The following is a 284,579-nucleotide window of genomic DNA, read 5'->3' as shown; positions in this document are numbered from 1 at the left end:
AGTAAAAAATACACACAAACTGACATCCTGCCTCATGCAAGTAGAAGTTTGAACTGAATATTCAGAAGCATACAAGGCATTAACTTCTTTTGGAAGTTTGGACGTGTATTTTGGACACTTAAGAAAAAAATGAACTAAAAAACCCACAATCAGTTCCTAAAAAGCACTGGAATATTTTTACCATTTTTCTGCATTCTTAGTGGCTTAATTTTCACAAGAATTTGAAACTAACTCAAAGAGTTGGACATCTACCAAGGACCGATAAATATTTTACTGACGCCCCAACCGGGATGATGTTCCTCCCTGGTTTGTGCAGTTCTGACCGGACCACCGCTGAGCTTCACAATGCCAGTTTCTAAGTGTTCTTTGCTGCACGCACACCTGGTTATCAACACTGAAATGCAGACTTAGTTAAGCTCAAGCTCCCTGGTATGAACCTCAGCTTAGCAAAACCTGGCTTACGCACGTATGCAGTGCACACCACCAGCTGACACAGATGGCTCTGCAACGTGAATGTTGCTGGTCCATCTCAATCCAGGCTTTCCTCCCAAGGCCTCGCTGCCCCTCGCAAGGCCCACATCACGACCTGCTTCCTCTCAGAGACCTTCTCTCCAAGAGCCGCCAAGTTCTTGCTCATTCCTGGCGTCTCCCCTTTCCCTCCTGCAGGGAACAAGCCACCCTGGGGCTCCCTCGCCCTTATTTTCCCCGGCAGATGCTCATTTCCCAGCGCTATTATAATCACATTTCCCAGCCTCCAGAACTGAGATCAAACCTCCTCAAACGAGGCCCAAGGACTCGGTCTCACTCTTTGCACCCAAACCTCATGTCACAACAACAAACATATCGAGGAGCAATTTCTTCCTCGCTGAACAGGCCAGAACACACAGCAAGGGCTGGGTTTTCCCTCCCTAACCTCATTACTGCTGATTAAAGAACACTTACAGGTTTCAATTGCTTTTTTAAGACTCTTTAATTACTATCATCTCCTTTGGCATAGTGGCTACAGCAAGGAAATTAACCTTAACTTGCATTACGCTAGACTTACTTTCACCTTGGTGTATATAACTTATAACATGCTCAGTTGGCTCGTAACAGCTTCTGCAGTACCCAGATGAAAGTTCTGACAGAAGAAAATCAGGAATGTATTTAAAATAGGTGTATATTGTAGGACCTTAATTCAGCAACGAAAATGAAAACTTAGACATAGAAAAGTGCCAATTTCTAAATAAAAATAGTATATTTTTCAGACCAACCAGATCAGTTGAAAGACGTAAACAGGGTTGCAGACACAGTTGTTTCGGCAGGTCACTAATTTGCTTTCCAGCCAGGTTACCAATTAATTTTGCATGTGCTTACAATAGAGAAAAGCTTTAATTTAACCAGCTAGGACAGCTGGAGAAGGTAGATGAGATCCACAAACACCTGGCCCATGTAACAGCCACACAGCACAGAGGTTGTGATCAACTCCTCCAGGTCCTGCTTGAAGTTAATCCAATGGAACTGGAAGGGGACGCATGGAAATGACAAAATAGAGGGAATACGGAGGGGTGGTCAATGGGTCCACGTCCAAGTGGAGACCAGTGACAAGTGGAGGGACGGGATCCACCCAGAGGGACCTCGTCAGGTTGGAGAGGTGGGTCTGTGCAAACCTCCCGAGGCTCAGCAAGGCCAAGCCCAAGGTCCTGCCCAGATCTTCTGGGCTGCACCACGAGCAGCATGAACAGCAGGAGGCGATTCTGGAAGGAAGTCAAAGGTTTGAAAATAAATATCTAAAGTGGCAGCAAATTTCTATGCAGCCACTGCTTACCCCACAGCTGAAGTCTTGCACATCGAGCAGGACCAGGATTATTGTACCTTTGAACCATGGCCCTAGAATCAACTATTCCCAGCTCCAAGTTGATTTTTACTGTGTTTACAACAAGAACATGCTCACAATCTCTTGCTTTCTTTCCTGCTTCGTCACCAAAGCGCTGACATTCTAGAGATCCCACCTCCTGAAGGACACTTGTCACACAGGTGTCCAACGCTACCCAAACTCTTGGATTGCGAATGGGATCACTGCAGTCCAGCCACTACAAGGCGCCCCACTCAGAAAGCTTTTTAACCACCCAGAACCCAGCAGCTTTTAAGTATACCTGTAAATTCCCACGGAAAGCTATTAAGAGAGCCACTTCCTAATGGTTTTCTATCATTACAGCAATTTTCTTCTAAAGCATTTTCCATAAATCAACTGTAGCAGCACCGTATGCAATTAGCTGGAAGAAAAAGAAAACAAAAAGAGGTAGTAACTTTGCAAAACGCAGCTTCTCGCCTCTTGTCCCCAGCACCGCTGCGTGACAGGGGGACTGATCGCTGGCTAGGGTGACATCAGGTGACAAACTACTGGTTAGTGTGAACAGCTGGTTTAGGATCCAGATCAATCTGCAGACACAAGGCACAACAGCACCCTTGGCTGCAGCAACTCTCACCTTAGTTCTTGTTCGTTAGCACATCTCCCGAGCTCCCTTTGCTCAGCCAGATCCCACGTTCACACCACACAGCGCTCCCAGGAGAAGGCACCTGCGTCCTCAACATGAACCCATCAACAGCAGCCAATTCCACCACGTACCCGAGAGACATCATTAGCTACTATTCGGAAATAATTCCCTTGGCTGTAATCAAAAAATAATCTATAAAATCAAGGTGGTTATTGCAAATCCAACCCAGGAAGGACCCCGCTCCGAACCTCTTCACTAAAACTGTTTTCTAATCCTTTTTGCAAACACCAGCAGGTTGCTGGTACTACCCCAGCCAGCCCAGTGGAATGCAAACCATTTGTTGCCCATGAAACCATAGGATTCCCGCATTTCTTCTGGCCATTTGAGGACCCTCTCCATAAAGAAGAGAACCCACGTGCTGCCTTGGGCCAGACCCGACCCCCCAGACTGGAGCTGCACATGGGGAGAACCACAAGAGTCTTTGGGAAACAAGTGAACAAGGCTTCTCTCACCCACTTCTCTCAGGTTGTTCCAAAGCTGCTTCATATAAGGGCTAAAAATATATTGTATATTTGAATACTGTTGTGCTGCTCTTTTGCAGCAGAAGCCCACGCTAGCATGAGCCACGTTGACATAAAGAAACTTGCAGTTTTAAGCCAATAATATATAGAAATCAATAGAATTTAGGGAGTAATTTTTCCTCTTTCTTGTTCCAAGGAAGTAATAGCAGCACACTACAGTAAAAGTAAAGCAGTAACTGCTATTGCTTGTACAAACCATCACATCGCTCACGATAGCACTAGGATTATCATCTCTGGTGCATTGCCTTTAGCAAAAGCCTTTTACACAGATACACTTGTGCCTCTGCACGTGATATCTAAATGAGAACACAAGCTCTAACTGTGTGGTTTCCCTTCCTGAGGTCACTTCCACACGGACAGGAGTCAGGTCGGCTCCTACTCAAAGCCATTCCTACCAAAGAGAGGATAACATTCACTAGGCTCCATGTCTTCTGCAACAACACACACCTGAAGCTTAAGGAGTCACATTATTTTGCACTTCAAAGTCTAATGAAGAGCCATGAGAGTCTGGGCACTTTGGGAGCAATCAGGCTGCGGGGGGAACTGGAGCTTCCACAAAGGGGAAAACAAACCAACTCAGCTTTATTTAATAGAGGAACGCTGTGGAAAACAAGGCACTTCTATACAATTCTGATTTGTAGTGAGACAACAAATCATTCCATTCATTTATGGCCGGGTAGTCAAGTGGAAGCAATGACGGAGCTTTTCCTGATCCAACCTCTGCCAGCCCATCTTCACCCCCAAATCCCTCTTGCAGCACAAGAGGACATGACATGAGAAACTATTACACCTGCAACAATTGTTCCCAGTCCTTAAAACAACTTGGATTCCATTTGCCTAAGATGCCTCATCATTTTTTACATAAGAAAAGCCGGTGGTTAATTATTCCTCTTGTTCTGCATCTGGCAGGCTCAACAAGGCCAGTGGCGTTTCCTGGCTACACCCACCCAGGCTCAGGGTTTAAACAACGTTATCAAAAGATAAGCTGGGCACTAAACTTTAGCTTACAATCACAACTGAACACACAGCAAGAAGCAACCCTTCAGGAACCTTTGGAATTCAGGCACTGGGTGATCCTCTTGGGTCTCTCCTTCACCACCTCTGCCCACACTCATCTCTGCTTCGTCTTTGATCCAAAATCTACTCATGGCCATTGATCTAAATAACCTGTTATAAACACATCTCTTGACTACCACCAATTCTCCCATCAAACTTAACATTTCAATTATACTAACAACAAAATTTTCACCATGTTTATAAGATCCACTCCCTTGAGGCCAAGTACAACAAATTTATAAAGGTTGTTGAGAAGGGCCATAGAAATCCATGATGTTGTTCCAGTAAATGGTCTCAGCAACATAAACCGCAAGATTTTCATGCAATAATTTGTACATCCCATTTTAAAAGACTAAGAAACAGCAAGGGACTAAACCAGCAGAGCCTGATCATCCAACGACCAGGGCAACCAGGTCCAGACTTCGCTTCCTACTTCGTAGTGAGAAAATATTTCACAGTATTATGGTGGTCTTGGAGAAATTAAAGATTTGGAAGTTGGATAATTTTATTATCAACAAATGAGAGGGACTGTGCATCCGAGCTTGTAAATCTCATCTTAAAAATAAATCAATGAGACTGCAGAAGAAAGGTAGAGCATGAACACCAAATCCCCCGCTGATGGCATCAGCCTGACAAAAACACACTAAAAAATAAACATAAATACACTCAAAATAAACACACCCAAAAATAAACAAACACACCCAAAAATAAACATAAACACACCCAAAAATAAACATAAACACACCCAAAAATAAACATCATTTCCTACACAAATGTGTGGGGTTTTTAATACACCACCCCAAACCCAACCAAACTCGGAATAATTCCCAGCAGCACTACGGAACCCCGATGTGAGCGACGCTGCACTTCTGTTCTTCATTTCCAGCCTTTAATCCAGATCTTTAAACTATAAAATCCCGCACAACCAGCTGTGCCACCGCATTGCCCACTCTGGAAATCTACATAGAGGACCTTAAATATCAAACCTTAATACCGGAAAATGCTTTTAAAATTTTAGTTCTCCTTTAAATTACATAATAATATAAGTAGTAGTAACAAAAAAAAAAAAAAAAAAAAAAAAAAATAGTTAAAGTAGTATTACCAAGTTTTAAGAAGTGAAAAATCCACCTCCAAATGTGAATCAACAAATCGATGTTGACTATTCACACTGAACTTTCAGGTTCATTAGTAATTGAGCTTTCAGAGATTAAACCAGAACTATTTTCTGGGGGTACAGGAGGCTGCTTTGTTCCTCTCCTCTCACACCGGCAAGGAAATCATTGCCCAAAACCACCTTTCAAGATGAAAAATGTAATTACAGATTCTAATTCACAGGGAAATTAAAGGGATTTAGAAACTCACAATTCATTTTAGAGGGAAAGTTCATAAGTATTTTTTGATAAGAGAAAGGAGCCACACACAACTGGAATAAAACCTCAGTTGTTATTTTACCTTTATAGAGCCTTTAGTTTTATTTTGAATTCATACCGACATGTGAGAATTTGATTTACTACAATAGGCCATAAAACCAGCAATAAAGATAGAATAAAATAAGATCTATTTTATTCTTCAACTTGCTGCAAGTATATAGAAAAAAAATTGGTTTATTATTTAAAAATCTTTTTAGCAGTTTAATATTCCTGCAAGTCTTTTGGGGGAAGAGGTTTCGCTACCAATTCCAATGCTTAATGCCATTCCTACCAAAAAGGGGATACAATTCACTATGGCTCCATGTCTTCTGCACCAACACGTCCCTGGAAGCTTAACGAGTCGCATTGTTTTGCATTTCAAAGTCTAATGAAGAGCCATGAGAGTCTGGGCACGTTGGGAGCAATCAGCTAAGCCTTAATATTTAAAAAATAATTTAAGAATTTTTAAATTGGCTAGTTACTCACCAAATACTTTTTCCCTCACAAAATACATTTGCCCAACACTCCTAGTGCAAAACCAAACGGCATTTTAACAGGAGGGAGATGCGGGAGCTGAGTGAGATGGGCACAACGCAGACCTGAACAAGCAAACCAGACCCCCAGCGCCACCGAGGGGACACAGAGCTGACCTGGAACTGCATTTCTGCACGTTCCGAACACCCAGATCCACAGAGCCCATCAAGGAGCCTTCTGATGGGGTTTGTTGGCCTCATGCTGTGGGACACCCGTCTGACCGGGAACAAGCCCTGAGCACCACGTTCAACCCCAAAGAACCAAGTTACACATTTGCATATTGAAGTACACAATCCTTTTAGGTGTAACGAGCAACATTCAGCTAAAGGACACTTCATCCAACGGTTTTGAGATTTTCACCTGCCCCCCCTGCTCCCAAACCATGGCCAATGACAAGGAGCACAGCCAGGAGCTGCCAAGGGGCTGAGCCACCCAGTGACCAGAGAGACCCCCGAACGCTGCACACGCGAGCGCTGGCAAAAGCAAGCGTGGATCTTTGGAGCCTGCGCAGTTAAGCCTGGGTTGTGAAATCAAGGCTGAGACTGGGCTCAAACAATGGGAGCGAGGGGGTGAAGAAGGATAAGAGATGAGACCAGAATGGGCACTGCTGAAGATCTTCCCACCGGAGGATCCCGACCCATGACGGAGAACCGGCCAGACTCCACGGGACCGGAGACCAGAGGGAGTTTCTGGAACTGGACTGGTGAGAAACGCAACCTCGTTTCCATCTTCACTTTTACTTTTCCCCGGTTCTTTTCCCTTTTCTTTTTTTCTCTCTCTATCGTGTGCCGCTTTACAGGCAAATTAATAAAGAAACACTGCTTGATTGAATTATAACCCCTTGGCATTTTGGTCACCTTAATTTTGTGCTTTGACATCAAGGTAAAAGAACCATCATGAGTCCATCACCGAATGGACCGTGACAATGTGTTAAAGCAAAACTCAACAAATTGTGCGGCTTCAAAATGTCTAAAGCCGCAAGGTCAGCAGTGCCTGCGGTTCATGGCCGGGTGTTCTGGCAGAATGACCTAAAACTGAAAGGATTTACACATCTTCAGTCAGCAACTGCAGACAGGATTTAAGTGGTAATGACAACAATTCCTCACCCTCTGGTAGGACATCTATACGTCAAATAAGTCCTACCTTTTCTAAGCTCTTTTAGTGAGCTCGGCACAAACCCTGCACATCACAAGCTCAAGAGTTGACCCAACATCACTGAGAACATGTGGAAGAGAAAGAAAGGGAGAACTGTTGGAACTGTTGGTGCTTGTAGGGGACTTTGAATCTAGGAAAGACTGAGAAAACAGAAAAACCCCAAACAGCCAGCAGGTTCCGAGGTCCCGATCACCAGGACAGACATCAGCATCTCCCTCCTCCGCATCAGAGCATGGTGAACACGTTGACCACGACCGGGGTTCCACAGGCCCATGTTGGCCACACCAGTGCAGAGCTGGAGCCGTGTCCTCCAGCACCGGCAGGTTTGGTGGGGCAGTTACCGCCCCCTGCTCTGCTCCAGTGTCACCCTCACCCTAATTAATTGTCGTGGAACTTGAATATATCACGGGTCAAATACCACATTGCTGGGACACATCACACAGTTATCATTAAGTCGAATTCACAAAATGACTGATGCAAATTTAATCAGCATACATGACCCCATGTGCTCCTGAGAACATGCAGCATATGGATTCTGAAAGGCAATAGCTACACTTTTCCATCATTTCATTTTGGCTAAAAATCCCCAAAAACTCTTAGATGCAACATAGATTTCAGAGCAAATTCCATTCATTTGCAAAGCCAGAGCACCCATATGGCTTGCATAACTCCGTTTTGTGCTGGTAATGATCTCATTGACACAACAGTATTGCACTAAACACTTGACTTTCTTCTTCCTTGTGGATCTGCTTGTCTTGTAGCAATGCAGCTCCTGTGAGCAGTATCGATTATTAATTACCTACACAGCCCATATAGCCAGGTATAATCCCAAGGAGGGGAAACAAAAGATTAACTCCAAGTGCTCTTTCACATAGAAATGAATTTGAAGATAAGAGAGAATAAAGGTTGGATTTTGAAAGGTCAAGCCTGGCGAGTCTGCTGATGTTTGGCCAGCCACCAAATCCTGCCCAGCCCGGCCGGGGCTGGACGCTTCCTCAGCACCTTCTGAAGAAGTTGAATAAAGTTCACCGCCTTTTCTAAAGAGCAAAAGGAGACAGGAGTTTGCTGAAGCTTCCTGCTCTTTATACTTCATTATTGACTTCCTGACACCAAATGGAAGGTTCTTAGCTAATGTCAATACTGATTTTCTTGCATCCAACAGCCCTCTGCCTTTTTTATTTCACCAAGTTACAGCTAACTTATTTCTTTTCTCCTCCCAGCAGTGCCCACTACACGTTCCCATCACAAACCTTGTGTGTATTCCAACTTGGGAAAGGCAGGTTTGGAAAGAAAACCAGGAATGTTCTGCATGCAGTCGGATCCCCCGGCTCCTCCTCTCCCATGCAGTCAGATGGAGAATTAGTCAAATAACTTCTGCTCTGCTGAAGGGGAGTTACACAACCAGCTCTCTGCCGAGCGGCCCGGGTGATCACTGCACTCCTCAAGACCTCGGTTTGGAGAAACCATCCTTTCTCAGGTGCGTTTAATTACGGGTTTTACTTTCCAAATGGTTGCATCTTGCATGCTTACTGATTTTGGACTGTCGAGGAAAGGAAAAGATGCTGAAGCCTTCACGCATTCCTTCCATTCCTGGGCAGGAGCCACAGGACCCCAAAGCCATGACAATTAGTCTTGAGAAAGTGTTTATGGGCACAATTCAGTCCCAAGTCCCTGTTGCCAATGTGACGCCACAGGCCTGGGGTTGGCAATGCTACACCATAAAAAAGAGCAAACCCAGGGAGAGGTTTGACATCTTTGGGACAGGAACACTGAGCTCTGAGCCAAAGGAGACTACTCAGGCCAAGGAGACTACTCCGTGATTTCCTGGTGGAGCATCTTCCCAGTCACCATTGTCCCTCGCTGCCCCTCAGCTCTCCTTCGTTACCCTCCATTCCCCCACTGAATCAGAACACCACAGTTATCCCAACACAATTAACCAGGACGGCTGAAACAGGTGATCTCCTCCAGAACCCACCGCGGTTCACCCAACACGCGCCCTCAAACCCTTCAGAGCGACATAAAGCAAAACTTCTGCTGCACACAAAGGGACAGTAAAGCCATTTCCCTTCACACCTCCTGCTTTTCAGAAGGTCCCCCCACCTGACCCTTTGGTAGCTCTTCCCTTCCTGAGCCTAATTGTCTTCAGCCCAGAACCAAAGGTTCTAGGGGGCCTGGACACCTTCCCAGACATGGTCCATTTCCACAGAGCAGGTAAATAGCTATGGGTAACCAATATATTTGAATGAGTTACTCCTCCCGGCAACTCAGGCATTAGCAACTAACAGTATTCCTAACAGTCTGCTCTTTCTACACACTTATAAGCAGCATATGCGTTCATCAGCTAAGAACACTTAATAACAGAGTATTCAAGAAAGAGGAAAGGACAGAAATTAAAAGGCAGTGAAGCTGGTCCCATTACTTAAATTTTTCTCCCCTTATTTTAGCATCATGTGAAGTCCCACAAGAGATCAACAGATAGTCTGGAGCTGTGTGATTACAGACCCGCACACGCGCAAGCACTCCGGGGGTGCTGGAGCAGATTTGGAAAGCAGGTTACGAAATGCAGTGGGAATGTGGCTGCTCAAACCAAGCCTTGGATGCTGCGGTTCTCCTGCAGGGTCAGAGAAGGCCACTCGAGTGACGGTGTAAACACGGTAACTTCACAGTGGGTGCAGAGCAGCAAACAGAGGAGAGAGAAGCAAGAAGAGCAGCCAAGAGGCAGATGTGTGCGGAAGATGGAGCCGCTCCGGCACCGGACCGCGGCACATCCCGCCTTGGGGCCAGCGCCGGGATATGCTACAGAATGGGATAAGATGCTGTGAGCATCCCTGTCACCTTCGTCACCCCTGCAGCTCATTTGTGTTGAGATTATACTGGATTACACCAAGAGCGACAGAAAACTTGGACTTCCCTATGACTAAGCTTCCAGCAACAAGTAGAGCATTTCTGCCCCATCACACCAACCACCATCACCCACTTAAAGCTCCACAGGAACTTAGTGATTATTCTTTCTTTGCACTGCTTAAGCAGCCCTTTGCTTTAAACTCCTGCTTTGCCAAAGGCCCTCACACACAGGTTTAGGGTTTCAATAATGGGCAATATTTAACCTTTCGTGACCAAGGTTAGAAGCCCAATGCAGGTTCTCCCCATTGAGGCAGCTCCTCACATCAACTTCTCTCCTACTGCTTGTAGCTACAACAAGTCACAGGCTCCATGTTTGGGTTACATAGAGGTGGTTCACATAGTTTCTGGGTACAAAAGGTAGAGACCTACTCTGGATCTCTTCGCTACAAGGTCAAAAACTAGAATTACCACGCAATTTTCCAATCCAACTTGTGCTACGAGATAAGTAACCAACACGTCTTGGGAATTCCTGAGACACAACATCAAGAGAGTCAATAAAACAGTCGGGAACCAAAGCAAAATGGGAAGGGTGGTAAAATATTGAGTTCTACAGCAACCCAGCGCAGGGCTGAGGGTGTCGGGTCTGGCCAAAGTTCTAATTACAGGGGAAACACAAAAATACTGTGAGTTCTCAGAACACAGAGCAAGTTCTTAGAACTTACCCGTTGATAATGTTTTCTCTTGTCATTAATTAATATCAGATTGAATTGCCTAATGTTACAGTATTGTTAACATATTTCTAAAGGTACAATTTTGTAGGCTTCTTCCCATCAGGCAAGAATTTAATTATCCCTTATCTTTCAACACAGCCAAGCCCAGTAAATACAATTACAAAAAATTATGTTCACTGAAGTGTGAAAAAATAAGTCACAAAATTAATATTGTATTTACCCTCTTCCTTTTAGCAGCTGTTAAAATGCACCAGTGATTTCTCAACTGTTCCTTTTTATGGCAGCTTTTGGCTGCAATTAATTTTGACTTTGGTTTTGTGCTTGTTTACAAAGTTTTGCACATTTCTCTGAATTACACAGGCTTCCGGCCATAACAAAGCGCTTGACAGTAAAATGAGCTTGCGCCGGTTGCTCAATAATTGTTTGCTCCTAAAGAAGGTGGGAAAAGCTATAATTACCCTTTAGTTGTTGTAGATCAGCTCATTCCAGCCCCCAAATACACAATTTTGGCAGTCAACAATTGCTACCCAGTCCCCTGCCATAGATCTCTGCCCTGTAGGTCTCTCATACCCATATTGTGTCTTTTATCAGGTTGACATTTTTTACCAGGTCTTTCCATGCACAGACACATCTCCATGGCTTGGGCCATCCTCGTAGCCTGTACAAGTGTCCAGCTCCTCCTCTCCAGAGCTCTAAATAGGGGCCTCTTCAGCCACCCAAAGCTATGGGATCTATACCTGGTGGAGGTTGAGGTTGGATCTGAGGAACAATTTCTTCCCCAAAGGGCTGTGGGGCATTGGAACAGGCTGCCCAGGGCAGTGCTGGAGTCACCATCCCTGGAGGGCTGGACAGACGGACAAGAGGTTCTCAGGACATGGGGTGGTGCTTGGTGGGTTATGGTTGGACTCAAAGGTCTCTTCCAACCAAACCAATTCCACGATTCTACAGAGAACCCAAAGTAGACATGTCCTGCTACACCAGGTCCTTCATCGTCTCATCAACTTCAGTCAAATCCACATCACTAAGTGCTCCAAGGGAGACATTTCTTCCCTCAAACACCTCTAAATGGGTCTCATTTATATGCGTGGTTTCAGTATTTGGCAACAGCACAAAGTATGTTCTCAAGTTGCTAATGCACCTTTATGAAGTTTAAGTGCTACCCAGTTAGTCAAGTACTAAATAAACATCTGCGTTTGATCCGTGTTTACAGAACATACACTCCAGCAGAACTGCTGTTTTCAAGCTGAATGGTCTGAAAAGGAAAATGCAGTGACAAGAACGCACATTCTTCATTGTAATCCCCTCTTCTCTTCTCTAGTCTCCCAATGTAAAACAGATTAAGAAAACCCCTGCTTTGTTACACTCAGCCTAGCAGCACTGCCGCCGAGTTTACACACAGTTGTAATTATTTGACCATCTTGCACTCCCCCTGCCGTGACCTGTGCGGTTGTGTCCCCTCCTGTCCCTGCACCACCCCAAGGTGAGCCCACATTTCTAATTCAGATTTTCTTATCCTAAAAAACATTCATTAAGATTTCAGAAAGAACGAGCTGCTGAAAGTCAAATGTATCACCAGTGGCACACCAAACAAACCATGGAAAGCTCCGTTTTCATTTACTTGCACTTTCTGAAGACACTTTTCTTATTCTCCCCTTCAAACAGCAAACCCAGCCCGTTCAAACCCTGCCGTCCCAGTCGCGGTTTACCAGAAACATCTTCACAGACTAAACTTCAAGACCACCCAAAATAACACGGCTCCAATTTCCAAAGTCAAGGTGCAACCCACAAGTCATTTCCATTCCTGTCATAGAGAAACCAGCCTCTTAATTGATTTCTCTATACATCTACCAATTTTGCTCCTGCACACGAGGCTGCAACACCCCCACGAGCAATGGCTGGTGATGGAGCATCTCCCATGTGAGAAAAGGCTGAGGGAGCTGGGGCTCTGGAGCTGGACAAGAGGACACTGAGGGGGGACTCATTCCTGGGGATCAATATGGAAAGGGGGAGTGTCAGGAGGATGGAGCCAGGCTCTTCTGGGTGACAACCAGTGACAGGACAAGGGGCAATGGGTGCAAACTGGAACACAGGAGGTTCCACTGAAAGAGGAGAAGAAACTTGTTGGGGTGAGGGTGGCAGAGCCTGGCCCAGGCTGCCCAGGGGGTTGTGGAGTCTCCTTCTGTGCAGACATTCCAACCCGCCTGGACACCTTCCTGTGGAACCTCATCTGGGTGTTCCTGCTCCATGGGGGGATTGCACTGGATGAGCTTTCCAGGGCCCTTCAACCCCTGACACTCTGTGTTCTGTGGTCCCCACTGGCAGCCCTGGTGACACGTCCGTCCCCCATGGGCTGTGTGAACACACCATCACGATTCTGCAGCTGGGCCACCACTCTGCTTGTGTTTTGCATCATGAAACACCCCCAGGGAACCTCTGCAATTAGGACACAAACTTCTTAATGCACTTTATTCTTCTGAAGTTTCCCTCAAGTTCCATGAGGTTTTAACAGCAGCTGAGTTTCTGCTCAAACACTCCTATTTCCTGCATAAAAGGCTTTTTGTGCTACAATAGCTTTGATTTTTTTTCTTAAATAATTCTTAAACAGAGCCTTTAAACTTCAGCAAACCTTAAAGACTGTGTGGTCTCTCCTTTTTAGTCGTCCTTCGAGAGTTCATTCTCATATTTGAGATTCATGAAATGGTTATTTTAGCATTGCTAGATAAGCAATTAATTCCCCAATTAATATAAATATTTTATATGCAACTGGGTTCTTATTCAAATAAGCAATTATGTTAAGGTCCTTTGATTCCAAATTAGTACAAAAACCATCCTGGAACAGGGAAATTATTCCCGAAGTTTTTGTTTAGATATAAACTAACTGCATGTGCAAAAAGGAACACATTCACATTACTGAATTTATAAGAGTAATCGGAGTGCTTAAGGAAATCCCTGCCCAGGTTTTCAATGGGGACATCTCCTCCCTTCCCACCCACCGCAACAGGATCACCTGCAAGCGCAAGATCCCAGCGACCTGTGAGGACATTGTGCTGAGCACGCTGCTCTTCAACAATCCAAAGCCATAATAAAATAGAGCCATTTGTTGCTGTCCTGGCTTTGTTACAAACAGGTTTATCTTTTAGTGAATGTGCCTGTCAGCTAAAGCTTCACATCAGCTGCATTTTCCTGAAAGCCAGATCCATGTTTGGGTAGACATAGCAATGGAATGCGAGGTCATTGATAAGGATGGATGGACATCTCGGGAGAGGGGCAAAGAGAAACAGGTGACCAAAAACTGACCAACCCAGTATAACATCCCATTCACCTGATACTTCATAGAAAAGGGGGAGATCACGAGGATCTCGTCCCTTTTCCTTATGGCGACATTAGCAGAGAACCTTGCGAGTCGTCCCTGTGAACCGAGGCCAGGGACAGACTGAATCCAGCTCCGGCTGGCTGCAGAGTCCAGTCCAGGACTTCGGCTGCCGGCTCTGCAGTTGCCGGCACTTTCCAGATTGGTTTGGTAGAGTTTGTATTATTTTCTCCATTTTATCAGCAGCATTAGTAAAACATTTTGAATTTTCCCAGCTCTCTTCCCTCTGTCCTTCTTTCCCTCCAATCGCGTGTCCTGAGTGGGAAGGGGGAGAGGGGGTTAACAATACACCTGCCAGGTTTTATTGTCACCCCACCCACAACCTAAACCTCAACAGTCACCTTTCAAGAGAACCTGGGTGACAAAAATCCTCAGGTGAACTGAAAGCAACATGCACAGAAAGGGTTCCGAGGCTGGTTCATGTCATCTATGGGGAAGAAGCGATCGTGCCTCTTTTTGGATAAAAAGAGTAGAACAGGAGTAGAAAACCCATCAAGGAACCTTCTGGGGCATCTTTATAACTACTTACTGAATTTACAGTTCTCAAGCAAAACAAAAACCCCACAATCAAAAAACCCACACTCAGAGAAAATGAACAACACCCAAACCAACCCAACCAAAACCAAACCAACCAAACACAAAACCCACCACATAAAACAAAACCCACCACATAAAACAAAACCCAAACCAGACCGAACATCCCCCCAACTGGAACAGCAGTTACTGCCGAGGTCACCTCTCTCCCATTAGTTGCACAGAGGTCACTCTCCACCTGCACCCCAAAGTACATCATCTCCCATCCATTCTCCTAAACCACACCAGCTGATGGAAATCACACATCTCTTCACACAACAGGTCCCTTTAAAAGGTTTATTTTTTATTAACTCCATTCTGCCACACTTCATTCATTTCTCACATTTCTAAGATGCTGATACACCTACAGCAAAGTCACCCAGGTGACAGCTGAAGCATCACATCGGGAATTTCCACCAAATTAACGCCTAACAGCCCCAACCAGGCAAAGAGACACCCAGGACCTCATTGACCACAGATTCACACTTACAAGTTTAATCAAACCTAAGAAAACAAGATGAAAAACTCAGGCAACACAAAATTTTAAGTGAGAAAAAACAAAAAATAGAACTTCTGGTTTCAAACAGCACCTCGTATTATAATTATGCTTGAGGGAAAGGAAAGAAACACCAGCAACACGACTGGGGAAGGGACTTGAACACAAGCCCTATGGGGAGAGGCTGAGGGAGCTGGGCTTGTTTAGTCTGGAGAAGAGGAGGCTTAGAGGTGAGCTCAGCACTCTCTAGAACTACCTGAAGGGCAGTTCTAGCCAGGGGGGGATTGGGCTCTTCTCCCAGGCATCAGCAATAGGACAAGGGGCCATGGGCTTCAACTCTGCCAGGGGAAACTGAGGCTGGAGATGAGAAAGCAATTCTGTGCAGAGAGTGGTCAGGATTGGAATGGCTGCCCAGGGAGGGGCTGGACTCACCGGCCCTGGAGGGTTTGAAACTGAGACTGGACATGGCACTTAGTGCCATGATCTAGTCAATGGGCTGGAGTTGGACCAAGGGTTGGACTGGATGATCTCTGAGGGCTTTTCCAACCCAGGCCATGCTGTGATTCTGTGATTTCAGCAGCTTCCCCTGCAGATCAGAGGCTGCTGCTTCACTTGCTGCACATCACTTTTGAAGGAAAGTGCTGATGATTTGTCATTTATTAGTAATGGTATGAAGACCTTGCCTGCAACACACACCCAGCTGTCCCAACCGCACGTGTCCCTCTCTAAAGAATGTATTTTATTCTAGCCAAACACAAACTCGATGAGAATAAAGTTCTTAGTCTCAGTTTTTTCTTGAACGCCTAACCTTTTCAAAAGCACGTCCCATGTTACCTACATTGGGATGGTACGTGTCCGCTCTTGGTCGAGAGCGCTGCAGAACAGGGGTTTTCAGAGAGCAGATGGCTGAGGTTGGGTAACAGACTCTTTGTAGACAGTGGGTCAGGAAAAGGGGAGAGAACATCCTAAATAAGCATCACTGGCACTGCAACCGCTCAGCAAATAAATCACGGGTTATTGTTCCTGCTTTCTGAATCGTAAGTAGAGATTACAGGCTACACAGACTTAGAAACTGTTTTCAATCTTCAAACCACAAGAAAAGGTCACAAAGGTAAATTGCTGCAAGGAAAGATCACAGGTCAAAAGAAATTTGTTTTCACTGGAAATAAGGGGGAAAAAGTTGGCCACGGTATGAATTAAAGAGCATACATTTAATTTCATCTCAAATTCACATAAAATATTATATACGTGAAAAGTCTAGTTGTGAAAACCACCTCCTAACTCGTTCAGTTGTGTAGGAGCTGGTGCTGCTTGGGATTAGCAAGGTCTCCCCCGCTGCGAACAGCAATATTGGCAGAAATACAGCTCATTTTCCCCAGTTTCTTTGGATATTCACGTACACAACCCGGAAAATGCACCATGAGGACGTCAAACTGAAAACCAGCTGGTGCTCGTCAGAGAAGCCTCGTTGTTAAACAGCTTCTGGCTAAAGACAAAGTGCCCTGGATATACCCACAAGGCAAAGCCAACGTTACAGCACATGGAAACTCCGGAGAAACGTGACCGCTCACATTCTGGGTGCTGACTAAAATAAGACACTGTTTTTAACGTCAACAGTTTCATTTTCACTTGTACTTTTTGCAAGATGTAATTTAGCTTCACGACAATCTAATATTTTCTTCAGTAAGTTGGAGAATAAAGGAAACTAATAGTGGCTGATATTATTAAACAAAAGTCCTATCAAGAGCAGGCTACCTCCATTGCTGCAAAGCTTGTTTTGCTACTGGGGTTCATTTCCAAGTAGCAGCAAGATAAAGATCTACCTCAGTAATCCCATAGCAGCTCCCTTGCCCATGACACATTGGGCCAGATGATCCAATGTGGCCTATTCTACAATTCTTTAAGTTTAAAACCCACTGCGGATCTGGACCCAACGTCACACTCACATTCACCAGTGAGAACAAGGAGTAGGGTCAGTTTGTCCTTGCTCATTTTGTCCCCAACATCAGGGACAGTCACCCCCATTCAGATGTCAAATAAGGAGAACCCAACAGCCACATGGGAGAACCAAGGAACGCAAGCTCATTTTTTTGAAAAATACTTACATTTTTAAGCCATAAAAGCCAAACTTAGAGCTTACTGACAAAGTTCACAGTTCATTGCGATTTGTTTAAAGTGATTTGGTGTTGACCACAAGCTGTTGGACAAAAAGCTGAGCACAGCTTGAGGCATTAACACCACAGGCAAACAACCACACACACGGGGTCTGGCCCCAGCTGTGAGCCAGCTGTGCAGCCCCACTCTGATCTTCAGAGACAGCCAGCATGGGGAACAGGCACATTTGATTCTTCCTTCTGCCCTGGGCTGGCACCATGTAGGTGGCTGCTGAGGACACGGCACCGAGCTCCCGGGGTGACCGTCCCCTCCCCACAGGAGCAGGTCACAGCAACAGAGACACCAGAACATGGTCGCAATGAAAGGGGCCAGCAAAGAGGTGGGTCTGCTCCACATAACAGCTGGGAATCCCAGAATGTCAGGGGCTGGAAGGGACCCAGAAAGCTCATCCAGTGCAATCCCCCCATGGAGCAGGAACACCCAGATGAGGTTACACAGGAAGGTGTCCAGGCGGGTTGGAATGTCTGCACAGAAGGAGACTCCACAACCCCCTGGGCAGCCTGGGCCAGGCTCTGCCACCCTCACCCCCAACAAGTTCCTTCTCATATTTCAGTGGAACCTCCTGTGTTCCAGTTTGCACCCATTGCCCCTTGTCCTGTCACTGGTTGTCACCAGAAGAGCCTGGCTCCATCCTCCTGACACTCCCCCTTTCCATATTGATCCCCAGGAATGAGTCCCCCCTCAGTGTCCTCTTGTCCAGCTCCAGAGCCCCAGCTCCCTCAGCCTTTCCTCACACGGGAGATGCTCCACTCCCTGCAGCATCTTGGTGGCTCTAAACTCCCCAAAGGAAAAGCAAACAACCGCTGATTCATTTAAGTCAAAATGCACCTCACCTGCTGCAGCTTGAATAGCAGTAGAAACGAGCTCTCTCAAATTTTATTTATAAGTACTAAAATTACCATTTCACCCCAAGTTCAAGCGCACAAACAGTTGGGCAACTTCTGCACAGCCCCAAAGACCAAACCCCACGGCCAACACCTCAAGCCAGCAAGATGCCAGTGTTCTTCCTTCAAAACACTCCGTGTCACTTCTTGTCCTAGTCTGGAAAAAGCAGCTTTCCCCCATCTTAACATTGTACTTTCCTCCTAAATTATTAAATGAAAACACATTTTCACTCTGCTGAAGTTATTATTAGAACGGGACTTGTCTGCTGAAGCGAGCAGCCGGTCCCAGGGCCGCTGTATGCGACAAGCTCAGCTGATTAACATTTGAGATGCTACATTAGAAAATAGACAGCACAAAGTATAGCATTCCTAGGTACCTCTCTTTAATTCCAGAAAAGGAGAGCTGTAATACCCAAATGGCATTTAATCTGGCACTAAAAACATCAACACATAATACCCACAGCAGATAGACGAGCATTCTGGGGGAGCTCAGCCTCCTCTCATTAAATCCAACCGCTCATCCTTCCCTAGCACATGAACACACAGGAAAGCTGAAATGCCACAGAAAAAGCAGTAGAAACGTCAGCAAAAAGCAGCACAGAACACAGCAGAGCACTCACCAGCTCCATGGGCAGCAGAGAAGAGCTGCAGGACAGGACAATCCTCAGAGCACCCACCAGTCTCCATCACTCCCCTCTGCCCCACCAGCCCAGCTCTCGTTATATCGTTACCTTGATGAGAACTGCAAACACCTGGTTTTAACTACCCAGCAGGTTTGGATGCAACCATGGGACGTTGCTCCTGCCCTGGCTGCTGCTGGGCACCCCAGCCTGGCCTGGCCTGCTGGGTGCTGTGGGTGCTCAGCACCCTCCCAACCTCACCTGGGACACCCAGCACATCCAGTTTGCTCGTAAATAGCTCAAAGTATTTTACTGGTCTTGAATACACCCAGTTTCCCCCCTTTTAGGGAGAAAATCCTTCCCAGCCAGAATTCCCAGCGAGAGGCACGGCCCGATTTACACTCCAAGAGAAGTTCGCCAGTAAAAAGAGGTCATAGCAATTTAACAGTTGGGGAAACGAAGCTGCGAGGAAGATCATTCACATCCCTAGTGCCTCCTGTTTGTCAGGAGGGCTCGGAGTATGACTCAGTGTGCACCTTGGCCACTTTGCTCTTTGGGGACAGGCTGAAAAAGCCACCTGTAATTGCATTTTGTCTCCTGTGCCGCCACGGGTGCACAACTGCCCCCCCCCGCAGCATCACACCCAGCAGGCAAACGCTTACTCTAAAGAACAAAAGGTGCATTGCTATGAGAACAGTTCAGTGCTCCTCAGCATCTCCCAAGCCACAGCTGAATTTCTGCTTCTGCTCCTTAAATATCCTCATTTGCATAAAATTGTCTGCAAACAAAGTTAATTAAGATAATTTATCATTTGAAAGTAAAGCATCTTATCAGCAGGTATCAGACTGTGAAGCAAGCAAAGAATTAGTTGTAGGGAAATAGTTGGGGGCTTGTTACCCTGTTAGAAATGAAGTGACAAAGAATGATTTCTTTATGATACTGTTTGGCCTGATTGTTATGTTTTCAAAGTAATTAACCACAATTAGCTAATCATCCTCTATAGTAACTTCATTTGTGACTCTGCACTGTAGTATTGACTCATTTACACTTTGGCGGCCTTCCTGCATGTAAATTGTGATTTTGAAGTTTTGCTAACAGCCCAAAGTTCTGTGTGAGCAGAAACGGGATGTTGGAAAGAGCTTTGATTGCATATAGTGGTACCTGTTTTGCCCCAAAAGATGGAAAAGGAAAATGAAACTATGTTGATGCAGGCGAGGAGTCTGCGCTATGTCCTGCTGCCCCATTTTGGTGTCAACTCGTCCCCTCACCTGTTGCATCGCTGGGTTTCTATTGCATTGCCGACATACGGCGGCTTTGTGATATTTCTGAGAGCTCCATGTGCAAAATGTGTTCCCCGTATCTGAAGGGACTGTGAAAATAATGCACTTTCATGAAAAAATAGCCTCATCATCCATCCCAGTTCCACTCCAAACATCAGCACCAGAACTGAGCAAAGACAACGCAAACAGTGTCACCTGTTCCTCTGGGCTGAGCAGTGGGAACTTGGTTAATCAAATTATGATCATAATAATACCAGAGACCGTATTTAACGTTGTGTTTGTGAGGCTGGTGACATAGGAGCATTCACAAAGCACTAACCCATCAGGGTAAACTAACTTGATGCTGCGCAAGAACTGCTAAGCAACCAGCGACACTAATTTTTAAAATTAACTTAAAACAATTCCTGGAAGCACCGTGGAAAAGGCAAATCATTCAACAGCCACATTAACAGCCACAGCGGTTGATGCAATCAGGCACCACACACTCATAATGATCAGAACAGCCACGCACGGGACCCCCTGGAGGGACCCCTGGGCCGGATGGGGACAGATCGTCCCCCAAAGGCCCAATCCTGCCCTGGGCTCGCCCAGCCAGACCCGGCTCATTGCGGCTTAGGGACACGGCTTAGCGGTGGACCTGGCGGTGTTGGGTTAATGGTTGGACTCAATAATCTAAAGCATCTTTTCCAACCTAAAATACTCTATGATTTCCCCTCTGTCCTGGGTTTGTTACAAACAGGTTTCTCTTTTAGTGGATTTGCCTGTCAGCTAAAGCTGCATATCAGCTGCATTTTCCTGAAAGCCAGATCCATGGTTGGTAGACACAGCAATGGAATGCGAGGTCATTGATAAGGATGGATGGACATCTCGGGAGAGGGGCAACGAGAAACAGGGGACCAAAAACTGACCAACCCAGTATAACATCCCATTCACCTGATACTTCATATAAAAGGGGGAGATCACGAGGATCTCGTCCCTTTTCCTTATGGTGACATTAGCAGAGGACCTTGCGAGTCGTCCCTGTGAACCGAGGCCAGGGACAGACTGAATCCAGCTCCGGTTGGCTGCAGAGTCCAGTCCAGGACTTCGGCTGCCGGCTCTGCAGTTGCCGGCACTTTCCAGATTGGTTTGGTAGAGTTTGTATTATTTTCTCTATTTGATCAGCAGCATTAGTAAAACATTTTGAATTTTCCCAGCTCTCTTCTCTCTGTCCTTCTTTCCCTCCAATCGCCTGTCCTGAGTGGGAAGGGGGAGAGGGGGTTAACAATACACCTGCCAGGGTTTTATTATCACCCTGCAATCAAACCCTCAACACCCTCTTTTGCCGTTTTTCTTCCCTTACATCCTTTTACCATGTGTTCACGTGGACCTGTTCTCACAAAGCAAAACCAGGAGACCGAGGGATCCCCGTGGGTTTGTGCACAGTAAGGCTGAACACAGGCTGCGACAGGCACAGCAGCGCGGGGCGGGACGCCGACCCTGCTCCCAAAACACGGGGGACTCGCGGAGGACACGATGCCTTAATTATGGCGTGAATTGTGAGGCTTGGGGTTTTAATATTCTTTTTTTTTCAAAGGCAAAACAACAGGAAAATGTCAGGTTGAAGAACTGGATGTTCAGGCCATCCTCCTTCAGCTGAACACAAATTAATGTCATCTGCAAAATAACCCGAAACCGAAGGAACGCTAGGAATGACCCCCTGGTGGGGCCTGGGCATCTAAAGCAGGCAGGGTTTAATTAAGCATTGCCCTGATGATGGAGGGCCCCGCGTTGCCATGGCAACGGGACTCCGCTCCGCCTGGACCAGCCCCGGGCCCCCAGGGTTTCCAGGCAGCAGACCCGGGTCCCCAGGGCAACTCGGGCACAGAGACAAGGTGTTAACACGCCGCTGAAGCACCTTCAGCTACCGGAGACCAGCACAGTGGTACAGCACCGGCACACAGATCTGTTTGCGGCTCTGATCGTGCAATATCAGCTTGGGAAAACAGACAGATGTCCAGAATGCAATAACTGCACAAATCGGTGTTCTGTGCTCACCCAGAGACGAGCAGAGCAGGGGCTGCAGCTTCTCCAGCCCCAGCCCAGCAGACACCAGCCCAGCAAAGGGCTTTCTGCTGCTTTCCGAGCAATGAAGGCATTTCAGGTTCAAGTGGCTTTTAGAAAAGACAAAAAAAATTAATCTTTAGACTGCAAGTGGGTAAAACCAATTTTTTTACTCTTCCTTGCACTGTTTTAGTCTCTTGGCTTATGTGTATTTCCCAGTCAACAGCAGTTTAATGTAGGTTACTAATGCAACTTAGCTTCAAGTCTTTGCTGTGGCTTCCGGCTTCCAATCCAGCTGTTTGGAATGCAATTGTAAATGCACACACCACCCTCATCTCCCATTTAATTTAAAAGCAGACAACATTAAAGTCACGGATTGTGTTTCTAAAGACAGCTTGCAGTTCAATCTATCGAGAACCACAGTTGTGTTGTTTACTTTTTAACTGGGGTCGCCACCTTCTCCGCTGTTGTTTCAAGGTTGACAGTGATTTAAACCTGGTGTATTTTTACAACCGGCACCTAAAGCAGGGTATAAATCATTCTGAAGGACATTTATTTCTGCCTGTCATTTCACAGGAAGATGCTATTAAAGCTGTGCTCGGTACGATGTGCAATTCCAAGACGTGTTGCTGATGGCTTCAACACGCATTACATGAGCTACAGAGAGGCAGCGCAGGGCGGAACGCCAGCTGATTCACCCCACTGATAATTGCTTTCTCCTCATTGAAGAGCATGTCACTGGCTTTTCTCCATTAATAAAAGGACATCTGCATTTTACCGCACCCCATTTTTTTTAATAGAGACCAAGTAGCTTGAGTTTGCTGTACATATGTGTAGGAAATGCACAAATTTTGCTCTGCTTTCCATTATTATCTCCATTCTCTCCCTGTGATTTCTCCCTGCCTCCTCCTGGCCTGCAGGATGTGTGTTTTGGAGATGGTCTGACACGGTTTAGGCAACACCGAGAAAAGGTTTATGCCAGACCTCATCAAAGAGCACAGTGTGTCCTGCAGATGATCATGGCACAGCAGTAACCTGCCCATGTCTCACCTCAATATGTTCAAATGCAAAGCTGTCTGTCTGTTTTCAAATGGAAGAAGAGGAAGAGAAACCCCAGAGCTGTGCATCTTCTCCAAAGGCAGCTCCACCAGGGACCCTTCGCCTGGGACAGCAGCGCAACAGCCCTGGGATGTGTGCAGACCCAAAGCTGGGCTCTTCTTTAGAAAAGGCTCCTTAAGGCTCCCTGTGACACGCTGACGTGGGTCTCTGCCCCACTGCCACCCCCACGGGGCAGCAGATCGCTGGGACTCGCAGGGACACTGTCCCACCGTCACCAGCTCTGCTGGGAGCCAGCACCACCCAAAACCCACCCGAGCTGTTGAGCGCTCCGAGGGACAGCAAGCATTGCCTCCTGCAAGGGACAGAAAGCATCATCGCCTCCTGCAAGGGACACAAAGCATCATTGCCTCCTGCAAGGGACACAAAGCATCATTGCCTCCTGCAAGGGACAGCAAGCATCGCCTCCTGCAAGGGACAGAAATCCGTAGCTGCTTGAGATTATAGCTGCAATATTTTCCTATCTGCTTAATTAAAGAGGCTGTTACGGCCCTTGCTGTGAGCGCTGAGCAGCGAGGACGAGCGGCGCAGAGCACGGTGACGTGTGCAATGGGAGGCACGAGTGCACAGTCCCTCACCTCGTGTTGCCTCTGGTCCAGCAGCCTCCCAGGAGGTCACGGTGATGCAGGGATGCACGGGGGTTGCAGTCCCTCAGGGTCCCATGCAGAGGGCTGGACTGGTCCCGAACAAAGCCCCGCTGCGCTGGGGGCTCAGCTCACAAAGGGACAGTGGGAAGAGAGCACGAAAAAATACTCTAAACAGGAGTGAAAAGGGTTTTTTTACACATCACAACAGCAACACACCAACAGAAAGGTGCCCGCTGCTGCCGTCCTCCTCTTGGCACCCTCCAAGAAAAGGCTGGTTCGGAGGAAATAAAACCCACCCTCTGTCCCTCGTTCAGCTCAGCTGTTTTGGGAGGTGCCCATTGTGAGCAGCTGAGGCTCGTCCACCCCCTTCAGCTGCGAAACACACGGCAAATCAGAGCGACGGCTGCAGGTGAGACTGAGGAAGAAATGGCTTTGTGTCCGCACCGCCCAGCGCCCGCCGTGCTCTCCTGGCCTTTGAGCACCAACCAGCACAACAGGCTGGAGCGGATCAATAAATGGACCCGAACACCCTCTAGCACCAGCACCTGCTGCACAACCACAAGCTGAGGTGTTATCGGGGACCAGGCGGCTTTAAGCCGCATTTCTGTCCCAGCGGAGGATGCTGCAGCAGGTGTGAGGCTGGCGGGGCCCCTCGATCGCTGCATCTCCAACAGGGTTTGTAATCCAGCCCCAGAGATCTGGAGCAGACTGATGGAATGGGCATCTCCCAGTCCTTGAGACGTCTCCGGAACGAGCAGCGAAGCCACGGCAGGCTGGCATTGCCACCAGGTTGCCGCTGCCATACAGCAGGGACAAATTTAACCTGGCTGCCGACTTTGTCATCTCCTTTTATTTCTTAGCGGAGCTTTGCAGCAGAGACCTTCTCCAGGGTACAATAATCATAGTAATAGCATTAAAGAAAGCAAAAGCCAATGATTTTAGTTAATTAGCAGGCTGCTGTGCTGCAGACCCATCATACACAGGCCACGTCTCACTGTGATGCCCGACAGACACCTCTTGACATGCCTGAACTGATTACATTAAATGCCAATGGAAAGACTTCTTATATTATTTTTAAGAGAACAAAGCAAGAGTTCCTTGTACAAATCCCATTAACAGCCACTTTGAAACTATAGCCTGCAAAGCCCATTAAATCCAGAAAGATATATTTAAGGCAAAACCTAAAACTATTTGAACTTTGCAGTATCTGAGAGGCCACTTTAATTGAACAGCAAACAGAGCATTTCTAATCCAGCCCAGCTGGGAAAAGAGAGAGCAAAAAGGACACACATATTTAAAAGAGAAGGAAAATAAATAGCAGAAAGGCGCAGAGCGTAGTGGGCTCAAGAGAGCGGTGCTGCAGGACGGGGTTGTGGAGATGGAGACTCCAGCACAAAACCTTCATCAGACCGTGGCCCTTGAGCAGAGTTCAGAGGCTGCTTTGAAATGCTCACCCCAACTTTTGAAGATCTCAGGGGGGCCGTGGCCTGGAAAGTCACCTTCCCATGCAGACAGGGCCGAGCTCGCCCACACGCCATCCCAACAGCTGCTCGTGTGGAGCACGAGTGTGATGGAGCGGCTGAGGGACCTGGGGGTTCAGCTGGAGAACAGGAGCTGAGGGGAGACCTTCTGGTCTCTGAACTGCCTGAAAGGAGCTTGGAGCCAGGGGGGGTCGGGCTCTGCTCCCCAGGAACAAGCGCCAGGAGCAGAGGAAACGGCCTCAAGTTGCGCCAGGGGAGGTTGAGGTTGGATGTGGGAACAATTTCTTCCCCAAAGGGCTGTGGGGCATTGAACAGGCTGCCCAGGGCAGTGCTGGAGTCACCATCCCTGGAGGGCTGGACAGACGGACATGAGGTTCTCAGGACATGGGGCAGTGCCAGGGGTGGGTTACGGTTGGACTCCATGATCTTGAGGGTCTCTTCCAACCAAAGTGGTTCTGTGATTCTAAAGCAAACGTGGCCGGCACAGCAGTCCCTGGGCTGTGGCGGGTGAGCTGCACCAGGACCGGCCCCGCACCCCCGCTGTCCCCAACACCCGGCCCCGCACGCCGCTGTCCCCAACACCCGGCCCCGGTACAGCCGTCCCCGCGCCCGCAGACCCTGTGCAGCCCGCGCTGCAGAGCTGACACTGCACACTGGATTTGCAGATGTTTGCACACATCAGAGCTCCTCAGCAAACGCTGTTTGCTCTCCCCATGCCCGGCACAGCTCGCAGGTGGGTCCGAAGCCCTGGAGCTGCCTCGTGCATCCAGCAAACCTCGCTGCTCCGGGTCCCCAACTGCAGAGGAGCCGCCACAAAGCAAACGGCCAGGCCTCCGCAGGCTGGGGACCCGACACACCGCACGGACCCGCTCCAGTCAAACCCTGTTCAGTTCTCAGCCGCCGCCTCCCACGACCAAAGAGATTTTCGGCTTTCCATTGTCATAGAAAAATACGTGGTTCTCCTTACTTGCTATGATAAATTTTGCATTTTGAAAGTCATCACTAAAAATCCAGAATCAACCACTGTCAACACCGCAGTTATTCTTCCTTTGTTGTTTTTCTCCTGGCCATTTCGAACGATGTAATTTTTTGTAACAAATAATGATTCTTTTCCTGCTTGTGATTCTGCCAGCAGCGAGCGGCGCCACTTAATAAAATTAGAGCGGGTTAAAACCTGAATGAGAGGAGAAACAGAGCACGATAACTGTTCCCTCTGCAAGGAGAAGGACACGTTGAGGCCGGGCGGCAGAGCTCAGAAATAACAGCGCTCAGCTGATGTGTATCTGTTACACACGGCCTCAGGACCCTGCTGTTTACAAGCAGAATGCATTAGCTCCTCAGCACTAATGCTATAATGAACACATCCGTGCTGATAATGTACATACGAATCCACAAGTTGCCTCTTCAGATAGGTAGTGTCATCAAAACAGCACTTCACGGAAAATTCCTAATATCCTCTTTGGTTGTAACACGCCGCTGACTAAATGAAGTAAGAAGAGGGTTAGTGCTGCTGCTCCCGGCTGAATCACAGATGGTTTGGGTTGGAAGGGCTTTCAAAGCCCCCCAGTGCCCCCCCTGCCATGAGCAGGGACATCTTCACCAGCTCAGGTTGAGGAGGTTGAGATGGGGTTGAAGTTGGGCCAAGGAGGTTGAAGATGTTGAGGTTGAGTGGGGGAGGTTGAGTTGGAGAGGTTGAGGTTGGGTTTGGAGAATCTTGGAAGGGTTTGTGTTGGAGGGACCTTCCCAGCTCCCCAGTGCCCCCCCTGCCATGACAGGGACATCTTCACCAGCTCAGGTTGCTCAGACCCCGTCCAGCCTGGCCTGGGATGTCTCAGGGATGGTTCAGCCACCACCTCTCTGGCCAACCTGGGCCAGGCTCTCACCACCCTCAGGGACAACAATTTCTTCCCCGTGTCTGTCCCGAATGCCTCCAGCCGCAGCCTCACCGAAGGCTCCTGCCCAGAGGAGACGAGATGCTGAGACGGGGTGGGAGAACGTCCTGGGTGCGTTCAGATGAGTGTAAGATGAGGGAGATCGGCCTCCACCATTTCAGTTACATCGGCATCCCAAAGTCTTTTGGGATGACGGAGGCTCTTCAACACAAGTTTGTTTCAATAATACTAGTTACTTTGGTGCAATTAAACACGTGCCAGAAATGCTACACGGCGGCAGACCTGTCCAGAATTAAATATCACTAAAGCTGAACTAAAGCCTTTTAAGATGCACAAACAAGATGATAACCAGCGCCCATCCCCTCCCGTGGAAGGTCATGGGGACCCAGAGCTGCGGCTGAAAGGAGCTGCTGGGAAAGGCAGGTGGGAAGTGCTGAGTCTGAGAAATACGGCAAATCTCTCAGGCACCACCGCTGCAAACTCAGAGAGATGCCTCTGGTTTGGTTCCCATTGTCTGGCCCTGAAGGGGAAGCACAACGACCACCCCAAGCTCATCCCGCTCCTGCCCTGCAGACAAACCCATCGGCCCAGCCTGGAGCCGGGCGCAGGATCTGCACACAAGATGCTAAACCTGAGATTAATAACTCCTGGTTATTGTCAGCTGGACGACTCGCACTCAGCTGGGACATACAGGGATATAAATCAGAGGATTTACGTATCAACTGTCAACGCAGCATAAAGGAAATCAAATAATGAGCAGTGCGAATCTAACCTGAAGTATGAGTGTCGGTTTTAGTCTACGGTCTCATTTTGCTCTCGTACAGCTGACCTCTGCAATTAGCTGCAATCCAGGGTTTTGCGGGTATTTCTCCCCGCCCGGCAGCAGTTCCACTCCGTGCTGCAGGTCAGCACCGAGCGGGCTGAGCGTGTACTAACTAAGCCCCGACCATTGAGCCAGGCTCAAAGGAAACAAAAGATCCAAATGGCTGGGAGGGAACAGGGTTTCAGAGGAAAAGTCCAGCTGCAAAGAAGCGGAGCTGGAGAGACAGGAGAGATGAAAGCCTCTATTCAACCCCCACGCCCCACCGGGAGTTCACCGCAATTTATCCAAGCGGCCGCGGATATTTTCAGCGCAGCCCATTCAAAACCGAACTACCTCAAAGCTCCTACGAGAACCTCCGGGTACTGAATGAGTGGAGGAAAAAAGAACTGAAAAGAACAGCAAAATAAAGCAAAGCTTCTTTATGGAAAATCGGTGATACGCTTTCAAGCGTCCCTGTGTATTTCTCGCTATGCTGGCAAACATTAAAAAGGGCCGTCAGAGACCAGGCTATAGTTCAGTTCAGAAGCGATGTATTATCTGCTTTTCTTCTCATTCTTCTCTTCCAGCTCTCCTCTCTGGGGCTGTAACAGATGCCGAGAGTCCGTCCGACACACATACCACCAGATGGCATTCACTTATTGCAAAACTCTATTTGTTCTTCTAGAAACACTTGGGCGATGTCCCTCACAACCCCACTCAAGTTCGCTTCATTAAATCAGCTCTGCGTGTTAAAATCTGGTCTCAGGACACAACGGTCACCACAAGGAGACTCAGACTTTAACAATTAAACAGTCGTGGGGCTGGATCTGCAACGCGGTCCTGAACAGTGTGAGGCAGAACTGCCAATCTGCCTTAGGTTCTATAGAAAAGTTATTTTCCTTGGCAGAAGGAGGTTTTCCCTCACCCAAAGGAGAAAATATTTTAAAATAAGTGCATTTTCCTGGGCAGCATGTCTTGGTTTGGTTCCCAGGTCCAACGCTGAGCCAGGGAGGGTCTTTCTGGGCTGCGGGTGTATCAGGTTAACACAGTGAGGACACCAACAACGAGAAAGACCATGAACGGTCTTATTGAACTGAACTGTAAATACCAAGAGAGATTAGTGAAGAGATGTATAGTTGTCTAGGTGAAAAGCTATAAAAAAATGACCCGAAGTTTTGTGCGGGAGATTTGAGGGATGAACGTGTGGATGTGTTTCTGTTAGATGGAGATTTGTTATTGAACTGGCCAGGCCCAAAGGAGTTTCAAGGCCACCTCGGAAAGCTGCAAACACGACGTAAATCAACAGACCTGTCAGCAGTGAGACTGGGGCACAGACATGGACAATATCCCATCAGCGGATGCGTGCTTGGAGCGTGGACGCGCAATCAGGAAACAACTGCATAGATAAGGAGGCTTGGTTCTGTGATAAACGGCTTCTCTTGAACTCATATTGGATTGTGTGGAGTCCATGAGTTTTCGCCGTTGCAGTTTTGGGAGAAAAAAACGGTGGTTAACTCTTCTTCCACCATATTTAATCTCAGATAAATTTAATATTAAAGTGGCTGCATTTTAAACGCGGTGAGCAAAGGTGCACAGCGGTTCCTCCTCAGCGATGTCTCCCTGCGGTGTCCTTGGGACCGTTCCCCAGGCGGGCAGGACCTGGCGGAGGCTTCTGGCTGTCCTGGGTTTGTTAAAACCAGGTTTATCTTTTAGTGAGTGTGCCCGTCAGCTAAAGCTGCATATCAGCTGCATTTTCCTGAAAGCCAGATCCATGTTTGGTAGACACAGCAATGGAATGCGAGGTCACTGATAAGGATGGATGGACATCTCGGGAGAGGGGCAACGAGAAACAGGTGACCAAAAACTGACCAACCCAGTATAACATCCCATTCACCTGATACTTCATAGAAAAGGGGGAGATCACGAGGATCTCGTCCCTTTTCCTTATGGCGACATTAGCAGAGGACCTTGCGAGTGGTCCCTGCGAACCGAGGCCAGGGACAGACTGAATCCAGCTCCGGTTGGCTGCAGAGTCCAGTCCAGGACTTCGGCTGCCGGCTCTGCAGTTGCCGGCACTTTCCAGATTGGTTTGGTAGAGTTTGTATTATTTTCTCTATTTGATCAGCAGCATTAGTAAAACATTTTGAATTTTCCCAGCTCTCTTCTCTCTGTCCTTCTTTCCCTCCCGATCACCTGTCCTGAGTGGGAAGGGGGAGAGGGGGTTAACAATACACCTGCCAGGGTTTTATTGTCACCGCGCAATCAAAACCCTTGACACTGGCCAAGGGCTCGGTCCAAACTCTGATGCTGGTTCTCAAGAAGCTGCTGCCATGCAGCAGGAGCCTGGAGCTGACAAACGTTTAGCAAGGCCCACGTTCTCCCAGCAGCATTTTGAGCATCGTCTACACCATAAGGTGTCTCAGCCTAAGTCCAGCCTGGCTCATCATGGTCTGAAGCTCCACTGATACCGGGCTTGACGCCTAGACCCACCTTCTGGGAACATCTGCAGAGCTCTGGCTTCCACTGTTGGTGAATACACTCCTCTTATTCTGTGCTTAAGCATGGAATGTAAATAAGCACAAATCAGCAAGTGTCCCCCTCTTACGGACCACACGAGTTCATGGAAGATGGGCAGCCAAGGAAAATTAAACTTCAAAAAATGCCAGATGCGAGTTTCTGCTGATGAAACTCCTGAGGTGTCCGGCAGCGAGCCAGATCACTGCAGATATCGCTCTACATTCATCTGGGTTTCCTCTTCTCTGTGGGAATGAGGATACGGGAAGAGATGGAGTTGGGATGTGGCGCGGGCTCTGACCAAGTTCCAACAGGTACGCTGTGAATCATTGCCAAGTGAAATAGGACTTAGAAATCCGGTCTAACTTGCTCCACAGCAATATCCAAACTGTACATCTAATGGCAAAATTGAACCCCCGGTGCCACGGCCAGCCCAGAGCAATTATTGGCTGCCCGAAAGAGCGGCCAGAAAGGACAAGATGCCAGAAACTCCGCACTGAACCCCTCCAGATCCAAATTACTCGTGTAAGCACGTTGCCAATGTTCGGAAGCCAAATGGCAGAGTCCCTCTGGCTCGTAAAAACTCACTGAAATAAACCCCTTGTTAATCTGCTGGCAAAACATCACAAACTTGACAAGCACCGCAGGGCGAAAGTCAAACATTGCGTACCATGTGATTTTTGTTAAGGTATTAAACCTGCAGGAGAACAGCCTTTCCCATCACCTTAGAGATTAAAAAATGGTGAATATTTTGCTATAATTGGCCTTACTCCTATTTGTACTGCATTTATGAATAATATTAATTCCCACGCAATTTAAGCCATATGGTGGAAAGAAAATTGAAAAGTTACAAAAATAATATCAGCCATTGAGATGTTTTGCTTGTTGGGGAAATTTTCTTGTTGGGTTTCAAATTATAAATCCTTTTTAGCTTTAAATAAAAAAAATACATCTTTTTAAGATGGAAAACTAATTCTGCATTGTCTCGACACAAGAAGAGCAGCAGAAATCTCAGCTGGGTTTGCTGCTTCCTACACCTGCTTCAGGGACATTTCCTCCTCCTGTTGTCACCTACGGTGTAACATGAATTGGACTCAAAAGGGCGTTTTGGAAAATAGAACCAACCACATTTAGAGAGCTCAATTCACTTTGTGCTCCTCTAAGTTGAATTAAATGAGACTAATGTGGTTTAGAAGTTCTTGAGCAATGCGATTAACACCATTACAACTCAGTAGTTTGCAATGTTGACTTGGAAACTGAAATGGAATTGGTTTTCTTGGGGCTAATGGGAATTCCTGCATTTCTAGTGGGACACATTTAGCAGACACATACACGTTTTACAGGTTCTCTCTCATTTGTAAGTATTGTAAGGTGTTTATTCGTGGGTGCAGTGCAGCTCAAACCACAGCGCAGCTGCTTTTCCTGGTGTTCGTCCAGCACGCTGCTCATGGACCCGTTTGTGCCGTTGCTGAGCTTCCTCTCCGCCCGCTGCTTCAGAGCTCCAGCAAGTTAATAATAGATAACAACTCATGTACCATTTGCATGATTAAATGCTCAAGCAAAAGATTATCCAAGTTAAAATGACCAGATATCTAAATGCAGCAGGGACAACTCCAATTTTGTTAGCTCATCAGACTGACTTCTCCCCGTATCCATTTTGTCTCGCTCTTGCCCCAGGGCTTGCCTGTGTCTCAGCAGCCGTTGTGTTTTCCCTTTGGCTGCCCCACCATTCAACATGATGTGCTCCACGGTTCCAGCTGCGTTCTGGCTCCTCACCGTGGCAGGAGAGGGAGTGTGGAGCTGCTGGAAGGCAGGAGGCTCTGCAGAGGATCTGGAGAGACTGAAAAATGGGCCCATTCCAATGGGATGAAGTTCAACAAGGCCAAGTGCCGGGTCCTGCACTTTGGCCACAACAACCCCCTGCAGCGCTCCAGGCTGGCACAGAGTGGCTGGAGAGCAGTCGGGCAGAAAGGGACCTGGGGGACTAATGGACAGGAAGCTCAACATGAGCCACCAGTGTGCCCAGGTGGCCAAGAAGGCCAATGGGATCCTGTCCTGTATCCAAACCAGCGTGGTGAGCAGGACAAGGGCAGTGACCCTTCCCCTGTGCTCTGCATTGGGGAGGCCACCCCTGGAGTGTTGTGTTCAGTTCTGGGCCCTCAGCTCAGGAAAGAGATTGAAGTGCTGGAGCGGGTCCAGAGAAGAGCAACAAGACTGGGGAAGGGACTTGAACACAAGCCCTGTGGGGAGAGGCTGAGGGAGCTGGGCTTGTTTAGTCTGGAGAAGAGGAGGCTTAGAGCTGAGCTCAGCACTCTCTAGAACTACCTGAAGGGCAGTTCTAGCCAGGGGGGGATTGGTCTCTTCTCCCAGGCATCAGCAATAGGACAAGGGGCCATGGGCTTCAACTCTGCCAGGGGAAACTGAGGCTGGAGATGAGAAAGCAATTCTGTGCAGAGAGAGTGGTCAGGATTGGAATGGCTGCCCAGGGAGGTGCTGGACTCACCGGCCCTGGAGGGTTTGAAACTGAGACTGGACATGGCACTTAGTGCCATGATCTAGTCAATGGGCTGGAGTTGGACCAAGGGTTGGACTGGATGATCTCTGAGGGCTTTTCCAACCCAGGCCATTCTGGGATTCTGTGACTTCGCCAGAATTAATTTTTGTGAACTTTAGATGTTTTCTAAAAGAGAAAATGTGGGGAGGAGGAAGAGAGGAGCCAGCATGGCCAACATCTGGTTCCGCAGGACTCGGAGCGCGGTCCCGCTCCACCCGCCCGTCGGAGCCTTTCCTGGGGACAACTTGACATTTCAGAGCTTCCTCCCCTCCCCATGACACCATCCAATGGCAACTGGCACATAAAGGGATTCTACTTAAAATCCAGGTTTAGCAATGCAGTCATGTTGAGAAAACCTCAGGGTGCCTGTAAGATTTGAATTCGGGGAAACCGTCAATGTCAGCCCATCAAACTGTTACTACAACAACAGTCTGCCTCAAATGGCAAACGGATTGCTTTATCTCCTTTGTCAGGGGCTCGCTGCAAATAATTTAACACGGCAAAGCACAGCGCTGGACTTGGAGAATAATAAAAATAGATGGAGCGCTTCCTCATGTACACGACCTTTTTGTTCCTTGACTTGAATGGGGCAGTAAACGAGCTGCACTAAGTAACGAGCGCTCCCTTCCACACCTGCTCACTCTCCCCCACGCGCGGCCCTTCCTGCCAGGCCCTTCAGTTCCATGGCGCCTCTCTGACACCAGACAGATGTGGCTCCATGCTGACGGTGCCACGTAAACTCTGCTAATGGGACCTCAAGACAACCTTCAACAGCAAGAACCCACCTTGAACATCAAGATGACAAAGGAAAACTCGGCTCTGGCTGTCAGGAAACCTCGAAACGGAGCGGGGTGACCCGGGGCCGGTCCCCGCTCTGTCCAAACTCCCCATTGACGGAACAGTTGATGTGGGATTTGAGCAGAGCTGGTGGTGTGGACATGAACATGATAATCAGCGTTATATAAGGAGGATGTAAATTCTGCTTCTTAGGGGAGATTTGCATGTGTTACAGCCTGCTGTGGAGCCAGACCTTTCCCGTGTTTCCAAGACCCAACGAATTAACACGTGTTAATTAAGGAAAACACTTCATTTTGACAACGCTGAAACAGTGATGTCATTCTTACTGTGTCACTCCAAATTAAAAGGCATTTTAAATTCCAAACAATTTGACATTTTTGGACTGAAGGTGGATCTCCGGACAGCCCTACAGATTCTCCAAACCCGGTTCCACTCACAGGTAACGCACTTATGACCGTATCCTCTTCCAAACCTTCCACAAAGAGCTGTAGCTCTCAGTGCTCTCCCTCTCTACACGAACGCTCTGCAATGTTTTACGCTCCAACTGTGCAGCTCTCACTTGAACTTCTTTAATGGATGCACTTAGGAAACTAAACCTTTTCTATCTCCTTACCCATTAACCGTGGAAGGCTGATCCTTTGTCTCGGCTCAGTTCGGCTCCTTTGTGTGTGATCCCCATGGGCTGGAGGCCACTGGCCATGGCACCCATTACCTGATCCAATTAATTACCACATTGTGTTCCTCTTCTCCTCATCATGGACCCCATGACTTCTTCATACCAGATCAAAGACACCATTTAAACCTTACCACAGATTAGTTCACATACCAATACTGCCCAGATCTGCCTAGATCCCTCTGCTTGATTATGGTCTTTGCACCTTTACAGCGACATTTTTGATAAGGGTGAGATAAGGCACAATGAGGGCGGAGCGTGTGAATGGAAACATACGGCCACGCTTCAGTTTTTGCACAGGATGCAGCCCAGGTTGCTATAATAATGACCACACAGCATTGGGGGGGAAAAAACCCAGAACTGTTCTGGTTTGGACTGAAAGGAACAGTTATTGAGGCAGCAAATTCCACAGGGACCAAACCGTTATCACGATATAACATCACAACAGCCGGAGCCCAACACCAACAAAGCAGCATGAACAAGAACAACCGGTTATAGGAATAAACACCAGGAGATGAGACTCCTCACTTCTGGTGGTCACAGGAGAAAAGCTGTTCTCTGCCAGGCCACAGGGAGAGGGTTCCTGCTGAACCCACCTTGCTCAAAACACCACAAAGAGAATGATGTGATTCTGTCCTGAGTTTGTTAAAAACAGGTTTCTCTTTTGGTGAATGTGCCTGTCAGCTAAAGCTTCAGATCAGCTGCATTTTCCTGAAAGCCAGATCCATGTTTGGTAGACACAGCAATGGAATGCGAGGTCATTGATAAGGATGGATGGACATCTCGGGAGAGGGGCAACGAGAAACAGGTGACCAAAAACTGACCAACCCAGTATAACATCCCATTCACCTGATACTTCATAGAAAAGTGGGAGATCACGAGGATCTCGTCCCTTTTCCTTATGGCGACATTAGCAGAGGACCTTGCGAGTGGTCCCTGCGAACCGAGGCCAGGGACAGACTGAATCCAGCTCCGGTTGGCTGCAGAGTCCAGTCCAGGACTTCGGCTGCCGGCTCTGCAGTTGCCGGCACTTTCCAGATTGGTTTGGTAGAGTTTGTATTATTTTCTCTATTTGATCAGCAGCATTAGTAAAACATTCTGAATTTTCCCAGCTCTCGTCTCCCTGTCCTTCTTTCCCTCCCGATCGCCTGTCCTGAGTGGGAAGGGGGAGAGGGGGTTAACAACACATATCTGCCATGGTTTTACTGTCACCGCGCAATCAAACCTCAACAGATTCTCTAGGAAGCATTGATGAAGGAACCCGATACCTGGTGTCCCCTTTGCACCATCTCTGCTCCAATGTCCCCTTCTCCTGCCCAAAGCTCCAGAGCTCCGTGGTGCAGTATGGAGAGCCCCCAAGTCCTTGCAAAGGTCCCAGCACGTCAGGACAGGGGTGGGAGCTTTGCTCTATTCTGAATTTGTTTGTTGATGGGTCGGCCACTGGAGACAAGATCTAAATGCCACAGACCTGCTCTGGGTTGCTGGTTAAGATTTAAAGGTTATTGCAATGATGCCATGAAACACAGAATTCCTTTTGGACCTGCAAAACTAAGAGTTGCCTGATTAACATTTGTTGATTACAATATAACATGATTAGAGCTTCTATACAACACTGCGATGCATTCCAGGAAACAGCAGGAGCCCATAAATGAACATCTGTTAATCAGGAATGAAATTCCACGACAATAAAAGCTGTGCGAGCGGGTCCTGATCTGCAGAAACATGAAGCTTTTGTTTCTGTGAGCTCGGGACAGGGTTTCCATCACCTCCGAGCACAGGCGGTTAAATCATGTGCATTTCACGCTGTTCTTCGTAAGGGGCTTTGTTCATTTAGAGCTCAGATCCTAACAGCGTAAACAATATTCATTAATAAGAAAACTAATGATTTGCCAGCACTGTAGGGATTTCAATGAATTTTAAATTTTCAAAACAATATCTCTAGGCCCGTAAAAATTACAGTAGCAAATCGATTTGCCTTGATTCTGGGAATCCATTTATTTGGTTTCTCCTAATAAAACCAACACCAAGTATTCATTAGTCTAACGGTTTATTTACTCCGCTTTTCACAAAGGTACCAACAGGGACTGAAAGCAAAGTCTGTACCTGGGGGAGCCGTTACGTGAGTGTGAACGGGCATTCAGTGGCACTGGAGCGGCTGGAGGAGAACGGGAATCAGCACCCACTTCCAAAATTATTGGAAGGAGGAGGAGGATGCTCAAGGATGAGAGACTGGGACAGCTGGGATACAGCTGAACAGTGCCCGCTTATAGAACCACAGAATGTCAGGGGTTGAAGGGCCCTGGAAAGCTCATCCAGTGCAATCCCCCCATGGAGCAGGAACACCCAGATGAGGTTCCACAGGAAGGTGTCCAGGCGGGTTGGAATGTCTGCACAGAAGGAGACTCCACAACCCCCTGGGCAGCCTGGGCCAGGCTCTGCCACCCTCACCAGGAAGAAGTTTCTTCTCGTATTTAAGTGGAACCTCTTGTGTTCCAGTTTGCACCCATTGCCCCTTGTCCTGTCCCTGGTTGTCACCAGAAGAGCCTGGCTCCATCCTCCTGACACTCCCCCTTTCCATATTGATCCCCAGGAATGAGTCCCCCCTCAGTGTCCTCTTGTCCAGCTCCAGAGCCCCAGCTCCCTCAGCCTTTCCTCACACGGGAGATGCTCCACTCCCTTCAGCATACACCATGAAATGACAAGACAGCTCTTTTGTCGCAGCAGCATCATCATCTGTTGGCTGTACTGGCCAAAGCTGTAGGACACGGCCCTACCCAAGAAACCCTCATTTATGCACACACACTGATGCTAACGAGAAGAAAAGCCCCCGAATTACTTGAGTCCTGCAGCACTGGGATGAGGCTGCGATGCCCTCGAGCACCCCAGCCCTGCGCCGGCGGGTCCCCCCGCTCCAGCCAGTACCCGTTTGTGACTCCGAGCAATTCAAAACTTCTGACTGATAAGAGAGAGAAGAAAAGCCTTATGGTTGTACTTGCAGCGTCCTTCCCCAGATCCAAAGGGCTTTTGATTAGTTATTAGATTAATTTCCTCATGCCACTCCAACTACAATGCATGGAGATTAATTTATCACAGGCTTTGTATTAGCCAAAGAGTCTTCAAAACCATTGATGAAAAAACAGACTGAGCCTGATTCCTAACGAGCTCATGTCATCTCCCAACGTCTATTGAACTTCCAGGTCCCCTTTGGAGAAGCACAAAGTATTTTTAAAAGTTTCCTAAAACTTTCAGGTTTATACTTTTTACAATAAACCATATTTTTCTGCCGAACTCCTGTGGAGATCTGAAACTATCAGGCCTATTAAAGCCCTGTCTTTTGTTGGATATCCCACCTGCATTAACTAGGAGATTGCTCAGCCCCGTTGTTGGTCAGATAAATGTGTCTCCCTGCAAAGTCTTAGTGGGTTTTAATAGCAGATTCCACCTTATAGCTTCTTGTTTCTTTCTGGATATATCGTAATGGCATCTGCTTTGATGTTCCTTATCTTGCTTTATCCTTTCTTCTTTAAGGAGCAATTTCTTGCTATTTCTTATGCTGGAACCAGCCTTTACGTAGAAGAAGCCTGAAAGTACAAAGAATGAAAGAGCCCGGCCTTGCAGGACTGTGTCTAATGGAAATGTCTGTGGTTTTCCAGCAGCAGGGAAACCACGTTACGGCCTTTCGGGTGTCACCGGCTTGTCAACGCGTTGTAGAGTGACACGTTGGGTTTGCCGTCCATCTGTCTGCACCCGGCCCGGGGAGGATGGAGAAGCATCCATAGCCGTAAATCCATCTGCAGAGACACCAAGAGACTTTGGAGTGGCTGCTGGGAAGTGGAAACCAGACCCAACTTTATCCAAAAGGGAAATTGGAGACAGCGGCATTTTCTGCAGTAGAAATGAAACGGGAAGAGGGAAACGGCAGGTGGGCCGTACAACTGCTGTGCCACTACTGGCTACTGGTGTTGGTGTTAACACAACGTAACTTTCTGCCCATTAAATATTTAGGGTAGAGCACATACGTATTTATTACTTTTAATCAAATGGAATGAGAAAGTTATTCTTGCTTCAGCTCTTGGGAACCAAAACAAGTCTGGCTGACAGGGCTACTGCCTTCGTCTCCAGAACTGAAATAAGAATTCCAGGGAAGAATGAGTGTTCCAGAGGACACAGCTTGGGAATCACCACCAGGTACAGCTCAGTGTGATAAGGGTTAAATTAAATCAGCAAATCCAGGCACGACCTGACCTGGCCCTGGGCAACCGACTTGGACCACACCATCCCCAGAGGTGCTGTCCAGCCTCGGTGATCCCGTCCTAAAGGATAATGAGGGACTTGTCTGGGTTTGTTAAAAACAAGATTCTCTTTTAGTGAATGTGCCCGTCAGCTAAAGCTTCAGATCAGCTGCATTTTCCTGAAAGCCAGATACACGTTTTGGTAGACACAGCAATGGAATGCTCTGCAGTTGCCGGCACTTTCCAGATTGGTTTGATAGAGTTTGTATTATTTTCTCTATTTTATCAGCAGCATTAGTAAAACATTTTGAATTTTCCCAGCTCTCTTCTCTCTGTCCTTCTTTCCCTCCCCACCACCCAGGCTGAAAAATAGATATTTTTTTATGACTCTCACCAAGAATTCAAAACTCAAATTATTGTCAGTTTGTGAAAATAAAATGGAACTCGGTGCCGTGGGAAGAGCCGCTGCCCCCACCAACTCACATTTGTCACCAATAAAAGCATTTGGCAATCACAACCAGGCACTAAAACACAAGGTCGGGCTTTTCTAATGGACCATCCTTCCATATTTAAGCCAATTTTATTTAAACTTACCATTAAAAAAGAATCAGAGAAAACTCAGCTTATTTTAATAGCAAATCCTAAAATCTTTTCAAGTCTCTTAAGCAATATTTATCGGTTTGGAAGAACATTGGTAATGATTATGCTAATAAAATCAATCTGTGACAATTACTTAACTTATACCATTCTTGGAATTAAAGTTTTATGTTCTAGTTCATTCTAAATCGAGTAATTGATCCTGGCGTGAATTAGAATTAAAACAGCTCACAAAACCTACAGATTAATTGAATAGTTACCCGAGTGCTCAATAAACTTCACACCTTAGGATCAGACCCGTTAAAACTGCTTAATTAGACTTTGCTCCTTGCATAAATAGCTGTGAATGGGGATGGCTTAGCTGCACTTTCCATTTAACTTTATTCTCGGAGCACATTAACAAAATAACTGGGTGTTTATGAGATTTCTTTAGGTTTTTCACAATCGGTTGGTGATCGCAAGGCTGGAGGATTATTAAACATGTGAGGGGCCTGTCCAACACCTGTGGTGCAGCTGCGGCCCCACGAGCGCAGACGAGGCGCACTTAGGCTCAGCTCAGCAACGCGCTTCAACAGCCGCTCGGTCCTACTTGAGCTGCTGGTCGGTCCTGAGCCGGGCTCTGCTGGTCCTGAGCCGGGCTCTGCTGGTCCTGAGCCGGGCTCTGCTGGGTCCTCCTTCCCACAGCGTCCTCAGGAGCCGCAGCTGCTTTATCTCCTTGAGGCTCCGCAGGACTTTGCCTCTTGTTCTCCACACCCAACTCTTGTCCATCTGCACCTTGTAGAACTTTATCACACAATATTCCCCTCGCTCCGTTTCTATTCATTATTTCCTTTGCAGGAGGGTTGTGTTTGTGCTGTGTTTGGGACATCGCTGCTTCCCCTTGTTTGCACCCCGAGCCAGCGAGAGCCCCGTGCACCCCATAGCAAGTCTCTGCCAACCCAGGTGTGTTCCCATCACATGCCTAGAAATCTACCTTAACCACCACCCATCTCACCAGCACCGCTGCCCACGCAATCATCCATTTGAACGTTTTCCCCCCAATATATTTTTCTCTGGAGCTTTCTCTGCAGCGACCACGGGCCCAAAGAACCAAGAGCTGGGCACAGACAGCGTTGCTCCCCGAGCAGAAGGTCAGCCTGCGATGCAAAGAGGAGCCAACCAAGTTCCTCACCGGTCTGAGCACAACGAGCCTTCCTGAGCCCTTTGGGAGCCTCCCAGGACACACGAGCCAGAGCCCCAACCCCACAGGTCAACGCTGTCCCAGCGCCGAGGTCCGTGCGCCCACCGGCACCCACCGCGGCTGCTCCATGGGAAGGTTGGGGGCAGGTAAAGCATAGAACGGAAACCCCTGAGACCGCGGTGGGGCCAGAGAACCATCTCCTCAACACCCCACGGCTGCTCAGCCAACGACCCCGTTGGCTGATGAGCCCACAGTAATTAGCAGAGAAGTGATGATGCGCAGAGCCGGAGGAACCAGCCACAGCCCCCGACCCGTCTGTTGTTCTTTTTAACACTTTTATTATCAATTACAACCCCTCCTCTTTTATTCCTGACATTCCGCAGCACAGCTCAGCCTCACAGCCGTTATCTTCAGTGAGACTGTTATAGATCCACTTCCACCATAACATCCTACAGACGTTACTCACGTTGGGTATAAACATTTTATAGAATATACTAAAGTTGATGCACACAGCAGCAATTTTTCAATTGTAAACATCTTGGATGTTTTAAAGATAATTCCTTCTAACAGCAAGCAGCATTTGGTCACACTGAGAACTGCGTCCCAGGAAAACAGACATTAAGTTTAAAAAAAATATCTGTAAAACACATTTGAAGCTAAACATGTATCTATTTTTTTTAACCCATACAAAAAAAAAACCTTGTGCAAACAAGATGCTCATGTTATAATTAATATTGTGCCTTTCAAGGATATTGAAATAAACACTTCAGAAGGAAGAAGTTAGGAAGGAAGTGTGAATGGGCACCACTTACCTCCTCAAAGTTGGGGGAGGCTCCGGCAAAGCCCAGCATGGCCAGGTCCAGGTCCAGCAAAGCCCGGCACAGACAGGCCTGGGCACAGCTCTTATCTTGGGGCACCGATGGCACCACTGGGCAGGGGCCAAGCTGCTTTCTAACAAAAAAGAACACCAAAAAAGGAGATTTCAGCCCTGGGCGGAGCTGTTATTAACGTCACCTGGGTTCGTTAACCCAACGTGCAGCAGCTGGCTGTTCCCGTAGGGCTGCAGACACAGGTGTGCGCACCAGCAACACGCACCAGAGGAGGGAGCCCAGAGCAAGTCAATTAGCATCCTCTCAGTAATTGTGTGCAAAGGATATTTTCCGAGTCTGTATTTGAACCTTCTATCTGCTTATTTTCTCATGCCTTTGCTGCTCCTTGTTCTGTTTCAAAAAGGATCTATGGGACACCTGGGTCCCTTGGGACAGTAGGCTCAGAATAAATGGGACTGGGATCTATAGGGCTTGAACACCTGGGTCCCTTGGGAAAGCAGGTTCAGGATAAATGGGGCTGGGATCTATGGGGCTCAAACGCCTGGGTCCCTTGGGACAGCAGGTTCCGGGATAAATGGGACTGAGATTTATGGGGCCTGGACACCTGGGTCCCTTGGGACAGCAGGTTTGGGATAGATGGGAGCCATGACTGCTGAAGGCTGAGGGAACACAGTGCAAAATGTCATTGCAGCCCCCGCCGCTGTCATTGGGCTGCCCCGCGGAGGGGACGGGACGGGACGGGAATCGCTGTGCACCGCTGCAGCACTAACAACCGCCGGGAACACCCACGGCACCGCACACCCGCTGCGATGGACGTCATCTGCCCGTGACCCACACTAAAGCTGCTTCATACGTCAGTTAACACTCATCAAAAGCAGCATTGATAGTATATGCATTATTTTTTAGTATTAATGTATAACGGCACTTTAATCCAAACGAATTTGGGGTTTGTCGCTTACCAATTAAATCCTTATCTCTCCTTGCAGTGGTAAAACATCATTTTAGTATGAGAGATGTGAAATGTGTTCCATATTTTTCTACTTGGAGAGTTTTTGTTGCCGGATAGATTACTTACAACACCCTTCAGATATTACTGAAAAGTATGTAGGGAACATTTGCATTCCTATTCGATCACTCACAACATTAATTCCATATAAAAGGCTGGTTTCACTCTAGGCTTTAAGCCGACGTATATATTACCAGAGCACTTCCACGGAGTGTGACCCGATCGGCCGGAGATCCCCCGCGCACAGACCGCGTTCCCTCCATGCCAATGGATGGTAGAAATGGTTCTGAACACTCAACTTCCTTCTTTTCCAGCCGCGACGCTGGGACGACACCGGCGCCCGTCACCCCGAACCCGAAAGCGTCACACGAGCCCATCAGGAGAGGACACGGGAGGAAGAACCGAGTGTCTGCCTCCTATTGGAGCCGCCGGCGCTGCCGCACGGCTGCTGGTTTGCGAGGGAGTCGGTAAGAGGCGTCCGCGGCTGCAGCGCACGCACGCTGTGATGGCCTTATGTGATGTGACATAGTAGCTGACACGTTCTATTTGGTGTGTCAGAGGCTAACAAATGAAATCACAGCTGTCAACCATCCAAATTAAAAATAAATCACTCCACCGACCCCTGAACTGCAGCTGACAAGCCATTCCCCACCCGACGGCATCGTGTTCGCTGTTTCCAACCCTCTGCTATCATCCGTGCCTTATTTTCAGTCCTGGCCTAGCAAAGCCGGCTCTGCCCACCCTCAGCCGCGCGGGCGCCGTGTGCTGGGGTGATGGTGCCACCGGTGCGGGGACCCACAGCCACCAGTGGGCTCGGGGACACGGGACGTGCTGGGACCAGCTCGTCTGGAGCTGCTGGGGACAGCCAGGCTGGACGGGGCTCTGAGCACCCGGAGCTGGGGACGATGTCCCTTCCATGGCAGGGGGAACTGGCTGATCTCTGTGATTCCTTCCAACCCAAACCATCTGTGATCCAGTGACACATGGAGGTGCCACTTGGTGGCCGGTTGGGGAGGACCAAGGGGGTCACCAGAGCCAGCTGAGCCCCAGCTGAGTGTCCGTGCGGATCAAACCCTCTCTAGGCAGCTGCAGAACACCCTGCAAACAGGCCCTGGCACCCATGGGTGACGTGAAGCACCTCAGAATCTGCCAGATGGGCGCTGTGGCTGGGTGCAGGCAATCCGGGCGATCTACAGAGGGTATTAATTTCTTGATTCAAGTGATTGATGAAACGAGCAGGGTAGACGCTCTGTTGGACCCGCTACCCAAACAAGGCAGAGAACTGTTGGGTGATGCAGCCTTGGATTCAGTGCCCACAAGAAAATGTAGAGTCCAAGATCCTTAGAGCGCGATAAACAGCTGAAATACAACTGTGAGCTTCCAAAGAGAATTATTTTAGCCTCTTCATGGACCTACTTGGCAGGACCTGATGAGAATATGCCCCTGGCTAATGGTCAAGAACAGCCTCCTCGGGGCACAAGAACAGTTAATTGCAAGGAACAAAAAGGGAACTCTCAGGAGCTGCGGTTGGTAGCCAGCAGGTCCAGGGGACTCTCAGGGGCTGCAGTTGGTAGCCAGCAGCCCAGGGGACTCTCAGGGGCCGAGGTTGGTAGCCAGCAGCCCCAGGGGACTCTCTGGGGATGCAGTTGGTAGCCAGCAGCCCCAGGGGACTCTCTGGGGATGCAGTTGGTAGCCAGCAGCCCCAGGGGACTCTCTGGGGATGCAGTTGGTAGCCAGCAGCCCAGGGGACTCTCAGGGGCCGAGGTTGGTAGCCAGCAGCCCAGGGGACTCTCAGGGGCTGAGGTTGGTAGCCAGCAGCCCAGGGGACTCTCAGGGGCCGAGGTTGGTAGCCAGCAGCCCCAGGGGACTCTCTGGGGATGCAGTTGGTAGCCAGCAGCCCCAGGGGACTCTCTGGGGATGCAGTTGGTAGCCAGCAGCCCCAGGGGACTCTCAGGGGCCGAGGTTGGTAGCCAGCAGCCCCAGGGGACTCTCTGGGGATGCAGTTGGTAGCCAGCAGCCCAGGGGACTCTCAGGGGCCGAGGTTGGTAGCCAGCAGCCCAGGGGACTCTCAGGGGCTGAGGTTGGTAGCCAGCAGCCCCAGGGGACTCTCAGGGGCCGAGGTTGGTAGCCAGCAGCCCAGGGGACTCTCAGGGGCCGAGGTTGGTAGCCAGCAGCCCAGGGGACTCTCAGGGGCCGAGGTTGGTAGCCAGCAGCCCAGGGGACTCTCAGGGGCCGAGGTTGGTAGCCAGCAGCCCAGGGGACTCTCAGGGGCCGAGGTTGGTAGCCAGCAGCCCAGGGGACTCTCAGGGGCCGAGGTTGGTAGCCAGCAGCCCCAGGGGTGACCCTGTTCTGCAGCGGGCACTGTGCCCAGCTTTGGGGTCCCTGGTGCAGATGGCACAGAGGGACCCACTGCGGGGCCGCACGTACAGCAGGTTTGCTCTCAGTTATCCCGGTTTGCCGCTCTGTCCTGTAGACTCACACCTTGGACCCACAGTCCGAACTCTCCACAAACGAAGGCAACTGAGAAGAACCAATTTTACAAAATAAAGCTATTTCAGGAAGATGATATCATGGTTACAGATGAAAACCCTCAGCTGTGTTCTCCATTTCAAACACATGTTCTCGGTAAGAAAAGAAACTCCGGTGTCTTTTAAGAGTGAAACTCATCAAGAACTCATGTTTCGAAGCAAACTGTGTCTGGGATGTTTAGCAGCATCAAAAAGACCTTCAAATAGACTGTTTAGCAAATAGCCTTGCCTATGAGAGCTGAAATATCTGGCAACGTTCAGTAATTTATGTCCTGCTTCTCTTAGGGGTAGGTAATAAATCAAAGAAGGTATTTTACCCAAAGATACAGAGAGAGAAGGTTCTGTCTGCTCTGCACCTTCATTATTTGTCTTCAGCTTCAAAGCACAGAGCCGGCTGAAAGCTCCGAAAGGGACATATAATGATGACCTGTAATCAGCAGAGTAATCATGAGATGGCTGTGTTACATTACTGTCTCCAGAATATTAACGCAGTGAGGACATCGCAGACTGATGTGCAACAAGGGTTTAAAATGGTTCCAAATGGTTTCTCAGTCCATTATTCCTGCAGCCGTGGCACCGTGTGTGTCAGCAGGGCCGGGAGCAGGGGGAAGGCGGCGCCTGGGCAGCAGCGTCTGCTCCTGCTGCTGCTGCTGCTCCTGCTGCCCAGCAGCACCAGTGGAACCAAGCACAGGTTCAGACCCCAGCAGTGCCCCCGGGCGCCCTCGGGCTCTGGGCTGCCCTGAGCGGTGTCCAGGAGCCACAGCACGAGCTGCAGCCCCAGGGGTCAGGACACGCGTGTCCCAGCTCTGCTCAGTCACACAGCAGCGCCGGGACCTGTCACCTGCGGGGACAGCGGGACTGCAAGAGCGGGAGCCCAGGTACACAGAACCACAGAGTCACAGGATGTCAGGGGTTGAAGGGACCCAGAAAGCTCATCCAGTGCAATCCCCCCATGGAGCAGGAACACCCAGCTGAGGTTACACAGGAAGGTGTCCAGGCGGGTTGGAATGTCTGCACAGAAGGAGACTCCACAACCCCCTGGGCAGCCTGGGCCAGGCTCTGCCACCCTCACCAGGAAGAAGTTTCTTCTCAAGTTTCAGTGGAACCTCCTGTGTTCCAGTTTGCACCCATTGCCCCTTGTCCTGTCACTGGTGTCACCAGAAGAGCCTGGCTCCATCCTCCTGACACTCCCCCTTTCCATATTGATCCCCAGGAATGAGTCCCCCCTCAGTGTCCTCTTGTCCAGCTCCAGAGCCCCAGCTCCCTCAGCCTTTCCTCACACGGGAGATGCTCCACTCCCTGCAGCATCTTTGTTGCCCAGCACAGTGCTCTCAGGACACAGCAGCTTAGGAAAACTCTCGCTTCTAGAGCTGGTTTTAAAGCCCGGTCCTTGGTGGGGTGAACACGAGTGTTTCTTCCACGGTGGCACAGGCTGGGGGTCCATTCTGTGAGACAACCCCACAGGACACCCCACTCAGGGAAAAGGTTTGTAGCAGGATCCACACGAGGAGCCGACACGTCTCATCCCTGCGATGCTGATGCTGTTCCACGCTCCAAGCACGTGGAGGCTGATTGGATATTGTCCATGTTCACGAGCTGTCCTTGAGACTCCTTTGGCTATTTCAGAAATAAATCTTTATCTAATAGAAACCCATCCACACAACAACCTCAAGAAAATCCCTCAAATCTCCCACAGTCTGGTGCACGTTCCTCAGGCTGCGTATCTGATTCATTTTCCTGGGCAAACCTGCTGTGCGATGGGAGCTTTGGGTCTGCAGGAACGGACCATAGACTCAGAAACGCTGAACTCCTCCCCGCGGCTCCCGGGCGCTCCTGGGGGCACTGTGTGTGTGTGTGTGTGTGTGCGTGTGTGTGCCCACCGTGTGCCGCCTCCTCCAGCCACCCAACAGCAAACACCTTCAAAGCCCCTCAAGGCAACAGAAAACCTCCCACCAGTGTGATGGGCTCTGCATCCGATTCCGAATCACCCTGCGGCCACAGGCCAACCTGCTCCCACAGCTCCATCATCTCCCTGTGCCACACAAACCCAGCGCTGCGCTGCAGCAGCACCACGCAGCAGTTGCAGTGCTGCTGAGCCCGGGGCTGTTTGCCAGCTTACCGCCAAAGCCGGAGAAACTCCAGCACACAGACACATCATTCTCTGTATTTAGGTGGCCACTCTGCCCTGCCTGGGTGCAGGATAAAGGACTGAAGGGGTGATCTTCACCCCGCGTCCTCGCGTCTCCTCCCAGCACGGCACATCCACTCAAACCACGGAGAACAAACCCCCGAGAGCGGTGGGGATGGGCAGTTTAACATGGGGACCGCTCAGCATTGTCCCTGTGTGAGCGCAGGGTGACAGTGACATCCGGAGGATTCCAGATTCTCTGCCTTTCGGTGTTTCCAGTGTTTGTCTAATTCCCTCGTTCCTCTGCGCCCCGACTGCGGAGCTGGGAAACGATCCCAGTGCTGCCATCACACCCAGTTCAGGGCATGGCGGGAGATCCGGGGGTGCAAATGCTGCGGACAAGGGGGGCTCAGCGCCGCCCCACGTCACCCCACTGGGGCTCCACAGCCAGAGCGTCCCCAGAGGGCAGAGCAGCCAAACCCCCGTGCAGGGAGCAGCACCCAGGGCAGACTTTGCCCCCCGCCATCAACACCCCTGGATTGGATGGGAGAGAAAGCAGCAGACGACCAAAAGGGCAGAATCAGCATCTGGAGCGATTCAATTTGAAATTAATTATATAAATTATGTAATGAGAGAAGATTAGCTAAATGAGTGTTTCTGCGTGAACTGGGAATGCAGACAGCACGAGCACCGCCTGCGCCTCCAGCACGGTCCTGCCCTGCGTCACCGCACGCGGGGTCTCACTTGGCACGTTTCCAACTGAAATATTTCCAGTTTCAGGCAGAGGTGAATTGATGTCTGGAGCTCTTGTGCTGTTTCCCCCAGCCGAGCTCCTGTCACAGCACCCGGCAGCACCTCTGTGCCACCAGCCGGCCGTACCTCCGTGCCACCAGCCGGCCGTACCTCCGTGCCACCAGCCGGCTGTACCTCTGTGCCACCAGCCGGCCGTGCCCGTCACCGCGGAGCCCCGAGCTGAACCAGAGCAGAGCAGCATCTCCCGCTGACACAGCCCATCACAGCCCCACCACAGCTGACCTTGGGCTGCTGCTGAGGAAAGTGAATTAGCTTACAGAGCCAGCCAAGTGGAAAGCTGAAACTATCATTTTCCAAAGATATTCAAGGTAAAAAGCCTCAGGGACAATATTTTTGTCAGCTTCTGAGACTTGATTAACTGCCTTAATTCCACATGATTAATGGCTTTCACACCTCCAGAGACGCACGTCTCTGTGTACATCCTATGACTGGAGCATCTTCCGAATTCGTTCTCCAAAGACGCCTGTGAGCTGCCCAAGGGCCACGGGCAGCGGTGAGCGACCACCCAGCCCTGTGCCTTCCTCATGCAGCATCCTCCTCCTCCCGCCCCAGCGCTGCCCACGCAGAGGGGATGCAGAGACCACACCGCCCATCCGCTCTCGTACACACCCCGGGCCTGGCAGGACGAGCGGTGAACGCCCTGGTCTGCGGATGTACAGGAGAGAGACGGGCAGACTGCAGACCCCGGCACTCTCATCCTCTCAACGTTGCTCTTTAGAAGCACTAATGATGCCTTGGGTGTCACCCGTGGCGCCTGGACCAGAGATCTGTGGCACAGAGCAGAACCAAGGGTGGGAAGGAACCTTAAGAAAGTGCTCAAGACTCTTCAGCAGAGCCAGCGAACCCCTGCGGTGCTGGCTGCTGTCCCCGTGTGCAGTGACAGGCAACCCCATTCCCGTCAGCGCTCACCAGCAGGTGCTCCAAGGGGTCACCAGGGAGGGGCCCCAGGGGGCATTTCCGGCCTTGCAACCTAAAGCGGTGGCCAAAATGCAAATGGAACAAGAACATGAAAAGTAAGAAAGAAGCCTTGGCCTCATCACCTCCTATGACTTGCCACACCAGCATGTGCTCTCCAAATAAAGAATGCTTGTTTCGCAGTTCATGGGAAGTATGGTGATGCTGAACATTTGGGCTTCTTATTATAAACAGAATCAAATTAATATGCTGAACGAGTCTGAAGTGGTTAAGTACACATGCACCAAGACACCAGTAAAACCCTGCTAGCCGAATCGTTAATCACTTGTCAAAGGTTACCACAGCAGAGCCTCCAGTAAAACGCACAGCGTTTTATGCAGCACGGGGGCCGTAATGGATAAAAAGTTCCTCCCATATCTGCCCTCGTTAATAGAATGTGAGAACTGCACATCTACAGGATCTATAAATAAACTACCAAGGCTGATTTGCTTCTGCTGTACTTAATGGTAGAAAATTGCACAAAGGAGTCGCGCGGGCAGCCGGGACCTGGAGGAGCTGATCGGAGAACCCGTGGGGCTGGTCGTGCTCCCGGGGCTGCCGAGCCGGGTTGTCGCGGCACATACACCGCACAGCCGCCATCTTCTGTTTGTGTTACCGAAAGTCAGAACGTAGCTCACACGAACAGAACCGAATTACACACCGATTGGATTATTATTTTTACAGACAATGAAAGCGCTGCATGGATCAACAGAGTTTGCATTCGCAGAACAGAACACAAAGCCTGGCTCTGCAGAAACAGCTGTTGGGCTTGACTGGGCACCCACTCTCACTCTTCTTTATTTGTACCGTTTTCCATTAGACAGCTCAGAGCTTTCACTGTTAAATGACTCCGTGTGGCTGAGGCGAGGGCAGGCGGTTCATGACACACACACACAGCAGCTGCCCCATGCTGCCCACCCCGCTCCCCAGCAAACCAGGAGCTCACTCCGTGTTTCCCATCGTGGTCCCCTGGTTTCGTCGCTCACAGCTCAGACAAGCGCTCGGCGTCTCAGTTTCCATGTTCTGCGCTAGGTCAGTCCCAAGCTGATCTCCACATCTCCACTGCGATAAGCAGGATCTTTCTAAGAATGACAGCAGTTAACAATGAGGCCCAAGGTCTGGCTTAAGAGCTGGGAAATGTGGATGAGAACTGGCAGACAAAGGAGGGAATGGGTCTGAGAAACCTGGATGGAGCAGTGTCCCGGGTTTGTTACAAACAGGTTTCTCTTGTAGTGAATGTGCCTGTCAGCTAAAGCTTCAGATCAGCTGCATTTTCCTGAAAGCCAGATCCATGGTTGGTAGACACAGCAATGGAATGCGAGGTCATGGATAAGGATGGATGGACATCTCGGGAGAGGGGCAACGAGAAACAGGTGACCAAAAGCTGACCAACCCAGTATAACATCCCATTCACCTGATACTTCATAGAAAAGGGGGAGATCACGAGGATCTCGTCCCTTTTCGCACTTGGCTCAGACAAGACTGCCATTAATTACCACATCCTCATTAGCAGTAGCTGAGCTCTGTAACACCCTGATCATATTCTGCAAGGCTGAGCAGACTGGGACTGCATTCATTAGTGGCTTTAATGGTCATAAAGAGATAGTCTTCAATGCACAAGGTCAAAACCCTGCAGTGGTCAAACACCTAGGAATGAACAGTGTTAAGCTGTGCCCATCTCAAGATCTAGGATTTGGTTTTGCTGAAAAGCCAACCAGAATATCACTGGGACACAAAGCAGAGTTGAAAGTGTGGACCCTGTGAGACGCCACCGCCACTGCCACCACCTCCACCGTCACCACCACCGTCACCACCTCCGCCACCACCACCGCCTCCGCCACGGCCTTGCCGAATCCCGAGTCACAAAGCAAACACATGCTCACTGAATCCCAAGTCACAAAGCCTGGGAGAAGAGCCCAATCCCCCCCTGGCTAGAACTGCCCTTCAGGTAGTTCTAGAGAGTGCTAAGCTCAGCTCTAAGCCTCCCCTTCTCCAGACTAAACAAGCCCAGCTCCCTCAGCCTCTCCCCATAGGGCTTGTGTTCCAGTCCCTTCCCCAGTCTTGTTGCTCTTCTCTGGACCCGCTCCAGCACTTCAATCTCTTTCCTGAGCTGAGGGCCCAGAACTGAACACAATACTCCAGGTGTGGCCTCCCCAGTGCAGAGCACAGGGGAAGGGTCACTGCCCTTGTCCTGCTGACCACGCTGGTTTGGATACAGGACAGGATCCCATTGGCCTTCTTGGCCACCTGGGCACACTGATGGCTCATGTTGAGCTGCCTGTCAATTAGTACCTCCAGGTCCCTTTCAGCTCCATTGCAACAACTGCCTCTTAAAAGCAGCAGGACAAACATTAACCCCTTGCCGAGTCTTACCCCTTCGACTTGGTGTGAAACTGGGATGCTCAAAATACTTTGCAATACCCAGGAAAAGAAGTTTTCAGATGTAAACTTAAGTTTCCCAAATACGTGCAAAACAAAGGCATCCCAAATACTGAATGGCAGCATGAGGTGGTGGCACAGGCAGCGACACGTGCTGGTGCTGCTTCACTAGATGACACGGTCACACTTCTAAATGCTGAGCACAAGGTCAGTGGCCCTGGACCTGCAGGGTGCGGTGGGAACCGCAGACGGTGAGTCCTGTAAAGGTCTGGGCATCTGCACCACAGGGCTCTTCCAACAATAAACTGGCCATTACATTGTGCCATTGCCAAAATAACTCTTTTCCCAGGCAACACGGATCTCACCGAGCCAGAAATGACTGTTCGTTCGCAGCCTGGAGCTATCACAGGCTTCTGATGACCATTGTGCTTCTTCCTGATCCTTGTGCCATGAGGAGCTCTAGCGCCAGTCCACACTAAGTTCATTTTACAATACATATTTCTTTTCCTGCTTCTCAATGGAACAATTTGGAAGCCTATTGGGCGCTTTGAACAACACCACTATTTTTTCTTTATGGCAACAAGAGGAGCTCTTTGCCTGTGTTTTACAGGGAGAACAGTCGGCACGGGCAGCTCAGCACCCCAGCTTGCACAACAACGTGGTTTTTGACCTGCTGATTGCACACAAAACCATCCAGCAGTTTAGCACGCCCAAGCTGTCATTTTGTCACACTACTCATTTATAATTCCTTATATGTAGCAGGGGGGGTGTAGAAATCGAATATCAAGAGAAACTTACTTTGTCACCCCTGTAGCGAGAGAACAGAACTTTGCTTATCTTATTGCAGCTTCATGAGCTGGTACAAATCCCCTCGGTCATGTCACTTATGGCCACCGGGAGCACTGGGCTCTTGTGTTACGTTTGCTGAGCCAGGCTGCAGGAAGGCTCCGCGACAGTGTTGTTCCACACGGAGCGTTTGCTGCACCGCTCTCCCTCCGTTCTCTCTCCATCCTTACGCGCTCCCACAGCTCCTCTTGCTGTTTTTACAGCTGTTTCCCAGCCTTCAGTGATAAACATATTTGTGATATTCTGATCATTTCCTACAGGTATCCCAAATGGTTTGGGGAGAGAGAATGCACTGAGATGAGGAGAACGTAGGGAGGAAACAATCTCCTTATCGTGCCAGATGTCACTGTGAATAAAGACCTTGGAAGAAAAAGGGTCGTTCCTGCAGGTTAGGTGATGTTTTCGCAGGCGTGCCGGCACCAGGGGAACACACCAAATACACCCCAATGAATGCTGGGTTCTCTGCTGAGGGAAGAGCAGGAGAAGCTGACAAGAGAGCTCGTGGAAATTCAAACCAGCCCCTTCACGTTTAGTTTGGAAATGGCTCTGTGTCCTCGGTGCACAGCCCGGCGTGGCTCAATGAGGCACAACTGGCAGCCCAAGCGGATAAACGAAACGGAAGAACTTGTTCCATCATCATCATTTCACTCCAAAGCATGTTCAGTGTCACCACAGCGATGGTTCAGCTCCCGGTTCTGCAGCACCGAGGGCTGAAACACACACAGCCAGTCTCAACAACACGAGAAAGGAACGTGATCCTTGCGTTCATTTCACAGAGGATAACGCAGAAAGCAAGCACTCAGCCAAAAGACACGTGTTTTCATGCATGAGGTGACAGCGGTGCCCTCAGGATCGCTGGCACGCACAGAGCACGAACCAGACCCTCCTGCCGGGGCAGGGACCGATCCGGCATCCACGGTCGCCCAGCTGCGGTGCCGCCAGCCCGGCTGCCCCGCTGCCGAGCACAGACAGTTACACGGCACGGAGAAGGGGCTGTTTCCAGATTCCTACCACAGCTCTTGCAAAAAAAAACAAGTTAGAAAACATCCCCTATGGGCCCAGCAATTCTGCTGGGGCAGAGAAGCGTCCCTCACAAAGCCAGTCAGTGCGTGCTGGTGACACCAGGACAGCCGAGCTGCAGCCGGACCAATGGGACACTGCACGGGGAGCACTGGGAACACCGGCTGCGTGTCACAGAGGCACAGAGGGACAGGGATGGAAGGGACCTCAAAGCTCATCCAGTGCAATCCCCCCCGGAGCAGGAACACCCAGATGAGGTTCCACAGGAAGGTGTCCAGGCGGGTTGGAATGTCTGCACAGAAGGAGACTCCACAACCCCCTGGGCAGCCTGGGCCAGGCTCTGCCACCCTCACCCCCAACAAGTTTCTTCTCCTCTTTCAGTGGAACCTCCTGTGTTCCAGTTTGCACCCATTGCCCCTTGTCCTGTCACTGGATGTCACCAGAAGAGCCTGGCTCCATCCTCCTGACACTCCCCCTTTCCATATTGATCCCCAGGAATGAGTCCCCCCTCAGTCTCCTCTTGTCCAGCTCCAGAGCCCCAGCTCCCTCAGCCTTTCCTCACACGGGAGATGCTCCACTCCCTGCAGCATCTTGGTGGCTGCGCTGGACTCTCTCCAGCAGTTCCCTGTCCTGCTGGAACTGAGGGGCCACAACTGGACACAAGATTCCAGGTGTGGTCTCCCCAGGGCAGAGCAGAGGGGCAGGAGAACCTCTCTGACCTACTGACCACCCCCTTCTAACCCACCCCAGGTCCCATTGGCTTCCTGGCCACAAGGGCCCAGTGCTGGCTCATGGTCACCCTGCTGTCCCCAGGACCCCCAGGTCCCTTTCCCTGCACTGCTCTCCAACAGGTCATTCCCCAACTCGTACTGTCACCCTCCATGTTTTCCCTCCGACACTCTCGTACTCCCGAGGACAGCGAGGACATGGGTCCCCAACAGCCACCAGCCGCTGGGGCAGAACAGGGTTTGTCACCTCCCCTGCAGCCCCCAGACCCACAAGCGTGGGGCTGTCAGGGCTGGTCCCTCCCTTGCGCGGCTCTGAGGGCGCGATGCCAGTTAGCAAAGCAAACTTCAGCTTGGAGCCAAACCAGCACAATTACGGCGAGGCAGCCATGCGGATACCCTCGGGAGGACCAGCATCCTGCGGCACAGCGCTGAATCCGCTGTCAGGGCACCGCGAAATAAGATGAAAACAGTCTGTGTGAGGCAGCCCTGCCTGCGTCTGGGGCTGCCGAGAGAACGCGACGCCACACTCCTGCCTCCTCGGCTCTTTCTGCTGCTCCTTCAGCTTAAACGAAAGGCGGTGAGTGACAGCTGAGGTCAACTGAGCTTTCAGGGTGTACAGAGCAATAATTTCAGAGAAAAGCGCGCACCATGGAGCCTCAGTGCTCCGAAATGCTGCACAGCTGGGAGGGAAGGTCGCTGTGTGCCCAGCTGAACTCGTCAGCCCCGAGGACAGGGATCTCCCAAGGGACGCTCTCGGAAGGAGAACAGAGATTGGATCTGTCAGCATCTCTATCAATCCAATGATAGTTCATGCCTTAATTTCTCCGGAAGGGATCGCTGTGAGGAACCGAACGGGCACCACCAGAGGAGCGCTGAGCACTTGTGGGAACAAACGCCTTCTCCTTATGGCAAAAGACACCTCTCTCAAGCAAAACTGCTTCCCAAAATGACCACCCATCGCTTCTCAGAACAGAAACCTTCCCTTCTGCGGCAGCCGAAAGACTAACGTTTCAGAACCTCCTTTGTCTCTATTGCTAGCTCTTACCCACCCCTCGCACGAGCCCTGTGCTGATACAGGGAATTGACAATTAACTAACTTTTGACTTAACTAACTTTTGGTCCTTCTGAGTGACCGGCCCGCGCGGCACTTACTGCCTCAGCAAGAAGAAACCCAAAAGAGAAGACAAACGCTACGGCTGCCATGAGCGGGGTCACCACGCCAAAGAACGCAGCTCCCGCCGCAGCCCAGAAGATGCCGTTTCTGCCGAGCACCAGCCCTGCGGTTGTCAGCTGCCCCAAAAGAGCCCAGCAGCGCAGTACACAAACACCTGACTTTTGCATTAACATTCAAAATCTGTTTAAGGATAGAGATGGGTTTTTTCAGGTAGAAGTAGCCTTCTTACCTGTGGCCAGATAAAACATAGATAAAGAATCATCACATTAGTAAAAGAATTTACTAACCTTTTAGAAAAGGGGGGAATGATACAGGGAATTGACAATTAACTAATTAACACTTAAAAAAACTAACGCTTGGCACTTAAAGAACTAACCCTACCCCACATCACTAAAGACACTTAGAGGGCCAACCTTTTAACCTGCATCACTATTGCCCAGCCTTGCTTAGCTCTGTGTGACTTATTGTACGAGACACAGGAGTTCGCTGATCCTTGCAAAGATAATAATCCTTGGTGCATCCTTGGGTGAACTAGAGAACAGAACCTTGGGCCCAGGACAGGAGATTCGCCAGTTTAACCAGCCCAGCAGTCTGAGTCCAACCAACTCATCACACTGAGCAAAGGTGACCGTGCACAGAGCAGAGGACCCGGGGTCACGGTCACTGCGACCACAACCAGGAGGAGCCGGAGGTGCTCCTGCTCCAGCGCCCACTCCAGCTCCAGCTCCTGCTCCAGCTCCTGCTCCTACTCCGGCTCCTACTCCAGGTCCCAAACTGTGCTGCACCCGAGCTGCTCCTGCCTGCAGCGGGAACGAAGAGGAGGGATATTGCAGTGCTATGGCTTCTTTTGGAAATTTAATAACTATTTTAGAAAAAAGATTAAAGAGTGTTTTTAATCAACTTCAAACAGACAACAGATGCTGGCTTTAATAAAAACGAGTTACGAAAGAGAAGGGAGCAACAAGAATTAATTAGAGGATGCTGAGCAGAGAAAGAAAGTCCAGAAATCTACATTTGCTCACAATTAGTTTACAGATAAACATCCCCTCAGGACACAGGGATACTATTTCTTTACTTGGTTTTCATAAGACAGTATCCCATTGGTATTAGCAGCACCGAAAACACAGATGCTTAGATCCGTGTTTCAGCAGCACAAACACGGCCCACGGAGCCACCGCCCCAGCTCTGAGGAGCATCTCCTGGTAAAGCCCAGTCTGAGGAGCATCTCCCGGTAAAGCCCAGTCTGAGGAGCATCTCCCGGTAAAGCCCAGTCTGAGGAGCATCTCCCAGTAAAGCCCAGTCTGAGGAGCATCTCCCGGTAAACCCCAGTCTGAGGAGCACCTCCCAGTAAAGCCCAGTCTGAGGAGTATCTCCCAGTAAAGCCCAGTCTGAGGAGCATCTCCCAGTAAAGCCCAGTCTGAGGAGCATCTCCCAGTAAAGCCCAGTCTGAGGAGCATCTCCTGGTAAAGCCCAGTCTGAGGAGCATCTCCCAGTAAAGCCCAGTCTGAGGAGCATCTCCCGGTGAAGCCCAGTCTGAGGAGCATCTCCCAGTAAAGCCCAGTCTGAGGAGCATTTCCCGGTGAAGCCCAGTCTGGGGAGCATCTCCCAGTGAAGCCCAGTCTGGGGAGCATCTCCCAGTGAAGCCCAGTCTGAGGAGCATCTCCCAGTAAAGCCCAGTCTGAGGAGCATCTCCCAGTAAAGCCCAGTCTGAGCAGCATCTCCCAGTGAAGCCCAGTCTGAGGAGCATCTCCCGGTGAAGCCCAGTCTGAGGAGCATCTCCCAGTAAAGCCCAGTCTGAGGAGCATCCCCTGGTAAAGCCCAGTCTGAGGAGCACCAGTGCCAGCAGTGCTGAAATCACAGCCTGTGCACCGGTGATTCTCCGCACAAACAGCAGCGCAGAGCGCCCTCCTGTAACCGGGACAAGCTGTCCACCGCAAAACACTGCGAGGGTAAATGTTGACAATAAAATTAAAATGCTAGCCAGGATATAAAACCAGTACAGAAAGCTAAGCTTACTGCTCGCTCTTCTAAAACACATCAACTTGGAATGGAGGACAGAATGACTGTAAAATATTGTATGTAAAATGCTGGGAGGTGCTGAGAAGAAATTCAGGAGTGTCTGAGCTCCCGAGCGACGGGTGGCTTTTCCCACAGCCAGGCAGGACGTTGTGACACAGCAAAGAACCAGTTGCCTTTGCTAAGCCCGTTGCTTCAGCAGGGTGACCTGGCACACGAACAACAGGCTCAAAGAATCCCAGAATGTGAGGGGTTGAAGGGCCCTGGAAAGCTCATCCAGTGCAATCCCCCCATGGAGCAGGAACACCCAGCTGAGGTTCCACAGGAAGGTGTCCAGGCGGGTTGGAATGTCTGCACAGAAGGAGACTCCACAACCCCCTGGGCAGCCTGGGCCAGGCTCTGACACCCTCACCCCAAACAAGTTTCTTCTCACATTTAAGTGGAACCTCCTGTGTTCCAGTTTGCACCCATTGCCCCTTCTCCTGTCACTGGTTGTCACCAGAAGAGCCTGGCTCCATCCTCCTGACACTCCCCCTTTCCATATTGATCCCATGAATGAGTCCCCCCTCAGTGTCCTCTTGTCCAGCTCCAGAGCCCCAGCTCCCTCAGCCTCAAGGTGCAGAGGGACTCCCCCAGGACTCCAAAGCCAGAACCGAAGGAAAGGTCTCACCAGCGGGCACTGTGTCCCTTTGTGTCCCACTCTAACAAAGACACCTGAGCCAGTTCCTCAGAAAGTCCCGGCTCAGGCGCTGCACGGCGTTGTGTGGCCAGTAACACCTGTGTGGGGCACAGAGCACCCCGAGCTCAGAGCTGCTGGGGGTGCTTCGCTAGACAAAGGCTTTGAGCTGAGCGGGGAGGCAGGGGAAAGCGCAGGCTTACGTAGGGCAGCAGGAATGAGAATAAAGCCTCACCTGGGAGAAACGTCCCCTGGGAGGCCCTGGTTTGCCCATAAGCAAGGCAGTCCCTCTGTACACCGTTCTCCTCTAACCCAACAGAGGTGCTTCCAGCCCCAGCAGCTGCTCACAACAGCACCCACAACCACGGCTCAGTGGAATTTGTTCCCTGAAACCAAGCTGCTCCAGGACCTGCCAGTCTCGTGGTCACAACGGTGCTGCAGTGAGCACACAGAGCTCCGGCACACACACGTGGCTCCAGCACACACAGCTCCGGCACACACAGCTCCGGCACACACACGTGGCTCCAGCACACACAGCTCCGGCACACACACGTGGCTCCAGCACACACGGCTCCGGCACACACGGCTCCGGCACGCACACACGGCTCCGGCACACACACACGGCTCCGGCACACACACACGGCTCCGGCACACACACACACGGCCCCGCTGGGATGGAGACATCCCAGGGATGCGGAGCAAGAGGTCCCCAGTAGCCATAGCAACCCACAGCAGCTCGTCTCCTCCTCACTGCATTAGTGCTTGTCTCTTCTCACACTGATTTTCTCTCACTGTCTAAGCCGCAGGCCCAACTGATCTCCAGCCAGCCGAGATGCTAATGTCCCTTGGAAATAATTTTATTAACAGGTTTTCTTCTCATCATCTGAAAAGTGCTGCAGTGAACTCAGATTTTATCTAAAGAGGCGGGAGAAAGAACAGAAAAAGATGCCGACAGTGCTCAGTCTCATGGGACAGCAAGCTGGTAGAAACACTTCCGTACGTTATTCTCATTCACCAGTTTTATGGGAAAGTGACTGTCGGCTCCACGTGCCCGGATTCCCGTGCCTGGAGACCCGGGCAGGGGCAAATGCCTCCCGCTCCCCCGCTGCTCCATCCTGCTGCAGTTCTGCACTGCCAGGGGCTTATTGGGCAAAGGTCTGTGGTCCAGACCGATTAGTGTAGGGCCAAATTAGGACTGATGAACCGCAACTGCACAGAAGCAGCAGATCACTCTGCCAGAAGTGGCTGCCTCTTGCAGAACCTCAATGGCTTATTTATTTATTATTTATTTACCGCTCTTGTTGGCACGTGAGGAAGAGGGAACAGAGTGAAGAAAAGCACGACACATTTATCATAATGCAGAGTTGCTGTCATGCTGCATTAAAGCTCTGCCGGGCAAGCGCTGAGTTGTGATGTTCTACAAGAGTGAGCAAAGCACAAGGAAAGTGAGGTGTCGTTGTTAGCGCGGTTGTACCTACGGAGCGGGAACAGCAAAGCGCTGCCAGCGGGTGTACATGGCGCGTGTGTAACAGCAGCAACGGCACACGGGTGCTGCCCCGAGCCCAGCACAGCAGAACGGGCGTCTCCAAACCCCCCACTGCCGGGAACTTCATGTTATCACCGTAAACTTGAAAGTCACCCAGGGTTTTGTAGACAACAAATATAAACTAGAAAGGAAAACTTCTTGCCCCAGATTTGGGCTACTTAGGTTTTGGCAAAGAAATTATCATCCCTCTACTATAGAAAGGAAAATATTGCTAGCAGGAAAACAACAGAGCTGGTTAATGGACGGGACATGCAAGTGTCACGGTCCCAAAGAACACGAGGCCACGGCTGGTGCACGTCGGGACACGAGGGCGGCGGTGGGAAACTGCAGCGGGTCTGTGCAGTCCTCGACAAGTACGGGAACAGAGAGCAGCCTTGGACATGTTAAGGTTTACCCTTGAGAAGGATGGGAGTAAAGGAGTATCCGGAGATAGCAAGTTGTACCCATGAGAGAGAAGAGCGTAGAGGAATAACATGGACAACAGCAAAATTAGCCGAGGAGATGTTAGTGCTGTAACTTGTAACCAATAGTGAGGAGACACATGAATTGGTAGAACTGTATAAAAACGCACTTGTGGCAATAAATGGCATCTACTACTTTCATCCTGGAAGAACTTGGTCCATGTTGTTTGTCCATCTCAGCCGCGGCAGGCGGCCAGGAGCTCGGCCAGCAAAACCGCCACTCAGGAGAGAACGTTCCATGCCACGCCGCCCGGAACGGCACCGGGCAGCCTTCTCCAGAGGAGAAAATTAACATCATCCCCCGAACGGGGCGGTGAACTCGCTTTGGGAGATTGTAATTACCTTCTGACTCTTTACGACTTCAGCAGAATAGAAGCCTGATACTTCTTTATATTGTAACATGGGGTAATATGAGGGACAAGATTAATATCTCGCAGTCAGGACTGGCAATGCTGGTGTCTGAAAGGAGCCGCGGCTGCGACCTGCAGAACGTTCATTCCCCCGCATACCCCACTGCTCCCATTGCTCTGTGCAGTGCCAGTGCCAACCCCCCACAGGGCCCCGGCACCTCAAATCCCCCCCCCCCCCATATTTACATTTTCCCCACATAGCTGCTTCATGCAAAGTCAATTGCCAAAGAGCGCAATACCGCGTTGATTTCAAAAAGGCTTGTTTGCACTGCTCCCTTCAAGGAATTTGGAGATGTTCTTTCTCCCTTCCCTTCGAATGGCGCTTTGGAATTAGTATGCCACTGTGCGGATCAAGGCCATTTGCAGGAATATAAAATATTCAATTAATAAGACTCTGGAATATTTAATCATGACATTGAAATGCTAAGGACTACATTAACATTTATTATTCTCTATAAAAGAAGGATCTCCAGCACTCTGCCTGCGACTGTTCTATAATAGCTCTTTGGAGCTCCATGTTGGTTTTTGGGCTCTTTCCTAAACCAATGCTAAAAGGCAGTATTAATGCAGATTAAGCTAAATTTCATAACCACTAGAGTAACACTCCAAGAGAGAGTGAAATTACTAGCTCTTCATTTCAAAAACTGCGAGAAATAGATATTTTTTTTCCATTTTCAATTAGCAGAGCTTTGATGGCAGAGAATTATGCAGGCGAGGCTTTTCCTGGCTTAGGCCATGCCCAAGAGCTCTGAGATGCCACACACCGCACGTCTGAGAGCGGGTACGTACCCGAGACAGCAGGACCGCAGAGGGAGCGGCCCTGGGATGCCACTGGTGCCTCCTCTGGGCTCCAACCGTTCCAACATTTACACCCCCAGAGACACCCCAGGCCAGGCTGGACGGGCTCTGAGCACCCTGAGCTGGTGACGATGTCCCTGTCATGGCAGGGGGGGCACTGGGGAGCTGGGAAAGTGCCTCCAACCCAGACCAGCTGTGATTCTACAGGTACCTTCAGCCACTTATATCAATTTGCTGCAGTTCATCCTGTACTTCAGGGGAAGAACAAAAGCAGTGGCGTATACGCTCCTTTATAGACACACAATGGCTTAATCATCTCACATTCCAAGCAGGCAAATAATGAGGCGCTACCCATTAGGGGAGGTACTCAGCGAGGGATCTGCCCCAACCAGGGCAGAGCAGAGGGGCAGGAGAACCTCTCTGACCTACTAAACCCAGAACCACGGCTGGGGGGTCACATTCAAATGGTGTCTCTCAGAACCACGGCTGGGGGGTCCCATTCAAGCGCTGTCTCAGAACCGCGGCTGGGGGGTCCCATTCAAGCGCTGTCTCAGAACCGCGGCTGGGGGGTCCATTCAAACGCTGTCTCAGAACCGCGGCTGGGGGGTCCCATTCAAGCGCTGTCTCAGAACCGCGGCTGGGGGGTCCCATTCAAACGGTGTCTCTCAGAACCACGGCTGGGGGGTCCCATTCAAACGCTGTCTCTCAGAACCGCGGCTGGGGGGTCCATTCAAACGCTGTCTCTCAGAACCACGGCTGGGGGGTCCATTCAAGCGCTGTCTCAGAACCACGGCTGGGGGGTCCCATTCAAGCGCTGTCTCAGAACCACGGCTGGGGGGTCCCATTCAAACGCTGTCTCAGAACCGCGGCTGGGGGGTCCCATTCAAGCGCTGTCTCAGAACCACGGCTGGGGGGTCCCATTCAAGCGCTGTCTCAGAACCGCGGCTGGGGGGTCCCATTCAAACGCTGTCTCAGAACCGCGGCTGGGGGGTCCCATTCAAACGCTGTCTCAGAACCGCGGCTGGGGGGTCCATTCAAACGCTGTCTCAGAACCGCGGCTGGGGGGTCCATTCAAGCGCTGAACACGGTGAGCAGGCTGAGCGAGCGTGCTCCAGCAGAGCCGCTGCAAAGGCGGCTCCTGCCCTCTGGTGGGCAGCAGCACCTCCCGCCGCTCCCTGCTCTCCCAGGGGCTGCTCTGCCCACCCGCACCCACACAGAACACCCTCCCACCCGAGAAACCACCGTGGATTGTGTGAGACGAGCTCTGAAAGGGAACACTTGGCATTCAGCGGCTGATCCGCAGCTCCGCTATTTGTGCATCTACAGCCGAGAGAGCAGGACGCTCTATGACAAAATCCAACTTTGAACGGTTGTACAAAATAATCTATAAGCAGCAAAATATTTTAAAGACTTTTCTTCTGCAGACATTCCAACCCGCCTGGACACCTTCCTGTGTAACCTCAGCTGGGTGTTCCTGCTCCATGGGGGGATTGCACTGGATGAGCTTTCCAGGGCCCTTCAACCCCTCACATTCTGGGATTCTTAAACCTTACTTGGGCAAAACGTTACAAAGATCAAGGAAACTGTCTTATACATCATTCAAATGTATCTTTTAAAAACAAGTTACAAAGCAGCTCCTTCTAGAGTTTAAGACAAGTATATTGATAATGTTTGCATACCAGCATTAATTTGGTTTTAAACTTTTATAAATGTGCTTGGCCAAATTAGCATGTTAGCAGCTTAATACTGTAGCTGCAGACATTTAGACCATTAATAGCATCTCAACACACCAACAAAACTGGATCAGAACACGCACCGGGTACTTTCCTATCACAGCAATGAACAGGCCTTGGGAATTTTAATTAGCAGACTCAACAAAAGCCATTTTAAGCTTTAAGTGTTTTTGGTTGTTTTGTAAGAAGTGACAAGCGGTGCCGCCGCTCGCAGGTCAGACAGCAGAGGGGCATCGCCTTGTACAGTGAATCAGGGGGCATTTCTCCCACCTGCTCACCAGTCTTTCCGCTCCAAACTCGAGTTTGCAATTGGCACCAACTGTGACCGACACGAGCCGATGAGACCACAAGTGTCTGGCCGGGAGTCCGGGGTGAGCAAGGGATGGAACAGCAACATTCCATGGATTAAAGCAGCCGAAGCCCGTTGCATGGGGAGTGCGGGAAGCCGAGAGCACCGCTGCCTCCCGGTGCGGTTGCACAGCGCCTGACACACGCCTGACCCCAGCTACACGTCACAACCCCGTTATTAAAACAGGCGCGCTCCAGCACGTGTGCCGAGGCACTCTCTCCTAACCCCGTCTGCTGAGCTGATGTCCTCAAACAAAGCGTATTTACAGGTTTTATAGCTCTTCAGCTTATCCGTCATGTATTCACAGCTACCAGAGCGCTCCTCTAGAGGTCACCTTTGTTCTCCGGGATGATCCACAACCAGTGAGGTGACGCACACCCTGCAGGTGATGCCAAGAAGCACAGCCACCCGGGAAAAGCCACCTCAGTGCTAAGGCTGCGCTGCTGGTCACTTCAACTAGAGAGGAAACCCGGGCAAACAGCAGTCTGTCAAGAGACCCTCATGAAGAGCAGGTTCCTCAGTGAAATAACAATGCAAAGGATGTGAGTGGTTACTAAGGGAGAAGGACCTGGCACTGCAATGGGTGATATTGATACGCCAGGCGGGAGAATAAACAGGAACAAAAATAAAAGCCCTAGAGGAAGAAAAGCCCAAGCGCATGGCTCTGAGCAGCACGGCTAAACCAGCGGCAGAGCGCACAGACATCCCGTTAGCAAGGCAGGAGCAGGAAGAGCGGGCCGGAATGCCAACGGGCACACGGGCCAGCCAGCGTGGAGACGGAACGTGACAAACACGTCCAGGCGCAACGGGAGCGGCAGGCGAGGACAGAGACAGCTGGCTGCTCCGAGGGGAAACTCCTCCGAAATGCTCAACACCCGGAACCCCAGCAGAGCGGCAGAACACGGGCTGAGCTGCACAGCGTGCCCACCAGCCTCACCCGCTACAGCCGCACAGTGTGCCCGCCAGCCCCACCGCTACAGGCGCACGGCGCACCCGCCAGCCCCACCGCTACAGGCGCACGGCGCACCCGCCAGCCCCACCGCTACAGGCGCACGGCGCACCCGCCAGCCCCACCGCTACAGGCGCACGGCGCACCCGCCAGCCTCACGCGCTACAGGCGCACGGCGCACCCGCCAGCCTCACGCGCTACAGGCGCACAGCGCCAGCCCTGCCTCACCCGCTACAGCCGCACAGGCTTCTGCACAGCTCTTGGGACAACTCCAGCAAAGTCAGCCCCGTGCAGCCCCGGGACAACACCTGACAACTCCCGCAGGTGAGACGGGGCTGGACCTGTTGCAGATTTTCACCAACCCTGGCCTCTCACCCCATGTGTCAAGGTTGCGGGGTGACAATAAAACCCTGGCAGGTGTATTGTTAACCCCTTCTCCCCCCTTCCCACTCAGGACAGGCGATCAGGAGGGAAAGAAGGACAGAGAGAAGAGAGCTGGGAAAATTCAAAATGTTTTACTAATGCTGCTGATCAAATAGAGAAAATAATACAAACTCTACCAAACCCATCTGGAAAGTGCCGGCAACTGCAGAGCCGGCAGCCGAAGTCCTGGACTGGACTCTGCAGCCAACCGGAGCTGGATTCAGTCTGTCCCTGGCCTCAGTTCGCAGGGACCACTCGCAAGGTCCTCTGCTAATGTCGCCATAAGGAAAAGGGACAAGATCCTCGTGATCTCCCCCTTTTCTATGAAGTATCAGGTGAATGGGATGTTATACTGGGTTGGTCAGTTTTTGGTCACCTGTTTCTCGTTGCCCCTCTCCCGAGATGTCCATCCATCCTTATCAGTGACCTCGCATTCCATTGCTGTGTCTACCAAACATGGATCTGGCTTTCAGGAAAATGCAGCTGATCTGAAGCTTTAGCTGACAGGCACATTCACTACAAGAGAAACCCGGTTTTAACAAACCCAGGACAGAATGGCAGACGAGCCTGTGCCTCCCTCACTCTCCCGTGGGCTCCTCCCGGGTGCAGCACAGACCCGGATTAGTTTCGTGTGTTACTCAGCTAACCAGCTGTGCTGCTTCCACACATCTCTCCTCCAAAAACAAATTCTAGCAGACAAAAACAAAACAAAACAAAAATGACACCCGCACCTTCGAGGGCAGATCCTCCCTTACAGGAGCGGTGCCATCGTCAAAACAACTCATCTCCTCACAAGACTAACAGAGCTTTGCTGACAGCATGGGGAGAAAATCCCAACAGGATTAATATCACCTTCCCAGCTCATGGGGATGTTCCTTCCAGCAGCTCCAGAACCGGACCAGCACCTGGTTGTTGACTGTGCAAAAGGAGCAAAGCACCACACCAATGAGTTGGTGCACCTGCTCCATCCTTCCTTCCCAAAGAGAAGGATGGAAATCCAAATGGTTTGACGGTATGCTCAAAAGATCACAACCATTGCCATCATTCCATCTAGAAAGTCTTCTGAGAAGGGGATATAAAACCAGACCCACTTCCTTCTTCTCTTTTTATCATTTCATCGTGTGCACCTACTGCAGGACATTGTAAAGAACATGTTAGCACCCTGATTAATGCAGTCCATGTCACTCAAGCTTTCAGTCCATTATTTGCCTGGATATCTCTTCACTCATGAATAAAACTTGACTAAAGGGCAAATCTTTCACAGCAAAACAAATCAGTTTCACTAACACATTCGCATTCCAGCCAAAATTACTAAATAAGCAGGAACAAGATGAATGCAAATGAATTCACTGTTCATAAAACATGAGCAAACAATGAGTTCCACCTCCCCACCGCTGGCCAGCGCTGCTGCGAGGGACCCGCGGCCCTCAAACCCACCCCCAGCTTCCCGTTAAACCACCATCCACGCAGCCATCTCGCTGTTCCACGGAGCCTGAATAGAACTAAACCCGTCAACCCGAATGGCGTTTTCCAAACCCCTCAGTGGGCCAAAGCAACTTCTTCCAGAAGGTTCTTTTCACAGCGGCTCCTCTTCTCACTGTTCTGATTCTGGAGTGAGATGCCACTTGACGTGAGCACAGGCGCCATGTTTAACTGAAATAATGAGTCGTTCCATCAGGAGGAACACGGACGGACTGTCCCAGCCTTGGTTTCACCTTCACTGTGACACCATCAACGAGAGATCACGCTTCTGGATTCCTTTGCTTAGAAGTTGTTTTCATAGTCAGAATAGCACGGAGTAAACACACATAAGTCTCATTTACTACACATAAAGTCCATTTGAACAATGAACCATTGGGAAAATACAACTATGAGAAAGAAATAAGGGGTTACTGGAAATTCCGAATTGTAATGACAATATTTTTTACGAGTAAAGAAGCAGTAGAGAGCTGCAGAGCAGGACCACAGAGGAACATACATCTAGTTTAGTTTGGGATAAAACAACAGGGACTTGGCGGAAACATTAAGAAATGGTACAGCTGAATTCTGGTGGTGGGAAAGGACAGAGAGCAACGGGAAATGTCCCGGACAAGGACGGTTCCTGCACAGCACACGCTGCTCGAGCCAAGGACGTTCCTGGGGTTACCGCACTGAGCAGGCAGGTGCGCACACCCCAGGGTTAGCACAGCGGGATTTACACCCACAGAACCACCTCTGCACATCCTGACCCCTCTGCCTCCGCACCACAGGAACCGGATCTCTGCACTGGATACCAACAGGGGCTCGGGAAGCACATTTTTCACAGCACTTTGATGTGTCAATTAAAAAAAGTAATGTTATCACCTGCTCACAAACGCGGTGCTTTCCAACAGACAATATCCAGATCTCTCAAACGCTACGAGTGTTGTACTCCTGGCTCAGGAAAATCTCCAAGGGACACTGGAAATCACAGAGCAACAAACCTCATTTATGCACAAGCTATTCCTGATTTGTGCAATCACCCAGCTTATTTGGGTAAGAAATACGCGTTATGAGCTCTGCAAACAAAGTCACCCCTTGGTCACATATGGGAATGAACAAGAGACGAGACAAAAGCGGTTCAGAAGTTTCATTCTGAATCCCTAGAGGCTTCTACAGAACTCTTTAAAAAAAAAGCAATTAAGGAATCACACTATCCAATGTAGCAATCACTGTCTTGTATTAAAAGGTAAGTCTAGATTCAAACCCCATTATTCAGTTTCATGATGTTGGGTGCTTGCAGAGCGACATTTCATTTAATTTCATTTCTTCATTAATGTAATTAATTTTCTGATATCCCTAAACCACAGCCTCCTTTTGCATCCCCTCTCCCCGCCCCTCGTGCTGCTGGCTGAGAACATCAGCAATGTGGCACCATCCAGAGAGACAGCACTGACACCAAATCAAACGCGGTGCTCCGGGCCCCTGGTAATTCACCGAACGTGTCCCGGCGCTCTGCAAACCGCACCAGAGCCCGCTCTGCAAACCGCACCAGAGCCCGCTCCGCAAACCGCACCAGAGCCCGCTCCGCAAACCGCACCAGAGCCCGCTCCGCAAACCGCACCAGAGCCCGCTCTGCAAACCGCACCAGAGCCCGCTCCGCAAACCGCACCAGAGCCCGCTCCGCAAACCGCACCAGAGCCCGCTCCGCAAACCGCACCAGAGCCCGCTCCGCAAACCGCACCAGAGCCCGCTCCGCAAACCGCACCAGAGCCCGCTCCGCAAACCGCACCAGAGCCCGCTCTGCAAACCGCACCAGAGCCCGCTCTGCAAACCGCACCAGAGCCCGCTCTGCAAACCGCACCAGAGCCCGCTCCGCAAACCGCACCAGAGCCCGCTCCGCAAACCGCACCAGAGCCCGCTCCGCAAACCGCACCAGAGCCCGCTCTGCAAACCGCACCAGAGCCCGCTTCCACATCTCGGCCACTGCAACCCACTCAGCCAACCGCCCCCAATCAGCCCACAGAGCACACGGGAGAGTCGAGCACATCGAGGTGCCTCAAACCCATCGGGAACGTGCAGCAGGAAAGGGTTTAATGAAGATTATTCTGCATTTCTGCATGTTAAAGCCAGTAATAAGCCATCCTGTATATACATATATGTATACACATATGAAATATTGAGTATTCGCTTCTGCCGCCCGCCCTCAGAAAAGGAAGCAGTAGAGGTTTTTTCAGCCACGCAATTAATAAAGACCTCAAAAATCTGAATGAAAGATGACTTGGATGACAAAAAAAGTCTTGAGCATTAAGAAAACAATTAGATTTCTCCTAAAAGGGGGAGTATGCCTTCCATAAAACACGGGTGACGTGCAGTAAGGGCACCAGCACCAAGTTACATAGCAGGCGGACGTGTAGATGTGGCCAGCGTTACTACTGAGCTACCAGCACAACGGCTCCAGAGAGGAGAGGAGCAATAGAGACTCCACCGAGCCTCACAGCAACCACAGCAATGCAGAGCGGAAACCCTCAGGGCGAGGCATTTCTCTAATTATCAACGGTAATCTATCTGGGCTCAATAGGATGCAGTGAAAGATAATTAATTTTAAACAAGCTCCCTCCCTGTGCTCCATTCCTCCCATTGGAAGCGTGTTTTGGGAACAAGGAACATCTGGGATTCTCTCCTGGGCGCAGAAGAGCGATGGCCAGACTGCAGCGAGGGAAAACCACCCCGAGGACTTGAGACGTTTATTCTTATGCCTCTATGCTTATTATACACAATATAATTTGCATGATTGCTTCACTGACAGCACCTGTTCAAAGGACCTCCCCAAAAAAGAGAAAACCTTCAGTATTTCCATGAAAAAGGTGAAAAAGCACGAGCTGCTCAGCCAAACAGCACGTGAGGTGGTTTATTTCAGATCAACCGCAGATCTGGCCCTGAGGTTGCTGGACCTCACGCACCATCTCCAACACAGGCTTCTTGGCTTGTGTGTTTGCAGCGGTTGCCAAAGGGCTCATACCAGCCCAGTCCGGAAACGCCTTAGATTGGAGAGGTTGCTGCAAAAACACCGTCAATTTAAATCATTATAACTAGGTGCAAACCCGTCTCTATTAATCAAAATAAGAACCATTACCATCAACACATTTTTCCTATAAGATTGTTTATGCCTGTAGGATAAAATCCGTGCTTCAGGGTTCAACAAACCGAGGCAGAACACCCGAAAAAACATCTTAGAATCCCTTTATAACCCAATCAAGATCCGCCCTGTGATTAATCCTTTTTTCCAGGGAGATCTTTATTGGCATCAGCAGCCTCCCCAAAGAGAGCCAACTGTCAGGACGCCAGTTTTCAGGTCCTTCCTTGTAACTGCTGAGATTAAACAGATGCCTTCTAATTAGTAATATATATGTGTCTCCTCTTAATCCCACAGCACAAAGACCTGACAAGAGTATCGAGTGGCCATCGCCTGGAGCTGTGGATCTGAGCTAAAGAACTTGCACGTTTAGCTCCAGATGTAGCTGCTTTCCCACAGATGGAGCTCTCCCGTGTGCACGGCTGCTGTTCTACAACACACAGCACCAGCAAAAACCAAACTACTCCACTCATTCTGTCTTCAGAGCTCTGTGTACGTAGTGTGAAAAATGCAGTTGTGATTCGTGCTAAGATGTTTAATGTTTACAGGTATAACCAAATGAGGCACGGACTCTAAACTTGGAAAAGGGAAAGGGGGTTAAGTTCTATGTAAAAAGTTATGAAACTTGTTTAGGAACTTATATTGATAGAGCCAACTAACATTTTAAGGGTTAAGCAACTATATAATAAGGGCCTGCTAACATTTTAAACCACATAATTAATATCTAGTTTAGAGCTGTATGTAACTAATTGTGCTAAAAAAAGCAGGACTTCATTAAATGCCGAGATCAGAAGTTTTACAGCACCAGCTGCAACCTTGAGGAGACAAGACAGCCAAGAGTTGCAGCAAAAAGGGGGCGCCAGGCTGGTTGCAGTTGGTTTGGCAGCTCGAGTTCCAGCCAGTTCCTCCTCATGAGCCAACGGTAAAAAGTCCACTGTGACGAAGCTGAAGGAGCTTCATCCAAAGACCCTAAAGACCCTTCCTCAAATTCACCAAGTGACACTGCGCAGGCGAACAGGGGAGGGGCAAGGAGGGGAATATGGAAATGGTTATCTGAGACTCATTTTAATAAAAAGCGGGAAAGGTCATGAATATGTATAGGCGTTTCTGGGGTCATTATGAATATGTAATACCATACTGTATTTAAGCATACTTCTTATTGTTAAAAGTGTGCGTGTTGGGCAGAGTGAATCCCCCGCACACCCAGCGCTGTTTTGCTTATGCTCTAATGAACACGTTTAAAGAATACAATTAAGGAATTGGATTAAACGTTGTTTATCCATAGAAAAAGCGTAAGTTATTTATTTCAGTAGTCTGAATTATTCTTTCTTAACTATATAATTGACCTGTTCTCTCTTTTATGGAACAAAGAACCAGGAAACGAGAGGAAACTATTCACAAAATGTGATTTCGGAAGCTCCCCGGGTGTCTGGCAGTATGTACAAAGAGGACATGCTTTGCCCTGTTAAAGAAGTTTATAATAAATGTGGGCATCTGCAGCTACCTGAAATCTCCAAATCTCACAGAGCTCTCCTGGACTAGAAAGAAGGAACCACAACTCACTCAACTTTCTGCGGATCCTACTTGTTTTTTCCTCCTGAAAGGAGGACACACGATGGCTTCTGCAAGGAACCAGAGCAAACCAAATCTTCTTAGACAAAAGCTAATCTGATCAGTATTAAAGTAACTATAGCAGCAATAAGATATCACTAGAGATACAGAATAAATTGTGGGTTGATCAGATTTTTTTTTTTTTTTTTTGCTTTATAAGAGGAGCGGCACCATTGCAACACACACCATTAAAAACTGATAATATTACAGCGTATTAAAGACTGCTGTGCTGCTTTGGGCTTGCCAGTGCTGTGCTAGCCAGGCTGCAATCACGCCAGCTGCACAGACAGTTAAACACAAACCACAATCAGACACATAACAAGTTATGTAAAATATAAACCCAGCGGACACCCAAGGAGCCCGTCCAGCCCGCAGAGATCCCCCCTGTGACCAAACCCCTTCCGAAACGCCTGTGTCCACACAGCGCTGCGGAACAGGCAGCGCTCGCCCGCTCAGATTTAAGGAGCAGCTCGGAAGCACCTGAAACCCTCACCAGGGGGCTCCAAACCTCTTCTCGCAAAACGTGCTTCTCACTCAGCTCTTTCCTTTCCCGCCCGCTCCCCGAGCAGCCCGTGCCTCGGCCCGCCCGCCGCGTACCTGCGCTCTCCTCGCGGTACAGTCTGGGCAGCCGCAAGCACAGGGTCCCTGTCTGCTACACAACCTGCGCCGCTAATTAGCACATGCATTTCCTGTAAGAAGGCCAAAGACTTTAATTACAAAAAAATAAAGGCTGCAAAACACCAAATAGAACCCCAAAATATCCAGCGTAACTACGTTGTTGTTTTCTAACGTAGCTGTTCTTTGTCAGCAGGCACCTGGTCAATAGCGGCAAACACGAGGTCATTTCCCGCACAGCGCTCCATTTCCGAGCCTTGGGCTGTCCAGCTGCACGCACACCTGATTCCGGGAGATAATTAATCACTGTGCTGGCTCGCCTGATGCCGTTAGTTAATTAATGACCGTGCTCGCCCACCGGCCGGCAGAGCCGGGCTGCTGCGGGGCCGCTCTGTGCATCACACCGGTATTTCCCTCTGCAATAACACCCCGCGGTGTGTCTCCTGGGACAGACAGCAGCGTGCCCGCTTTCAGAGCTCTGATTGCAGCCCCGTTTACACCACAGTTACGCACTGATGTACCGCTGCCTTTTGAACACCTACGGGGGCTCCCGCTGCGCCGAACGCTCCGAGCTCCGGTGCGCACACGGCGTGCGGCTCTGCTCTGCGGAGCGGGAGCCCCGCAGCGCCGCGCTCCGTGTCTCCCCATCCCGTCCGACCGCGGCGGGGCGGCGCTCGGGCAACGCTCACACACAGCCGGGCTGAGCAGACGCCAGAGCCGGGCTGAGGGAGACACAGCTCCCGCAGAGCCCCCGCCCGGCTCACCCTCCGCTCAGCCCCGCTGTGCTCGCCCCTGCGCCGGGAACGCGGCTCCGGGCACCGGGAACGCGGCTCCGGGATGCCGCCCCAGCACCGCCGCTGCCGCCAACGGCCACGGCGCGCGGCGGACCGAACCACCGCCGCGGGGGGCGGCGCTGCCCCACCTCCTGTACCGTCGCCTTCTTCCGCAACTTTACCTCAACTTCCGCTCGGCAGCGCTTCCCCCCGCGCGGGTGCTGGCGGCCCGCGCGGGCAGTGACGCCACGGGCCCTGGCGGCCAATCCGGGTGCGGCGGCCCCGCTCGAATCTTGGCGGCGCGGGGCGGGGGCGCCGCTGGGCGGGCTGGGCTGTGCGCGATGAGCGGGACCGCGGCGCGGCGGGAGCTGCCGTGCCGCTCCGTGTCCCTCAGCAGCGTCGCCGCCGACACGCTGACCCCGCTGAAGGAGCTGCTGAGATGCCCGGGCGCCCCGCAGGCCGGCCCGGAGCCGGAGGGCCGCGGGCAGAGCGGCGCCGGGGGAGCGGCGGGAGATGCGCGGCAGCCGGCGGGCGGCGGGGCCGGGTGGGAGCGGCTGGATGCCAGCGTCCTCCGGGCCTACCTGAGCCCCGGCGCCGAGCGGCGGCTGAAGCGCCGCGCCGGGGAGCCCGCGGCGCACGAGTCCCCGGCCAAGGTGTTCCAGCGGCTCAAGGCCCAGGCCGCGCGGCGGCGGGAGCGCGGACCGCCCGGCGGCTGCAGCGCCGACTCCATCCTGACGCCCGGGGCCGCCCAGCGGGCCCCGCGGCAGCCCCGGCCCGGGGCGCAGGGCGGGCGGGACCCCCGCGCCCCCGCGGGGCAAGGTGCGTGCCCGTGGTTCTCCGCGCAGTCTCTCCGTGTTGAGCGCTCGGCTCGCAGCGGCTTCCTCTGCATGTCGCTTGCGGTTCCTCCAGGGGCAGTGAAAAGCAGCCGGTGTGTGTTCATAGTTTAAAAAAGTTATCGGTATAGGTGTTGTTTCTCCTGCACGTGGCTGGGATTACTTCTTTTGATGTTTCCGTGGGGGAGGTTAAACGCTGAAATGTGTGTGTACCGTAGTTGATTTCCCTTCGCCTTTATTTGCCTCAGAAGTTTCCCTTCCCTGGTATTCTCTCTCTTGCTCAGTCTGGCTTTAACTCTTCCCTCTGTTCTTTTCATGAATGGGATTGCGTTTTTGCAACATCTTGAAAAATAGAATTGTACTTTATAAGTTAAAAAAAAAAAAATCTTTAACTAGCTTAACTACTCCATGCAGTCAATATAGGGAGGAGAGAGGTTCGTGGAAGAATAGTTTGGGGTTTGAAATCCCTCGGGGGTGTTTCCCGGGCGCTCCACGCTGGGACTCTCAGCACATCCTCCTCTGCCCGGCTGCCGTGCTGCTGTTATTGTCATGCTGTGAACAGGCCCACTGGCACATTGGCTGGTTCATCAGAAAGGTTCTGCTTTGCTGCTCCATGTATTCCCGTTTGAAATACGGTACCCAGGAACCTCATGTACCAAACTTCTGTCATGCAGTTTTGGGTGGGGGTTTGTGTGCGTTCATTTTAAGACCGAACTGCAGAGAACTGGGCTGATTGCTCAGCCTGTCTTACCTGGGCCCTGGCACAGGCAGCTGTGCGCAGCCTTCACTGGGGTTATCGAGTTGCTCTCAGCAGAACTCGCAGTTACGGAGCTGGCAGTGCCCTCGTTTTATGGTTAGATGTGAAAAAATCTTGCTGCAATGCAAAACCACTTGTGTTGGAGGCAATAAAAATGAGATTAAGCCATTATTATGGTGACTGGAAAAAGGAAAACATCGCACCCTATTTTTAATAAAAGGGAGCAAGGAGGACCCCGGGAATTACAGACCCGTCAGCCTCACCTCTGTGCCTGGTCAGGTCATGGGACAGATCGTGACAAGTGACAAGTGGCGTCCCTCGGGTCCACACTGGGACCAGTACTGGTTGATATCTTCATCAGGGGCACAGACGGTGGGATCAAGGGCTCCCTCAGCGCGTTTGCGGGTGACGCACCTGAGGGACGGGATCCACCCAGAGGGACCTGGACAAGCCCCAGGGGTGGGTCTGTGAGGGTCAACAGGGCCAAGTGCAGGGTTCTGCACCTGGGTCAGGGCAGCCCCGGGTACCGACCCAGGCACCTCCACACTCCTGTTGGTTCTGCAGGCTGGGTGACGCCAGACGTGCACACACACACCTGAGGGTGTTGCTCGCTCCCATGCAGCTCAGGTGACCGCTCACCCCCGGTGAAAAGGGAAACGTTGTATTGCACATCCCTCTTGGGAAAGACAAGAAAACATGTTGTACAATGGAATTTAGTATCTTATGCAGCGTGTGCTTTGCTTTCCTTGCTCCCTACATGAAGATGTTTTTCTCCCCCAAATTCAAAGATTTGTTTGTTTGTTTTCGTATTGTTATTTTCCAGAATTATTTTGCACTCAGATTCTTAAGAAGCAAACCAGAAAAGCACTGGCCACAGACCCAATTTTAATGGAATCCCCTCAGAAGTTCTTCTTGCGTGTAAAGCGGAAACTGCAGCAGCAACAAAAAGGTACTTGGTATTGCTCTTAAAAATGCCTCAAACGCTCCCTTGCCTTCAGGGTCTCTGCTCTTGTGTCAGATCTCCAGCATGCTTTGGCAGAGCATCACTCTTCTTTCTTTGTTGTCTGCGTGCAGTGGAAAATGGAGCAAGAAACCTGCAAGTGTGCCTTTGCAAACCCAGAGGTGGCATTAGACTCGGTTTAGCTCCGGTTTAGGCCGCAGGCTCTGCCCTTGATGCTCGCCGTCCTCAGCCCGTTGGGCGCTCGGTCTCTGCTATCGAAAGCCGCCTGCCCGCGGGCTCCCGAGCCGCTCAGAGCTCCTCAGAGACCCGGTGCAACACTCTGCCATTTCAATGTGAAACCTGCTGGAAAAATCCTAAACCTCTTATTTGCCACTCTTTTTTTTATTTTAGCTTTTAATACATAAAGACGAAAGGTTTGGTTCTGTGAGAAGTTCTCTAGTATTTGTTTTTTTTCATATAGTTATTTGATAGCAACCCTGTGTATGCATGTGTCCTGTAATTCAGTTTCACAAATGCTGATGGAGAAAATGACACATGCCAAAATCCACAGTGTTCAGCTTCAAAACTGATCTTAGTTTACCTGAAAACTCAACCCCCAGCGCTTGTAGCTCCTGGCCCAGCAGCCGCACGGCCAGAAGCCCAGATCCTGAGGGCTGTAAAGGTGGGAATTTTATGTGATGTTTGTTTTCATGAAAGCGTTGTTGTTGTTCTGCAAGGAGGGTTCGTTCGAGAAAAGACAGGAAGACTGGTAAAGATGTACTGTTAATGGATATGGTGTGTGCTAGCTTGGTTTCAGGGAAAAGTGGGATAAGACCTTAAGAGCAGGAGTGTCGATCCCGTGGTGAGGAAACACTAGTCCGAACAAACCCAAAGAGCGGCTCGCTGTTAACGTTAACAATTGCAATAGGTAGTGCTCTCACAGTTGTATTGCTAATCAATATAATCTCTGATTAAAAATGGAGCAACTTATCAGGGTATCTTTATTAATTCTCAAATATCACTGTCTACTTTGCTATTACTTTTTGGTTTTTTATTGTGCAGATCCAACGCCTTCAGACCCAGTCAAGCAGAACATTCCTCCTTCCACAGCCGCCGAAAAGCCGTTTGTCACATCTGCTGTTGCTGAGCAGCTCAGGGAGGATCCTACAGAACATGGGGCCGCTAATAAGGATGAGCAGGATAATTTCCTCATAGAATCAGTGGATGCTGATGATGAGATGTCTCAAAATACAGTGACTGATTTTGCGACTTTAAACTCCCCCCATTTTAAGAATGGGAATTGGTTAGAAGAAAGGCGGGGACATGGAGAAGCAAAACGTGCTGAACCTCGTCAAGACAGAAGAGAGTTGCGGCCAAGTAATAAGGAAGCGGCTCACGGAGTAGAAAAGACACTGGAGACTAATTCTGCAAAGGCCTCTCAGTGCTCGTGTGCCATTGCGCTCTCTGCTTCCAAAGCCCATGTTCTGAGGAAGGAAAAGCCGAAAAGAGGCTGCGAGGTGCCTGTGGACAAGACTCACACAGACCCTGCTGCTGGGAAAGCAGACAAAGAGGTGGGAGAGCTTCGTGCTTTAGGGCATTGACGTGTTCCTGTGGGCTGCTGCAGCTCGGAGTTGCGGTTTCTTTCTTCTTTTCTTGTCAAAAGTAGCGAGCGCTCAGAAGAGAACAAACCATTACATTATCAGATTGTACTGGTAAATGCTTTCTCATCAAAAGGGTTTGTTTTCCCCATCTCTTTAATGTGTTAATTGCCCTGTGTTGGTGTGATGGTCATGAACCAAGTCGCTGGGCAGTCCAGCTCCTGGTCAGCACAAAGCCAAGGAGAGATCTTTCCTAGCGGTAGCCTGGGCACGGTTCTAAACTGAGCTGCATCCGTACAGCCCATCGTGAGATGAAGTCTGGGCTTTCCTACGGAACATCCAAGCTTCTGTTAAATTAAGTGGGCCAAGAACGTTTTCCCAAGAGAGCGCTCTGCAGATGGTTTTGGTCCGGTACATGTTGGCAGCGTTGCAGCTCCCTCGCTGCATCTGCGGGCGGGCAGGGGTTCTGAGGCTGGGGAAGCACCTTCCCAGGGCTGCGTTCCCTCTGTTCCCTGGGGAAATCCGTGGGGTCGCAGTCCTCCACAAGTTAAACAAGTTAATTATTTAGTTCTCGTTAAGCAAGTCAATTGCTTTGTTCTGCCTCACCGTTGTCAAGCATGTTTGATACGTTTTCCTGTATTAAAAAATTAAAAAAGTTACCGTTGCTGGTAACTCAGCTCTGCTGAGCTTTTCTTTAGATAAGGAGCAGATATCCATTAACATTAAAGATTTCTAGCTGAGTAGAGGATGCTGCAGGAATTGTTATTGGGCAGCGCAGGTCTGGTACCGGCCCTCAGGCAGGGGTAAATCCTCCATGGTCAAAAGGCAGACGTCATTACAGCAAGGAGCTGGAGTTTAGTAACTGAAGTTGTGAGGAGAAATAGCCATAGTTTCAGATGTTAAAAGATCGTTTTCTGATCAGCTTTTTTTTAAAACAAAGTAATGTGTTTCATACAGAGCTTTCCAAACTGCAGCTCAAGTGCAACTGGCTTCCTGGCACTTCAATGCAAAGTGGAGGTACCACAGCTCCGGGAGTGCTGGTACTTCGCAATATCAGATACGGCCATTTCAATACCAAATTTTAACAATAATGCAGCTAATAAATACATTTTATTTTTCATGGGTAACTTTTTTCCTGAGCAGGAAGGGAGGACAGATGACGAGAGGTGTGGCACAGGGTTGGTGTTTTTGTGAGGAGCTTTTTGGATAGAGGCCTCAGCCAATTGCTTTGGCTTCTGAAAGTCACCATTTAATTACTCAAAAGTTTCTATCATTTAAATCCCTGTCTTCACTTGTGCGTCAGACTCCAGCTTGATTGTGCTTCAACATTTACGTGTTTAACGGTTAATTTCAGTTTTTCTGGTCTGGGCAATGGTGCCTAAATATCTTAAGTTATAAATGAGTTAATTTTTATCTTGCTTGCTGATGTTGCATAGCTTAGCCTGATTGAAAAATGACTCTTTGTTTTGTTTTTGGTAACAGAAAGCTGTCTGCCTGACGAGTTGGAGAATTAAGGTGATGGATGGTAACACTGCAATATGTGTTGAAGGAAAGCGCAAGTAAGTTCCCACGGGGTGGGTGTTGGGCGTCTGAGCGGGGGCTCCGCAGGCTCTGCCGCCCGGGGCTGCGGCTCTGGACTCGGGCTCTTGCCGTATCTCACTAACTGTTGGAGGCTGAGAAAAGACAACCTGGTGCATCCCGCCACTGTCTGTGCCATTCATAAAACGTGTAACACTGCCAGTCTCATGTGGAATATCAATATTCCAGTTTTAAATTCTGTCTTTTATGAAAACCATGTTTTAATTCTGTTCCTCTTGTTATCTTTTCTTAGAGATAGGAAAAACATGACTTGGCACAGTAATGCGATTGTAGAACGCATAAGTTACAACCAAGTGAAAACCTCATCCGGCAATGTCTACTTGCTGCAGGGCAGGATGGATTTGGCTTCGATGCGGAAGGAGGGTAAGAAGATGATTCTTAATGTAGCACTACAGACCGAGGAGGGCTGTAGATCAATGACTGGACTCACCGCTGAGGTGAACGGTTCGTCTTCTCCTGCCAGTTGGGCTCGGTGGGGTTTCAGCGACTCCAGATCAGGTTCCTCAAGGCCGTCTCATGTTCACTGTAGCTGGCATTGGTAGGGAGCTGCACTCAGAGGGCTTTCCCAGCACGAACCTGGCCAATGAACACATTATTGTAAAGAAACGTGTTGTTTTTTTCAATTAAGATTGACCCTACGTAATTTTGGTCAATCTTCTGGCATTTAAATAACGCTAAGACATTCAAATAAGGATTGTTTATACACTACTGAAATGACTCTGGTGTTCGCATTCTGTCTCTTACTATTCAGTAATTAACGACCAGCCCTGCAAGGGCACGTGGAGTTTCCGTTTGGAGACAGACTGGTTATTGTGTCAGTGCTTTAGAATTTGGTATACTGATCCATCTTTAGGGTCTAAGTGGTATGTTATACCAAATCCAGCAAAACTTCCTGCTTCAGGTTGTTTTGAAGCTTGTGGAATTTTATAGGAACTTTAATTTACACACAAAGCTAAAGGAAGGTCAGGCTTTATTCTGTTTTTCTTGCATTCTGTCATGTTCACTAGTAAGGAGCTGCCTTGTTCGTGCTCACAGGCAGGGCTAGGAAGGTGCAGATCACCCGTGGCATGGATGGCATAGCACTTGCCTTAACACAGGTGCACGTTGTGCATGATCGCGCTCTTTAAATGAGCAGATACGCGCTTTCTGCTCTTCCAGGTCCAGCACGAGGCATCCAAAGATGTGTCTGCGACTCTGGTTTCTTCTCATTTGCAGTACTGGGCTGCATTCTGATAAATTCCTGCCTTAGCTGCTCTCTGGCTTGAAATGGTTTTTATTAATTCCTCTGGTAAATACTTGTTTGTATTTTACTGTTCTGAGGAGGAAGAGTGACGATCAGACTTGTGAGCAGAGGGGCTCAAGTACTGCAGAGGTTTCCAGAGCCCTAGAGTTAATGGTCAGTTCCTCTGATCTTCGGGTTTGGCACTATGGCAAAACACCCTCCTCTGCTCGCCCTCGCTCCCAGCATCCCCAACACACAAAACCGTGTTGGGGTCCGTGTGGAAAATACCATGAACAGATTCAATAGTGATACATGAATCACAAGGGAAACCAAAGACAAGCACAACCATTGGTTTGTAGGGTTGTTTCCCCATTTCAGAGACAAGACGAGAGTCGTTCTGCTGTACCTGTGCTACCTCAGGAACTTCCCAGGTTTATAATACTGTTGCTGGATACTCTGATGTACCTGTAATGAACGGCCCCTTGGTTGACTCCTGTGTGCACGACTCCCCTCACAAGTACATTCCTCTCCTGGGCTGGGGGAGCCCATCTCCTCCTAGTGTTAAAGACGTAGTGAGCTTCTGAGGTGCTTACAACCCCTCGTCCTGCTGGATGGTAATTCTACCCTTGCTGATTAAACATATTGCTCAGCTACCGCTAATGCTGCTTCTGTTTCAAACAGGATTTCCCTACCGTTTCACCAAAAAATTTTTATTTGGGTTTTCCAAGAAGTGGAAGGAATACGTTGAGGAGCTACTTGAGCAGAGGAGAAGGTAATTTCTTCGGAGATTCTGTTCCATTGTGGTTTTCTTTCAAGTAGTTATTGAGATTTTGCTTTTGAAGAGCACTATGCTAGGGGAATACAAAAGATCGTAGATGTGTACGTGAAGACTACGTGCCAGGCTAATCCTGCCGCTGCTTCGGAAGGCCACGCTTTCACGTTCTTCATGACGCTGGTTTGGTGTTGTTCTGGTGTGTCTTACACCACCTCGAACACAAGCGAAGGGCTTGGCCGCTGTGGCGGCTCCGTGTGTGTGGGCACAGGGACACTGCGCGCTGGGGACGTGGCCGAGTTACTCTGTTGTTAAAGGACAGCTGCTCCACATGTTTCTTATTTCCTTCCTTAAACTCCAAATCATTAGGAAAGAACAGAAACGGAATAGTAGTGAGGATGAAAATGAAGACATGGACTTGGAGGTGGGTCCCTCTGTGTTGAAACATACAGAAGATTTAGCAAGAGGAGCAAAGAAAGCTGAGATCAGGAACACCACCTATGAAGTGCTGCCAGGCTACAATGAGAATGCTTGTGAGTATTTAATAACCCTTTTCTTTGGAAGAAGGGCTGGCTTTTCTGAAAGCTGCTTTCCCTGGCAGGTTTATTTTATGGCGTGTCCATGGTTTTGCCATAGTTAAGGCCCAGGGAGTGAAAAAAACAGCTGGAGATGGATGGATTGTGGAAGAATTAATTATGCTGGCTTTGTTTCCAGAGGAAAGGGTTGTAAAGCGATAGCCCAATGATGCACCTTTGTTTCTTTGCCCTATAATGCAATCCTGGCTTTCCTAGGGACACGAGTAGCTTTGGGGTTTAACTTGGACTTCTTTCTGGCTTGAACACTTTGAAAAGCACAACAGAACATTGTAGTAAGTTTTACGTGTCCCACACAGTTGGCGCAGATGAGCTGGATTAAATGCAGTGCTGCTCCTGGGCTCGTGAAGCCTGCAAACCGGAGTTTTCAGTACACTCTTTGGGAGAAAACTTGTTTGTTTGTGTTCTTCTCTTGTAGATACGACACCAAACCACAAATTAGTGTCCAGTGACCCAGACAGAGTTTACACGCGTAGCGGCCGCCTTGTTAAACCACCGTTAAGTTTCTGGTGTGGGCAACGTGAGCTCGTGGATCAGCAACTAAATGTTACTATAGAGAAAGGAGGAGTAGATTATTTGAGCATGGTAAGATCATTTTCCATATTGTTACTCCAATGTATCTTAAATACAATGAATAAACCTGGTATCTAACAGAAAGAGTCCAGCTCTTACAAGGAACTGAAGAGGCAGGAAATCTTGAAAACATTATTAAAACATTTTAAAACGAAAACCCAGATAGTCTTAATCTCTGTATGACCAGATAATCATTGTTGTCTGTAAAATGGAGATAATGGGGAATTACTTCTGGATAAAATACAGGTATTTTTGGAAGATAAATACATAGATATTTTTCAGTTGTGGTTTAGAGTATTAAACTTGAAAGGGAATGCGGCCGAGTAGCTTTGGTTGCATGTGTTTGTGTGAACACCTGTGTCCGTACGTACCGGGCAGTGGAAGTGACTTGGGAACCTCCCAATGCTGAAACCATTTGGCTTTTTCAGAGCTTGATGTGTAACCTTGCAGAGGTTTACATTAAATTGTTCTGTTTTGAAGATGTTTAGTAGTGAAAGATCCCAAAAAAAGACCGGCTCCGACTCCAAGAAGAAAGAAAGCAAGCACGTAATGAGGGCAATGGAAGAAAGACCAAAAAGCCGAAGTAAAGGTAAAAAAATTGTGGTTTTTTTTCAAGTTATTGACAAGAATCGGTGGGATTACGAGCTGGGTGCCAGAGCAGGATGGTGGTGTCCCGTTAGTGCAAAGAAACTATTTAAATCTTTAAATGGTCGATTGCTTCTTCTATGAAGATTTATCAGAGTAGCATCGATGCCTGGTTTCCTAGTGCTACAGCTCCAAATATAAACGAAGCTTGTAAATCACTTCTTTATTTACACAACGGGAACACGCAGATTTCTGGGCAGCAATTGAAATGAAAGGATTGTGATTGTTGGCAGCTCCTGCGGATCTCGGAGCCCGCCGCGTTCACCGCGCCGCTGAGCTGGGCTCTGCCTCTACACTGCATGAATTACAGTACACAAAGTGCCTGTGTGGGCAAAAAAGTGTGTTAACAGTTTTAAAACCTTGATTTTTAAAAAGATTTGGGGAATGACGGAACCCTGAAAACAATGTAAATATAAAGCAGAAGTTTCTCTTTTAAAGCAACTGCAATGTTTCCCGCAGAAAAGCCCTTTGTGGCACAAGCAAAGCTTTTGGGATGCTGATGTTTGCTCAACCTCAGCCACAGCATTTCAACAACGTTTTGTGTTCACTGTTTTATTCCCTATCTGCCCAGTACTTCCACGTTCCCTTCTGTAGCCTCGATAATCCTGACTGCTGCAGCGGGGGAGGCAGCCTGTCCCGAACTGTGCAGGGGGAGCTCAGCGCTACAGGTGGGGTCAGGATGCGTCCTCCTTGTCAGAGTCCCGTGGGAATGGATTTTCTCTGCTTCTCGAGTGCCGGGACACGCTGCCGTGTCTGTGTCCTGAAGGGTGTAATCCCAAGCACACAGGAGCGTACACCAGGGCAGCAGAGCTTCACTTAATCCTTCCGAGACACACGATGGGAACAGAGGGCAGTGGTCTCAGGAAGCTTTGCTGGCTGCTGGTTTTCCTCTCTCATGTTTGGTAAAGTTATGGAGCTCCCTTAACAGCAGAAATGAGTTAGAACCACAGAGTTGGAAGGACCCCCCGGATCGCTGGGCGCAGCTGCTGTCCCCGCACAGGACAGCCCAGCGCACGGCAGAGCTCGCGGCTGCTGGCAGGTGGCTCTGTGGAAACGGGCCGCACACAACCCGTGCTACGTGTACAGACGTGATGGAACGTTTCCTCACGTCCCCACTTTGTCTCTTCAGTGCCATTTGGCCATTTCAGAGGGACACAGTGCTTAGTTCACCTGTCCCAGCTGTTCCCAGCGAGCCTCCCCGCGCTCACGCTAACCCTGTGTGCGGTTACCGGCCGTGCCGCTCAGCCCCGCTGCCCACGGAGCACACAGACCGCGGGACGTGTTACACACACAGTGAATTTACCTTGCCAGGTGCGATATGACTCTGAGCTCCTCTCTTTCAGGGCAAAGCAGTGAAAAAGGAGTAAGTTCCCAACGACCAAACAAGTCTGCTGGAAGCAGGAAGCCCAGGCGCTTAATTTCAGATGATGACGGAAGTGGAGATGCAGTCAATAGTACAAAAACTAAATGGCAGCTTTCTGCTAAGCTGACTCCCTCAAGTACTGCAGTACTAAACAAACATAACTCTAACAGCAGAAGGGGAATGACAAAGGAGAAGAGAGGAACAGGACATGGAGACCTGACCATGTATCAGCAGGCTTACAAGTACTCCTTGAGGTCAGCCAAACAACGTCAGGACAAGCGTTTACCAGAACTGTCAAGCAGAGATGAGGAAGAGGAATCCAGCGAAGACATCCCACTGGCTATCAAAAGGAAAAATAAACCTTTATTTCGAAAAGAGACTCAAAACTCGCAACCTTCCTCAACCGGTGGCAGCTCCCGGGGGGACACACGCAGGGTGTGGGGTGAGCAGAGCACAGGCCCGCACCACGGTGGCTCCTGCCCCGCGCCGCCGAGGGACAGCGCGCCCAGCGCCGCCCGCCGCTCCCCTGCGCGGGAAGGGAAAGCGCCCGCCAGCGCGCCCAGCGCCGCCCGCCGCTCCCCTGCGCGGGAAGGGAACGCACCTGCCCGCGAGTCCAGTGCCTCCCGCCCGCCCGGGAGCGCGAGGATGGCAAGAGGCAGGTTCCACCATCTGAGGCTGCTGGAGTCTGACACGGAGTCTGAAGCCGATGAGGAGCAATCTCAAACAAAACAAAGGAATTCAAAAGTAGCTGATAAAAACCTAAATGGTCAAGTTTCTCAGAATGCCAAGTCCTCAGCAGCAGAAGCAAGAAAACCCGAGAGGGAAAGAATTCTAGGGAATTCTGCACCTTTTCCAAGGGCAACTGATGGCTGGTCTGAAAAGGAATTGCAGAAGCTCTACAGGCAAGTGGCTGCTCCGTGCTCACAGGGCAGAGGTTCCCTCGGCCGTCAGGAGGTGTAACGTACGGCAAGGTTTGCTGGGCTGGGTTTGGAGTGTCAGATTCGGCCTCTTTCACCTTATTTCTAAGTTTTCCTTTACGTTTTAACTCCCTTTTGCAAAATAAATTTTGTTAACAAATTAGAAAAAAAGATGGTAAGCCAGAGGTAGCATCTTGTCTCCCTAACAGGAAAAAATGTTAAACATGACATGCTTATGTATTTGAGTCTTGCAAAGGGAAGATTAACTGCAAACATTTTTAGTTAATGCATTGTCCAATTCCTTAAGCTACTGGGTGGTATTTAATATATGCGTTAAGTAATAAAATGACCATATTTGGGTTGTTTCCTTTAGATTAGAAACCTGAAAAGGCACGACGAGCTCATGTTTTGCGGGATGGGGGGCATCTGCTACTAATAAGGGGGAAGTTTGTCTTGTGAGCCGTTAGCTTAAATCATTCCAGGAAACTTTTAGAGCACCTGGATAAGACACCAGGGACAAGACTCACATCCAACAGCCAGAAGGGAGCTTGGAGCCAGGGGGGTCGGGCTCTGCTCCCCAGGAACAAGCGCCAGGAGCAGAGGAAACGGCCTCAAGTTGCACCAGGGGAGGTTGAGGTTGGATCTGGGGAACAATTTCTTCCCCAAAGGGCTGTGGGGCATTGAACAGGCTGCCCAGGGCAGTGCTGCAGGGTTGGACAGATGAGGTTCTCAGGACATGGGGCAGTGCTGGGGTAGCTGTTGGACTGGATGATCTGGGAAGTCTCTTTCACCGAAGCCCTGCAGTGATCCCCGGGGGGGCAGCCGGTCCCTGTGTGTTTCCCGTGGCAGCAGCGCGGGGTCCCCGGCGTGACGAGCGTTGTGGCTCTGTTCTCTCGGCAGGGCCGTCGCTGCGTTCCCAAAGCACAAGAAGGGCTTCTGGGTGGAGGTGGCCATGGCGGTGGGCTCCCGCTCCGCCCAGGAATGCCACCACAAGTACGTGGAAGAACAGCAGGCAAAGGGAACCAAACCACGCGCCAAGAAAACCACCGCTTCAGAAAAAAAAGAACAGAAAAGTACCGACATCTTGGTTCTGGGTATGTTGCTGTCTTTAAATAATTTATAATGTTATATTTATTATGTAACGGGAGATACAGACACAAAGACACATCAGGGCCCAGTAGCGAAGAAGGTTATCTGCTGTAGTACAGAGTTATGTGGCAGAGCTTGAAGTGTGTCATAAATCACAGTATCACAGTATGTTTGGGATTGGAAGGGACCTCAGAAGATCATCCAGTCCAATCCTCCCCCGGAGCAGAAATGCCCAGCTGAGGTTACACAGGAAGGTGTCCAGGCGGGTTGGAATGTCTGCACAGAAGGAGACTCCACAACCTCCCTGGGCAGCCTGGGCCAGGCTCTGCCACCCTCACCAGGAAGTTTTTTCTCAAATTTAAGGGGAACCTCTTGTGTTCCACCTTGATCCCATTACTCCTTGTCCTATCATTGTTTGCCACTGAGAAGAGCCTGGCTCCATCCTCCTGACACTCACCCTTTATATATTTATAAACATTAATAAGGTCACCCCTCAGTCTCCTCCAAACTAAAGAGCCCCAGCTCCCTCAGCCTTTCCTCACACGGGAGATGCTCCACTCCCTGCAGCATCTTCGTTGCCCTGCGCTGGACTCTCTCCAGCAGTTCCCTGCCCTGCTGGAACTGAGGGGCCACAACTGGACACAAGATTCCAGGTGTGGTCTCCCCAGGGCAGAGCAGAGGGGCAGGAGAACCTCTCTGACCTACTGACCACCCCCTTCTAACCCACCCCAGGTACCACTGGCTTCCTGGCCACAAGGGCCCAGTGCTGGCTCATGGTCACCCTGCTGTCCCCAGGACCCCCAGGTCCCTTTCCCCTACACTGCTCTCTAATATGTAATTTCCCAACCTGTACTGGAACCTGGGGTTGTTCCTGCCCAGATGCAGGACTCTACACTTGCCCTTGTTAAATTTCATCAGGTTATTCCCCGCCCAGCTCTCCAGCCTGTCCAGGTCTCTGATGGCAGCACAGCTTCCAGTGTCACCATTCCTCCCAGCTCGGTGTCACCAGCAAACTTGCTGATAGTATGCTCAATTCCCTTGTCCAAATCATTAATGAATATATTGAATAGTATTGGCCCCAGTACTGCCCCCTGAGGCACTGCACTAGATACTGGCCTCAACTAGACTCTGCACCATTGACTACCACTCTCTGGCTTCTCTCCCTAAGCCAGTTTGCAATCCACCTCACTACTCTATTGTCTAGACCACACCTCCTCAACTTAGCTGTGAGGATGCTGTGGGAGACTGTGTCAAAGGCTTTACTGAAGTCGAGGTAGACCACATCCACCGCTCTGCCATCATCCATCCACCCTGTTACATTCTCATAAAAGGCTATGAGGTTGGTCAAGCATGACCTACCCTTGGTAAAGCCATGCTGACTGCCCCTAATAACCCTCTTCTCCTTGATATGCCTTGAGATGGCACCAAGGATAAGCCGTTCCATCAGTTTCCCAGGGACAGAGGTGAGGCTGACCGGTCTATAATTACCCGGGTCCTCCTTCTTGCCCTTTTTGAAGACGAGTGACATTTGCTTTCCTCCAATCCTCGGACGCCTCTCCCTAATACAAACTACAAACCAATCTGGAAAGTGCCGGCAACTGCAGAGCCGGCAGCCGAAGTCCTGGACTGGACTCTGCAGCCAACCGGAGCTGGATTCAGTCTGTCCCTGGCCTCGGTTCGCAGGGACGACTCGCAAGGTCCTCTGCTAATGTCGCCATAAGGAAAAGGGACGAGATCCTCATGGTCTCCCACTTTTCTATGAAGTATCAGGTGAATGGGATGTTATACTGGGTTGGTCAGTTTTTGGTCACCTGTTTCTCGTTGCCCCTCTCCCGAGATGTCCATCCATCCTTATCCATGACCTCGCATTCCATTGCTATGTCTACCCAACATGGATCTGGCTTTCAGGAAAATGCAGCGGATCTGAAGCTTTAGCTGACAGGCACATTCACTACAAGAGAAACCTGTTTGTAACAAAACCAGGACAATTGTATAAGAACTCAAAGGGTCACAAAGAAACTACAAGACATTTCCACAAAGCAGAGATGAACTGTGTCCCCAGCAGTGATCGTACTTAGCCAGTTTTAAAACTGTTACCTAGCTGCTGTCTAGAATAATTAATATTTTGATTCACGTAGATAAGAAAGAGCCGGTTCCCATAACTGCCAAAGTGGGAACCTTAAAAAGAAAGCAGCAGATGCGCGATTTCCTGGACCACTTGCCAAAGGACAACCATGACGACATTTTCACTGCGACGCCCTTTCAGAACAGAAGAGTAAAGGTAAACCTGGGAAACCAGTCTGTCTGTGGATGTGCTTTTCTGGTTGGCGTTTGCAAGTCTGCTGGTTCAGTTCCATCAGTAAAACCTTGTGAATTGGGGGGATCCTGGGGACAGCAGGGTGACCATGAGCCAGCACTGGGCCCTTGTGGCCAGGAAGCCAATGGGACCTGGGGTGGGTTAGAAGGGGGTGGTCAGTAGGTCAGAGAGGTTCTCCTGCCCCTCTGCTCTGCCCTGGGGAGACCACACCTGGAATCTTGTGTCCAGTTGTGGCCCCTCAGCTCCAGCAGGACAGGGAACTGCTGCAGAGAGTCCAGCGCAGCCACCAAGATGCTGCAGGGAGTGGAGCATCTCCCGTGTGAGGAAAGGCTGAGGGAGCTGGGGCTCTGGAGCTGGACAAGAGGACACTGAGGGGGGACTCATTCCTGGGGATCAATATGGAAAGGGTGAGTGTCAGGAGGATGGAGCCAGGCTCTTCTGGTGACAACCAGTGACAGGACAGGGGGCGATGGGTGCAAACTGGAACACAGGAGGTTCCACTTAAATGTGAGAAGAATCTTGTTGGGGGTGAGGGTGGCAGAGCCTGGCCCAGGCTGCCCAGGGGGGTTGTGGAGTCTCCTTCTGTGCAGACATTCCAACCCGCCTGGACACCTTCCTGTGTAACCTCAGCTGGGTGTTCCTGCTCCATGGGGGGATTGCACTGGATGAGCTTTCCAGGGCCCTCCAACCCCTCACATTCTGGGGTTCTGTGATGCACTTTTGGTTTTGCTGTTACCTGACCAGACCAGCTCTATTAACACCAGCACCTCGGTCCCACCGGGGACTCCGAACTGCGCCTGTACGTCTCTCGATGCAGTTGTTCTTGTGTGGGTTTTCTTGGTAGCTGCAGCCCATTTCTGGTTCTGACATTCATCCAGAAGCACGTTGTAGCTCGTTGGACAATCAGAATTTAAGCAGTGCTATCTTCATTGCTTTCTGTAAATTGCAGCGTGCGATGGACAACTCCCCATGAGTAGCGTGAGCGGATTTGCTATGAAAGAGTGGAGGCATCCGTGTGCCAGCTGCTGGTTGTGCAGAGGGGTTCTGCAGGAGCCTCCTCTTCTGGCAGAATCCCGCTGCAGGCAGCGTTCAAAGGGTTCTCCTTTCTGTTGCTGTCCAATTCATGTTGCCCAGCTTGAGCTGTGCCCAAGACACTGTCCCCCTGTGTAGCGTGTGCTGAGGGGTGCAGCTGAACCCTGTGTGTTTAGGAGTGGTGGGCGGAATTATTTGCTGTGCGAAGCAGCACAATCTTTGATTTGTTCTGAACTTGCACCTGCTGACTTTGTCCTGTCCCAGGGCCGGGCGGAGCTCCTCCCCAGGACCTGCTCTGCTCCTCTGTCGCTCCTCTCTGAACTTTTCCTGTTCTTCTCTGTCTTCAAAATGGAAGGAGCAGAAGTTCACAGTGTGATCCTGAACCCTGCTGAGCAGTAATGGTCAGCTTTAGCTCATACTTGTAATCAGAAATTATCTAACTGTCCAGCAGCAGCCAGAACAGGCCAGCAAGGTGTTGGGCATCAACGGGAGGAGGATCGAGGGCGAGACAGAGGCACCATTTGGCTGCTCTGTGGTGTCCTGGCGCCCCGCTCGGCGCCTCGCAAGGGGCGCGCTGGAGGCAAAAACAACTCAAGTGAGGGAACGGAGCAGCTGCCGATGGCGGGAATAGGGTCAGGGACCCTGGTGAGGGGCAGGGGTGGCAGCCGGGCTCCAGCGGCGGAGAGGCCGTGTCCTGCTGCCACGCAGGGGCAGGTGCGCCAGGAGCCTCTCCAGCACAGTCACTGATTGCTCTGATGCGGCTTTGTAGTTGCCAACGCTCCGGGGAAGCCAAGATAACGATGACGTCTTCACCCTCACGGACATCCCCATCACACCCGCCTCGTCCGTGTTCTCCCTGGCGAAAACCCCGCAGTGCGAGCACATCAGCCCCGGGATGCTGGTGCCCATCAACAGGTAGGAGCTGGGGCTGGCCTCTGCCCACCTTCGCCTTTCTCCTTTGCCTCAAGGCGGATTTTTGTCTTCTGAGCAAGATCACTCCTGGAACCGGGACCCCGGTTCGGTTCCCAACCGAGAGCACGCGCGGGAGATCCCACGCTCCCCGGGGGATGCTCAGCGCCAGCGCTTCCTTTGGCAGCCTCTGAGCTCCTCAGCCAAGGCTGGTCCGGAACAACAGCGCCAGCGCTTTGGGCTTCCGCTCAGCAGAGGGGTCTCTGCCCGCTCTGAGTCTTAACCCATTAACCCAATTGCTTCAGGCTTTACTGAAACCAGAATCATCTTGAAACCTGCAGAGTCAGTGGCATTTTACCTAACAGACATGAACTGAGCTTCATCTGGGAAGGTGACACAGCTTTGTCTGACACTTAGGATGGGTTCCAGCGTGTGATCTAATTACACACCTGGAGCTGCTGTTATCTTTAATTGACCAACGACTGTTTTTAATGGTCATGCTAATTGTGTCCTGGATTAGAGCTGTACGTGCAACGCCTGTGCCCGTACCAGCGATTGCGCAGGCGGCACGCACACTGACGCCTGTGATTCCACCTGCAGGAACGATTACGACAGGCACGTGTTCCGCATGCAGAAGAACACGCAGGGCAGCAGAGGCACCTGGGACAACGTCAAGAAGGCGGTAATGCCGGTTTGCTTGAATGTCGCCTGGTTGGGCCTTAGCGATGCAAAATGTCACCAAGCAGCGGGGAAAAGAATCCTGGGATCACAGGCTGTTTGGGATGGAAAACAGGAACCCTCCCCTGCACCCCCAGACTTCTGAATTTTGTATCTATTGCTCTGGGAGAAAGTTTCTTTTTATTAGAAAAGAGCTATTTCTTGTCAGGATAAAATATATGGGTTTTTTTCAGGATTTAACTGCTCTTGAATTCTGTGATAACAATAATTCTGGAAACAATAATTCTCACCTGTATCACAGAGTCCCTGAATTGATGTATTTGTTCCCCCGGTATCCTGAGTTCTGAAATTCTTCTGGCTCTCCCATGCAAAGCTGAGATCGCCGGGGCAGAACCAGGGCTGTGCCTCCGCTTTAGCGCGGGCGGCAGCCGCACCGTTCGCGTGTTCGGGAGCAGCTCTGAGCGAGCCTCTTGTCCTTTCCCTAGGCCGGGGCTGTGATCGGGACGCCGGCTTCGCACAGAACCAGGTTCACTTTTGATCACAGTAAGTACCTGTTGTGAAGTACTTGTTGTTTCTCCTTCGTTTCGGGCCCTTTCACTTTCACGTCACCACCACCTTGTTTGGTGTCCACAATCTGGGCATTTAATAAGTTTTCTGCAGTCTGTTTCTCACAAGTGTCTTTGCTTTTTGGACCTTCTGTGACTTCTTTTCACACTAATCCCGTTTTTCTTATTGCAGAAGTGAAGGAGACGAGTGTTGTAGGGAAGCTCTTTGAGGCCGAGGCAGGAGACTCATCCAGTGAAGAAAAGGACGATTCCTATTTTTCTGATGACTGAACTTCATGGACGTTATTAGTTCAACGCTTGCGCACCCCTCCTGCGAAGCGAAGGGGTCTGGCCACCCCTCCGATGTGGTGTTGCTGTGGAGTTGAGTTTAAGCTTGACCTGCAGTGATTTTATGTGTTTTAACACCATTCTCCTCGTGCTGCCTGTCCTGCAACGTTTGTCGTTTTCCATGTGTACAAAGTGGCACTTTCTTGCCCAGCCTCCTCCTTTCCCTACCCCGTTTGTCCTGGGGGAGGCAGAAGTGTACTTGGACACCAAGTACCGGCAAGGTTTAATTCACTTAAGATGAAATATTGCTGTACAATAAATTTATAATGGTAGGCTGTAACTAATTAAAAAGCAATTCCCATTTTCTCTGCTGAGAGTTTGAATTTTTACAGTTCCTGTATGTAATTAAAAAGGACAAGCTTATTTTACTCCTGTGTGCACTGGATTCTGTGGGGGGGGGATGGCAGCGTTCCCGAGTGACCCATCGGTCTGTTTCCATCCTCTGGATTGTAACCAGGCAGGCCGAGCTGGCACCAGCCGCACTCCTGGTCTGCCAGCAACGTTCCTGACCTCTTTTTGCAGGATATCCCTCTTCATGAACACGCTCCAGGAAAGGACAGGACGGAATAAAAGTCAAAAGGCTTTTCCAGGGAGCCCCCGTGTGGCAGCAGCAGCCAGAGAGGGGACGGGGCGCCGGCACCGGGGACAAGAGCACTCGCTGCCCTGGGCCCGTCCAGCGTTCAAACCCAGCGAAGCGCCCAGAGCTCTGGGCAGGACGCAGAAGAAACAGGTGGAGATGCAGGTTTTTTTTCTTGGAAAGATGGGCACCAGTCCTGCAGTAGCGACCACTCACTGCCCCTGGGCTCCTTGCCCTCTGTCACCACCTCTTTGCCAAAAGACTTCAACCATTATTCACATTTTTAAAGTAGTTCTGGAAAGAATATACCCAGCAAACACGAACCAGCCACTTGCCTCGCTCCACCCGCCACCCTGTCCAACAGCAGCGTGACGAACAGCTGCGGAGGTGTGTGCAAGGATTTATTTACATAGTCCACAGTGAATCAAGACTCAGTAAAGTGCAGTTAAAAGTATGAGAAGCCCAGGTCCCTCCCCTCAGCTCCGGGCACCTGCGGGTCCCGTCCCCTTGGCGCGGAGGCTCTCGGGCAGCAGCTGTGCATCGAAGCCGTGGCGCAGGTAGCGGTGAATCTCTTCGGCCTTCTGCAGGCTGACCTGGGCGGCGGCGGCGGTGGCCTGCGGGGAGCTGCAGGGGACAACGGGGACACTGCCAGCGGGGGACGAGAGCAACGGGCCCGGCAGGAGCCGCTGCCAGGGCCTCTGCCCGGTTCTGGGGCTGCGAGCACAGCAGCAAGCCCAGGACAGGGAGGGGAAATGCAGGGCAGGAGGGAGCGGGGATGCACAGGACCCTCAGTCACTGGCCTGAGACACTGCGGCATTGCCACGGTCACGCAGCCTGAAGAGACTGAGAAACCCACAAAGAACAGGATGGGTGTGGAGCCAGGGAAGCGCTGGCAGGAACAGCAGGACGGCTCGGGTGAGCCAGAGGAGAGAAAGGCTGGTCAGTTCGCAAAGCGCGTGCTGTTACCTGTTGGCCATGCTCCGCAGCGAGTCGAAGTGGTGGCACATGTTGAGGGCGGCGGGGTAGCTGAGCCGAGGGATGCTCAGGTAGAGGTGGAGCAGGTCCCGTGCGTGGCCCTGCGGCTCCGTGGGCGCGCGGATGGCCGCGCGCTTCCTCTGCTCCAGCAGGGCCAGGTCCCGCAGCAGCGCCGCCGTCTCCTCCTGGCCGGAGCTGAAGAGGAGCCGCACGCCGGCCTGCACCAGGGCGGCCAGCGCCCCATCGTAGTGCTGCGGCCTCTGCAGCGAGCGCGACAGGTCTCCTGCACAGTGCAAACACACAGACCGCAGGGAGACTTAAGCACTAAATTACTGTGAAAAACCTAATGTGAATCATTCACAAAGCAAAACAGCGCAAAGATCCCCGGCTTTGAGAATTCACCACCAAAATCAAGATAAAACATCTCAAGGAAAGGAGGCAGGAGGGGTCGTGGGAGCAGGATTTACTCGGTTATTTGAGAGGCAGAGTTTAGGCATTAACACTGACATTGCAAACTGAACGGAACTGACGGGGAGGAACACACAGTAAGGGATGAACCACAGGACACACAAATCAGAAGAGATGGGGTAAAGCTGCAAAGGTAATGATGCACTTGACCGCTGTGGAACATGAACCCAGCAGCAGCCTGGAACAGCAGAACGAGAACACCGGGCAGAGCTGACGGAAATAACGGCAGCAGCGGGGTCAAAAGCTTCAGCAGCTCAAACACAATCCACTTATCTACAGCCCCCTCCGAGAAACCACATCTCCAGCGACCACTTCTGTCATTGTTCCCGTATCTGAACTACCAACAAATCAGATTTAGGTCACAAAACCAAAGCTGCATCCCCAACAATTTGATTTCAATAGTGGAGTTTTATATCCCCGAACATCTGTAATTTAATTGGAGCCATGAGCTCTAGTTCCATCTCCTGGGAAGCAGGTGCAAGTCAGGCCTCTCAGTTCTTTTCTAGGCGGCACTGAGAATAGACTGCGTTAGTAAAACTGTTTGATTGCCTAATTGTAGGATTCAAACAAATGGCTTGTCCAAACCAGATAAATTAAAGAAACAGTCTTGAATTTTCCACACACGTTTGATGAGGTCAGGAGGCGGCTTTGAGCCTCGTGCGTCCTGCGCCTGCTGACGCGGGCGATGGCCCAGCAGCCCTCCCCAGGCAGCGCTCTGCAGAAACGCTCTTTTGGCTTTCTCTAAGAACTGATCGCATTCAGCTGATCGGCTTTTGCTGCCTGGAGCAGCAGCCGCTGCCTGGGTTGGTCTCCACAATAGCAGGCTGCCCTTCCCTGGTTCTGAGCTGGGAGGGGTATCACACCGCTCCTTAGGCACTGCTGACAAAGAGGGGTTGGATCCACTAGTATTGTAGTGCCAAGCACAGGTAAGATTGTGCTTGTTCCTTTGTTGAAATCTGTTTGAAGTCGGGATTTTTGCACAGGCTCAGTTAGGAGTGTTTAAGTTAACTTAAACGTTTCCCTGCCTCAGTAATTAGTGAGCACTGTGTCCGCTGGATCCAGTTGTGTATCTCTGCCTATATTAAATGGTCCTCAAAAGGAAACCAAATTTTACTGTTCAGCTGGTGATCTTATTAATGTAATACACCTACAGAGACTAAAATACGGGTTTTCAGTCCCACGTTACACACAAACCCAGCGTGGGCAGCGCAGGCGTGAGCAGAGAGCAGCACCCCGGTACCTGGTTTGCTCCTGTCCGTCTCCACGATGACACAGACCCTCTCGAACACGCCGCGCAGGCGCTGGATCCGCTGCGCCAGTTCCCTGGTGCCGGCGGAGCTCAGCAGCTGGGAGCGCAGCCTCCTCTCCACCACCACGCGGTTGCTGACCACGTAGTCGCCGGCGCGGAGCGAGCAGAGCTGCACGGGGACGCCGTGGGCGCGCAGGGCGGAGATGACGCGCGGGCCCGAGGACACCTCGCGGGCGGCCGCCAGCACGCACGGCGCGGCCGGGGACCCCGGCGGGCCCGGACGGGCAGGGCTGTGCTTCCAAGAACTGTCCACCTGCAGATGCTGAGCACACAGAGGGTTTCTTAGAGACCACAGATGCATCAGGCCAAAGAATAACAGGCCAATAAAAACAAATACATTTTTCAAATAGCGATGCTTAACACTTTGTTCCACTTTTTTTTTTTAATACTCCAATTAATAATAATATTTTTTAAAACTACTTTTGATATTGCAAAACATAAACACTTCCAGATTAACACTTGGATAAGCAATCTCCCACCTTAGTTGATTAATTACTTAGCAGCTTGAATGACAAAGGCATGCAGCCTTTGCTAACGAGTTCAACAAAACTGAACATTGTAAACAACACAAGTCAGGCAGAAAAGTGTAAGAGATCAGGAACCCAACCTCAGACTATGACGGGTCTTAATTAGGGCAGCGAACAAGTACTTCATAACTACAAAACCCAAATAGTTAGGGGACACTCTCTACTATTTGAAACAGATCCATATTCCTCCATGATTGTCAGACTCAAGATACTGTCTAATCCACAACTGTAATTTCTGACCGCTAAAATACTCTCCCAGTTGTCCTGCTGGGAGAGTTGGTCTGAAGATAGAACAGTATTTGCCCCCACCTGCTCCCCAAACAATGGCCAACGACAAGGGGCACGGCCAGGAGCTGCCAAGGGCCCGAGTCACCCAGCGACCAGAGAGACCCCTGAACGCTGGACACGCCGGCGCAGACGGGTCCTGGCAAGCAAAGCGGGGACTTTTTGGGTCTGCGCAGTTAAGCCTGGATTGTGAAACAAAGGCGGAGATTGGCCTCAAACAATGGGAGTGGGGGGGGTGAAGAAGGATAAGAGATGAGACCAGAATGGACACTGTTGAGATCTCCCCACCAGAGGATCCCGGATCACGACAGAGGACCAGCAGGACTCTACGGGACCGGAGACCAGAGGGACACCTTTGGGACTCATCCAGTCATAGCTATAATCCTCTTTTCCCCCCTTTTTCTTTCCCTTTCTCTCTATTGTGTGCTGCTTTATGGGCAAAACAATAAAGTAACACCGTGTGAATTATAACCCCTTGGCATTTTGGTCGCCTTAATTTTGCGCTTCAAGATCAAGGTAAAAGAACCCTCACGAGTCCATCACCGAACGGACCGTGACACCTGCGAGTACAAAAGCTTCCTAAAGCACCGGCAAGGGGGGCGACGGAGGCAGCCGAGCCGAGCAGAGCTGCTCCGCTCCCAGCGGCAGCGGCTCCCTCTGCTGCCGTCCTGCTCACAGCCCTCCAACAACCCTGCCACAGGTCCCCCGCGCGGGGGATTCTTCAGTAAACGCGAGGGGAGAGGCAGCTCCTTGCTGTGAACCAACACCAACCTGATGGGGAGCCTGGAGACGCTCCTTCCCTGAGCCCGGGGCGGCGGGTGGGACGTGTGTGCTCAGGGCTGGACGCTCGGGCTGAAAATCCAGCATTTCGGATACTGAAGCTTTCGAGCTGAGAAGCTTCTCACTCTTACTCTCCCCAGGCTGACGAACGCTGATTCCCCCAGCAGTTTTGTTGCGCTGCACTGCAGAGACTGAAGGCCATGACCTGGGTACTGCAGTGCTTTCCTGTTCTGCCCCCAAACAGTCTGTTTTCGTGGCCTTCCCTTGGCTCACACTTGTTTCTTCCCCGCTGGAATCACTGAGAACAATAATTCGGGCTGGTTTCTTCTTTGGCGTGGGCTCAGAGCAGCTCTCTTCCATCCTGGCCTGGTTTAGCTTTTTCCTGCGGCGGGTGAGATATTGTTTTCTGCCGCCAGCAAAACTCTGGTTATTCAGGAGATCAAAATTAACGCACACTTCTTCCTCACTAGATTCACTGTTTTTGCAAGTGTCCTCTTCCTCTTCTCCAACACAGAAACTGTCTTCTGCATATGCCTGGTCTTGCTCAGGAATCTGGGGGATGAAAGTCTCTTGTTAGAACTGATTTATCAACAATATGTTGCAAACTGCACTTCAAAGTAGGATTAGAACTTAAACACGGTCATCCGCAATCGGAGTTTCACAAGGACAGCGGTCGTTTCCTTTCATACCTGTGAGAAAATGTCCATGTTGTCGAATTCACGATGAACCATTTTGTATCTATTGCCAAGAGCTGGACTTCGTACAGATTTCAGGTAAACTCCTTTCATCTCAGAGTCTCCATGAGAACAGGAAGACAAAAGAGAACACATATTAGTAAGGATATAATTTTTGATTCTTTATTGTTACATCATGTTTTCCACGCTAAGAAATCCCTTTGCAGTCTCCCAAAAGCCTGTGTTTCACAAAACAAGAGTTTGAAATGCTGCGGACATGTGGAATCCCAAGGCCGAGGAGCAGCTCTGCCTGAGGGTCTGAGCAGGCAGAGCCCTGTGTGCCCACACCACAGGTTTCCCTGTTCTCTCCCAAAACACACAGTCACTGAGACCGCCCGGGGAAGCGCTGGGGTTACTGAAGCCCACGCAGGATCTCACAGGGAACCACCCACAGTCTCGGTGCCAGAGGAGAATCCTCAGCAACATCTGGGAATCTCAACTGGTAATCAGATGGTTCCATCCCACAAATACCCCAGGGAAAGCCGAGGCTCATAAGCACAGGGGTGGGAAACTGCCTCAGCCAAAAATCGGCATCACCTCCTCAGCTCTGTCAGTGTCAGCACTGTCACTTTAACATTCAGCTTGTTATTTCATACCATATTTTTGGTCTGTCTGTAACAGAAGTCCTGAAAGATTCAGAAATTTCTAAGTGAAATGGAAATCTGTGTCTTTCCTCGGTCATACCGGGGTGTGGGGGGCGGATGGCTCTCAGAACCGGCTATTGCACAGCACAGGCTCCAGCGAGGAGCTCACTGCATCCCAAAACCATGAGAATAAAGCCAGCAGAGGCACAAAGAGATGATGGAAAGCATCCAATTGAGCCCAGCGGAGGAGGTTACTGCTTGTTAGCTGCCACGGGCTGATGAACAGCCCAGCCTGTCACACACCTTTGCTAAGCAACAGCCCCTCTGAAAACCAGAAGCAGCCCACTCACCATTTAACACCTGTGTGACCTCTGCATCGTCATTCAGGAACTGGGCGAGCGAAGAGCTCAGCTCGCTCTCTGCATCGTCACTCTCGTCGGATGAAACAGCGTCTGCATCCTGCTGGGACAGCTCAGCTTCTTCATCTAAAAACTGCCTTGCTGCTTTCTAAAAGAAAAACCAAACAAACCAACCTTTATGTGGAAGCTGCCTCCCAATTATTTTGTAACTTATACATCTAGTTTTACCCATTTTATTTGCTTTCAAAAGTCTGTTTTGATTTAGATGTGCTGGATTAGTCCCAGCCCAAGTCCACTAGAAAGTTCAGACTTGACACTGGTTTGCCGCCTTCTGTCTGGGATTCAGGATGAATTGTTTCATGAAGTCATCAGAAAACGCGCCTCATTATTGAGAAAGGGCTTTTCTTTCAGGGCAGATGTGGCACTTACTCCTGAGCTGCAGCGCAGGAGACGTGACACAAAGCTCGGTACTAAGTTCCATCAGACACAGGCAACAAAGCATTCACAACAGCGGACAAGGAAACAAAGCCAAAGGCTTCAGGAAGATGTTCTGTCAGAGATACTCTATGTTAAGCTAACTTTTATCATTTCAGCTACAAAGTACTGAAGTAAAACATGGGGATAAAAAACCACACACACACCAATTATTTTTTATCCAAATTACTCCAAGAGAATTGTTTGCCTTCAAAATATTTCGGAAAAAAAAGCACAATGCTGTAAATCTTAGTTCAGTACAGGGAAGACTGGAGCATCTCGTGCTACAATAAGTGACATCCCTGACTTTCAGATTTCCCCGAGTCCTTTAATGGTTTGCTTGCAGCAGTCAGCAAGCCTGAAAGCCAGACATTATTAACAGTTCCTTTTCTAGAGCAGTTTTGATTATTCTGAACCATGCTGGGGTCACCTGTTTACAGGAAAGAACTCCCAACGCTATTACCAATTAGCCTTAATCCTTCTCGCCGTGAAGGACGGCGGAGAGGCCAAACCCCACAGCGGGAGAAGAGCCGTGACACCAGAAATTAACAGTCAAGGGCCGGGGCACACTCAGGAAACAAGATCCCAGGTTCTTCAGTTATTTACTGAATCTCTGAGTTGGGTGCCAGCAGCTATTTGGGTCGCTTGGCCTCCTCTCCGTCCCCATTCCAGCACTGCGGGTCTCCTGCGCGCTGGCCGCCGGTGGAGCACAGCGCGGCTCACAGCGCGGCCCACAGCGCGGCTCACAGCGCGGCTCACAGCGCGGCTCACAGCGCTCCGGGTCCCGCACCTGCCCTGCTCTGAGTCCTCACACGGCACCGCCGGGTGCTCGGGTCAGACGGTGCGTGGAGGCAGAGCACACGTGGGACACGCTCTCTATAAATGCTTTGGTCCCATCAAAAATGCTTAAACAGAATTGAAAAATGGATTTTTCGTCTACCCCATTCTTTGTATTCCAGAATATAAAATACTGATGCTATATAGAAGTCTCTGCAATGAAGATTATCTTTAAAATATTAAAAATATCCAACAAAATCACAGAATCCCAGAATGTGAGGGGCTGAAGGGCCCTGGAAAGCTCATCCAGTGCAATCCCCCCATGGAGCAGGAACACCCAGATGAGGTTACACAGGAAGGTGTCCAGGCGGGTTGGAATGTCTGCACAGAAGGAGACTCCACAACCTCCCTGGGCAGCCTGGGCCAGTGTCTGTCACCCTTACTGAGAAGAAGTTTTCTCTCAAATTTAAGTGGAACCTCTTGTGTTCCAGCTTGATCCCATTACCCCTTGTCCTATCATTGTTTGCCACCGAGAAGAGCCTGGCTCCATCCTCGTGGCACTCACCCTTTATATATTTATAAACATTAATAAGGTCACCTGTGTTCCAGTTTGAACCCATTGCCCCATGTCCTATCACTGGTTCTCAAATAATGTGCCCCAGAGCCCTGACAACAGTAACTTCTGCCTAGTAGACCACATCCACACATATTTAAGAGCTTTTCACCTTACTGTGAATATATGATTCTGGCCCTGCATGGTTTCCTGCATCCATTCCTGATGCACTGACGGACTCAAGGGTAAAACACAAAGTTCAGATTTAAGCTTTGGGGTCAAGGGACCATTTCTGTCTTCAGGTGTTCAAAGTTGAGACCATCAGAGAAGGTGCTAAATTCATACAATCAAATATCCTAATAGTGTTGGTTCTGGCCAAGTCTCTGAACCTCCTGAGTCTGACTAATCCTTGAGTATCTTTACTTGTGATGTAAATTGTGACTTTGCTTCAGAACACAATTATGCAGGGCCTTGCAGGTTCCTCTGAGAGTCGGGCAGGGGATGTGAAGGTTGAGATCATTATCCAGCATTTCAAGATTCCATCTCAAATGTTTGCAGCAAACTTGTGTGGAATTGCTATGAGCCTCGACCCTCCTAAACCATGGCCTAAAAAACAAACGACTGCCTAACCGCATGCCTTCTACAATACAGCTGTATCAGATCCTGCAAAGGCTGTAAAACAGACAGAAGCTCCACTTTTCACACCACAAAATACACACGAGCTGTGTATTTAAATTACACAGAATGAGTGACTTGATGACAGTAAATGTTCACCTTCAGTATGTGAAGCCAGGGCTCAACACTTCTGGCCTCTTTGGGGTTTTTAAAATTTAAATATAGAAAAATTACAGAATACTTTCAGTTATTTCTTGCAGTTTGAACAGAGAGTAGAGTCTCACTAAGTGTCTCTTTTTTGGTTTTCTTTGGCAACGTGCTGTTCATGTCCAAAGACACATTTCTTCTGACGCAGGTTTTGCACCACTGCCAGCGTGCACTTACATACACACACACACCAAAGCACAGCCCTTATCTGCACTGCAGCTTCCATGGAAACGGCTCCAAATGGGACCCTCAGCATCCCAAGACACCGAGCATCACGTACCTTGTATGTAAAACCGCTCTTGACCTTCAGCTGCTTTTTGTTCCAGCTGCTCTTTGTGGCCCCGCCGGAGCTCCTGTGGAGATCTGCACTGTCATCGCTGGACGCGTCCGACTAGAGCAACACAGCACAAACGCCAATTAATAAGACTCAAGCAAGCAATATATTAATTACACAGGCATTCTCCTACATCTTTATAAGCAATATTTTAATTACACAGGCATTCTTCTACTTTTTTTTTTAAGCAACACGTGATTTTTGTGATTGATTCATTACGGTAAAATAATGCAACGATGCTAATCATCTTATTAAATACAAAAGGAACAGAAAACCACGTTATTTGGAAGAAAAGTCAAGTCAAACATAACATGGACCTTTTTTTTAAATCCAAAGCTTTGTGTGGGAAAGGTGATTTGCCTGTGACAATAATTCACTGCCACACAACAACTCCAAGTGCATCTCGGGAGACGTCAGGAAGGAGCCGTGAGGAGGAAAGCAATGACATTCTGACCTGCCTTAGGGCAGATGGCATTAAGTGTTTTTAATGAGAACACTTGCCTATCGACTGCAGAAAGAGGAAATGTTTAGTATATACTCCACGAGTGAGCCTGTTACTTCTCTCCTGTCTCACCTCAGCACTTACTAACCATGTTAAGCAGGTGTCGACGTTTCCTGATGGGACGAATCGGCGATTCGAAATCACTGTCGTTCATAACCTACACAAACAGAAATCAGGATAATTGCAAAGAGGATTTATGTTTTCGTGTTTCACTTGTCATTTCCTTGGGTTTTTTTGCTAAGACTCACATCAGGAGACTTCAAAACATTCATTTGTTTCCTCTTTTTCCTCTGGCAAACGATCTCCTCTTCACTCTCACTGCTGGTTCCTACAGAACAAATAGCAAACAGCATTCAGAAGAAAATGCATTGCTCACAGTACAATACTGCTATAACTGAGCAATCAAAATCTGTCTCTCTTATCAAAGTACCTGCAAAGGAGATTACTTATTGATCTACGTGGCAAATACTGTTCTCTTCAGCCTTGTTAATCAAAAGAAATAATCTCCAGCTGGGATGAACAATAAATCTCCTGGCTGGAAGTGATTACCCCACGGGCAGGCACAGGGAAAGGGAGGGGAAAAGGAACCAGGAGAAGCAGCCCTTACAGTTGAGTAAGAGTTGAGTTCTGGAAGCGTTTTGTAACACAGATCCCTTTGGGAGCCTGAAACAAAGCCAGAACTCACCACAACAGCCTCTGCCCAGCTGCTTTTCACACACCTGCAGCCTTTGCTGCTTTTCAAAGGAAACGAATGAAAGGTGGTTATGAAATACATGAAATCCAGGATCCTCATCACGTTCTGCGGGACAGACAGGGATGCTCACGGCCACCCTGGGAGCGAGCGCTGGTTCTGCCCACATCACCCAAAGGGCTGAATTTCTTTAAGGAAATGCACAAAATTCCCAAATATTCCACTTCTACAATAACATATTTAAATACCAATAAGTGTCATTCCTACACCACCCACTGTCCGGGGCGATTTTCAAGACCTGACCAGACAAAGCCCTTAACAACCCGATCCAGGTTCAGTATTAACCCTGCACTTCTAAACCAGAATTTGTTTCTTTTTGCACTTTGGGGGTTTTTGGTGAGGTTTTTAAATTATTTCCTATTAAACAGATCACAATTTTTTGGTTTGTCAGACTAACACATTGGTTTGAAGGTGTGATGATTCAGGAAGGAAGGTGGCAATCCATCGTCTTCAGAAAATACCATATCAGACAAATTGAAAGAAAAGGGGGAAAAGATGCTTTAGCCACCAAAAGGATTGGGTCGTGCTTTGCTTTGATGTTTAAGGACAGTAACAAAACCATTCGGAAAAACTCAAAGTGCCCTACAAATCAGACCAAGTACTATCAAGCCTGAATTACTTTGACAGTAACATTACTTTGAAAGTAACTCAAGGTTACTCAGAGATAAAGACAACAAAGGGCGTGCAGATCATCTGTAAGTGACCTAAGAGTGAAGAATGATGGTCATTTATGTATTGGCAATATCTGAATATATTTTTTTTATAGTCTGTTGGTCCAAATCCAGAAAAAGACACAAGGGGAGAGAGAGGAGGAAATAAAATAGAACAGAGCCTACAAATAGTCAATGTGTTTAACACAGTCCAGGTTTGTGCTGAAGTTACAATCAGAAAACTTTAAGTGCAAGTGAGTTGTCATGTAACTAAACGGACAGAAATCCATCGGTCAAGTTTCTGTTCCTCAGGAACAACAGGAAAACACAAAGGGATTCAGGGACCGAGGTGCGGCCCATCCAGACGGTTACACAGACAGTGGGATTAAGAAAGGGCTTTAGAGGCAGCTCCAGCTCCCACGTACTGCAGTATCACAACCATTATTCTCTTTGCCTTTCATCCTTCCCACCGAAGTCATGAAACCAAATGGGGGATCCAAAAGACACTCAATTCTCTTTGTTTAACCACAAAGACATTAACTAACGGTCCCTGTGAAATCCCCACCTTGGGCAGGAGACACCCGTGAGCTGTGCAGGGTGGTGCCGGTGGCGCTTCCAGTTCTTCCCAAAGGGGAGCCAAGTGCGTCCCCAGCTGAGCTCCCCACGTCCTGCCTGCGGGGGCTGGGATCCACCTGAGCTGTCACAGGCAGCTCCGGAATGTCCTCCCTGGCTCTGGAGAACACGTTCAGAGGAGTTCTTTTGACAGCTTCACTGTTCAACCCCCTTCTACCTGTTGGGGTGGAAAGTGCAGCAGCCGAAGCTCCAGGTGACCCGCTGCCCGTTGTGGCCCCTGGCCTGGAGCAGGGCCAAGTGCTGTCACCCCCGGCCCCTTCTCTGGCCCCTGGCCTGGAGCAGGGCCAAGTGCCGTCACCCCCGGCCCCTTCTCTGGCCCCTGGCCTGGAGCAGGGCCAAGTGCCGTCACCCCCGGCCCCTTCTCTGGCCCCTGGCCTGGAGCAGGGCCAAGTGCTGTCACCCCTGGCCCCTTCTCTGGCCCCTGGCCTGGAGCAGGGCCAAGTGCTGTCACCCCTGGCCCCTTCTCCATCACTCCTGCTCCTGCTCAGGAACGACAGCGGTGTGGAAATGTCTCTTCTCCCAAGACTTCTGCCGTCCCGTTTTGGCGATGTTTCAAGTCCGGAGCTATCATCCTGTAATTTCTTTTCATCTTTAGTGGATTTAACATCTACGTGACTCCCCGAGGCACCATTTAATTTTCTGGTATTAGTACTTATATTTTCTTCCAAGATTTCATTCTCAGACTCTTCGATGGAAAATCCCAGATCAAAATTAACAGCAAACAGCTCTTGGGAGCAGTCCCAGAGATGGCCGTCATCGTGCAGGAGGCGCTCGGCATCCCCCGGCGGCCCCGCGGCTGAGGCTGCCCTGCTCGCCGGCTGCTCGGGGCAGGCGGGGTGGCTGCCCCGCCGTGGCTGCTCCGCGGGACCCCGCTCACAGCCCCGCTCCGCGCCCGGCCCGGCGCCGGCACCCGGCCCGGCCCAGCGCCCGGTGCTGGGGGAAGAGCTCCCCTTCCCTGTGTCATACCCGGGTCCATCTTCAAATAAATGCACACTCTGCTCTCCAACAATAACCACATTTTTCTTGTTAATGTCAAGATCTTCTGTATCTTTTTGAACAGAGTACTTTGAGGGGTTATTTGTCAGCGTGTGATTTCTTGTTGGAGTTTTCTTTTGAATTTCTGTGAATTCTTCATTGTCAAACAGGCTATCGAAGCTGTCATTCCAGTGAAGTTCCTCCTTGTCCTCAACGGCTGCAGTCTCAGGAGATGACACAGGTTTTGGAAAACAGGTACTCACAGGAGCACACAATTCACCGCTGACTTCCAGCTCAGGGTTCTCAAAGAGCTGCAGTGAGCGGTCACCTTCTGATGACACAGAGCAGACCCTGTCCCGCAGTCTCTCTGAATAGCTATCAGAAATACCTTTTGGAAAAGGACATATTGTTTCTTCATTTCTCATCACGTTTTCAAAATCATCGAGTTTATCCAAAGAGGGAGGAGATTGTGATAAAAGCCTTTTCACATGGGAAAATACTTGTTTTAACCAAGGAGGCTCCTCAGATGGTCTCACAAGTGCGAAAGAGTTCACATATGATTCAGAAAGATAAAATAAGTCAGGGGACACAGGTGATTTCTCAGCTGTGAAGCTACTATAACCTGAATCTGCGTGGTTCGCACCCAGTGACCTACAGGCTTCATCTACAGTCTCATGTTCCTTTATCGCCGCACTCTCCTGGATTACAGCACTTGCGCTGCTGTCGCACAGGTCACTGCACCCATTTAAGTCAAACGTCACCTGTAGCTCCTCGTGGTTTGGGCTGTGCCTGTCGGTGCTTCCCAGCAGAACCAGCCCGCTGGCTGAGCCAGAACCCGAAGCACCGGGGGCTGAAGGCAGCATGGCCACTTCCGAATCTGCTCTGGAGGTTCTTTTAGGAGCCTTTGGTTTTGTTATTTTAAATGTGGTAAAGAATTCGCTTCCATTATCATTGGTATCAGGTGAAAACGGTTTTACTTTCGCTCTGTGTGCTACGTCTTTTCTAGATAAGCGTGCTTTCTGATCGGATGCGGAGCTGCTCACGGAAAGGTGGCTTTTATTCCTTTGAACAGTCACGTCTTCCATACGCAGGTGAGGCTGAAGCTCCAGTTCGTAGCCGCAGTCTCCCTGCAGACAAACACAGTGTAAAATTTACTATAAATACATACAGGCTTACAAGGATATTTAGAACAAGTGACAAATGTTTTCATACGCCTAAGGGTGACTAGAAAGGAAAAAGGGGAAAAGGAAAGCGCTTTGCATTTAAGACCACAACCTTCAAACGAAGCATTTGCTGGCAGCAACTGCAAACCCAAACCTGAATGTTTTAGAAAGAGTAGAAGATACCACAGATAAATAAAGAGACTTTCCCAGAGCACCAAGGCCCAGCGTTGGGCGCCGAGCAGCTCAGCCGCGGTTCTCGGGTCAGCAGCAGCAATCACAGAACCACAGCATCACCTGCCCATTGCCAGCACAATGTGCGAGCTCTGCTGTCCCCAGCGTTGGGGGGACCAGCATGTTCTGAAAGGTGCTGTGAGCAGAAAAGCAATCACAGAACCACAGCATCACCTGCCCTTTGCCAGCACGGTGTGCGAGCTCTGCTGTCCCCAGCACTGGGGGGACCAGCGTGTTCTGAAAGGTGCTGTGAGCAGAAAAACCCCCATCTGAGCACAAGTGAGCCCAGAGTGCTCTGTTCTCTTCCTGCTGTCACTTGTAACTTGGCTCCTGCCATTGACGGCACATTAACAACTTCTCACCTACATACTCCGAATTTATCTTTTGTCAGGGATGCTCATTAATCTGCTGTTCGAAAGGCACTGACCCAGGCAACCAACGCTCTTAAAAACACACTTGAAAAAAGCACAATAGCCGCTGACCTCAGCCCCAGCCAGGTATCCATATGAGGACTGTCCGGACTGAAAAGCTATTCATTGTCCTTCTCACTCTCTCTTTTAAAGTAGGATTTCAAAATCAAGGCATGCAGTCTCCCCAGAGAACAGGAGGGTCAAATGGGGCTCTCAATGCAATGGTTTGAAACACTCCTGCAGAGTTCAAACCTATTTCACTAATGAAAAATAAAAATGGGGATGTAAGATCTAAACAGGAGATATGATTATTATTTTTTGGCAGTTCAGTCAGACGAATCTCTAGACTTACTAACCCCTGAATTGAACACAGCACCTTTATACAACAGTGGGTGATAAAACTGACTCGTACAATAAGAGGTTACCTGCTTCCTATGCAAGTGACATTCTCCAAAATCCAACCATATATAAGCAGGAAAAAGCAAGGTCCTCATAATGAGAACCTCCTGAACCCTCCTCGCTGAGCCGTGAGAATATTCTGAGGGCAGTTCCACTGCAGCTTGTTCTGCTCATGCTGATATTCACTATTCAAACTCTGACACCTGCATCTTCCAGTCCCATCGCACCCTTCTCCAGCTCTGCCGGGGTTTCTGCAGCCGGAGCTGCCGTGACAACCTCTTACCGTCACACTCCTTACAGGAAAACCAGGTTTGGAAAATACCCTGGATACTCATTCTGCCCCATTACACAAGGCAGAAATAACCATACCTAAAATTACTGCTGCCTGCCTTGTCTAACTGTGCTCCTGAAAACAGGATTTGCCGCCGTCTTCCATGCACTTGGAGACTGGTCATATCCTATCACAGTTTCGGATCCCCCCTGCCTGCAATAGATAAAACATCCTACCTGATATTAACAGTGGTTTTTCACTCTTGGGAATAGTAATAAACTCAGTATTTCGATATCACCACCAGCTTCACAGCCAGGCCACAGAAAGGATCGTGTGCAGAATAGGTCAGGAAGAATGTGCTCGGGCTGTTTCAGGAGCACAGCCGGTTACCAACCCTGTCCCAGCAATGTCCCCGTGTCCCGGTGACAACGTCTGCGTGTCTGTGGGTCAGCACATTGGGGACAGTTCAGCCACTAGAGATTCATCTCCAAAGGGCTGGGAAACACCTACTCCGCTCGTACTCCAGATGTTACTCAGCTGCTACACACAGCTTAGGCTGCTCATTTACAAACACATCCAAAGAAACTAAAAGGTGGGATTTTATAAAAAGACATCTCCAAGGAGATCCCCAGACTGCACAGGCTGCCTTAGAGTACTAATATGAGAACACTGAAGAAAAAAACATATACCATGAAAGGGTTAAAGGCTGATTTGAGTATGTGCAGGTTCCAAATAATGAGCTTCCCTCAAGCTTGGTCAAGAGACAGAATCAAGAGACAGAAGCGTTTGTATGAAATCAGAGGAGTAACGAACACCAACCAACACCACCTGCTCCAATTAACTTCACAAATGTCACCTGAACAGATGACACATTTGGCTGACAAGGTAACGGTGTTGATAACGATCTGGTTAGATTTATGTAAGTAACAACTGAAGGTTGCATAATATTCCAATTGAAGTATCCAAGCATCACAAGAACATAACGTATATTAAATGGATTAAAGACTGATTAGCTGCCAGACCACTAACCCTATTGAAGCACAAGCAGGCGATGCCTTGCCTACCCCACACACTCCTAAGAGGCACAGCACCGACTGTTCTTGGCTCTGTATTGTTCTGCATTTTTTAAGTAGCCCATAACTAATCAAATCTGCAGGAAAAGATGAGGGTTATGAGTAGGCGAAAGGACAATTCAAATCCCAGCTGGCCCAGAGGTGGAACAGATAACAGCAAATCATTTCATACAGCCAAGCACCTTAACTCCATACTGAGTAAGTTAGTAGAAGCTGTAATGGACAATAGAATCACTGGACGAGTCTTCTTCAGAAGTGCCAATATTGCTTTTGAAAACAAAACCACCCCTTACAAACCCAACAGATTCATTTGAAGAGACCGAGAAGCAAAACCATGGAGATGCTCTCAGGCCAACCACCCTCCCGCTTCCTGAGAGGCTGTCCATAATCCCTGCCAAAATCCTTAAAGAAACCTTGACAGAGAGCAACGCAGGGAACTTCTCGCACGGATGAGTAACTGGGTACAAGACAGAAAACAGGAATGAGGAATTGTCACAGCAAAGAACTTCCTTAGGCCACGGCGTGTACCCATCGCTACGTCCTGACTCGGGTGGGGAAGCAAAGCCGGGGCCAGCAGAGCAGCCAGAGGACTAATTCAGCGTCCAGAACTAACTTCAGTAACCTGATTTCAGGCTTACATGGAGTTATATAACTGTTCTTGTTCAACCGAGTCAATCAAAATACTTTCCCCCAAACAAAACACCTTCTCCCAGGGAGTCTGCTTAATACTGATGGAGCGAAAGGACAGAGTTATAATTGCCACACGTTAGCCTGAATGTGTGTGACTTGTAGGAACTACCTGGTCAGCTCTCCCATAACCTGCTCAGCTCCGGTGTGCCCAGGACTCAGTAAATAGGTCATGCAAGAGCAGAACAGGCAACTCGCTTATGCTGCTGCACTAAATCAATGACCCTGCCTAGAATTACTGATTCCATCTAAAAAACAACACGTTTTCAAGATAGAAAATAAAAAGGAAAAGCAAACCTAAGATATTAACATTTTCAGTTCTAAACTATAAACATATGTATATGCACACACATACACTCTATTTTCTAGTATTTCAATTTAAGGCGCCCATTATCAAAATCAAAATTAACCTCTCTCTTCTCATAAGCTGCTGTGGATGTACATCTAACGAGATTCAGATGTTTGCCAAAACCCTGGTGGTTTTCCTATTTACAAGTGAAACGGTAAGTCCGTAAACAGCTACAATCTCTGTTTTAACAGTTCTGACTTCTCTAATGAGAAGCTCGACTGGAACGGAGGCAGGAGCAGCAGGGACCGCTGGCATTTCAGTCCTTCTGGCATGAACCAGAAGCTGGTTGTTAGTGCCCAGGAACCAGACTGGAGCACAAGGACAAACCCCCAAAAGCTGCTTTAACCCAGGGACTCGTACCGGAGCAAGAACTGAGGAAAGCATAGAAACGAAGACATTCCAGAGCGCTCCTTCCCCAGAACAAGCCCTTCTGAGCTTATACTGGCTAAGACTACATCTGCAATGGCCCTGAGGGCAGCGCATGGACTTTCCCTAACACAAGATACAGGCATATGACATATTTTGATTATCATATGATTTTTTCTGCTTTTTTTTTATATTCCTTCCCCACTGATCTCTAAAATTCTAACCCCTTTTTCGGAGTAACAGTGATCATTAAACTAATGTTTACACAGAAGTATCCAAAAGAATTCCTTTCTGGCAAAAGCAGCTTTCGCCTCCATTCACCTTGGAACTTCACTGAGGTTTCAGCCCAGCTCTTTAGGAAATGTTGCAATGCTTTCATGGCCATCTTTTAGTTTTATTGCTGTAAAAATGATCACTTTTCCAAACCATTTACACATAGGCTAAAGGACTTTCCCGCTGCTGTGATTCGGTGCGAAGCTCCCTGCACCGGAGTCCAGGCCGTTATTGATTCCGCTCAGGAACTGGTTAGCGAGCAGATTAATGGATCCCTCCTATTCCAGAAGATACTCCGGGGGAAGGAACACTGTCAAAAACCTTTTTAGGAAGTTCAAGTATATTATATGAGTTGACCTTTAAACATATATGCAGTTGATTTTGAAGGAAGCCTAATCGACACAGAAACCACAACTCCCTTCTTCAAAGGCTGCGATGTTTCCCTTCCTAACGGTCTCACGTTATTGATACCCAACTGCCATCAATACACCCAAAAGATCCCGAAAAAGGAAGATTTATTAACAAAACACAGGGCATGTACCCCAGCGATATGGGGACAGGTATCATTAGAGGGGCTACACAGGCACGATTGAATGTTCAAGAACATCTGAAGTGTCAGAAAATGAATTAACCTGTGGCTCGGTATCTGCTTGTTTTGCAAAGCTTCCTGGGCAGCAGCGACAGCAGTGAGAGCCAGCGGTGCCCAGCCGGGGCTGCAGGACGTCCCGTCATCTGGTGTCAGCAACAGGCACAAGCTGAGCTGGGTGAGCTCAGCCCGGGCTGTCCCCCTGCTCAGTGCTGCATTAGGAACACGGTCATAGAAATCACCTGTAATTGTATTGTCATAGAAATACACAGCCGGGGAGACCCCCCACAGCACAGGGAAATACCCAGCAGTGACCTGGGTACCGATACGGAATTTCCATTAAAATATGGGTAGCAAAGCATTCCTGCAATAATCTCCTAAGCTCGCTGCATTTCCATATGAATACTGGAAATACATCCAAGCAGACAACAGGACCCCTGCATCTAAAAGCAGTTTTTCAACTACAGTAGCAGTTCGGTGTCCTAAATAAATGAGATTATATTGCCCTAAACTTTATAATATTATAATAATGCACCGATGACAAACCATTATTAAAATATTATGATCTCTCCAAACATAAATGTCTTCAAAGGCATTTGGTGTATAGCAGCTCCTGCAAGAGTTCCAGGACTATATGAATGGATTATTGCCAGTTTGCACTTGGCACACCTACTGTAAACGTCCTGCCAAATGAGCCGGCTGTCAAAGCTCAAGGAACAACCGACCCATTATTCACATGCATAAATATTTTGACAGCTTGTGAAAAGCAGTATATAGCGGCGTTAAATCCAGCAAGCTAAATGCAAAATGACCATGCACATGCACACCCCTCTAACCGAACAACCCAACAGCAGAACAAGCCCACAGGAGGCACCAGGAGCACGAGGCACCACGCACCCAGGACCTGCTGACCGAACATCGGGAACACACGGAGCAGCACAAAGACCCGCAACGGGCCGGCAGCCGCTGCCATAGTGCTACCCTCTATTCCCCAAAATAAGCCCTAGCATGATTGTTCAGGATTTTTGAGGATACGCAAAATATAACCCCTACTCCAAAAATAAGCCCGAGTTAGGGTTCATTAAAAAAAGTCTATTTAAAGTGTCCCGGCAGCTATATGTGTAAATAAGTAATCAGTTTTGGAGCAAAAATTAATATAAGACTCTGTCTTATTTTGGGGGAAATAGGGTATATATACCACAGCACAGAACGCACAGGAAGCTTCTCTTGCCTGCAGACTTAAGCTGGCGATCCTGTATCACATACTTGATGTTTTATTTGGTTTCCATCAGACATAACATCATGGCACGTTTTCCAGAAAACTGTGGTCGTTAACTTGGGGGGAAGGAATACTTGTGGCTGGTGTGCCCGAGCCTGCGGCACAACGGGTACGGGAGGATGTCATGGAGCTCTGCGCACAAACACTGAGTGAACACAGCAGATACACCATCAGAGATCACAGTATCACAGTATCACAGTATGTTTGGGATTGGAAGGGACCTCAGAAGATCATCCAGTCCAATTCCCCTGCTGGAGCAGGAACACCCAGCTGAGGTTACACAGGAAGGTGTCCAGGCGGGTTGGAATGTCTGCACAGAAGGAGACTCCACAACCCCCCTGGGCAGCCTGTTCCAGTGTCTGTCACCCTCCCTGAGAAGAAGTTTCTTCTCAAATTTAAGTGGAACCTCTTGTGTTCCAGCTTGATCCCATTACCCCTTGTCCTATCATTGTTTGCCACTGAGAAGAGCCTGGCTCCATCCTCGTGGCATTCACCCTTTATATATTTATAAACATTAATAAGGTCCCCCCTTAGTCTCCTCTTCTCTAAACTAAAGAGACCCAGCTCCCTCAGCCTTTCTTCATAAGGGAGATGCTCCACTCCCTTAATCATCTTTGTTGCCCTACGCTGGACCCTCTCCAGCAGTTCCCTGTCCTGCTGGAACTGAGGGGCCCAGAACTGAACACAATATTCCAGATGTGGTCTCACCAGGGTGGAGTAGAGGGGAAGGAGAACCTCTCTGACCTACTGACCACCCCCCTTCTAATACACCCCAGGATGCCATTGGCCTTCCTGGCCACAAGGGCCCAGTGCTGGCTCATGGTCATCCTGTTGTCCACCAGGACCCCCAGGTCCCTTTACCCTACACTGCTCTCTAATATGTAATCTCCCAACCTATCCTGGAACCTGGGGTTGTTCCTGCCCAGATGCAGGACTCTACACTTGCCCTTGTTAAATTTCATTAGGTTATTCCCCGCCCAACTCTCCAGCCTGTCCAGGTCTCTGGATGGCAGCACAGCCCTCCGGCGTGTCAGCCACTCCTCCCAGCTTGGTGTCATCAGCAAACTTGCTGATAGTACACTCAATTCCCTCGTCCAAGTCGTTAATGAATATATTGAATAATATTGGCCCCAGCACTGACCCCTGGGGCACTCCACTAGATACTGGCCTCCAACTAGACTCCGCACCATTGACTACCACTCTCTGGCTTCTCTCCCTAAGCCAGTTTGCAACCCACCTCACTACTCTATTGTCCAGACCACACCTCCTCAACTTAGCTGTGAGGATGCTGTGGGAGACTGTGGCAAAGGCTTTACTGAAGTCAAGGTAGAGCACATCCACCGCTCTGCCATCATCCATCCACCTGGTTACATTCTCATAAATAGATCAGCACAAACACTGAGTGACCCCAAAACACAGCAGATACACCATCAGAGATCAGTACAAACACTGAGTGAGCACAGCAGATACACCATCAGAGATCAGTACAAACACTGAGTGAACACAGCAGATACACCATCAGAGATCAGTATGAACACTGAGTGACCCTGAAACACAGCAGATACACCATCAGAGATCAGTATGAACACTGAGTGACCCTGAAACACAGCAGATACACCATCAGAGATCAGTATGAACACTGAGTGACCCCAAAACACAGCAGATACACCATCAGAGATGAGTATGAACACTGAGTGACCCTGAAACACAGCAGATACACCATCAGAGATCAGTATGAACACTGAGTGACCCTGAAACACAGCAGATACACCATCAGAGATCAGTATGAACACTGAGTGACCCCAAAACACAGCAGATACACCATCAGAGATGAGTATGAACACTGAGTGACCCTGAAACACAGCAGATACACCATCAGAGATCAGTATGAACATTGAGTGACCCCAAACCGCAGCAGATACACCATCACGAACTGCCACCGCTCAGCCCTCCCAGGTGCCACACAACGTGCTCAGTCCCACTGTCCTTCGCACAGACACCCCAAACCCTCTGCCTCCTCTTGCTTCCTTCTCGCTGTGAGCACAAAGCCCCACAGGATCGTTACAAACAGAAAGCACCTGCAATTAAGGGTCTGAACAATCTAACCCAGGTCTCAATTAGCATTCAGGCTCAAATCATTTGGCAACAAGAATCAATATGGCCCAGAGAAACGATTTGGAGCACTGAGCCCCTCGCTCTTGCAGGTTGTTCCCAGCAGCCTCCCAGCTCAGAACAAACCTCCAGCCAGGAAACCCAGCAGGTTGGTTTGTCTGAATGAAGAATGGGCCGGGTCACCTCTGCACAGCTTGGAGAATCCCAAGCCATGGTATTCGCTGTGATTATCTGCTCACGGCTGTTCCAGATCCAGCGCCAAAGCTGTAAACGGGAGCCAGCAGCCCACAGATCCCCGGTCTGCCTGCCACAAACACCCTGACTAAGCGGCGTTTGCTGCCTTCAATTATTCGTTGCTGCCGAGGAATTCTCGCCACATCTCAGATCAGGATTTTACCCAGACACACCGCTGGCAATGAGGGCCTTTAAAAACAACCTACAAAAATTGTACTTATTGGAGCCCTTTTTAACTTTGCACTCAGTAACTCCTGGAAAAGTCAGAGCTGGCTGGAAACCCTGCATTTCACCCCCAAACCAGTCTGGTTTAAAACTCCCAACTCACAGAAAGCCTTTGTGGGTTCTCTGGAATCTCAGGGTACGCTGGGAACATTTTCGTGCTGTCAGGCGTTCCACCTGATGGAGCCTTCAAGGGCACCTAAGGCAGATGCCAATGACAGATGATTTTAGCGGCAGCTATTCCAGGTTCATCTTGTAAACCCCATTTCCCAAGGTGTTTGTACCAGAGACTACTGGAGTGAAAGAGAGACGATTCTTCTAAGAGGAGTCTCTGGGTTTTCTTTTGTCTAAGGAGAACAATTGCTCCGAGAACAAGCTCACCTTGGCAGGTTTGCAGTGGGACACTGACGCTCCCACATTCAACATTGCCACTTTCTAGAAGTCATTAAAAATTGCCTACCGCCCAGAAAAGCAATGCACTTGCACTTCAGATTCCCCATCACTTATCCTCGGAAACACGGACCAACAGCATGTCAATCAGAGTGATTACTTTGCCCTGACCTTGTTTCCAAACAGTACAGTTTAATTTTCAAAAATGCTTCAAAGCTATTGAATTATTTTGCATCAGGACGACTTGATTTGTTACCATGTTACACAAAAATCCCTGCTCACAGCTCGCGGAAAATCCAGCCCCATCTGCCCGGCACGCGTTGCTGCAGTAACAAAGCCGGGCCGGCATTAAAGGCTTTGCCGCCGGGGACGTGCCCAGCGCGGCTTCATGGCTGGGATCTCTTCTCTATTTTCTTTCCATCGGGCCAACTTCTTCTCTAAGTTTGCAAGAGCATATAAATACAAGGTAAAAAAAAAAAATCCCAAACATTTTCACTTCATCTGTTTAAAAATATCTAAGGCTTCTAGTGGACTTTGTTAACCTAGTACACAAATCACAACTGCACAGGAGCTTTTTTGGAGTCACTGAACAAGTACAGGGCAAGGAAAGCTCCACATTGGTGAATTCCTGAGCTTTCTTCCCTAACAGAAAACACCCATAAAGGACACACCAAAACCTGAGCTGCCTCCTATCGAGTTATTACAAATCTCTCCATGAGATTCTTCCCAATATATAATTAGTTTCATCAGAAACTTCTGGATCGTTTGGTTATTCATAGTAAAATAACGATCTGCCTGTTTTTGTATTCTATCCCTCAGTAGGAAAATAATCAATAGAGCTATGGTTTGAAGTTCGATATCTTAGTTATTCAAGGGAATAGCTTTGACTTGAATTTGTCTTAAACCTGTCTGCTGTTAGGAGCTGTAAATTAACGTCAGCCAGACCAGCAGTGGTACATTTGGCCATACAATATGTACAGCAGGAACACGGGTGCACCGCACACACACGCAAAAACCTTTGAATCACAGCTAAAACAGTTCATCCTTCCATCCACTTATCTTCATACAAGACTAACATTTCAGGCAGATTTTTACAGGCTTAACTTCTACTAAAGGTCAATTTCCCAGAGGCTGAAGTAATGTCCCTTGATGCTATTGTGCTAATTAACAGTAACGCTTCCTACGATTTAAAAATACATCCAGCAGCCCGAGGGGTGCGCTGTGTACCGGGGACACCCCAGTACTGCAGCACGAGCTCAAACGCACCCGCGGAGCGAGGAGCGAGCCTGGACAGAGCCGCCTGGGTACAGCTGCCCTGGGCGCTGCGCCGAGATCCAACATACTGCCTGCAAATCCCTGCGCTTCTCTAACTTTGCTCTACTTTAGCGGGTTTTTAATTAATATTTTATTCTAAGAACAAGCACTCTACAATATGAAACAAATAAAACCAGTGTAGTAGTTACTGTCAAAGTAAAGCATCCACGCCTCCCCATCGCTCTGGCCATGGGCAATGTGGCAAAGCTCGCTTGATTTTTTGAAGATCCTGATGTAAAGAATTTTAAATGCAATAGTGTTGGGAATATTATATCATAAGGAAAATCTAAATTCTGAGATTTGAATGCTACATGAATATTACATTTACACTAATCTTAAGTTTGAAGTGCAAACTTCAAATCAAACTAGGAAGAAAACACTGAGGCTGTCAAGAGCACATCGCAAGCAGCTTATAGAATGCACAGGGATGAAGAATTCGAGACCTTTCATGTAAGCAGCTCTGTGGGCAAGAGAAGCGCAGTGGATACTGTCCCCCTTGACTCTAGCAAGCCTTCTGACACAAACTCATGGCTGACCCCCTGAGAGATGGTTTGAACAAGTGGACAACAAGCGTGGGTGGAAACCTGGCTGGACCCCCACGACTAAAGCGTTGTGAGGACTGGGGTGAACACCCACCAGTGGCTCGATGGGACCGTTTCTCAGAGGCTTTTTATTACTGACCTTGACTACAGCACAGAGTGCACCTCGAGTAACTTTGCAGATGATGGCAGGTGAGGAGAAGCAGGTGACACGCTCGAGGGCAGAGCTGATGTCCAGAAGGTCCTCAACAGGCCGACAGCAACACGAGACAGCGGTGTGCCCTTCTGGCACCAGAGACCATCACACCTGGCTCCATGAGCAAGAGTCGTCAGCAGGGCAAGGACAGCGATTGTTCATCATCTGTGAGACCACACCTGGAGCGCTCAGGCTGGTTTTGGGCCCCGGGTACAAGAAATATCTCGGACTGGATCGAGTCTGGCAGAGGTGGCCAGATGTGTCACAGGGCTGGAGCATGAGGATGTACAATCACAGAATGACCCTTAAGATCATTGACTCCACCCATGAGCTAACCCTGGCACTAACCCATGGACAAGGCAACTCCGTTCAGTCTTAAAAAGAGAGGATCTTGTTGCCATCTTCATCTAGAGGGAGAGCAGAGGGCAGGCAGAGCAGGCTGCTGGAGGGACACCATGGGCACAGAGAAGCTGTGGGATTCCAGCCCTGGAGAGCCCGAAGCCTTGACCTGTGGAGGTGCCGGCCACACGATCGGCACGGGCGCTGCACTGGAGCAGGGAGCTCCGCGGGGCCCAACTGAACTGCTCTACGGTAACAGCGATGGCCCTCGAGGCAGCATTCACTGGCAGAAACGGTTTAGAACCAAGATGTTTAAAAAATATATATTCTACACTGAAAGGTTCTTCGGTCTGATTTACTGTATAATTCTACATATCTTTCTCTGTATGTGTTTTCTGACTCACCAGAATTGAAGCTGTAGGAACACTGCATTAGGACAAGACTGGTAGTAACAGGAAACCAAACCCACCTCCCCCACACTCGCACGTGCTCTCACGTTAGCAATAGAGATGGCTGTTCTCTTCCGAACTGCAGGGCAAGGGGATTTTGCTGGAGTGATGTTCCTGGTGAGTCAGGACTGCTGCAGTGTCCCCACCGCTCCACCGGACGGGTGACACATCACCCGCTGCCCTTCCATATCCTGTCTTGGGAAGGCTGTCCGTGCCTTTCTGAGAAATCTAGGGTGGCTTAAGAAGATATTAATAAAACTCGTGTACAAGAAACCACCCTCAGTGCCGACAAAATAGATTGACACATTGCATCTTTGCTTTTGTGAAACAATTATGGCGAAGGTTGATGTCCTTGAACCTTGACAATTTGGTTTAGACATAAGGAGGAGGCCAACAACCACTGAAGTTTAAAAAGGGGGTGTAGTGCTGATTACAGCTGCTGGTGCTTTGTTTTTTCCTAGAGCTCAGCAGGGCGATGTGTCACGTTGTCAGCTCTCGTATTCAGGGAGTCATTAGAAGGTGTTGTGCAGCGTGCCAGTGGCACCCAGTTATGTTTTCTCTCCTAACCGATGAGAAAGTTCAGCGTCTCCACCTATGACTAGTTAAGACAGATCAGAGAAAGCTGGCTGGAAATCAATCCAGATGGCGCTCGGAACATTGAGCTGGGAGGCAGCTGAATAACAGGCAGTCCCCGTCTTCTGAGCGTAAGAGCGTTACCTACAAAGTATCACAATCCAGCTTTTAGCTGTCAAATTAGAAATGGTGAAAGCCAACTGTTGATCAGTTGTTATCAGTGAATAGCCGTATCCCTTCCTTTCTGACGCAGATCTTCCAGCATTTTCCAAGAACGTGGCCACTGTTTGCAGGTTCTCTGCCGCGCTGCAATGTGCTGAGGTGCCTGAAGGGAGCTTGTGTGCTCCGATGGCACGTGTCACCGCCACCAGGGCCACGCAAAACGCGACGGCCGCAATGTAAAAAGGCAGAATTTGGGGTCCTTCCTGTTGCAGGGACGGCCTGTGCTCGTTACCCCGCGGGGAGCAGAGGGAGCTGAGCTGGGCACTCACTCCCACCGCTGCAAAAGCTTGTGAAAGCAAACACAATATCTGCTTCGCTTGTAATTTTTGCCACCTACTTGGGCAGAGTTGGGGAGAACGAAGACTCGCTCGGTGACTAACGAATTTGCTCTGTAAATCATTTTAAGGGTGTCAGATGTTGGTTTAGCACCTACAACTTTGAAGGTGCTTGGGAACCCAAACAGACTGCTGGTACCAATACACCTGCACAGGAGGAATCTAAGTCACGGATGCTTCAAGTGCCCGATCCAGGGGTGAGGAGGGGAGTCCTCAATTAGGAGAGCAATTCTAACCTTTTTAAGCACTTCTTTGGCCCTTGGCTTCCTCAGCATTCTGAGCTGCCCCCAAGGCCTCTGGCAGCGTGTTCGACCCCAGCTCGGAACACACACTCAACAAGTCCAGAACGCCGTTGTTCGGTGATGAAGTGTGGGAGCTTATCTGAGCCCTGCAAGTCTATTTACAGCTCTCCATTAATACACTCTCCTAGCAAGGAGCACAACTACAATGTCTCTATTCTCGTCTTTGATTAGTCCAGTTATTCAGGAAACTGGCAGCTTAGCAACAGATTCTGATGACCTAGAAAACTTCAACACACTAAAAAGCAACATGTGTGGAACCCAGAAGAGCTAAACTGGAGGAGAAAACAGCGCGGTGAACAACCAAAGCCTTCAGGTACTGTCCACAGATCCTCATCCACGCACGTTTTCTTGTATGCACCTTCAATTATAAAGGCATGTCCGCTCCCACAACTGTTAGCAAACAGAATTCTCATCTCCCAAATGTTTTTCATCCATGCTTGTTTGACTGCCCTCCTCTCAGCCTTTAATTCCCAGGAGCTATTAGCTTTTCAATTAAAGCTTTTACAGAAAACAACCCAAAAAGCCTCAAAACACAACCACCTTAAAACATGCAATACATTCCTGCATAGTTTCTATGGGATGCGTTTAATGTACATACATGATATGAAATTATTTCCAATGCCTATTAGGCTCTGGAATAGTTCGGCTACATAATTCTTGTATTTAATGTCTTTTTTGTAAAAAATGGATACTTAGATCCAATAAAACAAGAATGATTGATGGGTGGGTTTTTTCTCTTTAAGGCAACACTACCTGTGTTTAAACGACGTTGGTGGAAAGGATTAAGAATTCCCGGATACCAGGAGGAGACACGTTGGAAGCGATTAAATCCACATGATCCATTTCCCAGTGCCCGACCCAGCCCCAGGCAAACACGGCCCCACTTTCTGCTGAGCAGGCAGAACTAGAGCCATCGTTCATGTCCAATACTCTAACGGGGCATGTGAACAGCCAGACACAAACACCTCACCTGTTCCAGCCTCATCAGCTCTATCATTTCCATAACGCTGATAAAGTGGCAGCAACGATCCGAGTGATCGACCATGAACGTAGGGAAAGGACGATTCTGCCAAATTCTCCATTCGGACAAGGAAAGCTCGTGAGTCGCTTTGTCTTCATGCTGCTGCAGCTTGAAAGTAAGGTTGGTAATGAGATTTTAATCAAGAAATGGTTTAGCAAAACTAATGTCTACTTTGCTGGCAGGGACAACAAATACTCCCAATGCAGAACATTATCTAAACTTTATCACAAAGGTTTAAGTCAGGTCTAAAATAAAACCAATTCCGTGCTTTGTGTTGTTACGGCTTTCAATAGAAGACAGCTCGGTTTCAGTGGTGAAATTACACAAAAGCTGCTCATTTTTTCACCGAATCAAAAAAGAGCTTGGAAAACTTGAGCTTTTCTTTCCGTAACATTTTTATATTTACATAAACAAGGGAATAAAAATGTGGGGCAACAACACCTCCGTGAATACAACATCCTGCATGGACCGCTTAGGAAAGGAACAGAACTTCATGGATGCTGAGAGAATTTTAAATGCATTTTTTATTTACAGACCCAATCTCAAAGACCTATATCAAGCATCTAATTCCTAAATTCTCAACCTCAAAAACCTACCTATAATTCTCCAAATTGCATTTTTAATATGGACCTCCTCCAAATGCACAGTTAGCTTGGTTACGGAGGGCTCTGTTAGCTCTGTCAGCTTGGTGACGCAGGGCATCCCTCAGGCCCCATGGCGAAGCCAACATCACATTCCGGTTAAACTCACCGATATCTCTTCCAGGTTTTCCAAGGTTTCAAAACGAGTTTGGGGCAATATCGGTTCCTTTATTCCATCACTCTCCTTAATCCTGTAAAGTCTGTCCCATATTTCAAATTCCTCAGCCGACAGAGACCAGTTCTCATGGCACTGTATTTGCTTTTGGCCTATAAGGGGAAAAACACCAGGAAAATGTTCCCTACTTTAAGAAAAAGCATAAACAGAATAAAAAGAACTTTATACGATACCAGTCCAAAGAAAAAATACCTTCTCTGTGCCACAAGCAGAATGAGATATAGGGAATCTAATGTCACATACAAGTGTTAAAACAGTGTTGAATGTGTTATAATTATGGATAAATCTATCTATTAAATGATTGTTTTGGGGAAGGCTTCATATAAGCAGAGATACGGACAGACAGATGTCAATAGAGAGATATACGTATTTCAAATACCTATCGGCCCTGCAGCCAGTATAGCAAACACGGAAAGTATATGGCTTCGATTTCTAAACGTGTCTTGGGGACCTCGGGGAACAAACTGCAAATAAGCCCTTTTTTTTTTTAAGTTACTCTTTACACACTGGAAGCAACATTTATTTGTAAAGACAAAAATATCTGTCATTTTTGAATCAACGTCCTCTATTGAGGCACCACGAGCACAACGTCAGGTAAAACCAAAGTAAAGCCAAGGCCCTGGTGCCGCTGGCTCTGAGCAAGGACACCCTGGGGACAATGCGGAACCAGGGCAGTGTTTGGCAGTCAGCACTGCCCAAGCCCACGCCTGACCCCCCACAGCGGCCAGCGGGGCGAACGGCGAGGGAGCATCAGTGTCAAGAGCGTGGTAAGAATGTGGCTGCTTCCAGCCCAGCTGGGAGAAGCTGGGAGAAAAACAATGTCGTTAATTTGGCAGTCACCCTGCAGACAGGATTTGGGATCAATCTGCAGCCACTGCCCTTCTCTGAACTAATGCCACCGCTCAGTCCCCTCAAGCTGCACCTGCCAGAGACTTTGTGTGCACGGGACGGTGTGACAGTGTGTGTTAGAGACCCCAAAGCGGAGCCATCGTGGCTCACAGGTCAAGTTCAAGTCCTGGACATAAAGGATCTTTCACAGCTGGGAAAAGTCACCAACACCGAGTTGGTTTAAGGTCACTGTTAAAAAGAATTCAGAAGATCAACACTGCTACTACAGTAGTTCTGACTCGTGTAAAAAAATGTGAAGTAGCACGCGCTTTTTTTAACAGTAATTAATGATCTTTAAGAACATTTGATGAGTTAAAGCGAAACAGACTACCAAAGACAAATGTATCATTAAAAGCATTAGTGTTATTTTCCATGTTTTTCTCCAAAACTCAACTGTTTTCCTTTCGGTTCAAGCGGGAGCAGCACCAGCCCCAGCCCCAGGGGCAGCCAGCACCGCTCCCGCTGGCTCTGCCCGTGTTCTGACCTGCAAGGGGACACTGAAATACGGAGCGGAAATGCAAAAAATAAAGACCTTTCTTCCTCTTCTCTCTGAGATTTATTTTGGCTATCATTACAATGAGAAGCAGCCACTGCTCCAGACAGTAACGAGGGGGTTGAACAGAAAGCTGGCGCTCAGTGGTTCGCGAGGCGGGCACTGAACCATCCGCACAAGCACAGAGCCCACACGTTCCACGTGCACTGAACCATCCGCACATCCACAGAGCCCACACGCTCCACGCGCCTCAGCCGTGGTGGCCACCAACCTACGTCACACAAAAACCTGGCGATGACGGCCTGGGAAGCGCTATTCCCTCAGCAGGAGCTATGTTCTGCAAGTTATCTTCTTTATGCACTTACTGCCTCGCCTTTCTGTGCTCTACAACAGACCTACAAATGTTCTAAAATGAGCAAGCATGACAATTTCCAAGTATCTACAAAACTTCGCTCTTTCTTCCTCTCTTATACTGTTGTTCAGGTTACCGACCATTCCAGTGCCACGTCACTATCAGCTAAAGCGCCATTTCTCTTTTCAGATTAATTTTCCTCCAAAGATATGTGCAATTCATTAATATCCCACCCTTCATTTATCCTCTTCCTCCCCTCAAAATCTTTTAGTTTTCAAGCATTTCTGGTTTATTGTCATTTCCAAAGGTGTAAGAAATACTCTTCTTGTATTAACAAAAACACTAAGCTTAACTGTTGGAGCTCCAAACCAGATTTGGTACAGAACGATCACTAAACATTAAGTGACGCCTATGCCACTGGACACAGGTATATCAGAATTCTTCACAAGACATGAACATCATTAACATTTCCTCTTCCATTTGCAGTTGGAGTTTGACCTTCAGTCATCGACTCCATGAGAAGCTCTTTGGAGAAAGACAAGACAAAAGTCCGATTTGAAGTGCACTATTTAAGGTCAGAATGATGATTTGGGGATGCTGAAGGACAAGGATGCAGCACCAAAGCAGCGGCGAGCACGGTACCACGGGCGAGGGGTTAGAGTTGACAAACTGGTATTTCTGCTAGAGCCCCAGCCCTCGAGTGAGCGCACAGCCTGGGCTGCGGGAATAGAACAGCGTGAGATAGCAGCTTACGCGGTGCTTAGAGAAACACCATAATCCTCTTACCGGTGACACAGGAAAAGAGAGCAGATTTATGCTGGAGGGAACTACATCTTTTCTCTTTGGAAAGCATCCTTGAATCGCTTGGGTCATATTTCTCAGCAGTAATAAACATTTTATGCAGCTTTGGATCGACACCTTCTGGAATCATACGCGGGCTGTGCTGGTAGAAACGAAGCGTTTTGTTTCCCGAAAGAGCTTTGTGGATACTCCGTTTGTTAGACTGGCTTTGATTGTAAGTCTGCACAAGAGAAAACAAATCATACGTTGTTGGATAGTTTTTTCGCATGACTTGATCAAAAGTAGAAGAACATGTGAGTATCTCTGGAGTTTCTCATTATTTTATGTTCTGTTATCAAGGCATTTTGATTTTTTTTCTGTTCTTCCTCAAACACAACTAAACCAGAATACAACACAAGGCCCTGAGAGCCAACCATATCCCCTCGTCTGTGGATATCGTCAGGGAGAGCAACATAACCCACTGCTCACGGTTTGGAACTCTAAGTTCAAGCCTTGTGGTGTGCCCCATGTTCTGTAACCAAAGCAGACAGGGGAAAAAGAGGAGAGGAAGAGGAGAAGGAGGAGAGGAAGAGGAGAAGGAGGAGAGGAAGAGGAGAAGGAGGAGAGGAAGAGGAGAAGGAGGAGAGGAAGAGGAAGATAAAGCAATAGGGTTGTATTGAAAATCTGATAACAAATACATCACAACATAGCTACCAAGTTATATTTTTTTTCTTCTTTTAAAGAGCTTCCATAGTAAAATATCCAAGTTAAATTAAATTCGAATTATCATCATTTTGTACCCAGGTAAAACATGCAAAACAAATGTAATAAAATGTAAGGAAGTACCAAAGAACAGTGATTGTTGTTGAGGTTGCAAGCACTACAGGCTCTAACCCCCTGCACAGTGTTCATGCTCTGTACCCGGATCAGAAGTAGGCACAGCGCTCGAGAGAAAAGGAACCACAGCCCTTCCCCAGGGGAGCACACAACCTACAACACATCCAGGGCCGATGTCAATTGGGTTACGTCAGAAACAAAGAAAGGAGGTCAAGCAAAAAAAAAAAAAAGGCATAAGATTATTTGTTAATGTCCTATGTGCTCCACGGCCTTTTAATTACACTCCATTCTTATCGTGCAACAGAGAAACCGAGACAAAGATGGAGAGACTAAGGAAAGAAAGAGGATTCCCTCCCACTGTTCCTTGTCCCAAGTCCCTGTGGCAGTTGTTCCTTCGCCCTGCTCTGCTGGGCCCTTCTCTGCAGGGAGCCGCAGGGGACGGGACAGCGACCAGCGCAAACTCCCACACCGCCACTCTGACTGCTCCAATAACGCTTCTCCAGAAGCTTTATAATTGATTTGATGAAGTTTGATTAAAAAAATCCCAATAATGAATAGGAGACCATGATTTACTCAGCTGCAAGTTACGTGACGGGCAAGAATCTCCACGTTGACAGATCTAGGAGGGTCAATCAAAAAAAAACAACGCCAAAACAAACCAATTAAATTTATTTCATGATCTCAAAACAAGAATCTTTAAGTACTGTCCGACCTTCAGGACAATCAGAGTCCTGCTTCAAAAGATCTCTGAGAAAATCTGAAGAACCCGGTGATCCAGCTACTTAACTGGAACTCCAGGAACGTAAGGGACCATTCCAAAATGCCCCTGTAGAGCAGCGCTTGCAGTCGCACCCGCTCTGCATGAGCAGCACGAGAAAATAGCCGTTTACAAATACCATTCACTTTATCACTTTGAACTCATTCCTTCAAAGCAGGTTTTTCCCCAGGTAGGAATCTTGGGGCTCTCATTTTGAATTAAATCCCTGCTACCTACAGATTTAAACCAGAAACTGGAATAAACGAAATAATAGCAAGACTCTATAATTTTGGGCTTACAGTTAGCTTACACCTGTCTCAGGCTTCTCTGTCATGAAAACCGATCCAGCTCAGAACCAAACAAAAGTAGGGAAGAACAAAATCAACTTTCAGCCAGAACAGTGAGGTAGCCCTAAAAATGCCCTGCATTCAAACAGGGGTGCGCGCTGAAACAGGAAAGGTGCAGTTTCCTATTATTCCGCAAGCAGTCCCAGGCAGGAGCGATACCGAGGGGGCCGGCTCTGCCCCCCCTGCCCGCACGGCCGCCCCGGCTCCCAGCGCACGGCTTAGGCTGCCACTGCCCCTATGCTTTCCCAAGGGGCAGCCTGCGCTCAGATTAATTAATTACACTGTGCGTTGAGTGCTGAGGTTCAGGAATTTAGCAAAAGTAGATTTCCACTTAAGCTGATCTCTTCAGACCTCACACGCAAGTCTGCTCGCGCTAAGAGCGCGCGGGCAGGCGCGGTGTCGTCAGCAGCCCGGGGCTCTGGCCCTCGCTCTTCCACACCACCTTCCGCACCTGGGTTTGCCGAGTCCCTCTTCATCATTTACAAAATAAGCATTATTAAGAACAGAGGCTTGAAGCCCTTCGCGTTGAGAAAGCGCATGTATTTCTAGAATATTGTGGGCTATTCTAGTCTCCCACAGGGCCAGGAGTGCTCAGGATCGCTGTGATTTTAATGCACAGTCTATGGTTTCCTGGAATGGACTAAACGAGTCACTTTTTTTTCGGAGGTGTTGAGGTTTGATTGCGCGATGACAATAAAACCATGGCAGCTGTATTGTTAACCCCCCTTCCCACTCAGGACAGGCGATCGGGAGGGAAAGAAGGACAGAGAGAAGAGAGCTGGGAACACTAAAAATGTTCTACTAATCATAGAATCACCATAGAATGCTAGAGATTGGAAGGGCCCTGGAAAGCTCATCCAGTGCAATCCCCCCATGGAGCAGGAACACCCAGCTGAGGTTACACAGGAAGGTGTCCAGGGGGTTGGAATGTCTGCACAGAAGGAGACTCCACAACCTCCCTGGGCAGCCTGGGCCAGGCTCTGCCACCCTCACCAGGAAGAAGTTTCTTCTCAAGTTTAAGTGGAACCTCTTATGTTCCAGCTTAAACCCATTACCCCTTGTCCTTACTAACGCTGCTGATAAAATAGAGAAAATAATACAAACTCTACCAAACCAATCTGGAAAGTCCCGGCAACTGCAGAGCCGGCAGCCGAAGTCCTGGACTGGACTCTGCAGCCAACCGGAGCTGGATTCAGTCTGTCCCTGGCCTCGGTTCACAGGGACGACTCGCAAGGTCCTCTGCTAATGTCACCATAGGGAAAAGGGACGAGATCCTCGTGATCTCCCCCTTTTCTATGAAGTATCAGGTGAATGGGATGTTATACTGGGTTGGTCAGTTTTTGGTCACCTGTTTCTCGTTGCCCCTCTCCCGAGATGTCCATCCATCCTTATCAATGACCTCGCATTCCATTGCTGTGTCTACCAAACATGGATCTGGCTTTCAGGAAAATGCAGCGGATATGAAGCTTTAGCTGACAGGCACATTCACTAAAAGAGAAACTTGTTTGTAACAAACCCAGGACAGGAGGGAGAAACGAACTCGTGCTCACCCGCTCCTCACGGCCCTGGGCGAGGATGAGGACGATGCGGCCCTGGCGCCTGCGGCCCGTGCGGCCCATCCTCTGCACCAGCCGCACTGGGCTCTTCTGGGCGTCGAAGCAGATGATGAGATCCACCTCCCCGATGTCCAGACCTTCCTCCCCGACGCAGGTGGACACCAGGGTGTTATACCCGCCCTCACGGAAGCGTTTCACCACCTGAGTAAAGGATTCAAATCAGAGGTAACAGGTCAGCCAGAAGGCCCCTACCGCACACTTGGCAGTTTTTCCAGGTTCAGACAGAAGATGATCAAAAACCACACGCTATTGTTATCAAAATCAACACATCAGTTCTTCAATTCTAAAATAAAGGGAAAAAAGCACACCTTATTCTGCCTCCAACCACGGCATTCTTCTAAAACTGATCTTCCCAACTTTGCAATTCATTTTTTTTTAAACTTTGCTAAATCAAAACTTAAGGATATATCTTATTTTTCTACCTACAAGAAAAAGAAGAATCCCCTAAGCAAGTATTTGAATATTTCCGCAGACTTTCAAATATATAAATAAATTTAGCAGTTGTTCAAATAATGTAAATACATAAAATATTTCAACTTGTGCGTTCTGAGTTTGTATAATTTTAGATACTGTGAAAGCAACTGAACTACATAGGAATTTACTAACGGCATTAACTTTCTGTCACTGTGTTGATACTCATGTAATTATTTACACAATTCATACTTTCAATCACTATTTCCTAGTGCAGATCTCATCTCTTCTTTACCTCGAGTTGTTCCTTTTGCGTGAAGCCCTTTGTGCTCTTTCCCGTGGAGTGGCCAACGAACGTCATTGCTCTGACAAGCGGGCTGAGCCGCGACAGCATCTCCGCGATTTCCTGCACGCTGTCTCGAAACGACGAGAAGATCATCACTCTGGTATCCGCAGCACCGGCAGAGGTGCTTTCGGTCGTGCCTTCACCTGCTTAAGGAGCCAGATTTTAAAATAATTACCAATAAAATATTGTGGGTAGGTCATCCCACAAGCCACACATTCACAGCTCTCATCTCACTTAATGGGAAGGTTTTGTCCAAGTACACTGCAGAGAAACTGGCACTTAGGAGCCGCTCAGCCTATTAACACCAACCTCCCAGAAAACGCTCCCTTAGGCACCTGCTCCAACCATTCCGGTTCAGCATCAAAGCAGTGTTCTAATTTAGGAGAATGTACAGCAACTATGGTGAGAATACCTTATATCTGAGGTACCGCTACTAATGGTACTTGGAAAAGCTCGGGTTTGATGGCAAGTGCATTGAAATGAACTTTAAGATGCATTCTTCCAAAGGGTCTCCAATGTGACTGTTAAATCTGCTGCTTAAACACCCCGAGTCAGCTGAGGTTCGCACTACAGGAACAACCCGCTGTCACTGGAATAAAGCAGCTGTACACTGGCTTTCTGTGATTTGCTACGGCAGGTTGTCTCCCATTTCAATAGCAAAGATAACTTCTGCCTCTTCAACAAAAAAGGAAAAATAATTACTGTTTCTTAGTAAGATGCTTTTGACCCAACCCACATTTCTTATGTTATTCTATCATGGATTTTCTCTTCTGGGTGCTCAACCTTTTTTCTTCTTTTGTTAAAAATATGAAGGTATCTGCCTTCATGAGCACGGGCGATGTGAGCCACACGTGAGCCTGGACAGTCAGCTTCTCTTTATCCCACTCAAACACTAAAGCAACGTGCCTGTTACAGAGTGAAACCCCAGCATGTTAAAAAAAGAGACTCTCTAAAAGCAGATACCGAATAAGCGAAGCCGGCATAGCTCGCACGCGTTGCCAGCCACAGCCCCCAGAGGAAATCAAACACATTCCCACAGATCAAGATCTCCTCTTTTAGACAATTCTCCACAAACCACCTTTATCTCATTCAAAGGTTAGACAAGGAATTCAAATACTCAAGCCTGGATGCACAGAAAGACATTTCCCTGAACACACAAGGAACAGTCACTCGGTGCTCAACACCAGTTCCATGCTGCGCCTGTAGCTCCAGCACCAAGCAGCTCCAGCAGACTGACAGCACACCTTGGAATAAGCGCAGGCTGGATATCCCTTACTTACACGAGTTCATATGGTTCTCCTTGCTAACTTTACTCTAAACAACATTACACTATATCTATTTTTAGCATATTCTCATGACTTTAATAACAATAATGCTCAGTAGCACTTGTCCCTGCACTGCAAAAAATATTCTACTGCTGCCGTTACCCCCTTGACCATCTCCAAAGCCAGACTCAGAAAACCGAAGACATGAGCAGCCCATAAGCAATCCGACAAGTAATCCAGAGTGGAAGATTAGCTGGGAGAAGCTCGTTATGCTGAGCCAGCATCTCTGCAGGGCCGGGCAGAGCGCTCCCCGCGCAGGGCCGGGCAGAGCGCTCCCCGCGCAGGGCCGGGCAGAGCGCTCCCCATGCAGAGCGCTCCCCGCGCAGGGCCGGGCAGAGCGCTCCCCATGCAGAGCGCTCCCCGCGCAGGGCCGGGCAGAGCGCTCCCCATGCAGAGCGCTCCCCGCGCAGGGCCGGGCAGAGCGCTCCCCATGCAGAGCGCTCCCCGCGCAGGGCCGGGCAGAGCGCTCCCCATGCAGAGCGCTCCCCATGCAGGGCCGGGCAGAGCGCTCCCCGCGCAGGGCCGGGCAGAGCGCTCCCCATGCAGAGCGCTCCCCGCACAGGGCCGGGCAGAGCGCTCCCCGTGCAGAGCGCTCCCCATGCAGGGCCGGGCAGAGCGCTCCCCGCGCAGGGCTGGGCGCTCCATGGCCTGAGCTCCAGCGCAGCCCGGCTCCTCACTAGTCAGACCCGGCTCCGAGTGTCACAGGCACCTTGGCACTGCTCCTGGAAATTCTTACAGGAGAGCTTTCATTTCAAGTGGGGAAAAAAGAGATGGCGGTGTCCCCAATATGGCTAATGACTTCTAATTAATGCTCTTCCACCTCAAGTGCAGGGCTTTTCAAGGAAAATGCTTTGTCGAATCAGTTATTGGTTTCAGAAGCTGAACAGGCATGAGCACAGTGGCTAATGATCCAGAGTAGCGCAGTAACGCGGAGCTGGGACAAAGCAGAGCCGGGTCCAGGGCCTTGCTTGGCTCCTGCTTGGCCCCTAGAGATGCTGCACGCCTGCACGAGTGTATTTTCCACCGCTCACGTAATGACTGAGGCTTTTCGTTCAGAGCCTTCTGATGGTGCAAAGATATACGCAATTAAGTTTGGGAGCTTAATGAGTACTCAAGTTTTTATTGACAGACTCATGACAAATTCTTGTCTGGAGGAGGGAGAAATCAGGACACGGGTGTGTCGGAGTCCAAAACCAGAATTTAGGGTGTTGCTACTTGTGTACGTGTGAATTTAGAGTTTACTTCCAAGAAACAGGGAGTAAGGGTAGAAATACAGGTTTGGGGTTATTGCTCAAATAGACATTGTGACACAGTGAATAATGAGGCAAATAAATGAAATCACAGTGTCTCACTCTTTCTGCCACCTGCCCAGTGCATTTGGGTGGGAGATGCACGAGCTAAGAAGACACAAGCTGGATCTTACTACATTCCTTAAGCTACCAGAAAGCCTCCAACTTTGTGACCAGACCATAATTACGTATTTATAACAGTAAAGACTCACGGTTCATACCTGCTCAGTTCTGAGACTTATGTGCACAGACAGAAAAACACAGAACCAAACACTTGTACATGAGTTACCCGTCATTAATATTAAGAGACGTGTCTGACCAACATTGCAAGGAAAAGCATATCTGATGGGATTAATGTGACAGCAAAATCCGTGCTATCAAAAGAAGACAGGAGAGTACTGAACACAAAACTTAGAGTAACTGCAGCACAGAATACGGAATTTGAAACGAAAAGGCAATAGGATAGAATGATGTTGTTCTAGGAAAGAAGACCCAGGCACAGAGGGAGGAAAGAGGAAGGTGATGGAAGGAGAAGAAGAAAGTAATTTGATTCAATGCATTTGGACATGTTACAAACGAACAGAAGCTGAAATGAGGAAACAAAGTTGCAGTCCTTTAAAGTGCATTCTGACAATCCAGCATCTAAGACAGAAATAAAATAAAAAGCAACCAAAACGGAATGGCAGATCAGAAACTATCAGAGAGCACAAAGATCCAAATACACACAGGAAAAAAAAGAAGCTGCAAAAAAATACTGTTACTGATGTCACCATTCCAAAAGCAACAACTGGATCACAAAGCTGAAACTTCCTAAAACCAGAGATATCTGACTGATTCGGAATATTCTGCTTCATAATCTCAGGCTACTGTCTGACATGATTTTGTTTTCCCTTTGGGTCAGGATGCAAAAGAATGAGACAAAGATGACGGCAACTGAAGGTTTGTCATGCTTAGCAACAGGCTGGCTATCAGAACTGTAATCCTGACGCTCCGTAACCCTGCTGCATCTCACTTGGCAGAAGGGAACAGCAGCACTGCCCCGAGAGAGGGATTCCAGAGCACAGCTGCCACTGTCAGCATCACCAGCAACGAGTGTACCAGCGTTTTTAACTGAGCTATCAAATGAATAATCCCACACAGAATCACAGAGCGGCTGGGGCTGGAGGGACCTCAGGAGACCATCCAGCCCAAGCCCTGCCAAGGCGGGGTGAGCAGAGCAGGTTGCACAAGACTACTGGGAGCCTACAGAAGAGCTCTCGAATAACTGTTATGGCATAGTTCTTCTGAGGAGGACTCCTCCACACAAAGATACACAAACATGGAAAATAACAAAGCACTTGAACAGACTAGGAACTACATCAGTACGATATTGCTTGTTCTGATCCACAGGTTCAGCTGTTTGGATACTTTCTGAGTTGTTGGTACCTACCAGAACATCCCTTTTTCCAGGATTTGAAGTGCTTTACTACAATTTCCTCCAATTTCCTTAGTTTGGGATGACTGTAGATAAATTCCTTTTTATTTTCAAACACTGAAAAGGAGATAAATCAAAGATATAAGGAAACCTGCAAGTAGTATGAAGGGTTAGTAAATTTCACTTCCTCCATTATAATTCTCTGAGACACACAAATCCCTGACACTGGTTCTAATTGCATTCATCTCAACAAACCAGTCAGCTACTTCTGGAAGCACATTTGTTAAACCCAGTGTTTGAGAAAGGGTTGTTACTTTTGTTACAGTCACACTGTAAAAGACATCTAGTCAAACAGTAGTATTTTAACATTTCATTTTAAATGGAATTAAAAACTTCAAACATAGAAAACTTGTTTGCAGGTACCTAAAAGCAAGGAGAGAAAGAAGACAGGTAAGGACCTAGGGAAAACAATCTGGAGTAACGGGTACCAGCCAAGAGTATCACAACAAGCAGCTTCCTGCCTCTACAAACTATGTAGAGGTACCTACCGTTGCATTTAAACAGAAAGGAAATACTGACCTGTTTTGTAAACATTCCCATTTGCTAAAGCCTGAGATGCATCAGAAAACATGTCTGTGAGCTGCTGATACAGCTTCATGAAGTCCTCGTTCCGACCAAGCTCGTTCTTCGCACGGGTCAGCCCTTTGTAAAAAGTAGAAATACCCTAGTATTTACCCTCGGGAGCGAATCCAGTTTTTGCTGTCCCAAAGACAAGCTTCCTCAGAAGCAGCAAGAGCGAAAAGACACATGTTGGCTTTAGAAACTGTAATAAGCACTGTTTGGCATCAATATTTTTGCTCATGGCAGGGGTGGGACTGGATGGCTGGGAAGGTCCCTCCAACCCAAACCCCTCTGGGACTGCATGAAACGCTGCCAGTCACTCAAAGGGAAGGGAACCCAGACTAACAGCTAAAATTAAAAAGTTTCTTGAATTATTTTATGTCAATGTTGAAAAGAATTTTGTTCTGCTCAAACCAGAAACCAGTCTTACCAGAACACCAGCACAGAACACCTATTAGAACTATATTAGAACCATTTTCCATCGGTCATCTCTCAATAGGGATTTAAGGGATCTGAGCAGCTCTGAAATGCATGGAGTGCTCTAACAGCACTATACCATCAGAAATGGACAAATCCGCACGTGCGAAAGCAATGAATTGTAAAAATGTCAAAAGCATGAAATTAATGAGAAATTGTTAGCACATGCCTCCTATAAAATATATTCTATAGCTGTCCTATAACATGACACAAGCACTGTACGCTTTTGGCTCACACCTAGGACAAGGTAGTGGGAGGAAATTCTAATGTGATGGGGACACATCTGTAACCTGGCTAAACCACTTAAAAGTCACGTGCATGTGAGTTTTGCTATAGGGGAAGAATGCTTTACAAGACCAAGCGATTTCTCAGTTTAAACTGATGATGGTTGTTCTCTGTCTCTCCAAAGATGTTACTGCCACTGACTCTGGGTGCTGTTTGAGCTTCGTTTTTTTTCAGAGCTGCTGCCATATAAACACATTGGCTTTCCCAAATATACTCTGTGTTTAACCTGCTTCCAGGAGCAATGAAGTGGGACAAAATACCAACTTTATTTCAACCCGTCCATTCTATAAGCTGTCTTGTGCAGGTCTAGCCATAGAGATGAGGTAAACTAGACGAGGAGTGGAGACAAAAGAAAGATGTTTCTGAAGACATTTCACCTTTTGATCCATCCATAATTCCGCAAAGGTAGATATATAATGACCGTAATCCCATTTGCAGCAGCAGCTCATAACCATGATATAAACTGATACAAAGCGCAAAATCTCCTTCAATTATGCCTTGATGCATTCCCTGTGAAAACAGAGCAGGTCCATCATTACAGTTAGGAAGTTGATAAGCAGCAGGAATCATAGCGCAATCCTTACGACAAAAGTAAGATTGGCACGTGAGAAACAGAGCCAAAGCGCCAACTGATGCACAGTGAGCTGTCGTCTCAAAACCTTCAGGAAACAGGTGACACAATCCCTCACGATCAATGAAGCCGATCTGTTTTCCTCTTCCAAATACCTGCATTCAGCTCTGAGATCAGCTCGTCACCTCCCGATGCAGCAACACTCCAGTGCTGCCAGCTGGACCACCCGCCGGCGTTTGGCAAAGCGGGATTCCCGGCACGGCTACCCAGGCTACAAAACGTCTATCAGGACAGCCGTCCTGCCTGCTGGGAGGTTTATTGCCCAATGTTCTTTTTAAGGTACTCAGTCTTTTTTTTTAAGGTAATAGTCTTTTTTCAGTTTGCAAAATTTGGCCTCTCCACGACAATTAACAGGAAAATAGAGGCAGTCATGTAGCTCTGAGGGGAAAGTGTGAACTCAGCACTCAGTAATTACAGTCTAAGTTCTCAAGGCAATTTCAGTTTGGAAATGGAGTTCTTCATCTTATCCTTAACTTTCCTACATTAGCATCAAGAAACGTGGCACGAGTAAGCCTGGTTTATTCCAGGGCTGGAAACAGAATGTTAAAAAGGAAATAAACTAAAAATGCACCAGGAAACGTTGTACACTGTGGAGTATTACTACCTATTTGCTACTTTAATAATGTGGAACAAATGGAGACATTTACCATATTTTGTGAAGAAGGGTTTTTTCTATATTGATCTCTTGCTAGAATTATCTGGTACTTTGTGAGGCTGGGAATATCCCGTCTTGCTAAAACTCCTATTTTAATCAGGCGTCCAGCAAATGCTTCTAGCACCTGCAAACAAAGCACAGGAGTATATAAGAGATGTGGAAGTGTATGTTTTTACAGATCTTACACGACAGAACACACGTAGTTCATTTATTTTATTTGAAGCACGGGATTTTTCAAACCAAGCGGTATTGATTTGTGTATTTGTTTGCTGTACCGATGCCCACCCGGTGCTCTGCCTCACCCGGAGTTCTCCGTTATCAGCATGTTTCTAGGCAAACTTACCACATTCTCTCCTAAGATCAGTAGAACTATCACAACTTAGTTCTGTAAGGATTTGTGGCCTCCATCCTGTAGATGAACACCCTCCTGCCCCCAGGATAACCAATATCCATCAGATAACTGAGACGTGCAAGCACCCCGTGCAGAGTGCTAACGGAGTAGAGTGGGCTGGTACCGAACCGGTGCTGCGGCTCCCTCGGACAGACAACCTGAATTCAGCGGTGGTTCGGGCTCAGGAAGGCTGGTGTTCACCTTGGAGCAGTCTCAGCTGAGGCAGGCGGACGAGGAGCCAGCAGGGTGAAGGTTTGGAGTGCCCCGTTTCTTTCAGCAGCCGTGCCAACAGGCAACTTGTTTTGATCCATCACATGTACCTGCTTTCCACATGGGTGGAACAAGGGAACTGACCTGCACTAATTCATCTTAATCCTGTTTTTCCTCCTTGTTTCTCAGCCTTAGGTGGTCAGGAGTTTTTTCGTAGACTTAGTTGTGCATGAGTGCTAACTCTGTAATAATTGGAGTAATCAGATTTGTTCTACCAAAATTACTTACAAGCTGCTGGCCCACTTGGCTAGTGGCACCAAACATCTCAGTGCACAACGAGGAGCTTCTCGGACAGCGGCCTGAGCTGGCCTGGCAGCACACGGCTCCCGAGCGCCGCACACGCAGCGCTCCCCAGCTTTGCTGCCCATTTGGACGCCAGTGCAGCTGAGCTGCACTAAGGAGCCCATAGCATAACAAACGCCTAACCCCTTTACTGCTGTTCTTTTAGCCCACTGAAAACCGAGTCCAACTGAACAATAAAACCAGGTCTAACTTTCCGGCCTCAAACAATGCTGATCTAATTATGTCTTCAGCTTGCAAAGACAAAATGCCCTAACAGGGAACGAAAGTTGACTGTAAAAGTGCAATGCATGTTACACACTAAGTAACAATGCCACATTTAGTGTGTGCTGGGTTTTTAGAACCTGCTAGGCTGCAAGAGTATTATTAAAACCACACTCTACTTATACCACATCAATGCAGAGGCAGGCTAGTTTAACTCCTCTCTGCTTGGATTACTTTACAGTTCGGTATCCCCCTGTGTGCAGCGCCTTGTGGCATTAAGTGGCAAACCCTGAGAAAAGGGTGGGAATAATTGTCACCGTCAGATACAGCAGCGTTAACTCCCCAAAGACTCAAAACCACAGGGAGAACTTGGGCAGGGTGAAAGGAAACTGGGGGGTTCCCAGCCTGGCCCAGGTCCGTCCCACAGCGCGCTGGAGCCAGCGGCAAAAGCACATCCAGGCTCAGTTCTGAATGCTCTGCTGCATATTGCCCTCCCACCAAACCCTGACCAGCTGGACAGGAGGACACTCGCAATGCTGAAGATGAAGCTCAAACCGTGTCTCAAGTAGTGGAAATGGAGCCAGTCTCTGAACACAAATGTGCTTCTCTAGAAAAGAATGTTTTCATTAAAAAGCAATGCCCACAGAAGTACAGTATTTCAGCACTGGTTTCTATTTCCTAGACTTGTTGCACAGCTTCTTTTAAAAAGAAATTTCGGTTACGTGTACTTTTATGTTTCATCCCTTGACCTAGTTTCTAAGATGTAAGAAAATGATATTGCCACTGTGTGCCCAGTGTACACCCCATCTGATTTAATCAGCTTCTGCAAAACAAAGCCAGGAGGACTATTAGGAGAGACAGCAGGATCCAGTCACCTGGAGCTTCCAAACTAACAAGGAACAGTAAACATAACCTACTTACAAGAGATACAGAAACCAGCTCTACTCACAGCAATTACATTTATCTCGCATCCATACCTCTATTTTTAATTAAAAAGATGATGCTTCTGGAAAGTCGCCTCCATCTTTCCAAAACATTTAAGTGTTATGTTACCCATTTAAAAACAGAACTGTAGAATCAATTCAAATTAATTGCTTACTAGGACTTATGGGTGTTTTCTAGCTCAGTAAATAGAGTTCAAAAAGCTGACAGACCAATATCTAGAGGACGAGTGGTAAAGCTATCCCAGACGGCACTGAACTTGCCGAGCACACGCAGGGCTCTGCTGAAGGAGAGATCCTGCTCAGCAAACAACGCTGTCTGTTTGAAGCTTGTCCCCAGGCTTGGCTCGGGACGCGTGTCAGGAGCTCCCGCGTTAGCTGAGGACGGCGTGTGCTACAGGCAGAGCTGGCACGGCAACGAGCTCTGACTGTTCCAGCTGCTCCTCACTAAAAACTGCCATTAATCTGTTTTCTCTTGGCACAGTAACAAAGGCTGTAAACAAACGCCACCGCCTAATTACTTTACTGCAGATTTGCAAGTACTCTTTACTGAAGAAAAACAAGAAATCTCCCATGCATAAACACTATAAGTGCATTGCATTTCTTTCAGAGTGCAGAAGATGGGCTTGGGAGAAAGCACACGGAGTCCTGCTGACACCCCAGCCTGCTCAACCAGGACCAGCAAACCAGAGTGGGGAACACCCACAGAACAAACCCGGGGTTCGGTGTGGCTGCACAGCACACAACAGCACTGCTCCGCATTGCCAAGTGTTCAACAGAGGGGGAAAAGCAAGAGAAGAAAGGGAAAGCGGGGAAAGAGCTCCTGCAGGCTCTGAGCCCACCACCCACCGCTGGAGAGGCAGCTCCAGAGGTGGATTTATCACAACCCTTCACTATAGAATTGTGATCAGTGTCCGGGGGGACAGCAAACCGATTCTGCAGGCAGCACAGAGCACCCAGGGCCTTGTGCAGCTCCGGGTGAAGGTTCAGCGCAGATCTAGAGCGTTCATTGCTTTGGTTTAGGACACACTAGAAAGGTCTGGGCTTCACAAAGTGCGCTGCCTTGGCAAGCGTGAGTGCAATAACCGCGTGCTCCTGAAAGTCCCATCGCGTCCGGTGTCTGCCCGCGGCGAGCCCAGGCTGGGCCAGCCCTGAGCCTCCGTCCAGGCCCCGGTGACGCCGGAGCCGGGGCCGCTCACAAACACCTGCCGCTGGCGGGCCCAGGCACACACAACACGCGGGAGCGAAGAGAGTTTATTGGAACATTTGCTGAAGCCTCTCAAATCATAGTATAGTACCTCAAAGAAAGGAAGGAGGACAATTAATAGAAAAAAATGTGGGTTTATGACAGGGAAGGCACTGGGAACAGCATCTGGAGCCACAATTGGTGCTCAGTTCTGGTTATTCTGCCTGTAAAACTTCGAGTCACGACAAACAAACTCTACACAAGAGGCAGAAAAGTGCTATGTTGTGTAAGCTTTCTACTGACATTTTCTTACCTGTCCAATAATGAAACTAAAGCAACAGGGACCCAGCAGGTGACAGTGTTTTTAGGCTGATCTTATAATTGTCCAAAGCCAATACTGATCAACCCAGTAACGATCCCGGCACCTCTCAAAGTCCTGTTGTCAAGTCTACATTAACTCATTCAGACACCTGACAGTCTCCCCAGGGATCTCTTACACGTTGAAGCTGCTATTCATAAGAAAGATACAAGAGTTTGTGCTTTTATAACATCTTGGTTTTCTCCTGTTACAGCATTTTTCATTTCTTAGAAGTTAAAATAAAAAAAAAAGCCTACAGTTTTTACTTTTCCATTAATTTCACCGAGAAGTTATAAGAAAGAGGTGGCTTTTCTGTATCAGTCTGCCATTCGCTGAGTAAAGGTCATCCCTTTGCCACAGGGCAGAAAGAAGCACCTCCTGAGGGTATTTCATGTCCTCGATTTGTAAGGCTGAATATTTGTTTGTCTTTTATATTCCGAGATACAACCTGTCAGGAAAGCACCAGGAACACAGTGCTACCAAACCCGCTTATCCCAAGAGTGGCTATTGATTAGCCAGCAGCCATACACCAAGTTAACGAGTTGGGGGAAAACCCCAAATACAACAAAATTCAGCTTTGTTCAGCTCTATCAACAACCAGTGAGTGTCACCTCAGCTGCAGCAGCGCCCCGACGCAGCCCATGGCGCACGCCCCAAACGTGGCGCTTCGGGTGTCATTACTGAGCAGGTCACAAATAAACACACAGCAATTTGTGCAGGTGGATCTTTAAAGCAGGATCTTAAACTCCTACCAGTCTCTTTCTCACAGGTAACGGTCAATACCCACCAGCATTTCTCACAAATAGAGAAATTTAGCTCTGATTTTAGATAATTTTTCTAGTTTTTTATTTGTTCTGTTGCTTTGGTTTGTATTTTGTTTGGTTTTGTTATTGGTTTGGTTTTTCCCCATCTCCAGCAACAATGCTTAGCAATCCTCTAAACAGAAATCATTTCATCTAAGCAACTAGTCACAATCATTATTAACGCCTGAACAAAAGACTTGCGACTGTTTTCTGTGAGAAACTGTCCGAATTATTAATGCAGGATAGGCGGAGGAAGAGCTTCTACCCATTGCCTCAAAGTCACCTCAAGAACAAGGGTTTCCTGCAAGAGCCAGGATGCCCTCACTGGGCAGGAATAATCCAGCTGCCAAAATTACATTGAAAATTCCCTACCCTCAAAACCGAACTCAGCGTTTGCATTGCACTAAGTGTAATTAGACACTAGTTGTGATGTGGAGCAATTCATCTTGTGCTTTACTTCAAGGTACCTACTCACAGTAACGTAGCTGCCGCAAAAAGCAAGTTCTAACAAGTAAAAATCAGGTAACTGCCAGAAAATACCGTCCACCTCAGCATGTTTGCAATGCAGCTTGTGAGTCTGTGCTCTAGGCAGCAAGAAATCAAACCATCAGACAACCAAACATCATCTGCAGCATCTGTCGAGGATTTGCCTTGTGGGTGAGTTGGAGACGGAGCGGAGCCCGCGGTGCTGACGCTGCCCACGGCTGAGGCCAAACGTCCCCACGCTGGAGCCGCCTGCTCCACTGACTGCAGCCGCTGCCTCCACTCCTCTGCAAAACCCCGCATGCTACGGGAAGGAACAGGTCTCTCAGGACTCTCCCGCAGCCCCTGCTCCTCCCCTTGCAGTTCTGCACCCAACACCAGCGCTTGGCTGCTCAGCTGGGGCTGCCAGAACAGGTGATGGGAACAGCAGCATTTCAGTCTGGAGCGTCAGCACATCGCCAGGACTTGCGCATCTCTGGCTTCTAAGGCAATTAATACTTCATCGTCACGCAAGAGCAGCCCCTGGGACTGGGAAACCAAAGCTGAGCATGATCGGAAAACAAAAAAAAGGCAAAACAGGGGGTTGGGGTGGGAGGTGAAGCATCACTTCACACACATCAGAGTCAACAGTTACATCCCCAGCCTTTGGTCCCCTGCACGCTTCCCAACAGTGCACGGCACAGGAATATTTTCCTATTACTCTAAAATTCTAAAAGCCCACAGGTTCCCCTTTCCTGCCTGTGCATAAAAGAAAAAATCAACAATGAACAAACCACTTAGTTCACATCAAATTTAAAGTTGGAATGAAAGATGACTCCAAAAAGAACCACACGCTCCACACAGACCACCAATTCAAATTCAGATTCTGCTTTAATTGTCACGGCCATCTCCAACCTCTTCCTCAGAAAGGCTTGCCTGGGCAACGGCAAATGAGGCAGCTGCCGACTACCTACACTGGACTTTTCAATAACAAAATGACCCAGAGCTTTTGCACTCCTCACCTGAGCCAGTTCGGAATGACTCCTGAATAAAAGAAAGATCTGTGTGTCAACCATGGTTTGAAAATATAAAAAGTCACAACAAAGAAGGACTAACAGGACATGGGGAAAAAAGTGTACAGAACAGGCAGGAAAGAGAACATGAGTTAACAGAGGAAAAAAAACCCACATGAAACAGAAACTCCTTTAAGATCTATACTGCTTGGATCCTACAGCCCCGGGTGAAGCTACAGAGCATCCCAATTGCTAGCGGAGTGAGCAGGGCGCCTTGCCGGAGCCCAGCTCTGCCGGCGCTGCCTCGGACGGCGCAGGGGGAGCGGGGGGCAGGGAGCGGGGTTCGGGAGGGAGCGGGGGACACGGGGAAGCGCGGAGCGGGGCGCAGGGGGGAGCGGGAGAAGCGCGCAGTGGGGTGCAGGGGGGAGCGCGGAGCGGGGCGCAGGGCGGAGCGGGAGAAGCGCGCAGTGGGGTGCAGGGGGGAGCGCGGAGCGGGGCGCAGGGGGGAGCGGGAGAAGCGCGCAGTGGGGTGCAGGGGGGAGCGCGGAGCGGGGCGCAGGGGGGAGCGGGGGGAGCGCAGCGGGGCGCATGGGAAAGCGCGGAGCGGGCCCGTCTCTCCTCCCTCCCGGCCCTGCCCCGGCGCGGGCGGGCAGAGGCGGGGGCCGCCCCCGCGTGTGCCAGCGCTCGCCCCCCCGCCCTCAATCCCTGGGTCGGGCAAGCCCTTGATAAAGCGGCGCGGCGGCGGCAGCGCTTCCAGCCCGCTCCCCGGCTCGGCTCAGCTCGGCTCGGCGCGATGGAGACGGGCGGCTGCCGCATGGGCGGCGCGGAGCCGGGCGGCCCGGCCATGATCACGCTGGAGGACCTGGACGGGATGCCGGAGGACAACCCGGACTCCGCGTACCACAGCAACGGCAGCAGCCTGGAGGAGGAGGCCGAGCGCATGGAGGACGAGGAGCAGGAGCGGCTGCTGAGCTACTGGCAGAGCGTGGGCAGGGGGCACCAGGTGGACGTGCCCCGGGGTAAGAGCCGGCGGGACCGCGGGCGGCAGCGCTCGGCCCGGGCTAAGCCGCTTTCGCCCACAGCAGCCCGCTGGGCTTGGGGGGATTAGGGAGGCGGTATTTCCGAGCTTACCGGCCTGTCCCGTAACCTTCCCGGTTATTCCTGACCTTCGGCGGCAGGGGGTCCCCCTCGGCAGCCCCTGCGCGGCACCGATGCTGGTGACGGGCTCCCCGCGGGGAGCGGAGCGGTGCCACGCGACGGGCTGGCATCTGCAGAGCGCTCCCCTCGGGAGAGCCCGCCCTGCGCTCACCAGCTGGCCCCTCGGGACGGGGGCGACGGGCCGGAGGAGCCCGGTACCCCCGTACCCGAAGCCGGCTGTCCCCGTGGGCGTACAGAAAGGGGCATCGCAATGAACACTTGTGGCACACAGTCCGAGCTAAAGCTTCGCACAGGGCGATTCACAAGGCTTTTCAACTTAGGGAAGCAGCTGTAGTAGTAGTGGATTGACCTGTTTACACTAAAAACGACTGATGCGAGTTTTCGGTCCTAATATTAAATTTCACTACCTGCAAAAGCATTTGTCTTAAGAATCTCCCCTTGCTGTAGCTATTCGACGGGTTAGTTCTTTAGAGAAAGATGGGTGAAGTGAAGGATGGCACAGGGTAAACAAGTAAAAGATGGAATTTTCTTTCTGACAGCATGCCTCCCAGGCTTACGGCATGAACAAATTGTTTACTTTCCATTTTAAGAAAGACTGAAGAATTTGAAACACTGTAACAAGTCAGGTAACTCATAACAAGCAGCAGAGAGTAACATAGCCAGCGGATTCAGAAACTTCAGCCCATCTGCAGATATTGTTAGCATCACCACTGTTCACATAAATCCCCTTTAAGAGGATGGCCGGCAGCAAAGCCTTAAACAACACAGCACCGGGCGCTACCAAAACAAAACTACTGGCATTGCAAAACGTTCCAACGCAGCAAAGGGCACAAGCTCCTTCTCCAGTCACACCTAGGAGTCTCATCTTCCTAAGATCCTCAAGAGTAGCTTTGTGCAGCAGAAAACAAGATTCCTTCCCATGAAATTAGCTGGTACTCCAATATGCGGGAATTTCAATGCCCTCTTTCACTAAGATTTATTAGGCAGGATATTAAGCCTAGGAAATATGTCCAAAGTAGTATTTTGCCACAGTTTAGTTACTGTATTACAAAAGGTTTACTTTGCAATGCTGAGCAAATGTTACAAAAATCTAAATAAGAGAGTTTTCTTCAGATACTGTCCAGGGCTGTATGACAGACCGCATCTCAGCCAGAGCAGCCCAAGAGAGTTGGCCAGATTAGTTTACATTCAAAGACCAACTCAACCGTTAGTATCTGTGGCTACTATCCAGGCAGGTTAAGCACCCTGGAGCCTGGGGGAACACGGGGAGGAACCGCAGGTGACTCTGTGGGAGGAGAAACCCGCCTGGCCATGGGGAGCAGATCACCCCTTGGACTGCTGTGCCCTGCCCAGCAGCTGCTCTCAGACATCGCCACGTCAGAAAATACAGGAGCTTCATTTGGCTGACTCCTGACTGCCAGCCTGGTGTCTGTGCACACCAATTTACCACGGTTAACGAGATCTTAATCCTACGGACCGACTGGTCTATGCCAAACATTGCAACGAAAAGAGAAAAGAAAAGAAAATTAAAGGTGCAGGAAGGTATAATTAACTTTCTTGGCTTGAAAACTCCATTTTATCTACTCCCAGTAGACACAGAAAATAGGCTACAGCAGCTACTTTTAAGTTCCTCAATTCTAATTTCACTATAAGAGCATCCTCTAACAAGCGCGCTCCAAGGTGCTGCTCTCCCGGGGCTGGTTTCCCGCAGGCGCTGGTTCCCAGCGCTGACGCTCCAGAGTCACCACGTGCGGGATCGAAGGGGCAGCTCACGGGTACATCCCACCTCACTGACGCTCCCAGCACGTCTCAGGCGCAAATTGAGACACACAGCGATTTAAATACTGCTCAACCTTGCTGCTATGCCCAAGTCTTGTCAAATGTGCCTTATCTAAACGTCTTTGAAAAGATTTGCCTCTTTCACAATACCTACCTATAGCAGCAACTGTAATAACCATGCTAAACTGTCACCAAGCCAAGCCCTACCCAGCCACGCTGCTACAACCCACCTTGCCTTGTTTTGTCACACCGGTGTTCAGGTGTGCAAGCCTGGACTGACAGACGATGCATGAAGCAACTCACTTGCTTTTGGGCAGTATAATTTAAGTATTGGCCAGGTTAAGATATTTCTAATATAAATTATACTGTCATGCCTGACAGACATGGATTCATGAACTGAAGAATAAGACTCCTGAGAGGACTTAATTAGTTCTAACTTCTTCCCCATGCATTAATAAGGAAAAAAACCCTATATTTATGAATAAAGGAATAAAAAAGAGTCAACAATTCTAGAGTCCTAAAGTGTTTCCTAATTCTTGAGTACTCTATGGAAAAATTCAGTGCTGAGGTCTAATCTGCTTTTATTTTTCTCCAGCCTCCAAAGACATACATTCTATGTCAGTTATTGCTTACATTTTTAATGCTTCCCAATTATGTTTTTTGTTTGTTTGTTTGTTTGTTTTTTAAATGTTTAAAATTAACTAAACTGTAGCCTTCTCCCCTTCATTAAAAGGATCATACTGTTCCAAACAGTCTTAGAGCTAAACCCCCTGCACTGGATGCCAGGAGATGTAGGTTTGATTCCCGGCTCAGCTACAGATTCGCTAAGTGACCCAGGCCAAGCTAATTGTCCCACACCACAGGTCTCCTGCTCTCTGAGGGGTGGATGATCCTCTTCCCATCCTCCTGCCTTTGCCACTCAAGACACTGAGAACACCCAAGAGAAGGGCTGATGGTCCCGGTGAAGCCTTAGTCCTTTTCTGGCATGTCTGACCGACAGCACGAGGCAGCACAGCAGAAATTCACATCCAGGCTTTCAAACACCATACAGAAAAATGAAGTTCCTAATCCTCTGTCAAAGTACACAAATGCCTACATTTCTTCAGCTTTGCAAGGCAAGGGACTAGCTTTCCATTCCATTCCATTCCTAAGGCTAACCTTATAGCCAGAGTTTCCAAGCCTGTTTGTTAGGCATCAGCTTCATTTATGAACTGCAGCTATAACTGATGTCAATGCAACCATAGCTGCAAATACACCTAATCCAGCCATATTTAAATTACAATCTTGTGGGAGAACAGAAGTACTATAGTATGCTAGTATTATGTATGCAGCTAAAATAGATTTGCTCCTTCTATCCATTTGAGCTCGACCAGAAGTCTGACAACTAATTAAAGGGCAAACTGCACAGTGCCCTGTTCACCAAATAAAGCTGTTATGTTCATTTCATCTTCACCAACGTTTCGTGGTGAATACGACCATTTGAGAACATTGCACCACTCTTCTCTGTTTCTGGCAGGTGCGATGGAACCTGACGAACACCAAAACTTGCTTTGCGCTACTCACACCCCTATATAAGTTACATTTCAGTTTTGCTGCCGAGTTAATTTTCACTCTAAGTCAGTCTTCTGCCCCTTCCAAACTGAAACAAAAGCTTTCCTCTAATGTACTTGGTATCTAACCAGACAGCACATGCATAAAACTACCATGTGACAGAAAGCAATTCTGTTAACACAAATCTGTTCTAATTTCTTTGTTAAACAAACACGTCTTTTTAAGATACAGTTCTTCAGTGAAGTATACACAAAGCAATTTTAAGTTTCCTTATCTCCTATTTCTTTAACTTAAGAGGACACTTTCCTCCTGTCCACACGTGTTACCAACGCCAGGCCCCTGAGGGTCAGCTAAGGGGCAGCAGAATGAACCCATTTCACTGTGGTTCCTCCAGCACTGTGTTCTCTGCTTGCAGACATGGCCGAGCCCATTCAGCAGCTGACCAGGAACAACAGCCCGCAGGAGAGACAGAGCATCCCCTTCACCCTCATCCAGCGCAAGGAGAAGGTACCGCTCCCTCCCGCGTTAGCGCCCGCCTTCCAAAACCTGCTGCTTTACACAAGCATTTTAACCATTTAACCGTTCAACATTGTGAGTGCAGAACCCTGGAACTGGATAGCTACCTTCCATTTTTAACATCTCACTGGTTTTGCATGCGTGAGTTTATCTTTTTGTAAAGTAGAAACTATCATGAAAGTCAGAAGACGACCAGGAATTACAGTCTTTGACATCTTTAGAATTAATTTAACAAAACTCCTCATGGTTTGGCATTTGAAATAAAATGCCTATTTTCTTCATTTAAATCAATGCATTTGCTTCTTTACACAACCATGTTAATAAAACTTTATCAGAGAATACTTGAAAGAGATTAATAACTGAATTTAAAACCAAAGCTGGACTTTTGTATCATGGGTCATTTTCAAACAAAGCGGCATTTTGCAAACCTGTCCTATCAAACCCAACTTATCCTGTAGTGAAAACCTGAAACTGATGTCCAGCAGATTGTTAACAGGTCAGGAAACGTGCAAACAAGTGTATGAGCTTAAATACGCGACAAATCAAGAAATATTTACTAACCATGTATGAAGAATTCTTGTCGCATTTCTTTTAAGTAGACCTATACAATTCAGATTTATAAATACCACAATTTGATTGCGTATACTTCATCTGAGCAGTCTGGGACTCCTGACTATTTGTGTTGTAATTAAATGTTTCAAAGCAATTTCTCAGTGCTACTGTAATAACTGCAGATAAAAAAGAATGTTATTCAGTGTAATTTGCAACTAAATGGTTAATACTGCAAGTCCAAAAGATGACAGTTCCTTAGTTTAAAGGAAAAATACCTGAAAGCCATTTGAAACTAATTTTGGTCCAAAATAAGCAGCACAGCCCTTCTTGAGTTATATGAGGAAGGATTAAAATCCACATGTTCCTTTCAAGATTATGTCAGTGGCAGCGGAAAGCCAGGCAACTAGTCCTGTACTTGGGTGAGACGCATACGCTGCGTTGCTCTGGGTGCTGATTTATTATGTGCCAGCTTGGACCTGGAAATGAAGCGTGTGTGCACTCACAATTAAACAGAGCGTGCTTCGGGTACAGCTGACACTGGGACTTGGAAACCACTCCTCGTGCTTGCTGCTCTCTGGTCACACACCTACAGCAGCTGATTTCATTATGCTACGAGTAAAGCGCTGAAATATTGTTTGACTTTTATTTATTTGGGTGATTAATTTTAACTACAAAACTATTATCTTACTGTGTTTGCAGCTTGGAGATCTCCTTTATGAAAAACGTCAGTATGGAAAAGCCAAATGGGCTTGTATAAAAATGAAAGAAAAACAGTATGAGCAGAGCATATGCCTTGGATTCATGAAGCTTATGAGGTACATTTGTGAGCAGAATTCCTCAGGTAATTGGTACCACAATTCTACGTTCAAGTCAAAACACTGTATTTATGCACTAGCTGCTCCTAATTGGGGAGACAGGTATTAGCCTTTATTAGCGTTTCCCAAGCACTGTGGGGAACGGGCTCTGCCCCTTTTGCAGGCTCTCAGCTATGAAATAGGCTTTTGCTGCAGAACTGTAGTGCTTTAGTTTTCACAGCAGTGCTGAAATCACCTATTCTAAGATCCTATTCAGAGTATAACGCCAAAAGAGACCATAATGTTTTGCCTCCTTCATTTTAGTTCATGATACTCAACTTGAGCATGTCTGAATGGACACCACAAATGTGTGGTTGAAGGACATTTTCCAGAAAGATAAGCCAGTTTTAAACCAAGTGCTTTAAAATAACGGCAAGTCCACCATGCCTTTGATAGCTTGTGCCTGCACGAAACGTGCACCTCAGTTCCCAACTCAATTTCATCTGGTTTCAGCTTCCAGCCACCAGTTCTCTTTTTTCCCCCAGTATTGCAATGCCCAGCGTTTTGTTCTGTAATAGCACATGTAACCAAGTCAACCCTTATCTCTCAAGAAACTAAAAACATTGATCGTGAAATCTTTTCCCTAGTCGAGTATTTTCCCCACTTTCCCCATTCCTTTAATACTTTAACATGCTTTAACAGTAATTTTGGCTCCAGAACAGTGCAGTTGTGTTTTCAAAGCATGTACAGGAGCGCAGTTCGCGCTCCTTGTCCCCACCGCCACCCCCACAGGCAGAACAGCCAACCCTTTCCCATAGCATTGCAAAAGTACACCAGCATGCTCGGTAACAGCGAATCCCAAACCAGCTTCCAGTGCAGCTCCCTTCTCTTGCCTACATTCTCTGCTCCCAAATATTTAAAACAGGACACTAGGTCAGTTTACAGGATAAACAGGGAAAGAAGTGAAGCCAAACTCCTTGTCCTACAGGAAGACAGGAGAGCTCAACAAATACCGCACTTTAGACATGCACACGCATTTGCACGTGTAGGTTTCTGAGATACACACACATACACACAGCAAGGCATAATAAGATGCTGCTTCCACCTGGAATGCACAATCCCATTTTCTAAAACTTCCTATTGAATTCCTTTCAGTAATAAAACTCCTCGTGCTCTGTGGCACTCACGTTACGTTATTCAGTGTTAGTTCAGACGTCAAGCGCGCTGTGCAGACCTGCTTTTGTATGTTCTGAGCGTGGTGCCTGTCTCCTCAGGACTGTACCTGGGGATCACCGTGCCCATTGTGACCATAGTCCACACCAACGAGTCGCAGTCGGAGATGAGGCAGTTGGTGACGGTGGCGTACTACCTGCCCCCGGTGCTGCAGGATGAGCCGCCGCATCCCTTCGACTCCGACATCATCATTGAGGAATGGCCTTCTACCATCGTGTACAGCAGGTGAGGAACGGGCTCATTTTGTTCTAGTAAAAACATGCTGTTTTCTGTTTGGGCACGTTACCTCTTTTAAATCAAGTTCTAAGAGCTAACAAACAGCTAACAAACTTGATTTGGGTAATTGTTAAAATGCTTTATGAGGCTGGGATATTCAGGAAATAATGGTCACCAGCCTCCTGGGGAAAGTGACGCATCTAGAGATGTGAGATCCAACAGCATCTCAAAACACAGACTGTTCTGTGTAGCTGGGAACAGAGCATCTGGCATTTCACTACAAATGTTAAAACACCCTGTTATGCATTTGGGATCACAGCCAGGTTTTATCAGTTGTGAAACGTGACTAGATAGTTCAGGAGGAGGCGTTTCTAGGCTCTTGAAAAACTGTGGATTTTAAAAAGAACTTGATATGAGGTTGATTGTTACAGGAGCTTCAGAGGAATCACCAATGAAGACTCTATAATGAGGGAAATAAACCTGTTGGCAGAAATTCTGGATAGCCCCGAGTTATGTTTGCAGGATACGTTCATCATCGCAGGCTACACGAACCCGGCCGCTGCCAACCGCCACAACGAGATCTGGTTCCTGCAGAGGCCGTAGCCACCGCTCCGTTTCCTGGCAGAACCTTACCCGTGGATCACGTGAGACCAGATGTCAAACCCTCCGGGATTTTAGAAATGTGACTTTTAGCCAGTCTAGCAAGGCAATCACTCCACCTTAACAATCAAACCGAGGTAATACCTGAGAAACACACGCTTTCCTATGTCAACTTTTACAGTTTTTACACAACTTTTATGGAGATTTTTAGCACTTTGAGGGTTAGTTCACCTTGTCTTTCTTTCCAAGGTAAGGGAGACAGACGTGTCTCCTGTAGCCGGCCGTGGCTTGGGACAGTCCTGGGCAGGTCCCTGCTCCGGCACCCAGGGCTGCACCGGCCACACAAACACCCTCCTGGGGTTTGCAGTGGGACACACCTTAACCTTGCCTCACACATGCAGAAAAATAACATTCTGAAGAGAACTACCAGATTTAGACCCTGGGATAAACCAAGGAGTAAGAGTAGGCCAGTGCTGACTGCTGCTAATGTCACCATTTGCAGCGCAGACGTTCAGTGCATACCTCAAAAAGCGTTCAACCAAAGTACTATGAACTGTGAGGAAAGACCAAGAAGGCAGAACAGTCCTAATGCTCATTAATGTTTCGGCAGCCAACGTTCCAGGTTACCGCAGTCCCACACTCACGGTAATCCCATGGCGCTGTCTGGCATTCCCAAAGAGAAAGCGGTTGTTCTTGACTGCCCAGGTTTCTGAACACTTTCATGTTCTAACCATGCTGATGTTAAAACACTGAAGCAAGTAATTTTTTCAGTACTTTTTTTACGCTCTTCTAGCAGCACCACACTATTAATGTCATATTAATGTTTGAGCACCTCCAGAGCTGAGGAGCCTGTAACCCTCTGGGTCCTGTTCCACCCTTTGACCACGCTCACTGTGAGAATTCTTCTTAGTGTCTAGTTTTCCCTGTTGCAGCTTGTTTCTTTTCCCCGTACCTACATGGTATTTCTGGAAGCAGCCCCCTGCCAGCGCAGCACGCTGCGTCCCAAAGACAAGCTCACGCAGCTCTACAGGCATCAGAAAGCCTGCAAGAGGCACTCGCTAACGAGCACCTACTGCACTTTAGAATCGGGGTAGCAAACAGTTTTGCTCTCAAAAATCCCCTCTTAGTGTCTCCCCAGACAGATATGATGGTAGAGTTTAATCTGAATAGAAGTAGATGTCTTTTTATGTAGAATTTCATTGAGTGTATCACCAGCACTATGTATTGATGACAGGGTTTAGGCTTTAAATAGGTTTTGTGTTACTCAGTTACAACATACAAAACGGCAACTAGAGTCAGTGTCTGCCAGCTTAGAGTTAATTGGCAAACAAAGTGGATTTACGTGGTACTTGTGATGAACAGACACACAGGTGTCACGAACTTCAGGCCTCCTGGTTCCACAAGGCTCTGCCCTCCACAAAACTGATTTGATGCTTAACATGGAAGCTCTTGCTGAGCAGCAGGAGCAGAGCGCAGCGGCGCCCTGCTGCACGGGCTCCGGGGAGCCGGGGCTCTCGGGGGCTGCTGCCGCGGGGAGTCCTGGGACACGGCAAGGAGAGGACAATCAAGCCTCCTAGTGTGAACACAAACAAAACAGTCGTCTTTGTAGGAAAAAACAAACCCAGCCAGTCCGCACTTACTCCTGGCTGTTCAGACACCCTGCGCTGGGCCAGCACAGACGTTCGTATTGCCACAAATTAATTGGATTTTAAACTGATGGAGGGGGGGGTAGAATCTCAAAAAATACTGTGCGTTTGGGGGCTCACTTATTGCAGACAGAACACTATCAAATCTGGTACAAATGCTCATGCCAGCTGTGGCCACACTTAGGGACCACTTTGTCTGATGTGCCAATTTAAATGCACATCAAAGTTTTGCTCAGTTAATAGAACAAGACAATGAAGATACTGGTCATGTCTTTTACTCCTCTCAATGTGTTCAAAATAGAGTTTCAGAGAGCAAAAGAAAGGCTTCCTTTTCAATATGTTGAATAGTTTCCTGTTTGATTTCTATTTACATTCCTCTGTATTTATTTGTACCAATTCCTCAGTGGCTGGAAATGCCAGCCGGTCTGAACGTGAAAGCCAACAAATCAATGGCAAACAATCGCAGGGGTTTTAAGCTGAGCTGAGCAGAAGGCCCGGGCAGGCATTCAGGAGCAGCTTGTGTTTTGCCCTCACCACCCCCAAGATTTTCATAAGACCAAATTATAACAATTTTCACCTTTGACAGGATTTTGTGACAAATCAAAGAAGTTTCTGCAATTTAATGGCTTTTGCCAGTTACAGAAATTGTTTTAATGCTTCGGCACAACAAACGTCAAATAGCTATTTGAAGCAGTTAAATCCTCTCACCAGAAAATACTCGTTTGTACATACTCTATATTTTCAAAGCATTTGCTCTATCTTATGTCTCTTTCCATAGGCAATCACCTAAACACTCCTGTGACTCAGCTACTAGTGGTATGTTATAGATACTCTGTTACTGCAATCTAGAAATAAGGTGTTTATCTGAGTGTGCTGGTGTCCTCACTGCAGCAATGTGTTCAGTGTTGTTACATGTAACTGTGAATTCCAAGATAGTATTTATTTTGAGTTCTATTAGATGGCTTCTGCTGCTGGCAAAGAACCAATTAATCTCGTTTGAAGATACACTTTATGGCAATGGAACGTTGTACCAGGTTCTGTAAATGGCCCCACAAGCAGGGGCACAAAGAATTGTGGTTTCACTGACCCACAGTGAAGTTTCCTTCATAGTTACACAGTGAATGCCAAGGAAACGTCACTATTACTCACATACATCACGGAGGAAGTTTGGAAACATTATGTCAAGCTTCATTATGTAACTCCTGTTAGCAGAATATTGTATTATCCACCTGTGGCTCTACTTTGTAAGCCATTAATTAATGGATTTCCATTTTCAATTTGAAGTTATCTGATTTACACTAGTCAAAGGAAATAACAAAACAGAATTGACCCATATTTTTTGAAGATTCAATGATGAAGCCTTAATAGATGAATGTTGTCCTGCATACTGTGTATTTTTCAAACAAGCATTAGTGCCTCAAGTTTATTCCAGCTCTTGTGATACTCAGGGCCTTGCTTACTGTATGTACACCAATCGAAACACCATTTGCCCAGCATTGTCATGTTGCGCTGTTTTACACTGTCCTTCATTTTCACTGAAATGTTGTGGTATTTACTGTTTGTCGACATTAAAGATGATGATTTTATTGTGCAGATACACCTGGCTCTCGTTTCTCTAACAGACACGAATCCTCTCGCTGTCTTTATTTGAATGGGAACAGTAGAAGCCACAAGTTGCTATTACGATTTTAAACAAGCCGCTTCAGCCCCAAATTTGAACTGGTCACTCCGAGACCCAAAACACTTCAATAACTTCCAAAAAACCCTCACTGCTTTCAGAAGCAAACTGTAGAGAACATACCTATTGGAGTTCTCTCCTAAATCTTGTGGCTGGTCAGAACATACTTCACAACTGATTCTTTCGGCAGAGACCGAAGAGAACACAACCCATACCTCACCCCCAGAGCTGTTAGGAGTTGTCTCTCAGTAAAGCAGCAGCAATACAAATGCAAATACCAGATCAAAGAAAGGAAACAGAAACCACTGAAGCCACAACGTAGTCAAAGTTTGTCTCTACTCCTCAATTACACCAGATTAGCCTAACCTGTGCTTATTTCAGCTTAAATCTCAGGTGGAACGACTCAGATTAAATCCCAGCACTCCATAGGAGCATTCAGAGGCACCTGTAGTGATGCAAACCTATCTTTAAATTTCTTGCTAGCTTATCAGTTAACTTCTTCATTTACACACACTCTCAGGTCACAGGTTTGAATACAGCTGATCTAATTCAATCTAGAAAATAAATTAATAAGTTCATTGGAACAATGGTCTTCACGTAAACTACACCAAAATCATTAAGCTTTAACCAAAAACACACTCTGAGGCCAACAATCAGTACTAACTTAATCCTAATTTTTTTATGCCTCTTCCCCAAAAAAATAGTATACATTTTTAACTTTTCACAGTGGCATCTGATGTAACACTATTGTCTACTAGACCATGAAGTCAGTGTCCACTGGCTAACAGTTCTGGTTCCTGCTCACCTGTCCTATACATGAACATTACCTATTGGTAAAAAAGAAGGTAGGGGGGAAACACCAAAAACCCCTCCAAAAACCCAAACCACACACACCAACCACCTTCCCCCTGAAAATAAAAACACCAAACAAACATACCAAAAACTCAAGGAGAACTAAGTGCATTTACAGGTGACTTAAAGCTCTAAAGAATACTCTTAATCAGAGAAAATGTCTCCCTCAATACACAGTTTTCATAAGGCTGACAATAACCCGGACAACACGAGCATGGCCTTTCTCAGCACCTTAACACCACTAAATTCAGCCACATTCAGAACCCCTGGGTTTAGGCCTCGCGTCAGCTTTGCAAGGACTCCCCAGAGAGGACGAGGAAACTAATTCCACTTTCAGTGTTCCATCAGAGCTTTGGAAGTTTTTGCAAAGTGGCAGCTATCACTGGTGCAAAGTGAAACAGCAGCTGCTCAAGTTGAAACCACGCTTTCTAATTTTCCTCATACCCAAAGGCAAAGATAACTGCATAGGAAATTGTTACCTTTACAAGTTATTGCTACTTTAGAAAGAGATGTAAAAAAGAAGGGAAATGACACCATCAGTGGTACTGTCCGTTTACCAATAAGGAAAGGCAGCGACTCACCCGGATGTAAGCGTTCTGGATTTCTGTCAGCTCTTCCCCGAGTGGAACAACAATCTTTTCCACTAGTCGCTCATGGGAATAGGGCTGGATCTCTGGAGAGTCTTCAGTGCACAGCTCGATCTGCGCAATGAGCAGGTTGGAAATCACTTGCTGCACAGCCTGTGGGAGAAGCCACAAAAAAAAGACCATGTTGACTCCAACAATGCAAGTCAGTTTCGCATAAAAGTGACTATTTCCACGGTTTAGCAGTCTCGGAATGTAATTCTAAGGAAAAGGTACCTACTACTTATAGACGAAAAATTAAAGAGTCTCCATTTAAAGTTGTCAAGTGGTAAAGGAAGAGCCAGAATGGTAAGTTTGTGGATGCAAAAAGCATGCGGTGCACAAGGCTGCAGTGATGGAGCTCTGCCCTTGGCTTTGGGGGCCCCATGAAGCACCTGATGAGAAGTAACCTGGGGCAGGAGCTTAAACTGGATTTAGTGCATCTGCCATCAACTGAAAACTCAGCCTTACCCAACAGACTACACCAAACAGAACACAAAAGCCATTCTCCATTGGGAGGACATCCTTTTCTGTTCAAGTGGGTTTGTATTCCCCAGACAACAAGGTATTATTTCCTTTTAGAAAGGTCAGGAAATAAATATTGATAACCCAGAGTTTATAGCATGAAAAAGACAAACCCTCAGCAACTTACAAATTGTAAAGAGATTCAGTTTTCATGTGGAATTCCAACAGATTTCAGTATCCCACACGGCGTTCACACTGTATCAAACGGCATTAAGATAGCTCCTACGGAAACGTCAGTACTGCGGCCATGCCAGCAGCTTTGACTCACCTTCGTATCGCTGCCCGGTGTGGCACTCAGGGCCAAGACCCGAAACTGATTTGTGTATTTGATTAGTTCCCTCACAACCTAAGGACAGGAAAGTTTCCATTAATAGTATCCTTAAAGGAGATTATTTGCTTATGCAAACTATAGCCATGAAAATACACATTAAGCAGGAAAAGCTTAAACAAAATATTCTAAAAGGAGTATATCTCAATTCAAATGGGAGCCAGGAAGTGTTCAGTTTATAGCCATTTTATCCAGGAACACTTAATCTTGATTAAGTATATTAACCCAGTCCCATTCAGCAGAACAACCTTGGTAAATTATCTTAATTTAACAACAAGATTAACAGCACACTAACTCCAGCAGCTTGCCAAAACATAAGTTTGAAGAACCACTCAAAACAAAGTAAATAATGGATGAACGGTCCCATGCAATCTGAACAGAAGTCAGATGACAAGCACAACGCCAACCAGCGGCCAGTTGAGTCTCACTTGAAAACGTTGCATTGGCAACTGGGGAAGTGGCTGAATACTCCTCAGACCTCGCAGGTTCTCATTCTACAGCCCTCCCTAGGACCCAAACTGGGACACATACGACAGCTACTGAACACTCCAGCAACAACCCAACTGCCTCCCTGCTTCATTTTCCCACAGAGCAAACACTGTGCGTTCCAACCATCTTGCGCTGCACAGGGAAGGCAAAAAAATGACGAAAATTACTAATTATATACATAAAATCTACAGAGAATACGTGAACGGAGACTAACGAGGAATTCCACTTGTGCTGACAGTTCTACTGACTCATGTGAAGCTTTAGCTAGAACAGAGAACAAACCCGCCAGCTTCACCGCCCTGGGGCTGACACCGGGGACAGAAGAGATTTTGCTCAGCTATAGCCAAAGCAAAAGCTACTAAACAGAAATCTTGGCTAGTAAGCAACGAGACAACTCCAGAGACATCCTATCAGTTTCTCCAGGGTATAAAGCTGTAATGTTCTTTCAGGTCACATCCTGATAGGAGATTAAGCCAAGATAACACACCAATCTCTTTGCTAATCAAGACAAAACCCAATTTCAAAAAGAAATCTTGAACTTATTTAACTAATATAAAGAAGTTCACAAAAAAGCCCACATTTTTTTTCGTGATAAAAATACCTCCCCCCATTGAAGAGTGACTCCAACAGAGCACAAACACAGCACAGTACACCCGTGAATACAAACACTTCTGAAAGAAACAGCATCCCGACTTTTTTTAATTGCCCCAGTCAAAAAAACATTTTGAAACAAAAATGAAAATTGTATTCAGACATTAAAAAGCTTCCCACCCCACCACACCAAGTTTTAATCCAGGTTTTACTTAAAACCAGGGCACTGACAATGTGAAGGATGGTCTGGTCTCTCTCACACAAAGCTAAGGACATAAGGGCCAATTTCCCTGCAGCAATGACAACAGTGACACTCCATGGAGATCCTGGATGTGATTTTAGGGGCAGATTCTGGTAACTGTGAGACAGGCATGAGGAGACCACTGCATTACCTGACAGTAGGCGTGATTTCCAAGAGCTTTGTGGGCTTCATCGATAACCAGACATTTAATCTCTACAGCAGGACATGTCCCACGACACAGATCATTCACCATTATCTGAGGCGTAAGGAAAAAGACTCTCCTGGTAGCCCACAGTTCCTTCCGACTGAGGGCTTGGGTTCCCCCTGAAAATTAAAGAAATAACATTAGCAAACCGTTCTGCTGCTAACAAGCCACAACCTAGAGAGCGAAAGCAAAGGCAGACAGGGCTGGCAGATGGTCATGTTGGCTTTGGGAAACAGGTGGCTTTCAAAATAGCGCACACCTTTGTGCTAGTCCTGTTTGCAGGGGAAGAAGAAAAAAAGTGGATGCAATGACTATGAAGATTTTTTTGCATTAAACTAGTAAACCCATAGAATCATAGAATGTCCTGAGTTGGGACCCACAAGGATCATGGAGTCCAACCCCTGTCCCTGCACAGGACAACCCCACAGTTCACACCATAAACCCAGAACTGTGGAAAACAATGTTAGAAAGATTAAGATGACCGCAACCTCCTGCAGCCCTGCACCCAACCCACACCTCTGACAATGGTTTGCACTTAAAAACCCCTTATGGATTCAGTCATTAAGGCTATTACTTCAGTAAGCAATGGACTACAGATCATGGGGTTTGTAGGAACTTAAAAAAAAAGAAAAAAGTAATTATTCTTTGGCTTAGGTTTCATACAGAGTATACAAGGAGCGGCTGCAGTCCCTGGGTTTGCTCAGCTGGAGCAGAGCAGACTGAGGGCAGAGCTCATGGGCTGCAGGTTCCTCAGCAGGAGCAGGAGGGGCAGGGTGAGCTCTGCTCTGTGACAGTGACAGAGCCCAGGGAACGGCAGGAGATGTGCCAGGGAGGGTCAGTGGGACATGAGGAAAAGGTTCTTCCCCCAGAGGTGCTGGACACTGAACAGGCTCCCAGGGAGGGGTCACGGCCCCAACCTGACAGTGTTCAAGAGACTGGACAACACCGTGTGACCTGTGGGGTGTCCTGTGCAGGGACAGGAGCTGGACTATGATGATCCTTGTGGGTCCTTCCAGCTCAGGACTTTCTGTGATTCTCAGTGCAGATATTTACAGCTCTGTGTGGAAACCCCAAAGCCCTGTGAACGCCAGAAAACACATCCCAGTGCTCCACCTCCCTCACACTGGTGACCTGGGCTTTTAACTATTGCAAAGATCTCCTTTGAAATCTTCTTGTCCTAAAAAACAGAGTTCTGTTTGTTTCCTTTTTCCTTTCAGCCCAGCAGCTCCTCCGAGGCCCCCCCGCCCCCGTACCTGTCATCTCGGCCATGTGCCGGCCCGGGATGCCCATGACCCGGGCACACGCCTCCATCTGCTGGGCCACCAGCGGCTTGGTCGGGGCGAGGAACAGCACCTTGCCGGAGGGGAACCAGCGGTAGAAATTATACATGACGACGGCGGCCACGAAGGTTTTCCCCAGCCCGGTGGGCAGGCAGACCAGCGTGTTTCCCAGCAGGGCGGCGCGGGCCATGCGCTCCTGGTAACCGCGCACCGGGTAGTTGGTGGGGTAGATCCAAATGGAGCCCGCCGCCTCACAGAAACCCGGGGCTGGGTCCGCCGCGGCCGCCGCCAACAGCAGCTCATCGTCTGCCACCTCGTCTTTCTCCTTTTCCGGAGCGTTTCGGGCCGGCAGCCGCCAGGCCTGGGGCAGGGTGCTCTGCCGCCCGCCGCTCATCGCCCCTCAAGCGGCCGCGAGCCCGCCCGGCGCTCTGAGGGGACGCGCGCCGCCCGCCATTTTCTCTCAGCGCCGCCGCTTAAACTCCCCGCGGGCGCCGGGACGAGGGAGGTGGGAGAAGGGGTCGCTCCGCCCTGCTCCGCAGGGCGGAGCGACCCCTTCTCCCACCTCCCTCGTCCCGGCGCCCGCCGGGTAGCTTGGGCGGTGCGAAAGGAGGAGGAGAAGGAGGAGGTGGCGGGCGGGAAGATGGCGGCGGTGTGTCCGGCGCAGCCCTGGAGCGCGGAGGAGCTGCGGAGCGAGGCGCTGCCCAAGAAGGACATCATTAAGTTCCTGCAGGAGCACGCGGCGCAGGCGGTGAGTGTCCGTCCGTCCGTCCGTCCGTCCGTCTGTCTGTGCGTGTGTGTGTGTGTGTGTGTGTGAGCGCTCACCGGCGTGTCCCGCAGTTCCTGGCCGAGCACAAGCTGCTGGGGCAAGTGAAGAACGTGGCGAAGACGGCGAACAAGGAGCAGCTGATCGCGGCCTACACGCAGCTGTTCCGGAGCAAGGTGCGGGATGGGGCGGGGGGGAGCGGGCGGGCGGCGCTCGGCGGGCGGCTCAGCCGGCACTGCCCTGTCCCCATCCCCGCAGCGCTTCAAGGGCTCGGACGGCGAGGAGAAGGCGGTGGAGAAGGCGAAGCCCGCAAAGGCGGAGGAGAGCAAGGGGAAGGCGGCCAAGAGCGAGGAGGCCGCGGAGGAGGTGGGTGCACAGCCTGCCCGGGTGGTGGGGACAAGGGGGCTGAGCAGTGTAGGGGAAAGGCCCCTGGGGACAGCAGGGTGACCGTGAGCCAGCACTGGGCCCTTGTGGCCAGGAAGCCAATGGGACCTGGGGTGGGTTAGAAGGGGGTGGTCAGTAGGTCAGAGAGGTTCTCCTGCCCCTCTGCTCTGCCCTGGGGAGACCACACCTGGAATCTTGTGTCCAGTTGTGGCCCCTCAGTTCCAGCAGGACAGGGAACTGCTGGAGAGAGTCCAGCGCAGCCACCAAGATGCTGCAGGGAGTGGAGCATCTCCCGTGGGAGGAAAGGCTGAGGGAGCTGGGGCTCTGGAGCTGGACAAGAGGACACTGAGGGGGGACTCATTCCTGGGATCAATATGGAAAGGGGGAGTGTCAGGAGGATGGAGCCAGGCTCTTCTGGTGACAACCAGTGACAGGACAAGGGGCAATGGGTGCAAACTGGAACACAGGAGGTTCCACTGAAAGAGGAGAAGAAACTTGTTTGGGGTGAGGGTGGCAGAGCCTGGCCCAGGCTGCCCAGGGGGGTTGTGGAGTCTCCTTCTGTGCAGACATTCCAACCCGCCTGGACACCTTCCTGTGTAACCTCATCTGGGTGTTCCTGCTCCATGGGGGGATTGCACTGGATGAGCTTTCCAGGGCTCTTCAACCCCTGACATCCTGGGGTTCTGTGATTCTCTAACACTGCACATGTTCATTTAGGGTTGTTGTGTTGTGTGTGTGGTTGGTGTGGGACTGGTCAATGCAGCAGTCACAACTCTGTTTTTATAAACCTAGGGGCCACCAAAGTACACAAAATCAATTTTGAAGAAGGGTGATAAAACCAACTTTCCAAAGAAAGGAGACACTGTTCATTGCTGGTACACAGGAAAACTAGAGGATGGAACAGTCTTCGACACCAATGTTCAAACAAGTAAGGTCATTTGGCTTTAGCTGCAAATGCACACAGGACATTAGCTGTGATCATTAATCAGCCTCGGGCAGCGTTTGCTTGTGGAAGATGCGCATGGCAGGAGTCCTGACAGACTGCTCTGGCCTTTGTGTGCTGAGCTGAGCGGGGTGGCCCGCAGCCGCCCCCGGAGCCCCATTTTCCATGAGCAGATGCAGGGCAGTATTTTAGGCCTGGCTGGTGTTAAGTTACGCAGCTGCATCCTGCCAGAGCTCACGTTTGGCCTTCTCCGGGCTGCAGATCACGTGGAACGCGGGGATTTAATCCGTACTGAAACGGCTTTGGAGGAACGACAGTTCCCGCTTAGGGAGGTTCCTTTATCTGTGCAGCCCGATCCCCCACAGTGGAGTCAGCTTCTCCAGACACGTCTCGGTGTGCTTCTGTAATAAACCCTGAAACGTGGAGGCACTGGAACAAGAATGAATTCAAGTAGTCTGCTGTACTGCAGCCACCACGGAGCAGTATGCTGGGATTTTTGGTGACAGTGTCTCAATCAAAAGATTCAGGTCTATGAAATTCTGAAACGCTGGAAACGCTTTTGCAGCAGTGATGTCCAGCGCCGGGAGGAACAGCAGGGCTGCCACTGGAATGCTCTCTGTGGTTCATTGTACTTACTGTGTGATGTTGCACATTCCTTGTTGACTTTTTTCTCACTAACATGTTTATGACTTGTAGCATCAACTTTAATAATTCAGAAATGAGTCTTTCAGGTTCACTGGATCAGTATCTGAAGGCTGCTCATCAACTTGAGCTCTTGGTGCAACTTCAACATTTAATTATGTTTTTAGTGCACAGCACTAAATTTTCCCCTAAAAATCTGACAGTGGGCTAAAAATAATACAGTAAGAACAGGTATTTATATAAAGCATTACCGTAACAGTGTTTTGGATAGGAGTATGGTATGTGCTGGTATAATGTTAAAACAAATGAACATAAAACTGTCTTTCAGGTGCAAAGAAGAAAAAAGCAGCCAAACCCTTCAGTTTCAAAGTTGGCGTAGGAAAAGTAATCAGAGGTGTAAGTAAAGCATTTACAGCTTCCTCAGAACCCAAAACGCTTTCATTCTGCAGGGTGTATAACCTGGGTGCAAATGTTGAGCTGCTGTCCTTGTTTGTTGTGGGGTTGCAAAGGGAAATTGAAAGCGTTTCTATCCGCAGGATGTAATATTTATGATTTACAGATGCGTTCCTCTGTCTGCTGTGTCATTCCCCTCACCAAGCGGTGTGTGGAACAGCTTTGTGTTCCTTGGGACATCACAGCCTTTTGCTTCTGTGCAGTGCTTTGTGCTACAGACAGGGTGACGGGGCTCCCGGGGCTCCATCCATCTCTGTGCATTCGGGGGCTTCTGTCTGTCAGAAGATCGGTTTCTCTCAGCAGCTTTTTGGTATTTGTGCCTCTTCGTGCACCGTTCAGTTGATCCTGACTCTGAGCTGGATGCTGAAGCTCTGGCTGCTGCTGTGGCCGCCGTGAGCTGCAGTTCGATGCTGTAACTGGTGCTCCATGCAACACTGAGCACTGCAGCGCCGGCGGGAGCTGTGGGAGGGATGGGAAGCCCTGGGTGGAGGAATCAAGTGTCTGCTCCCCCAGCTGCTCTCTCACATCTGGAAGCCACAGCCCTGGTGTGTTGGGCACAGGCAGCAGCTGAAATTGCTGCCTGTCTGTGCGACATAACACAAGGAGGAGCTGGTGCTTACCTGACTTGAACAAACTAACCAAGCCCAACCCAGCATCATCTTTCAGGCTGCTGCTGTGCAGGAAAAAGGCCTTTATGGGTGACTGGACTGGAACTGAGACGGGGACGATGTCCATGGGCCGGGGGCCAGTACTGCAGAAGCAGAGGTCACCTGTTGCTCGTGTGGTGCCAGATACGCTCCTGGAGCAGTTACAGGCGTGAGCAGCAGCTGTTTGCGGAGCGTTGATACAGCGCTGAACTGAACGTGGCTTTGGGAGTCTGGAAGAGGGACAGGCACTGAAATACAGTCAGTCTTTAAATCAGCCTTCAATAAATGCTAATCCAGTGGCACAGCAGAGACAGCCCCCTTGTTCTGTGTGGCCATCTGCTGCAAACTGCATTCCCAAACTGGTTACGCTCAAACCAGCACATTACTTTATCAGTTCACTGACATCTTCCCAGAGTTAACTCTCAAGTCTGCGCAGTGAACAGGGCGCAGGCTGACAAGGGAGCTGCGATACGAGCTGAGGGCATTTCCACAGGTCAGAACGTGAAACCAGCGCCCGGCGGGCGAGCGTGCTGGGGAGGGATGCGCTACTGCGCGGTGTTCCTTGCAATACGTTAGAAAAGCCCTTTTTCTTATTTTGGTTTTGTCTTTCAGTGGGATGAAGCGCTCTTAACGATGAGTAAAGGAGAGAAGGCTCAACTGGAAATCGAACCGGAGTGGGCGTACGGCAAGAAAGGGCAGCCCGATGCCAAGTATCCTTCCCCACTCAGTTGCTCGTTCAGTAACTTGGAAATGCTTGGTGGAATAAAGGGCTTTAAGGACAGGGATATAAGAGGGGGAGCATCAGCTTGTTACTCATAGCAGGCTTAGAATGTTAACAAATATAAAAAAAAATCCATTAACTTGATTGATGGATGTGATTGCCTGTTCGTTTTGGAGAAAAGCTCCCGCAGGGAGTCCCATGTTGGAGAGCGTGCCATTTGTGCTGGGCCTGCTTTGTCCTCCCGCTGCAGCAGCAGGGACAGGGATGCTGACCAGTGGGGCAGGGACCATTGCTCTTTCATGCCCGAATCCTTCGTCATGATAATTTCAAAGACTGTCCAGGAATTCACTCAGCAGGACAAAGGAAGCTCGTCCCAGGAGGACACCAGTGCCTGTGTCCCAGAATTGGGCAGTTCATCTCCAGATGATCTCAATAAAGGGGTGTGGAACTGGTGCTGAATGCGTCACCACAAGTCACGTTAGAGAGCAGCTGTGGGTCCACGCTAAGTCCAGGATGTTAAAAGGGATTGGTGAAATATAAAACTGACACATGGGGAACAGGTGGTCAATCACTTAACATGGGTTTGTGTGTTAATGGGGGGATTGGTTTGTGGGTTTGGTTTCTTTTTTAGAGCTTCCTTAATGTGTTCAAACAGGATTCCACCAAATGCAAAACTTTTATTTGAAGTGGAACTGGTGGATATCGAATGAAGTTTCCTTTGCTGCTGGGAATCCATTTATGATCAAGAAAGCTTCTGAGAATGCAGTTTTGCTCTTGTGACTTGAGGATTTAGTTACAACTGTGGCCTTGTACTGAAATGAAGTTTGCTTTCCCTCCCCCAACTGCTGTACAGTACCGTACCACTAAAGCAAACCTAGTTTATAATGCAAGTGACTTCACTCGTGTGTGTATCTGAGCACCTTAAACCTCCTTTCTGCTGCTGCGGGGAGGAACCGCCCTGACCTGAGCGCGGAGCTCGAGCGCAGAGCCCTGCGGAGCGGCTGGGGCTGGTTTGTTATCCCTGCCCTGCCCAGGGGCCTTTTCTTGAGCAGAATCCACTGGGATACCTCGTGTGAGGCGTCAGCTTCGTGTTCTGGGTAGCTGCCGGTTGTTAGAACAGCACTCACCCAGCAATTTAACCTGAAGTATTAGAAGAGACATTGCCTTAAGTTAGGGGGAAAAAACCCCACTCAATGTCTCCTTTCAAGGTGTTCATAGCCACGTCAGCTGTGCTGCCCACCCCTCGTTCCGGGAGCGTTGCAGAGGTTTCTGTGCCGCAGCCACGGGTGTTGGAACAGAACAGGCGCTGAACAGAGACTCGGGCGTTTGACTCACAGCTTGAAAGGCAATCCAAGACAGCTCAGAGGACTACGGGATTCCTTGCTTTTATTACAAAAATGAGAATGATCACTTTGATCAAAATGAAAAAAGTCTGCTCACACTGTGTACATGAAAAACTAAATACAAAAATCATCCCAAACACAGTTTGTGCTTTTTAAAAAAGAATGCAACATCATTTTGCACTGTTTTCACTTTTGACCCCCACACAGAATAGAAAACAGGTGTCGCAGCTTGCAAAGGCTGCCAGTGTAGCCTGAAGGGTTTCGATGTCACAACAGGAGCGAGGCGGGAAGCCGTGTCGCGACAGAGCGGCCGTGTCGCGACAGAGCAGGGCCTGGCTCCCACGCTGCCCCGAACAGCTTTGGGGAAAAACAACAACAACCCCTGAAAAAACTACAGCTTAACTGATTAAGTCTACGGAATCATTATGAGACTCAAAAAATTCATCAGATATCTCCATAAATTAGTGCAGGGAATTTTTTTAAAAAAACGCATTTATGGTAAAGTAGAATTGTACAGAGATACCATTTATCAGTTACCAGCACACAAATCTTGCTTCACACGTACCTTGTGAACATCAGCTCACCTCACATGCAAAAGACCAAAAAGCAGGTATTACAACAGTTCTTTCATATCCCTAATTTAGAAAAATAGACTTCTTTTTAATTCCATCTTTGTTGAAACTGCAGCACAGTGAACTTCACTCCCTCTTCAGATCAAGTCGGGTGATAATACTGTCCGTAATTCCACGCGTTCTGGTAGTTGTACTAGGAACAGAAAAATAAAGGTGGTAAGTGCGAGTGCTCGCATGGCACAGAGAGCACCTGACAGCGCGCTCCGGGTCCGGGGACGTCACCCCAGCTCCCTCCGTAACCGGAGCCGTTCCGAAAAGCGCGGCGGTGGCGCGGTGCCCGGGTCACACCCGGCGCGGTGGCATCGGTACCTCGGGAACGAGCGTGGCCACAGGACAGGGCCTGGGCTGCCGCCCCTCTGGAGCCACCTTTGGGCCTGACCTAAACCAAGGGCTGCGCTCGGCCGCAAGGCCGGGTCTGCACCGGGCTCAGCGCAAAGGTTGCCTGTTGTGTTTTCATTTCCTCAATAAACATGCAGCACCACTCCCAGCAGCACCTCGAATGAAGGAGGGAGCCCGAGGTGCTGGCGGCAGGAGCTGCGTTCTGGTGCTCACCCCAGAGCTGTGTCCTGTCACCCCAGAGCTGTGTCCTGTCACCCCAGAGCTGTGTTATGCCCAGCACTGCTGTCCCCGCGGCCAGTGCTTTGCAGCAGCAGAGGCCACCGCACAGACCGTCCCCAAACGGGGATGGGGCAGCCGCACGCAGGCGTGAGGCAGCACAAACATCACACAAGAGCGGCCCCCAAGACAAGCTACTGAACGGGCTGGTTTTGCACGCACTGCATACTAGTGCAGTGCAACCCGTACAGATAGTGCAGTGCAACCCGTACAGATAGTGCAGTGCAATCCGTACAGACAGTGCAGTGCAATCCATATGGAGACGTTACGGGAACTACCAGCTGGAGAAAGGAACTATCAAAACACACCTGAGGTGACTCTCGTGGGCAAAACACTTCCAGGTCTATTGCCTTCACGCAGCAACGTCCCTGCTGCCAGACCCCTCATCTTGCTCTGCACTAGAAGTATTTTACGCTTGCGTCTTCTTCTGTGCAGACATTCCAACCCGCCTGGACACCTTCCTGTGTAACCTCATCTGGGTGTTCCTGCTCCTTTCCAGGTCCCTTCCAACCCCTCACATTCTGGGATTCCGTGTGTCACAGCCCACGGAGCAGCCAAGAAAAGCAGGAGCTCAGTTTTGACTCCGGGCTTTCCTCACCGACACCGGGAGTCCCGCAAGGCGCAGACGTTGAGAACACGAGCGCAGACCCACCTGGTACCAGGCGTTGTAGTTGTACGCTGCCTGGTTCACCTGCATGTCCCCGTCCAGCATCTGCGCCGACGCCAGAGTCGGGTCGTCCGTGAGCATCTTCTTCTCGTCTGGCTCCTCAGATCTGCCAAGGGAAAACTTGCTGGTAAATGGGGTTTGTGATCAAATCGTGAGCGTGAGTTCGTGTCAGACACGTTATAATGGGTAAGGGTTAGTAATATTTTTAAGCTTGGTGCCCTGTCCAAACAGGATAACAGAATTTGATTTCGAGAGAGACAGCAGAACGCTGTGCTTCAGAACAGTGGTTGAATTGTTCTGCCGCCCAAACTGAGGCACCAAAAGCGTGTTCCTGCTCAGACACAGAGTTATTTTTACCAGTACTGTTCTTCTGTGATACATAATTGAGACAGGTATTTTCCAATAAACCTGCTTGCAAATATTTTATCCAACAATATAGCCCTATTTAGTTTAAGTAATGAAAAAGCAGAGATCTTATCCTTGCAAGCAGTAGGTTTAAAGCTGAAAAATACGTATGTATATGTGTGTGCGTGTGTGTGCGTGTGTGTGCGTGTGTGTGTATATTTAAAGAAACAACCCGAGCAGTGTCCGAGCTCGTTCTGTGCAGGGTGTTGAGAGCGTTTCCCGCGCCCGGCCGCTCACCCGTTCTCCGCTCTCCTCTTCAAGGACTCCTGCTCCTTCAGGAGCGCCTGGTGCTCGTCATACGCATCCAGAAGCCTGAAGGAGACAAAACACATAGAGCTTCGCCCACCATTTTCATGGGAACATTTAAAACATGAGCAAACACTTTAAAATGACCATTTCAAACTAAAACTACAACAACATTCTAGACCAAAATCATCAACCAATTTTAACTGTCGACCCACCATGAAGATGGGAAAGCCACCAAGCTTCAAGTGAAGGGCGATTCCACAATACAGAGTGAAAAACCTTCTGGTAGCTCAGAAATTCCCAACTTGCTCAATTGTTCTCCCACTTCACACAGTTCCTTTATAAAGTCGTTTTCTAAGCCCTATTTGTGTGCAGCTGCTTCTAGCGGTGACGGTGTGGCCGCACGCTGGCGCCGGCCGTGCCGCGCTGGCATTGTTGAAATACTGCCAATTAGTATTATACAAAAGTCTTCCAGCTCCACAGTATCACCTACAGCCCTTTCCCAAACAACAGGGGAAGCACAGGTGTATTCAACACAAAACAAGAGTCATATTATTAATGATCAAGTATAACCATATGTTGCTGAGCGAGAGAGGGATACTTCTACTTCCCAGCTAAAATTCCCACTAATAGGTAAATATCATCTGATCTGCTCTGTACCAGTTTACAAGGTATCACATGCAAACTGCTGCTTCTGCCAGAAATACTTCTGCTGAAAACCATTTCTGGTGCTTATTCTGTGCTCCAGTGGTATCTGGGAGCTGAAATCCTCCTTTTGTTTGATCCCAAACCTGCAGCGCTTGGCTGGGGCGCAAGTCAGAACGCGAGAGCCAGCGGAAACCAGGGACAGCTATCGATAAACACACAAAGCTGAGAAACTAACTCACGGTTAGTCCTTCCAAGTTAATTACCTGCTAAATATGAATAAAAACAAGTGCTTGTTTGACAATAAAGAGGAAAAAAGTAGATATAGTTTTAACTAATTTACCTGATGCTCCCACCTAAGTGTACAGCATCATTAATGCTTCTGTGCAGTTTTGGAACCCTCAAGCGGCAGCTGACAGGGTACGGGACATCAAATTACACCCGTCACAAAACTGGGCACGTTCGCTTTGAGGATCCTCCGTTATAAACTCAGCAAGAGAAAACCACAGGCAGCACTTATGGGCAGCAGTTTTACTCTATGAGGCGCTGGGCATCTCAGAAAAAAAGTGATAATCTTTTGAGAAGATATTCCTATTTAAAAACAGCAGTTGGGTTTAGAAAAGCAGCTATTCCTCAGCACAGAGCCCAATGTAACAGATGCCACTAACCCTACTCCTTCCCTACTCCCACAAGCACTCTCTAGGGGACCCGCATCCGGCCGCCACAAAGGTTACATCTTACTTGTTCACATCAGAACCAAAATCTTCAAGAAATTCCACTTTTCGCTGAGAAAACGTGATCCTCATTTTTATAGACAAGGCGCCCTTGACAGCTTTATCGAAACAGCTCAAGATGTTCTCTTCGTTCAGCTTGAGATCGCCACTGTACTCCATCTCAAGCAAGTTGAGATACAGTTTCGTGTTTTCCTGTGCAAAAGATGTACGGGAAGTCACACATGTCACATTTCGGTATTAAAGCCGAATGTATGTTTACCAGATGCATACAGAACGTTTACATCATAAATACACGTTAGAATAGTCAGTAAGGTTTTCTTTCTAAAGCAAGATTTGAAGTGATCTAACACCACAAAAGCACATGGCACTCTGGGCTAATAGTAAGCCAGTAGTATTTGGAGTGCCAAATACTACGAGTCCTGCCTACACAACAAATGCTGTTCACCTGGAGATGTGAACACACCTACACTATTGAAGGTTCTAAAAAGGAAACAGGAAGGTATGAAGCACACGGTGCTTCTGGTGAAGAAGTTTGCAAACTTCCAGATTTGCCAGCTGCAAATACGGCAACATCAGTTTAGAGGGACTGGTGTCTCCATGTGGTAACGGAATGTTACGTACAGTTACAATTCCTGTCATCATTGTTGCCATATTTAAAAAGAAATTACAAGGTTGAGAAAAAGAGCAGGTTTTTTACCACAGCAAGGAGGGAACACATACTTTGTCGATCTCTATGGCTTCTGACAGCACTTTTCTTGCCTTTGGGAGGTTTTTCTGTACTTTGAAGAGGTGTCGAGCTAACTTGATGGCGTAAAACGACGATTCGCTAATTGATTTGGCGTTCCTAACAGCTTCTTCGAGCAGGTGTTCGGCTTCCTCCATGTTCCCGTGTCTGCGTTCTAAGCTCACTCTCCGCAAGCGAATCATCGCCAGCCCTAGAACACACTCCTCAAAGGTCTTCAGGATCCTTCTCGCTTCATCGATGTTGCCTAAAACACCGGTGAAGATGCTTTAAGACACGAGACACCCCACAGGCTCTTCCAAACAGCCCTCCCAGCGGCAGTGACGGGAGCTCTTACCCTGCTGCTCCTCGAAGGCCGCCCACAGCATGTGCACCATGGGCTTCTTGGGCAGGTGGATGGTGCAAGCCCGGCTGTAGACGTGCCGCACGCCTTCGATGCTGTGGTTCTCCATGTATTTGGCATACTACAGTCGAAAACAGAGCAGAGACGGGAAATGTAAAGCTTGTATTTGTCTTTAAAACCAGGACAGAACGATAAAATTCTTTTGTTTAAACCCATTCAGCACCTTTATTGAACCACTAGACTAGTTTCTGTAAGGAAGGACGTAGAGAGGCAACGAAGTTGGCATATGCAGCAGTCAAATCTGGTTGCAAGCAGACCATCTCCTAATGCAACAGATATAGTTATATATGAACAACGTTCCACAAGAGTGCAACGGTTAGTCACTAGGTCAAGGTGTGCATCGGTAGGAGATGGGTGGTAAAGCGCTTCCCTTACCTTGATCCAGAAGTCCTCATAGAGGGCACATGAAATAACACATCTTTCAAAGAGGACCACAACTCGCTCATGAGTGCCGTTCTCTATCTCAAACTCTAAGTACTCTTTCCAGTTTTTCAGCTGAATTTTCTCCAGAGGTTTGACGTGAAAGTAAGGCCTCTTTATCTGCAAGAGTCACAGGACGGCCACTGGTGACTCGCCAGCCCACCACCAACGTGCTTCAACAACACAAAGAGCCCCGCACCGCTCAAATCATTCCATTGCAACAACCAGGGCTTCAGAACCACCCAACATTACCTATTCAAGTCTGCTGAGGTTACCCAAGTATCGATCAGATGTTACGGTCACATTCTGGGCTAGTGACTTGCGAGCACAAGTGTTTACAGAAGCTGAGGAAGAATCAGTGCAGTTTCTCCCTTGCAAACCTGCGGTCACAACGTCATGAAGAGCAACGGCTGGTGTCCCCGCGCGCACCCCCGGCCAGCTGAAGTACTGACCGCCGGGCTAGCGCGTCCCACCAACCAAACCCAGCATTGGGCTGGGAATCATGGCGAGGGAAAGCAAAGCATCGAGTTGAATCTCCTGTGAACTCTTCACACTAAGCTGGTGTTTCCAAGAGCTACCACAATTGCATCGTCACTGAGGAGTACAAGAGGAGCCGGCTGGGACCGAGCTCAGCAGAGACATTCAAACATTGAGCTAAAGGCAGAGCCTCCTTCCAGAGAGCTTCTGGTGCTTCACTGTTCACCTTTAGTTTTACCCCATCGCTCCTCTCCTGTACTGCAATTCCACCTCAGAGACATCCATACGAATGGATAAAGAACTTACAATAATTAAGGAGCAACATTCAATTCTTCAAGGCCACCTAAAATTTAATGCAAATCACCCCACTCCTGCTCCTCGCTGAAGCCCATTATGGAACCCTACACTCCACTTGGACAAATTCACAGGTGCCTTGTTCCTGCTCAAGTAAGAGCAGAGCAGGTCTAAGTGCTCTCCTGCTCCGCTATCCATCTCCCTAACTGCTGTCTGTTATAAAGACACGTTTAACTTTCTATTTCAAGCTCCTCACAGTCTAACAAAGTGCGACAAGGCAACATGGCAGTGCTGACATCACGTAACCGCTAAGGAGCCCGTGTCCAACACCTGGGACAGACTTGCAATGTACTTTTCAAAAAGAAGTGAATTTACAACAAGAACCACGTTATGCAATACAGGAAAATTTAAAAAAATCAGGGTGTTTTTTCCAAAGCAGAAGAAGTTCCACATTTGCAGCAATCAAATGATTAGTTTGTTTAATTACTTTTAATACATTACACACAGGAGCCGCATGTTGGGATGGTTACTTTTGGAAAACAAAGTTAACTGATTTCAGGCTTGAAAGTGTAATGTTAAAATACAAAACCATAGAAATATCCCTCTCCTTTTAGGGTAGGCTTACCTTTTCCCTTACAACTACCTTCACCCCCTTATTACTGTGCAACAGCCCGGACGCATGAGGCAGCAGTGACAGACACAGAATTTCGTACATGTATATTTAAGCCCAACAACAGGTTAAATGGTCAGTCCTAACTGTTACTCGACATCCCGAGCTCCCAGCCTTACGCTTAAACCTTTTGTGCACGCTGCCTTACGCAGAAAAAAACACACTTACCGCTTCTTCGAACGTCCACCTCTTACTGACTTCATGTTCGTTGTGGTTAAAGATCTCCTGGTGAATCTCAATGATCCTGTGCCTCATGTTTTCTACCTCAGTGACCAGCTAAAAACAGAATTTTCAACAATGTAACACAGGCGGACACCACATCACTTTTGTAAGAGCATTCTACAAGGCCAGCAAGATGCAGAAGTGTCAGAGATGCATGGGCCATGACCCCAAACAGCCAGGGGATGGACCCTGAAGGCGCCTTGGCCCTTAGCACAACCCCCCTGAGCTGGTTTGCTATCGTCATGCTCTTACGCTAAAGATGATTTGAGACTAAAGATGAATTTGGATCCAAGTCAAACTTGGTTTCAGTCCGTGTACATTTTCAGAGTTTTCTTGGGCCTTCGATGGCCACAAACCCGTGCAGACCATTGCTGACGAAGAGCTTTCTCAGACCACAGCTCCTAATCTTTAACCTGGAATTATTGATATTCATTCCTAAAATTTTGCACATCACTTATTTTTTAACTCCATTTCTTTAATACTTAATAATAATTTCTTTAATAAAACACCGGAAAGGTGTTTTCTGGAGACAAAGGCTGTTATGACGTGAGCCAAACAGCGCTGATGTGCAAGAGAACTAAGGGAACACCTCGGCTACAGACAAAATTGTCCCCAAACAAACTAGTGTTGCAGCCCCAGCCCTGCGCGCGGGCACCTTGGCGGGGTCGGTGATCTCCTCGGTGCCCGAGGGCAGGTCGTCCGCAGGCTGCGCGTCCTCCCCGCTGTGGCCGCTCGCAGACGCCAGCTCCCTGCGCAGCTCCACAAACTGCTCCGTGGTCAGGAAGTCTCGAGGCAAGTTGTTCTGTATATGCTCTTTAAACCTAAGACAGGCAGAAACAAGTCACCGTAAATTTGATTATTTCTGTTGCAACACTCTGCGTAACCAAGCATGGTAATAAATCCTAGCGGGGTTTGGCGTTATTTTATTCATCCAGAGCAACACTGAGGACGCAGCTTCTGACAAAACACAGACAAAAAGCAACTTCTACCATCCACCAGACTAGAAAAGCTTCACATTTCAAAGAGAAACGAAAGGAGAGTGAACTTCAGCAGCAAAGACAGCCCACTTGCCATGTAAAAGTGATGGCACAGGACAAGATTGGTTTTAGAAGAGACGCTTCCCTTTCAAACCCAAAAGATCTGTAGAAATTACAGGGAAGACTGGTGCAGAATTTAATTGAGGTTTTCAGTTCCCTCTTGACCTCTCCGTATGAATGCAGAACTCTACTGCCTACAACTCAGCCAAGTACAAGTCAATCAAATCAGTTTCACCGCACGGGAGCACTGCATGAGGAACTGAAGCCCAAAACTTCTCATTCTGATTTTCCAAAGACATCCTCTCTTCTTCCTCACAGTTCCAAGGCCTCCCTTTATTCCACAGCAGAATTCATGAATTTAACTAAACCCAAATTCCTACAATGTGTATGCGTACTTTAAAACAATCAAACTGGATGAGTGCACCAATAAGTACATCAGTATATAAAATTCAGTAACTAATTCAGGCTCTTGCTCCGAGTGAACATTTTCCCACAGCAGCAGGTTAGCGAGCGCTCAAGAAACTCAGTGTTAATTAAGTCAGTTTTCTCCTCACCTCTGGAAATGGTGACTGTAGAGCTGCGTTGGAATCCCAAGGATGCGGTCATATATGGACGTGACTTCCCGCAGGTTTCCCTGTTCGCTTTCCCAGTTTATATACATTTCCCACAGCCTGTCAGAGCGGAAATCTGTCCCCGCAGCTAAGACTGCGTGTTCATAAGCTCTGAAAATGAAACAGTTTGACAGTTGTTTCTGGATGTGGTGACAGAATGAGGAAGAAAAGTTCTGGCTCTTATTTCTCTAAAGATTATGAGCATCCTCATTTACTCACAACCACACTTATATTCATTATTTAAATTCTTCAAAGCATTTTCCGGGTATCTGTATCGAGATCTCTAGAATTTTACAAGGTTCACACTCATTTTTCCTCCGGCTCTACCACAACAGAACAAACAAAGGCAACAGGAGCTCAAGATATTAAGAAAATACAAAATCTTTACAACTTATATTTTGTAAAGATTCCAAACCCGCTACTTTAGCGGTTCCACGCGCCAAAGCTATACATCAATCATGCACCTAGAAGCTGCTTCACCTTAAGTTCAGCTAAGGTTTTGGGTCAAGCTTTAGTCCAACCTCTGACTCTAAGCAGGACCTCCGCCAGCCACAAGGAGCTGGAACACATTCCAGCCACACTCCAAAAACCTCCAAGGAACTGAATTCCAAAATATTCTATGAGAAACCTCTTCCAGTACTGCACTAAGTATTGCCTAACATCTAGTCTAAAGGTCTCTGCCCCTTCTTACGGAATCTGGTTCCGTCATCTCCTAAAAATCCTGAAGGCACCTGCGGGCTGCTATCAGCTCACCCCTTAGCTCCAGCCGACTAACCCGACTACAGCGCTACGAACCGCGCGTACGGGCTCCTCGTACCACCGAGGCTGCTTTCAACTTACCCCCGAATAGTGCTGTTAGTTTCAGGGTCAGTGGGGTCCAAGGTCTCCTTTAAGAAGTTTATATAATGTATCCAAAGATCAACACTAAGAGGAATTGCCTGAAGCCCTCTGCGATAAACCTATGAAGAGAACGGGAACTGTACTTCAAATACTCACTGGTGTCCTAAGAGAGAGGCAACACTGTGTTGTCCGGTGAACCTTAGAAATACTAATTACTGGAATTTTGTTTAAATAATCTACCATTACCATTTGGGTGGAGGTTGGATAGAACATGGCAATGTTCTGATCTCCACGTGCAGAGTCTTGATCTTCAAAGCGCAGCGGTCCCTGCATTCTGACCAGGTTGTGTGGGCAGGCTTTGGGGTACAGACCATAGGGCACAGACCCATTAGAGCATCATTGACAGCGTCTGACCAAAAATGCAATAAGATGTAGCAATTGTGACCAGCAAACCAACTATATTGCTTTGAAAATGAGTAATAAATGTAAGTGACAGAAAAGCCCTGCCCTACTTGTTAAGCTGCAGTGTAATACAGAGGCTTGCACTGCAAAGCTTGACAAACTGTAGAGGTTTAACGCACCTGCCAACAAAGAGAAAAAACATTAGCTACAAATGCCACAGACGTGACAAGTGCAAACAAAATCCCTACAAACCTGGCCGTGCACGGCAGGTACTGGCAGCCAAATGACTCGCGGGAGGTTGGTCATTGTTTGGCTAACCGGGCCGAGGTTAGCTGGCCCAGCTCCCTACATACCTCATCGGACTGCTTAACGTTGTCGTGGCGCTTTTCAAGGTCTGCATACTTTTTCCAATACCCATAGCAATATGGATAGTGCGTGAAAAACCTGTCAAACGCTTTCCTGGCCGCTGGTAAGTGGTTCTGCAAGAAATACACAATGAAAGAAATTAATCCTTTCCTTAAAAAAATGCCTCACATTATTTTAAAAACTGCTATTGTTTTAATATTGTCTTTAAAAGGACTGATTGTGTTTTGTGATCTCTGCTGACACTGACACTGGCAAAGGCAACTGTCTCCAAACAGTATCTGTGACAGCCCGACATGCAGTTCAAGCCTTGTCATTGGAATATGCAGCACTTGGGCTGGTTTTCTTTGTTTCTTTCTGGGAGGCTAAGGACAAAGGGGCCATGGACTAACCTCCTGCTCCACATACTGCAGCAGGTACACCCATCCTGTGAAATCCTGGGGATTGTCGTCTACCACTTTCCAGAACTTGTCAAAGTCTGCCGGGAAGCCAGCCTCAATATCTGTTGTCTGTAAACTCTCAATATTTGGAATTTCACTCTCCTCTGTGTTCTCCTCATTCAGGCCAGGGGAACTATCAGGTGACTGTTCCATCTCAGTCACACTCATAATTTCTGTACTGAAGTCCATATGCTGCTCCTCTGTCGCTGTTTCGGCGCCATTGTCCGTGCTCTCGGTGCTGACAGTGGGCTTCTCCTCCTCTGGGTTCTCCGAGTTCTCCATGGCGCAGGTTACCGCTGTGAGCAGAACCAGATCCTGCGGGAACGAGAGCATCAGTATTCCTGCAGCGAGGATTCAAGCAGAACTTGGCTGTGAATTATCAGCCAAGTGTCTCCCAAACGCTCCGGGCACCCATGTATTTCACCACAAACCTTCATCAACCAGATCTGCTTCACGCAGGAGCCGTATTCACAACTTAGAAAACTCTAATAGCAGTCAAACATTTTAACACCTGCACGCACAAATCACTGTGTTTTTTCTAAAAAGTGAGCGATCACAAGCAGCTAGTGAGGTATAAAAGTGAACCGATACAGTTTTCCTGGATGATCCAGCAGAAGTTTATTCCAAAAACAAATTAAGTTCAAATTTATTTAATTCTCCTACTTAGTACCAATGACGAACTTCTTTGCAGAATAAATACATGTTAAAACATCTCCTCAGCACCCAGCTGAACTGGTTTAGGTGATAACTTTGCAAAGGAAAGAATTCCTATCAGCACTAGACTCAGTCCATACCAATTAGGATGTTTGTCTAAACTAAGTGGCACCAAATGGCCACAAAAAAGGTTCCCCTCACATCAGCCACTGGCTCCACACACAGGCTCCTCCTGCCCCTCAGGACGGGCTTCATCTTCGCTTGATCTTCAGCTTGATCTCCTGCCAAACGCTGCTGCCCAGGCCCAGCCCCACCCTACTCTGGTCCAGCCCAGTCCAGCCTAGTGCAGCTGAGTCCAGCCTAGGGGGGCTGGGTGCTGCTCAGCCCCGCCAGACCTCAGCCCCACCTTCTCCACCTCCAGGCTCTGTCCTAAGGATGGCGGGATCCCAGGAAGTGCAACACCCATGCAGAACACAACAGCTCCAGCTGTAAGCACACAACAGTGTGAGACCACCACCCTCAGCCCTGCAGCAGCTGCCGCTCCTGTTTCCCTTCAGTTCTCCTCAGAGGAGATAACAGCAGATAAGTTTTGTATTTAAAAAGTCCCCACCCTATCTCCAGAATCCTTTCCTGCTGAAAGCCCGACAAGAGAACAAACAGACCGACAAGAGAACAAACAGACCGCTTGCTTCCACTTCAACAAATACATCAATAAGCCAGCAATATTATAGTGGCAAAAAAACTACTGACAGAAAGGACAACTATCTGTCTCCTATCTCTGGCAGCTTCAACGCGCGAGATAACAGGTCATGTTTTCCTGGGAGTTCACGAGGCCAAGTGACGTGGAGTGGTGCCAAAAAGCCCGCATGGCCTGCGCTGCAACTATCTAATAACTGCTGTTCAAAAGTAGGTATTCCTATTCTCCTTTGTATACGTCGTCTGGCAATCAGACCAACACAATTTCTTTAAGCTGAAGAATTTGTAATTTTTAACCTTATACAGTAACTATTCATAAAAATGAACAGTTCATGCCATTCAAGAGTCACAGGAAGGCACCGCGACTACACGGAGCGCTCTGCGGGAAAGGAGGACGCCTGAGCTAGATGAGCAGTTCACTTTGCTAACACGCAGCTCCTCCCCAGGCCTGGTCACTCCGGAAAGCCCGAACCAAGTGAGGTTCTTTAGTGAGTGTTGGAGATGTGTCTCCAAGATTGATTTTAAGAATAAACATGCTCTGTAAGTTCGGCAAGCAACATCACTGCCTTTACCAGAGAACATATGCGACATTAAAACAGCTGCTGCCACTCCATACCTCGGTACGGACTCCAAAATCAAGGCATAAGAGGGCTATGTTATGGAAACAGCAGCCCAAACACCTGAAAAAAGCAGTTGAGTGGATGTTTGCAGATCTAAAGATTGAGAAAGCTAATACAATTATTTCTAGACGTGCAAAAATGTATGAGCTTTGCACCAACGCATTCAGCCTGTGTCAATTAAAGGTGTATTCCATACAGCGGCGGCGTTCTAGTGCCCAAAACACCGTAACGACGCGTCAAACGTGCTCCGGCAAGCGCAGCCGCTGCCCCGCGGCCCGGTAACCGCCGGCCGGGCCAGCGCGGCAGGCGGCGGGGCGGCTGGCCGGGCCGCGGGAGCCCCGGCCGCGCCGCGTCCTCCCCTCAGCCCCGCCGCTCCCGCCCGCCGGCCCGGCCGAGCCCCCGGGCCGCCTCAGGCCCCGCTCCACCCGCAGGCCCGGCCGCCCCCGCGCCCCAGCCCTGCCCGCCCCGGTACCTGCCCGGGCCGCTGCCGCCCGCGCCTCCCGCCGCCGCCGGGCCCAGGAAGAGCGAACGGCGCCTGCGCGGCCCGCACTGCGCATGCGCCCCGCCCCCCGCGCGCACGCGGGCCGCGCTCCTCTGCCCCCTCCCCCTTGGAAATGGCGCCGCTCGCCAGCGCCTGACAGAGTCCCGGAATGTGAGGGGGTGGAGGGGCCTGGAAAGCTCATCCAGTGCAATCCCCCCATGGAGCAGGAACACCCAGCTGAGGTTACACAGGAAGGTGTCCAGGCGGGTTGGAATGTCTGCACAGAAGGAGACTCCACAACCCCCTGGGCAGCCTGGGCCAGGCTCTGCCACCCTCACCCCAAACAAGTTTCTGCTCACATTTAAGTGGAACCTCCTGTGTTCCAGTTTGAACCCATTGCCCCTTGTCCTGTCACTGGTTGTCACCAGAAGAGCCTGGCTCCATCCTCCTGACACTCCCCCTTTCCATATTGATCCCCAGGAATGAGTCCCCCCTCAGTGTCCTCTTGTCCAGCTCCAGAGCCCCAGCTCCCTCAGCCTTTCCTCACACGGGAGATGCTCCACTCCCTGCAGCATCTTGGTGGCTGCGCTGGACTCTCTGCAGCAGTTCCCTGTCCTGCTGGAACTGAGGGGCCACAACTGGACACAAGATTCCAGGTGTGGTCTCCCCAGGGCAGAGCAGAGGGGCAGGAGAACCTCTCTGACCTACTGACCACCCCCTTCTAACCCACCCCAGGTCCCATTGGCTTCCTGGCCACAAGGGCCCAGTGCTGGCTCATGGTCACCCTGCTGTCCCCAGCACCCCCAGGTCCCTCTCCCTGCACTGCTCTCCATCAGGTCATTCCCAACTTACACCTCCTCCCTCTCAGACACGGAGGCGGCGGCAGCAGCGCTACAGAAATAAATCCGTTTATTCTCCTCAGGTTCCTGTGTAAAACGCGTACAGTACTGGTGGGGGGTGAGGCTGCAGCTTTGCCGGCGCTGCCAGGGAGGGCTGGGGCTGGTTCCCTCAGTGCAGACGGCAGACGGACAGCGGGCACAGCGAGTAATACTGCACAATGCGGAAGTGTGTTAAAAAAATACGTATTTTTCACCAATAATCACACAAAACCCTGTTGTACTGTATAGTGACCGCTGTGATTCTCTTCCACTGACTGGTGCAAGGCTCAACAAGTCAAACATGGCGATGTGGTGAGTGTGTTGATTCACTACGAACAGGGAGCTGCGCGGGGGCTCTGAACACACGTGCAGAGCAGCAGGGACCCGTCCCGTGTCCCGGCCGGCGGCAGCACCGGGAGCACACCCAGCGCTCTGCCGGCCCAGCCCGCAGCGACCCGCCCCGGGGCCGCGCCGCACCGCCGGCTCAGCGCGTTCCACCCGTGCAGGGGCTGTTCTTTTAGGTCGCCACCTCCAGAAGTTCTTCTAAACTCTTCCTGATGTGCGGCGGCTGGGCCGCGGCGTGAGTGAAGAGACTCGGGCCCATCTGTGCAAAAAGCGCTCTGGCTAACTTGGCTGTGGCCGCGCGGATGTTTCCGCCGGCTCCGGGCAAAGAGCCGCCGCTCGTCATGTTTCCCAGCAGGTGCCAAAGGACAACCAGAACCTTTTGCTCCACGGCGTAAGGCTTCCGCGGGTACAGCTCCGTCACGAGATCTGCGGGAGAGACAGCAGGTCACCCAGCAGCGTGTGCCATATGACTCAATCCAGAAGGGATCCCGGGCTGCGAGGGGTGTCTATAAAAGCACTTCGTGTCACATCACCTTCTCAAAGCAGCTAGCGAAGGAATGGCTGCGACACGCAAGAGCCTGTCTGTTGTTGCACATGACATAAGAGCTCCAGCCTTCCCTACAACCACCCTTTTACTGTCTCTCGAGAGTTCACACAGCAGCACTGGTACTGCTGATAACTACACTTTTCCATTCAATTAAAGCAAGCAAAAGAAAAGGGGATTTTTGAATTTTGTTTAGTTCGGATTATCTTAAGGACCTTCACTGCTCAGAGTGCACTGCGCAACACCTGGTGTTTTATGATCTCCCCACTATCTCAGAAATATGCAGTAGGTATTTGAGTTTAAGGAATAAAGTAAACTTATACTAAAAATATATATAAGATGAATCATTTTCCTTGCTCAGAGAATCACGTCATGATTTAAGTGTTTCATTTGCAAATGTTTGCCTTTTTGCTAGAATGGACTCTTTTGAAACGTAATACAAACTACTCCAGAAAGTCCCAGCAAGAGATGAACTGTTTGAAGGTTGGGGATTAACACATTCCGAAAGCATCAATTTAGGAATATTTCAAGAACAGACTTTCCATTATATTTAGTTCAATTTCACCAGTACTACACACAGAACTACCCTGAAGGTCAGGCAAATAGTATCTGTTTGCTTCAAGTCTATTTCCCATAAAGACGTCCCTTGTTCACTTAAAACGCCAAAACTTGCAACCTCCTCGGCGACTGACAGCACAAAACTCCTCACAAAACAAAACTCATTCTCTCTGAATATTGAAATTATAAGCTGAAGGTATTTATACATCCTCCATGTATTTATACATCTTCCCTCTGACTATATAATAATAATCTTTTGTCAGCAATAGCTTCAATTTGCATTAGAAGGGGGTGAAATCTGCATCATTAATGTCTGCGACGTATCGTGACAGAAGGGACAACATACATCCACCACCATCGTGTGACGAATTTGCCTAATTAGGCTGCTACACAATCAAGCAAACATGCAGTCAAACATCACTTTACCAGCAAGCTTTTCTGTCACGTCTTGTTTCGCTTTTCCATTCAGAAACTGGGCTTTTGTGCAGAACGGCTGCAGGAGCAAATAGTTGTCTAAATGCAAGGAACAAAACACATTAAAATTCTTAAGCAGAAAATTAAACAGTCTGGGAATAAACACAAGCCGGAAACATGTAAATAAGAGCCTTACTTGTGATATATTCACTTCAAAAAGCATAGTGATCTATTTAAGGGCAGAAAAGAATAAAAATATACTATTAATAACTAACTCCTAGCATCTGGTAGAACGCAGCACATTAATTTACCAAAAATACGAAGGTCCCGCTCCAGAGCCCAAAGGCTGGAGGAAGGCAAACAGTTGTGCCATACCCGAATCAGCAAGAATCTCACTCTTGGGCATGTTTAAGATCCACAGGCTCTGGCTCCCGGATCCCAGAACCACAGAGGGCGGCTGAGGGCGAAGGGACCCTCGGAGACCCCCGATGCCGCAGACTCCACAGCCGCCCTGAGCAACCAGCGTTCAGAGCTGAGAGAGAACCAATTACTTACCCAAATGTTGACACAGAGCCTGAATAACATTTGTGGCAGCATCATAAATCCCTGCATTTTTGGAGTTGAGGTTGTTGTCCACCAGGGCGGGGATTAACATGTTGATCGTGGGTGACAAATTGTCTTTCAGCAGCGGGATCATCTTGTGCATGGCCTCCAACGCAGCCTGGTTGACTTTACTGTTCGAGTCATGTAAGCGAGACTTGAAAGCATCGAAGATCTGAAAAAGTATCCAAACAGCGTTCATCTCAATTAGCACTGGGTGTCTGCGCTGGACATGATGTCTCCCGCTTTACTGTTACGCTTTAGTTGTCCATCTTAGCAAAGATGGCTCTGATATGCAAACACCTGAGAGAGTTCTTTTTTAGCGGGTAAAGCAACATTTTTAGACTGTGTATTATTAACTGTATCTCATCTGACCGTGAGTCAGTCCTTTCCAAGGTAAGGGAGGTGAACTGGCCATCTCTGCCTCTCAGTATGACTAACATTTTCTGCAAACAGCTATTTTTAGCGAGGCATAGCTCTACTTAGCAGAAAGCATGTTTTACAGATTACAAACACATTCACAGTTAAGATATCGCAAGGTGTCATAGAATATTTCATAGATCCACAGCAAAGACTGAACAATCCTGGTTCTGCTTCCATTACATTGCTCTGCAGTTTACAACTCTTGGACTCACCATAGGATTTTCTCCTTTCCTATTAGGAAGGACACTGCAGTTTAGCATCATAAAGACCTTTCCTCACCTTCTCCCGGGTGAACACAACAGGCAGAACTTGCAGCCGTGTTTCCGATCTTGGTTTATTCTTGCTGCTTTTTTGTGGCCCGTTCCAGTATTTTGATATTTACTGAGCCGTGGCATGTGAAACTACACGCGGTATTCCAGAAATAGTTCAATAAATGCCATCCCTAAGTGAAAACTTTCAACTTCTTCCTCCTATTTACTTCCTTTTCTACCTTTGTAGCTTAAATATCTCCCCCTTGAGAGCACCTGACCGGCTCCTCCATCTTCTCCTGTCCATCAGACATTCATATTGAAAGAAGGAGCCAAGAGTTTCTCAGAAAAGTTCATGACACAACTTTAAAGACCTTTGACATAAACTGTTCTCATGCAGTTACCTTCACAATGTTGGCAACAACAAAGCCTTGATTGTTCTCTGTATCTGCGAGCAGCTGCTTAATGCCACTTATTCGATCACGGAAGTCTTTTGCGTTCAATAAGCCTATAATGTCTTTAACATATTCGTCATTTTCTAGTGAATTACGAGGAACTGTTTTTCTTGTGACTTCACGGGCTTCTGTGGTCTCTCTGTTGGAAAGGAAAAAGTCGCTCAGTGAGCACACACGCAAGCTGACACAGGAGCATCTCACACATCCTCTTCCCATGGAAGGGCAAATGTCCAAAACACACAGAAAACCTTCTGGTGAAGAAGGACTTCACCTGAAACACGGTGATTTCAAACAAATCACCTGGTAGTGAGTGTTGCTCCTCAAGTCTCGGTGTCCACTCTGCTCTAAAGGCTTTTCTATCCAGGAGAGCAGCCCTGAGCGGGCAGGCGTCCTGCTCATGTCCCTGCACCAGAGCAGCCGCCTCTGTCACCACCAGCAGCCGGGACCTTCCCGCTCAGCAACGTGGCAAAGAGAAAGAAGCTACTGTCGTTTAATCCTTTATTCTCAAAGCACTTAAAGCCCCATCCCAGTCTGGGTGGCACTGAAGCAACGTGCTGCACTGAGGCGGGAATTCAACCACTCCTCATGGAGGATTTTGAGACACATTTTCTGTAGCACCTCATCAATAAGACAGTCACGGACAACTGAAAAACCAGTGGAATCACTCTCTGTCCAGATACTACCCTACATCTACAGACCAGTCCAGGTAACGTCACTAGCTCAGTCCTAACCTGAGAACAGAAGTCACAGAATCACAGTATGTTCGGGATTGGAAGGGACCTCAAAAGCCCATCCAGTGCAATCCCCCCATGGAGCAGGAACACCCAGCTGAGGTTACACAGGAAGGTGTCCAGGCGGGTTGGAATGTCTGCACAGAAGGAGACTCCACAACCTCCCTGGGCAGCCTGTTCCAGGCTCTGCCACCCTCACTGAGAAGAAGTTTCTTCTCAGGTTTCAGTGGAACCTCTTGTGTTCCAGCTTGATCCCATTACCCCTTGTCCTATCATTGTTTGCCACCGAGAAGAGCCTGGCTCCATCCTCGTGGCACTCACCCTTTATATATTTATAAACATTAATAAGGTCAGCCCTCAGTCTCCTCTTCTCCAAACTAAAGAGCCCCAGCTCCCTCAGCCTTTCTTCATAAGGGAGGTGCTCCACTCCCTGCAGCATCTTGGTTGCCCTACGCTGGACCCTCTCCAGCAGTTCCCTGTGGTCGTTACCTGTCGGTCGTGTTGAGAGCATCTCGGGAAGTCGACGACGACCTCGAATGTCCAACACCGCTAGTCTGGGAACGTCTTCCTTTCGCTGAGGGTGTATCTAAGGGCACCTCCCCCAGCCCCTGCACAGAGGCAGAACCGTTAAGGAGCACAGCTGGCGCAGCCCCGCGCTGCTGCGGACCCTGCAAAAGCCAACCTGACACCCGCAGGGCAGCCCGGCACCTTGCCAGGCTGCGCTCCCTCATTGCCTCCAACACCCTCCTCCCGTGCCCTGTGCATCCACTGGCCACACTTCACAGCCACAAGTTCACATTTCTCAGCTGGTAAGAGCTTTGCCACGCACCTTTTCACGCAGATTGCTAACAGATTCCTTAATGTAAGGCAAATCCTTGGGCGGCACATACTTTTCAAGTGTTTTGTCAAAATCAGGATGAGACATCATAATGAAGAGCATCTTCCGACCGTAATACCTGCAGGGGAACAGACCGCGACACGCACCCTCATAAACACGGCTTGGCTTTGCAACTCTTGATAATTACAGGTGTGCAATTTCAAAATATGAAAGCGTGGGAAGACTTATGTGTTTGTGTAACCAGGCGCTCTTTTCATCCTCCCTCAAACTATGCTTAACAACCACTATTTAATCAACAACCGAGGAAATTAAGGAGAACAGTCTTCCATTTCAGCAGTCTTTAAATAGGCTGGACCTGCCGCGTGAGTCAGACAGGGAGAAGCCAGTGCGCGCATTCCCTTCATCCAGCCGTTAACCCAACCGTGTCACCGACCCGTGTCCTTGGGGCCCCTCCTCCTCCTCAGCAGGGTGGGCAGGCTGCAGCAGCCACCAGGGAACCCTGTCACCTCTGCTGTCCTAACAGCCTTGCCAGTGAACAGCTGGACTCCAGCATCTTAAGGGTCTTTTCCAACTGAAATGACTCTGTGGTTCCACTCTGTCCCTGCAGAGAACACCCGGAGCTGCGCAGAGGGTTCAGCCACCTGGAACGTGCCTGTCTTAACCAGTAACCTCAAGTTGCATCAGGGGAGGCTGAGGTTGGATCTGGGGAACAATTTCTTCCCCAAAGGGCTGTGGGGCATTGGAACAGGCTGCCCAGGGCAGTGCTGGAGTCACCAGCCCTGGAGGGCTGGACAGATGGACATGAGGTTCTCAGGACATGGGGCAGTGCCAGGGGTGGGGGAACGGTTGGACTCCATGATCTTGAGGGTCTTTTCCAACCAAACCGATTCTGACTCCACTCACCTCGTTTGCTGCGAACTGTCCTGTGCAAACCTGGCTATGGCAGGTAACACCCGATCGGCGCCAGCTTTGGTTCCAGCCAGGACGCGCTCCGGCCCCACGCTCTCCAGGACGTCCGCCAGGTGCTGGGCTGTGCACCTTCTGACCGCCGAGTGCAGGTGGCTGCAGGGAACACAGCGGCTGAGCGCGGAGCCGGGCAGCCCCGCAGCCGCGCGCTCTGCCCAGCGCAGCACGACCTCTCTTTTGTCGTTTTAGCATAACCTGCAACCACCATACTGCTCGTGTGCAGATACTCATCTGGCTGCATAGAAACGACATTGTGGAGCAAAGACCATTAACTTCATTTAAAAGGATAACGCGTTGGATTAAACGTCATTACATTCACTTGATATCCCGAACTACAGGAATGCAGAATGAAAAAAGAAAACTTGTATCCTTTTTGCTTCAAGTCAGTCTCAACCTCTAACTGCAGCTTTTGGATTACTAAAACCAGTCGTTTTCTGTTTTTAGAATTTAACTTCTAGTTTTCCTTAAAATCATTTTAAAATATTTTAGGAAACACACGACTACGTGTTCTTTCCGTCAGTTTTGTGAAAAACTAGTCCCTGTGCTCAGAAACACATTTTGCGTGTTTTATATCAATTTAAAATTCAACCAAGCAGTTTTCTTTTGACTTCTAAAAATCCTGCCGAAGCGTATTTCCTACAAAAGGGGCTGTTGGACACCTGTGCGGATGGAAATGGCAGAAAAGCCGGAATCAGATTGCAAACTTGCGCGTCAATCTAACCTCATCTATCAATTCTGCTGCACCCGCTCATCCCACATTGTTGCAAAGTCGCAGACAATTCTGCAAACTCAAACTTTTCCGATTGTGTGTTGATCTCTGGGTGACACCCCCGCTCTGAGGATGGCTTCACCGCCCGCCCAGCGCTCATAGGGGAGCACAGGATCACAGGAGAGAGCTGAGGAAAGGAGCCGGGCTGGGAAAGCTCAGCAGAGGCTCCAGCAGAGCTGGACATGAACCCCCAGCACAAACCAGCTAACCGGGTCTACCTAAACCACAACATTTGAACCCAGAATACAGCCCCACTCTGGCTCCCGCTCAGTCCCTGCTTGGCTCACAGACCTCGCTACTGGATGCAGATAAGCCCCGGTTCCCCTCGAACGCCTGCTGCTCATGCCAAACACTTGGACATGTTTTGTGTGTGCACATAAGACCTTAGAATTAAACACGACTCACGCAGATAAGACACAAGATTTAAGAAGTTCTGAAATGCATTTTCAGCTCTAGCCCTGTGATCATGCTCCTGGAACACGCGTCTGTTCCCAGTGCCTTTAGAGCGGGCTCTCGCAAAAGGAAGTGAAAACATTTCTAATTGTTCTTGTTGGCAAAGTCAAACACAATTTTGTGGCTGATGAAGAATAGGTATGTATGTCTAACGAGGGTTGCAAGTGTTAATACTTGTGATCACATCAGGCTTGAAGTGGGTCGAAATAGGTAAATTTTAAAAGGTCTTATGAATTGTAAGCAAAACAATGATCATTACCGTGAATACAGAAGTTGTGGTGATTATAAGCAACTCAACGTATAAGCCCGATTTAGAAAATATACCGTGTGTGTAACGACACAGTCGTGTCAAACGGCACCTTTCAGTTTCATACTGGTGTCCTTTTTCTCCCAGGTTTCCATGCTGACAGGCAGCTGTGCATTCAGGGGGGCAGAGAGGGCGCAGCCCCGGAGCTTCCCGGGTGGGCTGGGAGCAGGGGCAGGGCTGCGGGTCAGCGCTGCGAGGGGCCCGCCGCACACCTGCGCCCTGCGCCAGCACCACATGGCTGCAGCAGGACGGCTGCGGGGCACAGCGCTGCGAGGGGCCCGCCGCACACCTGCGCCCTGCGCCAGTACCGCATGGCTGCAGCAGGATGGCTGCGGGGCACAGCGCGGCGAGGGACCCGCCGCACACCTGCGCCCTGCGCCAGCGCCGCATGGCTGCAGCAGGACGGCTGCGGGGCACAGCGCTGCGAGGGGCCCACCGCACACCTGCGCCCTGCGCCAGCACTGCACGGCTGCAGCAGGACAGCTGCGGGTCAGCGCTGCGAGGGGCCCACCGCACACCTGCGCCCTGCGCCAGCACTGCCCGCGCTGCACCACTGCAGCGGCCAAAAGCTCAGCGCTGCCGCCGAGGCTGCTTCAGACTCGCAGCTCACACCCGTTTGATGCCGCGGGTGTCCGAACACACCCCTGAGCTCACAAATTGGCGGGGTCAGTCTTTACAGCCGCGTGTTTGAATCTGCCCCTGCAAAGGGGGATCAGAATTAGCGGGTTATGATCAGCATTGCTTGGCCAGGGGTTTCTGAGGAAAAGACGGGAGAGCAGAAACGGACCACGTTCCATGGCGTGTGAGCTAAAGCCACGTGCAGTTACTGTCGCTGCTCTTCAGTTCACCAAAACAACTACATGCCAGCATATTTCATACATAATTTAAGTCCATAGGGCTGACATCTGCCTTCCAGTTTAAACCTCAGGTAATTGCAGGATGGTTCTCATGGGCTTTCAGGAGACAGAATCAATATATCCCACAACAACCAGCTTCCCAGGAAACCAAATTGGAAACATGTTGAATCATGATTTGTAGCTGTGCAGAAAGTTTAAAGATTGATTTATAATGCAGAATCTGAAGTATTTAGTGGAAGGGATAGGCCGTGGGAAATGTAGCCTATTAAATGTCATCTAAGTGATGACAAACAGAGATTAAGTAGGTCTATGTATCTAACGTACTGGGCTGCCTAATGGCTTACGTATTGCTGTTAGCATGAGCCAGGAGATAAAAGAGCAAGATATTTAACAGGGAAGTGAGAGAAAGGAATGTAACTTGTACCCCAGGCTGAGCTGGGCTATGGGTTCGAGCCAACCCATGCACCAGAAACTGGGGCGCCTCATGGTCGAGGTACGCGAGAAAACTGAGGCCACCCCGCCGCAAGGCAGGCAAAACGCAGCCCAAGGAGACTGCTAACCAGCTGTTAGTCTAGAAAAGAACCTGAAATCAGTTCAAGATAGTTGCAGCTAGAGAACCGTAAGTTGTAAATCATCTTCCTCAATCAAGGGTAGTGCTGAGGAGCTGGAAAAGACAGGCATTGGGCTGCAGAGCAAACAGAAAACAAGAATGCTGGGTGAGCTTTGCCAGGCAGAACAAAACAGCGGTGTCCTAAGAACGCTATACTGACAGCAGATAGAACTACCAAAGTCTTGCAAAATGACCGGAAAATAGACCAAGCTCCAAAAATCAACAGCCAATGTTTTCCATAATGTACAGAAAGAAACAGAGAGGGCACGTTTTACTTTTACGCCAGCAAACATTGTGGTGGTTGGTGGTTGGTTTTTTCAGAGCTGACTTGCTGTATTTTCAAATCTCTGCCTTTAGTATCTGGATTCATTGTTTTAAAAAGCCTATTATTTGATAAATTTAATCTATTCACAAGTTACGTGTTCAAAAAGTCTTTGTAAGAATTACCTTTGCCCTCCATTTATAAGAGAACAAAGTGCACGTGCTGGAGTCACATTAGTAACCATAGCCTTCAGAGCCTTGTCTACCTCTTCCCTTAGAAATGTGTTGGATTCACCAGCTTTGTGCAAAAGGACCTTTACTGCATTATCTAGTTCTTGATCCATGCTCGTTTTCAGGTGGGTGAACAAATCCCCTAAACAGACCACAGCAGCTCGAGAAACACCTGAGCGTAAATTCTTGACCTGCACACAGGAAAAACCCAGACAAACAAGGAATAATGTTTAGAAAATACACTGCAAAATAAGTAAAGCTTCATGTTTCCCTTTGTACGTTTTAAGTAACATTAAAAGCAACTGAGAAACACATTTCTGATTTGATTCACTACGCGTGAGAGTTAAAATACAAACAGATGAAAATGTTATCAAGTTACAAACTACATTTTTTCAGTCTCTTAGCAAATCAAATCAAATCAAGTGTTGGTATCTGAAGTATGAGCTGCTTTGCTGAACAACGGACTCATCCTTTGGAGACCGTCCAGAGACAAGCTAAGCACAGGTGAACATACCGTTTCACCATTTCACAGAGCATTACATACATACACACGTCTAGTCAGTGAAATACTGTGAGAGTAAAATGTAACCTCCTCTGCCACAGCCAGGCTGGTTTCGTGCAGCTTCGCAGCCAGAGTCGGCGCGTGGTAGGCAGACAAACAGCGAACCACGTTCAGGCCTTCGATCTTCTTCTCCCTGTGCAAAACAAAATTCGAGTTCAGAACATTTGCAAGTTTTCCTAAAAATATCTAAACATAGAATTCTAAGAAAACAAATAGAAAACAGAGTAGATGATAAAATAAAGGTATGACATGTAACGCAGGCAATTCCTTCAAAGTGAGCATTTCTCAGGGTGCAGCAGGACTATCTGAGCACCCCGCTCTCCCCGGCCCGCCCGCTGCTGGCACTGGGGGCCACACAGGACGGCTTTCCCCGCCGAGCTGAGCAGCGGCGCCGTGAGCCCCGGGCCAGGCTGGGGAGCTTTGGGTGGCACAGGAAGAAGCGCCATGAGCCCTCGTCCGGGCTGGGGAGCTTTGGGTGGCACAGAAAGAAGTGCCATGAGCCCTGGGCCAGGCTGGGGAGCTTTGGGTGGCACAGAAAGAAGTGCCATGAGCCCTGGGCCAGGCTGGGGAGCTTTGGGTGGCACAGGAAGAAGTGCCATGAGCCCCGGGCCAGGCTGGGGAGCTTTGGGTGGCACAGAAAGAAGTGCCATGAGCCCCGGGCCAGGCTGGGGAGCTTTGGGTGGCACAGAAAGAAGTGCCATGAGCCCTGGGCCAGGCTGGGGAGCTTTGGGTGGCACAGAAAGTGGTGCCGTGAGCCCCGGGCCAGGCTGGGGAGCTTTGGGTGGCACAGGAAGCGGCACGGGGGCCTCTCCAGAGCGGGGCTTACATGGGAACAGCAGTTCCAGCCAACGGGCCCTGCACAGATTATACACAAGTATGGTTGTTATGAGTGTAACAAGTGCGCACGTACCAGTCCTGGCCGGCCAGCAGCGCCAGCGCCTGCGCCAGAGCCGCCTCGGGCCGCGCCAGGGGCTGCAGCTCCCACGGCGCCAGCATCTCCGGGCTCCGGGCCACCGGCGGGCTCCGCTCCTTGTAGCGCCCGTGGGCCCCGCCAGGAGCTTCATCTGCGCAGTCGCGAACCATAAGAAACAATTAGCGTCATCTGAAGGGAACAGTTAATCCAAAGGGAGGAAAGAAGAGTTTGAGGTATCTATAGTGTGCTGTACAAGGGAGGCGGCTTTCAAAAGGACAGCTCTCCCAGGTACGATGCATCCTGCAGCATCCCAGCCACGGGAATGAATAGTTTTGCAAACAACCACCACTTCAAACAACCCACTACATCTGCATTTGCAACTTCCCAACGTAAACACAGATGCACAATGTGCTAAAGCACCATATACTAAAACTCAAAGAGGCACTTGAGAAACCCTGAAGACCTTTGCCCATCATGAGTGCGAGCTTCTGTTCTGAAAAGATTTCTACCGGATGTTTTAAAGGCATTTCTGCAACAAAATGTTCCCAGAAATGTCTTTTCTGGAGACAGAAGGGAGTCCATTTGCCATTAATGTACTATACAAGTTGCTGAGCAAATAAAAAACCCTCTCATGTGTCAAATATCTTCCTGACAAATTATGGATGAAAAAGGTTTGAAGGGAGCAGTGACGCATTCAAATGCCCTTCACCACCCCCAAGTACCGAACTACCAGAGCCCCTCGGGACTGTCCAGTGGACAAACCAACCATATTAAACTGATGGTATTTCGGAACTGTAGGAATCCCAATACTCTAAGAGTCTTTAGTCTGTTGTACCAGCTCACCAGGATCCAGCGGGGCTGCACATCTTGTCTTCTTCAAACTGGATGTTCTTCTTAACGACGGATTCAAGGCCATGTTTTCTAACGACAAAGATACATTTCCTGATGATGTTAATAGATCCCCACAGAGGTTTAAATCTAGAAAAGAGAAGGAAATGTCCAAAGAACAACAAAAAATCAGAGAAAAAGGAAAAAACTACTATTTCCAGTCCTAATTTGTCTTTTGAAATATTTCTTAACTACAGTCTTTCAAATATCTCCCGCAAGCCCTTCACTCTCCACGTTACAAACCTGACAACCAACGACTGAAGAGTCAACTGCAGTGTAAATTTACTCTGGTAATAACTCATGCCACACTAGAGAGTCACGATTTCTGGCAATTATCACAGAATTGTAATTTCCATTTCAGCAGCACTTAATAGTCTATTATTAAGACAAACCCTAATCCTCACTTTCTGTTGCTGTTTTCTCTGGCTCACTCAGTTCAAGTCTTTCCCAAGGGTTTTCTTCCTTTTCTTCCTGCTGTTCCTCATGACCCTGTTCTTGCTCTTCTCTTCTCTTCCGCCTCATCTTCTCCTGGGCAGATTTTGACAGGGCAACTTTCACCTGCGGAACATTAACGCACCGTTATGATCTGCAGTACAATGTAATGCACAAGTTACCCAATAACTTCTTGGTATTCTCTAAGGCAAGCACGGAAAATTACTGTTTGTACCCTTCTATGAGTGAAAGGGAATTCCTGATGTAAATACTAAATCCGCCCTGCAATGAGCCGTCCTATTGGCAAAGGGACGCAACACTCCAGGTCCCAACGTTTAACAGAAATAATTTACTCCAAAATACCTGAATGGTTCAGGAATTCAGGTCTAAAAGCAAAGGTCTTTGTTTCTCCAGCAGTGCTGTATAGTTTCCTAGAGTTTTAAGTAACAAATATACATTCTACAGTAACGTTTAAGCACAGAGGGGTTTTTTAAACCGCGGTCTTTACCCCTGGGATCTGAGCCTTTCCTCCTGAATTATTAAGACAATTACAATTCCTCCTGAAAACTCAGTAACATTTAATACATTCCCCCATTTTCTCCTTTGAATTTGATCCTGCCAACTATTCACATCTTCAGTGACAATCAGAAAATTAAGACACTGTCTACCATTAACTTAAAGTTTTAGTAATGTCAATAGGTTATTTCAAATGCTTTCAGAAAGACTGTGATTTTCATTTGAAATTTTTAACATTTGTCAACATAATGAAGGACGCAGCACCACTCCTCGGGAAACCATGTTCTGGGGCAGATATTCACACAGTTTAACAACTGCTAGACAAATAATGCTGAACTATAAGAAACTTCTGCTTTAGGCTTAATATAACATTGCGCAAGCAGCAGAAACAGCAGCTGCGTTCTCGGTGTGTGCAAAGCGGGTAACTAAGGAGCACAGGAATGTGTGTGCAGACAGCGCCTGCCAGGGGAGGTTGAGGTTGGATGTGGGAACAATTTCTTCCCCAAAGGGCTGTGGGGCATTGGAACAGGCTGCCCAGGGCAGTGCTGGAGTCACCGTCCCTGGAGGGCTGGACAGACAGACATGAGGTTCTCAGGACATGGGGCAGTGCCAGGGGGGCGTTATGGTTGGACTCAATGATCCTGAGGGTCTCATCCAACCAAAACGACTCTATGATTCTGTAACCAGATGTTGACAAATGACTTTTCATTGTTAACCCAGCTTTAGTCTTCACCTTATAATGGAACCCAAAGAATAACATAAATTAAAGGACTTGCACAGCGCTGCAAGTCATCTGAGTTACGAATTAACGTATTTTACAGAATCCCAGAATGTGAGGGGTTGAAGGGCCCTGGAAAGCTCATCCAGTGCAATCCCCCCATGGAGCAGGAACACCCAGATGAGGTTACACAGGAAGGTGTCCAGGCGGGTTGGAATGTCTGCACAGAAGGAGACTCCACAACCCCCCTGGGCAGCCTGGGCCAGGCTCTGCCACCCTCACCCCAAACAAGTTTCTTCTCCTCTTTCAGTGGAACCTCCTGTGTTCCAGTTTGCACCCATTGCCCCTTGTCCTGTCACTGGTTGTCACCAGAAGAGCCTGGCTCCATCCTCCTGACACTCCCCCTTTCCATATTGATCCCCAGGAATGAGTCCCCCCTCAGCCTCCTCTTGTCCAGCTCCAGAGCCCCAGCTCCCTCAGCCTTTCCTCACACGGGAGATGCTCCACTCCCTCCAGCATCTTGGTGGCTGCGCTGGACTCTCTGCAGCAGTTCCCTGTCCTGCTGGAACTGAGGGGCCACAACTGGACACAAGATTCCAGGTGTGGTCTCCCCAGGGCAGAGCAGAGGGGCAGGAGAACCTCTCTGACCTACTGACCACCCCCTTCTAACCCACCCCAGGTACCATTGGCTTCCTGGCCACAAGGGCCCAGTGCTGGCTCATGGTCACCCTGCTGTCCCCAGCACCCCCAGGTCCCTTTCCCTGCACTGCTCTTTTTAATCAAACTCTTGTTTACTGTAACACAGAGAGCGCAAACCCGTACCCAGCTGTGTTCACACCCATAAAGCCAGGGAGCAGGACAATGGAATGGTGCTGAGCTCCTTACCTGTCTCTGGTTTTCGGGGTGGAACTGCTGGCCGCCGCTCCCCGCTGGCTCCACTGGGTCCCCCCCGCTGGCAGCGCACACCGGGGGCTGCGTGGGGGCTTGGGCACCGGGGGGGCTCTCAAAAACACCTGCAAGGCACAGCACGTTGTGCCCTCCCCACAATAACCCTGTCATTTGGCAGAACTTAGTAAAAACTAAAGACAACCAACAAATCAAGAAGATAAAGCCATTGCTATTGCGCTACTGGTGCAAACTCCCACCCAAAGGTACTCGTACCTTACTCTGCCGAGTAGGACAGACACACGTACAAGTGTGCAGGTTGGGCTGGAAACAAGACCCAACCTTAATAATCTGCTGCCATTCCTCGTGTTGGAACAAACAGCATCTCCAGGGACTGCCAGACTCCCAGCAGAACTCCTGGTATTCCCATGTGAACTGGAGATTGCTCCCAATCAAAAGTGCTGGGAGGAATTTACTTCTCCTCTTCCTGCTCTACACAAGTACATTTTCTCTCATTTCAAAACCATGATGAGCTACAGGAGATAATTTTGGTTTGTAATACCTTTACCAACAACTGCGACTGCATCTCCAGCCAGGACACCGGGTGACACGAGATCTGGATCGTTCATCGGGGGAAAACCAGACATGGGCTCTGCAAGACCTTCAAAAAAGAAACCACACAATGTAAATCATGTACTTTGCGCTTTGGGACATGTTTTAGTCTTCTAAAATGTCATTATACACTGACATTTAAATCGATCACTTATGAATTAGTGTATTTTCAAGTTACTGAAGTTGTCAGGATTTACTGAATATCGATATCTTCGAAACCACAGTAAACAGGTAGCAAATGAAATTTCTCCTAAACGACAATGAAGAAAACCCATGTTTGTAAGAGAATTTTTAAATCAACCGGTTTCACCAAAAGAAACACAAGTTTCTAACTCCCTCAGTGGAAGTATAGAACTGTTTCTTATGCAATTCAGCGTAACTGAATCAGAACAGAATTTGCTCCAATATTTTCCCCCATCAGCACTTAATGCCCATATAAATGTCCCATATAGATCAGCAGCCCCTGCAGCTCCTCAGCCCAGCGGATGACAGACATTATGTGCTTCCACACCGGCCACACTCGTCACAAATAAAAATGATAGTTTGTGACAAGAGAAGGACACCTTTGCTTTTGCTATTTCACCCGAACCACCTGCTTTAAACTTTTCCCAAAAACCAGCACCCCACCATTCCTACCAAACCTTGAGAACAGACAGACCCATCAGGTTTCATCTTGAAACAAGAGACAGAGGAAAAAAAGTCTTACTGAGACAAAGATCTTCGTTATTCAATGTCTGTTAACATGGGGAATTTGTTATTTAGCGTTGTGTTTGTCACTAAACCGTGGTTACTTGATGTCTGGTTTAGCTGCTCCGAGGGAGATCAAACCGTGTGCTCCCCAATTGATTTCTACGTTCAAAACCCACCGAGCTTCTATACCATATACACAACAGCTCTGATGTAGGGAGCAGTAGCTCCTACTAGGCATTAAAACGACACCATTAAAACTGAAATGTAAAGTATAATGGTTTAAGTTTCTTAATTTTACCAATGAACAACACCACTCGTGGAGCTGTTCAGTTCAGACCGAGATATAAAATAATCTGGTCCCTTTTTTCACACCATGTACTATTGCTTGACTTTTAATTTTAATTTAATTGTCACTCTAATTTCAGTTAATGCCAAAAAAATCCCCAATTTGTTAGAGTAAGGGGTGGGAAAGAGGAAACCTGGCTGAACACCTTGAAATGCTATAAAATGCTATAAACCCTGTTTTACAAAAGGCTGTACATAGGCTTGGTTTTTGCCACGAATGAGAGCTCAGACGAACAGCAAACTCACAAACCTCTCGAATGCTTCACACTTCTTTGGCGTTCTGTATTTTGACCTTTTAAAGGGGCACGTGACACGTCTCCTTGCTCCTCGTCCTCTCCGCACCCACTGCCGCCATCCAAACGCTGACCAACGATGCCAACCTGGGAAGGGCCCTTGTCACCAAATGCTGGCCGTGCAAACGGAAAACAAAGAGTAAAACCAAATTAGGAACAGTTTTTCCTGTAAACGACAGGATTCTCACCGGTTCCCTGCACACAGTATACTCGTTTCAGAAAGCTGGGTGTTTCAAGAGATGCTGAGGTTCTGTTCGTTTTTCACAGGCAGAAGCTTTCAGCCGCAGGTGAGCCCAAGCTGAACATCTAACCCAACGCTTGGACAATCATTTTTTAGTGTAAAGCCTTTCAAATACAAACAGCAGCAAAGGGGATTTATGTTCAGTGCTAGAAGTAAAACTTTCAGCTGATGTGAGTGGTTAAATAGCAAACTGATTTTTATAAGTTCTGTAAGTCTGAAAATCCAGAGATGTTGAGATCTGACCGGTGTGAGGGGCCAAGTGCAGCCAGAAGCAGGAGCAAAAGGCTTTTCTTTGCCGGTTAGTGCACACACACCATGAGTTCACACGTGTGCTCCCGCAGCAGCCTGCCAGCTCTCCCACAACACCGTGATTAACCGGCTCAGTGGGCAAAGTCAATGTGCTGCTCAGCATTTTGCACTGAAGGTCAACTGCTCACACAAGTTCTTTTCATACAATGAATGCAAAATGCTTAACCGCAACATGAATTACTATGTACGTGCAGTACTTGCTTCCTAATTTATGCTGTTCCTTGACAAGCCTGTTTGCTAATTCATCCTGAGGAAAGTGGCCTGAGCTGAGATGAGGAGCAGCAAGTTCAACTCCTGAAAAAAGATCATGAGTCTCAGTAGCAACTGTTCATTTTTCAATGTGATGGCTTTGCAAATTCAGAGCAGTAAGATGCCCTCCAGCTTCAACTGAACTCCATTTGGTAAACTTTCGGGAATAAATGCAGGGCTGAGGCTGCAAGAAGCTGCAAGAGGCTGCAGGAGAGCAGGGCTCGGGGAAAGGAACCAGCAGGTACCTGGGTGGACACGGCTGCCGCAGCCCCTTTCCTCCATCCAGCTGAATCAAAATCAATTAAACATAAGCAAGAACAATCAGTTCCTGCCCGTTACAGAAATCTGTAGTTACCTGTACTTCAGTGTGGGTGTAAAACACAACAGCAGCACTTCCATTTCCTACCAAGAAATGAACTGCTGGCAACGTTTGGACCCTTCCTGCTCTTACCCAGCTGGTGTCCAGTGAATTCTCACTCAATCCTGCCCTGATTCTGAGCTGCACACACTCACAGGTCGCATCTGCATTAACACATTTCATCCTGACACAGAAAGACAGAAACCCTGGAGTTCCTTCCCACCTCTAGTACCACACTATAAGCCCAATTTGACCAAACAGGCTCCAGCAAGTACCTTTTTTTAAGCACTGAAGGGACATGAGCTCATTGAACAAGAACAGACGCGTGAGGTGACCATTCTGCTGCCTCAGTGAAGCAGGACATACCCTGGAAAGCACCGGGCAATACCTGTGCCGGAGCTGCATTCTGCCGCGTGTGGGTCTCTGGCTCTCACAGAAGATGCCCTTGCAGGCTGGGGTTTGCTGCCCAGCAGCGGAAAGGTGTCTGACCTGTTAAAACATACAACGAATTTTCATAGGAACAACGATATACCCTAGTCAGAGCCCATCTAAATCTCTGCAAAGGCATTTTAAATTAACAATTGTTAGTAATAAAATGAAACAGTCCATGATTCACAGTAAGGAACACCTACATTGTCTTCCTCTTATGGCAAAAAACCCAAACCATCTCTTCTTCAGTTTCCAGGCTATAATAAGCAAACCTGATCCTTCCTCTGAGCTCATTCTTTTTCTTACTAATTTCTCTAGGCTGTGGTTCACACACCTTCTGTGGGAGGATAAAGTCTTAATGCAGTGTGTAGTGCGCTGGGTTCTTACGGCTGCACCAGGGATCTCTTTCGATTGCAAAGCCAGCACAAACTACACTAATATAATTAAGCAGCTACTGTACAGAGCGATTTATTTTTAGATAGGAAGCCAAAGGCCAAGCCCTTAAGCAATCTGATAGAACACGGGCACTCACGTGGGTCTGCCGCGGGGGCCCTGGGGCTCGGGGGAGGCGAGCGAGCCCGGGCTGCACACGCCGCTCGGGCTGCACACGCCGCTCGGGCTGCGGGACGGGGAACCCGCCGACACCTCCAGCCTGGCGGCAGAGTCGGGGCTCTCCAGGTCGGACACGCTGCTGCTGAGCTTCGCCCTCTTCTTCGCTGCGCTGTTCCGTACGGACCTGAGGGAGTTCTGCATCTGGATGGGGTTTGAAACAAAACGACACGTTTTATTCACTGCATAGGAAAAAACCTTCCTTAAGCAAAAGAAGGTACGTTTCTGAGAGTGCAGTTCAATTCACTGGAGCCAGCGCACGTGACTCCACGTGGGTTATGCAATATTATAATGATCCCTTTCCTTGCTTTACTTCACAAGAATAATTACCCTGCAGGTCAATGCAAATGCACAGCGACACTGTATCCTGGCTTCACTCTGCAAAACACAAGAACAGATTCCTGCAAAAATCCTTCAGCTGCTCTTTTCTTTCTTAATGAACTAAAGGAGGGTATGATGGCTGGTAGTGCACACATCTGGGACCTCAGGCTTTCCACAACAGAACCGCACGAAGCTGCAAAACATGCAGCAGTGGATCCTGAAAACCGCGCCCGGAAAGCAGAGCTCCTACCCAAACAGGCAGGAAAATCTGTAATGACCAGAGCTCCGTGCTGCTGCACAGCCTTTCCTCTTCTTGCTGAACATGTGTGAACTACAACAAATTCTTCTGTCTGTTTCCCACCTCACGTTCCGTTCAGCACCGACCGGAGGGCAGAAGATGGAGACAGGCGGGCAAAGCCACTCAGTGCAACAGCAACTGCTCTCAGACCCGCAGAGATGAGAGACAGGATTTGAGATGCAAACAACTTCTGTGAACCGTGACAGAACTAAGGATGCGCTGCATGGGATCATGTGGGGAAGATCACACCATCGGACCTACGCTGCAATGGTTTTGATTGGTGCTGGTGAGGGTAGTGTGGATACAGTTCCAACTCCCCACCGCCCCTGGAAATAATCCAGTGGTATTAAGTATTTTCTGTGTCATGGCTTGAGTGGCACATACTGAATACACATAATGACCAGTGTGTTTCCAGGTCCAGGAGGGTGCTGACCTGCCAAGCCCAATGCCCAACGTGCCTGTGCCACACGACCAGCCGCAGGGGACACCCCCTCACCCAGCTCCACATCAGTCCTCACTCCACAAAACAAGGGCTGAATTCCAAGAGCTGGGTCACAGGGCGCGGGTATCAGGACAGCCCGCTGCAGCAAGGCCGGGATGCTGAGGAAACTCCTGGGCTGAGCCAAATTAACCTTCATCATGGAAGTTATTTGCTATTTCGGGCCCTTAGTTATAACTGAAGAAAGGATTATCACTTAAATCTGCTGTGAAATTTAAAATTAGGTCAATGCAATGCAAACAGAAGCTGCGTAAAGGTCCAGAGTTCTGCCTTTGTACTACGGCAACTGAGAACATCACAACTTGAACTTGGAGGAAAACGTGGGAAATCAAGATGCCTGGAACAAACTCGGGAAGTGTGATTCACCATCGGCTTTTCTGTCAGACACCCAAGGGCTGGACACAGAGGGGGGTTCTTCTCCATGAGAACAACCAGCCATCGGAATCGCCTCCCCGGGGAGGTGGGGGGTTCTCCAGCACCGGACACTGGGCCAGCTTGTCTAGACTGGGCTTTGCCAAGAAAGGCTGGATTAGGTGATCCTTGTGGTCCCTTCCAACCTGGGATTCTATGACCTCATTGAAACCTCCTGTACTGACGACAGTGCCACACAATTAAAGTCAGAAACATTATCTCCTGACACTAGTTCAGAAAGATACAATTTATGAACGGTGAGAAGTGCGTTATGTCACATTTAAACCAACCTCTTCTTGGTCCACTTCCTCGTCATCGACGTTCAGCTCTGCCAGATGGGCCGCAAGCTTCCCGTCCACGTCGCTCAGCCACACGTCCTCGCACTCCTCGCTCCTCCGCGCGGTGACAACGAGCCGCATCCTGTCGGGCAGGGGGCTGGCGAGGCGCGGGATGGGGGGCACGGGCCTGGCGGCGCTCAGCCCGCGGTGCCCCAGCAGGCCGGGCCGCGGCTGCAGGCCGGAGCGCGCGTCCCGCGGGTCCTGCCCTGCGGGGGACAAACGCACCTCAGCCCTGGGCTCACCGCTACGGACTTCACGTCTCGTTTCTGTGTCACACCCGAAAGCTCCTTTTACAACGAGGTGAGAACGGAAAAACATGCTTAGGCACGCAATTTTAGTTCCTATTGTAAATGTGTTTTGTTTGGCTGAGTAGGAGCAGATTTGAATAAAGCCTTTAAGAAAAGCAGAACAGGTGCATATTATCTCACATATTTAGAAGACGAAAGGAACAAAACATGCCAGTATTTGAATCCACTGAAATACAAAGACTTCCCTTTCTAAAAGAAGCCTCTGGTGATGTGACGAGACTAGAGCAGCTATAAAACCCTCAGTTTCTAACAGAAATTCGGGCATTGCATAATTCCCCATTTATTTGCCACTGCTTGAAACCACCCACGATGCAAACCTGAAATCCGTTTTCCTCTCTTGAAGTCACTCCTACCTGTGCTGTCTGCCGGCTTTTGAGCGAGAAGGTGCTTGGGTGCGCTGGGCTTGGGCAGCCCCTCGAAGCTCTTGAGCGGCCAGGAGCTGGAGAAGCTCAGGCCGTTCTCCTGGGGCCTGTTTGGGGAGCGGGCCGGCGGGGAGAGGCGCTTGGGGCTGTGCCGGGGGGAGCGCAGGGCGCGGGACGGCAGCGTGAAGGTGCCCTGGGGGGCGCTGGGACCCTGCAGGGACCCCGTGGGCTCCGCATGATTGCAAACGCTTCTCTGGGACTTGCTGGAAAAATTTAGGCTGGCACAAACTGAGCAAAGAGAATGAAAACAGTATTTGCTGTAAGTAGCCTCTTTGATGGCGCTTACAATAATGTACAATGAAATAATACAGCGTCTATAGACAGTCGCAACCAAAGGTCAGCAAACAGACACATCAGCTAACTGCGCTTTGCAAATCGCATCGTTCCTCACTCAACCGAATCCGCAGCCCGATTTTGAACCCAGCAGCACGAACCGGCCGGCCCGGCAGCGCCCCGGTACCTGTCTGCTGAGGGCTGCACACAGGGCCCAGGAATTAAAGCAACGGTATGAGGATGAGAAGCTTTCCGTGCACCAACACCGGCCTGTGCCCACACCTCGCGGGGACCCCAGAGGGACGTTCACCGTCCCGGGGGATGAGGCTCCAACTTGCTGGTACCTGACTGGTGACAGTAACAGAACTCTCCAAATCAGTTTGTTCAGGTTCTGTTACACACCACCTTTTACATAATACAGAGTCAGATACCAAACGTGTGGGTTGCAAACTCATAACCACAAACAGGAGGGAAGTACAAATCTGGCTGAACAGGGGCTGAACAACCTTTTAGTCATAGTTTTTATTTCTTAAGGCAGCATAGAAATAGAGGCATTTCCAAAGTAACATGCACTGACTCATGATAGAGTCAGAATCCACATACCTTTGTCTTGCTGACAGTTATTTAATCCTAAAAGCTGTAAACTGTCCACACTCCCACTCCTCCCGCGTGTCTGTGTGTATCCGAGGGCTCCGCATCTCCCTGAAACCTGTGGCTGATGAGAGCCCAGAGCACCTTCCGAGAGAAACACAGAAATAACTACACAAATACTTCACAGATGATATTCGACAAAAAATACACCATAATATTTAATAGTGAATTGAGACTCTTTATCTAACTTCCAGTGTCAGATATAACTACTTTCAAAGTATTTAATTCAGGAGTTTCCAAGCAACCTCACAACACTGTTCATGGGCACAAGCTGGAAAAACGGCTGGTTGTTCTTCCAGGGCTCTTCTCCAACTGAGAACTGCAGGGGGTCCAAAGGAAAACCCAGAGCTGCTCTCTCATTTAAGATGTGACAACAGAGGGAAGACAAGGCCTCAGAGCCCCAGAACACAGCGAGTTTCTTTAGCGCGGTGAGGAACGCTGGCGCGTGTCGGCAAAGCCGAGAGCAGAGCCGCCGCGGGCAGGGACGAGTCAGGCCCGGGCCTGCCCGGTCCCTTCACGTGCCTTTCGGCTATTGAAACAAATCACTGAGTCTCACTGCCAGCGCAAATGAAGTGGAGCGCTACCCCTGCGCTCTTCTACAGACGCGGTTTGCAAAAGCATCAAAACATTTTTAACCTTTAAAACAACCTTCAGAGCTTACTCTTGGGACAGCTTTGCACCGCAGCTGCTTACGCAAAGCAACAAGAGAAAACGTGCAAAGCTACAAGAGCCACGCACCGATTGCTCTTCTGAACAGCCCACCTGCAGAAACACGACCTTCCCAACACGCTGCCTGGTTTACAGTTTGGTGTTTCATACCCTGCCAACAATGCCATGACAGCATCCTGTTCAGATACTAACTGCTACTGCAGCCAGCAACGTATTCCTGCTCTAAAGTCAGCACAATTCTGTGTCTCCTTTTAATTTAATTTGCTGCTTTATCTGTATTTTACGGTGTGAAAGAACATGGTCCGAATTCCTCTGTTGCTGATCCTAACCCTGCAGAAGCAGCAGGCAGCTCCGTATCTCAGGATACAAGTCCAGCCAGAGTCCTTTCCTCCAACACACTGGTCACATAACCACACTATTTCTTTCTGGTCTCGCTGTCTGCAAAAAGAGCTGATCTATAAACTCCCCTGGGTCTGTGTGAAATGACGAAAACGTGTGCGCACACAGCAAGAGTGGCAAACAGCTGCTCCTGCGCCCAGCAGTCAGCTCTTTGTGCTAATGAAAATCAATAACAAAACAAATAATCAAGACATGATAAATTGTGTTCATGAAGCTACAAATTCACACTCGGGTTCTTCTAAAAGCGTTTTGCAGACAGCAGATCGAAGGCTTTTCCGTGCTGTGACTTACCAGCGCAAACAGAGGGATGCTCCCAGTTCACATCCACACAGTTCGGAAGGAAGCTCCTCGAAGCTCTTTTTCTGCTGCCAAGGAGCTGGTCGCCGAGCGGCGCTCCCTGAGACGGCCGCGGCTTCGCAGGGTGGAGGAGATCACCGCACGTAGAGAACTGCGGGGAAAGGAGAACACAGGAACATTCAGGTGTGTGAAACCAACGCACAGCCCTTCCCGCACAAACAGAACTACCCGCCTCACGTTGCCATCCAGCACAGCCCACACCCGCCTTTCTTTGCAATACAGCTACACAAACCACTGTCGATATGTTCAAGACAATTGATAGAAAATAAAGGGTCTTTTTCCCTATCACTTCGACAACAAAAAGCAAGAGTGTGTCCGTGAGCCGCAGCCCACCCACAGAACCAAGTGGGATTCGGCATTTAAGCATTATAAAGCATTTTAATTCCTTTCCAGTTCTCACCCTAATACAGGCTGACACTATTCACACTGAAGGAAAAGAAAAAGCAACAAAAATTACATTAACATCTTGAGCGATGTACATTAAGCCATAAACATTTAAACAGCCAATGGCTTCCCGAGGTGTGAAACAAGCAGCTCTGATTGAGTCTAAACGCTGTGTTTGGTAGTGTCGGCATCTTGTAATGAGAACCAGCTATAGCTAAAGGAAAAATCTGAACAACATAAGTATTTAGCAAAGAAAAGATCATGCTTTAAATAAAGGTTTCTTGTTTTCTGATTGAAATAGCAAAATCAGTAATGTCAATCATTACCGGGCTATTTTAACTCTGCTCTCCCCTTTCACAGACAAAACTTTGCACTGAGCCCGAAAGAGAAGCCAGAACAGAAATGGAAATATTTATCCAGTACTGGAAAGAACAGCATAAAGTCAAGCCTAAAACCCTCCTTTACTCAATAGAGCGCTTGTGCGAGCGGGGAGTTTGGATCTGACACATACACAGCGCATTCATTTATAGAAACATGCACTTTTTAATTTCACTGAACATCTCAGTTCACCATAAAGACAGATTCTCAAACAGGGAGCTTCACTAAAGCTGTTGCACCGTGACACTGCAGTTCCACCAGTGCGATTCAATCACCTCCTGCATTCCCAGCCCAGGCGGGTGCAAACCGGGCACCCCCAGCGGGACCCGGCGCTGCCCGCGGCTCCCGGACAGGGCACCACGCTTGGGAGCCCAGCCACTGGTCAAACCGACCGCAGCCAAGTGCTCCGAGCTCATATCCTGATGGGCTTTCATTTTGTATCTTGATGGGCTTTCATTTCGTATCCTGATGGGCTTTCATTTCGTATCCTGATGGGCTTTCGTTTCGTATCCCGATGGGCTTTCGTTTCGTATCCCGATGGGCTTTCATTTCGTATCCTGATGGGCTTTCACTTCGTATCCTGATGGGCTTTCACTTCGTATCCTGATGGGCTTTCGTTTCATGTTTCATATTTTCAAGGGGGTTCACAAAACAAAGCGTGGCCAGAACTCCAAACCTGAAGCAGCACAGTCATGAGATGAGCAGCACGGCTATGAGCACACTCTAATTGTTTTTAAATCATTATGACATTTGCTTGGTCACATAATATCTTAAATATAGAAATTTTTATGGTTATGGAACATAGACAAAAAACTTGAAGAGTTTCCACAAAAGCATCAGGTCCTTTCCAAATAACGAAGATTCGTTTTTAACGGGAGGCGGCAGCAGGAGCCCAGCAGGTGTGAAAGGCTTCAGCAGATCGGACCTGCAAATAACGCAGCTTTGCAAAGAAGAAGAAACGAGTTCCGATTGCTGGATGTGCGGTAAGCACACTGAATTAAATGGGTAGGAAGCAGCGCTGTGCTGGCTTGTCATCGCCCAGGGACCCCCAGGACACCAGGTTTACTTCACAAATGAGAAAAATGGGGGAAGTGGTTTGTTCCACATTATTACACGTTGGGATAAAAGCGGAGATAGGAGCTCGGCATTGCTGCTTCTGCGACCAGCCAGCCAGAAAACATCGTTCTCAATCTACACACCTTCCAGTCTGTGAATAAATGGTACTCCTACAAATTACTGACACCCCGGTTTTCCATACAGACAAAACAATATACGCAGAAGGAGCAAATTACACAATGCTGACACGACTGCACAACTTTGCTCAGTTGTTCCAATCCCAGCCACGGCAATAAAAACCCATTTCTTTTATACATATTATTATGAGAGCAACTAGAGATTTGCTAAACACTGGCACGCAGGGTGACAGCAGACAAACGCAAACCTAAGGCCGCCAGATCCTTCATCAAAGTACATAGCAGATCCTGGCAAAGGGATTTCTCAAAAGGTTTCAGCTTCATTTAAACTCCACTGGTACCACCAGCATTGTAAAAATACCTGAATCCACCCATGAGAACATGAACTCGGTTACCAAAGCACAGCCCCGCGAGTGACCCGTCACCGACAGCCGCTCTGTTCTGACAGCCCAAGGCGAAAGGTCCCGATCGAACACCCGCAGCCACCAGCGCCACAGTCCCAGGGATGAGACCCGCAACCACACAAACACCGAACGGTGTCACCCCAAAACACTCCCCCAGCCTGCAGAAAACCACGGCTCCCAGCCCACAGGCCTCAGCCCTTTAACCCCCCTGAGCACTGCGGAAAACAAAGAGTTCCATGAAACTCATTTCACAGGTCACTTCAACACTCACTAAGGTCTTCGTAACATCCAGCTATTAGGTCTTCTGGTTATCAGATCAGCATGTAAATGGAGAACAACAACACAGTGTAGTTATATGAAAATGTGCGTAGTTCACAAACACTTCACGGGTTAAAACTTCAGCAAAACGTTCAAAAGCTCTTGCTCCCCCCCAAAAGAGCCCTGCTTTCAACAGCCAGCATGGGGCCCCTCAGCACATGGGGAAAAAACACAGGTAACTCTCATCCTGCAAGAAGGACCGGGCCTGTTCTGCTCCCCACGCAGCGCAGCGCAGCGCGTTCCCAGGCGCGCACGCAGGGCCCAGCCGCCCCAGCACCGTGCGCTGGGCTGGGGCAGCCAGCTGCTTTCTCCACGTTCCAGCAGAGCAGGGGAGCCCGTAAGCTCTACAGAAGTGGCACTGAGATTGTTAGGAAGAGCTTTTGTACCCCAAACTACACATAGAGTTAGAGTTAAGCCATGAGCCTTCAGTCCCAGTATTTAAAGCACTGAAGCACGCAACCCAGCACTTTACCCAGAGGATACTCGTTGTCGGAAGTAAGACCCACGGATTAAACCAAGACAGTTTTGTTTAATGAGCTTTTGGAGCGGTGAGCGCTGCACACCCCCGAGGGCCCGTCCAGGCAGAGCACCGCTGAGCCCCATCACCAGCGCCGGGTCTCTGCCAGCAAACCCCGTGTCCGTGTGTCCGAGCCCGCGCCAGCCGGAGTGCCAGGGCCAGGCGGCTGCGGGTGACCGACGTCCCGCTGCTCCCCCTGCTGCTCCCCAGCTCCAGGAGAGGCGCTGGAGCTACCGGATTCCTGAGAAAGGCCCTGCAGCGTTGACCCACCATGTCTTCTGCCGTTACTACTGGGGAGAATACTCCTTTCTCATCACAGAACAAAGGCATCGCCTGGAAGGTGAGGTAGGGGCAGCTCCAGCCCCTCTCGCTTTAGGGGCTCTCGCTAAGGGCATTAGGCAAAGCTGTAGGCGGCAGCGCGGCATGTCCCGCAGGCACACAGGGACACGTGGGGCCGTGATGCCAGCCACCCCAAGCCCGCAGCACGGCTGGCAACCCTGAGCTTACACACGGCCACGAAACACAGTCGCTCTCAAAGGACCTCAGGGACTGCAGGGAAATGTGTCATCAATAGCCCAGTTCAACGTCGCTGACAGGAGCTGCCTTCAGACAGACGCTTGGAGGCAACGAACGTGCTTTATCGACGCTGTATGTTTAGTACACGTTAACTTACACATGTTGTACTTCATCTCTTATCTGATCAGGAAAGTCTAGACATGGCCTTGGACAATTGCTCCGTAACGCGACCCTAAAAACGCTAGTAGAAAAACAACTTTAAACATTAAGCTCATTTCATGCATTCTTCCAGCCCCAGAAGTACTCCAAAAGTTAATTTTTAAGCAAATTCATTTCAAAGGAATGTCTGAATTAATTATTAATTTTTTACATTCATATAAACGAGTCAACTATCCGAATTTTATGCATGATGTACCTTACTGAAAACAGCTGAGAGGAGATGCAGGGCTAGCCTTCTTTCTCCCCTTTACTTTGTTTGCTAAATGCCCCAAGAAAAGAGCTTTATTTACACAGCTTATGGCAAACTCCTTCAGTTAATAAGGAATGTCTTCTAGTAGAGGAAACACTGCCCAGGCTTATTCATGTGCCTTAAGTGAAAACACAGTTCTCCTTGTATTGAAGGTACAAACACACCCCAGGATAACAGCGGATAGAAAGAAAAAAAAAGCTCCTGCCCCGGGGAGCTTTACAGCCTCTGCAGACAGATGTACAGCGACACAAGACAAACGATCAGGATGTGCGGACAGGGTAACGACGCTGTCAGCCCACAGCGATCCAGTAAATACTTCAATACTCAGACCACCGTGTTGTTTCAACTCCCGTTACAGTAAACGTGGGTCCAGCCAACAGGACTCAGTGAAGTGTTGAAAACAATCAGTCCCTGGCTGCCCACAGCTCTGTGCCCCCCTGACACAGACCGGCTCTGCACCCAGCAGGGGCTGCCCAGCCAGTCACCAGGGAGGAAACTAAATCCCTGCTCTTTTCTCCCTTCCACACGATGATGAGCAGCGCCTGCCTTATCTTCTGATAAGACACCTCCATGACACTTCTCTTTGTAAACAGGGCTGTTCCTTCCCTCACCGAGGGCAAAGCCATGGGAGCCGCATTAGATTGTGTTCTGTCTTCCACAGGAGCCCCGGCACAGCCAAACAGTTTTTACAGACGCTGAAGCAAAAACTGAGTGCCAGCACTATTTCTGAGTGACAAACAAGTGCCACCGGCATCAGTCCAACAACCGCTATCGCAGGGAGATGTACAATGGTTCAGCAGTGTGAGCAGAGTAAACGGGGACTGTTCAGAGAGGCAAAGTTACCCCTTGAGCCAGGTCCAACTTACATTCCACTTAACGTGTTGAGAAAGAGCTCGGCAGGTGGGCAGCTGTTTAACCCACAACAATCTTTAAACCCAGCTCCCAAAAGCCAGTTCAGACGCATTGTAAAGCCTTATGTCTGCCAGCCGTACACTCAGCAAAGAAACAGCTTGAATTTGCACATGGACCCAACCACATTTTTGAAACCCACTGAACGCGAAGTATCAGCTGCTGTGCTGTATCAGCCTTCAGGTGCGTCTTCGTATCGACTGGAACAGCGCTCTTGACACTGTTCACAGTGTTCAGGCGAACCGATACCACTAAAGCAACCTGGTGATAATGCAGGTGTAATTCAGCGCTGTGTTCATCTACATCCGAGTTAAAACGGGCAGCTTTCAAATCCTATCAAACGTGACCTCACATGTTAGTCCTGTCAGTACCTACCTGCACATAAACAAAAAGCTACGTGGAGTTATACTGCAATATGAAATGAATTCTGGAGGTTTCTGGTTATTCGGACATGTTTCAAGAGTGCGAAAGGAGCATTACGTGTTTCCCTTGGCAGAGCGCAGCTTATGAAGTCTTCAAATTCTGACACCTCAAAGCTACCGATCTGCTTTCTACCAACTTAAATACGCAAGAAAACAATGTAAAATGGAAGTGAGAGGCAAACACAGCGGGTCAGAAGGCAGAGGGAAGAGACAGAGGCAAATGGAATCTCTAGGAGGCACAGGTTGTCTCAGAAAAACAGTCATTAGTGCAAAAAATTTAGTTCTTATTAAATAGGAATAAATACAGGACATGACAGATGGGATTTCCTCCCTGCAGAAGTAATTTCATTGCTACCTATGGTATAGTACGTGGCAGCAGCAAAGGAAAAGCAAGACTGGTTAATGTCACAGCCCGAGTCCCTGCAGAGCAGCAAGGAAAAGAGACTCAGGAAAGGAACCTGCGCCCATCGCCACACACAGTCCTGCTCACAACACTGTTCCACCCAACAAAGGCTGAAACGGATTCTGTTCTCATTCTGCAAACACAGATGGCGCAAATGCAAGTTCTACATCTGTTCATGAGTAGGAAAGAAGTTAAATATTCAGCATAATACACAGGGATGTAAAAATAAAGACAATCAGGAAAGGAAAACATCCATTTAAACTTGAAGTATTTGCGTGATGTTATGGCAAAGTCTTGCAAGGAGAAAAGAAGAAAACTTGTCATCCCACAGGGATTCAGTCACACAGATACCTGACAGCTGGGTTGGTTTGCATCCCAATATTACATGGGGGCATTTACACCCATGAAGTTCATGCTACACATAAAAATACACATACAAAACCACATTTATCATAGTGGTATCAAGGATGTTCCTTAGTAAACCAAGTACCTCACTATCACTGACCTGAAGCCATGAACATGTAGCTATTTCTCCAGGTCAAATTTAACTTTGTAAGTGCATTTGTAAGTGCACTTTATGTATGCAGTAAAACAGAAACCATAAATTATTTCTTTCACTTGCTCCAGAGATGGGAAATTTGGCCACTCCTCCCAATTTACAGGAATAAATACAACCACATGTACGAAAAGATTGAAAATAATAATAATAATTTAAAAAAGAACAAGTTCCACAGCAGTTGTGACCTCCAGAAAGGGCTGGTTGAAGCAGAGGCCCTTCCGCCAGCCGGTTTTGGTGTGTGCTGGTTGCTTTTTGTTTGCAGCAGCACGCAGCCCAGAGCTCAGCACAGCGTGCTGCAGAATGCGGCCAACCCACTCTTACTGCCACGAGGTGTGTTGGCCAACACCGAAAAGCCGGCTCAAAAAGAAAAACCTTGCTCGAGAGGTGTTTGCTACATAACTTGTTGCCCACACCCTATTTGCTCTGTAGATAACCCAAGGGAACTTAGTTGCCTGATTCATCAACTCAGAAAGATGCAGGTCTCTTCAGGAGTCTCAGTAAAGCCAATACCTGCACCAACAAAGGGAACGAGCTTGTGTGTGTGCAAGTATACATACAAACTTAGGGACTTTACACTACAGTAGCATTAACTCATGTTTCTTCTCATTAGGAGACGTTATTAAAAACTAGCCGTCACAAAGCAGCACTGTTCACGGCCTCATCCCATCCAGGAACAAGTTACTTAGAAACTAAGAGAGAAATTCTGAACACGCAAAGGTGGTAGTGAGGAAGTCTGCTCTGAATAGATCCACTGCCTTAAACTCACTCACTGGAGATCAAGTTGTGATAAATTTAAAACATGTCCAGTTAAAGACAAAACAAGACCCACCAAAAACCACAACCACACAGGCAGCTGCACCCTCAGGTCTTAAACACGTGGATGGTTTACAAAACGTGTCCCAGAACAGGACACTGCCAACACAAAAAGGACCTGAACACCTCCCCAAAGGTTCCTTCCCTTTGCAGCTGCCAACATGGTCAGCAAGTGGGAAAATCAGAACTGCTGTTTCCTACACTTTCCCAGTCAAACCAGACTGAGGATCAAGAGCCACACAGACACTTGGCAGCCCCCAGGTTTTTCTACAGGTCAGCACGCTGCCAAGCAGCGCTGGCTCAGCCTCGCTCCACAGCTCTGCCTCCCAGAGCTCTGCCTTCCCTGAGCGGAACCAAACAGCTTTTGTGTTCAGGAAACCCCTCACGGTCCACCAGGTACTCTCAAACACAAATGTACAACAGAAGCCCTTTCCCCACTTCTGCATGCATTCCCTGGATTTTGGCCAGCCATTGTCAGGGACGGGCCACTAGGGCCAGATGTGACAAGTGCCTCATTGAGTCCAGGTAACCGAAAAATAAAGATTTTTTTTTAATAAGTGATATGTTGTCTGGTTCCTGTGGTGTTAAATCTGACATAAGGTGTCCTCAAATCTGCCTTCCCAGATTGACATACACATTGAGACCCCTGCACATAAAGTACTAGCAGTATCAGCCATACTTCACAAATACCTGTAATTTAATAAGCCTTTGGCAACTTTCAAATCTCTCTTTAGAGCATGCCTTAGAATAAACAAGCCCAGTGAGCTACAAATACCTACCTGCTCCACACTCCTTGTGAGAGGCACCTTGACTCCTGCTCCGCCTTCCCCGTCTCCAGCCTGCTCATTTTCCCAAGGCAGCTTGTTTTTTCCTTTACCCGCACTCAGGACTCTTCTTGGACTTATTCCCTCATTGGCACACGCGCCGTGGGAGCTGGAGTTGGGCACAGCATCGTCCTGCACGCGGTACCCGCAGTAACTGTGTGCGCTCTGAGTCCTGCTGCCCATCAACAACCAGTCTGTATCTGCTCCGGGGGGCAAACACGAGCCCCTGTTGTGACCAGATGATGGCAAGGGCACAGCGTACTCTACAAAGCCTTGGTCTACCAGCTTGGGCAAGGTCTTTCTGGCCAGCCTAGCCTGCACCGCGTGCATCACACCGTCCCCGTTCTCCTCCAGTTCCACGGCATCCACCGCCTTGAAGAGAAGGGCGGTTTTGCCCGGCCCCATGGAAGACGCCAGCACAGCGAACGCTTCCATGGCAGCGTGCCGGACCCTGCGCTTGCCGTCCAGCAGCGCTGGAGCCAGCCCGAACGCCAGCTTGGCCAAGTCCAGCTCCTCGCCCGGGTAGGTGAGGAGAGCCACGATGCAGATGTTGACCACCTCCTCGCGGACCTTGGAGTTCTTGTGCTGCAGGTACTCGCGCTGCAGCAGCAGGCGCAGCACGGGCTGCGGCCCCGCCGCCCGCATCAGCCGCAGCAGCAGGCGGTTGTACTCGCGCCGCACGGCCAGCTTGTTGTCCCCCAGCACTTTCGCAGCAGCCGACACCAGCGGCGTGAGGAAGGCCTGGACGCGGTCGCCCAGGCGCAGGGCCAGCAGGTGGATCACCTCCAGCGCCCCCAGCACCACCGTGAAGTTGGAGTCGTCCAGGAGGGCGCAGAGGAGGCCGATGAGCCCCAGGACGCCGGGGGCAGGCGCGGAGCTCACAGCGGCCTGGCTGGCGGCTCCGACCACCCTCTTCAGCTCCTCCACGGCCTGCGTGCGGCTCCGGTAATCCTCCTGGTCCAGCAGGCGGGCGTGCAGCTCCGGCGGCAGCAGCCCGAACTTCGGGCCGGTGCCGCCGGGCTGGGCGGGGGGCGGCGCGTCCTCCCCGGGCGGCCGCGGGAAGGGCTCGGCGCCGGCCTCCTCCTCCCGCCGCTGCCAGGCCGGGCTGCGGGAGAGCTCCCCGGGGCCGCGCCGGGCGGGGGGCGGCGTGAGGGCGCGCAGCGGGGCGGCGGGCGGGCGGACGGGGCGGCTGGGCAGGCGGCGCCGCCCGCGCGGGGCCGCTCCACACAGCGCCGGCCGCGGCCCCCACGGCAGCTCGGCGGCGGCGGAGTCGCCCTCCTGCCCCGCCGGCCGCCCGGGGGGCTGGGGAGCGGGCCCGGGGCAGGGCGGGAGGCGCCGCTCGGGCCCCGCCGGGTGCTCCATGGCGCGGGGCGCAGCGCTGGAGCCGCGGCCATGGGCGGCCGCACCCGCCCCGGCAACGCCGCGCGCCACAACACCGCTGTCGCCAGGGGCCGGCGCGCGGCGCGCCTGCGCGGCACCGCCCACGGCGCGGCGGGCGGGGGGGACCGTCGTAGGTCTGACTGCTCCTTCACGTCGCCCCCAGCGCTGCGGAGCGCGGATGCCCCGCTGCACACCCGAGAGCCGCGGGGCGGGAGCGGGAGGTGCCTGGGCTGCGCCGCCGGTGAAGCGGAGGCACGCCCTCCCCCTCCCGCGGTGTGGGAAGTGGCACCACCCGGGCCCGGGGGTTGTGGGTGCGCGGCGCTTCCCCGGCCCTGATTGGCAGAGGGCGCGGGGCGGTAGCGCCCGGAAGTGACGCCGCGCTGCCGGGCGCTGGCGGAGGAGCGGAGTGAAGCGAGCGGCGGTTCGGCGGGCCGGGCCTCGGCGCGGCCTGTGCCCCCGCCCGCAGGTCAGAGCGGCCCGCCCGGCCCCGCGCGCTGGCCGGGACGGTCCCGCAGCCGTTCGCGGGGCGGCGGGGGGGCTGTGTCCGCGCTCGGTGTGTGGCGGGCGGCGGCTGGGGGCGCGGGCGTGCGGGGACCTGCCCCGGGGAACGGGCCGGGCTGGAGCTGCCGCACAAGGACGCGGGGAGCGTGACATTTCACCACAAGGCAGTTGGTGCTGGGAAGTGATTTCTTGCGGGTTTTTTGGCGTGCAGAGGCGGGTTTGGCGGTGTGCGCCGTGCGGAGCTCTCGGGTTCGGAGCCGGGACGGGCACAACCCGCCCCGCCGCTTGTTGCCCGCGAGCGTTTTGCAGCCGAAATGAGGAACTGGCGAGCGCTTCAGTTCTGCCCTGAGCACAAATGTGTCAGCGGCTCTTCCTGCTGCTTTCGTGTGAGGGAAATGCCGAGTGCTCCCTCACTGACCGGGGGGTTAGAAGAGAAAATACCTGCAGTAAGCGAGCTTAGTTATTTACATTTCTGGTTAGCCCTTTGATTTCCATTATCTCCCTACTGTCCCAGATAAGTGTTACCTGCTGGCTGTGGCAAGGATCTGATAGCCCAGAGCCCCGTTTGATTAGCGTTGTGGGCGCAAACCGTTTCCTAGATTACGTTCTTCAGGGCTGGTTGGTGTTGCAGCTGCTGATTTCTCGTTCAGCAATAAAGCAAACCCCTGCAAACGCGCGGGGTGACGCGCATCGCCGCGCAGGAGGTGAGCGAGGCGCAGCAGGAGACAGCTCTGCCCAGCTGCCGCCGAAAGTTTTGGTTTTGTGGAATAGCTTAACAGTTATTATTTAGAATTGTTTTTATGGGTTTTTGCATCTGAACTGTATCCATTTCTTTTTCCTGCCATGTGGTGTTGCCTTGTGTTTTATGATTTTTGCATATACGCACAATAAGTTATGAACTGAGCACAGCCACAGAAGGAAAATAAAGTGGCTTAGCTGTTGAACAGCTCTTTTCCCCCCCACCATGTAATTTGTGCTGCAAAAATATTATGTAGAAAATGTTGTATGGAATCTTGCCTTTTGCAGATCTGCTTAAAATACTTTCTTTTAGAGATTTTTTTCTTCCAATATGAGGTTATAATAGGAGAGGGATGAGCTTATCTTTTAGTGGATAAGAGGTTTTCTATCCCTAGCTCTAAGCCTTCAGTTCTCTGTCAGTGCTATTATGTTCTGTTGGCAACTAATTTTATTCTTTCAGATTAAGCACTTTGTAAGTGGGCTCACTGCAAATTACATGACAGTTAAGGAGCTGCAAAAATGATGAACTTCTTAGTAACGATAAAAGAAGTGAGATGTTGCAGTTTGCGTAGTCATTTAGCAAATCACAATTAAATCAGCTTTTCAGTTCAGGAGTTGGGTGGTTGCCATGTAGAACAATAGTTACATCTCCTTGTGGTCCAGGATCGTGACATGTTCACGCCCTCTACCCTCTCCCTGGTATAATAATTCAGTGTCAATAAAGAGCTAAGATGCTTCTCCAGCAGGTGGTGGTGGGCAGCACTGCTGGAATTTTCATGAGTCTGAAATTAGAGCAGGTATCGTACTGCTTTCAGTTCTCGAGATGCAACCTAAACCTTTTTAGAAGAAGCGTTTGGGGGTTTTGTGGAGCTGCAGCGTGGGGCTCTGTGGGACTTTTCTGCCTCTTTGTGCAGTGGGACAGGGAGCCGGTCCCTGCTGCGTGGGGCAGCACGGCAGGGCTGCCTGCCCCACAGCCGCGCCGGGCAGGCTGGGACGTCCGCGGCAGAAAGGGCTGTCAGAACTTCCAAAACTTTGTCTCACGCAAGCCAGTTCTACTCTTTATTTATCTCTGTTTAGCTTTATTTCAGTCCCTGTTCAGTTCTCTCACATATCTGATGTAGAATCTTATCGTGTATTCAACACTTCAGATAATATGCATTTTACTCCATAACGAAAAAAAAAAGGAGGGGGGGGGGTGTTTTGGATTGGTATGATTTGGATTTTTTTAAGTCAAAGATTAATATAGCATACGCTATTAATAAACATTTGATTGTCCTGGATTTAACTTGCATGAAAAAGCATAGTGCACAAGGACTGAAAAAGTAAATTGGAAAGTAATAAACCTAATTAAGATAAAAGCAAAAATGGAAAAATATTTTTTAAATGTTATGTGTGGCATGTCGAAGTAACATGAGTAATGAAGCTGTAGAGCTGGAGCCCTGAGTAACGCGTGAAAAATTCTGTTTGTCACAGATGGACCAGTCGTCTCCAACCTACATGCTCGCCAACTTAACCCACTTGCATTCCGAACAGCTCCTGCAAGGCTTGAACCTCCTTCGCCAGCATCACGAGCTCTGTGACATTATCCTGCGGGTGGGCGATGTCAAGATCCACGCCCACAAAGTGGTGCTCGCCAGCATCAGCCCCTACTTCAAAGCCATGTTCACCGGGAACCTGTCGGAGAAGGAGAACGCGGAGGTGGAGTTCCAGTGCGTGGACGAGGCGGCTCTGCAGGCCATCGTGGAGTACGCCTACACCGGCACCGTCTTCATCTCGCAAGACACGGTCGAGTCGCTTCTTCCGGCTGCCAACCTGCTGCAGATCAAACTGGTCGTGAAGGAGTGCTGCGCGTTTCTCGAAAGCCAGCTCGACCCTGGCAACTGCATCGGGATTTCTCGTTTTGCAGAGACCTACGGCTGCCACGACCTCTACCTGGCTGCTAACAAGTACATCTGTCAAAACTTTGAAGATGTTTGTCAGACGGAAGAATTTTTTGAGCTTACGCATTCAGAGTTGGATGAAATTGTTTCCAATGACTGCTTGAATGTCGTGACAGAAGAAACTGTTTTTTATGCACTAGAGTCCTGGATCAAATACGACGTGCAGGAGCGGCAGAAGTACTTAGCGCAGCTGCTGCATTGTGTGCGGTTGCCGCTGCTGAGCGTTAAGTTTCTTACGCGGTTATACGAAGCGAACCATCTCATTCGTGATGACCACACGTGTAAACATCTGCTAAACGAGGCCCTAAAATACCACTTCATGCCCGAACACAGACTGTCCCACCAGACCATGCTGATGACGCGACCTCGCTGTGCTCCTAAGGTTCTTTGTGCTGTGGGAGGAAAAGCTGGGCTGTTTGCGTGTTTGGAAAGGTAAGTAGCAGTAAAGTTGTTGCAGAACTTGAGTAGTGCGGTGTTGGTGCGTGTTTGTTGTTGTCCTGGGTCGGGGCTCAGGCAGCCGTTGGAGAGCTGTGGTTTGCAGGACTGTGGTTACTGCTTTTCTGTCACGAGAACTCTTAACTAGGGCTTTTTTGAACACGGACGAGCACTGAGTTCAAAATGCTTTTTGATTTCGTGAGTAATCTTCAGTGTTACAGGGTTTTGTTTGTGCCAACACAAATAGCTGTACAATCTTATTTTAATTCTGTTCATTGAGAATTTGGTTAATAAAAGTGATTAATATAAGTCTGCATGCTACTTCTTTACCCTCCCAGGTCTTCTCATTTTACATAATTTTTCCCTGATCTATTGTTATTCCAGAACAATCAAATAATAAAATTTAGCTTAGTATGACAAATATGCTTCCTGATAACTCGAAAGCCCTTGGAATGAAAATAGATTTAAATCCGAGAGGAGTGAAGAGGTAATTCTTAGCAGTGTCACGTTCTTGATCAGTGTAATTGCGGCCTTAATCTGCACTGCTGAGTAGGTGTCCGTGTCTGTGCTGGCAGAAACGGGTAAGTGCCCCTCGTTCTGTGCCCAGTTTGCAACACGAATGTCCTCTGCAGTACTGGAGTACATCACCGGGGCGAATCAGCTGAGCAAAGGAATGTAATAGAACAGTTCTCTTCCCATACGGGTGTGGTTGGGTTGGCTTATAACATTGTATTAACATTTCCAGAAGCGGTAGTGAAACCCTGTGTGGCTCTGCATGTATATTCCTACTTACACGTCCACGTATAGTGGTTTTGGTGTTGGGACACACCGCCCAGCCTGGTTCCACAGCTGCATGCGGGATGAGGTTTTACTCAGAGATGTTATTTTCTGTGCCAGTTCCGTGCTTGCAGATACACACATACCCTGAGAAACCTGGGAAGATCTGCATGTTCTTCTTCCCTCTGCTTAGATATGTTGTCAAAGTTATTAAAGTTAACTTTCACAATAACAGGGGTCGATACTGAAGTAGATGTTGGAGGCTGGGCGTGGTTTGGTTTATAGATTTAAAAAGTAAACACGTTTTGTGTTTAATAAAAAGACTATTTGAGCAAATAAAGTAGGCCTCTGGGATTCCTCAGCTCTGTTTTTCGACAGCTTCTTCAATGACTGTGGTCATATAACATACCAAAGTATTTTGATTTTTTTTTTTTTAAAACAATAATTCTCTTTACTGCAATTAACCATGTTTTAGAGCAGACAGGAATTTCCTCTTCCTTAATTCATTATTCATATTAGTCTTTCTTAAGCTATTGTTTCAGTTCATACTTAAGTTTAAACAGTTGCTCTTGACATACCAAAAAAAGTCACAGATGGATTAAACAAACACTTCCTAATACAATTAAAATTGGGAATTAGGAAACCTTAATTCCACTATTCTCCTTCTGCTTTTCGTTTGTACTTGCAGGAGGGCTGTTTTATTTTCACGTAGAGTCAGCTGCTGCTTCATAATGACAAGATTCCTCAGGATATATTTAGTATAGCCTGTGTGTAAGTGGGCGCGGGTGTCTCGCGGCCCTGCTGCCAGCACTCCAGGGCCTTCGCGTGCTTGAACAGATCAGATCTCCTGGGTACCAGCTATTCTTTTAAATCATTTAAGTAATTTAATCGCTAAACTATTTATGTAGATTGACTAGACTTTATATGTGATAGGCTAGATCCACCATATTTTAACACTGAGTATAATTGAAAGAAAATGCAAATAAGCAGGATTTTGAAAACAGGCTTTCCAAATTAGTCTGTTCTACTTTGACATTTCATTTAAATTATACAGCGCATGTGAAATAGGTATTTGTAAAACTGCAAATGGTACTTTCTAAATGTATGTTTGCAAATATATATAGACTTGTGCTTTCTCCTCTGTAATTGTCTCTTTTGCTCTCTCCCATCTCTGGCTGTTTTGACGTTTTGCTTTTCACTTTACCCTGTGTATCCCTGCGGTTTGTGTGTTCAGCTTACCCCAGTCACCCCTGTCCCCAAGAGCTGCCGTGCTGTCTCCCCTCGCGTTGGCCGTGGCGCTGTCCTGCCCGTGCTTTCAGCTCTCCGTGCCGTGGCTCCTGGCTGTGTTGCTGCATCACAGTGTTCGCTGTGGGGCCCTGGGGTTTTAGCTCTTTAGAACAGTAACTGCATTTGATTTCAGCTGATGTTTGGGCTGTTAGAAGGAACAGCAAACTTCATTCAGGACATATAATAATCTTAAGACTGTTCCTTGATGCCCGTGTGCGCGTCACAGAGCTCCAGAAGGTTCGATTTGCTCACAGAATCTTTGTTTTTCTTTTCCAGTGTTGAAATGTATTTTCCTCAGAATGACTCCTGGATAGGCCTGGCACCTCTTAGCATTCCCCGCTATGAATTTGGAGTATCTGTCCTAGACCAGAAGTTATATGTTGTAGGAGGGATTGCAACCCACGTGTGTCAAGGCATCAGTTACCGAAAGCACGAGAATTCCGTGGAGTGCTGGGACCCTGACACGAACACGTGGACGTCTCTGGAAAGGATGTTTGAGAGCCGGAGTACCCTGGGAGTGGTGGTTCTGGCGGGAGAACTCTACGCCTTGGGTGGCTACGATGGGCAGTCTTATTTACGAACGGTGGAGAAATACATTCCCAAAGTGAAGGAGTGGCAGCTGGTGGCCCCAATGAACAAAACAAGAAGCTGTTTTGCTGCAGCTGTCTTGGACGGAATGATCTACGCCATTGGTGGTTATGGTCCAGCCCACATGAACAGGTACGTGCTTCTGATGCGTGGAGCTTGATGCTGTAAGCTTGAAATCAGCAAAACTCACTGTTGAGCTTGTGTTCAGCAGCCAATTACAAAAATATTTTAAGATCGGTGATCCACAGTGGGCCTCATTAATCCTTGTTCTGCAGCATCAGTCTGATAATTCAACTGGGAAATCATTGTTTTTACTTACCTTTGTGTGTTCCAGCTCAGGGCTGGTTTGTTTGAGAGTTTGGTTTGTTTTTAAACCCTTTAGAAGGGAAAAGGGTAAAGACAAAGACATATGTGCATATAACTAAGCAAGGTGGTGCAAGACACCCCACTGCAGAGCCCCGAGCGGGTGACTGTGCAGCGCGCTCCTGCGTGTCGCGGTGCTGCGCGGCGGTTCCGCGGCTCTCAGGACCGGCTTGCTCGGCACCAGTCTTGTACCGCCAGCCTGCTGAATACAGGCATGCATGGTCAGCTCTAACATTGAAAACACCAGCTTGAAATTAATAGGACTTTTTTTCTTTCTCAGTGTACACAAAACAAATCTATACCTCAGGTGGAATCTTACAGTGATGTGTCTCCTGGGGAGGCGCAGGCTGCTTCAGACCTCGCGTTTGCAAAGAGGTTCCGTGGTACCGACACGCTCTTCAGTTGCTCTGTTCCGCATCGCTCTGTGGGTGGACAGGGGCCTTCAGTTATGCAAAGAAATCATTTGTACTCTTCAAGTCAATAGGAACAAATGAGCCGTGTGTCCTTCAGGAAGCAAATGAATCAGCTACAAGCCTAAATAGCTGAATAAAGAATGAAAATGAAAATCTTGCTTATGGGAAGGGATGCATTGATTGTTTAACAGTGTAGTCTGACAACATTGCATTAATCATTAACTGCACTTACTGTCTGTACATGTATTTATATGAAATGGTTTGTGAAGCAAAGGGTTAGTTCCGTGTGTGTGTCAATGACCATCGTGCAGCTCTGGTGGTTAAAAAAATAATGATTATAATTAATTTTCATTTTATCCTGAAGGCCTTTTCTGTTCTTAGTGTTTTGATCAGCGCCCTCTGTACTGCTTTTCTGGAGAGAGATGCTCTCCACATGTTTTCTTCTCTGTGTGTTATTTTCAGGCAAGCCTCCAGGAAGCTTTTGATACAAATAGATAGACTTCAGATCTGCATTGTGTTCAGTTTTGCATGAGTTGCTTTTTTTATAAGCAGCAGCAGTCACCCTTGAAAGAGCTCTCAGTTCTGAAGCCAGCGTTGAAAAATGTCGCTTTGTTTCCATCTGTCACCTGAGGACCCAGGGTAGTGGCACGAGGACATCGGAGATGCGACTGAACTACAGTCACTGTGTCAGGATGAAATATGTTAAAACTGCTTTTTGGCAACGCTGCTTGTTGTCGAAGGACACTGGGATGCGATTGATGCTTCATAGGTGATATCACTGGCTTTAGTTTCTTGTGTGCTACGTTGGGTGATACAAAGCCACCACACTACAGAGTTTTCCATCAGCTCAGGCCCTTTCTCTTTGTGTTGCGTTTTTCCTGAGTGTGTAATACTGGTTGGCAGAACTACATGTACCTCCGACAAATGCTGGTTTCTTGTGGAGTGAAATTCAAATGTCACTAAAATCCAAGCCTGACAAGCTGTTTGTCTTTGCAGCGTGGAGCGCTACGATCCAAGTATGAACTCGTGGGAGACAGTGGCTTCGATGGCTGACAAACGAATCAACTTTGGTGTCGGTGTCATGCTGGGCTTCATTTTTGTAGTAGGTGGACACAACGGTGTGTCTCACTTATCGAGCATTGAGAGATACGATCCTCACCAAAATCAGTGGACTGTGTGTCGACCCATGAAGGAGCCCAGAACAGGTAGGACGTGCAGGACTCTCCGCGGTTCACTGGGACCTCCTTTCAGAAAGAAACTGTCGTTTGACCCGACAGCAGCTGCAGTGGATTTGCACTGACTTGTCTGCAGAGCATTGTCCTTTGTCTGTGAATTGGACTAAAGATCACTAGATCAGCTTTGTGAAAGTATTGATTTCTCTAATTTAATTAGCATCTGGTTTATTGATACTGAGCTGTAACAAAAATAATATGAAGTAATATTTCTACCCTACCTTTTATTTTTTTGTTACTTTTGAGTGAGTGTCAGCAATTCTGCAGTAACTGTTCTGTTGTACTTTATGTTGAGACTCAGTGGTGCATCTTCTGTCTCCCTGACAAGGGGCATTGGGACAGAAGAGCGTTGTTTTGTCCCAGGAAGGTGTGTGAGAAGAGTTGAAAAGGAGTGTAACACCTGAACAGAGACAGGCTCTTCATTTACACCCATTTGCTTTAAAGACAGCCCAGAGAAGGAGAGGCTGTGAGAACTTACCTGCTCAGCTTCTGGGCTGGGGGAGACTGCTCAGCTTAGGGTCAGAATTACTACTTATTGCCACACCAACTTTTTTCTTGTTCCCCGCAGGCGTTGGCGCAGCCGTAATTGATAACTACCTGTACGTGGTCGGAGGCCATTCGGGGTCGTCCTACCTGAACACTGTCCAGAAGTACGATCCCATCGCGGACACCTGGCTGGACTCCGCAGGGATGATGTACTGTCGATGCAATTTTGGTTTGACCGCACTTTGATGAAAAGTAGGACTTTGTGGACCTGATGCAAAGATGGAGCTTAACGTGCTTGAAAATGAACCCCGCTGGCAGAGACCGTGAGCTGCGTTTGCCGGAGCTGGAAGGTTGGAGGAACGCGGTGGAGTTGGGATTGACATGAGGAAGGATTTGTTTTCTTCCGGTAATTGGCCTTTGTTCCTTCAGCGACACGGGCAGAAGGAACGGAAAGCTCATCACCAGCTGGGTTTAGATCGCGCCCTGGTGATGGCAGTGAATTTGAGAGAGTGCTGTACATGCCTGGGATGTGGTTAGAAAACTCACCGTGTATCTAACCCTTTCACTTCTAGAGCCTTCTCTCTTCCTCCTGTCTACCCTGAGCGTGAAGCTCCCTGTGCTGGGGCTGGGAGGTGGGCGAGTGCGCCGTGGGGCCGCGCCGTTTGCCGACACTCGTCTGGCTGGGTCTTCAGAATGCAGAAATGCCAGTGCTTCATGATGTTTTTTATGAACCGTAACTAAAGGGCTGCCTTGTTTCTGGATCTCAAGATTTGTAAATAATAAATGCCATAGTATGTTGCCTGCACACTCCCCTTTGCCACCCACGTACTGGTAGGAGGGTTGGGATGGTAATTAGTAACGACTTAAAGACATTTGCAAGGCAAATTTATTGCCTCTTCACAAAATTTTTGGATCTGATGAAATCACGTTTTGTACTTTCCCTGATACTTTCTTTTTGTGGATAAATAGTGGGGGCTTAAAGGACCTCGTCTTGCTGGTCAGCTCTGTGTGTTCAATGGTAACACAAGGAAAAATGTCAATAATACATCAGAAGATGCCACAGCAGCATTCATAGCACGATATAAAACAAACACTCAGAAATGGATCCATCCCATCCTTCTCCCAAGCACACTTGTGTCCATATTCCGTATCAGTTTCTTTTTTACAGGCATGTCTGATTGCTTTCTCAGAGCGTGCAGATACCCCCATGGTGCTACAGGCGGGACTCAGCGCGCGGCTGTTCGAGTTGGGTGCGGTGTGCGCACAGCAGGGGCGTTTTGAGTGTTCTGCTGGTTTTCGTTCTTATTCACTTGATACATTCGTGCCTATGAAAACTGCCAAGAGTAACACAACGTACTCGCTGAGCTCTCTGTTACTTTTTTTTTCTTCAGAATATCTACATTTTTGTCCTTATTCTCATCAATAGGGAGTGACCAGTGCGATCCTGTCCAGGGTTTTTCGCAGTCTTGCCTCTCCCACCAGCTGCAGCGGGTGAGAAGCTCGGGGCGCAGCTGCTCGTCCCCAGAGCGTGTCCTGTGTGAGGAACCGGTGCTGAGGGTCCGCTCCTGTCATTAACGACACCGCTTTGTGATAGCACTGAACTTAGTGAGAATTTGGGCAGAGAAATAGAAAGTGACGCGGTAGGTTATGACCCTTCTCTAAAATAGATGAGTGAATAAATATGAGTTTTAGCTGATTTAGAATGCTTTAGTTTGTTGTCTGATTTTAGCTAGGAACCATGCTTGTCTTGACTTTCTGTTTTGTTGTCTGTACATGTATTGCCAGGCCTGGTACTGAAGAATTTTTCTGCCTCCAGGGTTATTTTCCCTTTGTTTTAACATGTTAAATTCATGTTTGTTTCCCCTTGTTTTTCAAGCCCATATAGTATTATTTTGGAAGGTGCAATAATATTTCCAATAGTTGCTTTACAAGCCATGTCTCGGTAAGTACGCTGAGGAGGTTTGGGTGCAGGTGGTTTACGGTGAGCTCCTGCAGAGCTGCTCCGGCCGGGCCGGGGGTGATGGATGGGCCTCGTTCTTCCGGACGCCGACGTTCGGATTTTAAACAGTCAGAAACACGGGGGTGTTTACACCGTAAAACGTTATTTATAGACATTATTTATAGGTGTTTGCACACCTATAACTTCCTGCACACATTCTTCACATTTGCTAGGATTAAGTAGGACTTTAAAAGCAAATCAAATTAACAATGTCAGCATTTTCAATGCAGTTTATTTGACTCGCTAAGGATTCTAGTTCTATAGCAATAATAACGTAATTGGATTATTCTGGTGACTCTGATAGGGCTCAAGTAGTGAAATGATTGTACGTGGGAGGTTTGGGGGAGATGTTTCCACCCTCTCCTGCCGTTCAGGTGGAGGCACAAGCTGAATGTTTCCATGTCCTGTTTCACTTCTCACTGTTCCAGAGATGCCATCAATTACTGTATCTTCCCATATACACCTGAGATAAAGATGCTTGACAAACAAATATTAAAAAAATATATATAAATTCTTTACTTAATAAGAGGCATTAACTTCTCTTTTGATCGGAGGCTTTCCAAACAGTTTGGTACGTACTGAACCTTCTGGAGCTCAAGGCCACTGGGATTCCATGTGGGATGATGCTCACCGAGATGTTCTGATGGGAACTGTTAGTAGAAAGCGGTGCAAGGTGTAGAAACCGTTTTGACTTCATCAGAACAAACAAATCCACAGGTCAGGGTGGTGTGGATGGTTATTCAGTCTCTAGAAACATCTCTCATTTATGGAAGTCAAAGCACTTAAAACTGCACCAGGTTTTCCTCTCGTTTCCTGGGCCGTGGCCGTGTCAGGTGAGCCCATAGCAATGGAGCCGTGTTGTGGTGTCGCTCCGGTTGACAGAGCAGCAGCAACAATTTTTGAATGCACAGGCTTGGTCTGCAGAATGGGGAAAATACCCAGTATAATGTACTGCTGGTATTAGATGAGGGGTTTAGCTAGAGATGGATCGAGCGGTGTATCAGCATCGGGGTCGTGTCACCGCAGTCATGCCATCTGCTGTTCCGGGTGCTCCTGGTCCCGTTCACTGAAGTGCTTGGTTAGCAAAGATCAGACGCGACAACCAGTTTAAATCTGCGTTTAAAGAACAATACCCTCCTTGTGTTGTCTGTCTCGCAGTTTTAAAATTAAGGACCTTCAACCAAGATGTCATACAACTGTAAGTTATCATCCAGTTCTCTTTCTGAATCACTCAAAATTATCTGTGAAGCACTTTAAATGGGTCTGAGTTTCTATGTGTACATACAGATGCTGAATTTCTGCTCTGTTCAGTTCAGGTTTGTCTGTGAGCTCCCTGCCGGCCTCTCCACTAGGGGTGCTTTGCTTTCAGAAAGTCTGGCTGGAACTTGTGGAGGGCACACGTGGCCAGCACGGTTACAGCAGCTTTTCCTGGGACGTAGCGTGTTACTCTGTGGATTTCCCATTCGTAAGTCCCCATTCACTATATGAAACAATGCAAAATGTCCAAGCTTGCCTTAAATTCTTGATATCCAACTCAACTCCAAGAACTGGATGATAATTCTTATTTTTTTGCCTTATGCGCTGTGCTGTATTTTAAACCCAAGGGTAACTATAATTTTTAGCGGGATTTCATAATTGTACAGAGAATACCAAATTGTACTCGGACTTGACCAGAGTGCTTTGGTTGGGAGTATAAAGTAATATATGTAGCTTTGTGTACGTAGAGTGTTTCTATGTGTCCATCTTTTTTAGCAGCGTTCTGGTTTTGTTCTTGTTTACAAAAGCCGCAGTTGAGTTCAACAGGAAAATAACCGTAACCTGCGTTCTGGGTCTCTATGAGCGCTCTCAATGCGTTTGCTCTTGTGATAATGCTCTGTAAGTATTGTAACTATTCCATTGAATGTGAAACGATTTAGTAAATAAACCTGAGCGAAAACTTAGTTACACTTGGTTTTGGTGGATGTAAATAATGCTGTAGCTTGAGTATTCTCACACAGGAACAGCTTTGTGAGTTGTTATTCCAAAGCGACGATACCTCATTATTAGAAGCTCACGAGGAAGAGGATTTCAGTGCGTGGGTTGTTGTTCCCCATCTGTCCCTGTGGCTGTAACTGTCGCCTCCCTGATGAATCGCTGCCATGGCAGGAACACACAAACCTGTGTGCCCGTGTTCTTGGTGCTCAGAAAGCTCCTGGTGAAGACGCAGCATCACTGAGTGGCTGCAGAGAATGGGCTGTTCAGGCCAAAGGGCTTCGCAGGTGCATAATCTTAGTTTAGCGTTTACAGCCCTTCACATCCACGCGGTAGGCAGTGGTTTCACTTGGGGTGATGGTTTCCATGAAGTACCACCAGGTACCCCTTTCTCTGGAAATTTAAGTCTTGGCAGTTGTGCCAGGAAATCAGTATTTTCCTGGCTTCATCTAAATACAATCAGAAATGGTTAATTTTTGTACATTAGTGTGCTGTGCTGAACTGGCTTTCTTGCCCAAGGCCTGAATTCAGGTTCTGGTGGCTGCTGCATGAGATGCCGTTCAGTGCTGGTGCTCAGCAACGCTGCCCAGAAAACCTGTCATCGTGTAGGCTGTGAGAACACCGCCTGTTAAAGTGCGAGTTGTGCCGAAGCTGCTACAAAAGGGAAATATTAAAGTGGGTTTCTTGGAGAAAAAAAATACTATGTTAACAAAACACTTTGAGGTAACAGCCATCAAGGACTTAGTTTGAGCTTTCCCTAGTTCTGAAGGTTTCCCTTACACACTGGTGTCGTTCTTAAGTCATAGAATCAGGTTTTATACTTCAGAACACGTTTGGCAAGCAGACAGGGCGGGTGAGGATTCCCACCAGTTTATTTTAGTGTAAAGATTTATCCATTTAAGAAAAAGTAAGGCTGTGTCAGAAAAACACAAACACTTTGCATAGCATTTGACCTCCAGCAGCACTGGGCAGCACTGCACAGCGCTGGGGTGGCCCTCTGGGTCCTGAGGGTGCTTAATACACTCACCTTAACTTTAGGGATGGCCCGGAATAATAATGGAGAGAGGAGGATAACTTAGGGGGTTTTAGCTGTGTAATATTAACTAGAGATGGGGAAAAAAAAGAAAGTGCTTTATTTAAAAAAAAATAGCATTTCTGAGCCCACCTTTGGTGCATGCAGTAAAGACAGATCTGTGCAGCTGCAGCCGTGCTGCCCGCGGGCCGGCGCTGGGCTCCAGCACCGCTCACACTGCTGCACCGGCGCTCTGCCCCACGGAACACACCGGGCTCTGCTCCTGCACCAGCGCTCTGCCCCACGGAACACACCGGGCTCTGCTCCTGCACCAGCGCCCTGCTCCATGTAACACACCGGGCTCTGCCCCACGGAACACACCGGGCTCTGCTGCTGCACCAGCGCTCTGCCCCACGGAACACACCGGGCTCTGCTCCTGCACCAGCGCTCTGCCCCACGGAACACACCGGGCTCTGCTCCTGCACCAGCGCTCTGCCCCACGGAACACACCGGGCTCTGCCCCACGGAACACACCGGGCTCTGCTGCTGCACCAGCGCTCTGCCCCACGGAACACACCGGGCTCTGCCCCACGGAACACACCGGGCTCTGCTGCTGCACCAGCGCTCTGCTCCATGGAACACACCGGGCTCTGCCCCACGGAACACACCGGGCTCTGCTGCTGCACCAGCGCTCTGCCCCACGGAACACACCGGGCTCTGCCCCACGGAACACACCGGGCTCTGCTCCTGCACCAGCGCTCTGCCCCATGGAACACACCGGGCTCTGCTCCTGCACCAGCGCCCTGCTCCATGGAACACACCGGGCTCTGCTCCTGCACCAGCGCCCTGCTCCATGGAACACACCGGGCTCTGCTCCTGCACCAGCGCCCTGCTCCATGGAACACACCGGGCTCTGCTCCTGCACCAGCGCTCTGCCCATGGAACACACCGGGCTCTGCCCCACGGGACACACCGGGCTCTGCCCCACGGGACACACCGGGCTCTGCCCCACGGAACACACCGGGCTCTGCTCCTGCACCAGCGCTCTGTTCCATGGAACACACCGGGCTCTGCTCCTGCACCAGCACCCTGCTCCATGGAACACACCGGGCTCTGCTCCTGCACCAGCGCTCTGCCCCATGGAACACACCAGGCTCTGCTCCTGCACCAGCGCTCTGTTCCATGGAACACACCGGGCTCTGCTCCTGCACCAGCACCCTGCTCCATGGAACACACCGGGCTCTGCTCCTGCACCAGCGCTCTGCCCCACGGAACACACCGGGCTCTGCTCCTGCACCAGCGCCCTGCTCCATGGAACACACCGGGCTCTGCTCCTGCACCAGCGCTCTGCTTAATGGAACACACCGGGCTCTGCTCCTGCACCAGCGCTCTGCCCCACGGAACACACCGGGCTCTGCTCCTGCACCAGCGCCCTGCTCCATGGAACACACCGGGCTCTGCTCCTGCACCAGCGCTCTGCCCCACGGAACACACCGGGCTCTGCTCCTCAGAACCGCTTTCCTGTTTCTCAGCACATAAAGGTTTAATTTAACTCTTCCTTGGAAAACACCGCTGTGATCCTCTGCCCTGTTCTGGCCCTCTCATCAGCCGTGCTGCATTTCTAACTCCACACAGATCAGACAGCCCTGCGTTTCCTGATTTTCTTGGTTAGCAGAGCTGCGGTCTAGGAAAAGGCCGTTTACCCTGGGGCACGCCGGCTCCACCAGCTGCGGTGGGCAAGCGGCTCCCCCTGCCCAGACCCTTGTGGGAAAGCAAGGTGTGCGGTTCCAGCCGCCTGGATGGTAAAGGAAGATCAGCACTAACATGACCATCTGGACAGTCAAAGAAATACTAATGTAATTAGATCATAGCAAAAAAGAAAAGGCCTTGGACAGATTGTGTTCAAGTACGTTTCTCATAATTGTAAAGAGTTACAGCCCAGACTCGTGAGAATGGTATCTCGGGCTGGAAAACCGCCCCCTAGTGCATGGGATGTGTGAATGTGCTTGGCCTGGTCTGTGAATGAGTGGGAACCTAACTGAAACAAACATCACATCAGTGTGGTGTGTTTCTAATAACAATTAGTGGAAAAACATCTTACGTGACTTAGTCCAGGCCCATATCTGTAAATCCTATGAACTGTCAGTGGCTAATGAAGAGGGCTCACCTGGCTCAGCTCTCTGCTCTGCCCGGTGTCCTCGAGAAGGGTAATGGCTGAGCCGGTGCCGTCCCCGCTCCCCAGCCCCTCCGGAGGTGACACTGCGGGTGAGGGTGGTGACAGCGGGGGCTGGGGAATGTGGGGGGAAAGGAAAGGGCTTGTTTCAAAACTTGAGCTTTTCAGAATGGGAAGAGCCGTGTTTAACTAGAAGAGAAGTAGCGGGTGCCCTTTGATTCTCTAGGGGACAGAAACCCCCCTTGTTTTTTCCCCTGTCACGGCGTGCGTACAGCAGGTTGTGTTCCTAGGCGGTGCTGTTAGAAATTCAAGTCCTGTGCATTTTGAAGTAGAAAAATGATATTGCTTTCAGTGATGTTACTTGAGCATTAGAGTTAAGTGCATGCTTGAGTGCTTTACTTAATTGGAGACGAAATTCAAATACCCATAGCTTTGAGCTGCAAATTTGGAGCCATATTTTAGTCCTAAAACCTCCAGGCTGTGGAGCAGTTGTTCAGCCCATCACGAACGTCAGGATGCAGCAGGTATTTCATTCTGATGTGGACCCGCATTTGCTTTGCAGAATTCGCCCATGCTTGCTGAAGGCAAAGACATGATATTTTGCATTATTAATAGGTATATTCTGTGTATGCAAAACTAAATACAACGGTCTGTACCGATCAACAGCACTACTGCAGGCAGCAAGGGGCTGGGGAGAAATGTATGCGGAAGGAATTGTTGTCCCTGAGGGTGGTGAGAGCCTGGCCCAGGTACCCAGAGAGGCAGTGGCTGAACCATCCCTGAGACATCCCAGGCCAGGCTGGACGGGGTCTGAGCAACCTGAGCTGGTGACGATGTCCCTGTCATGGCAGGGGGGCACTGGGGAGCTGGGGAGGTCCCTCCAACACAAACCATCCTGTGATCCTGTGCCCATTGCCAACTCATGAGTTGAGGGAAGAGGCTTCCACGAGCTGGGGAGAAGCCAATGCAGCCGCGCAGCCTGGAAATGGAGGAGCTGCTGTCTGTGGGAAGTGTAACCGTCTAAGGCAGCAGAACCCAAACCGACCTGCAGTTCAGGAAGGAGCCTGGGGAACAACCAGCCTGTTCTGCTCCGCCGCACGTGGGAGCGATCGCAGCTCTTCAGCGTGGGGAGCACAGCGCGCGGGGAATGCGGTGTCTGAGCAGCCCCTCCAGCAGGGCCCTGGAAAAGGGGAAAAGCAGAAAAGAGACTCTTTGCCTGGGTCAAAATATACCCGGTGATGCCCAGGGCACCCTCAGGGAGGGGGGACAGGGTTCTGGGACCCCGCTGTCTGAGCTGGCGGAGCACCAGCACCTCCGGGGTTTGGCCTCAAGCAAAACACAGCTATGGAGCTCCTCACAGCTGGGGAACAGCAGCTTGGCTGCCCTTGGAAACAAGGTGTGTTTTTGTGACCTTTCCTGCTCCATCCTCGCTGTGGTCACTTCTGAGGTGTTTGTGGACCCCACGGACCGATCCTGTCACCTCTGCTGGCACCAGCACCCCAAAGGCACAACATGATTTGTCTCTTTCTGGGAAAGTGTTTAAAAATGCAAATAAAAGGGGTTGAAAACCTTTCCCCAAGTGTCCCAGTCTCTGCCTGCACCGGTGAATAAAGCACCGCAGGGTCTGCTCTGGTGTCACTGCCAGGGCAATGCTCAGGGGACTGGGAGCGCCTCATCTCCTCGTTTGGGTGAGTAATAATTTACTGGATATATCCTTGAATAAGTCCTTGCTTAACCAGGCGAGCATGTGTCCTTGCCTAGCCAGGCGAGCGTAGTCCTTGCCTAGCCAGGCGAGCGTAGTCCTTGCCTAGCCAGGCGAGCGTAGTCCTTGCCTAGCCAGGCGAGCATAGTCCTTGCCTAGCCAGGCGAGTGATAGTTTCTTGTGAGTACCCTGGAGTCAGAGGGCTCTGGTTTGTTTCTTGTGAGTGTGTGCATGCACGCTGTGGATCCTCATTATCCTCATTCTGCTGCACCCCAATAACCTCCTCAACTGATATCCAAACCTCTGTTTTATGTTGTCGGAGTGCTAACTAATTGCATAAACCCTGTTTTGGTCGATTTATTGGCTGCACTTTTCCAGCCAGAATAAAGTCTGTTTTGGAACTTGGTGTATCCATAAAACTGCCTTTGGGTGTCTCCATGGCAGCTGCCTGGCGGCGTCTCGCTGCATCCCAAGGGAGGACAGCCCTGGTCTGAGTGGGGGACAGCTCGGCGTGGGGCTGCAGGGCCCCCGCAGCTGCTCCCAAGGGAAGGGGAGCCCAGAGGGGCTGCAAGCATCCCCCACCTCGCCAGGCTCCTCCAGCCACCCGTGGGCTGCACACAACAGCTTGAAGCACGGAAGCAGCTGTGCTGCAGCTTGTGTTTTGTGCCGATTTGCCGTAGAAGGCTGCACCTCCTCCCTCAGGTTGCTCTTTCTCCAGGCAGCGTTGTCCCCTGTCACGGCAGAGCCAGCCTGGCTGGGTGAGACTCAGCGGGCTCCATCGCGCTCCTCCCTGCTCCCCAGCCTTGATATTCCCCTCCTGCCCCCTGCTCCCAGCCCTTCCTCCCGCAGGCTTTTTGATACTGATGCTGCCTAAAAGTAGCAGGAGCGGTGGAAAACACATCTGATGCTGTGCGATTCGTGTCGTACGCCTTGCAGCGTGTTATCATCTGCTGAATTTTAAAATCAGGCTCCCCACAGTCGGCCTGTGCCTCCCCCAGCAAGCTGCCGTATGGCCTGAAAGATTATCCGCTCTGCTGCTGGGCTGGCCCGGCACCGACTGTGCTGTGCCTACGGGATGGCGACCCTGCTGCACCTGGTGCCGCTGCCCCGTGGCTAGTGCTGCTGTCTGGTGGCTAATGCCGTTGCTCCGTGGCTAGTGCCGCTGCCCAGTGGCTGGTGCCACTGCCCGGTGGCTAGTGACGTTTCCTGGTGGCTAATGCCGCTGCCCAGTGGCTAGTGCCACTGCCCGGTGGCTGGTGCCGGTGCCTGGTGCCGCTGCCCGGTGGCTAGTGCTGCTGCCCAGTGGCTGGTGCCGCTGCTCGGTGGCTGGTGCTGCTACTTGTTGGCTAGTGCCTCTGCCCAGTGGCTGGTGCTGCTGCCCAGTGGCTGGTGCCGCTGCCAGGTCCTTCTGCTGGCTCCCGCACCCCTTGACCAGAGAAAGGCTTTCACCTTTCAAACAGCAAAGGTCTGGGTTTCCCAGAAGACAAGCTAGTGTGTTTTTTTAAGCAGAGAAAGGGCAAAGTGAGGAGGTGAATCCCAGCAGATGAGGGGGTGAATCCCAGCAGATGAGGAGGTGAATCCCAGCAGGATGAGGGGGTGAATCCCAGCAGGATGAGGAGGTGAATCCCAGCAGATGAGGAGGTGAATCCCAGCAGGATGAGGAGGTGAATCCCAGCAGATGAGGGGGTGAATCCCAGCAGATGAGGAGGTGAATCCCAGCAGGATGAGGAGGTGAATCCCAGCAGATGAGGGGGTGAATCATGGCAGATGAGGGGGTGAATCCCAGCAGATGAGGGGGTGAATCCCAGCAGATGAGGGCTGGTTGCAGGTGGCTCTGCCCGCCCTGGGGGATGTGTGTGCTGTGCAGGTCCCCGGGAGAGATGCTGGTGGCAGAGGATGCCCAGGCAGAGTCAGGGTCTCTGGGGACACCCCGGTCCCCAGGGTTCAGCATCTCAGAGAGCTGCAAACCTGCTGCTGCTTCAGGACAACGACAGCAGCTACAGAGACCGCATTGTTTTACACTCACCCACAACAAACTTAAAACCACAACAACACTTGTTACAATTACAACGTGAAACGCAGAAACGGCCAGCAGTGAGTGATGGATGCTGGCTTTTAGGCCAGTTTAAGTCTTTTTTATAAATCCAAATGCCTTTGCAGGCCAGGCTGGATGGGATGTGTGGGGTGATGCCCAGCGGGGCAGGAGCAGTGGCTGTGCCCCTGTGCCCCCCAGCAAACAGCATCACACCGGGTGCAGGGGAACGGGCTGGGGACCCTGGGCCAGCGGTTCCCCATCGGCGGCCACTGGCACCATCTCCCCTCCCTCCGCTGCCCCTCTGACCCGCTGCCCTCCCTGCCCTCGATAACCAACTGCTGCTCTGGTTCCATCTTGGAAATGGTTTTAGCACAACAGCCACAGCCTGTACCTGTCAACAACAGCCACAGCCTGTCGTTTGGAAAGTTTTCTGGGGTAAACTTGAAAACGCCAAGAGCAAGAAGCCTGGGTTTAAGGTCTGACCATCACCCCCAGATGACTGGGATTCAGGGCAGTGGGGGTTCCCTGCTGGACCTCACTGCGAAGCTGCAGTAGCTTATCTACTGAATTGCATTTTCTAATAGGAGTTACCGGTGCTGGAAATACCCCCTCCTCACAACACAGAGGGATTTCTGAACAGGACCTGGGTGAACTGGCTTTATTTTAATTCACTTCCGAATTTTCCTCTGATTCAAACCGGCACTGCGGGGTTTGGCGCCCAGGTGTGCACCAGCACCAGTGCCCCCAGCACAGGGCGGCCCTGGGGACACGTTTCTCTCCGAGCCCACGGGTGCTCGGGCTGTGCTGAGCAGGGTCAGGCTGGGGTAACTGCTCAGGCTGGGGATGCTGAGCCCAGCGGTACGGCTCAAAAATGCACCTGAAGCTGCAGGTACCCCCCGTGCCAGCGATGAGCAGATGGATGTGTTTCCCCAAACACCCAAAATAAATACTTAGTATCTTCAAATTACTGATATGTATATTGCCAGGAAAAATGTGAGATGGAGTGTTCGCTTTCCTCTGCTCACAGCCCAGATAGATGTTTGAGTCACCAGGGGATGCTGAAAGCCCTGGTCTGTCAGCTCCAAATTGTCCGTGGTGTGAAAGCAGGGATGTGGGGGCTGGCAAACGCCAGCGTGCCGGCCCAGGGCGGCTGTGCCCACAGCACCGTGAGAGGAGAGGCGGAGGGAGATTATTTTATACTCATGTTTACCCTTTTTACACTCCCACGTTCTCAGACAGGCACCCAAACCACCCCCGAGCTTCAGGCTCCGCTCTGCTGCGTGACGGGTGCTGAGAAGGATGCTCTGAAGGAGGATGCTCTGGGTGCTGCAAAGAATGCTGTGAAGGAGGATGCTCTGGGTGCTGCTCTGCTGTGTGATGGATGCTGTGAAGGAGGATGCTCTGGGTGCTGCTCTGCTGTGTGAAGGATGCTGTGAAGGAGGATGCTCTGGGTGCTGCTCTGCTGTGTGATGGATGCTGTGAAGGAGGATGCTCTGGGTGCTGCTCTGCTGTGTGAAGGATGCTGTGAAGGAGGACGTTCTGGATGTTGCTCTGCTGCGTGAAGGATGCTGTGAGAGTGCTGGGCTGTGGCTGCATCAGAGACGCTGCAAAAGAGGATGGCCCAGGTGACACAGGGTTCAGGATGTGTGACAGCCCGGCAGGCTCAGGGACAGGTTGTGGGGCAAGGAGGGGAGTTCAGCTCCCCCAGCCCCAGCTGAAGGAAATTGGGCAGTGCCTCCTGCTGCCCCCTTGCCCCAACAACGGGCTTGTGTGCTCAAGGGCCACCTGGGCTCTAGGGACAGGAGATGTCCCTTGTCCCTGCCCGTGCTGCTGCCTGAACCCGGGAATGGGGAGATGCTGAGGGAACACGGAGGTGCCCAGGCGGGTGAGGATGCTGCGCACGCCGCGGTCCTGAGCTCCTCCGGCGGCGCGCAGCTCCTCCTGTCGGCTTTAACTCACGGTGCTCAGAGAGCGTGGAGCAAACGCGAGCATTTCCCGAGGAACGGCCGGGCTGGCGGGGGCTGCTTGCGGGAAAATGAAGTCTTGTTTTTTAATCTGGAGCTGTTTGGCCGCCGGTGTCGGAACAGGCGGCTGCAGCGGGGCTGGCGGGCACTGGGTGGCAGTGTTGATTCACGCAGGGACACGCACGGGTGGGGTCTCAGCCCCCCGGCCCCCCCTTCACCCAGCCAAGCCCCCCTGCCCGTGGGGGTGCTGGCGAGCTCAATAAAACCAACAAAGGGACATTCGCTGTGGGATTCTCTCCCGAGCCTTGGGCAGGGGTGTCGGGGTGTCTGTCACCGCTGTCCTGGGCACAGCGCTGCCGGGACCCTGCGCACATTTCATCCCGTTAGCAGCGCCCCAGCTGGTGCCATTGCTTGTCCCCAGCCCTGCCTGGCCGCCCGCTCCTTCCCGGCCACCCGTCCCCATGCGGGAGATGCCGGGAAAGGTGGGCACGTCCCCAGCAGCCAGTGCAGGACCGGCAGCTGCGACGCGGGGAGCGCTGTGGGCTGTGACCCGCACCCCTGCACTGGCAGCACCCCCTGCGATCAGCGAGTGCTCCGGGGGCTCAGGGAGGGGATGTGACCTGCGGAGATTCAGGCTTCATAGAATGAAATTGTTGCCCTGAGGGTGGTGAGAGCCTGGCCCAGGCTGGGCAGAGAGGTGGTGGATGAACCATCCCTGGAGACATCCCAGGCCAGGCTGGACGGGGTCTGAGCACCCTGAGCTGGTGAAGATGTCCCTGTTCATGGCAGGGGGGGCACTGGGGGGCTGGGAAGGTCCTTCAACACAAACCATCTGTGATTCTGTGAGATGGGCACAGAGGAGCCGGGCGCTGCTGGGGCCTCTTCCTGCAATGCTGCCGGGGTCCCCTCAAACCCACCCAGCCCTGGCAGGGACACACAGAATCACACGGGATCACAGAATGTTTGGGATTGGAAGGGACCTCGAAAGCTCATCCAGTCCAATCCCCCTGCCGGAGCAGGAACGCCCAGCTGAGGTTACACACAGCAGCACTTGGGCAGTGCTGGGCTGGCAACGACTCACAGAATCATGGAATTGTTTTCATTTGAAAAGCCCCTCAAGCTCATTGAGTCCAACCATAACCCAGCCCTGGCACTGCCCCATGTCCCTGAGAACCTCATGTCCGTCTGTCCAACCCTCCAGGGACGGTGACTCCAGCACTGCCCTGGGCAGCCTGTTCCAGTCTCTCTCTGCAGGTCTCACCTGCCGAGGCTGCCCTGGGATGCTGAGAAAGAGCCCAAAACAGCCCACCCGGGATGGAATGGGACCCAGCAGCGTGAGCTTGCAGTCCCAGAGCCCAGCACGGGCATGTGGAGATGTGAACCACAGAATCACAGAATCACGGAATCACAGTTCTGGCTGGGAAACGTCCAGCTTCGCAGCCAGGCAGGTGTCTCCTAAATACGCCATTCCAACTTCTACTTCATTCCCAGGTGGTACTGGAAATCAGAGTTAATATTTCGAGGTATGCCGGCACATACACAAAGTCAGTCTTGAGTTTTCCCTGCCGTACTGTTTATTTTAAATCCTGAATTGTCCTAAATGAAAAAGTACTTTACTTACTTGTGCAGATCAGTTTGGAGAGCCAGAGATAAAAATACTTTACAAATTTAGCATGAATTTCCCAAAGGGTTTGCAGTTATTCAGATTAAACTATCTCAGTTCAGGCTGGTACCCAACCAGGGAACAAACACAGTCATGTCTTTATTCTTCAAGGTCCTCCAAAGCTCAGCGAGAAGCTGTGAGAAGAAGGAAGGAATGGAAGGGTGGTGGAATCCTGGGGGGGAGGCTCTGCAAGCTGTGCCACATGTGGAAATTCGGCTTTTGCCTCGTTGGTGTTGAGGTCCCACGTGCACCAGAGCAAACCTGGGGGCTCCCCGGGGAGCAGCGCCTGCACGGGCTGGGGGCAGAGGGACCGACGGTGCCACCCGCCCTGCGCCGGGACCAAACGGTGCTTTGGGGTGAGCGTCCTGCTCAGGGTGTTTTAAGGCACGTCTGTGGGGGTGCCAGCTTGCTCATGGTCCTGTTCCCACCATCTTAAACGGCAAATACTTTGTATTTCCACATCGGCGCGGGGAGGATGCAGGAAGAGAAGAGAAAGAATATTTGCAAGAGTTTCTCTAATTACCGTGAATCACTGCAGCATTTAAAACACTTGTCCTGCCTTGGGTGAGACGGGTAATGCGCGGTGGTCAGCCGTCAGCGTTCCAGCCGGGCAGCGGATGAAGGGCTCCGGTGTGGCAGTAAAGCGGCAGACAGCGTGTGCTGGCAGCTGCCAGGGGCGCGGCGGTGGCAGTGGTGGCAGCTGGGGAGGTGGGACAATGGCAATTCCCAGGTGTGCCCCCCGCACTGCTCCCCCCGCGCTCCCCGCAGAGCTGCAACACCTTGGGCTTTACAGGAACAAACCCTGTTCCTGTAACATGGGAGAGTCCCCCGGGAGGACACCAGGGACATGGGGGTCCCTCCTGTCCCCTAAGCGTGGCTGATGAGCCTGTGTGGAGAAGCGGAGACAGGCTGGTGGCATTTTGCCCTGCGAGCCCTCGCCTTCCCGGCAGCATGGGTGGGAGACGCCACCCGCCCGCTGCGCTCGTCCTCGCCGGGGAGCCTCAGGAACGCGGCGTGCACAGAGACACCAGGGTCTCCAGCTCTGCCCTGCGTGATCTCCAGTCCCACGGCTCCCGAGATGCGTTTGTCTTCGCTGATGGACTCATTACGGCTCTTCCCCAAGTTCCTTAAAACCCCCTTTCAGTGGGGCACAACGCCGAAGGGGACAACGCCAGCACAGTGTAGGTTCAGGTTTACATTTTGGCTCTGAATTGCTGTTACAAACCTCATAGTGAGCGTGTTTTTCCAAAACCACCTGTAGCACCTCTTTTGCACAATGACCCCACAGAGGCCCCGCTACAAGGACTTGAAGTCAACAAGGTCTGATTGGTGTTTGGTTTAATAAAAAGCTGTCGTGATGCTATAGAGTTGAAAAGCCCTCGGTTAATCCCGGGAGGTATCCAGGTGTCTGGTTTTTGGTCCCTTTCTTCCTCCTGATGGCTTCTCTCTTCCCAGGGGTATCACATTTTATCTGCATTCAGATTATTGCAGGATAAAAACCAGTCTGGTTGGTTTAATGTAAAGTGACAGACCTTATCGCACAGTGTCATCCTGTATTTCCAAGAGCAAAAAGAGAAATAGAGTGAGAAAACGGAAAAAAACCCTTCATTTGAATACTCCCTGGAGATGCTGCAGGATGAGCTGTGACACGGGGTGACCCGGGAGACGCGGAGCCAGCGCCAGGCTCTGCTCAGCGCCAGCGCTCCGGGGCAGCACTGTGGGGCTGGGCCGGCTCTGCTCGCACGGGTTTGGGGGATCAGCGAATCCTACAATCGGTTTGGTTGGAAAAGAACTTTGAGATCACCGAGTCCAACCACAACCCACCGCAGCACTGCCCCATGTCCTGAGAACGTCTGTCTGTCCAGCCCTCCAGGGATGGTGACTGCACCGCTGCCCTGGGGTGCGGACGTGCTGTGGGACAGGGGAGGGCACAGGGTGTCTCAAGGAGACGGACCCAATTGCAAAGATATAGTGATTTCCATCTTTTTGAAACACCCTGTATTTTGGGATCACATGGGATTTATTCTGAGATTATCAGGGAGGAACTGAATGTGAGAAAGGGGATGGACAGAGATGATTTAGGGAGAACAAATATGGGGAATAGCAGAAAGGGCCGGTCCTGTACAAGTGGTGGCTGGTTCATGGGGTTGTGTGGTCCTTCCCGTCCTGGCTCCTCGTCACACAGCCTGTCCCGGCTCCTGATCACACATCACGGGTTGCTGGGCACATCATGGAGTGGTGGACACATCACGGGGTGCTGGGCACTTCGTGGGACACTGGGCACATCATGGGGCACTGGGCACATTGGGGGGTTCTGGACACATCATGGGGTGCTGGGCACATCATGGGGTTCTGGACACATCATGGGGCACTGGGCACATCATGGGGCACTGGGCACATTGGGGGGTTCTGGACACATCATGGGGTGCTGGGCACATCATGGGGTTCTGGACACATCATGGGGCACTGGGCACATCATGGGGCACTGGGCACATCACGGGGTGCTGGACACATCGTGGGACGCTGGGCACATCGTGAGGTGCTGGGCACATCGTGGGGCGCTGGGCACATCGTGGGGCGCTGGACACATTATGGGGCGCTGGACACATTATGGGGCTCTGGACACGTCATGGGGTTCTGGACACATCATGGGGCACTGGGCACATTGTGGGGCGCTGGGCACATTGTGGGGCGCTGGGCACATCGTGGGGCGCTGGGCACATCGTGGGGTGCTGGGCACATCATGGGGTGCTGGAGACATCATGGGGTGCTGGAGACATCATGGGGTGCTGGACACATCATGGGGTGCTGGGCACATCATGGGGCGCTGGGCACATCGCGGGGTGCGAAGCCCACGCCGCCTGCGAGGCAGCAGCACAGTGAAGCCAAAGCGTGAATGCTGGGGCAGCCGGGCACCGCTCTGCGTGGGGAGCGGCAGCAGAGACCTGGCGGGACTCGGGGTGTTTCTGACAACCCCGCGGGAATACACGGCATCAAACTCCGAAGCACCTTGTGCGGGAATCAAGCAGGGATTTTCCTGGCAGGTGGGGAGGACTGTGCGCACAATGTTCTCCTGTGAGACAAGATAAAGTAAATCCCTCCGTATCTCTGGGCGTCATCTCTCGGCCATTTTTTAAACGGTGCATCAGTGTTGCAGCGGAAGAGGTCACCGGGGACACCGACTCTCCTGGGCTGTCCCCTTGCTGGGCTGTCCCCTTGCTGGGCTGTCGCCTTGCTGGGGTGTCGCCTTGCTGGGGTGTCCCCTTGCTGGGGTGTCGCCTTGCTGGGCTGTCCCCTTGCTGGGCTGTCGCCTTGCTGGGGTGTCGCCTTGCTGGGGTGTCCCCTTGCTGGGCTGTCGCCTTGCTGGGGTGTCGCCTTGCTGGGGTGTCCCCTTGCTGGGGTGTCCCCTTGCTGGGGTGTCCCCTTGCGCCAGGGGCTTTCAGCAGCTCTTTGGCGCTGGCCACGCTGGGTGGATGGGGCAGAAAGCGGTTTTTGGCAGCACCGACTGCAGTGGGTGATTTTTGCGGAGCGCTGGGGGCCAGGCAGGAGGGGCCATGGAGCCCTCCCTGCCCCCCGGCTGGCTGCTTGCTGATGAGACTGTCACAGTTTTAAAGCAATTTGGACAAAGGGATTTTAAGCTTGGAAGGGATCTTACATGTATCCCTGTGACATTTGACATGCTAATCTTATGGAAATAGATTAATTACAAATGCTATTTCTGTAGGCTTAACTTACTATCATAAGGTCACTGCTAAAGGATAAAAGCTGATGAGATTGTGCTGAATAATAATGCAAACCACAGGATTTCTCTGAACCATCAAGCAGCGAATTACGAGTTTCATGGGAGGAGGACAGGGCAGGAACTTGGGGGGAGCTGCAGCTCCTCCTGCCTCCAGTGCTTCGGTGGTTTTGGAGCATTTTGGGGATGCCGTGGACAGGTCCGACCCACGGGCACCAGCAGGAGCTGGGCAGGAGGAGGAGCAGCGTCCGGGGACAGTCACAGTAAATGTACAGTTTGTCACTTTTTCTGTCCCTCTGTTTCTCTCCCCAGTTGCAGGAACAGCGCGGGCAGGCGAGCGCTAACAGCGGCTCTGTCACCGGAGCAGATGATGGAGTTTGCTTTTAGCCATTTCCATCTGGTTTATCGTGTGTTTGCGCCGCGGCAGCGTGTTGTCATGGGAATGGCCACACACGGGCAGCGGGCACGAGAGGGACACTGCACAACCACCCTGTCCCCATGGGGACATGGGGACCCTCCAGCAGGACCTCGCTGGGACGCAGCACCCCATGGCGCTGTCCTCTGGCCCTGCACCGGGAAAACTCCCTCTTGCAAGCACTGGCCGGGGGTGTTTGCCATCCACCCCGAGCCCCCAGCCCCCCGACTGATCTGGAGATGATGGAGCCCTGGGGGCTGCCGGTGCAGCACCACCCGCTGCCCCATCCAGCACAGCGCTGGCACGGGTTGGGTGGCTCCATGTACCCAGAAGGACGACGTCTGTCCTGTGCCGCAGAGGAGCAGCGTGGGAAGCTGGGGATTGCCAGAACCCCAGGGTGCTCCCAGAAACCTCCCAACACGGGGGTGCTGCTGCAGGTGGGCTGTTCCTCTGCTCTCCCACCTGCCAGCTGTCAGTCGCTCAGAGACACGAAGCAAAATGCACGTGGCCAGGACAGTCTGTCTCGCGGAGGGGTGTTGGTGGAGCTGTGACAGTGACACCCTGGCTGAGAAATACTGATGCTCTTCCAGAAAAATCAGAGTATGTAGAATGTGCAGCTGCCTGCACAGCACTGGGGGCTCCAGGAGCAGGAGAACAGGGCAAGGATGGGGGGAACGCAAGTGGGAGCAAAGTGCTCGCCCGGCACAGACGGAGCCGGGTGCACAGAGACATGCAGGGGGTGTGCTGGGAACCCCAGCCTCCTCAAGCATCATCTCCTGGGCTTCCCACCGGCCCTGCAGGCAGCACCAGCTTCCATCACTCTCCATCTTTTCTAAATGAAATACGGAAACGCAGACATGCCATCCTGTATCTCCTCAGAAATGGTCCTTTGCCCTGCGCTGGGACCGTGGGGTGCAGTGGTCCTGGAGCCGGGGGGCCCTGCAGCCAGAGGGTGCAGGGGCAGAGCTGGAGAGGTATTTATTGCGTGTTGTGTGTCAGCATGGCTTTTTGGTTTGTGAGACTTCAATAACCCACTTCCTTTGATTCCTGGTGCTTGTGTCCTACTAAAATCAGCCCAAAGGGGTGCGGGAAGCTGCCCCATGATGGTGGCGGGCTGTGCCTGTGACCCTCTGCTGGGATCAGGACCGACGTGACGCTCGGGCTTGGGAGTTAAACCAAGGGGCGGGTAAAGGTTCCCTTGGACCGCCCGGAGCCCCCCAGGCCCCAGAGCCGCCCAGCAGCCCGCGGTGCCCGGCAGATGGCAGCAAAGCTCCGCCGGAGCGCCCGCCCGGCCGGGAGCGCAGCGCCGGGCGCGCACCGAACCGCACCGAGCCGAGCCGCGCCGCGCCGAACCGAACCGAACCGCTCCGAGCCTCCCCAAAACACGCTGAACCGCTCCGAGCCGCGCTGAGCCTCCCCCAAACGCACTGAGCTTCCCTAAAAGGAACTGAGCCTCCCCAAAACGCACTGAGCCTGCACAAAAGCCACAGAGCCTTCCCAAAACGCACTGACCCTCCCCAAAAGGAACTGAGCCTTCCCGAAAGGCCCTGAGTCTTCCCAAAATGCATTGAGCTTTCCCAAAATGCACTGAACTTCCTCAAAATGCCCTGAACCTCTCGCACACGTGCTTCTCGCACATCCCCCTGGGCAGGGAGAAGGTCCCTTTGCTCGATGTCCCCAGTGTCACCACAAGCCCGAGCAGGAAAGAAGCCCCTGATTGGTGGCACCTGCTGCTCATGGGCAGCATGGGGTCACCTGCGGGGATCACTCAGGTGGTTTAAATGGCAGGTTTAAACCTGGCACAGAGCAGGTTTGCAACTTAGCAGCTGAGTGCTGGTGAGAATTTTCTGCAGCAAGCAGCTCTGGTGGATGAAAAGGCGTTTGCAGCTGCAAGTGATGCTCCCTGGCTTTTTGATGGCATAAGGTAAGGAGGTATTTGTGCATTGATACCAGAGCGCTTGCAGGGAGCTATGCAGAACAGGGCTGGGTGCTGTGGGGATTGGGGTTTGCACAGCAGGTACAGACAGAAATCACCAGCAAAGGCAAACGCTGTGGTTTTATTGGTAATGCTCCCATGTGCGGTGTTGCTGCCCAGCCGGGGTCAAGCGGGTGTGCAGCAGGAACCAGCTGCCCGGGAAAGAGCAAGAGCCGAGCTGGGAGCTCAGGTGTGTCTGTGAAACCCCTGTGGATGGGGATGGGACATGGGGGTCCCGTCAGCCGTGTTCGTCCCTCGTCCTCAGCGGGGCACCCGCGGGAGGTGCAGAGCTGGGGCTCAGCGCCGCGGGGCGCGTGTCAGGAGCGGCACAGATGTGCTGCCCTACAGCGAAAAAATGGGGTCATGGGAGAGGATCTCATTGGGCAGGAAGGATGCTGTTGGCTTCAAAGAAGGTCCTAACAAGAGTAGGAAAAATAACCGTTTCCGTTGGTAATAATTACAGGGACTTGATTTCTCTCCATTTTAATGACTTTTAAAGCAGAATCAGTTTGTTGCTTTTATTTATTTCAGAACATCTAAAACCTGGAAAGATTTTTCGCCAGGTCTTGTTTTCTTAGAGGGGAAAAAAAAAAAAACAAGGAAAACATGAACTGTAATGTAGAAATAACGTTTCTGGCAAAGCTCTAGTGAGAAGTGACAGCAGAACGATGTGATTCGGGGGTTGCACCGCCTCCCTCAGCAATGGGTGGTGAGAGACCAGCATCCCCATCCCACGGGGGACCCAACTGTGTGTCCCCGGGATGGGACACCTGCGTTTCCCCAGAGCACAGAGCTGTGGTGCTGGGGCAGGGACCCCATGGGACCCGGTGGTGTTTCCCACAGTTGCCAGGGGTTTGGTGACAATTTGTTGTTCCTGTTTGGGACTCATGGTCAGGGTTTTTCATTCCCACCCACAAGTGACCTCATGTGGCCGGAGGAGAGCTGGGGTGTCCCCTGCCCCAGCTGGGTACAGGGGTGTGCAGAGGGGAGCTGGGGTGTCCCCTGTCCCAGCTGGGCACAGGGGTGTGCAGAGGGGAGCTGGGGTGTCCCCTGCCCCAGCTGGGCACAGGGCTGTGCAGAGGGGAGCTGGGGTGTCCCCTGCCCCAGCTGGGCACAGGGCTGTGCAGAGGGGAGCTGGGGTGTCCCCTGTCCCAGCTGGGCACAGGGGTGTGCAGAGGGGAGCTGGGGTGTCCCCTGCCCCAGCTGGGCACAGGGGTGTGCAGAGGGGAGCTGGGGTGTCCCCTGCCCCAGCTGGGCACAGGGGTGTGCAGAGGGGAGCTGGGGTGTCCCCTGCCCCAGCTGGGCACAGGGCTGTGCAGAGGGGAGCTGGGGTGTCCCCTGCCCCAGCTGGGCACAGGGGTGTGCAGAGGGGAGCTGGGGTGTCCCCTGCCCCAGCTGGGCACAGGGCTGTGCAGAGGGGAGCTGGGGTGTCCCCTGCCCCAGCTGGGCACAGGGGTGTGCAGAGGGGAGCTGGGGTGTCCCCTGCCCCAGCTGGGCACAGGGGTGTGCAGAGGAGAGCTGGGGTGTCCCCTGCCCCAGCTGGGCACAGGGGTGTGCAGAGGGGAGCTGGGGTGTCCCCTGCCCCAGCTGGGCACAGGGCTGTGCAGAGGGGAGCTGGGGTGTCCCCTGCCCCAGCTGGGCACAGGGGTGTGCAGAGGGGAGCTGGGGTGTCCCCTGCCCCAGCTGGGCACAGGGGTGTGCAGAGGGGAGCTGGGGTGTCCCCTGCCCCAGCTGGGCACAGGGGTGTGCAGAGGGGAGCTGGGGTGTCCCCTGCCCTGAGCTGGGCACAGGGGTGTGCAGAGGGGAGCTGGGGTGTCCCCTGCCCCAGCTGGGCACAGGGGTGTGCAGAGGGGAGCTGGGGTGTCCCCTGCCCCAGCTGGGCACAGGGGTGTGCAGAGGAGAGCTGGGGTGTCCCCTGCCCCAGCTGGGCACAGGGGTGTGCAGAGGGGAGCTGGGGTGTCCCCTGCCCCAGCTGGGCACAGGGCTGTGCAGAGGGGAGCTGGGGTGTCCCCTGCCCCAGCTGGGCACAGGGGTGTGCAGAGGGGAGCTGGGGTGTCCCCTGCCCCAGCTGGGCACAGGGGTGTGCAGAGGGGAGCTGGGGTGTCCCCTGCCCCAGCTGGGCACAGGGGTGTGCAGAGGGGAGCTGGGGTGTCCCCTGCCCTGAGCTGGGCACAGGGGTGTGCAGAGGGGAGCTGGGGTGTCCCCTGCCCCAGCTGGGCACAGGGGGTGCTGCAGGGCCCTCCCTGTGCTGCCCGTTCCCCTGCCCCATCCCTGGTGCCGTTTTACCCCTTGGAAATATCTACTTAGGTTTTGTTCAGAGAAAAAACATGCAGTGCAGGATGAGATAAATATTTCTAATTACCTGATAACGAAGGATTGAGTGATAGAGGAAAACCACGAGGCACAGGGGTTGCTATTAGTGTGACATTTCAACCCTATTAGTCAGATTAAAAATTAGATGCACGGTGTTGCTGAACAAGTCAGAGTCAGAAACTCGGTGCATGACTGTCCCTGGGAGGGTGTAAACAACAGTGTGTGGAGGAACACGACAAACAAGTGGCACATGTGAGGACTGGTGAGCAGGACAAGGGACACCCGCAGTCCCGGCCATGGCACTGGAGATGTGTGCCTTCATACCACAGGGGGAATGGGAGTCTACGTGGCCTTTAATTTTGGATAAAGCTGCTAAGGCTGGCGTTGCTCACAGCAGCGTCCTGCCACACACAGAATTTTGTGGTCCCTGTGTCATCCCTGTGTCCTGCTGTCAGATGGACACCTAGAGATGGTCCCGGTGTCCACCTGCATCCCGTGCCATGCCCAGCACCCAGGGTGCCGGGTCCCCACAGGAGGGGCTGTGGGTGTGGGTATTTGCGTGGCCAACATCTGCAGATGGTCAGATAGTTCCCACCCCGCTTAAACACAGGGTTAGTGATGATCAGCCGTGGAAAGTGCTCCAAAAGTGGCTGGTCGACACAGCCCATGGCTGGGGCGTTCCTCCTCCCAACAGCCGCATCCTGCAGGCTGAACACGAGGAAGGAATTGTTGTCCCCGAGGGTGGTGAGAGCCTGGCCCAGGTTTCCAGAGAGGTGGTGGCTGAACCATCCCTGGAGACATCCCAGGCCAGGCTGGACGGGCTCTGAGCACCCTGAGCTGGTGAAGATGTCCCTGTCATGGCAGGGGGGGCACTGGGGAGCTGGGAAGGTCCCTCCAACCCAAACCATCCTGTGATTCTATAATTGCCAGGGAGCATCTGCCCCCGCTGCCCTCCCCAGGACCCAGGCACAGCCGAGCGCTCATCCCGGGCACAAACCAGCCTGTCGTGTGCTGTTTGTGAGCTGGCAGGACAGAAAATAAGATTGACTTGCTCTAGAATGAGGATTTGATCACAAACAAATTGGCTCCTTCGTTGCCTCTTTTGCAGGAGCCAGGTTTACAAGATCATGTATATTAATAAACTCAGATCTCTCTAAAATGTGATTACAAAACCCGTGTTTGTGATTCATTTTGTGCGGTATAATTTGACAGGCTCTGAGCAGAAGCATCGTTAGGAATTGTGTATGTCAGGGACAAGGTTGGGTGGAAGGCTTCCCCAGGCCTCTGGCAGCGGGCGCGACCTTTGGAACAGGAGAGCGCTGCTTTTCCATCAGGTCCCTGTCACCGCTCTGCTGTCCCGTGTCCCCATCCCCTGTAACGAGGGGGAGCAGCCATGGGAAGGTGCTTTTGTGACTTGGGTAAATCACCGGTGACATGTGTTTGGTGGACTGAGGAAAACCCGGCTGCCCGGCCATCAAACCAAGCAGAGATATTGCTCATTTTGTTCTAACTTCCTGCACGTTTCCTATGGAAGAGGCAGAAATGGTGACACTGATTGCTTGTTACGTCATTAATATTTAACAGCTTGCCATAATAAAATATTTAAGCTCAAATATATTGATTTTTAACGCTTTAATACAGTTGCAGCATGAACAGGATTAGCAAGGTCTCATATGCGGTACTTTAATTAAATCCATAAACCACACTTTTTTTAATAAACTTGCGCAGGGAACGTAATTGTAAAGAAATGCCTCAAAAGGGGTGGGAGGTTTGTGCGAGCAGGAGGTTTGTGTTTGACTCCAGCATGGCCCAAGCTTGCTGGGGGGACCTTGGTTGACATTCTGGCCCCTCCAAGTGTGTACCCAAGTGTTGCCCTCGAGAAAGCAATGAGAAGTGTTTTAGCTAGGAACAGAGGGAGTTTAGGCGGAGGTTCTGTGCTCTGCTGACACGGGGGTTCAGAAGTCCCCGCTGATCCCTGGCCAGCCCTCAAAAACAGGAGCTGGTGGGTTTTTCCTCCTTCATTCCTCTTTTGAAAGTCTTTGTGATGTTTATTTGCATCGCCAACCAACACCTAATTAAATGTCTCTCCAGGGGCTCCCCGGGTAACCGCTTTGATTGGCATGAGATTTGAAGCCGCTTAGAGGTTGTTGAGGGGCTTGACGTGGCTTTGTGGGATGTGCTTGGTTCCCACAGGCTGGGAGCAGCAGCGGGTGGGTCGGGGGCTGAGCCGGGACATGGGCGACACGTTGGGTGTTTGCCGCAGAAAATCATTCAATAGCGTTGCTGGAAGAACCTGGTTAAGAGAGAAACCATTGTGGCCTTTGACAAGACTTGACACTTTGTGGTGACACTCGACTCTTTTGGTTCAGACTTGCTGAAAGCGGAATTACATGGTTAAAACGAAAAGCCGGCAGCTCGTCCCTGCTTGTCCTGTGCCCCCGGCAGGCAATGGCTGCTTGTGGGGAGCTGGGACTGGGATTTCGTAGTCAATATTGGCAACTGGCGAAGTGTTTGGTGCTTTTCTTTTTCCCCCAAATATTTGTAGGAGAAGATCAAAATATTATTTGTATGTGGTAATATTATATAATCAATGCAGACATGTCTATATACACACCTAGTTATGCTGTTACTTTGTGGGAGGTGTAGCCATTCCCTGTTTCCCGTCTCGCTCCCGTCACACCGTGACCGTTTTTCTCGTGGCTGGTGTTGCGGTGGGACGGGCAGCGCTCCCGTCTCGCTCCTGTCACACTGTGACCGTTTTTCTCGTGGCTGGTGTTGCGGTGGGACGGGCAGCGCTGCTGCGTCTGGTCACGGGTATCGCTTGTGCACACGGGCTGTGCATGACGGTGCCACTTGCACAGCACCTGCCAACTGGGATCATAGGATTATAAAATCATGGAACAGTTTGGGTTGAAGGGACCTCCCCATTTCCCCCCTGCCATGACAGGGACATCTTCACCAGCTCAGGTTGCTCAGAGCCCGTCCAGCCTGGCCTGGGATGTCTCCAGGGATGGTTCAGCCACCACCTCTCTGGGAACCTGGGCCAGGCTCTCACCACCATTATTGTAAAAAACAAAAGAACAACCAGCCAAACAAAAAACCCACAGTGTTTTCCTTATTTATACATTTCATACATCAAAGGCTTTGGCTCCATGCTTTCTTCAGTCCTGTTTGTTTAAAGCATCATGATTTAGGGCACCGATTCCCTTGTGTATGTTGGTGTCCTGCCAACAGCCCTATGAGCGAAGGCTGCTCAGGGGCTGCCAGCAGGGAGATGGAGCGTATTTCAGGTGTAACGGGCAGAGCACAGTACGGGCTCATGGGCAGCCCGCAGCGAGGCCTCTGCAGCGGCTCCCGCTCGTGGGTCCGTGGTGTGGGGTTTGCCAGGTGTTGAGCAGAGCCTGGTCACTGCCCTCCCTCTCTTTTCCCCCAAGGGTGCATCTGACAGCCCCTGGGTTAAATGACCCAGTGCTGTCCCACTGGTCCTGCCACCCTGGGGGCGATGCCCAGGCTTTTCCCTGGAAGTCCATGATGCTGCAGCAGGAGCATCGCCTGCTCAGCATCCTCCCCAGGAGCACTCAGAGAGGAGGCACCGACACCTAATTAAATGTCTCATTTTATGCCCAAACGTGGGTCAGCCCTGTAACAGAGGTGGGCGAAGGGCGGGTGGGACTGGGGCAGTGGCTGCGGGTGCCCGTGGGTGCTCTTGGTGTTGGAATCTGGAGCCGTGTTGGCTCCGCGGAGTTGGCTGGGAGCTGTGGGTTTGGGGCTGCTGGGGCTGAGCTCCTGCTCAACTTTCCCTCCTCCCCCTGCAGCCTCCGGCAAACCAGGCTCAGTGGGAATATTTGTTATTGCTGCTCTTGGAGGGTTTTTTTTTTGCCTTTGCACTTATGCAACTTAAAAATGCTGAAACTAATTTAGCCTCCCACATTTATTTTCACAAAGTTCCTGAGTGCCCAGGTTGCTTTGCCAATTACCTTCAGATCAGGGAGATATTTTCCCATGTAATTCAAGGAAACAAGGAGCAAGCAGCCTGCGGCAGCCCAGACGGGGCGGTGTGAGCAGGGCGGGGGCACACTGCGCTCAGCCCCTTTCCCGGGGCTGCAGGGGCCGCACCAGTGGCCGCCGGTGCCTGGGTCCCGCTCCAGGGGGGTGTGCAGGGGTCCCGTCGGCAGGATGCTCTCGGGAGGGGATGGGGATTGTGCTCAGATGCCTGGCCAAAGGAGTTTCCCTTCTTGAGTGTGAATAAAGACTGGCTTGTACCAGCTCAAGCTCCCAAAGCCCTTCCTGAATGCTGGGTTTTGTTTTAGTGTTTTCTATCCCAGCTGTGGGACATTACAAGCCAGCCCTTGGAATCCCACTAATATCTTCCCTTATTGTATCTTAACATCATTAGAAAAAAAGATCTTCTAGCGTAACTAAGTGGAACGGCGCCTACATGGATGCAGAGTCCCCTGGCTCTTTGTGACACGTTACACGTTTGGTTTATGTCTCTGCTTTGCAGTGCTCAGCTTCATGTGACAGCCGGCTGGGGGTCAGGGGAGCAAAACAGAAAAAGGAGCAAAACTTTATTGTCATTGTTCATCTTGCTGCTCTGACTTATTTTGACTCTAAGAATTACGTTTCCATTGGCAATGCAGTGATGGGGTGGTTGCCAGCAGCGTGTTCATGGCCTGTTTGAGGCTGAGCAGAAGATGAAGCAGTTTGCACCCCCGTGGTGTGACAGCCCGGATGGTGCTGGGAGGACAGGAGGGTCGGACCCTTTGGAGAGGGGACATCCCGGGGTGCAGCAGCAGCAGCAGCAGCTGCCCCTGCAGGGCACGAGGCGGAGAGCGGTGACCCTGTGCCAAAAGAGAGCCATAGGATCGCAGGATGGTTTGAGTGGGAATGGACCTTCCCAGCTCCCCAGTGCCCCCCCTGCCATGACAGGGACATCTTCACCAGCTCAGGTTGCTCAGAGCCCGTCCAGCCTGGCCTGGGATGTCTCCAGGGATGGTTCAGCCACCACCTCTCTGGCCAACCTGGGCCAGGCTCTCACCACCCTCAGGGCAACAATTCCTTCCTCATGTCCAGCCTGAATCTCCCTCCTTTAGTTCAAAACCATCACCCCTTGTCCTATGGCAACAGGCCCTGCTCAAAAGTCTGTCCCCATCTTGTAGGTCCCCTTTAGGTGCTGGAAAGTTGCTCTATGGTGTCCCCGGAGCTTCTCTTCTCCAGCTGAACACCCCAGCTCTCTCAGCCTGTCCCCCAGCAGAGCTGCTCCAGCCTGGGATGGTTCCTGTGGCTGCTCTGGGCCAGTTCCAGCAGGTCCATGTCCCGCTGGTGGTTGGGCTGGATGCAGCCCTGCCCGTGGGCGCTCAGCAGAGCGCAGCGGTGCCCGGCTGGCAGTCTGCTGTACACAGATGTGCAAATGGCCAGATTTGGGAACACACAAAACTGACTGTTCACAAAAAAAAGGAAAAAGAATAACTGTACAAAATCACATTTTTTAGACTGGCTGTGGCCAAGAGCTTCTTCTAGTTTAATGTGATCATTTATAATCTGAAGGCAGAAGTCTCATGCAATTTGAAACAAGTAAGAAATGAGTTTTATGAAGCTGGAGAACTATGAAATGTCAAAGGCAGATGAATAGCCTGGAGGGAAAGGTGGTCTGGGACTTACGGCCGGTACCCGCGTGTCCCCACGGCTGGTCCAGAGTCGGCCAAGGCGGAATTAATTAGCGGTGCTGAGCAGTGTGAGTGCACAGATGGTGCTGTAGGCAGCTAATATTTCCTTTATTATTATCTGCTGAGCCAAGGTAAGCGAAGCTGAGACATATGAACCCGGTGGCAGTTTCACATCTGATATCGGTGGAATTAGTCAAAGATAAGTAAGTGTTTCGCATGGAGTGCGGTTTCTAGACTCGCTTACAACCAGGGAGAGCAGACTCCGACCCATTTACCACAAGCAAGCTTTGCATTAAGTGCAGGGAAGAGTGCAAGAAGGGTGCAACAACATTTGCCTTTTATATCCTAAGCTTTATTTCTGCAGGTCTTTTCGGTATCAAATTTGGATGAAGTACCGGGCTATCTCTTGCGTATGACTTGAGGCAGGTCACGTTAGCCGTGGCCATGCTCCACGGAGTGGCTGTGGAAGGATGCAAAACAAACGTTATGAGAGCAACACGATTAAATGTTCTGACAGTGGTTGCCAACGTGTTCAGAAACGCGTGAAACGAATGTGGGTTGTTCGTTGTTTTGTTATCTATGTCAGGCTGCCAGGGAGGGGAAAAAGAAATAATATTTCCTGAAAATTAAAATAATTTTTCAATCTGTTAGATAAATATCGGTACTCCTGAAGAGGTGTCTGAGGAGGCACGGGTGACAGTTCAGTTAAAGAAAATGGAGAGCTTGATGGAAGGGGTGTGTGGCTGTGTGTGGGTAGGAGGATGCTCGGACCCGCTGGTGCTCAGTGCCGCTGCTGGGACAGCGCTGGGGGAGAGGACGTGGTTCATCTCATACATGAAGACACATCCCAAACTGGCCTGGGCTCCTGTAACCTGAGCAACATAAACCTCAACATCTGCTTTTTACATTTCCATCCAAGGGAGGAGTGCTCATACCCCTGCTGTCCGTATGGGGTCCTGTGTGGGGAAACCAAAGCCATTTGGCCTTCGGCTGCTGTTTTGCACTAAACGTGCTGCCAGTCTGTATTATTTCTTTCCCCATGAACAGCCAGCTAAACCTCAAATGCATCGAAAGTGGGAGTGAATTCTGAATGCAGCACAACATTTTGTATGCAGTGCTGTACCGTCTGTAATTTGCCTGGCCCGAAGCGGAGAAATACCTTGTCTGCTGCACTGAAAATAAGGCAAAGACAATGCCAGGGTTTTTTCTTCATTCTGCGTGATGGATGCCAAGCTCACTGGCAGCCCGTGGTGTAGCCGTGCTCAGCAGCACCCAGAGCTCCCAACAGCCCGAGCTCTGCGCCCCTGCGCAGCGTGGGAAGGATGCGGCCACGTAGAGATGGGAATGGCATAAAATCCCCGGGACTGATGGGCCGTTGCCTGTACCAGCCTGAGGCAGCATCCTGAGAGGAGACAGGCCACATATCCTGGGAGGGAAATGCTGCGAAACCCTTAAAATGTTGATCAGTAATGCGGAGGAGGGAGCGAGTGCCCAGGGAGGGAAGCCAGAGATCCAGCTCTCACTGCCATGTATGTGCCTGCTGCCTCATTTTTCTTCATTAAACAGCACCCGACAGTACATGCCTTTTCCACATGCAAGTTTCAGTAGTTAATGAAGGCTGGTTTGCTAGGATATGAATAAATCACAGCAACACTTCCCCAGGCTCCATCAGGGTAGCACACTCCAAACCAGCCCCAGACACAAAGCCCCTGCTTCACTTCACACAGAGCAGACGTGGTTTATACCGACCTGTCGTGGCTCGGGAGCCGTTCCTGAAACTCCTTGGGAGCATCGTGTGCTCTGAGCACAGCCCGTGTCTGGAGAGCCCGTTGCAGGAGGCGGCGCGGCTGAGCACCGCGCTGCTCACGGTGGCACCGCAGCCAGTGGCTTCTCCCTGGAGCCTTCTGCAGGTTGTGCTGCCGCCTGTGGGCGTCCTGCACACCCGCGTGTGGGCGTCCTGCACACCTGGCTGTGGACATTCTGCACAGCATGCTCCAGTTCCCATTTCAGTGCAATAATCAGGGAGAGAAAGAGCTGCTGGGGCTGCGCTGTGGGAGCCAGGGCCATGTGTAGCGTGGAGCACGGGGGGCAGGAAGATGTTATTTTGGAGGGGCAGGTCGCTGCCGTCCCTGGCACGGGCTGTGCAGAAGCCCTGCTCTTCCTGCCAGTGCATTTGCTTTGCGCGGGGGTTCTGATATATCTGTCTGATTTCCCGCTGTGCTCCAGGCAGTTGTTAACGGGCATAAGTTTATTTGTTATGACTGTGGTAGTGTGCAGCATTTTTTAACGGCTCCTATAAAAGATTTAAGGGGAATGGAGATGAGAAAGGGAAAGCGTATTGGCCTCAGATGCAAATCTCAGGCCTTGCAGATTTCCAATATTGTTTTCCCTCGGAAAGGAAATCATGATGAAATGTCCTCTGCAGCTCGTTTTGGTTTGCAATGAGTTTGAATCTGCTCCTTTTTTTTTTTTTGCTTCTTCATGCGTAGTTTCACTTTACAGATGCAGTAAAACACTGTTTGCCTTTCCTTCTCTTCTGCCCCGAGATGACGGGGAGCGACCGGGGTGCAGGATGGCACCGAGCCCCGTGGGCTTCACCCCGACCACTCACTGCGTTCAATTCCTGCTTCCCCCGGCCCGGGGATCCGCGTTCTCCGCCTCCCTCGGGTTCTCCTCTGGCTATGCAGACTGGTAACGAGCTCTCGCTCTGCTTTGTTTCTTGCCGGCAGCGAGGGAATTCATGTAAATAGGTCAGATATCACGTGCAGATCTGGACGTCGAGGCTTTTAATCTGTGTGGGGAAGCAACATGTTTGAAGGTTGGGGAAGGTTTTGCCGTGGTGAGCTGCTCTGCTCCGGCACTGCTGCTGCGGGGATCCCGCGCTGCTGGGACCCTGGCGGGGGGCTCCGTTCCCCCCAGCAGGGGATGTTTCCCTTGTGCGTTAAGAGGCAAATGGTTTATTTTCAACGGAGCATTTTATTTTTCTTCTGCAGAGCATCCAGGTAACAAGTGATGAAAATCCGGAGCAGCTTCTCCCTTCCACTGGGATACTTGAGCATTTAGGAAGAAAGCTTAACTTGCAAAGTTACCTTGACATTGTAATTTTTGCATATCTAATAAACCACGGCCTCTCTAACTGAAAAGTGAGGGTTTTCATGGAATGCTTTTCATTACTGCATACATCTTTGGTTTAATTTGGCGTGGGACGCATCAACCTTGGCTTTTGGAGACAAGGTTAGCGCCTGCAGAGCATGAAAATGAGTCCTTCTAAACACTTCTTTTTGGCCATTTGCTACTCTACTGGGTTCAGGTCTTGAAAGAACACAGGAACAGGAGTTATATTTTACGTGGTTTGGCAGGAAATTGTTAAAAGAGATATAGTTCCTGCTCTCCAATGGAAACCGTCTCATTTTCTTTTTCCCCAAGATAACAGCACAATTTGAGCCACAGAGTAAAGCTGTAGCTGATATGCATATATTTTACAGAGTACGTTTTGAAATAGTCTCTTGTCCTGGAGTGCCTACAACAGTCTCCTGCTCCTCTGGGGGAAGAGTAATTTTCTCATTATTTCCAAATTATTGTTAAAAAGAGACAGTAAAAAACAAAAAGCCAAGGCTTTTGGGTTAGACCCGCTCTTTGTCAACACTGCTGTAGGTATTTTGCTGTGTTCTCTCCTATGGGGGCTGCGAGGAGTGTGGGGTCCCGCTCAGTCCTCACAGCCATACAGGGATGCAGGCAGAGGTGGCACATAAAATAAATCCAGATGGATATAAAGCAAAAGGCTTTGGTCTGTGGAAAGGACAGCAAGCGGCGCTGCTGGGCGCCAGCGTCGAGCTGGGCGCCGCGGGTGCTGGGTCCATCCCTCCCCTGGCCGTGCCATGGCTGCACTGGTCTGTACTGGGAGCACCAAGCGAGCTGGAGGGACCCGCGGGTCCAGGTTGGACTGCTGCGGCAAATTACTTGCTTTGTTGCATGTCGAGCTTGCTCCGTTTGCTTTTCCCAGCCTGGGAAAACACATCTCATCAAGGGGACAAGCTGCCCAGAGCACAAAGCCAGGAGGACTTTCCTCCCACCCCGTCCCCATCCCTGTGAAGCCCCATCATGGACGTGCAGCTCGTGGTTGCTGCTCCGGGGCTGCAGGTCTCCCGGGGCGCTCGCAGGCACCAGCGTGTCGCATCTGCGTTAGATAGCAGGGCTGCTGCATCTATTAATTAGCAGAACAAGGACAGCCAGGTCTTCCCCGGGGCTCTCAAACCACCTGTTTGGGGTGATGGGTCAGCCAGACCTGTGGGGACCAGCTTTGCCTGCTGTTGGCATCGCCTGCTGCGGGGTGGCCGTGGGGAAACAACATGTTACAAAATACAGCCTCTTTCCTCCAAAAAAACATCTCTTGGGGGCACACGTTGCATTTCCAGGATGAGACCCTGAGCTGCTTTGCGGGTTTGGTGATAAAGCGTGTCACCAGGGTGAGCACGGATTACCGGTGATTGCGGAGAGCGGGCTCACACTGTGCTGCTTTACTAGGGCTAATGAACTAAAGTGTTTATTTCATGCTCCATTTCTACAACTAAATGGCTGTAATATATAATGTGATTATTCCAGCCTTTCTTCAGCTGCGTGCTTATGGCCATAAGAAACGTGAAAAGTATCATTATTGGGAGAGAAGTGCTGCACACGTATATCTGTGAGCCCATCATTAAGTGTTAAATCAGAACGTTTACATGCTGTGGAAACGAGTAAACGGAGCAAAATAATATCTAAGGAATTACTAATACTCTATACTGTCATCTTAGTAACTCACAGCGATCTTTTGGGCCTATAATTAATGTATGTTCTGCCCACTCTTGGAAGTCTTAATATACTTCCGTCCTGATTTTGCCATGGCACACTCTTCAAGGTTTATTATTTTCCTGTATGATTTATGGCCGCATGACTCATGTTGCAAACTTTGGACACTGATATGGTAGTTGTGCACCTGCCGGATCACTTCTGTTCACTTCGGTCGGTTTGCTGTGGGACTCCCACTCTCCTGCAGCTCCTGCACTAGTGGCAGCTGCTGGTTTTGTCCACGATAGCTCCGTTGTGGTTCTCGGAGGGGCTGGGAGAACATTGGAACAGGGTTCCTGGAGAGGTGCTTGGTGCCCCAGTCCTGTCAGTGTTTGAGAGGCATTTGGACAATGCCCTTAATAACATGCTTTGAATTCTGGACAGCCCTGAAGTGGCTGGGCAGTTGGACTTGATGATCCTTGTAGGTGCATTGCAGCTGAAATAGTCTACATTAAAAAAAAAAGGGATAGTTTTGTGTTATTTTCTGCTGAGCTGAATCCCACAATCTTCTTACGCTCTGTCCTGTTTTGCCACCCTTGTTGGTCTCACACGGGCTCTGAAGGAACCCATGCGTGCAGGAGCAGCACTTGTGCCAAGTGGGACCTGCGGTTGAGGGCTGTGGCCGCCCAGCTCCACTGGTGCGGGTGGGTCAGCGGGTGAGCCGAGTCAGAGCTGCTGTATTGATTTCCCTCTGCCGTGGGCACGGGCGAGGAGCAGATGCCCGTGCTGATATCACTGGGTGTGCCAGCCCCTGCTGGTACCGAGGACTCTCGGGTGTTTTTGACTTGTTTTCTTCATCTCTTCCATGCTGAAAGCCCCAAGAGTCTGATGAGAAAAGCACTTTTATTCCTGGCTTTACATGGTGTGCTCGGGGTTTGTCACCCTTCCTACTTTGTTCCTGCTCAGGCTTTAGGATGAGAAGAGCTTTTCAGGTGCTGCTCGAGTTTATTGTAGTTGAAAAATGAGAAAAGTGTTCCACAATATGGTCTGATGGAAGTTTTCGCTACAGTTTTAATGATCTACCAATGTGCTGGGCTGTATATTTGTTGAGACTTGGTGTGTTTTATCTCCATCTTGTTCAGTGTGCTCTGAAAGCAGGTGCACTTCTGGCTTTGGAAGAGATTACATTCCCTGTGACTTAGTCCAGTGAAAACTGAAGTGATTAGTTACCGTAATCTTTCAAAATCATAGCTTGCTTTTCAGAGAGGAGCTGGCGATCCTGGGGTCCTGGTCATAGTTGGTATTTGTGAAATTAAAACAGCAATTCTTTTGAGTTTGTATTGAATTTTTGTTTCAAGGTTTCATTCAGTCATGTTTTAACCGTTCTTTCCTACCAAAAAATGATAGAATTTTGCCTAAATCAGGTGTCAATCTAAAACGAAGTTCAAATGGTTTCTCTTGTCAGACACGGACAGGTCCTGTTTTCTTCCCGGGGCAGGAGCAGAATTTTCAATCACACAACCGGTAGAGAGCTGGGAAGGTGGTTCGGGGAGTTCCCTACAGGGAGGGATTATTCAATATATTCATCAATGACTTTCATGAGGGAATAGAGTGACTGTCAGCAAGTTTGCTGGTGACACTGAGCTGGGAGGAGTGGTGACACTGGAAGCTGTGCTGCCATCAGAGACCTGGACAGGCTGGAGAGCTGGGCGGGGAGAAATTTAATGAAATAGAACAAGGGCAAGTGTAGAGTCTTGAATCTGGGCAGGAACAACCCCAGGTTCCAGTGTAAGTTGGGAATGACCTATTAGAGAGCAGCGTAGGGGAAAGGGACCTGGGGGTGCTGGGGACAGCAGGGTGACCATGAGCCAGCACTGGGCCCTTGTGGCCAGGAAGCCAATGGTACCTGGGGTGGGTTAGAAGGGGGTGGTCAGTAGGTCAGAGAGGTTCTCCTGCCCCTCTGCTCTGCCCTGGGGAGACCACACCTGGAATCTTGTGTCCAGTTGTGGCCCCTCAGTTCCAGCAGGACAGGGAACTGCTGGAGAGAGTCCAGCGCAGCCACCAAGATGCTGAAGGGAGTGGAGCATCTCCCGTGTGAGGAAAGGCTGAGGGAGCTGGGGCTCTGGAGCTGGACAAGAGGACACTGAGGGGGGGACTCATTCCTGGGGATCAATATGGAAAGGGGGAGTGTCAGGAGGATGGAGCCAGGCTCTTCTGGTGACAACCAGTGACAGGACAAGGGGCAATGGGTGCAAACTGGAACACAGGAGGTTCCACTGAAAGAGGAGAAGAAACTTGTTGGGGGTGAGGGTGGCAGAGCCTGGCCCAGGCTGCCCAGGGGGTTGTGGAGTCTCCTTCTGTGCAGACATTCCAACCCGCCTGGACACCTTCCTGTGTAACCTCAGCTGGGTGTTCCTGCTCCATGGGGGGATTGCACAGGGTGAGCTTTCCAGGGCCCTTCCAGCCCCTCACATTCTGGGACTCTGTGGGGTCTTGTCCAGCCACTGTGGGCTTCACATGAGCAAGGTTAGAACTGAGGGATGAAATTCTGTCGGGGTAAAAATCCCCCTTCAAAGGCATCTTTTTCATGAGGGTGAAGCTCAGTACTTCCCATGTGGGACTTTGGTCACAGTGCGCTCGAGCCCAGGGCAGGGCTGAGGAGACATGGTGAAATGAGCTTTCAGCTGGTTCTCGCTGCAATAATATTTTAATACAATAATCTGGGAAAAATTGCAAACTTCTTTTTCAACAGAAATGGTTCAGAATGGAGAAATCTTTTACTTTTGGCACCAAGAGGCTGGCAAGGGGAGATGTGGTGTGTCCACCAGTGGCTGTTGGCAAGAACCGATTGGAAAAGCCTGGTGGCATGTTCTTTCCTCAGTGCCACGGGTTGGATTAAATAACCTCCTGATAATTCTTCAAGACTTACGTTGATAGATTCTGATTGCACAAAATGTCTGCAAGTGAGCAAAATCTCGTAGAAAATGGCTTTCCACTTTCACCCATCACTAATCACTACACTCGGAGGAACCTGTTGTCAAATAGCAGATGGCATATTACTCTAGAAATAACTGATCAACATATGTTTACTTTATTCATAAAGACTGTGTTTGAGATAGCCAGGAGTTATTTCATGTATGTACAAAGAAACGCTGTTTTCAAAAGGCTCAGCTCCCAGAGGGCACAATTAGCAGATTCAGATATATAGGTGCAAATCAAAGTTTTGCGTCTCTACCTGATTTCCACTCCTTTGCGTTGTGACTGTCTGGTCACAGGGTTTCCTTTCGTACCGAGCAACCATTCTGGGTTAGAAAAATCCTCTGTTCTTAATGGAATTTGTGTTCCATCTGCTCCTAGAAATTCTGGTACTGTGCTGCTATGGGAGCACTTAAAACCCAGAGAGAGGGGATGGTCAGACAGGGTAGATCTAAAAAGGCATCGGTGTCCCTGGGGCTGGGCGCACAAGGATTATGTAGGTCAACACCACGTGGAAAAGGCATAAGATTCTCCTTTTTTGTGTGTCTGAATTTGAATTGCAGCTGCAGATTGCTCCGGGCCCTTGTTTTTCGCTTTGGAAATGGAGAGTACTGAATCTGTTTTAAATAAAATATATTAGAGATGTATTTTCAGAGAAATATCAACCAGCGTGATCTGAATAACCGTCGCCCCTGGAGCACGTCTGAGGGTGGGTGAAGCAGGACTGCCCCGAGCGCCCCCGCGGCAGCCCAGCCGGCTTTGCAGTGATAGAGAGTGGGGGGTTAAAGTGTGATGGGATCGGATCCCTCGCTGCAACAGACATCTCCTCTGCACCACGGATGTGCATCTGAAAGATGCGCCGTCTGCCGCCCGGCCGGCTTGCCGTGCGGGTTTGCAAGCACCACGAGCCGCCTCTGCCTTCTTCATTACTCACGGTAATAAGGATTATCTTCTATCACCTGAAATATTTATCAGGCGAGAGTCACTCTGAGGAAGGCTGGGAGTCCACGCAGGGCTCAGAATCATGTTTACATGCTGGGACCTTAAATTGAACCTTAAATTGTTTGCATGTGACATTTTTCACTCAAAAACCTGGCAATCACTAATGTTGGAAAAATTCACTATGGATTAGAAAGCAAAGCTGCTGATTACACTAGGTCATCAATGTATAGGAAAATATTTTCATTTTTAAATGGGTAACTGTGGCTTACGCAGCCTGAATTTTAAAGGCAGACGGGTAGGTCTGTGAGCAGTAGCAGTGTTTTCTGTAGGAAGCACGAGGGCACGGCTCCGTTACGGCTGGCGGTGCTGCAGCAGCTGCAGCCAGCGCTGGGCACGGCTCCGTTACGGGTGGCGGTGCTGCAGCAGCTGCAGCCAGCGCTGGGCACGGCTCCGTTACGGGTGGTGGTGCTGCAGCAGCTGCAGCCAGCGCTGGGCACGGCTCCGTTACGGGTGGCGGTGCTGCAGCAGCTGCAGCCAGCGCTGGGCACGGCTCCGTTACGGGTGGTGGTGCTGCAGCAGCTGCAGCCAGCGCTGGGCACGGCTGCACGGACACGGTCCGGTTTGCGCCATCGCAGCGATGCACAGCTGGCTGGGTGGACAGTTGTGGGACATGTTCTCAGACAAAGCAGTAAAAAAGTTTAGGAAAAGGCTATAAGGACAAAAAAGAAAAAAAAAAATAGGGGATTTTTCATGTAGCGTTTCTCCAGAGCAGCCATATCATGCTTCATATCCAGCAGTGGGTCTGTTTTTCCTGAGTCTGTCTCTGCCTTTTGAAATTACTTCTAATTCGGTTTCTGCAGTAGTCTGTGGGGGAGTGAATTCCACAAGTTAATTATGTGCTATATGATTAACTCCTCCTTAAGCTTTATTTTCAGCTTAGTGCCTAATAATTTCACAAGGTAACCTATAACCTGTGTAATGAGAATTTCTTCTCGCTCTCTGTGCCTCCCAAGCCCCGGAGATTGTCTCCCTGCTCTGTCCCATCCCATCCATCCCATCCCCAGAGCGTCTCTTTTCCAGGCTGAACAAAGCTGGTCTGTTTGGGTGCCCAGCAAGAATCCGTGTGCCGTGGATGAGCAGCGAGTGCCGTGGAAATGATCCCAGGCTGGAGCAGCTCTGCTGGGGGACAGGCTGAGAGTTGGGGGTTCAGTTGGAGAAGCTCTGGGGAGACCTTATTGTGGCCTTTCCAGACTTAAATGGGGCTGATAAGAAAGATGGGACAGACTTTTGAGTAAGGCTTATTGGGAAGGGACAAGGGGTGATGGTTTTAAACTAAAGGAGGGAGATTCAGGCTGGACAGGAGCAAGAAATTGTTGGCCCTGAGGGTGGTGAGAGCCTGGCCCAGGTTGGGCCGAGAGGTGGTGGCTGAACCATCCCTGGAGACATCCCAGGCCAGGCTGGACGGGGTCTGAGCAACCTGAGCTGGTGAAGATGTCCCTGTCATGGCAGGGGAACTGGGGGAGCTGGGAAGGTCCCCTCAACCCAAACCATCTGTGATTCTACAGTCTCCGACATACCGTACCCTTCCCACCTCCCGCCTCCTCCGGGGCACCGGGCTCTGCCCGTGTTTTGGGAGCCCGTGCTTTTCCCATCTGCGTTATTTAGGTTGATCAGCACTCGGTGCCATCAACCTTCCTCTTGCCAAGTCATTCTCTGCTGTGAAATGTTTTGTTCATCAACTTCAGTTTTGACGGTGAATAATTTTGATAATTTTGTCACGTTAGCGAATTTTCCCCCTTGCACATGTTGTGTGGCGTGCTGCTGACAGTCCTGCCGAGCTTCCTTCCCCGCGCCCTCTGGCCCTGCGTGATGTCCCCTTGCTGACCCACTGCTTGTCTTTATCTCCCCGCAAAGTGACCCAGGAGACGCTTTCCTCCTGCCCTACAACAGGTTCTTTCCTCCAAAGCCTTTGATGAAAAACGTTGTAATGCCCAATATGCTACGCTGACCCACCCGCCTTTATGCGCAGAGATGTTTGTTTGCTTCATCAAGGAGCTGCAACAGGCTTTTGAGGCACAACTTTTCTCTACCATAGCAATGTGAAACAACTAATTTTATTATTTTTTTAACAATTGATTTCATTTTGCTTGGTTGACTTCTCACCTTCCTTATTTGCCAACTGTTCACCCGCTGGCCCCCAGTATTGCTTGGCTTACATCACCTATTGCAGTACTGAAGTTTTGTAGCTCAGCTGAATTATTTCTGATGATTTCTGTATTTTTATCATTGGGCTGGTTCCTTTACAACGCAAGATCCACGATTGCTCTAATAGCGAATGTGCTCTTATTTAAAGCTCAATACGTTTTGGAGATTTCTAATTGGAGCGCCTCAGGCTCTGATTTTGTTGACTCCAGTGAGGCAGAATTAGGTCAGGAGGTATTTTCTCGGAGTGTTTCAAGGTAAGAACAGTTAGCTCATTTTTGCCACCTTCTTTTCATACACAGTTACACGGTTTCACAAACAGCACACAGGGCTCGACCGTGGCCTTCTACACTCCAGCTGTAATTGCGTTCGCAAATCCAATTACAGCAGCTTGTGAGCAGCGCTACTTGAGCACATATTTCTCCTTTTCATCATTCTTTCCACTTTCTATCCTCCATATCGCAGAGTCTGCGACTGCTGGATGGGGGACACGAGCAGAAAGAGTGGGCAGGTGACAACGTGCTGCTTGAAGATGTCAGCTCGTGGAGGAACGTGGTGATTTCTGCGCCGGGGCTTCCTCCTGCAGCCCAGAGCCGGCAAGCTGGAAGTGCGGTGCAAAGCGTTTGTCAGGCTTTTCCTGTGAAGGCAGATTGTGTGTGAGGTCCAGATGACAGTTTAGGAGCACACATGCATCCTGTAAGCAGACATCCAAGAGCTGTATGTGCATGCAACAGCCTGGCTGCCAGGGACCGCTGCTGCGAGTGCATCGCAGCACAAACCAAAGGGGACCGGTGCCCACGAGCGGATCAACACCCATCCTTGGGTAACCTGCATCCTGGGCTGCCCACAGAAAGAACGGCTGCAGGTTTTGCTGACTCTGAGGTAATGGCCACATCAGCTCTGCTGGAAATGGTCTTGGTGGGCAGGCTTCCAGAAATGGGCAGGGATTAGGAAGGCAGCCCTGAGAGCACCGCGGGCACCCACCCTCGGATGCCGTCCAGCTTGGGATGAGCTCGATTCATCGCAGTAAAGCTGAAATGCTCGGGGCTTTTTGTTAGAGGCAGAACTGCTGGAAACAGCATGTGTGTGGATGATACAAAAGTGAGATTTCCTGGTGAAAATTCAGAGGATTTTCTGAGCGATAGATATGTTGGAACAGATTGAATCTGGCTGCCTATATCCCATGTGAAAAAGGGTTTAGTGTGGTAAACAGCTGTTGGGCTGTATTCTTATTTCAGTATAAATATTGGCATCTTCCTTCTCCTCCTACAGAACATCATGCAGTTGCTGCTGTGGCCCTGTGCTGCTTCCACGTGTCTGTTGAGCCTGAGTCTAAGCCTGAGCCTGAGTCTAAGCCTGAGCCTGAGTCCCTCTTTGTTCATTGTTAGTGCTGCAGTGTTGCACCAGGAAAACGCAGTTTGGGCCATCCTGAGGAATATTCTCTCTTTAGCTCAAGTGGTTGGTGCAGCTTCCTCAGAAGACTGGAGTGATTAATTTACAGCTTTGTCTCACAGGTTTTCATGTTGGTTAGTTGAAATCCAAGATAACGATCAACCCCCTGGTACTTCATAATATATAATGGAGATACTCCATGTGCAAATCTAAGACTATTTTCAGATGCTTTTATAAAATATGTTAGGTAAAAATCCCAAATGTAACCAAACTTAGCCATCCAAGCAACCTCAGAAAGGCCCTGTCAAAGCCACGTAGGTGTGCATTCCTCCTGTGCTATTCGAAGTGAGAACCCACGTGGCTACCTCAAACGTTCAATTTTACTTTCTTGGCAGGAAATTATTGTAATTTTGAGACCTTTTACCTTGGAGCTATTTTGTAAGTAGATGGGAAAAATTGATACTGTTATTGGCCTGCTTTCAAAGAATGAAATATCGAGGTGATTGATAGCATTTTTTATATATATGTACATATATTTGAGTATAAACAGATATCTAGCTCTAACCTGAAACAGCCCATAGTAGTAACTCAAAGGAGAAGAGAAAGAGAGAAGAAGAGGGAAGAATTATCCTGCTTTTATTCTTTTTTATATAGGGAGAAAATAGAAGCTCAGGACCACAGTCCCCGGCAAAAGCACTTTCAGAATTCCCTAGGCGAGGAATGGAGATTTGGCACTCAGCAAACGCAAACTCATTTCCACAAAATGTCAAATAAGGCGATGATCTCTCTCCCCACAGCACCACCTCTGATACAGAAAACAGGAGATGGAGGAGGACCCCTGAGCAGACGGTGGTGGCAGCGTGGGGCTCAGCGTGGCGAGCGGCGCCTGAGCGCCCCGGCCACCCTCACCCGCTTCAGCTTCTTCATCCGCTCGTGTCCTTTGATTATATCACCACACATCCTTCTGTCTCAGCCTGGTGGGTCACCGCACAGCCTGGAGCACCGGTCAGCGTTCCCTTCTGCCACCCGTCCCCCCCAGAACCACCTTGCTGCGGTCTCTTCCAGAACGGGGATTTCTGCGCGGCCGAGGACAGCGGGTGAGTGCTGGGGCTTGGGGACGGCCGGTGCTCTGCCGGGGGACGGGTCTTCCATCCTGGGCTGGAGCACGCTTGGCACCAATTGGGGCTTTTACTTGGGAAGGCTTGACAAACCCACAGGGAGTACGTGCAGATGGTGAGTGGCTTTTCTGAGAGCACTAAAAACATGGGCTGTGTACTTATCTCCGCGGTCAATCCTCCACAAAAGTTTGGGTCCCACAGGGAGTACCAGAATCTTGCAAAGGAGGGAGAAAACCACACGTTTTTCTGCAGCAGCGTTCTTGGAAACATCTTCTATGTGCTCCATTCGAGCCGTGTAAACGCACAGTGTTGGTATTGTGGTGGCCTGGGACCCTCCAGCAGGGTGATGCTGTTGCACCGAGCGCGTTTACCAGCGGGGTGAAATAGTGCTGGGGTGGTGCTCAGGTGAGCTGCTGCTCAACCAAAGGTAACCACAGCTTTGCTCTGAAACATTGGAAAGAAATAGAATGCATTGTTAAAAAAAAATTAAAGAATTTTGTGAGGTTTGGAAGAAAAATACTAATTCCAAAGCCCACCTTTCTATGGCCATGCATTTCTTCCGGGCTTTGCTTTCTGTCTGGTTGTTACAGATCCGTCTTGCCGTGCAGCAGCGTGCCGTGTGTGCCCCGCTGAGAGGGCACTACCCGTTCCAGGGTGGTTTAACCAGGCTGGCTCCTGTCTCCTACGCACGTTTTCAAGTTTATTTGGGTGCATATCACAACAGCTTTAGCCTGGGGTTTTTACTCCTACATCTTCAGTTTTCATTTGCTTCCCTGGGAACTTTTCTTTTCAGTAATTCAGTGTTCTTACATTGTTAATTCACTAAAAAATCTTTATTATTTTTTTTAACCTGTGGTTGCATTATAGCTCTATATATACATGCTGATTTAGAATTGATAAAACCTTGATCAAGTATCATGAACTAGGAGTGGGGTTTTGTTTGTGCTGAGATTTGGGTGGAAATTTGTTTCTGCACTTCTTTATCCAGATAATGTTTTTTTTGTCTTGCTGCCGTAAAAGATGTTATATGCGGTGCGAGCAGTAATATTTAACTGTGACAGAGCAAATTAAAAGGGGATTTTCAGCTGTACATACAGCACAAATGAGGCACACAGTTCTCCTGCATCTTTGGAGGCAGCCACAGGGTTCTTAATTTATTTTTAAATTATACACATAAGAGTGCAAGATTGTTAAGGAGCAGTGTTGGCTCATGAGTTACAGTGGCCCTGTCAGCCGCAGGTTGTGAGAAGCCTCCTCTGCTGAAATACTCCGAAGCAGATGTTTCTCCAGAATAAGCTGAGCAGAACAAACAAGCTGGTGGATGAGCTGAAGGTTTATAAAACCTGAATGAATTTTGCAATTAAACAAAACCAAGACAAAAATGGCAGGTTGTTAATGCAGGTTTGGGGAATGCAGCATGGCAGGGAACAGCATGTGTGGAGGATGGCTGGGGGTGATGGTGGCGGTGATGAGGGGATGTATGGGGTACAGGGGATGGTGGGCAGTGGGTTGTCCCCCTGTGCTGGGCACTGGGGAGGCCAAACCGCAAATCCTGGGGGCAGTTCTGGGCCCCTCATGCCAAGAAACCCTTGAGGTGCTGGAGCGAGTGGAGAGAAGGGAACGGAGCTGGTGAGGGGCTGGAGCACAATGTGATGGAGCGGCTGAGGGACCTGGGGGGTTCAGCTGGAGAACAGGAGCTGAGGGGAGACCTTCTGATCTCTGAACTGCCTGAAAGGAGCTTGGAGCCAGGGGGGGTCGGGCTCTGCTCCCCAGGAACAAGCGCCAGGAGCAGAGGAAATGGCCTCAAGTTGCGCCAGGGGAGGCTGAGGTTGGATTTAGGAACAATTTCTTCCCCAAAGGGCTGTGGGGCATTGGAACAGGCTGCCCAGGGCAGTGCTGGAGTCACCATCCCTGAAGGGGTTTGAAAGATGTGGAGATGAGGTTCTCAGGGACATGGGGCAGTGCCAGAGTTAAGTTACGCTTGAACTTGATGATCTTAAGGGTCGCTTCTGACCAAAACGATTCCATGATTCTATTCTATGATTCAATGAGGGTGTCCAGTTTGGGGCAGGCTGGGGCAGCTGTGGGGCAGCATAGGGGGACAAGTTGGGACAGCTGTGGGGTTGTGGGGCCACGGTCTGGCTGCAGCAGAGGGGCGGGGGGGGAACAGCCAGGCAGCAGCGGGCAGGGGCTGGTTTGTGACCTCACAGTGGTGGGAACATCTGAAGAGCAGGAGAGGGCAGAGGAACCACCACCGCCCTCCTGCCCCACGCCGCCGCCACCGCCCTCCTGCCCCACGCCGCCGCCACCGCCCTCCTGCCCCACGCCGCCACCGCCCTCCTGCCCCACGCCACCACCCACCGCCCCACACCACCACCCCCCTCCTGCCCCACGCCACCACCCACCGCCCCACAAGCGTTGGCAGAGCGAGGAAGCCCATCCCGGTACCACGTGCGGGTGCAGATGCTCTCTCCCGCAGCAGCCTGCAGGCCAGCATCGCAGCAGCCAGCACGTGATGGGCACAGAACCAGCAGCTGATGCCCGAGAAGCGGAGGCACCAGAAGCCCAGCAGAGCCAAGGGTCACACTGGGAGATGGGTGACGTGGTCCCGCAGGCTGGCAGTGACGGGAGTGCTGCTCCAAGGCCGGAGCTCAAGGAGCAGCTTTCTGAGATGGAGCAAACCCGCAGAGCTGCCCAGGAGCAGGAGCCCCCGCAGGACGTGTCCCAGCCGTCCCTCGGGCAGGGGTCCCGTCCCAGCCTCCAGCACAGCTCCAGCGGGGGCAGCTGGCGGAGCCTGGGGGCACAGTCCTGCCTGGGGGACGAGCCGTGGCAGAGCGGCTGGCAGCCCCCCCGGCCGGAGTCACCGCTCAGCATGGACTCCGGGCAGAGAACGAGGACGGGACAGAGGGTGACCTACAGCCCTGAGGAGGGGACCGTCTGGATCAGCCCAAGAGGCAGACAAGTCACCAACAGGAGCCAGCAGACGAGTCAGGTCTGGAGAAGCAGGTTTCTGGCGGAAATCCAGATATCCCGTGCTCTAAGATCCAGGAGCAACATCAATATAGAGACAAGATCAGTATGTGGGACAGAAGAGGAAATTTCAGATAAACACCCTGAAGCAGCAAGGCCGCTGTCACGGCAGGAGGTGCAGCGCGGCAGCAGGATGGTTCTGGTGCGGGGGGCTCGGGGCAGCAGCGCCAGCGCGTCGGGGCAGCAGCCACGGCGTGGCAGCGAGGGGGCACCGCGGCTGCTGTCACGACAGAGCACCAGGTCGCTATCGGAGCAGGAGCCACGACGCGGTGGCGAAGAGACATTGAGACCACAGTCACTACACGGCATGAAGCTGGCGTCAGGACAGGAGTCGTGTCACGACAGCAAGGAGACAGCAGAGCGGCTGTCACAACAGAGCATGAAACCAGCGTTGCGGCAGGAGTCACGTCATGGCAGCGAGGAGACATCGAGGCCACAGTCACGACACAGCATCGAGCTGATCTCGGAGCAAGAGTCACGTCATGGCAGTGAGGAGACATCGAGGCCGCAGTCACGACACAGCATCGAGCTTATCTCGGAGCAGGAGTCCCAACGTGGCAGCGAGGTGACAGCAAGGCCAGAGGCACGACACAGCATCAAGCTGATCTCGGAGCAGGAGTCACGTCATGGCAGCAAGGTGACAGGAAGGCCAGAGTCACGACAGAGCGTGAAGACAGTGTTGGGGCAGGAGTCACGTTGTGACAGCGAGGAGGCATCAGAGCGGCAGTCACAACACAGCATCAAGCTGACCTCAGAGCAGGGCTCACGTCATGGCAGTGCGGAGACATCGAGGCCGCAGTCACGACACAGCGTCAAGCTGGTGTCAAGGCAGGAGTCCCAACGTGGCAGGGAGGTGACAGCAAGGCCAGAGTCACAACGGAGCTTGAAGCCAGTGTCAGGGCAGGAGTCACGGCATAGCAGCGAGGAGACATCAGAGCGGCGGTCACAACAGAGCATGAAGACAGTGTTGGGGCAGGAGTCATGGCGTGGCAGGGAGGAGACTTTGGGGCCACAGTCACGACACAGCGTCAAGCCAGTGTCGGGAGAGGATTCATGTCGTGACAGCAAGGACACATCAGAGCAGCAGCCACAACAGAGCATGAAGCCTGCGTTGGGACAGGAGTCACATCGTGGCGGGGAGGAGACATTGAGGCCAGAGTCACAACACAGCATCAAGCTGGTGTCAGGGCAGGGGTCACATCATGGCAGGGAGGAGACATTGAGGCCAGAGTCACAACACGGCATCAAGCTGGTGTCCGGGCAGGAGTCACATCATGGCAGGGAGGAGACATCAGAGCCACAGTCACGACACAGCATCAAGCTGGTGTTGGGGCAGGAGTCACGGTGTGGCAGTGAGGAGACATCAGAGCCACAGTCACGACACAGCATCAAGCTGGTGTCCGGGCAGGAGTCGCATCATGGCAGGGAGGAGACATCAGAGCCACAGTCACGACACAGCATCAAGCTGGTGTTGGGGCAGGAGTCACGGTGTGGCAGTGAGGGGGCATCAGAGCAGCAGTTGTGGCCCCACCAGCTTGCAGAAGAGGAGTCAGGGCAACCTGACCAGCAAAGCCAGGTCTGTGTGTCACCCTCTGAGAGCAGCCTGCTGCTGAAGTACAGCAACCTTCAGAAAATAGAGCTGGTGGAGGGGGAGAGAACAATTGAGCTTTGGAAGAAAAAAAGTTGGCCAAGAGCAGAAGACACTGTGCAGCCCCCCCAGGGCTCCCCAGCTGGGCCAGGAGGAGCGGGACAGGCACACAACGTTCAGTCTCCAGAACAAGAGACCTGGATTGGCAGTGTGGAGAAAATCCTCATTTGCTGTGACACAAGAACGGGCGATACTGTAATTCAGAAGATCTATGGAACAGCCTGGCACCCCGCCAAGCAAGAGTGGCGGAGGGAAGGGGCTGCTGTTGCCTCCAAGGCATGTGGTGGTCCAGCTGCAGACGTGCGGCAGGTGGTGGGACACAAGCCCCAGCCCAGCGGTGGCGCAGCCACCAGAGGAGAAGCCGCCTCAGCGCCCCCGGCTGCCTCCCCCAGCGCCAGAGGTGCCAGCACGGCCAGATCCAGAGACGTGGCCCACAAGGGTCAGCAGACACACAGCGTCATTTCTCTGCAGGAAGGGCTCTGGCTCAAGACCAGAACAGGCAAGGTGCTGAAGAATCAAGGCCAGCAGACCAGCATGTCTGCGCTGCAGAGCCGCAGCAGCACGGCGCGGGCGCCAAGGGCAGCGGGGCGCTGCGGGGAGGCAGACGGAGACCGCGCATCGGGGGAGCAGGACGGGGGCGACCCCCCGACTCACCCGTCAGACCGGGATGTGCCAGGGCTTCCCCGGGCCATGTCCCCGCACAGCCGCCAGACGTCAGACCGGGATGTGCCAGGGCTTCCCCAGGCCACGTCCCCGCACAGCCGCCAGACGTCAGACCGGGATGTGCCAGGGCTTCCCCGGGCCATGTCCCCGCACAGCCGCCAGACGTCAGACCGGGATGTGCCAGGGCTTCCCCAGGCCACGTCCCCGCACAGCCGCCAGACGTCAGACCGGGATGTGCCAGGGCTTCCCCAGGCCACGTCCCCGCACAGCCGCCAGACGTCAGACCGGGATGTGCCAGGGCTTCCCCGGGCCACATCCCCGCACAGCCGCCAGCTGCCCCACCGCGACTGACGGGGAGCGGCCGGGAACCCCAGCGGTGACCCCGGCTGTGAGGGGCGCCCGGGCTGGCGGTTGCAGCGGCTTGAAGGGGAACCAGGTGACCAAGTGTAGTGTGAAGGTTAACGCGAATCATTCCCTCTGGTGCACGGAAAGCTGTTTGTCCCCCCGGCCAGGCCAGGCTCGCTCCAGCTACTCTGCTCTCCCACAGCCTTGCTGGGGCACCCCGTGCACCCCCTGCCCCCGGTTCTGTCACCTCTAGAGCAATGCAACAGCTCGGCTTGGTTGGTGCTGCTGCTACAATTACCACTAGTGCTCCAGCGTAGTTTATCCTGTTGAACAGCTTCCCCTTGATACGCTTCAGGAAGAGTCATGGACTTTCTGGCTGTGAAGCCCTTGCCAGTGGTTGGAACGATGCTGGCAGCTCCACAGGTCTGTGCACACTGCTCACAGGGCTGGTGGGCTCCAGCCCCCTCCTCTCAGCTGCATCGCTGCCGCAGACACGCTGCACGGACACCGTCTGCATGGGCATCGGCATCAAACGTGCCTGGGTGCTGGGCCAGCTCCTCCTCAGCCTGGCGGGGCTGTGGGCATGGCAGCACCATGGGCCCGAGTGTTTCCCAGGGTTGGTTTGGATGCCGCCGAGCTCAGTGACAGCAGGAGCTGCTTTGCGGGTGAGGAGCAGCAGCGGGGAGGAGACACTTGCGGGTGTTAGGGAAGAGGAGCTGGAGAGACCAAAGCCGTCATCTGAGGTACACAAAGGAAAGGAAGGAAAGCAAATACCAAAAATAATGGCAAAGGAAAGACTGAGCTGCAAGGTGTCAAAAGGAATAAACCCACCTAAACCAGAAAAAATAATTAAAAAAAAGAAAAACGGTAGTCACTGCAATTATCCTCGTGACCTTTGTCTGCAAGTCAAAGTCAGACTGAATTTTTCTTCCTAGTTCTCTGTACTCTCCAACCTCAAAGTGTCTCGTAAGCTGCTGCCCTAAGGAGGCACATTCAGGGGTGCCCGAGGCGGGCATGGGAGCTCCTCAGCGGAGCGGATGGACGGAGTTCCCTTGCCAGGAGCCCTGGGCTCTGCGAGCTGGAGATGTGGTGGCGTGAACGGCAGCTGGACCCGGAGCCCTCGTGCGGGCAGAAGCTTCGCTGAGGCGGGTGAGAATGTTGCATGAGAAGGTGCTGGTGGAGTTGACTGCAGGTGAAACTTGGTGATGGGAACACGGGAAAGGGCAGATGGGAGCTGGGTGAATGAAATTTCTCTTGTGAGGGAACAACCCACCCAGGCTGGGCGCCGAGTGAAGCTGCTCTCTGCAGTGTGCTGAAGCGTTACGCTCGTCCAGGCTGTTGAATAGTTAAGGCAGATATATTTTACTTTTGTGGTGCATTATCTTCCCATGTTTTCTCATCTTCCTGCCTCAGTTCTGACTGATGATCAGACAGTCAGGTGTGGATGCCGGTGGGTTCGGGGAAAGCCCCCGGCTGCTCTGGGTCGGGGGCTCCGCGGCAGCGCTGGCTGCTGCTGCGGGGCTGTGCCAGCTCCGCTGTGGATCCCCTGGGAAGAGGTGGGCACTAACAAAAAGCACAGCCCAAAGCCGAGGTGAGCACCCAGCCCTGACTACAGTGGCTCTTCCAAAGGGTATTTTTTGTATGTTAATTTTCTGTGTTGCCAAAGAAACAGTTTCCCACCAGCTGCAGATCACTGCCTTGCTTCAGGGTCCCCTTGGTGTCCTCTTGTCCCATTTCTCCCCCCCGTCCTCGTCCCCCATGGGCGTAGGGATCAGCGTGGGCACCATGAGTGCTCGTGGAAGCAGCTGCTGTTTTCAGGGCAACAGGGGCCTTCTGCAAGGAGGGTGTTGAGGAGAAGAGAAGGTTCATTTCCCCCTGTTTGGAGCTCCGTGCCAAGAGTACTCCCACTCCTCGTGCAGCAATTAGCTCAGCGTTTCCTTATGCTCACAACTGCAAACCATATGCTTAGCGCTGCTGTCTAATGAGCAGCGTTCCCTCCACAATGAACTGCTGGAGGGTTTCGTAATCATAGAATCACTTTGGTTGGATGAGACCCTCAGGATCATTGAGTCCAACCATAACCCACCCCTGGCACTGCCCCATGTCCTGAGAACCTCATGTCCGTCTGTCCAGCCCTCCAGGGACGGTGACTCCAGCACTGCCCTGGGCAGCCTGTTCCAACCTCTGACAGCCCTTTGGGGAAGAAATTGTTCCCAGATCCAACCTCACCCTCCCCTGGCGCAACTTGAGGCCGTTTCCTCTGCTCCTGGCGCTTGTTCCTGGGGAGCAGAGCCCGACCCCCCTGGCTCCAAGCTCCTTTCAGGCAGTTTAGAGATCAGAAGGTCTCCCCTCAGCTCCTCTTCTCCAGCTGAACCCCCAGGTCCCTCAGCCGCTCCATCACACTTGTGCTCCAGCCTCTCACCAGCTCCGTTGCCCTAAGGCAGAGGGGACGGTCTCTGCTGCAGCCAGGGAAGGCTTTGCTGGTCATGGTGTGGCGGGTCCACCTCGGTGGTTGGGCAAGCTCAGCCCAAGGCTCCTGGTGGCCTGGGCACTGTGGCATGGTCCAGGCCCAGTGCCCAGGACCAGAGGGTGAAGTATCTGACCCACATGCATGTCCCTGCACGTCTTGATGTTGCAGTGGCCACTGGACCCTCCTGCCCCAGCCCCTCTTGCCTTGTCTGGGGTGCACAGCTCTTCTGGTGCTGCGCCTCCTGTCTCCCTTGGGCCTTGGTGGACTCTGAGGGATGATTTGCTGTCAGGGAGCACAAGCGGGTGGCAGCCCAGAGGAATGGCCACCAAAGCAGCTGAGCCAGGGACAGAGCACGAGGACTTGCTGTAGAGACTGGGAAGAAAAAATGCTCCTAAACCTTGGGACTCTGAACCCTTCAGCAAAGGGTAGTACTTCAAAAAAGCAATTCTCAAGCCGGTGTGGGCAGCAGCGCAAACAGCCTCGCCGGCCAGTCTGGGCTCTGCTGCCCAGCAGCCCCAGGGGTACAGGCAAAACGCTGCCTGGGGCTGCGGGCTGGGTGTCCTGGTGCTGACACCAGAGGCATCAGCCCTTTTGGTTTCAGTTTGCCAAAGCTGTGTTTGCACCCTTCGTTGCCGCGCCTCTTGCAGTGGGACAGACGCTGTGCTGCTCATGCACTCCTCGCTCGTTTTGCCAAATTCCCGCGTGGTGCAGAGCGGTGGCCTGAGGGCCCTTCCTCTGTACCCACCACCTGGTGTCGGCTCCTGTGCTGTCCTTACGTGGGCAAGGTCTAAAGCTGTACCTGGCATCCTGCACCCTTTATCTCTGCAGACGTAAATCCCACTCTTTCTGCAGCTCATTAATTCAGCCAAGTGTCATTTTGCAGTTGGAAAGATTCTACACGTATTTGCTAAATAGTTTTAAAGGGTATTTATGTGTATCATTAGAATGAGTAATTAAACTATAGAGAAGATCCTACCTGCTGGTCCCCGGAGGCAAGCACGTCTTTTCAGGATGCAATCCTTGCAAGCCAAGTCTGCATCTGCTGCCGCTTGTAAAGGCATGAGGAGGCTGAGGGCCTGCCCCAGAACCCCCAAAATGCAAGGGAGGAATTGCGGAGCCTCCTGAAGCCAAGAGGTCCGGCCATACCCACCGCTCGGCATGAGCTGGAGCAGAGAGCTGCAGCGGGGGAACGGGGTCCCTGAGCGCCATGAGGGTGAGCCGGCGGTAAAAGGATAACGGGGGGGAGGAACCCCAGGGGCGTTTGGAGCTGGAGGAGAGCTGGAGTGATGTGTCTGCTTAGCTGAGGAGGCTGTTTGCTGCAGCACAGGGCAGAAGCTGGATCCAGCACTGAGAACTGCATCCCGCTGGGGGTGCTCGCCCGTGGGGGTGCTCGCCCGTGGGGGTGCTCGCCCACGGGGTGCTCGCCTGGAGCTGTGGGCAGGGAGCAGCCCGCCTGCCCCAAAGGCTGCGGGACTTCTCAGGGGAAACAAAACTTCACTGAGAAACCACATTGTGGATTCAGAAAGTGTTGGGAAGTTAAAGCTGCCTTTTCAAAACTCTTTTGTCCTGGCTGTCAAGGCGGCAGAGATAACCCGAGCTGTCGCTGCCACCGTCAGCATTATAAAGGAGATCTGTACACAGGGATAAAGTGTTCTTCAGCAGTTCTGCTGGAGTATCAGGCACAAACAGGCTGCTCAATGCACAGCGGGAATGCTTTGGAATATATTTTGGTCTTGAATAAATGACTAGTTGTGGTTTCTGCTGCAAGGGGCTCTGGGCTCCTTAAAAATAACAAGCTGTTATATAATGTATTTTATTAACAGCACATCAAAGTGTTTGGCAAGTGATAAATTACACATCACTGCGTTGCCACAATGTAGTTACCGTGATAAAAGTTCTCAGATGGCTTCAACTGCCTTCAGAGTGTTATTTGTTGTGAGCCTGGGCCCTCGCCCAGGGGGGACGTCCCCTCTGCTTCTGCTGGAGCCGCTGGGGCAGGAGCTGGGGCCATCAGCACCGTGTTTGGCTACATGGAGGGACACGGCTCCTGAGAAACAACATAAAGTACAAGCGCAACCAGGGGGTGGGTTTGTTCAAGTGTTTGCAGGCGAGCGATGGTTTTAGGAAAGGGCGCGCTGGTTGCTGGAAGCGGGCCGGGGTGTGCTCGCCGGCTCGTGGCCGTCACCCTCACCGTGCTATTTGCTTCTGTGGTAACACCGACTGCTGACACAGACTCCCGCTGTCTGGGCTCTGCTCCACAAGCGTTTTGTGCGGCTGCTGGGAGATGGAGACTTCTGTTGTAGGCGAACAGACAGATATATCGCTTTACCCTTCCACCTGCGTGGTTCTTGAGGAGGTTTTTGCTCGTCTGTGTTATAGCTCACTGCAATTATGAGTATGCCCAATTATGAGATAATATATACCCATTAACCTTCTTCTTAGGAAGATGCAAATATGGCTTGCAGGCAGAGAGGCTGAGAAGCAGGGATATCCCTGAAGTCTGGATCTGCTGGAGGCAGGAGCTGGCTCTCCCGAGTCCCGGTGATGAATTACCTTTCCCCCAAGCTTCATGTTCAGATAGCAAGGCAACAGAAATGCTGAAAGCTTACTAGGGATTTGTACTTCAAAATGTCTCCATCAGATGTTTCTGCCCAAAATTTCCTGGGGCCAGGGCATGCAGAGCCCTCCTGGTGTCCTCCCTGCACTCACGCCTGTTTATTCTCACCGCGGCCAGTTTCAGCCGTAGCCTCATGTGCAAGAACCGGCCGCATGCTGAATTGAAAAGGAAGCCGAGTGTCTCTGGCACTGTAGAATAATGTGCCTTTTTTCATCTTGCCTAATTTAATGTGTGGTTCAGATGTTCCCGTCTGAGAGCTGTGATGGATCTTGCCTGTGCTCTGTAAGTGCGATACGGTCTGTGCTGCTCTGAGAGTAGCTTGTAGCTATTCATGCCTTGAAATAAAATATGAGTATGTTTAAATCCTCCCCTTTACATTTCGCACAGCAGTTATTAGTGAAACCAATGTGGTTTTTGGCAGTCATCGCTTTGACTTTGTGACTATTTGTGTTTAACTAATAGCCTTTCTTTCCCCCCCAAATTCTTCCGATATTCTGAGGCTTCAACAATGCTCAAACCAGCAGTTTGCTGTAATGGCACGGCCTCATTAGGTTGATGCATTTGAACATACATACTAATAAGGCTGTCGTAAGAAGAAGGATATTTTATTTTGTTCTTCCCTGGGGTTGCCGCTTGAAATCAGCCCAATTGCTGATGGCGGGGGGCGCGTTTGGGAGGGACGCGAGGAGGAGGAGGCAGAGGGACGGGGCTCCGAGCAGCCGTGGGTGCGCAGAGGGACGGGGCTCCCAGCAGCCGTGGGTGCGCAGAGGGACGGGGCTCCCAGCAGCCGTGGGTGCGCAGAACGGGGCTCCGAGCAGCCGTGGGTGCGCAGAGGGACGGGCTCTGAGCAGCTGTGGGTGCACAGAGGGACGGGGCTCTGAGCAGCCGTGGGTGCGCAGAGGGACGGGCTCTGAGCAGCCGTGGGTGCACAGAGGGACGGGGCTCCGAGCAGCCGTGGGTGCGCAGAGGGACGGGCTCTGAGCAGCTGTGGGTGCACAGAATGGGGCTCTGAGCAGCCGTGGGTGTGCAGAGGGACGGGGCTCCCAGCAGCCGTGGGTGCGCAGAACGGGGCTCCGAGCAGCCGTGGGTGCGCAGAGGAACGGGGCTCCGAGCAGCCGTGGGTGCGCAGAGGGACGGGCTCCCAGCAGCCGTGGGTGCGCAGAGGGACGGGCTCCCAGCAGCCGTGGGTGCGCAGAGGGACGGGGCTCCCAGCAGCCGTGGGTGCGCAGAGGGACGGGGCTCCGAGCAGCCGTGGGTGCGCAGAATGGGGCTCCAAGCAGCCGTGGGTGCGCAGAGGGACGGGCTCCCAGCAGCCGTGGGTGCGCAGAGGGACGGGCTCTGAGCAGCTGTGGGTGCACAGAATGGGGCTCCGAGCAGCCGTGGGTGCGCAGAGGGACGGGGCTCCCAGCAGCCGTGGGTGCGCAGAGGGACGGGGCTCCGAGCAGCCGTGGGTGCGCAGAGGGACGGGGCTCCCCGGGCTCCCTGCCCAGCCACTCGTGCTGCGTGAAACAAATCTCTCAGGTAGCACTTCTAGATTCCTAATTAACTCCAGGTCCATAATTTCCGAGTGTGGGTAGATGAACTGCTGCTCGGCTCAGCGCGCACTAAAAATAGAGCTGCCGAGAAACCCCGTGCCAGCTCAGGAGCTCTGTTGCATTAAATGTTTAATTAACAAAATTTAGTGCATTACTTATGGCTGTTTCTTCAATCTATTACTGTGGTTCATGAATGGTACTGAGAAGTGTGCATTTGTCATGTTTGTCATAAAGCTCAAATTAGATTTTTTTGTAGAGCAGACAACATTGATGACTTTTTTTTTTGTAACGGGCTCTGGAAAAGGTTTTTATTTCTCGTTATAATGGAGCTATCTGTTTCTTTCAAGGCATTGACTGTATAAATCTAAAAGCTCTCATAATGCCTCATTTCAGCTTTAATAGTCACCCTGATGTTTTGTTTAGGAAATAGAAGCATTGCAATTACAGTAAGTGTGCGGGAGCGGTGGCACAAAGCGGCGGGGAGCTGGCGCTGGCACCGCGGGGCTCTGCGTGCGGGGACACCCCAGTACACATGGACATTAACTGAGAGCAGCCGTGGCTCTGTCACCAGGAAACTCCTGAGCCGAAGCCCATTCCTTTGGGAGACAGGCCAGGTGGCGCTTTGGGATACGAACAGAGTACGATGAGGAACTGAGAGAAGGCTGCAGTTGGGTTGTGCTTGGGTGAAATCCAGGTAGATACGTGTGCCTGAGACACTTGAAGTCTCCTTTTTTTTCCACTTTTCCATTTTTTTTCTGACTATAGACAGGATTCCTGCTTATAGCTAAAGGACAGTCACTCACTGATGATGAATGCACTGCTTAAGAAAGACTGATCTTTAGAAGCAAGAAGCTTGGGCTATACCTAGCTGGCCTCCTGGAGGCACCAAATTCCATGCAGGCCTGTCAAGAACCGCAGCCATAGCACAGCCAGGGTGGACGTCTATCCGTCCATCCATCCGTCCATCCATCCATCCATCCATCCGTCCATCCATCTGTCCATCCATCCTCCCTGGCTGCCCCAGAGCTGCACCGATGGAGACGCTGCTCCGTGAAACAGGGCAGAGCTGTTGGGGTCTCCTTGCACAGGTCCCAGTGAGCTCAGGGACAGCCACAGCATCTCTATTCACAGTGCTCCGGAGCAGGTCTTGCAGCTCTGGTTTCTTTGCCATTTGCCCGTTTCCCATGTTCCTTGGCCGGTTGCTCACTGATAAGTTAGCAACAGAGCCGGGCATTTGCTAGGGAAGGAAAGTGGTAAGAGGTGCCTGAAGTCCCCACATGGCAGGCAGAGCTGTGTTTGCGTGTTTAACAGGCAGAGCTGTGTTTGCGTGTTTAACAGGCAGAGCTGTGTTTGTGTGTTTACCGGGGAAGCCCGAGAGTCGTTTTGCCTCCTGAGATCATTCCACACACAGCAGCGTTTTCCTCGCTGTGGCAGCGGTTTCAGCTTGATGCACTAATTGTGTACTTCTGGGGCAGTGCTTGAGCACCAGTGTGTTGAGAGGCAGCAGTGGAGCTGCTGTCCATTCCTCATTCTGCAGAAGTCGGTTCAGAGCATTTCTTTTTAATTAGATCTCTTATTTTGTTTTATTTTCTTAGCTCAATTGGTATAGCTGGAAGAAGTACTGAAATGGCATCAGTGAAAGAGATTAATTATTTCTGTAGCCTGCCTCTCTTGTCCAATAAAAATTATTATGTACTCTGCTTTCCATAGGACTTTGACCTCAAATGGAGTGCAGCTTAAGCAGGGACTTACCTTAATGCACAGCAATCAATACTGGTTTTTAATTGCGTCGGTTCTGGCTCTATTACATACTGTTAAAAACCTCTTTTGAGCACATGATTTTTCTTTTTCTGATTGATGTTACCGTGTTGATCTTCACCACTGAGTTGAAGCTGAGCTTCAGTCGTGAGTGATGAGGGGAATGATGGATGGGATTCACACCCCTGCACTCAGCACCCCGTCGCTCCTACAAGCACATTGTCTGTCAGAGCTGACACTGCTGCTCTGCAGGGCCACGTTGTCCCTCCTGGGGTGCTCATGGATGTTCTGGCTGCTGGAGTCCTGAGTGCTGCCCTTCTAAGCATGGCTGGTCTCTGCTGCGGGCACCGGTCTCTTTGGCATGCCAGGACATCCAAAACCGTGAGCATCACTGTGCCCTGCACACTTTGTGTGGAAGCCGGGGAGATGTGGTGCGTGGGTTGGGCTCATTTGACACACCGTGTCCCTGCTGGCACCCCTGCACTGGGGTGGGCAGTGCCAGAGGTGCAGCACGGTGGAGACCAACCTTCTAGTTTGTCTACAGTCATCATTGCCACTTGTGGGTAGCGTTCCCAAAGAAACCAAGGCCTCAGGACACGGCACACCACTCTACAGCAGCGTTCTCGCTTCCAGGTAGGAGGGACCTGAGGCTTTGGCAGGTGTTACCTGCTCTGGTGCCTGGCTGGGACCAGTTTTGCAGAAGAGGTGCTGACACAGGAGTGAGGGTGCTGCCAGCAAAGCTCTGGGTGACGGGGAGGAGCTGGTGGCACGCTGGTGTGTCCTGGCGCTGTCCAGTCCTGCCGCTGTCCGGTCCTGCCGCTGTCCGGTCCTGCCGCTGTCCTGTCCTGGCGCTGTCCGGTCCTGGCGCTGTCCTGTCCTGGCGCTGTCCTGTCCTGGGGCCGGCGCGTCCTGGGGCCGGCGCATCCTGGGGCTGGTGTGTCCTGGGGCTGGTGTTGGGGTTCTGGGGATGCATGGGGAGAAGAGAAAGGGTTGCAGGGGGGGAGCAGCCTCTCCTGTGCTTGGTCCCTCATCTGGCTGCTGCATCACGATCAAAACAATATGTGAAATGTATTAACAAAATATCGTCTCACTGCCGTCACAGCGGCTGGTGCCCGATGGATGCGGCTGCAGCACAGCGATGTGCACCCTGGTAAAGGGACCTTTCTGCTGGTGCCTGGACCATATCCCATCGTTGCTGAGGGAATCCAACAGCAGCCACAGCCGTGCCCAGCAATCCTGCGGCAGGTTTGTGGCCGGTGCTGGCCTGGCCATGGCGGGGTGCGGGGTTTGTTCAGTGCCGTGCACCAGTTTGCACACCTAACGCAACAGCTGCTTTGCTGATGAGCTTTCGCACAGCCATTAGCTTTAAAGATGCTGAAAATCTGCTGGTTGTTTTGATCCATCGTTACTCGTTACACCTCGTTAAACCGGCGCGGTGGAGCAGAGTCGGGAGCAGTGCGGGATGGCAGGGGTGGCTGCGGAGGGGTGCTGGTCCCGCTCGCAGGTGAGCGTGTGGGCAGGTGGGGATAAACTGAAGAGAGCTTAGAAGAAAACACATTAAGCTTATGAAATGCTACCCCGGAAGGTAAACCTGGTTCTAATTTAAATTTCAGTCCTGGTGTAATTAAGTAATACAAATTATGATACTTAGCAATTTCCCTCTTCAAAGCCCTTTATGGACATGAACAGATTTATTCTTGTGGCATCCTCTTGAGGAGAAAAATCTTTATCATGGGGAAGCTGAAGCAGCAATTTTTCAGCTCCTTGCCGAGGCCCAGGGGACCTGTGCCCGCCCAGCTCTGCAGCCTTGCGGGCTGGCTCGGCCGCAGAGACACCCGTGTCCTTGAGACCTGTCACTGCTGCCGCTGCCCGAGGCAGTTGCTGGTCCAGCCGCAGGGGTAGTGGGACATGTGTGCAGTGCCCAGGGTGCTCCCAGGGTGCTGGGCGAACACACTGTTAAGAAACTGGTCCTGGTCTCTAAATGACCGACCAGGGCCATGGGAGAGTGTCAAACCCAGTCCGAGGGTGAGTTTCTGGTCGGTTGTTGTACAGTGTCATTGGAGGTGATTGCCACAGCAGCCGCAGGCAAAGCAGAAAGGGCAGGGCAGTGGTTCACCCCAAACCGCAGAGTTGAAGGGGCAGCGGTGCTTGACTCCTAAAGAAGGGATGGCGTTTCTCCGAGACATTGCCAAATACTCGGTGCGCATGAGGTCGTCTCACCAATGTAGGGGGTGCAGCAGCTTCTGTGTTTGGTGGCACTCAGGCTATGCAGGAGTTTACAGAAAAGATTTTCTCCTATTCTTTCACATCACTCCATTTTAAAGTACACATCACTTGGAACTAACTGCATTGGAATACGTGGCAGGTATTGCAAGTTGTGTTACAGATGCGTTTTGCGATAGGGTTGATTCCTGCAGGCTAAATAACCCATTAATCCGTCATTGCTACGAGGGGGCTGAGATGCCCTCCCTTCTCTGTACAGAGGATTCTGAGTTGTTTTTCTTTGGCTGTGTTCCACCTGCTTTGCATCCCCTTTATTCTCTTGCTAGCCATGCAGCATTTCCTGAAGGAAGCGGCGTACAGGGTCTGGTGATAAGAGACCGTCTCGTATCTAAAGGACCATAGCTTGGTGCTGCGGCTTGGGCAGCTTTCTGCTGCCGTAACTGCCCCGTGGACCAGCCAAGCCCTGGGCCAGAGACGGGATGGGCTGGTGTCTGAGGACGTGTTGTCTAGATCGTCACACCCAGGGTCACCACCACACTAACCAAGAGCTGGTACACCAGCCTGAGGCTGTGTTCTTATTCAATTTATAGAAGTAATTGCACGTGTTAATGAGCTGTCTGATCATTAGAGGATGGGCTCCTGTCTTGGCTCTTGCCCATCACGCGAGGCTCTGGTGCACATGAGCTGGAGAGCTACTCCCTGTTAATTATCCCTGGATAATTAACATACCTGATGGTTTTTAAGCTCTTCAGCTAAAAGGCAGTGGAAGAAAGGAGTCAGCTACTTATTCCACCACTTTTATTCCGTGAGAAATACTGAGCGTTCTTGCTGTGACAGTAACACTGAACAGAGACATTGTGTGCTTGGGAGAAATGACCTTCTCTGGCTGTGTCACTTCTGGAGAGCCGTGTCTCGTTGGCAGGAGTGGGTTCGGCATGTGTTGATGGTCCCGGGGCTGCCAGCCTGCGGGGACAGGGACACCCGTCCGGCTGTGCGGACAGCGGGTGACACACCGCTGCGGTGTGCTCCCCGGTGATGCGCTGGCACGGAGCTGGGGCACGCCACAGCAGAAAAGCTGCTCGAAGCCTTTTTCAAGAGCAAAGAGAACAGGAACAAGCCTGAAGTCCAGGCTGGGACACTTTACTGTTCCGTGCTCCCTTGTGAGAGCCGACGGGTGAAACGGCGCCTCTGATTGCGAGCGCAGCCTTTCCTGGAGCCTGCATTGCTGCGCAGCGCTGAGCCTGGTTTGCTCCTGAGGAGTTTATTTTCGGTTACAATACCTCTTACCTGTGAGAACATACGGGTTTTATTCATGGCCTCACTTCACTAAAATGCTTATAGATTACTATTTTAAATGCTCTCAGACGAGCTCCTTGTACTTTGTTTCATATACACGTGTATTCTGCAGATAACACAGAGGAATTCAGCTGGTTCCATTAAGAGTGAAGGGAAGGAGCCTCGGAGAGGCACAACCTGCACTCAGCAGCGCCGAACTCTGTGCAGGCAAGGACAGGTTGTTCGCTCCCCAGTTCTTTGTTCGCCTGTTTGCAGGGTGACAGATGGGTGTTGGGGTGCGCTGGGCTCTGTCCCACAGCGGAGCTGCAGAAGGCGTCAAACATCGCTAAACCAGAGCTGTGGAGTCACGTAGGGGTGAAAATAACGTGGTCCCAGGTCCTGAGGTGGGAGGAGGTCGCACTGCGAGCTGGACCAGCAACCTCAGTGTCCTTCTGGTGCCCAAGAGAAAGCAACTCTGTGTAAAACACCTTCAATGGGAGAGCTTCTCCCCTGATGTGAGGCCAAAGGACAGCTTAATGAGACAAGCAAAGCAGGAGCTGCAAAGGATATGGTTGCCTTGGAGGAACGCAGCGAGGTGGGACACCAGGGAGGGGAGGGAAGTGTTTATCCTCTAGGACAATGCTGGCACAAGGACAAATGGATTTAACTTCCATGGGGAGGTTTAGGCTGAAAAGGAGAAGTAAGTTTCTGACATGCAAAAGAATAAATTATAGAATAGTTCCCAGAAGGAAAAGAGGCAAAAAAAGGGATGTATTTTATTTTAATATGAAGTTTAGCAGTTTATGGAAACAATCGAGTGATCTGATCCCATGGAAATACATTAAAAGATCTAGATGGGCCCTATGTCTTTGCACAGGAGATCGACTGGGCATTTACCAGGAATGATCATGGGGGCCCAGGGAAATCATAATGTATCATAATCACCCTATATGCTCCAAGTTGACAAAATTCTCCCAAAGACAACATTTGGGTGAGTAATTATTCTCAAAAGCAGCTTGCAGTACAGCTAAAATATACTCAGTACTCTTCACTATTACCCTTCCTTCTTCCTCTGCTTATTTTCCCACACACGAACGTTATTCTCTGAATAATAAATATACTTTGCTATGCAGAAACCGCGAAAGGGCCATATTAAAAGAAGACTGAATGTTTAACTGAAGTTCAAACTTGTCATTCAGTGATCTGATAAAAAATGTCATATGTTATTCAACTTTCAAATTAACCCCCTGAGCAAATGTTTCGAAAGAAGGTGCTGATTTGTCAATGTGTATTACTTTGTTTGCTGGAAAATTTCAATAACTAAGTCATGGAATTTCTGCAAAACCCACTAAATCAAGATTTTCCATTGACAAGTTGATCTGGTAATACAGGTTGATGAAGATGGTCTGATATCTTGAATATTGAGTTATTTCCCAGCATCCTATTTTTCTCGCTTGGAAATTGTCTCTACCTACTCTTCAAAAAGCTATTTTTATTGCGCCGTGATTTTATTTTCACCTAATTTTTCAGGTTATTTACTGTGAATGAGAAAAGAATGAGTTTTAAAGAGATGTGGTGCACAAATGATGTATACCCATCCTTCTTGCTATTTTTCCTTTAGTTGTGGGCAATAAATTCCTCCTTCAAAGGCAAAACGAGTTCTCCAGTGGGGGCAAACCCAAGAAACCCTCTGGGAGAATCCCCCAGGGCAGCAGCCCCCACCGGCGAGGGGAACATGGGCCAGTTCTGCATCGGCATCTTCCGCATGCAGGTTTTTGGGGGTCAAATCTTTGCGCCTCTTTCTCCGGCTGAGAGGAAGGGATGGGGGATGCGCCGCACATGTTAAATCAGGATCTCTTTTGAAGTGGGAGCCACGTTTCAGAAGGCTGGAGAAGCCCGGTAAACAGCGCTGGATTGACTTTTCTGACCCAGCGCTCAGCAGCTCCTTTTATCTGCTGGGGCTCGCTGCTCCTGGATCAAGCAGCCAATTTCCTCGACAAGCGCCCGGGACGCTCGAGCCGCGGTGAGCCAGCAGCCCTCCTCGTTTTCGGGATCAGTGGGCTACAAAGGGAGAAGAAAGGACAATGTAATAACATTGCTTTTCCATAGGCGGCTGAGCCGGGGCGCGCTTTGTGTTCCTCAGCGTTTGCCGCGCATCCCGCCGGACGCGGGGAAGCTTCCGAGCGAAGAGGCGAGTCCGGATATGAAAGCACTGAAAAGGAGCCTAAAAAGAGAAACCTTCTCCCTTTTACCTCCTCTAAAATTCATAAGGAACGTGCTCAAAGCAATTCATTCTCGCTCTGTTGTTAGGAGGCTGCGTACCACCCCAGGGTCCCTCTTATTTCTATTCTGCATGCCGCAGAACTAAAAAGACTCTCTATGAAAAAAGAAGGAAGTCTAGAAAAGGCTGCTTTCATGCTTAAAAACTTGTTTTCTATTCAGCGTGCTTTGGCACTGAACTTTTCTTGTTTTTTTTTTGCTGTGACAGCAAAATAATACCTGGGCAGTGCTTTTCCTCCCCTGGAGTCACCGCTCCGGGGCTGGAGCTGCTCTGCGGCAGGGAAACATCTCTCACCTCCCACAGTGGGCGGCGCGACCCATCGGGCTGCACCGGGCTTGCGGGCGCTCAGCTCCATCCGAGCCCAGGACTGCTCCTAGTTAATCCCCACGCTGCGTTTTGGTGGGACAGAGCCTGGTCGAGATGCCGCAGTTGGACCTGGGGAGCATCCTGGCGTGTCACCGCTCCAGGGCCCGGCCGGGGCACAGGTGTCACCTTCAGCAAAGCTCTGCTGACATCCCACAGAAATTCTTCTTACAGTACTTGACATTGGTGTGTTTCTCCTCTTCCGATGCTGGTTCCACGTATGAAACGCCGAGGTGGCTGGTGCGGCAGCTCAAGACGAGCCTCGTCCTCCTTGCACAGGAGCGAATTCAGAGTGGCAGGTCACATCCCACACAGCAGACTTTGAACAGATATTTAGTTTCTTCTGTCTTCAGCTAACCTCTGGGTGTTTGGAACTTGCAGAGGGTTGATTTGGGAGATGGACATGTTGCTGAGGGCAGACTTCCCACAGCTGCGCCACTGGCATGCACTGCCCACTCTTGTCCTGCACCGTAGCTTCCCACTAACTGTTCCAAAGGTGGAGAAAATCACTGGTTCTCAATTACCTTGGCAAAGTACCAATCAAGCTAAGCAAGGCGCCAGTAAATAGAAAATTGATTTCAGATTTGTCTGCTTTGGGGCTGCCGGGTTTCAGTTCACACGAGCAAGAGAAGGAGCCTGAGATGGATTGATGGCCAGGACACCGAAGTGAGGCAGCAGTGCATCTGCTTCCAGGAAAGGCCACCAGCCACGGGGACACAGCAGCTACCCAGCAGATGAGGAGATGTGAAGGAGAATTCTGTGGCTTGGCTGCTTCGAGTAGCAATATTTGGAATATGAGAAATACCACCAGAAGAGCTGCGATGGCTTTGTACGTGCAGAATGACGTGGCAGAGCCCGGGCGGCAGGGCCGGGAGCCGAGCAGCCGCAGCGAGCGCCAGCCGCTGGCCCCAAGCCACACGGCGTGTGGTGGGACACACTGGGTCTGCTCCCCCGGGGGCCACGGAACAAGCAGTGAACAGTAGCAAACATGTTAACCCACTTATTGCACTTATAATAGCATGTGGCATGAAAAATAGCCTGTTTAGTGAGCAGATACAGGCAGTGAAGGAAGAGATGCATTTCCATTTTAATATGTGCACTTCTCAAGGTGAGTTAATAGGGACGTTTTGTAATGACCTAAATAAAACTTCAATTTCTCGTGCCCGTAAGCACTCTGTAATTTTTATAATTTGTTCAGGTTGGTTATAGGGAAATCAGCCAAGCCACAAACTAAACACTTTGCAGTGCGTCCTCATGTAATTTCTGCACAAGCAGGATGATATTTGTACACTGTGAAATGAAGCAAACTGGAATAGCAGTAATGATTTGATAAGAATTTCCTAAGTATTCTCTGGCTTATCTCTGCCATTAGCTAATTGGAGCCTGGCCGGTTGCCATGGAGACCTGGCTAAGCAGGTAGCAGCATCCGTGCTCACTGAGACACCGAGGGAGAGAAGGGGGAGCACGGGAGTGCAGGGTTTGTTCTATTTTCCGCCGCCAGCCCATGTCTACAAGAACATTGTGGGTGTGCATTGGGTCGTTCTTACCCTCCGGTATCCCACGGGGCACATCACGAGCGTCCTGCCTGGTGTCTGGGTGTGAATTTGTGGGGCAGAGCATCCTCGGCGCTGCATGGCAGAGACCTGCCAGCATACAGCTCCTCGCTCTGGACTGCTGGTCCTTCAGTAAATCCCGCCAGCCGGGGTCTTCATTCCTGATCACGCCAGATCTTTTCCGTTTAGCGACTCTCATCCCAGTGGTCTCTTCCGAAGCTCTGTGTTGCTTGCTTTCCATCCATGGAGCCAAATGCATGCGTTGTCTTAATGACAGTTCCGTCACATCGGAGGAGCGATGCCATGCGGATGGGCTGTGCCTGCGAGCAGCAGAGCATGCTCAGCTGCCAGAAACATCTAGAATGTAGCAAACAATTATTTTGCGAAGATAATAGGCTCAGGCAGGATCTCTCAGCAGAGCATATTTTAATAATGATATTGCAACACCGGGTGTTCTGCCTAAAGGCAGGCACGCATAATAGGGCAAAAAGCCCCTGCTTATATCCCCCCAAAATCCCGGCTGCAGTTTCCCTCCCCTGTTCCCCATTGGGTGGATGCTTCAGGGTTTACAGACCACCCAACCCTGCCTCAGTTTACATACAATACCCTTCCCCCTAAATTAACTTGTAAATACAGGTATCAGTATGTATACAGGTGTCAGTATATATTCTGGGAAGAGACTGTTTTACATGAAGGATTCATAGTCTCTTGGTCCTTCCACTCTGCTGGGGTCAGGCGACAGGTCCTCAGTGATGTAAAAGCAACAGTTCTTCGTTAAATGTTCCTTACATAGAATCTTGGTTGCAACAAAGGGGAGGAAAGAAGCGAGGCCGGCAGTGAACGTGCAGCGTGGGAGCGAGCTGGGGAGCGCTGGCGGAGCTCGGCGGTGCTCGCGCTCTGCTGCAGTCCCAAAGCTCCTCGTGCAGAGACAGAGCTTTATTTTGCATGCGAGGACGCTGCACAGTGCGTGGGACGGGTGCAGGGACGCTGGTGTCTGCCTCGCTGACTTGGTAACAAGGAAATGTCATCCAGCTGAATTGTGTGCTAGGTGACAGTAGGAGTTTTCGTCTGGCATCTCCATCCCACTTTTTCTAAATATAGATGATGAGCTAAACTGTTTGCTTTGAAAGCTAAAAAGAAATGTTGGATTTTGACCTGGGAAACATCCCACAAGTCTCTGTTGGCATTTTTCCCAGTGTTAATGGGTAGGAAGACTGCTATGGTCTGTTCCTCTGGCTCTGCAAGTCTTTGTGTGGCCATTGTGCCCCACAACTCCCCAGAGGAGCTCCAGAGCTGTCAATTGGGCAGTTGGTGGCTTGTTAGCAGTTTTTGTGCCACACTGTCCCTGTCCTCACTATGCACCGTCATGTCCCCCACATGGTGACTCCCCATTCCCCACCCCGGCTGGGGACAGGGGGGACGGGACCCCGGTCACAGCCGGGTGCTCAGCCCGGGGGCCCAGGCCCAGCTCAGCTCCTGGCCCAGCTCGTCATGGCCACAGCCAGACCCGGCCGGGCTGGAAACGGGGCCGGAGCCCCTGGGAGGGTCTGGGACAGCGGGACTGTGACCGGAGCCCCCCTGAGCTCAGGGAGCGGCGGAGGAGACTTCCCGGGATGGAGCCTCCCTGCTCCGTGGGGAGGGATTGTTTCTGGGGGGACCCGAGGAGCCCTCGGCCCCCGGCCATGGATTCTTTCTGCTGGGTGCTGGTGAGAGCGGCTGCTCTGGGCGTGAGGGCTGCGGCTGGGGGTCATTGTTCTGTGTGCTGGGACGGACAATATCCCAGCGGGCACACGGAACCTGCCGCTTGGGAAATGCTGCCAGAGCGCTCCACAATTTTGGATTACTCCCCCCTGCATCACATTGGTTTGTGTCGTTTGGTTTCAGTCTGAAGCACCTGAGAAGCAAGTGGGGGGAATGATATTACCTTGTGCTGAGCAGTGGTGTTACTGGCTTGTGACGTTCAGCTTTGTTATCAGGGACGTCAGGAGAGACATTGGCTCAGGGGAGAGCCAGCAGAAGGAAAAGAGGGCGCATGTCTCCTAGGAAAGGATAGTTTGTTCAAGAGAGTTAAGAGACAACCTGATCCTTGCCCCAGGTACCTACGTAAGTGCAGGATTGCTGCCGATACAGAACATTTTCACCTAATGAGATCTGGTGACTGAAGCTGAAACAAGACAATTTCAGCTCAGAAGCAGGAAATCACTGCAGGTAACAAAGGACTGCACCATCGTAACAGGAGTTGTAATGGATTGTCTGACACTGGAAATTAATAAAATCAAGACTGGATGCTTTCTTAAAAGCTACATGAGAATTAACTGAGGGAGGTTGTATGGTTTGTGTTCCACGTGCTCCTCTGGGCACTGCAGTTTAGGTGTGTTTCCCACACTATATAACACACTGTGTGTTCTCCAGAGACTCATCAAGCACCTGGATGCCCAGTCCGGGTGTGAGGGGGCGCAGGCGGGTGGGGAGGGGGCTGGACGGGGTCTCAGCGACTCAGCACCTCTGAGCTGCACCAGGAGAACGGGTGGGAGATGGAGGGGGATGCTGGGCAGGGGCAGGAGGGTGGGGGTGAGG

The 284,579-nt window shown here is 50.2% G+C and overlaps 7 protein-coding genes across 14 annotated transcripts; 4 read left to right on the top strand and 3 right to left on the bottom strand.

The window, feature by feature from the left end:
• Window positions 1-72,297: 72,297 nt before the first annotated feature.
• Window positions 72,298-91,112, top strand: MIS18BP1 (MIS18 binding protein 1). Its single transcript, XM_082058340.1, has 16 exons — window positions 72,298-72,833; window positions 74,428-74,553; window positions 75,607-76,115; window positions 77,625-77,701; window positions 77,974-78,104; window positions 79,645-79,735; window positions 80,105-80,268; window positions 80,747-80,913; window positions 81,382-81,490; window positions 82,890-83,855; window positions 84,702-84,920; window positions 87,054-87,196; window positions 89,034-89,179; window positions 89,774-89,855; window positions 90,337-90,394; window positions 90,590-91,112. Exons 1-16 carry the CDS (start codon window positions 72,356-72,358, stop codon window positions 90,685-90,687), a joined length of 3,564 nt encoding a protein of 1,187 aa, XP_081914466.1. The 5' UTR covers window positions 72,298-72,355; the 3' UTR covers window positions 90,688-91,112.
• Window positions 91,113-91,248: 136 nt separating this feature from the next.
• On the bottom strand, window positions 91,249-156,740 carry FANCM (FA complementation group M). Of its 3 annotated transcripts, none has more exons than XM_082058276.1 (23): window positions 156,247-156,740; window positions 154,940-155,112; window positions 153,408-153,485; window positions 152,573-152,731; window positions 133,481-133,612; window positions 132,580-132,712; window positions 131,399-131,521; window positions 130,835-130,936; window positions 126,741-126,937; window positions 125,969-126,175; window positions 122,484-122,718; window positions 119,899-120,056; window positions 119,098-119,256; window positions 102,771-104,940; window positions 101,053-101,132; window positions 100,893-100,961; window positions 100,249-100,359; window positions 97,334-97,490; window positions 96,355-96,461; window positions 95,657-96,217; window positions 94,005-94,335; window positions 92,288-92,579; window positions 91,249-91,945 (listed from the first exon to the last, which is right to left on the bottom strand). In XM_082058276.1, exons 1-23 carry the CDS (start codon window positions 156,665-156,667, stop codon window positions 91,798-91,800), a joined length of 6,303 nt encoding a protein of 2,100 aa, XP_081914402.1. In that variant the 5' UTR covers window positions 156,668-156,740; the 3' UTR covers window positions 91,249-91,797. The 3 variants fall into 3 exon arrangements, with proteins under 3 accessions (XP_081914402.1, XP_081914403.1, XP_081914404.1); XM_082058277.1 differs by having other exon boundaries at window positions 126,741-126,934; XM_082058278.1 differs by lacking the exons at window positions 152,573-152,731; window positions 153,408-153,485; window positions 154,940-155,112; window positions 156,247-156,740 and adding an exon at window positions 134,081-134,142.
• LOC309442425 (heme-binding protein 2-like) lies at window positions 140,152-151,054 on the top strand. Its single transcript, XM_082058280.1, has 5 exons — window positions 140,152-140,435; window positions 144,320-144,411; window positions 145,672-145,813; window positions 147,041-147,224; window positions 147,647-151,054. The coding sequence occupies exons 1-5, from the start codon at window positions 140,210-140,212 to the stop codon at window positions 147,816-147,818; spliced, it is 816 nt and encodes a 271-aa protein (XP_081914406.1). The 5' UTR covers window positions 140,152-140,209; the 3' UTR covers window positions 147,819-151,054.
• Window positions 156,741-156,861: 121 nt separating the features above from the next.
• FKBP3 (FKBP prolyl isomerase 3) lies at window positions 156,862-161,716 on the top strand. Of its 2 annotated transcripts, XM_082059066.1 has the most exons (7): window positions 156,862-157,021; window positions 157,111-157,212; window positions 157,295-157,402; window positions 158,213-158,348; window positions 159,334-159,401; window positions 160,718-160,815; window positions 161,482-161,716. In XM_082059066.1, the coding sequence occupies exons 1-7, from the start codon at window positions 156,914-156,916 to the stop codon at window positions 161,534-161,536; spliced, it is 675 nt and encodes a 224-aa protein (XP_081915192.1). In that variant the 5' UTR covers window positions 156,862-156,913; the 3' UTR covers window positions 161,537-161,716. The 2 variants fall into 2 exon arrangements, with proteins under 2 accessions (XP_081915192.1, XP_081915193.1); XM_082059067.1 differs by lacking the exon at window positions 157,111-157,212 and having other exon boundaries at window positions 156,872-157,021.
• A 479-nt stretch (window positions 161,717-162,195) lies between these two features.
• PRPF39 (pre-mRNA processing factor 39) lies at window positions 162,196-175,543 on the bottom strand. 4 transcript variants are annotated; one of them, XM_082059062.1, is made up of 14 exons: window positions 175,477-175,543; window positions 172,987-173,349; window positions 172,585-172,710; window positions 171,830-171,948; window positions 170,933-171,100; window positions 169,997-170,162; window positions 169,288-169,395; window positions 167,634-167,798; window positions 167,193-167,319; window positions 166,834-167,102; window positions 166,121-166,305; window positions 164,726-164,800; window positions 164,069-164,189; window positions 162,196-162,934 (listed from the first exon to the last, which is right to left on the bottom strand). In XM_082059062.1, exons 2-14 carry the CDS (start codon window positions 173,314-173,316, stop codon window positions 162,884-162,886), a joined length of 2,010 nt encoding a protein of 669 aa, XP_081915188.1. In that variant the 5' UTR covers window positions 173,317-173,349; window positions 175,477-175,543; the 3' UTR covers window positions 162,196-162,883. The 4 variants fall into 4 exon arrangements, with proteins under 4 accessions (XP_081915188.1, XP_081915190.1, XP_081915189.1 ...); XM_082059064.1 differs by lacking the exon at window positions 175,477-175,543 and adding an exon at window positions 172,076-172,238 and having other exon boundaries at window positions 172,342-172,710; window positions 172,987-173,010; XM_082059063.1 differs by lacking the exon at window positions 175,477-175,543 and having other exon boundaries at window positions 172,076-172,710; window positions 172,987-173,010.
• Window positions 175,544-176,377: 834 nt separating this feature from the next.
• TOGARAM1 (TOG array regulator of axonemal microtubules 1) lies at window positions 176,378-210,111 on the bottom strand (the record flags this gene model as incomplete). The annotated part of the gene is given in 25 exon segments (XM_082058339.1): window positions 176,378-177,134; window positions 178,237-178,323; window positions 178,780-178,999; window positions 179,900-180,089; window positions 181,171-181,289; window positions 181,511-181,637; window positions 182,423-182,581; window positions 185,929-186,164; window positions 186,563-186,668; window positions 187,446-187,599; window positions 188,292-188,426; window positions 188,741-188,894; window positions 190,888-191,015; window positions 191,450-191,548; window positions 192,785-192,940; window positions 193,579-193,671; window positions 194,373-194,473; window positions 194,946-195,166; window positions 196,842-197,095; window positions 197,551-197,847; window positions 198,496-198,627; window positions 199,903-200,059; window positions 208,033-209,450; window positions 209,453-209,905; window positions 210,090-210,111. Coding segments are annotated over 25 exon segments (5,472 nt in total). The 3' UTR covers window positions 176,378-176,880.
• KLHL28 (kelch like family member 28) lies at window positions 209,602-222,175 on the top strand. 2 transcript variants are annotated; one of them, XM_082057565.1, is made up of 5 exons: window positions 209,602-209,923; window positions 212,170-213,068; window positions 215,412-215,855; window positions 217,496-217,704; window positions 218,300-222,175. In XM_082057565.1, the coding sequence occupies exons 2-5, from the start codon at window positions 212,170-212,172 to the stop codon at window positions 218,461-218,463; spliced, it is 1,716 nt and encodes a 571-aa protein (XP_081913691.1). In that variant the 5' UTR covers window positions 209,602-209,923; the 3' UTR covers window positions 218,464-222,175. The 2 variants fall into 2 exon arrangements, with proteins under 2 accessions (XP_081913691.1, XP_081913690.1); XM_082057564.1 differs by lacking the exon at window positions 209,602-209,923 and adding an exon at window positions 210,068-210,404.
• Window positions 222,176-284,579: the final 62,404 nt, after the last annotated feature.

The sequence above is a fragment of the Streptopelia decaocto genome, assembly GCF_964273445.1.
Source record: "Streptopelia decaocto genome assembly, chromosome: 7".
NCBI lineage: Eukaryota > Metazoa > Chordata > Aves > Columbiformes > Columbidae > Streptopelia > Streptopelia decaocto.
The sequence above is the reverse complement of the archived record's forward strand: the minus strand, read 5'-3'. Positions and strand labels throughout refer to the sequence as shown.

Bases quoted from the DNA above. Each gene is read 5' to 3' on its own strand.
- MIS18BP1 (XM_082058340.1), top strand. From the start codon at position 72,356: ATGAGCGGGACCGCGGCGCGGCGGGAGCTGCCGTGCCGCTCCGTGTCC. The intron at 80,269-80,746 runs GTGAGTATTTAA...CTTCTCTTGTAG, and splicing joins AGGCTACAATGAGAATGCTT to ATACGACACCAAACCACAAA. The intron at 89,180-89,773 runs GTAGGAGCTGGG...TTCCACCTGCAG, and splicing joins ATGCTGGTGCCCATCAACAG to GAACGATTACGACAGGCACG.
- LOC309442425 (XM_082058280.1), top strand. From the start codon at position 140,210: ATGGAGACGGGCGGCTGCCGCATGGGCGGCGCGGAGCCGGGCGGCCCG. The intron at 144,412-145,671 runs GTACCGCTCCCT...CTGTGTTTGCAG, and splicing joins TCATCCAGCGCAAGGAGAAG to CTTGGAGATCTCCTTTATGA. The intron at 147,225-147,646 runs GTGAGGAACGGG...TGATTGTTACAG, and splicing joins TCTACCATCGTGTACAGCAG to GAGCTTCAGAGGAATCACCA.
- FKBP3 (XM_082059066.1), top strand. From the start codon at position 156,914: ATGGCGGCGGTGTGTCCGGCGCAGCCCTGGAGCGCGGAGGAGCTGCGG. The intron at 157,403-158,212 runs GTGGGTGCACAG...TTATAAACCTAG, and splicing joins GCGAGGAGGCCGCGGAGGAG to GGGCCACCAAAGTACACAAA. The intron at 158,349-159,333 runs GTAAGGTCATTT...ACTGTCTTTCAG, and splicing joins CGACACCAATGTTCAAACAA to GTGCAAAGAAGAAAAAAGCA.
- FANCM (XM_082058276.1), bottom strand. From the start codon at position 156,667: ATGAGCGGCGGGCGGCAGAGCACCCTGCCCCAGGCCTGGCGGCTGCCG. The intron at 152,732-153,407 runs GTGAGTCAAAGC...CTTCTCCCACAG, and splicing joins CACCGGGCAGCGATACGAAG to GCTGTGCAGCAAGTGATTTC. The intron at 100,360-100,892 runs GTTAGTAAGTGC...GTGTTGCTCTAG, and splicing joins GTCGACACCTGCTTAACATG to TCGGACGCGTCCAGCGATGA.
- PRPF39 (XM_082059062.1), bottom strand. From the start codon at position 173,316: ATGGAGAACTCGGAGAACCCAGAGGAGGAGAAGCCCACTGTCAGCACC. The intron at 167,320-167,633 runs GTAAGGGAAGCG...TTTCGACTGTAG, and splicing joins ATGAGGACTTCTGGATCAAG to TATGCCAAATACATGGAGAA. The intron at 164,190-164,725 runs GTGAGCGGCCGG...TTCCCTTGGCAG, and splicing joins AAGAGGAGAGCGGAGAACGG to ATCTGAGGAGCCAGACGAGA.
- KLHL28 (XM_082057564.1), top strand. From the start codon at position 210,273: ATGAGGAACTGGCGAGCGCTTCAGTTCTGCCCTGAGCACAAATGTGTC. The intron at 210,405-212,169 runs GTAAGCGAGCTT...TGTTTGTCACAG, and splicing joins TAGAAGAGAAAATACCTGCA to ATGGACCAGTCGTCTCCAAC. The intron at 215,856-217,495 runs GTACGTGCTTCT...TTGTCTTTGCAG, and splicing joins GGTCCAGCCCACATGAACAG to CGTGGAGCGCTACGATCCAA.